The sequence below is a fragment of the Hermetia illucens genome, chromosome 6, assembly GCF_905115235.1.
Source record: "Hermetia illucens chromosome 6, iHerIll2.2.curated.20191125, whole genome shotgun sequence".
Taxonomy (NCBI): Eukaryota; Metazoa; Arthropoda; class Insecta; order Diptera; family Stratiomyidae; genus Hermetia; species Hermetia illucens.
The window spans coordinates 29,470,178-29,683,379 of NC_051854.1; the positions used below are offsets into that span (position 1 = coordinate 29,470,178).

The 213,202-nt window shown below is 41.3% G+C and overlaps 1 protein-coding gene across 8 annotated transcripts; it reads right to left on the reverse strand.

Annotated features, from left to right (window-relative positions):
• Positions 1 to 11,829: 11,829 nt before the first annotated feature.
• On the reverse strand, positions 11,830 to 198,877 carry LOC119660590 (serine/arginine repetitive matrix protein 2). Of its 8 annotated transcripts, XR_005250455.1 has the most exons (17): positions 198,300 to 198,877; positions 118,175 to 118,271; positions 117,874 to 117,930; positions 117,354 to 117,496; positions 97,522 to 97,647; positions 97,107 to 97,326; positions 86,882 to 86,942; positions 86,570 to 86,789; positions 78,861 to 78,979; positions 78,607 to 78,788; positions 78,346 to 78,534; positions 66,534 to 66,686; positions 46,975 to 47,295; positions 46,115 to 46,336; positions 35,161 to 35,274; positions 25,691 to 26,242; positions 11,830 to 14,497 (listed from the first exon to the last, which is right to left on the reverse strand). XR_005250455.1 is itself a non-coding variant. In XM_038069262.1 (16 exons), the coding sequence occupies exons 1-16, from the start codon at positions 198,354 to 198,356 to the stop codon at positions 25,998 to 26,000; spliced, it is 2,310 nt and encodes a 769-aa protein (XP_037925190.1). In that variant the 5' UTR covers positions 198,357 to 198,877; the 3' UTR covers positions 24,359 to 25,997. The 8 variants fall into 8 exon arrangements, 7 of the variants coding, with proteins under 7 accessions (XP_037925190.1, XP_037925187.1, XP_037925188.1 ...); XM_038069262.1 differs by lacking the exon at positions 11,830 to 14,497 and having other exon boundaries at positions 24,359 to 26,242; positions 97,323 to 97,326; XM_038069259.1 differs by lacking the exon at positions 11,830 to 14,497 and having other exon boundaries at positions 24,359 to 26,242.
• Between the last annotated feature and the right edge of the window lie 14,325 nt (positions 198,878 to 213,202).

Genomic DNA, 213,202 nt, shown 5'->3' on the forward strand with positions numbered 1-213,202 from the left:
GAGACCCGTAGCTCATGCAATGTCAGCCTGTATGCATTCAAAATCGCCGGGAGAAATATCCAAACCAATGCAAAAACATGATTTAACCGCCGTGCCCTATAAGTAATTGCGTCAGGATATAATTTATTTCTTCATGCTGTCGCTCAAGCCATTTATTAGTATGTGGAATCAGGTAAGGTTTCTTGTGTTTTTCTCATTTACCGCTTAGGTGTTTTAATCCTCTCCTGTCTGTTGATGTAGGATAAGTATCAAGGTGTGTTCTCCCACTCTTCTTTCGTAGGGGAAAATGCTGCTTCTCATAAGTTCCCTTTTTAATGGTGGTTTCCATTGAATGCGTCAGGGTCTTTAGTATGTTCGTTGAGGAAGAAGCACCAGTCGGGACTCCACCATTGTCCGTCTGACGGTCTCTTTCCTAACAGCACTATATATCTTGTTTGTAAGGAACATTTAATTACGATCATCATTAACGATACAACAACCGAAATCCAGTCAAAGTTTATATTAATAAGGAACTCCAGACAGTCTGGTTTTGCGCTGAAGACTACCAATTCGATATTCGTAAAAGCTGTCTGCCGTCCTGGCAGGGTCTGCCACGTCTCCTTTTCCTACCGTATATATTACCTTTATAGACTTTTAGAATCAACTTCACCGAAAAGGATTAAGTGACCCGCCCTCCCCGCAACTTATTGAGCCGAATTTGATCCGCAATCAGACGATCGTGGTGTCATTCATAAATTATGTCATTATATAGGCTACGGAATCGTCCATCCTAATGTGGAGGACCAAAAATTCTTCCAACGAATTTTAGGTCACCTACTCAGGATCTCGTACGGGCTGCTCGATCTGGATAGAGGTAGAATGTACACCTCAGATTGTTCTTCTCGCATGTGTGTATGTGTATGAGGCGGGGAGAGGCAAAGCCTCTGAGCACTCAGACCCTAGTTGCTCATTGTACTCGATTTCCCCCTCTAACTGAATATCCTTGATTCGTTTATAGTAGGATTTCCTTTTGTGGATGTGATGCTACCTGCTGCAGATGGAGCATATAAGCATCTGATGTGTGATGGGAACATAGGTGGGGCGTTCCTGTGTCGTCGATTCCGTCTCCTCATTACAGGATAGACACGTATCATCTTGGACAATTCCTATTCTGAACATATGCTCAGCTAGTGATTTATGGCCAGTTAGAATGTCCACAATACTTCTACAAGTCTTCCCGCTTTCCGACAGAATAAACTTTGCAGTTCTGACAGGAGAAGTTTAGTGGGTTTAGCAGAATTAATGCTCTGCCACCTGCTATTATGGAAAGCTTGTTCTTAGTTTTTGATAGCAAAATAAGCTAATGCTACTGACACCCCAATTGCTGGTTCCACTCCTGGTATTGGAGAAATTGAACCCGCTTTTGCTAAATCATCTGAGATTTCATTTCTCTCTACACCATAATGACCGGGTACCCAGAGTTCTTATTGCTTTATTGAATCTAGAAACAGATTTCAATCGATTTCTACATTCCTAAACAACTTTGGAAGTGATCAAAGGCCTGCACAATGCCTTCAATGTAGCTTGACTCTTGCTACAGATCGCGCTTCCTCTAAACTCATGTTGTCGCCCTTAGCATCCAATACACTTTAGCTTGAAAGACCGTTACATATTGTCCCAACGAAAAGGCCGACTTCCATTTTTTTTTCGATAGGTACTCCTGCTCCAAAACCCTGTTCTGTTTTTGAACCATCGGTGTAAAAGACGTCAGTATATCCTGATACGCATTCTTCTCGTTCGTCCCGTTTGAAGATAACTTCATATCACCAAACAGATGCCGAGAATCAGAAAGCATTGTGAAAACTGGATTTAGTTTTCTCAATAACTCTTCCACCGCTTTGTGCTCCCTGCGTCCACTGTTTCCCCATACATTTAATTGAATTAGTCTACGAGCTGCTCCCATTGCAGCGCTCTGAATAAATAAATCCAAAGGCTGCAAATTGAGTAATGGATTTAGAGCTGCACCGGATGTCCTTATGGCACTGGTGATATCCAGACACAGTTCTTCGCAAGGTGACTAGTTTACAGCGAATACTCTTTTGTTTCACCTTAATCCACCACACTACGGATCTCCATGTCGAGGTAAAGGTCCGCCTACATATCCCATAAGCTGTGAGAGCTCGTTTCATCTTTACTTCTACATGTTTGCTCCAAGAAATTTTCTAATCTAGAATAACTCCAAGATATTTCACTTCTTCGGAGAGTTGAAGGGTTGTACCTCTCATCTCTGGAAAGCAAAGGTCATTCGGTTTCCTCCTTTTTTGGAAATAATACAATTGTGGTGTTATTTGGATTTACTGAAAGTCCATGCCTGAGGTACCAATTGTCAATCAAATCAACGGTGCGTTGTGTATTTCTATACATCGTCCCGAGATCTCAACCAACATCTAGCACAGCTCGTCATCCGTATGTAGTTGAGCGTGTATTGGGAAATTTTGTTGTTCGCATACTAGTGAATCGATCAACATACTCCACAGAAACGATGGTAGCACCTTCCTGAGGGCAGCCTTTCGTCACTTCCGTTGTCAAGTAGAGATCAGCACCCACTTCAGCGCACAATAATCTCTGCGCTAGTGTATAATATATATTCTTTGCAACCAGTGAAGAGTGAAGAGAAGACTCACAGGACTTTCCACGCTGGTAAGCGTGTTGGTTTTTATTTAGTGGGTGCGACGCGGATGTGACGCTCAACCAGTCTCTTTAGACATTTTAGCGAAAATGATATCAGGCTGATTTGTCGGAAGTTCTTTGGATTTGGATAGTCTATCCCAGGCTTAGATTTGAAGAAAGCCTTAAGTTTCTGCCAAGAGGTAGGCAAGTAGCCAAGGGGTACGCATGTAGGCATAAAGGCATCGAAAAATCTTTCTTAGAAGCTCCTCTAAGTGCTCAATGTCATCCTTTAGCATTGCTAGATAGATACCATCCATGCCAGGTACTTTGTATTGCTCAAAGGATAGTATAGCAGCTCCCACAACCGTTCTCACCGTATTCCAATTCCCCTTGCAACACTTTCGGGTTGAAGGGTTTCCAAAAACCGTCAATTCTCTCCCTCCCACTTTGTCACCTGTTCCTACTTCTCTAATCCTATTTCCAAGAGAGTCTGTATAGACTCAACTCGTTCGAGGAAATTCCACCCGGTTTTCTAGGAGAGTCCAACTTAGCCGACTCATCCTTATTAAGGTCTCTGCACAGCCTCTATTTCTAGTGCCTCCTCCAGTATGCCCTGCAGGAGTCTCGCTTTGAACGTTTTCATTTTTATTGCTTTTGCAAGCACGATTTAGAAGTCGTCTGGTTGATTTCCTGAGTCTTTGCAGTTCTCGGTTTCACCAAGGAAGCGTTTTACCCCTTTGGCGTCGGGAATATGATAAGCACCTTCATCGCACTCTAAAATTGTGCGATTTAGAGTTTTCAACTGATCTTCAAGCGTGTAAGGAGCCCTTAATCATCTAGGGTGCTCCACTTTGCCGCCAAGAATTTCATTGAAATTTATTGAATCCATTTTCCTAGGATACCGTCTTTGTAATACAGTCAGACTAAATTCTAAGTAATGATGATCTGAGAGTGAGACTTCACCTAGTACTCGCCAGTCTCCAATCAATTCTAACAACTTTGAAGTGCATATTGTTAGGTCAATTACTTTACTTCTTCTTGGCCCCACAAAAGTAGGAGTGCACCTTGCGCTCGCGGTCATCTGACCGAAATGATAGAATCGAACAGCTTCTCTCCTCTAGGAATGCATTTGCTATGTCCCCAACAAATATGCTGAGCGTTCGCATCACAATCTATTAGTTTTTCCGTCGGCAGTGGATACAAAGAAACAAGGTAAGTAAGCGGAAGCAACTATGACTTCTCTTCTTACTATTAACCTGGTATTATGAGTTGACTGCAGCTAGATCCTGGGAGCAGAATTGCCTCGCCATAATTGCCCCTAACAATTTTGAAATCAGAACGCAGGCTCTCGGTTTCCAGGATCTCTCATCGGAAAAGGTCTTAGTCCTCTTTACTGGTCCCGTACCACAGATTCTACCATATTGAAACGAATCCATGGTTCTGGTACCAGAAATATGTAAGGACAGTCCTGCAACTTTGCCAGCCTTGCTGCCAATAGATAGAGAGAGGCTTTGGCATGCGGTAGTTTAATTTGACTAACTGTTCGTACACATAAGTGTAGTCTAATATGCAAACCGCTGCTAACTGAATACTTTGCTGCATTCAGTGTGGATCTATCCGGTTTACCCATGGTTTGTTATTGATTATTTTCCATTTATATGCAATGCTGGCCTACCTTACGCTTCGCATGGGAGTATTAGCTTTAATGAGGATTCCCTTTATTTAACAACCTTCATAACGGATATCAGTCCGTAGGAGGGGTCTCGCTGTTCTGTCCGGCTTTCGACGCCGGTGGTCCGATTCCTTGACCCTTTGCTGCTCCTTCAATGCCTTTAAGTTTCTTTCATGGTCGTGTACAGTTTCACCCTGGCTATGCTATCATAGGCGGCTTTGATGACGATGAAAAGATGGTGCTACTGATGACCAAATTCCAACAGTTTGTCCATTACTTGTCGCAGAGAGAAAACCTGATCTGTTGCTGATTTGCCTGGAGTGGAGCCTCTTTGGTATGTTCTGGGTGAATGGGGCTATCTGAACTTAAAAGATAGTAGAGAATATCTTATAGATGGCACTCAGCAACGTGATACCTCTATGATTGCTGCACTGCGTGATACCTCCTTATTATGTATGGGACAGATAATGCCTCGTTGCCAGTCGTCAGGCATTGATTCGCACCTTGAACACAAGTTAATGAACCATTTGGTGTAATTGGTCGCCTCCATATTTAACCAGTGCGGCTGTAATTCCATCATCTCCTGGCGACTTATGAGCCGATGAATTGCACGGACTCTTTCTTCTATAGTCGGTGCTGGCAGTATTTGTCCGTCTTCTTCAGTTGGCGGGACCTCCAACCAGCCGATATTCTGGTTGTTGAGCAGTTCATCAAAATACTCAACCCATTCAATCAAAAAGGATAGTACAGCAACTCCCTTAATGAGAGGAACTGGAAATCTGACTACGGCCGGTCGGTCGGTGACACTGTTACCCAACTCTTCTAAAATACGGGGCAGGAAGGCTCGGCAGAAGGAAACTTCAGCCGCAAAGGAGAAGGAACTACAGGCTTGCCATGCAGCCCGGACTCCGTGAACCTGGGAGGGCTTCTAGCCGACGACAATGCAAGGCACTGCGAAAGAAGGCGAAGTTTCTTGAGAATCAGGACATGGACGTTGCTACACCACCAAGTGTGGCGATATCCAGCATGCCAAAGCTTCTTCCTATCTACTGGCGTCAAAGCTGCAGGACTGTCCTTATATATTCCTGGTTCAAGGGCCATGGGTTCGTTTTAACAGAATCGTGGTATTGGATCTGTCAAGGGGACCGGGGTCTTCTTCGAAAAATTGTTAGAGACAACCATGCTGAGACAATTCTGTTCCTAGGACCTTGTTGCGGTCAACTTACAATATCAGGTTAATGGTACGAGGAGAAACGTTATAGTTGCCTCTGCCTACTTATAATAATAATCGTTGGCGCAACAATCCATGTTGGATCAGGGGCTTGAAGTGTGTTAGAGCACTTCATTCAAGACCGTAACGGTACACTAGGAGGCAATGTGGTCAGCATTGCGCTCCCCCGAGATTATTACCCTGATTTCACTCAGGTACTCATTCACAGCTGAGTCGACTGGTATCCGACGTGAAATCACGATACAAATTCCACTGCCACCAGTGAGATTTGAACCGCGACCTTCCGTACGACAGCCTTGTGCTCTAACCACTCAGCTATCCGGACACTGCCTACTTACCCTATGATTCTTTGTGCCCTCCGCCGACGCAAGAACTAACGGATCTGGTAGTGTATGCAGAATCAAGTGGCCTTGAGTTTTTAATAGGGTGTGATGCGAACTCTCAGCATATTTGTTGGGGCAATAGCAAATGCAATCCTAGAGGAGAGAAGCTGTTTGATTTTATCACTTTAGCTGGTCTGATGACCGCGAACGTAGGGTGCACCCCTACGTTCGTGGGGCCAAGAAGAAGTGAAGTAATTGACCTGACAATCTGTACCTCAAAAGTGTTAGAGTTGATTACACATTGGCGAGTGATAGACGAGGTCTCACTGTCAGATCACCGATATCTAGAATTCAATCTGACTATTGCGAACAGTCTGCAGTACAAAGACGGAACCCTGGGAAAACGGATTGGGCAAAGTTCAATGAACTTCTTGGCAATAAACGACAGTTCTCTAGGCGACTAAGGACTCCTTTGGCGCTGGAAGATGAATTGAAAACTCTGAACTGCACACTTTTAGAGTGCTATGAAGAGGCTTGTCCTATTTGCCGAGGTCAAAGCGGTAAAACGGTTCCTTGGTGGAACGGGGAACTACTACTACTTCTGAAGCGCGCTTGCATAAGTAATAAGAACGAAGACAGGTTAAATTTCAGGAACTCACAGCGTGAATATGAGTCCTGTTAGGTGTTTAAAATGAGACTCCCTTAGAGCGTACTGTGGGAAACTGGAAGGCGAAAGAGAGACTTCAAGGCAGTGCAGAGTCCTCAAAAGGGATGAGTCGGCCAAGTTGGATTCTCTTAGAAAACCCAACGATACTCCAGACTGGATTCAGTACAGACCCTCCTGGAAGTAAATCACCCGGGAGAATGGGAGAGAGAAGTGGCAGGGGAAGAGTTGACGGTTCTTGCAACCCCTTCCACATGGAAGTGCTGCAAGGGGAACTGGAACACTGCGAAAGCGGTTGTTACCCATGAAAAGGTAAGCGCTGTCATACTGTCCTTTGAACATGTGAAAGCACCTGGTATGGATGGCATCTATCCGGCAATGCTAAAGGAGGATATGGAGCACTTAGAGCAAACTCTAAGAAATATTTTTCGAGGATGTCTTGCTCTGGGCTATGTGCCTTCCTCTTGGCAAAAGGTTAAGGTAGTCTTCATACCGAAACCTGGGAAAGATGATTATTTTAATCCAAAGAACTTCAGATAGATCAGCTTGACTTCATTCTTGCTGAAAGGTTTGGAGAGACTGGTGGAGCGTGACATTCGTGGAAACGCACTTAGGTCGCACCCACTTAATGAAAACCAACATGCTTACCAGCGTGGAAAGTCTTGTGAGTCTGTTCTTCATTCTTTGGTTACAAAGATAGAGGATGCAACTTTGAATGGTGAGTACGCGATGGGGGTGTTTGTGGACATTGAAGAGGCTTTAGACTGTGCGTCTTTTCAAAAACTTTGTGATGCCGCCAGAGAGCATTGTGTTGATGATGCTTTAATTAAGTGGATCCATGCTATGCTAACGCAGAGATTGCTGTGCGCTGAGGTGGGTGTCGATCGCTGTCTGACTGCAGAAGCAACGAAGGGCTGCCCCAAGGGGGTGTGCTTTCGCCACTTCTGTGGAGTATGCTGATCGACTCACTACTATGCGAACTGCAAAATTTGCCAATACATGTTCAAGCTTATGTTGATGACGTGGCTGTGCTTGCTGTTGATCGGGGTCTTGGAACGGTGTGTGGGAATATACAATGTGCCGTTGATTTGATAGACAGCTGGTGCCTCAGATATGGTCTTTCAGTTAATCCACATAAAACCACAATGGTATTATTCACAAAAAGGAGAAAACTGGATGAACTTTGCCTCCCTGAGATGAGGGGTACTACCCTTCAACTCTCCGAAGAAGTGAAATATCTGGGGGTCACTCTAGATAAAAAACTTCTTTGGAACAAACATGTAGAGGTAAAGATGAAACGAGCTCTCACAGCTTATGGGCTGTGCAGACGGACCTTTGTCTCGACAGGGGGCTCAGGCCTCATGTGGTAATGTGGATGTGCGTTGCCATCATTAGGCCGATGTTCGTATATGCATCCGTACTGGGGTGGGTTAAGGTAAGATAAAACTAGCCGCACTGCAAAGAACTGTGTGTCTGGGTATCACTAGTGCCATGAGCACCACCTCCGGTGTAGCTCTGAATGCACTACTCAATTTGCAGCCCCTGGATATATTTATTCAAAGCACTGCAATGAAAGCAGCTCATAGACTAATTCGATTAGATCTATGGGGAAACAACGGATGTGGGGGGCACAGAGCATTGGAAGAGTTAGTGGGAGGACTGAATCCGGTTCTTACAATGCCTTGAAGTTACCCTGAAGCGTAGAAAGAACTGGGAAGTCCCAGAGGAATGCGTGGCGGGATATACGGAAGTCTTCTACATCGATGACTCAAAAACAGAAAAGGGTTCTAAAGCCGGAGCCTATATCTCGAATAAAAACGAGAAATCGGCTTTTCCTTTGGGACATTATGCACCGTTTTTTCAAGCCGAAGTTTATGCGATCCTAAGGGTGGCAAACTGGGTGATTGACGAGCGGTTGAAGGGCAGGCGCATCGCAATGTACAGTGATAACCAAGCTGCATTGAGGGCGTTGAATAGTCCTTTGATCACCTCGAAAATCGTTCAGGGAAGCAGAAACCGTTTGAACTCTATCCCTAGATTTAATACGGTGGAACTACTCTGGGTACCTGGTCACTGTGGCATAGAGGGAAATGAAATCTCGGATGCTTTAGCGAAAGAGGGGTCAATCTCCCCTACGCCGGGGCCGGAACCAGCAATTGCAGTATCAGTAACATTGGCTAAGTCTGTTTTCAAAAACAAGCTTCCCACAATGACAGGTGGCAGAGCTTAAATGCTGACCGACACACCAAACTTTTACTGCCAGAACCGAACAAGCAGGAGGACTTGCAGGTGTATTGAGGGCATTCTAACAGGCCATAATTCACTAGCTGGGCATATGTTCAGAATAGGAATTACTCAAGATGATACGTGCCCCTCCTGTAATGGGGAAGCGGAATCCACGAAGCATTTCCTATGTGAATGCCCCGCCTACGGACGCATTAGGCATCAGATCTTTGGTGCCAATGTTCTCCAGTTGCGGCGGGTAGCATCACATCCACTAACGGAAATCCTGCGATACATTAACGAATCCGGAATATTCCGTTAGACGGGGGTGGCGAGTACAATGGGTCATCACGGCCTGAGAGCTCAGAAGCTGTAGCTTCTCCCTCACCACATACACATGCAACTGTTTTCAAAATAAGGTAAGGTAAATCGTAAATCGGGTGGTCAAAGGGTAGTATAGGTCCCAGGGCGAAACATGGATTGGTACACACGATGGAGCATAAAACCTGGGAAATGCCTGCTGAACCAACATCAACAGCTCTACTAACAAACCGTATCTCCACTTCCAGGTGGTGACCGTTGGGAGTTCTTTCGTAACGAAAAGCTGCAGACGGAGAAGGATGAAGGCGAGTCTCCCGCGCCTAAAAACGGGACAAACTGTACCAACTGGTCCTCCAGGTTTAGGGTTGGGTAGGGCTGACAACCCTACACGGAAAACTGATGTTACGGAACCACGAAAGGAGCCTCGGACAGGATGGACTTTACAACGACGAACCCGGCAACGACAACGGATTAACAATTTGCGCATTTTCTCATAGAACGTCCGCTCCCTGTACAGAGATAAAGCTGATGAGCAGCTAGCCGATACTCTGTCCCAATATAGGGCTGATATAACAGCGTTACAATAGATGCGATGGACAGGGATCGGATTCCTGGAAAAGAGCCGCTACACCATATATTATAGCGGTCATCCAGTAAACCATGTGCTCGGAGTAGGTTTCTTAGCCAGCCAAAAAATGAAACCTGCTGTTATCGGCTTTGAAAACATAAGCGAATACTGAACACTGAACCATCCACAACACAACCCTCCGCGAAACCTATAAGAGGGAAATGGATGCCGCAATAACTGCAGTCAACAGAGGACCTGGAGATGAAGCATCAACAAATGATCTTCACAATCACGAAAAGAACGTTATAATGGATACTGCCACAAACATACTTGGCCCCAGCCGCAAAAGGAGTCGGAACGGCTGGTTTGACGATGAATGTAAGTTGGCAACGCAACGGAAGAATGCCGCATACCGATTAATGTTGCATTCTCAAAGAACGCGGGCACGCGTAGAGACTTATCACGATCTCCGGCGGGCGGAGAAGCGAATTCACAGACGGAAAAAGAAAGCCTGAGAGAACCAAGAGGTCTGTGAACTCGAAAAGTGCAGGAAGCAATTGCACCAGGCGCGGAAGTTTTACCAACAAGTCAGCAGGATGAAAACCTTACACACCTCGATGTTCATCCTGCCGAGACAAAGAGGGAAATCTGATTTCCGACAGAATTGGCATATTCGATGGGTTGAGTATTTTGATGAACTGTTCAACAACCAGAATATCGGCTGGTTGGAGGTCCCGCCAACTAAAGACGACGGACAAATACAACACCACTAAGTGTAGAAGAAACAGTCCGTGCAATTCATCGACTTAAAAATCATAAGCCGTCAGGAGCCGATGGAACTACAGCCGAATTGGTTAAATATGGAGGCGATCAATTACACCAAATGGTTCATCAACTTGTGCTCAAGGTGTGGGACAGCGTCAATGCCTAACCACTGAGAAAGAGGAATTATCTGTCTCATACATAAAAAGGGAGATATCACACAGTGCAGCAATTATAGAGGTATCACGTTGCTGAGTACCATCTATAAGATATTCTCCACTATCTTGCTAGGCCGGATAGCCCCATACACCCAGAACATCATTGGTCCATACCAAAGAGGCTTCACTCCAGGCAAATCAGCAACAGATCAGATTTTATCTCTGCGGCAAGCGATGGAAAAACTGTTGGAATATGGAACACGGCCATGAGAGAATTCGGTATCCCGACGAAATTAATAAGACTGACTAGGCTGACCCTGACCGGTCTACGACAAGGGGATGCTCTATCATGCGTCCTCTTTAACGTGGCCCTCGAGGAAGTGATCCGTGATGCTGATGTAAATGCAAGAGGTACGATCCTCTTTAAGTCCAACCAACTACTGGCCTATGCTGACGATATCGACATCATGGGAAGAACCATCCGAGACGTACAAACTGCCTTCATCCAGATCGAGCAGGCGGTGATTGGCGCGAGATCTTGGGCTGCACATCAATGAAGCCAAGACAAAATATATGGTGGCAACGTGAGCACCAAAGACGAATCAACCAACAACATCAAACCGCACTGGTCAAACACGAAGAAGAATAAGAATAGGAGAATACAACTTTGAGACCGTTGATAATTTCTCCTATCTAGGGTCGAAAATCACAACCGATAACAGCTACGATGATGAAATCCACGCACGGTTGTTGTCAGCCAACAGAGCCTATTTCAGCTTACAAAGACTGTTATTCCTTGGAAACTTGGGTTCTTAGCAAGAAAAATTGCGAACTCTTGGCCGCGTTCGAGAGAAGCATCCTCCGAACAATTTTTGGCCCCCTACACGAGGATGGACGATTCCGTAGCCTACAGAATGACGAAATCTATGAGCGATACCAAAAATCCGGTTCAATAGGTTACGGTGGGCGGGTCACTTAATCCGTATGGATGAGGATGATTCCATCCGGAAAGTCTATAAGGGCAATATCTATAGTAGAAAAAGAAGACGAGGCGGACCTCGGCGCAAAACCGGGATATCTGGAGTTCCTTATTAAGGCAGGCCTAGACCGGATACCGGTTGTTGCGCCGTTGATGATGATGAAATCGTACTTTCTTTTAGAAAAGGTTTTCGAATTTCTGGAATGTAACGAAAAATCAAATAAAGGACAATTCCTTACCTGGTATTCAATTTCAATGCATTTTATTAAAACAATGGCATATTGAAATATATATTATATATATATAATATAATGATGTAATCATAACTACTCTCTATAATTTGTTGTCACTAGATTCATATTGTTTTCATTTTATTATATTTTGAATTCCTTCACTTTATAAAGCTAAAAGTTTCACCTTTTATATTGAATGTTCGTTTTCCTGTTATTGATTTCGGTATCATGTTTAATGTATGTAATTATGGTAATATTATATTTGCTTTACAGCTATATCTTGTAGAAATGTAGTATCGTTATGGATGTCTCTCCTATGTGCTCAACTTAAAATCCTTTGGATGTTTATCACTATTATTACGAAAGACAGTCATTAAATTTCACAATATTTAGACTATCATAGTTAGACAGTGATAAGGATCATTTTTGAAAAAAGAAAATCCATTCTAAGTTGTTGCTCACAGTTTGTAAAAAAGTTATTACGTATGAATTATCAGAATAATCTTCATAATATTTAATAATGGAAATATTACCAAATAATAGATTTCATTGAAATGAAATTGAAATATTTAAATACGAGCGGAAGCCACATCTGAATTTCATTCATTAATAAAAGAAGGTTTCCACAAAGAAAGAGGATTCAGAACTTTTAACTTTATTTAGGGTAGCTGGGCTACATAATAAGGTTACCGTTAAAATATTTTGATTTTACTCGCTTGTTATGTATTCAAATCTTTCTCTTCCACTTTTAATAAACGTCAATAAGTATATGACCAAACACTAGCAGGGTTAATATGAAAAACTAATGAATCTCTTGAAAGTATAATAGATTGTGCGCGGGGATAATTATTAAAAGGTTCACAGCGTAAAAAATTAGTACAATTTTAGATAAAAAACAGTTAGCGTAACTCACAAGTTAGATACTTCATAAACCCAGGGCAGAAAGAATTGGTAATTAATGCTTTGTAAAAAATAGAAAATGATTATATTGTACAGGTTACTGTCTTAAATCTTTCGTTTTCATTGATTTCTTCAACTTCGTGACAGAGAAGCAACTTGATTTTATCTACGTTGATGCTGTTTGGCGTTATGCGAACATTTTCAAAATAGCAAAGTATTTGTATAAAAATATATTTGATAACATATTAACAAGAAAACAGAGTTTATCACTTGTTTCGTAGAAAAAAACATATCATGGTGGCACATTGACTGAGCCTTTTAATCAGCAATGTAGTCTGATTCTGGGTATTGGTACCTTCAAAGCTGGGTTTGATCAGAGATGATGATGGCTCCTAAAGTACATAAGGGTAACGCTTTGCCCTATATTACCAAAAAGTATACATTTCAATTTATTTATGTTTACAAAATCAAGGATTCATGATAAGTAACATCTTGTGTAACAAACATTTTTATACCAATTGAATTCGAGGTAAATGACTCAAATATAATGCGAAGAATTAATTATTTCAACATTACATCTTACAAGTTTACATATAATTAATTGTAACAATTGTTTTTCGTGTTTGTATTTATTTAGTTCACCTAGAATTTCATCTTAGACTTATTTTCATCCATGGGAGTCTATTCTAGTTATGATAATTTATTTTTTACGTCATTTTTTTATTGTGGCTAATGAAACATTATTTCACAACTGTACTGGGTGCAAGATGGATTCCATTGGATATAATAAAGATTCTGCGACAATCGTTTTATTCTTCCGATGAATATGCTTCCCGATGTTGGATTAATTTTAGAGTATTAAGGGGAACCTTTGAATTCAGGTCTTACTAAACTAATTATGAAATGGGGGACTTTTCCATTGCGGAACTATATCTGTGGATAGATGCATGCAGATCCTCTTTCAAGTTAAAGTTGATAAAACAACGATTTATGGCAATCTTCTATGTCGTTGCTGTTGCGACACTATAGAAGGAACGGGGAGCACTAAGTTACTTGAAAAGTTCGGTTGAACGTGACCAATTGGTATATTTGATCTAAATTCATTGTCTAAACCGAAATTAGCTTCTATATAAAATCTACCACGAATTATGCATATATTCGAACTTATTTTAATAAAACTTGCTGAACAACCGATTTTGAGTTTAACAGTAGGAAATGTCCCCTTAATCCGGTAAAATTATCACATGTCTCTCCAAAATATCTCACACTTGCATTTCTAGTGTTCTTGCGTCAGTCCAATATTGCGCTATATCTTCTTTCGGTTACATTATTTGCGCTGCCTTTCTTGATCATTTCTGGTTGATTAAATTACATTAAATTCAAAAAATGTGTTGTTGTTTTCATTTTATTGAGATTTGAGACCATATATTGAAATTTCAGTATAATTTCACGTTAGTTGAATAAGCTCTCGAGTTTCTGTTTTTTTTTTTGCTTTTTTTTATTTATTTTATTCTTCAATTTCAATTGATGTGCAGTTCAACATTTTTTTGTCAATTATTGCATGATGTGTGACGTGCATGATTTTATTCAATCCTATCTGCATCTTTTCATTTGTAGTTGTAAAAAAATTCAACTTTTCTATCTGGAACCTATGTGGAACTTACAGAGCTTACTAAATAGCATTTATTTGTTTTAATCTCAAATGATTTTGCATGCTGTGCTGTTTCTCCAAAGACTTATCCTTGTGGCTTTCAAAATTTAGTTTAGTCGTAGTTTTAGTTTTAAGGACGCAAAACGTTATATTTTGGTTTTGTCTAGATCAAGAAAGAGAAAAATAATGCCTTTATGGCTTTATCATCACTTTGTACTAATTTTTTGTCTTATTTGTGTGTGTTTTTCTGCTACATAGGTATAAAGTAGTAAATGGACGGGCCATTTTGGCTTTTACCTATAGTTGAAATTTTAAAATTCAATAAAAGCAGGAAAATGTTAATTTTTGTGCTGCTATAATGGAAGTCAGATTTAGTTTCAAAGACTGTAGTAAGCAAAATCAATTGAAACATAATTGCTTAGTATAAGAATATATTCACATTTCCCCGAAATCAGGGAGCATTCTTAGCGCCTGATGTACTAATTCTACTAGATAGGTTGGCGTAATGTTTTTGTTCACTAAGGAAAGCAAATAGTCCTTACCGGGACTATATGAAGAGGAATATTTTTTGGTTAACTAAGGGAGAGTAAGGAATAAGGAGCTTTTAGGGAATTTGATTAATATTAGTAATTTATTAAACACAAAAATTTCTGAGTTTATTGAATATTTTTCTAATGGAGAATCGTTGGTTTTAGGTTAATGACAACTTAGGGCTAAAGGAGTATCCTGGTATGATTTTCGTATGGTGGACCTGCTAATAGATGGTCAGGATATCTGTAAAAATGACTACTATTTTTACCTTAATTTTAGAAGCCTTTCAGTTGATTGGTTGATTATGTGCTAAAAAAAGGAGACTTCCAAATTATATAGCAATTAGTTGGGTGCCATTAATCAGAAAAGTAAATGGCATGTTCACAGCAGTGATAAGAAATTTATTCTATGTTTTGCCCCAGCGGTAACGGTAGGAAATATTGTTTAGCACATCAAGAATTTAGTCACCGAGGGCTCTTGCATTTACATAGTACATGGTATTGCCCACCTCTTTGTGTGCATGTAACACTTATATGATGAAAACTTAGCACGCGATATTTGGTGAAACTCGAATTGGACAAAATAGAGAAGCATGGCAAGAGCACACCTCAATAAGCTCTAAAAGCTGAGTCAGTATAGGGTTGGGGTTGATGCATAGAGGTCCAGGAGACCACTCCACTGGGTTAACGATTATTATATTGTCGATTATATAATAATAATAATAATCATTGGCGCAACAATCCATATTGGATCAGGGCCTTGAAGTGTGTTAGAGCACTTCATTCAAGACCGTAACGGTACACTAGGAGGCAATGTGGTCAGCATTACGCTCGCCCGAGATTATTACCCTGATTTGACTCAGGTACTCATTCACAGCTGAGTCGACTGGTATCCGACGTCAAATCATGATGCAAATTCCACTGCCACCAATGAGATTTGAACCGTGACCTTCCGTATGACAGCCTAGTGCTCTAACCACTGAGCTATCCGGACACATTATATACCTCGAAGTTAAAGCGCTCGAAGCAGTAGGAGTCGGGAAAGGTACCTTTTACGGGAAAAGTTTGATTTAAAGAAGAGGAATCATGCTATCCATTTTAATGGGTTTGAAAATAGAACTGATGCAAACAGCTAAATATTGAAGAGCGCATCTCAATTCCACAGTGAAGTGGAAATACCATATCCAGTAACATATCACAAGTCTTGCCCATTCATCTTAAGAGCGACTTAGAACTTCTGCCACGATGTCCCGAAATTTAATAAAATAAAAGATGTAATTGTAAAACCAAAATTGCAATTCTTTGGACGATCTACCTAAAGGAAGTGCGTCTAGAATATGTAAGCCACCGAAACTGGATAACGCATAACGTACAATGTACATATAAACATATAAAAAGGGTTAAAGGTTAAAGGGTTAATTTCGCACAACCAAGCTAACAATTCTTAGTATTAACATTACTTCTCATGGAATTTCCCAAGGACTTATTAGAAAATTTGCTTCCAGAGTTTCTAAGAATGTAACACTGTATCCAAAGGTAAGATTAGTTTTGAATTTAAATGGCGCGGGTAAACCGCACATCAATTTTTTTTTTGTAAGTTAGCAGCATTGTGACAGATATCTGTGACAAACTTAATGACAAAGCATTCATTACTTTTCATTTTACGCTTGCTTTTGTACAACGCTAAAACTACATTAGGCGATTTTCGCAATGTCTAATTATATTATGTAAAGAATTTGTATTAAATTTTCTGGGAATGAATTTTCGGGTGTAGAAACATTCATGATGATAAAGAAAGCCTTCAGGGACCATGCTTTGTCGAAAAGGAGTGTTTACAAGTGGAATAAGCGGTTCAAAGAAAGTCGTGAAATATCAGTACCATTTTGAAAGATATTTTGGGCTTGAAATGTCCAAAGTTTCGGGCAGTGCCAAAATATCTCATTTTCATCGAACAAGATAACATTCCTTCTTTGGGACTTTTTCGCCCGAAATTCGATGTATGATATATTGTTTTACAACCACCGTATTCGTTTTAGCACCGTGCGGTTTATTGCTATTCTTGGAACTCAAAAGGCCACTGCGAAGAAATCGTTTTGAGATGATAGGAGAGATGCAACCGGAACCGCTATGCGTTCTGGAAGCTATCAAGGAAGGAGGATTTAATTCTTATTTCAAGAATTGGAAACTTCATTGACGTAGTATATTGTGGCCGGAGAGGATTACTTTGATTTTGAAATACCTAAATAAAAACTGGCTTTTCTTTGTGGACACTCTAGTATGTGAGCCGTCAAACCTAGATAGTGGAAACTCGGGGGCATACAAATTGCATAACGTCCATGGTACTCAACATATAAAAGGTGTCGTTGGCAGTATGCAACTGGGTGATATAGAGGAGAAGCTTCATCTTCTCATTGTGGATATTGAATGATGACCAAATGTTTAGTTGTGGAAAACCAAGCTGAAGATCGGAATTAACAACATGAGGCTCTCAGTATTAACATTATATCCCATGACATCTCCCAAAGGCTTATTATGAATCCTCTTTCCAAGGTTTCGAGGCATTTGTGAATAGATACATATACTTAATAAAAAGCATCAAGTGCAAGGGTTTTTAAGATAAAAAAAATTTTACAACTGTTCAACGAGAAGTTTAGTGCTCAATATTGGTATTTTTAATCAGCAGCTGAGTACAGCGCGGGGGTTTAGGGAATATACTTCTACCCTTTCAATCTGGTTGCCCTGGGTTCGAATTCCAGTCGACATGGATGCTGGTGTTCATCTTGTGTTGTGGGGTGGATATGACGCATACAAGTTAGTACATTCCCATAGGAATATCAACCCAAAGTCAAAACCTGGCTGAGTCGACACGCTCATTATATTCCCTCAGTACAACTTGTATAGCCATCATCGTGTTTTTCAGGATAGGATTGATTTAACTGCAACAAAAATCGAGACTATGCGATTATATAAGGTATCCAAACAGTATATGGAGTTCGTATGAAATTAGTATTTTCCAAAGTTTGATGCCCCTTGATGATATTGAAGTCAAGGTTGAAAAGGGAAAGATTCAAAGAGAAACCGTATCGTCCATGCCGAATTCAGTGACAGAAGCCACTGATTTCTTCATTAGTAATAACTTTTGGAAGCTCAATATGTTTCCAATATCTTCGAATTCATAAAATCATGAAGGTATCATTTGATTGAAAGACTTTGGGCCAAATCGGCCACAACTAAATACCTGCCGTGTAGGCGTAAGAGATCCCACGGTCCGCTTCGGATATGGATTGATTTGAAAATCACAATTAGAACCCCACCGTGACACGCGCAGCAGTCCTGGTTCATATTGAGTGCAGCAGCATTCATACCAACATCTTTGCCACAACTAAGAGGTATGGTGCCCGAGTTATACAGCGCAAATCCACGCTTGAGTCCACAGGGAGCTCTGCCCGGGATATAGGCACAGTCACTTTTAAACCATTACACTTTTAACTTTCTTAAACGCAAATAACAGGGCCAAGAGCAGATTCTTCAGGAATTCTCCTGGAGTATATGTTGTCAGAGGCGCATCTTGGTTCCCATGGTACCAGATAACGTTCAGTGAGGCTTCGTGGCAAAAGCCACTTCAGGTGAGTCCCATTGCACATTCGTATAATCGTGCTCTGCAAGTAGGCGGGGACGGCGCTAATGAACGGTTACATGAAATAAATCACGAGTTAACAACTCTTCACGCAGTAGAGAGGGATATGTATCATTTTTTCTTTCGAGCAAAATACAAATGTGGTCACCAAGCTCAGTTAGAAGAGGAAAGGGGTTCTGAAATTCTATATGGAAAAACTAAGCGATAACGTCTGGCAAAATATAGAAAATAATATTTGATAAACCGTTGAAGATATACGGGGGCATCAAAAGCGGAAAAAAAGGAATTATTATTTTGACAACGGATGTAGAGAGGTGCATTCACCACCCTCAGTCAATTCAAGCAGAGGCACCAATAATAGATGATTTTATGTGATGACAAGAGAATGCTGTTCGTAATCTTTCGAAGAGCTTCCAAAATTTAATCAAGATCCGCCGTTTGCAGAAGAAATTACTTAAGATGGTCCAGATGAGCAACACACATTATAAAAATGTATTGAAAACGTCCAAATAGGTCTTTTAAATATGAAATTAAGTAAGGCACCTGCTTCTTACTGAATCACAGCGGAATCGAATCGTCCATATCATCTCCAAAATCAGCACTGATGTAAAATTTTCAGAGAAGGAAGCAAAGGTATTGTTTGCCAAATATTTAAGATTCTATTGTTAAAACTGCTTCTTTTTCAGCCTTTGTGTCGTTCAGAAGCGGTTGCACTATTTTGCCCTAAATATTCCGACAAAATTAATATTAGAAAAGCACTGAGAATATAATATTGCTTAATGAGATTACCTATTATTTATGGACTTCTTTCATGCTGATGATAGTGTGGACTGCAGCTCTTATTTGAACTAGATACCTCACAAACTCTTATCAGTTTGAAAAAAAAGCCCTGCGGAAGCTGGTTAGGTTGATAGAGGCTAAAATAAAAATCACGTCCCACATTAGAATGCAATTGTACTTCTTTTTCTTAGTCCCGATCGATAGCGAATTCGGCTCGCCTATTTGGGCGCACCACTTTTTTGTGGTTTTTGCTCGGAATCAAGAGATTTTTAAATCAGCAATTAGCGTGTCATAGTATTGCCTTTCGATCGGTTCATCAGCGCGGATTACATGACCGTAATATCAAAGATGCCTCTCTCACAATTTTGCATGATGAGTATAGGTAGGATCGATTGGTGTTAGAATATGTCGTTCGAAATTGTTGTTTATGAAGACTCATAGGCCATGCAAGGAAATACTCCAGCAGAAAATTAACATGTGCGAGTTTGGTTACATTTGGGGGACTAATTTTCAAAGGACGTTAACGCGCTAAGAATGAAATCAGTATCCGGTTTGCTGTTGAAAATGAATCCCATCTTTCTGTCCTGTCCTCAGTTCAATCACAAATCAACAACAAGATACGTGGCATATTTAGTACAATAAAGGGCTATAGCCTGTTAACGTAAAACAGCGTAAACCTTGACCAAATTTCGAAAAATGTAATGAGCCATTTGTATGAGCGGATTCAGAATATAACCTTGCCTAAAAGTAGATGTAAATGATAAGGGTATATAATAAGCGCAAACTGGGGAAAGCCGTGGAAGCAGTAGGAGGAAATTATGGATGCGCATGACAGACCGTTACTTAATTCCTCGAACTAAAGTCGAAATTAGACTATTGAGACGGACGGAGGTAATGAATCAAGGAAGGTAAGATTTGAGTTAAACTGCAAACCATCGAAGAAAAAGAGGCGGCGGCAGGGGTTTGTGGCGACACTTGACGTTGATATAGGTAGCATCCATAAATTCTCCTCTTCCCTATTTCGTTCTGAATAATTTTCAATGAGATTGTACTTCGGTTTCATCACCACCACACTTAATGCTATGCAAGTGAGAGGACAACTGTAACGTCCATGACAACCAGGATTTGAACACCGATTATGAGATCGAGACTAATTCGATCATCGCATCGTTAAGAGGAAATTCAATTTCCTTTACCAAGATGAAAAAATGCAAAATATTCTAACCCAACTTTGCAACATGACAATTCAACGCTACTAAAGTCAAAATGATTGAGTGGCTTATCCTCATTTTTTAGACAACATCTCTGAGGTATCGCATTTACCGTAAGCCATTTTCCAAGGGGATGATGAAATTTCCTTCAAATTTATGTAACACTGCAGTAGATTACAAAAAATAATAATAAGGAGAGAAGGTAAGGAAAATAAATTCAAAATTCAGGCATTATTCACAGTTGTCGATACCAGTCCATCGTTTAGTGCTTAAAGATTATACATTCAACTCAGAATATTATGAGCATCAGTTATTCTTGTTAGCCATGTGTTTACCAAGGACAGAAGGGGCTGTCGATAGTTCTCCATTATTTAAATCAAGATTAACGCATCGATTTGAAGTGGAAGGCGTGCTTGCTTGGCTTAGGAGCCGGTTTCTGGCTGAACTGCAAGATTCCGCTCCAGGTTAAGGAGCAGGACAAGGTGGACTCTCATAACATTTTGCTCGGATATGTGATCCAGAAACATGGTCTGGTCGACTTTAACGATAGCGGTGGCAGATTTGAGGATTTTCTCAGCTTCCACCGTCATTGATGGCACATTTTTCCAGTACAAAGCCTGTCGTAGCAATCAGATCGACCACTTCGCGATTAACAATAGGCTTAGTAGTTGTCTACTGGATGTGCGTAACACGAGAGGGTGTGACATCGGTCTCGAAAGGGACCAAAATCTGATGGTCGTTTACGTTCACTTGCATGTTGCGTCTGTCTCTTCTCTTAGGGTTGTAGAGCCGCGACCCCCTAAGTTCAATATCGACTGCTTATATAACCCAGTTATCGCTGTAGGGCAAGCTATCTTGCTGGTCGGATGACATATATACTGAATAAACCCTCGTGATCGGGAGACTGAGAAGATTGTAGGCGATGCATTGACGAGGTCTCGATATGATTTAGGCTTTCACCATATTTATAATGTCGCCAAAATCAAAATGTGAAAGCGATACATTGTAAATGGCTTAAGAAATTGGTTTACCAGAAAATGAGAAGAACTGTGTCCTCATGTTCCCTAATCCTTTGCATCACTATGATGTGCAAACTTAGTACAATATAAAAATAGTCACGCATTTGAGGAATTTGTCGAATAACGCATTTTCGAGATCGAGTGCTGGTTGGTTTCCAAATATAGTGAGAAATACCTGTAGATGGTTAATGGGGTTTGTCGAAATTGTTGGCTGACTCTAAAGATTGATTTGAAAGTGGGTCAACTGATTTAGGTATGTTGAGAAAATAGGGAAAACCCTAACCGATGTTAAAAATCTATTATGATACAAAACAACAAACAAAAATCAAATAATTTTTCAAAGTATTTTATCTACTGTACGGATTTTTGCAATATCCTTGTATATAGGATTATTTTTTTTCATTTTTTTTAATCCTATAAGTGCTTATTGTACATTAATTGGTTTTTGAATAAAAAATTGATTGAAAAATGAAAAAAATCGGGTATCATGTTACACGTTATTTGTTTTTAGAAATTAGAGGAGGGGGTTGCTTAGATGAGAAGAGTGGAGACATCAACAAGCCAAGCACTGACATCGGATCGTAGCGCCATAGAAGAAGATATAAAAATGTGGCAGCCATAGCAGGACCTTTATCGAGAAGATCTTCCAAGGGGCACGACTGAACAATGCCGGGTGTAGTTTCTGTGTAATTTCTGTTTGTGATTCCCTTTACTGCACACGTTAAATTGCGAAATTTTGATATTTTATGGCGGAAAGAGTTGTAATAATACCATCAGCATACAAAGAATATACCCTGAGTAAAACACGTAAAAGGAGATCTACCGCATTCTGGTACTTCATGAATGACAACGTTCACAAAAATCCGTAATTTCATCAGTGGAGATCGACTATTTATTCGGTTTTTCACAGACCTATATCTAGCTTATTTTGACCGTTAATTTGAAACCTGATCCCGGAGTTTTCTCGGTAGCCTAGAATGAAGACTTCCAAGGGTACTGATCGATCCGCTGACTGCAGATATTGCGGCAAAAAAGAGCATATTGCCAAAAAGCGCGACATGACCTCGAATACATGTTGAGACAAGGAAGGGGTGGTTTACATACATAATCCCTGTTTGCGCCAAATACCTAGAAATATCATAGGTGGAATCTGAAATGGAAAACAAATGTTAGCTTTACCTAAACCTTTGAACAATCGCTCAGGATTTGCATTTTCAGACCATTACCCAATTGAAACCCACAGAAATCTTTAATATAATAATGTATTAATCACAAGTTAGACTGATGAAGTCGCAATATGAGCGTTTTGAAGGCCAAGTCATATGGGATTGCATGAGGCAGCTTTGTTTCGGCTATGGAAGGCACATGTGTATATAGCTGCTAAGCTCCGACACCTCTTATTTTGACATAGTTCGAGAACATGCTTCAGAAGCTTGCTCTTCTACGCGCCTGATGTTTATGGCCAGCGAAAACCCAAGCGAAGAAGACTGATTTTTATTAGCACTGGGGGGGGGGTTGGATAATATGTCTTTCCACTTTAGTGAGGATTATCGTCCACCACCAAAATTATCATAGCTAGGAAGAGAGGCTGAATGGCCTACGAGCCCCAAATGGGAAAACGTCAAGCTGTTCTGCGAAATTGATAGATCATCAAATTTTTATAGAGGAGTGGTTTAATCGGGTACCCACACAGAGAAAGTTTTCCACATGTCAAAAATGAGTCACCAGAAAACTTAACTGGAATATTAAACTGCGTAACTTTCACTCGGGTTGGCATCGAATCCAATAATCGTCCAGACGGTGGTAGGTAAAACTTAAGGAAAGAACAAGCCTGTAAAGAATCCTAAAGCAAATAGGGAAGTGAGACTCTTCAAAACAATCTATTGAATTTGTGATGGGTATCTAGAGGATTGCGTTCGGTTCACTTTGAAGCCATACGAGGTACGTTTATATTATCGTTACTTAGGTGTAACCCCGTTCACAGGAGAAGGATCGTGACTCCCATATGAAACTTTGGAGGTGATGGTAATAATCGCAATATAGAGACATAAGCTACTGGAAATTCCTAACAGGATATTAAAAAAAAGGGTGGGTTCGGAAGGTAAATCTAATAAGGACTTTAGGCTTGTGAGAAAATCACACACGCATTGTAGAAGAGATCTTCGTAGCATTATGGAAGTGACAGAAGTAGAGATGGTTGTTAAAGGAAAATGCTGAAGTGGGTAATGACTAGTCTGGGTAGTTGGTTACTAGCTTGGCTGAAAATGTTTAAATATGAAGAATATATAAAATTCGACCGATCCCCATGAAGCAGGCACAATCACTGTCAGCGGCAGTGATCTGCCCAGAACTGGGCGATTTAAATACCTCGGGTCAACGCTATCAGCCAATGGAGAGCTGCGTTATGAAATTGCTTCACGCATTAACGCAACCTGGATGAAGTGGCGTTCCACAACTGGTATCCTTTGTGATCGACGTATCAACGAACGTCTCAAATCTAAAATTTACCGCAATGTCGTCCGTCCAGTCGCTCTCTATGGCTCTGAGTGTTGGCCGACCATAAAAGACAATGAACGGCGTCTTGCGGTAATGGAGACGAAGATGCTACGTTGGACTAGTGGCGTCACACGTTCAGATCACATCCGAAATGAGGATATCCGCGATCTTTATGGGGTTGCACCGATCGTGGAAAAGTTGCGAGAGAGGCGTCTTCGATGGTATGGTCACGTAATTCGTGCAAACGAGAATTCACTTGCCAAGATTGGTCTGAACATCGAAGTCGATGGTAAACGACCAAAAGGCAGACCTAAGCAACGGTGGCTTGATACACTGGATGGGGATTTGAAAGCCTCGAGATTGCACCCAGATCAGGCATTCGATAGAGCCAAATGGCGAAGCCGATCACGACGAGCCGACCCCGCTTGTGAACGGGACAAAGGCTGAAGAAAAAGAAGAGGTCCCTAACAGTAGCCATCCGGAGAACAGAAAGAAGAGATTAGTTGTGGCTATAAAACATCTTAAGGAAGGTCGTCCAGAATAGAGGAAAATAATGAGATAGTTAAATCTAAAGGGATAATAAAGGACCTGCATAATTTTCATTCCTTCCTTTGCTAGATTCTCTTTTGATGTAGATATTCATTTTCTATGAAATTTAGTGTGCAAATCTGGTATAATTTGATTTAGATTTTCAGATAAAAACTTTTGAAACGTAGTTAAAAGTTTTGATCACTCTATCTGCATTGCATTTTCTGTATGTTTTCTACCTAAGCAATGCAAGGATTCCTTTTTGTTATATTTTTTCTCCTTGTAAAGGAAAGGAAAAAATACGTTAAAAATTGGCAAAACTCAAACGTTATTTAGAGACCCTACTGCTTATTATCTAGTTCTTGGAAGGCAGAATGTGAATTCATGAAAATCGATAAAATTCACTTACCACGTCATAGGGAGGTACTAACCATTACTGCGAAGCTGTTCAAACCATCTGGGTCAAATATCGTTGTATGGATACGAGTTTAAATGTTTAATTAATTTCCTATTTAAATTTTGCATATTTCGATTATCCCCACTTACAAGTAGAGAGTAAATATATTTTCTGGCGTCTATCATGCAGTTTCAACCGTTACTTCGTTCTAATAACGTAAGTTATAATAAATAAGATTTAAATTATTTAGATAATCAGGATATCTACGTAATGTGTACTTAACTTAGTTAAGATGTTCGTTGTTCTTTATGTTATTTGGTTCTGTGAGAAGGTACCATACGGCCATTTTCAACATTCAAAGCAAAACAACGGGTTTGGCCCTCTAACGCATAAATAATTTTAATATTGATACATAATTTCTCTAATTTCTTTCAAAATAGAAAATAGGCAGTAAGGAACAGTGCAGCGAAAGTAATGTTAGGATAATTAACGGTCTATTTGAAATTGTTTTTTTCGCTGATGGGGAAATGTGAATACGTAATTAATTTTTTGGGGCTGCTTACATAAAAATAACATTCAATACCTGCGTGGAGTCAATAATTAAACCAAAAGTAATAACGATAATAGTCAATTCTGAGCTCGTAGAAGTACAAAATATGTTCCACAAGCGAATTACAATGTCTTCTCCTTTTCGCAAAAATCTTAACTCTTTTATTCCAAAAATGTTGCATCGATATCTTTATCTTTATTCTACGTACCTGTTCATTAGATAAAACTTTCGATTCTAAACTTGGTCTCCGGAAATTAAACTTTAATGTTGTTCTACTTCATTGACAATGCTATCCGTATAGTAGAATGCATCCTATACGCTGTATGTGTTGGTGTAATTTTGGCGTCAGCGAAGTGTATGAGGTTTGCATAAGTTTCATTTCAAAATTTTTAAAATTTCAGCCAAATTTCTCCTGGTTACCCTGTCATAAAATATTTTACTTGGTTTTCGTTTTGATGGCGTGCATTTTGAGCTGAAAGCCGCGTTTAAGAAAGCCAAATTACATTTCCCCCTCTCTAAACACTTTCTTCTTTACTTGCACCCCAGAAACGATCAAAACGGTCACGAGCCTTCTCTAGGACATCAGCAGCTGTAGTACGAATGGTAACAGGGTCGGATTCAAAAGATGGATCATCCAGACAACGTATCGACGACCCTGGCACTGGTTTATCATAACGAATCTCCGGAGGTTTCTTCAGACCAGTGGGACTAGGTCCTCCTGAATTTTTTCTTTCACTGTTCGCTCCGGGATTTTTCCAAGCTGGTAAGATGTTTTTCAGTATGATCAGTTTTATTGATTATTATTTAGGTTTTAATAGTTTGGCATACATTCGCAATTAGCTGTGCAACTTGTTTAAAGAATAGCAGAACTTACGAAGCCTTTTGCGTTTTGCGAAAATATAAATAAACTTGTCAATTTACGAAACCAACGTTTACTGGTGAAGCTTAGAAGCAAATACTTATTTACAAAACTTTTCAACAATATCTGGAACTTGTACGTAAGAAGCTTGGCAGTGATGAAGCAGATGAATAGCAGGAAGACCACTTTTATGATAGACGCAACAAGGTGTGAAACAGGAAGAAGAATATCGCCACATGGTGTGAATTAAAAAGAAGAGTATCGCCACATATAGGGAAGGGTAGCATAGACTTTCAGAGGAAAGAATGGAAAATATGCTGTTATAATTTATGAGATCAAAATTCAGAGTCCTTTTCTAATCAATTGGAGGTAACTCTTGCTTAATGTATTTATCCATATCCTGGCAGATTTATAATTTGTTGAATGTATCAAGGATTCAATATGTTCATTAAGTCGGCAACGCAGTACTTACTATTTAGTCATACTTGGTGTAAAAACCTTCGGTGGACTTCGTATTGGAATCCTCCAAATTATTATAACACAATAATGAGCTCTTTTCTTGAAGAACACAAACAAAATTTTGGGTAAATAATAGTCATTATAACGAAGCAAACGCGACAAGACTTCAATCCAGAGACAACCGCCTGGAAGGACGAAGATGACAGCATTTTTAACGATAGAACCTACCTGATGTCTAACCAGATGGGTTCAGTACTTCGAAAAATTCGTGAAACCGATGACATCATTCGAGGCGATTCAACTGTAGCTCATGGTCCCTATCTCCAAATTATGACGAAATAGAGCCTCTAGGCAGCCTAAGACTCAGTAAAGACCCAGGAATTGACCATATGCCAACCTTGGACAGGGCTAATAATTCTCACTGATAAACCTTGGGATTCGCTGGCGACATAAACATCATGGCATGTTCAATTCTAGACGCCAAGGAAGTATTCCTATAACTTAGTGAAGTAGTGCAAGAAGTCGGCCTAAGAAATAATGAAAAGAAAACAAAATTCATGAATCAAGAAGGCAGGGAATACGACAAAACTTGACAATGGGCGACTTTAATTTTGAAAACGTGAACAACTTTGCGTAATTAGAAGTAAACATAGCGTAGGGTGGTCATGGAAAGGACGAAGTTCAGCGACAAATTATGATGACCAACAAATCATACTATTCATTCCAACGGATAGTGAAAAATAAAACGGCGCACCGGAAAAATAACCTCCGAATTTACAAGACCATTATACGACCTGTGCTACTGTATGGTTGTGAACCGTGGGTTCTAACGCATCGACACATTCGAACATAAAGTTCTACGTCAAATACTTGGACCGATAAAAAATGGACTTGACTTGCGAATTAGATACAACCATGATTTGTACCAGCTCTATGACGACCCAGTAGCATCGGTGGTGGTAAAACTATGGAAAATGCAGTGGGTCGGCCACGTAGAAGGGATAGACGACATGCGAATACCTTGCAGGGTATTCAAAGGCACACCCGAAGGACGCCGCTCAGTGGGAAACCCACGCAAATGGTGGAGGACTCAGTGTACGAGGCCAGTAAAAAGCTATTAAAATTCCTAACTGGAGGACCGGATCGAAGGATCGAGATGGCTGAAGGAAGTCTATCCTGGAGACCAAGAAGAAGAAGAAGAAACCGAGTAAGTTGGCAGGAACATAACGTTAGTTAACATCACAAGTACGTTACTTGTAAAATCCGCTGGATTGGTAGCTTACGCGAACTCCATGGTCCAGAATATCACGCTGGATTAATAAAATTTCCAGCTTCTCCTACCTAAAGGTTCTATTTTAAAAAAAACGGCAGCGAATACTGCGATATTTGATGCTATTAGATTATTAGTAATTAGATTAGGTAGAAGAGGGGGACTGAACATCAATCCAGCGAAGACCACCATTTACTAGAAAGATTAAGTTAAACACTTTATTGACATCAAGTGTCAGACAGAAAGGGCGCAGACATTAAAGAAGAACTAGAAGTCAAATATTTGGGAGTCATTCTTGACCAAAGCTACTCTAGATCCCTATCGGCAACTTACATCCGTAAGAATGTTATTTAAGCACTATTGATTGAGGCCGAATTCTAAGAATACTGCAATGGATACGTATTGCCGTAGTAGAATCGATGGTTACCTATGGGACGGTAATTGGGGTAAATAAAACTGATGGTATTACAACATATGAACACTCTCCAGCCCCATCCTTAGAGGTTTTCTATGGATTGATTTACTTATGTACAGATGCCTGCAGATATGGCAAATATATCATCTTGAGCTCACAGTGGTTATAGTGCTATTATTGCTGTCAGATGTTCTGATATTGAGGGAGAACCAGCAACCTTTCATTTTTATAAAAGATTGGAAATTGGAAAGTCATTTGCAAATACTCGTAGCTGCGGTCTAGACATAACTGAATGACGAGAACAGAAGGAAACATTGAACTCATGGGGTCAATTAACATAGGATGCCAGCCCTTGAGCAAGAGGGTGGCTGTTCCAGGGTTCTCCGGAGCAAAATTATGAAATAAAAACTTTAAATTTCATATATTCAAAATTGAGTTTTCATTTAAAATGGTGAAAGTAATATTTTGGGGTCAATTTTCGCTTACTGAATACAGGAACTTACAAAATTGTCACCATTTGTCACCTAAAGGACATAATCGACGTTTGAAACATGAATAATTGTAAAGTGATCATTTGGTTGATATAATTGGACACAATTCTTTGAAATTCATCGAGCGCAAACCATTATTGTAGCAATTGACTATGCATGGTTTCAACAAAATAACATCATCATGCTGCAGTAAGTTTAGAAATATTTGTTCTTGGAAATGGCTTTAAATATACAATTAAAACGAATACAGGGGCGCAGGCTACCGCGGTGATAATTTTAATATCCAAGTTGGAAATGAGGACATGCATCAAGGAATATGACAACACATTTCCTAGCTAATAAAAATATAGCATGGTGTTCTTCACATGTAGGCGCACACAAAAAAGAGTCTTAGCATCTCCTGATGGTACTAGTTCCAACTAAATGGATCATGTGCTAATTCAGAACAGATGGGTCTCCAACATCCTTGATGTTCGTTGATCTGATGAAGAGAGCCCCGGTTCTGAAAACTATCTAGTGAAAGCCTCCTTTTTGGTGGCATCCCTGCATAGTACAAATACAAAGGCTCCATGAAAAGACCCTACACCTACACTTCTGAATGAACCAGTAGTGCAGCCAATAGCCAAAGAAGTTAATATTCATACTCAACATGATCATGATCAATCAATTTTTCAACGCGCTATAAAATATAAATTTAATCAAGTGTGTTTTGTTAAAGGTGAATCAAAATATGTAGATTTTATTGTACCAACGATTCGCAAAAAAAAACATTCTCCAGTGATCGGCTCTTAAGATGTCAATCCAATGCATTAGGGGGATTTCTGACCAGTTCAATTGACAAACAAGTCGGGAAACCGAAAGGTAGACGGTTCAGGTATGAAAGGTTTTGTGTATTTCTTTCATAAAGAGACTTGAGTGTGCATTTGTCACATTAGTATGTAGCACGTAATATATGCATATATTATGTAAAAATGTCCACTTTAAACCGATTTTAATAAATTTTTGTGTTACAAAACACGAAACCTTAAAAAACTGATAAGCTATGGTCGGCTATCAGAAAAAATGACAGAAAATCTCATTTTTGCTTTATTTCAAGATTTCTTTCAATTTTCTTGCAAGTCTAGAGTCTTGTTTATTAGATAGTTAATTAGACTATTTGTGACATGTTTGTCAGTGTCTTCTTGTTTAGGATTGTTAGCATATTGGAATATTTTTTTCAAATTTCACAGAACATACTTGGTTAAATGTATCTTTTATAGCGTGTTGAAAAATTTCCTAATCATTTTCGAAAGGTCGGTCATGATGTATGGATAAGAGTATGAAATGCTTTTAAAACCGTCGCATAGGCAATGTTGGAAATGGACCCCCGGAGAAAATGAACAATTGGTTTGTCGAGGGCTGCTAAGAAATGGTGGAAAAACATCAGGTTTACAAATAATATATAAAACAGCATACGAGAACTAAGAAATGCCAACATGACGACCGTCGGAGAAAAGCCAACAGAATAGTAAGAAAAATAAAAAGGAGTCGCTAAACTTACAAAGCAGCAAAAAGGAGCAAGGTTGGATTCAAATCATTTAAATAAAAAAATAAGTATGAACAAAGCATAGGGAGACAATGATATATCCTTCGGAAACAACAATAGTGCGAAAAGGTTTTCTACATACATATTAGAAAAGGATAATCTGCCTTGTCTAAAAAAGGCAGCGAACTTAGCATATAATATCTGCAGGGACATTTGTTTGCTTTCCTCGGTCTACAAAGTATTCTGAAATTCTGAAAAACAGGATTATCAAATGTTCGTCGGCTTTAAACGAATATACAGCAGCAACGTATTGTGCAAAGTCTGCTCTAGTGCGGTACTCCAGTGAAACTAGATTGTCTCACAAAAGCAGCCATGAGAAACTCAGCCTCCTAGACAGGAATTAGCTACAATTCCATTTCCAATATAGAAGGGAAGGGAATAGGATGCTCCCTATTCTCTTCCACTTGACCTTCGAGCATACAATAAGGAAAATCCTTGTTGATCTCAAAGGTATGCTACTCCTCAAAACAATAGCCCACACCGAGGGCATCATACTTTGTTCCATCCCTTCCTTAGGCGCCAACGAAACCTTCATAAATTTTGTCTCTACAGTGAAGAAAGTAGGATTACCGGTTAGTGTAAAAAACCAAGATCATGACACAAACTGAAAAGTAGATGCCCGCTAGACAAAATGTCACAATTGGTCACTAAAACCTGGCGAACGTTGATCACCTTACATACGAATATCCGAAATCTGGACGCTTCAGCTATGAAAGGTTTTATGTATTTCTTTTATAAAAACATATGGGTGGACATTTGTCCCATTAGTACTTAGCACGTAATGTCTATGCGTATATTATGTCAGAATATTCACTTTCGGGCGCTACTGGTTACTGGTTCAAAGTCTTAGAATTTGCGCTGAATCGATAACTTTGACCTATTATAACTTTGTTAGTAATAGAGTGATATTCACCAAACTTGATACGATTTATGCTTGATATTATAGCCAATATTACTATTTCGGGATTCCAGAATGAAACTAAGGGGTTTTGCAGGCAATTACTGAAAATGATAGTAATATATAACTTTATTTGACAGGTATCGGTATGGAGGGTATTTCGAAGCCTAGGCATCGTATAGTTGCACCTTTGTGATTTCTTTCAGATTTTTTGGTTGGGTAGGTTCTGAGAATAGGTCTATGAAAGAATGACAACTTTTCAGTATTAAATGTCAGAACTGCGAAGGAAGCACTAATCGAAACTTGTCATTTGGTACCCCACATTAGGCGAAACAAAAAAAATTACACCACCTTTTGCATGTATGGAAATTCCACATAGAACGATGTAACTCACGCTATGCGTTCACAGTTCCCACCTTCCCACCAAATGGGTCTGACAGACAGACGGACAAATCCATCGATGACCTCTACATTTGCAGCTATTCCGTCGCTCCAAGTATGACCATAGCGGAGTATTGCAGTATGCTAGACAGACTAGCAAGAGACGCCAAAGAGCACTAACCCAAAATAATTGCTGGCGATTTCAACGCTTGGGCAGTGGAGTGGGAAAGTCGGGAATCATGTAAAAGGGGAAGAATTTTACTCGAGGTGTTCTCCTGCCTAAACATTACCTAGCTAATATCGGTCATATAAATACGTTTAGGGGTGGAGAACTAGGTTCTGTCGTCGATTTAACTTTTGTATGTAACCGAAGAGTATACGCATAGCCACTACCACACTATATACCACTATTGAACAGCGACTCAGAGCAATAAATCCACATCTGAATTCTGGACGCAGTTACAAGAGTTCGGTATTGATGGATTCCCGAACAAGGCAAGGAGAGAGGTACCAAAATATGTTGGCACAGATATTCATATACTGCCTAAAGGAACGGTCCTTCCCCGCAGAGTGGAAATTACAAAAGTTAGTATTGATCCTGAAGCTAGGTAAGCCGATAGCTGAACCAACATCCTATAGACCTATCTACCTTCTGAATACAACAGGTAGGGTAATTGATAGTGACGATTAGAGGGACAGTTTGGCTCAGAGAGGTGGAAGGTTTGGTCAGCAGTTTCTGCTACCTGATTGAGCTATCCAGGAAAGCTTTTGATGAACGGAAATAATGCGCACTGGTGATTCTCGATATCAAGAACGCGTTGAATTCTCCCACATAGAACCCTATCCTCGAAGCGCTTAACGCGGCACAAACGCCAAAATATATCTTGAGTATAATCATCGATTACTTCTGACAACGGAAGTTACTTTACGATTCGGACGAAGGGTCGAAAACGTACGATATAATGGCAGGAGTTTCTCAGAGATCTGTTCTGGGTCCTCTGCTATGGAATATAATGTTTCATGGCGTTCTACAGCCCCGTGTTCCTAAGCAAGCCATTGTCGTCGGCTTCGCAGATGATGTCAGAGTGGCCATAACATCTAATCACATGAAGAAGTAGAGATCTATACGAGAAAGACTATCTGGATGATAAAGACTTCGGGCTGGAGTTTATCAAGCAGAAGACGGAGTCGGTACTTTTTACAAAGCGACTGAAACATGGCAGAAACCATCAGCTCGGCATTGGTAAGGATGCTTCCAAATATAGGTGGTCCAAAACACTGGCGATGATTATTTTTATCACGTGTTTTCACATCACACATCAGCGATAAAAATCGAAGAAAATCGCTTCAATCTGCATACCAGCTAGGTGCTCTCCGAAGATGTTGCAATTACCGGATAACATTAGGCAGCATGTGTAATTGCCGGGTTGATCACTGTTTATATTTTAGCCGATGAAGCAAGCCGCTTGTACGAGAAGCAGGTAGCGAACCGAAGCAAGAAAAGTGAGCGAATCGGGTCAATAGCCGCGTGGCAAGCAGCATGGGACATAGGCTGGACACATAAGCTTAACCCGCACATGAATATGTAGACCACGGTGAAACGAGTTACGATTCAACTCAGTCTTTAACCGGTTTCGATGAATCGCCCAATTGTCCTACGTGTGAAGGTAAGGGGGTAAGGGGTCACCATCTTTGACATATTTTCCTTTAGGAGTGTTAACTGAAAAAACAGAATGCTACTACTACACATATCATTATGGTATTTCAACGATGTACCACCAGAAAGCCAGCACTTTTCGGTATCGATAGGCTCAAGAATAAGATTAGGGCTTAGAGCTACAATGCACAACAGTGAGAGATATGGAGGATTCGTTCTAAAGTGGGTAAAGTCGACTCGCGCGGGAACTTTTGTGCTATTATTTGACATCACTTATTTATGCAGATTAATCAGAAATATCGCATACTACGTTGATAAAATTATTATATTCTCCGCAAAGCTATCAAACATCAACATACAAGAAGAAACTTCATACATTAAGACAAAATTTCAGGGTGGACAAATTTGCTTTCATTGTTTCGTTAGAAATTCGGAGGCCTTAAAATATTTATTATAATACCTATCATGAAAATAGTGCCTTCCTGTAAGGTTCTGCTCATTAGAGGTAACTAGATTTTTCTTCGCTTAATCAGGCTCGGCTGTTATTTTTTAAAAAGGGTTATAGACATCGTGGTCCATAAATGGTGATCCAAACAGTGGTAAGTGCAGCAGCTTTAGCAGAAGCACAAACTAAATGGTGCAGTTCATGTTTATGAAAACTTCAAACAATTTACGTTGCATCCGAAAAGAACACCTGAATAACACTAGCTGGGATAAATTTCAAGGTAGTGGGGAAGTAGGCTCGTTGCAGGGCAAGCATAGCTTACGCTAGAAGGTATTCTGCACAATTCTTCTTATCTTTCATTTCAATCCTTTTCATGAAAATTTTGCGGACGCCTCATCTCCTTCGAAATATTAAGGACTTCTATTCACTTCTATTAATCCTACGAATTATTACAACCATCGCGCTATCTCTTCGTCATATCTACCCTAACTACTTATGATAGTTAAACTACTAAGCCTATTCCTATGGTTCCTACTTTTCACAAAATGAAAATTATTATTGTGTTCTCCTAAGATGTGAAGTGTTACAAAATATATGAGTAAATTTATGTTGGTAATAAAATTTCGTCGCATCCGTACTTCTACATGGTGGAGAGAAAATGTGGATGAAATGCAGAAACTTGCATCATGAAAATATCACAAATTTCATCTACATACGAATAGCATTGCTCTCTCAAACAAACAGCGTAAAATACTCAAAAAAAACGTCCAAACCTAGATGAAAACAAAACTGAATAAATATCTTTTTGCATGTTTCACTTCTGTCTAAGCAAATTTTGCACAGAACAAAACGAAAACGTGTATTCAATAATTTTTGTTTATTTTAAGATATTATTTTTTACAAAAACAAAAAATTAAATTCTATAACTTTCGTTAAAGCGAATTCATATTTTGTAAAGTTTTTAGAAAACAAATGGACAACGGTTCACATGATGGATCTTTAATCAATTTGTAAGCAATTCTAAAACACAAACAAAACAAATATTTTAAGTATATTTTGAGTACGCAGCATTAAACATTTCTCATCTTGTTTTGCGTTGTATAACAGATTACTAAAGTTTTAATATCATTTTAATTTTTGCAATATAAAGCTTAGTTTTACTGCTTATAAAAGTGTAAGATACGAATTAAGATAACCTGTTATCATCAATAACAGTACCTTCCATTTTTGCTTGCTCAGCCAATTCTGGTGGAGCGGACTGTGGAGCCGGGGGAGGTCGTTCAATTGGTGTTGATGCCTTCACCTCGCTCTGTGGTCGACTGAAATTTTCACCTGGAAAAGAAGAATTGTTAGTCCTTGGCGTCCGGGCGATGCATATAGTTTGAAATTTAATTAGAATTCGGATCAGAAAGGGGTGTACTAGTCATAAATGTGTAATAAATCAGAGTCAGTCGAAAATCGGAAGCTTGATGGTTTAGGTACGAAAGGCTTTGTGTATTTCTTTTGTAAGAACATTTGAGTAAAGTGACTTTCTCAGACCTAACCTAGAACGTTACTCTCCGCATGCGTGGGCGTTTAGAGTACCAACTTTCCCACCAAACTTCGTGTTTCTATCAGTAGAACTGGTTCTGCATTCTGCATGCGTGTGACTGACAGACAGACCGACATTGAACCGATTTTAAGAAAGTTTTCTTTTACATAGAACCTTAAAAATTGCGCCTTTTTACCATTGCGCCGGTTCCACAGAAGCTGAATATTTCAGAGAGGGAAGTTTTTATGTATTTCTTATATAAGAGTGGGATCAACCAGGCATTGCAAGATGGACTGACGTATAGCTCCCTGAGTCTCTTTTCGAGGATGATGTGTGATCAGGTCTTCCATCTATCAAGACCATTAGTCAGTGGTGACATGTGGCATGCATCCTACTATTAACAAAATGCTACGGTTCTAGACTGAGGAGTCGAAAAACACTTTCCCCAATCCAGGGTGCCATGCGAACCGTACCCGTTGGATAGTTTGCACTGGGGGTATCTCACTGTATTCGCACGAAGCTGCCTACCCGGTCGCCTCAATGAGTAAATTTGACCTTACGGTGTTATGGCAGACCTCCTCAACCTTATACTCTTCGGAATCCAATGAGTACACGAAAGTAGAGACGGAATATCGGAAGCTGGACGCTTCGGGTATAGAGGTTTTGTGTTTGTTTTGTCTGAGAAATTTACTATTCGCATATATGGCCAATTCAAAATATTCCGTGATATATGACCCCAACTATTAGACAATGACATCTGTACTTCTAAACTCCAACTTCGCTGTTCATATGATTTCACTTTATATGATGATGACGCCATACACGTCTTATAGTGCGATAAATTCACGTGGAATACATCATTTTGACCTTCTACTTTGCTAATAATTGTTGGATTTTTGTCAAACTTTCTAAAATCATGCATCATATTGTTATTTACAACCGTACTTTGTAATTTAAGAATAGTTTTCGGGTAAATTTAAAAAATATGGTAATATACTATTACTAACTTTATTTACGCGGGTATCGGAATGGGATTTATGTTGAGGCCTAAATTTTGATTTCGGTGCACCATTGTGATTATTTTCAGATTTTTCCACCTGTTGCATGTAAAGGGATTCCACACGTTCTCACCAAATTTCGTGACAATTGGTTAAGCCGTTTCTGAGTAAATCAAGTGTGACAGATAGACAAATAGGCAGATAGACGATGAATCGAATCGTTTCTAACAACGTTTTGTTTCACACAAAACCTTAAAAAGCTAAAACAAAACAAGCGGGACCCTATACTACACACAAACTGGCCAACCAGGCGGCGGCATATCTCCTAACCATTGAGAGCCAGGTGATTACACCCAAAAAGATAGAAATTGGGGCTTAAAGCAATGGAGTCAAGGTCAACGTTGGCATATTGCGAGGCCTACAACTAACAAGCTGCTCAAAAAGGAAGGACAAACAAAAGCAGGTCTGGGAGTAGTATATCAGAAGTGAGGAAGAAGAGAGTCCTCAGTGGCGGAAGTGGTAAATGGTACCCGCGTTGTCTGAAGGACAGCCTGAAACAAAAAGAGACCCTTAAGGAGGCTCAGAATAGAGTTAAGTCATCTTTATAGAGTCAAGAAATCGGGGAGCAGCGGAGCTTAGCCCACATGAGGGGAATACTTTCAAAAACTCAAACCTCAACCCAAGAGGGGGAAATCCCGGGTAGGTTATGGGTGAAGGCAGGAGTCAGGATGCCCGCCATCAGCTATGCTAATGTGATCAAGGGCATTCAACTGGCCATATTACCAAAAACGTTTCCGTGAGTAAAATGCTCACTCGTGAGGACCAGGAAACCATCGACGACCTTGTTTTCAAGCAGATGTGCAAGAGATGGACTGCATAGTTTATGTTCACCGGGGTGCTCTTTCGGCCAGATCACATAATGGCGGGCTGCGAGTCTGAGGACTGGCTTAGGAATGTAGTCTCTAAATTGCCAGTCTGGGAAGGAGCAGAATTGCCGATATGTGCTGGGGGTGATATACCAGAAACAAACATGGTGGCAGTGTTTCTTCTTAAAGCAGCAACACTAGAGATGGAAGATCTTATGGGCTTCCAAATTGCTCATAATGGAGATCTTCATACGCGATTATGGAGAGTCTTTAGAAGCAAGAGCAGATTCCTTACCATCGGGGTTGATGACCTACAGGCGATGCAACGTCGAAGTTGCCATATCAACTATAGATTTGGTAATATACCTGTGCATGTGCACAGGGAAAAGCCGAGGAAAGACATTTCGGAGTGATATCGGGTGGAAAATCTGCCGAGGTTCCACAAAAAACCTTGGAGGCTGAAAGGATAGGATCAAGCAGAGAAGTAGACCTGCTGCCCAGTGACGAGGAGAAACTGGACGGCCTAGATTTACATTTTATAGGGCTTAAGGCGACAGCAACGTGCAAGAAACGCCATGTCGGAAGAGGGGGGTTATACTTCGACGGTGGAGAAGAGCTTCAAACACTAAGGGAGCCAATGGACAGCACTAAGATAGCCCAGGTGAACCTCCAAAAGTTCCAAGGAGAACACTCGAATAGTTCTGGCTCAGGAGCCCTGAGTCTATCGGAAGTAGATTCGAAGTTTGCAAGAAGGAAGCATGCAGGTAATTTGGGACTTCTCTTGCTAAAAACCAAGAGCTTATATCAATCTTAAGCGTAATTTAAAATATGTATGTTTTACAGAGTTCCCAACCGGAGATCTTGTGGCTATTCAAGTTTCACTGGAAGCCGGGGGAAGCAATAAATTAGAAATATATAACATAAGAAAGCCTCCAACATTCATGACTAGCACTAAACAAGACAACTCTCGCTAATACTCTTATGAACGGGCTTGTCAGGAATTGGAGGGTGTCGGATGAGCCTTATATATCGGATCACAGAATAATCAGATTTTAAATTGGGGGTAACTCCGAAATAAAAAGAATAGCAAGGGACCCCAGGAGAACGTAATGCAAACCTGAGGGACAACATGGCTCACCTAAAAAGGTGCAGTGATATCAGGAGCGAACTGGAACTAGAAACAGTGGTAGAAGACCTGAACAAAGTCGCTATTGACGCATACGAGGCCAATTGTCCGGCGAGGACATGTAAATCAAACTGAATCTGTATCAGCTGACGGATGTATTACGGGGTACCATAAAAACAAAATCAATAGTACTGTACGCGTTTTTGGATATCAAAGGAGCATTCGATAACACATCGTACATACATACAAGATGACCTGATCCGCAAGGGATTGGGAAACACCCCCGCTTTCTGGATGGGCAGAATGTTAGAGTTAGGCAAATAGAAGTATCGACAGGTGCAAATCTATTTTCATGAATACTACTCAAGGTTGTCCACAGGGCGGGGCATTATCATCGCTTATGTAGAGTATGGTAGTGGATGAACTCCTGGACGAGTTAACAAACACTGGAATACAAGCCCAGGATTACGTTGATGACATTGTTTTAATCTGTAGAGGCAAATATTTAGGATACTCTATGTGATAGAATCGAAACTGAAGTAAGGGTTACTAGTGCCTTATGCAGGAAGGCTGGGCCAAGTCCAGCCAAAATCACCATAGCACAATTCACTGGAAAGCGTAACTTTGATCACCTGAGACATAAAGTTACATGGCAAAAATTTAGGAAAAATTTAGGAATTACACTTGTCGGAAAGCTACGAGGGCTCTGATGACTTGCAGGTCTATAGCAGGAAAAAATGGGGTTGTACTCCGAAGATATTACTTTGGATATACACTGCAATAGTGGGGCGGTAATCTGGCAAGAAAGAACTGAACTCAGCACACAAGCCAGGGAGTTATATAAACTCAAAGACTAGCTTGCATGTATATCAATGGGGCAATGAGAACATGCCCAGAACCCTTCTGTGAAAACGGAAACGGGTTCATGGCTATGATATTAAAAAATGACGAAAAATGGCTGAGGCAACTATATTGGGCGAGCCTACCAGGAATAGTGCAGTGTAGGGTGCGTCTGAGAGGATACATATCTAAGCGCACAAAGGAGTGTTTAACCTTACCAAGAGAAACCTCCGGATTATAGTAGGAATACTCACTGGCCCCTGCCGACTAAATTATCTCTTGGGGAAGTTCAGGATATCTACGGACCCTGCCTGCAGGTTCTTTGTGAAGTGTGTCGAAACTTCTATACACGTTCTGAGACAGTGTCTGGCACTTGTACAAAGTAGGTCGAGGCACCTGGGAGAATACTTAATACCAGTTGCTAGGTTGAAATACTTGGCAGTAGGGAATATATTAAAATTCCTAACGGTAATAGGTTTGCTTAGCATATGGTTTTATAGGTAATAGGTACATTATAACCAATAAAAGGGGCACATTAGTTCTTTAAGAGCGCGGTGCAACTACCCTTAATTTTACACCCTCCCTTATATGGAATAAGATGTATGAATAAAAGTGCTGAAAGTAATTTTTCCAATTTATGGTTGATTTATCGGAAAAAAAAACGTGCTCAAATTAATTTGCTCAGTTTATCTTTGATTGATTGTTTTGTTAGAGAGAAATGCCTGAGAAGTTGGAGTCATTTGTCGTTAAAGTAGTACAAAAAGGCCTTAGTTAGAGAATAGTCGCTAAGGAATTGAGAATCTAGCAGTCCGATCCCGTAACACGAACCCCGTTGCAAAAAAGAAAGCTAGCGGACATCCGAGGAAATCGACTTAGGCCCAGGGCAGTGTGCTTATCCATATTGTGTGGAAAGACCCGTCTGAAATGACGTCCTCGTGTCGCAGATTAGGCCGACAACTTGTGGAAATTAGGAATCACGGCAGTAACGGCTAAAAATATTTTGCGGTGGATAGTCACTGTGGCATAGAGGCAATCAAATCTTAGATGCCTTAAGAAACAAGAAATCACAACGCAAGGACCGAGAAAAATATCATATCGTTATCGGCCGTCGTAGACATTGTCGCTGTACAGCCCATTGACTAGGCAGCAGAACCATAGCCATCCACTTCTATGCTTCCTGGTCACTTATGTATGGAATTGGGGCTATCAGACTGTAAGGTCAGAAGATGAGCTTTCGTGCTGAATATTAGAGTGTAACAAGTCGGAACACTGGAAGTTGGACGCTTCGGGGATAAAGGTTTTGTGTTCATCTTATGTGTACAAACCTAAAAATTCAAAATATTCCTTGATATATCCGACCCCGCCGTTCATACGAGTTCACTTTATGTGATCATGACGTCATACCCGTCTTAGATTGCAATAAATTCACATTCACCTTCTATAACTTTGTTAATAATAGCTTTGTACCTCTTGTACTTTTGTACCTCTAGGTAAATTCACCCTAGAGGTTTTCGGGGGTTTTCGGGTAAATTTCTACACCATGGTAACTTGCTATTATTACCTTTATTTGAGCAGGTAGTTGAATCGGATGTACCATTGTGATTTTTTCTCAGAGTTTTGGGTTGGATAGGTTCTCAGGAAGGGAACTGTTTCACTTTCCGGGGCATACATTTTGAACCTCCAGTGCCCTATGTTTCAGCCAATTTCAGATAAGATAAGATCACCTTTCATTTGATATATCATATGACCATATTCTGTGAAAAGAAAATATTAGACCCCCCTTTCCACGTATAGGGAGCTCCGCCTTTAAAATTAACATAAAATGGCGCCATTTTCTATGTGCAAAGGGATTCAGAGTCGTTCCAAATTTCGTGACAGTAGCCTTAGCCGTTTTCGAATAAATCAGGTGTGACAGATAGACATACAAACACACAAACAGACGTCTTATAGGCCTATATGTCCGTTAAACCGGATCCGCAAACTGTTTGAACGGGTCATCTACAACAGAATTGTGTCGATCACCGAAAGGGAGGGTGGCCTCTCGGCCAGACAGTTCGGATTCCGGAAGGCGAGATACACTGTGAATGCGATCAATACAGTGACGACAATTGTGCAAGCAGCAATGGAGGCTAATCAATCCTGCGAATACTTTTAACTTGGCAAACTGGTGTAAAATAATTGAGGCTTTAGTCAAATTAGGCACTCCTAAATACCTGGTGCCATCGTCATACAGTTTCTCCACGAGGAGCTATTGTGCTGCGATTCGGATGATGGACCTAAGACACATCGGACAACCTGCAGGGTTCCACAAGGATCGGTCCCCGGTCCTCTTTTGCAGATAATAACGTACGATGGAATTTTGACGTTACAGCTCCCCAAAAAAGTGACCGTTATCCGTTTCATAAATGGTATCGAAGTGACTATCGTGGCACAGAGCATCGAGGAGATCAAGATTTTCCCGCAAACGGGGTAATGTGGAAAATCAAATCCTGGCTAAGAGGCGCTGGTCCGGCGTTCGCAGAGCATAAAACGGAGGCAGTTCTAATCACCAAATGAAGAAAGAAAAGGTCGATGAAGATTAGGATTGACGAACAAACCAACACTCGCAAACAAAGCTCAAATATCCCATGATGATTGACCATCATGTCATGATTGACCAAAAATTAAACTTCAAGCCACATCTTAAAAATTTAGCAGCAAAATGATCCGGAGTTACAACATTATTGGCAAAAATGTTACCTTATCTTATCTTTAGAGTCGTTAGCTCGATTCTGCTTTATGCACCTCCTATCTGGGCCTCGGCATTGGAACATGAAGCAAATGAGAAAAAGATTGCACGCCTGTAAGGATTAAGAGCAATGAGGGCATCGTGTGCCTACAGTACAACATTCGATGAAGCAGCATGCGCAATGGCAGGCATGGTTTCCATCGACATCTTGGCCAACGAGGGTCGACACCTCTATGACCCAACATACGCAATCGGCGAATCCTATACCTATCGTCAACATTTTTCACAAACTGAAGCAACACTGCAATGGCAGAAGCGATGGGAAGATTCTCTTAAAGGACGCTGGACTTACAGAAATATCCTAGATGTCACAAAGTGGATTAAACGATGGATCTAATCCAATTCCTAAGTGAACACGGAGGGTACCGCGCAGATCTTTACCACTTTTGGCGTGACCAATCCCCATATTACCCGATATGTGATATGATTCAGGAGGATGTAGACAACATTGTTTTCAACTATCCGAAATTCGCTGCATGCAGGGCGGAGGTGGAAATCGCAGCCGGCAGTTGTCCGCCGACCATAATACGCCAAGGAAAGAAGAACTCTGGAGGAAGATGATAAGTACCAATACGAGACCTAGTCCCGCAGGGTATGCGAAGGAGAAGGAGGTAGATAGACATTGAATCGATTTTAATTAAAGGTTTGCTGGACCTATTCCATCCTCAATAAAATATTTCTGGTTGAAACATCTTCTGATGGTAAAGTAAAAATCACTCCGGACGTGTTCGGAATGTAGTGTAGTGTGACAAAATCACGTGGGACAATATCGCTATCTTTTTTTTTTACCACAACCCATCAGCAGCGGTATTAGTTCGGCGAGCAATCCCGGTAACTCACACAAATTTACACCGACCCTGGTGTCAACTTTTTCGTGCGCTGGAGTTGCTTGAATAACCGACATTTTTAATTAAGATAGAAAACAACTAACAATAAATTATATTTTTAAAGTGCTTTAGTAAAATTTGTTGTGTTGATTTGTATTGCAAAATAGATGGGATAACATAAGTCGCCGGCTTGCATCAATAGCTAGGGCGAGAATTATTTCCACATAGGAATATGGCGAAGAGAGGTTGTCCAGATCCGCTATGACTTTTAATACCAAAAATATTAAACCGCAAGTACGCCGCCAATGCAGCAACAGAAAGACAAAAGCGGAACGGTTCGATCGCGCACGCATGGAACTACTATAAAAGTGGCAAGACGGATTCGAGAGAAACATAGGCGACCAATCGCTTGCCTCGTTCGACTTATCCTGTTGTTCTCAGGCGGACGTAGGATTGACGCGTTCTTCTATCTTGGCGTCTTAGCTTCAGCAATATTACTCCACCCCCTCCAGTGATAGAGGAATGGAGGAAGAAAGGATCCTCAAATTTTTATAATATCAGTTCCATTTCGACCACACCATGCATATTCCATTCGTCGACGAAAACTTTTCCATAACTGCCCTTAGATGCCTGCTATGCTCTCTTCATCGAAAAAAGCTAACTCGCAATTATTATTTGATCCATCCAAACCGGGGCATATCCTTTTACATAATCTCCGATGATTGGCGAGCTCAAGGTCCCAGTAAGCATCGACATGAATTCTCTGCATCCGATCAAATAAATTGACAACTTTAAAAAGTATATAGGGACCCATGGTTTAGTGGTTAGAGCGCTAGGCTGTCATAGCTGAAGCTCTCCGTGACCTGGTTGTTCAAATTTGACTGGAAGCAGAGGGATTTTATGGTGATTGGATATCGGATACCGGTTGACTCAGCGGTAAATGAGTTCCTGAGTCAAATCAGTGTAATAATTACGGGCGAGCGCAGTGCGGACTACATTACCACCTACAGGGTACCTTAATCCTGCAGTGAACGAAGCTTTCCAAGACGCTTCAAGCCCCAGCTCCAATTGGATTGTTATGATATGATATTCGGGTTACTGTTTTTCATGCAAAACTCTTGGCAATCTAGAATCGTGTTAATCGCTGGAGGAGCCGATTTTTGACGGGATCCACGCGAGGCGTCCTAAAGGTGACATCATAATCGTAATGAGGGATCAGAATGTTGAGGTAAGCTCCGACACCTTCCCCGAGCATGTGATGAGAAGGCTCGGTCTTGATGACCGTAACAATGGTAAAATGTACGGCGGCACACTGTTCGAACACTTGGCCTGCCATAAGTTTACTTAGGTTTCGACTGACTGCCGATCCCCTAAATTCTCCCCGACCCGGCTGTCCTCCAGCAGTGGGAGAATTTGCAGCGCAGACGACACAAACAAGGTGCCCCAAAATATTCATGAGCACTGGGCCGCCATTAAAGTTGCTTTTATTTCTGGTTCGAGCGAATTTATCGTTCACTGTTGGATGGCCGCGGAAATGTGTAGGTGGATCGTATGAGATCATAAAAGCAATTCCACCATTGCGCTGGCAAGGGAAGCCGCCCCTGCGACAAATAGCAATAATTTCACTACCTTATACCGTATACGGAAGCACTTACGGTAGTCGCAAACCTTTTGATAGTCCTCTGGGAGCCGTTAACAGTAGGCTTCTCGTCCACGATGATGAGCAGCTGAACAAGTGGAAGGAGTATTTCATCGCAATTGTCAACCTTATAACTTTCAATGAAGTTTGACCTCTTGTGGATGATATGGAGAAACCACCGTAACATGCGGATACGGACTGCTCCTCCAAACAGAAGTGAAATTATTTTTGCTGCCGACGAAACCAATTCGTCGTTGTGCATTCCCTGCAGGGTTGCTATTTCCACTCATTCGTAAATCTTGAGAATCTGAAATCTTTCCCAGTGAATAGAGGGAGCAGATGAACCACCTATCTCAACATCAAGTTGGGGATGTCAACGCTTACTATATGGGAGTAGTACGTGGATAGTAACCGCCACTATTATCCAGAAGCTTCAAGTTTTCGTCAGTTCATGTCTTTATCACGTTATCGAAAAGTTATGAAGAGAATTGAAGCACATTGCTAGCAACCAATGGCAATGGCGTATAGGTATGGTTGACGCGCTATATCTCACGTTGGGATTCACAGCTTAGCTGTTTGCAACCAATGTTGTTAAGAGTACGAGACAGCCCCGGACTCCACATGCGATTGTCCGGCTCCTTAGACTTAAAACGTAATCGCAATAGAAGGAATGAAAATTCACGGCAGATCACATCCTCCCTCATCTGATACTTCTTTTGCCTTGGTTCTCGGTGAAGTGCGGCCTATGGGATTCCTTCCATGCTTCGGTATCCACCGGCCTAATATAATGCACATGTCCTATAGGTTGTTTCTGTCGGACATTTGAGGAGAAGCATCGGAAGGAAATGCGATACGACTTGGGCTTTCCCTCCCGAAATTATGGAAATCAGATCATCGAGTCTTCCAGTTCCGCAATACACCAAGCCTTAATTTTTTCTTTTACATTTTCACTTTGTGTTGGTTTTCACAAATTTCTGCGAGGCCCGGTTCTATTAAGCTTCAGTTAAGGTTGCATAATTGGGAAAGTTCTGACACGACCTCCAGCATAGCTGCGGAAACTGTCTTCAAACGAGTCAAGAGTGTACACGGCTGGACTAGGATTAGGCTCATTCATCAGACGAAGATCTTTTTGCCTGCTAGACATGTTTTAGGGTGACATGCCGTGAGCTGCGTGGCTAAAGGCGAGCTGGGCCTCTAGTATGCAGGCTTTGAATATCTTGGGCACCTTCAGTTTCAAATAAGACCCTCGCATTAGTATCCGGATTACTCTAGGTTCAGGACACGAACGCCGATAAAAAAAGTCGTGAGGCCACACGTAGTATCCCTGTGATCACACCACTGAGGAAAATACGTCATGATAACGGAAATTTCAAAAGATAGATGATGTAACCTTTAAGCGAGATACCCACTGACGACTAAGGAGAAGCTGATATAATTTTCCTTACGTCGTTAAATCCGATTTACCTTGTTTTGACCGAGTACCACAAGTGCTTACCATTCATTTGGTTTAATTATACCTTATTAGCTAGAAACGTTGATATTCAAATTCATAGTTACCATCTTTAACATTCTGGGTCACTGTAAAAGTTTTCCCAGTATCCAATGGGACGGTCCAATTGACAGGATCTGGTGATCTCATGATTATTTGCTCAGGGGACTTGACGCGAGTAGGCTCCGGTGGCGACTTGACAATATGCTCAGTAATCTCGGTCTGGGGTGGCTGTGGACTATGACTTGCAATTGAAACACCGCCATCTTTTTCATGGCTTTCTTCCTCATCTGAAAAGGCACAAAAGATACGTTTCGAAAAATTATTAACCGTTTAAATGTTATGAGTAGTTTTCACGCTTTTCATAGGTTGTGGTTATTCTATGGTAAGAAAACGGATCGATCTTTTCAGGATTCAATCCATAATACATGCTACAATGTTATGTATTGGACATGTAACTTGGGTGTATCTATATATATATTGTTATGTACACAACGATGTGATAAAACATTGTTTTGTGCATTTTGTCTCATTTTGGATTGTGTTAACGTCTTACTGGTGAAAATTGACACTCGGGGTTAGTACTAGTAACATGAAGTGTGCTTTCTTGTTCCGTCTGTTTATGGACTGCAGGTTTCGCTACTTCACAATGCACGTAATATCAACACACCAACATTTGCAAACACATACATTGAAACAAGTGCTGCACTACCAACACAAGAAACATACAGATAGGGTTAGTAGACAGAAACTATACAATAAAAGTTGAAAAATACAACACCAATACGAGTATACATGAAATAGATTTTTTTGATTTTTTTGATTTTTTTAATAAAATTGAATTTTTAGTCAATGATTAGTTGAATTAAGCGATTTGTTTTCCAAAAAATATACATCTATTTATGTACGTTACGTAGGAACTACTCACTTTCTGCCAATTTTTTTTGATCCTGATTTTTAGGCACAGTTTGAACATCACTCAAAATCGTCGATTCAGTCATAGCATTGTTCGCGGGGCCATTTACAACTGCCGATTTTGGTCTCATTTGTTTTGAGGATTTATTAGTCTTACGCATAATCGGATGGGATTGATTTGCCCCTTGGGCTGAGGCTGTAGTAGTTGATGTCTTATTTGTATCATTTTGTGATATTGATTGTATATGATGAGTACCAGAGGTTGAATGAACTCTACCACTAGGAGGTAAGGAACTACTTTTCGAACGGGAATGGGTTGATGTGGATAGGGTAGCTAAAAATAGTAGTACATCAAATTAATGAGTTTTTCTTTTAATTTTCACTACCTATTTAGATGAATGAATGAAAAATGATGAAACGAAAACAGTCGGTAGGCTAACCTTCAAATACACGTACAGTACCAATGAGGTATTCTCTTGGTCCCCGTTATTACAATTTTTTTGATTCAAAACAGTAGGTAAACTACGAGAAGTTGGAAAATGTGGAAAACTTTGTAGGTAAACAATCCTTCCGATTTCTTTAAGAATTCTATGCTTATGAAATAACGCCCATGTTATGGAAAATCCTTACTGGCACTAATACTTCCCATTTGGACCAATCTTTTATTTGTTATTTTTAGTAGTAGTAGCTTCCTCACGCTATTGAAAAGTCGAGGAAGTTCACTCTTTCCCTAGGGAGAGAGAGAGATTCTTAGCGTAGTATGATTTTAGACATATACCTATCAGTTTTTACGTCATTTTCGCAGTTTGTTGAGGTTTCAAAAGGCATTATTGCTGCTATCTAGGACTAGTAGCCGCTCTAACTTCAAGATATTGATCTCTAGGGGTTGGCTCTAAGTTGTGTGATACTAGTAAGTTATAGGTATGACAAAAGTAGCTCTAGCTAAGAGTGTGACTGGAAGTGAATGTTATCCAATATCAGGAAAGCATCAATGGCTTTTTTGAGGAGGCCAATTACAGTTGTAGTGCCCGGTTATGATGGCAGAAACTCTTGCGGTCGAAACTGCTGTGGGAACGCAAGGGAAGCAAAATATAGCTGGCTCAGATCTGCAAAGCCAGTCCGCAGCTCCCTGATCCACAAGGAGAAATCCTTAGTTCGAAGCCTGGTCTTAGCTAGAGCTAGGAAGTCTCGAAGAAATTGCGTGAAGGGTTTTTCTTCCTTCTCCGTACATTCGGCGGAATGGCCTTCTTTAGGCCAGTGCCCTCTGCAAACCGTTGTAATCTCATACGCATTTGGCAACGTCCAACACTTCTTGTGAAAGGCCGTTGTTATAAGATGGCTAGATGCTCCTTGACTTTGGGTGTTTGCTAAACTTTCACTATCTGAAGTCAGCGCTGGTGAGTAATGTGAACAGATTCCAATCTTGACGATCGCCGAATGCGCCCGACGAGGGACTGCCAAAAGCGCAACCTCGGATGGTTTATAGTTTTCGAGCATTTTGGAGAGGGGAATATATGTTTTCTGTATGTCTATATGGTTACCATATACATCATGTCACTCATAACGATGTCAATAGTTAAGTAAGTATCACCATTCTTTTAATTGTCCTTCGATTTTCTTACAATGGCCTTCTCTGGCCAATATTTTCATATCTTTCAATTGAGGAGTGTGATTTTCGTTTGCCCAAAAATCTTATTCTTTGGTTTTTGCTTTGTCATTTCCATATCCAAGATTTTCGTTCGTGTTTCTCCGCGCGATATCTTATCTGCCATATTAGTTTGGATGACGATAGGTACTGGATCCTTAAGTTTTCAGAATCTTTTTATATTGTGCGGAGTTCTGTCGTACATGCATAACTGACCAAGAAACTCTGCATAACTTTCCCCATTTGCTCTAAATCCACTGGGCCGTGATTAATTGAAAGATGATCGCTTCTCCTAGTATCGTTTGAAGTATCAGAAGTGGCTTTCGATATCAGATGCCCTGATGATGTTCTTTTTCCGAAGAACTATTCCTTATCAGTATTGCAGAAATCCTCTTTGCTTTGATGTTAGCGCAGATTTATAGACTTTTCACCCTGAATTACCAGTGTGTTTAAATTTGATAGTTCGCTATTGAATTCGAATTGTAATAAACCTTATTATAATGTGAATTTTGGAGGGCATTACCTACTACCAACTGGAGAGTATTGAGTAGAATTACTGACTTCAATCTGGGGTGGTATGGATCCTGAGAAGGTTTCGTCTAAGTGAAATGGTCTCACAATTCAAAATACTAAAACCTCTTATAGATGCTATTGTTGAAGTTGAAAATATTGAAATATTGGCCAAGGAATGCCAATACAATGACTGTGGCGAAAGCTTAAATTTTCCTAATAAGAAAAGAGATGATCAATGATATGTTGCTCTGATATTGCGTGGACGGCTTGGGGAAACACTGGGTTTTCATTAATGATTCATTAAATTGATAATAATTAAATTAATAATAAAATTAAAAAATAAATGCCTTTTTTGCTCTAAAGCCCGTTATTTGAAAAACTTCTAAGAAAATAAAAATAATATTTAACTGAAAATGTTGGTCCCACGGTTTATTTTATTATTTATATTTTCCACGTTTCGGTACAATATTTTTTTCAAATGGAAAATTGCTAAGTTTATACCAAAGCGTATGACCAAAATTTTTAATTAAACATCTCATAAAATAAAAATAATAAAACTCCGCCGAAGCCGGTCCCAAGCCCGGTTGCGAAAGTAGGAGGGATGGATAGCTTCAGTCTGAATGGCTGTACGCCACCGCAGCGTCTCAGGGGGTAGGTGAGGAAAGTGCAGGAACTTTGCAGTCTTGCAGATTACTCACTAAGGAAGCTATCTTAACACCTGGCAGCTAGGGATAAAATGCACCACTAAAAAATGAGAAGAAGGAGAAATTTAAGGTCCGGTACGGATAACCGGCGGGAGTCGTCTGGTTTGGTGACTGGGTCGGGCTCTCGTAATGGACAGCACGGCGTCGAAACCGTTAGTCGTGGGGCGGTTCGACGTCTAGGCGCCACGGCGACCAGGAGCACAGCTGCGCCTGCTGCAGCTGTTTCGCCACAATCTGTGGCGACTACTTCAGCAGGTTCGCATAGGAAGCGGATGAAATGGACTGGAGAAATGAACCTCCTCATCATCCGCTCCTACTACGAAATAACGGCGGGGCAGGTACAACATCTTACCGCCCCTTGTTGCACCAGAGATTCGTCGAGCGTTTCCCGCAATTCGCGCACGTGACTGTGCAGCGAGTCACAGACCAGTACCGCTTTATTACTCCCGGCGACACAATCCCGGCCACCATCAGGGAACGTGTTCGACTTGAGGTAATCGGGGAAACTGTTGACCGAGAGTCGATGGGGGCAGAGGCGGCGGCATCAACAACACCACGCCGCACTGCAGGTAACAGTTTTAGTACTCGCCGAAGCACTCTTCTCCACCGTCCAGCTGAGGTTTCCGCTGAGGTTCGGGATGAATTCCAAAGAGCGTGTATAGAATTCTCGGATATGGATCCTTTGCATAGACCAGGTATTCCCAGGCTCTATGCATCTCCAGCAACTCCGGGAATTCTATCTCAAATCAATGATGAGATTGCATCTTGACTGTGTGCTGATATGTCGCTGCTGCAACTACAATCACTTGTGCATTGTGGTGCAGTTGCGGCTATCAGATTGCACGGTCAGAAGATTCGCTTTCTTGTTATTGGTTTGAGTGACAAAAGAGATCCACCATGGAAAATTCGTCTGGAACGTCGGCGGGACTCACTAAGACAGGACATTGCTAGACTGATTCAGATCAGCACTGGCAATGCCAGCAGACGGGTGAGAAACAAAGTGCAGAGGGTTTACCGGAACTATGCCATCCCCTGTGAGACACCCGTTGTTGAAATTCTGGACACACTAAAACAGAAAGTTTCTGTCATATGCAGTCGGTTACGACGGTATGGCGAAAGTTATTCCAGACGTGTCCAGAATGGAACATACGCGAGGAACCAGCGGAGCTTTTTCAGATCTCGCAACGAATCCCAACAGAGCGCCCAGACAATACAGTTCTCGGTGACGGAAGCGAAAGAGTATTGGGGTGAACTTTAGGGGTTACCTACCCAGCGTGCTGAGCATGCTGAGTGGATCACCGCAGAAGGCACACGCGGAATTTCGCGGATGTTACCGAAGAGGAAGTTCGACGAGCCATAAACATCCCGAAGAACTGGAGGGGCCCAGGTCTGGATCGGGTGCAGAATTTCTGGTATAAGAAATTTACCAGCGTACACAGTCGGTTGGCACGCAGTATAAATGAGGTCATGAGTCGGTCGGAGGAATTTCCACCTTTCCTCACTGCGGGGATTACCTACCTTATCCCTAAGAAGGACACGGTGCAGGACCCCGCAGACACAAGACCGATCACTTGCTTACCAACCCTCTATTATTAGTGGAAGGGTTAATGCGTCCTCAAGACCAACAACATCCTGTCCGAGGAGCAGAAGGGCTGCCGAGTTGGGTCAAGGGGTTGCAAAGAGCAACTCATTATCGACTCGGTAGTTGTAGGACAAGCAACTAGAGGCCAAAGAAATCTCTTCAGTTGCTATATCGATTATGCCAAGGCTTTCGACAGCGTTCCGCATACCTGGCTAATGTAGGATACATCTGTATCATATTGATCCGAAACTAATAAAGTTCTTGGCGACAGTCATGGAAGGGTGGCATACCACCTTATCAGTCCGTACATCTGAGGGTGTTAATACCTCAGAGCCCATCCATATACGGAGGGGCATCTTCCAGGGGGATTCGTTGAGTAGCCTTTGGTTTTGTATGGCACTGAACCCCCTTTCATGGCTACTGAATGATGCTAGAGAGCATGGTTTTGCAATAAAGTATGGCCTACGTGCTAAGTTCGAACTGACACACTTGATGTACTTGGATGACATCAAGCTGTATGCTGGTACTGACAACCATCTGAGAAGTCTGTTGCGAATAATAGACATGTTCAGCCGTGATATTCGGATGGAGTTTGGATTAGACAAGTGTCGAATCCAAGCCATCCGCAAAGGTCATCACGAGCCGCATGCCGGACATAGCATTGGTGACCTCCACATCGAAGCTATGACCGAGACAGACTTCTACAAGTACCTAGGAATTCTGCAAGGAACCCATGCTCGAGTTGGTGATCTGAAGGATGCTCTGCTGTCCGAATTCCTGCGACGTGTAAAGCTGGTGCTGAAATCGCATCTCTCGGGGAAGAATAAAATAAGCGCGTTGAATGTATTCGCTATCCCTTCACTGGCTTATGCATTCGGAATATTGCCGTGGACGAAGACCGATATGGAAAACGTCCAGCGGCGGATACGGACAACTATGTCCAAATTCCATCACCCAAAGTCTGCCGTGGAGCGGATGAACCTGGCTCGTGACATCGGAGGTAGGGGCGTGGTTGACGTGGCGGCACAACATCATCGCCAAGTCGACTCGCTGCGCGCTTATTTTTACAGCAAAGAGCAGACGAGTCTTTTGCATGCGGCTGTCTGTAAGGCAGACTGTGGACTGACTCCACTTAACTTGAAGGATCGATCTTCCAATCCTCTGAGTGGGGTGAAGTCGGACCAAGAGCGGATCGATGAATGGAAGTCGAAGGCAATGCACGGTAAACACGTGAATTGCCTTTGGCAGCCATTTGTCGATTTGCACTTGTCGAACAGATGGCTGTGTGCTGGGGAGCTCTTTGCTGAGACGGAGGGGTTCATGTGTGCCATTCAGGATGGCGTGGTCGCCACCCGAGCTTATAAAAAGCTCATCATGAAAGAACGGGTGGATAGTTCTGCTTGCAGCATGTATTGGGACAAGTTCTGACTGATCGCCACACTCAACACAACAAGCCTGACGTACTGTTAGTTGACAAGACGGGTCGCTCCGCGTATATTATTGATGTTGCTATCCTCCATAATAGCAACATTGAACGGAAATACGTGGAGAAGAATGTGAACTATGAGCCATTGGCTCGGAAAATCAAAGAAATTTGGCGTCTCGAGCGGGTGGTTGTAGTTCCCATAATATTGTCAGCTAAAGGTATTGTACCTAAATCCCTGACGGCTTCCCTTGATGTCCTGGGACTTTCGCACAGTCTGGTTCAAACCATGCAGAAGTACACCATTCTGCATACGTGCTCGATGTTGCGTTGAGTACTCGACAGATTCTCCCACTGACCTACCACCGGCCGCCACCACCTGTGCCCCTTTAGTTTTTGAGTAGGTAGGATCGTCCGAGCCTAAATGCTTGGCACTTAGCGCTAGTATTAGGTAAAATCCGGCATCTGCCGAGATTGTGATAACTCGGAAAAAATAATTTGAGACCGTTGATAATTTCTCCTATCTAGGGTCGAAAATCACAACCGATAACAGCTATGATGATGAAATCCGTGGACGGTTGTTGTCAGCCAACAAAAGCTTACAAAAACTGTTCCGCTCGAAACGTCCCAGCATAGGGTCAAAGTTCTGACTGTACAAGACAATGATTTTGTCAGTCCTCATGTATTCCTCGGAGACTTGGGTTCTTAGCAAGAAGAATGGCGAAATCATGGCCGCGTTCGAGAGAAGAATCCTCCGAAGAATTTTTGGCCCCCTACATGAGGATGGACGATTCCGTAGCGTACATAACGACGAAATCTATGATCGATACCATGACCATGACGTTGTGGATAAACTCCGGCTCAATAGGTTACGGTGAGTGGGTCACTTAATCTGTATTGATGAGGATGATCCCACCCGGAAAGTTTATAAGGCCAATATCTATGGTAGAAAAAGAAGACGAGGCAGACCCTGCCTAAGATGGAGCAAGGGCATAGTCCAGGACGCCAGACAGCTTTTAGGGATATCGAATTGGTGGACTTCGACGCAAAACCGGGATGTCTGGAGTTCCTTATTAAGGCAGGCCTAGACCGGATACCGGTTGTTGCGCCGTTGATGATGATGATAAAATAAAAATAATTAAAACAGTTGTTTTCTATAATATATGGATATCAACGTGAATATCTAAGGATTCTCTCCCATGATGTTTTCATAAAAGAGTATAAGTGGTCCCTAATTTGATTAGAGTGTTATTTCAGTTTTAAACATCAGCTCGTCAAGAAAAGCATCTGTATAAATAGCTGCACAGCGGTGGTACGAAAAATTTGTGTCAAGCAATACTTGTAACATATTGGAAAGGTTGAAAAGCTTGGTAATTGGGTTCTGCATGAAATTAATTCCTGAGCGGAACATGGTGCTTCAAATGAAAGTTTTCAGTTCTCCGCACTCTCGCAACAGAAAGGATCCTGTTCTGCACAGAATAGTGACACGTGATGAAAAGTGGGTTTGTGCAATAGTTGTCGCAAGTCAGCTCCATAGCTATTATAGATGCCGATGAGGCTTCAAAACACGTGTTAAAACCAAGCCGTTAAATGAAGAAGGTAATGATGGATTGCAAAGGGGTGAAACCAGTAACGCACAGAAGCAATGTGAATAACTCGATGAAATGGATGGGAAATTGCGTATTCAACGGCCTATATCGCTCAATATATATTAAGTGATAGTGCTTCATGACAACGCATGGCCTCATAGATCCAGAATAACAATCTAAAAATTAAACAAATTACAATATGAGACTCTGCCTCATCCATAATATTCACTTGACCTCCCATCAAGCGATTACAGATTTGGATTTTGGATTTGGATTTGGAAACCTTTGGATCACTTTTCCAAGAAAAACTAATTTAGTAACCAAGAAGGGATTGAAATTGCCTTCCAGGAATATTTTTATGCTTGAGAATTGAATTTCCACGAAACTTATATAAGTTATCTTGCATCTCGTTGGGAGTGCCTTGAAACTGCTCATGTTTATTTTATAAATTAATTTTCCGAAGAGTTACAGTTATTTGAAATGTCCGCACTTAATCTGACATTTCGTTTACAACAAATTATGAGCAAGACCGGATGGAATGAAGCTGATATTATGCATCTATCAGGCAGTAAATGAGATTTAGATTCACAGGGCTTAACTTCCAGGTTAGTGTCTAAATCTGGGGTTGAAAATTGGTATATAGTCAGAAGAGCTAAAAAAGGGTTAAACGGTAACGCAGTTAAAAAAATAGAGAATTAATACTTTCAAAATGATAAATAATGGATATTATCATAAAGTTTAATGTTCAAATTAGTGCCCAAACGAAGAGAGCAAACACAATCATGGCGTTTATTACTAGGTACAACGGTATGAGATTAGGGGTTCATTTCAAGTCGACTAACTAGGGGAGGATTTCTGTGGCCCCGGGTTTGTTCAGGCTGCATTAGAAATGTCACTGAGAAAAGGGATATAGAGAGGTCCGCATAATTTTCGCTTAGGCTCGGTTTTTTCGCATAATTTCCGATCTGATCCTCTTTAAGGCGCTGACTACGATCTTTTAGTGAGAATTACGCTTTGCTTCGACAAGGAGGTCCACTTTGAATAAACTAACCACCGGAAACGGATAGGATGACGGCAGTATTCGTTAAGAAAGGTCGATAACTTCCCAAACAGCTTCATCTGCTTTTAATCACGAGCATATGGGACACACAAAGAATATTTGATGATTAACGCAAAGGCATTAATTTTTCAATATTAAATATGGACAATAACTATAGAAGCGCTTTTTATGTATCCCTTCTTAAGCGCTATTGTGACAGCTAATAAATACCAAAAGTGGCTCAGATCGGAGAGTTGCATACTAAATTAAGTACATAGACCCAGCCAGATATTTGTTAAGGAAATGCCGGCAATATACTACTGACATAAATGATCTTTATGGATTTTGAACAAGACGCTACGGTGGGCTGATAACGAATGTCAGATTTTCTGTAATGTTAAATTTTACAATCAATTGACACCGACTGCAGAAAATGCATGTAGGCTTCATAATAGCAGACTTTGAGCGAAAAGGCTCAAACAGCTTCTCATTGGAGTCGGGTCTACAATAAGGAAAAGAGGCCCCATACTTACTCCCTACTTTTTAATCTGCACTAGATACCAGTAGGACTTTGCCAGTCGAGACCATGCAAATTTTTTTAGTAAAAACACATAGTAAGGGCCATGCTGATGACTTAGGCCAATCAAGCAAAATCTAACCTTACATCACTTAATACATACAACATATCAGCGTCGCAAGCAGTTTTGGAAGAGCTTCCTCGATCCCTTTTTGTTTAGCCTTTGTCCCGTTTGGTAACGAGGTCGCTAGTTTTCTGGATCATAGGCTTGGTTGATAGAGTCCAGGAGTTTTTAAATCATCATCAAGTGCATCCCGCTATCACCGTTACAGTGGCGTTTTCGCCGTTCCCATTAATTTGGATATTCATGCCCATAGCAGCTACTGATTTCTCATCAGTGTCGATTACATGACCATAATATCGAAGACGCCTCACTTATAATTTTTGCATGGTAGCTGCAGTGGCTGATCGACCGCAGATGTCTCCATTTCTGATGTGATCACAGCATGTTCTGCCACAGATACAATGCTACATTTTTACATCCATCGCGAGGCAGTGTTCATAGACTATAGTAACACTACCGTGCAACTCCATTAGCTTGCAGTGCCCCTGTTTTGGAAGTAAGCTCAATGAGAAACGCTAGTCCTGAGCAGATGGATTTGGACACAAATCGAGTGGAAGTGCATTCGACCGTCCTCGCTAGAGCCGAAGAGGAAAGACTCATCAGAAAGTGCGCAGCAGTGGTGAAACGTATGCGGTCGGCAACGTTCCTTCAGAGGAACGTCAGCAAAGGCGTCAAAAACGGGCTGATGGAATTGGAGGAACTACTGGACCGCATTTCCTTTTATAGACGAACGTGGAGAGCAGCGGAAGACGATTGTAGAGCAGAAACAATCGCACTCCCCGCTGAGAATGCTGCTTGCGTCAAACGGACCGCAAATAGCCCTCTGCAAAGTGAACTGGGGAAAAAGCGGAAAGAGAACGACGTGCCTGAAGGAGACTTTATCGAAGTAGTCTCCAAGGCCCAAAAAAGAAGGCGAAAAAGGATAAAAAGAAACAACGGACTCCGTCGCCAGAGACACGTCTGTCCAAAAACAAGGAGGGTGCCAACCCAAAGCCAGTAGCGGAAAAAACGAGGAAACGAAGAAGGACTAGACCGTCGGCTCTGCTCATTAAGCCGAGTGGTGGAGTTCCCGTCGAACTGGGCCCAAAGACGACCAACAAGAGCACGTTCTGCGAAGCGGTCAAGGGGCTATTGGGGGAGAAGGCTCTTGTTTCCAGCCTAGAACCCATGTGTCTAGAAATACGGGATCTTGACTGCCTTACAGAAAAGGCCAAAGTAGAGGAGGCGCTAAAGCGTGAATGTCCAGAGGTGACCAATGCCCGGGTACGTATTACCTCTGTAAATGCTCGAGGCCAAAAGCTCGCCGTGGTGGAAGTCCCCGAGCAATATGTGAGGAAACTCCTTAACAGCGGGAGAATCAAAATCGGATGGGTAGTATGCAGGGTACGAATGCGGATAGTCTCCATCAAGTGCTACAGGTGTCTGGACTATGGACACACGTCAGCAGCTTGCAAGGGTCCGGACAGGAGGATAGCATGCCGGAGATGCGGCCAAGCGGGTCATCAAGCGAAGACTTGCAAGGAAAGCGAGAGTTGTATTCTCTGGCGCGTCTGGCGAAAGCGTCGCACAGACTGCGGGCTCGGGACGGTGTCCGATCTTCAGGGCGGAATTGGAGAGGGCTAGGGTGCGAACGCCATGATCCGCATTTTGCAAATTAACATGCACCGGAGTGCAACCGCTCACCAGTTGCTAGCACAGTTCGCTGCGGAAGTAAATGCTGATCTAGTGCTGATTAGCGAGCAATACCGAAACAAGGACCCGTCCTCTTATCTTATCTTATCGGGCACCGCTGCCATCTGGGTTCGGGACGACGTTCGACTTCGTGTTCTTGCCGAAGGCCAGGGGGACGGATTTGTCTGGATCCGGTGTTTAGGGATAACGTTTTTTAACGTTTACCTGACGTCGAATGAGTCGATTCCGGACTTTCAGCGCCGGCTTGATGCTCTGGAGGACGCCATTTCGAGTACGGAGGGACGAATCCTGGTTGGCGGTGATTTTAATGCCAGGGCTCTTGAATGGGGCATGCCTCAATCAGACTCCAGAGGGAAACGGATTCTGGAAATGGCGGCGAGAACCGTGCTCGTAATTTTAAACACCGGATCCACGCCAACGTTTCGGCGCCCAGGTTATGAAGGAAGCATTCCTGACATCACTTTTGCGTCGGAATCTCTGACATCATCGGTGGACGGGTGGCGAGTCCTAGAAGACTTCTCGGCAAGTGATCATCAGTACATTGCGTTCGGAGTGTTTGACGCTACTTGCCGGCGAGCACCAACTGCGTGTGGAATGTAGCGAGGGTGAACATCGGAAGGTTCGTCGAAGCTCTTGGAACAGATAGGGCCGCGCTGTGGGGCACTCCGGGGGGTGGTGGTGTCGCAGCTGACACCGTTGTAAATTCAGTGATGAATTTGATAACGACGGCGTGTGAGGCTTCCATGCCCCGGAGGGGCCCCAGGCGCGACAAGCCTTCTATGTACTGGTGAACGGCGGAAATTGACGACCTACGGAAGGAGTGTCATAAGCTTCGCCGTTTGGCATAACGTTTGTACGCCAACGAGAAGGCATGTGCCTTAAAGGCACAATATAGATCAGCAAAAAGGAGACTCCGCAGCGCTATAAATAAAAGCAAAGCTCCCGGCTGGCAAAATCTTGTTAATGAGGTGAATGATGACCCGTGGAGACTTGGCTATAAGTTTGTCACTCGGAAAATCGGGGTTCTGCGGAAGCCCTGCATATTGAGCACCGACCAGATGGCGGGCATTGTTCCCCAGACACCCTGTACGGGTTGATGTAAACAGCGCGGAATAGCGTGGATTGCCCCTTTTCACAATGAGAGAACTCGAAGAAGCGGTCCTCACTATGAAAAACAGGAAGGCGCCAGGTCCTGATGGCATCCCGGCGGAAGTTTACAAACTGGTATTCCGCCAACGGCCAGAATTGCTGCTCGAAGCATTCAACGCGTGCTTGAAGGAGGGCATTTTTCATTGTCGCTGGAAAGTGGCCAGACTCGCGTTGATCAGTAAGGGTAAAGGAGACCCGGAGCTCCCGTCTGCATACCGACCGCTGTGTATGCTTGGCACGGCCGGAAAAGGGCTCGAGAAGCTCATCAGGGGTAGACTCGCTGAAGCGATCCGTGCTGCCGGGGACTTATCCGCAAGGCAGTTCGGGTTCAGAACAGGGAAATCTACAGTGGATGCTGTTATGGAGGTCGTAGATGCGTTTAATCGAGCCGGGGCACACAGCCGCCGATCTCGACGGATAGTGCTCTTCATAACGCTTGATGTCAGAAATGCCTTCAACTCCGTAAGATGGACAGATATGCTAGCCACACTAGAGAACTCCTTTCACGTGCCAAACTATCTCTTCCGGATATTGAGGGATTACCTGAAAGACCGCTCCCTGTTCTATGAGACGCTAGAGGGCCAGAGGAGGATGGAAATTACGTCGGGAGTAGCGCAGGGATCCATCCTAGCGCGAACCTCTGGAACGCTTCCTACGATAGTCTGCTGAGACTCGATATGCCTGAAGAGTCGGCTAATGGCGAATGTCGGGGGTCCTATATCAACTAGGAGACGTCTCCTCATGGGAGCAACGCAGTCCGTCCTTGTCTATGGTGCGGAGGTATGGGCTGATACCCTTGACAAGGAGGTGCACCGTAAACGCCTCGCTCAAGTGCAGAGGCGGGGAGCTTTGCGAATGGCGTCTGCTTATCGCACCGTCTCCGAATCGGCTGTGATGGTGATTGCGGGAGTGATCCCCGTTGCCCTCCTTGCCAAGGAGCGCAAAGCTATCTATCGCCATAAGGGCGAAAACTTAAGAGAAGTGGTTGCCCGTGAAGAACGTCAACGCACCCTTAACGAGTGGCAACTTTCTTGGCAAAATGAGCCAAGGGGCAAGTGGACTGCGCGGCTCATCGACAAATTAGACCCATGGTTGAACAGAAAGCACGGTCAGATTGATTACTTCCTTACCCAACTTGTGTGTTCTGCAATAGAGTGCCGGATGACGCTGAACACACCTTTTTCTCTTGCGAGAGGTGGGACAGCTTTCTTCAGCAGCTTTATGCAGACACAGGGGAGCTCTCTCCAGACAACATTGTCAGAGAGATGCTGAAGAGCGCTGGCAGCTGGAATCGTATTGCGCATTATGTTCGGGCTCTTCTTATTTGGAAGAAGATTGAACTCGACCGGCAGAGGGATCGGGGGGGTTCCCTGAATTATCAACAACTTCCTTCCTCCCCGCCCCTCCCGTTGGTGAAAGGAATTCCCTGACTTGAAGGCTCCCAAAGCCGGGAGAGCGGGAGGGCTGGCCCGAAGCAATGTGTCAAACAGTTCCAGACTAGTTTTCTAATGACAGGGAGGTGTTTAGTTGGTAGTCCGCCAGCGTGCTGTTGCGGGAGTCCAACACTCTGTGCATAAACGCATTCACCTACCCTACTCCCAAAAAAAAAAAAAAACTACCGTGCATTTGGGATTCTAGCGGTTAATTAATGTTGATAGGAAATCCTCATTAGTCTTCGCAACCTAGTGCACTATACGGTCCCAACATCGGGGTGACCCGACGAAAATGATGCTGAAGAGCAAAGTTCGTTCCGTTCTGCCAGTTCTTTAGTAATTACAATTATTGGGGGAGCGTGGAGCAGGTTATATATTATTGTTTTGTATGCCTGCTATTGATGTTATTTAGTTTAGTAGGGAGGGGCCATAATCAATTTTATTATAGTAACAGTCCGTATATGCAACTTTAATTCTACAGGAGCAGGGGGTACTTTTGTTTAGTTTCATCAGGGTCGCAGTTCATGTTGGGTCGGCCTCAGGTTCGGGGTGGTGATCGGGGAATCGGAATAGTCTACAGAAAGCGAAGTCGTTCGAAAATTTCCTTTAGGTTTGAATCTTCGCGGTGGGTCCTTTGATGGGAATTCGGTTTGCTCCCGTTTCCCCCAACCCGGGGGCGGGAGGGGGCCTAGCATACACTTGCCCTTCATTTCAACCAAGGATCAACACCTAAAGATTTCAGATGTGTTGGGTAGGCCTCGTATTTACTGGTATGAGATTCAGTCGTGTGCCTGAATATGTTTCGCGTCCACTGGTGTGAATTGTTAATCACGCACTTAGGCATAGATCGATATGTCTCATTTTTCCTATCTAGCAATTCAACAAATTTTTTTCCTTGTTCCTTTGCTTTATTATTTTAAAAATACGACGATTTCAGGATCAAGCGATATTACATATGTATGTGGCTATGAATGTATTATGGTCTGTAAGAATCGAAGTCTATATAAAAAATTTTCGGCGTATTTTCCGGATTCGATGATTCACTAAATAGCCTCTGCCTCAATTCGTATGAATCCTATGCAATCACTTAGCATAAACAGGTATTCTTCTTTAAGTTGGGAGGTTGCTGTTGAGCGTCTCTCTTTTTCTGTTAACTGTTCTGTTTAGCAATTCAATGATATTCCTTTTTCTTCTATTTCGATGCCTGATAGACATTCCGGTAGTTTCACCTTAAAAAGGAACTGTTGCATGGCTTTGTGTCTCTATTTGCGATCCTTTGAAGGACGATGACTTTTTAGGCAATTCTCGCTTCTATCCTAGTGGTCTCTTGTCGAAATAAAATAAAAAGCAGATCTTAAGATATTGGGAGTGAAAAAAAAGGAAAATTAGCTCAAGGGACCGACAGATTTGTACAAATTAGCCAGAAATATGAATTATCCAAGTATGAATTATCGGGGTGCCACTGTAAGAAAATTCCATAGTAAGAGGTCCAAAAGTGCACTTACACCGAAAATCATTTGCCTACACCAGATCAGTTGTTCCCAATCCAAATCGTTGGATTAAGGTTAATGACAACTTAGGGCTAAAGGAGTATCCTGGTATGATTTTCGCATGGTGGACCTGCTAATAGATGGTCAGGATATCTGTAAAAATGACTACTATTTTTACCTTAATTTTAGAAGCCTTTCAGTTGATTGGTTGATTATGTGCTAAAAAACGGAGACTTCCAAATTATATAGCAATTAGTTGGGTGCCATTAATCAGAAAAGTAAATGGCATGTTCACAGCAGTGATAAGAAAAAGGATATACAAAATAGGGAATGAACCACGTCGAAAATTAGGCAAAAGATTTAGTTTCGCATATCTAGTCGATTGCGGTAATAAAGCGCGTATTTATCGGTGCGAATGACGTTCGAATGACTTCGCTAAAAGGACAAGAATTGAAGCCAAGGCTGTACATGTGTTTCTTGTGGTTTATGGACTAGGTGTAGCAGATTAATTGCCAGTTAAGGTTTTATGGCTAAAAATCGCATTCTACTATTTAAATGCGTTTTTTTCGAAACTGCATTGTGAAAATTGGCTGCCACCCTAGCCCAAAACCTATCCACCGAAAGTCTTTGAAATTTTTACGTCTTATTCAGAATATATTTCTACGGTCTGCAAACTAGGATAATTGCAATTCATTCAGTAGTTTTTTTTTATTCATTCATGAAGCCATGAAAAGATACCAAAATTCACAAAAAAAAAATTAGCACGGCACCAAAAATTTATCTTTTAATATTTTTTAATAATCCTAGTTTGCGGACTGTAGTTAAGTCTGTACATTAAAATGCCGTTTACTTTTTTCTTTAAAATGATCACACCGCCCTCTAGCGTGGCAGCAGGAAAACACCTTTTTTTGGAAATGGGTGTATAAATTGCTCTCTATTTCAATAACGAACTATGTGATCGGGTTGGAAAAATTATTATGTACTCTCAAGATATTATTAAATGTATGGTGAAAAATTCGTATTTATATCTTTACCCAGTTCTTCAGAAAAAAATTCTAAAAAAAGCGAAAAAACGGCCTTCACACGGGATGACCTCCTTAAGAACGAATAAAAAATTTAAAGTCTTTTATGGGGTAAATCGTCATTCCAGGTACCCCCAGGGGCGGGGGTTGAACCTTGAAAACTCTCCTTGCACCTTGCACGCCAGTCAAGTGCAGGTACCATTCAAGCTTGCAACAAAATTTTCATTCCGCACAAAGCGCAATCATTAGTGGAATCTGTTCCATGAACAGAAGATTCCGGACGCTCTCATGCTTATTATTCATTGTAGTATCCATTTCCTTATTTCACGAAAAGTCACGGTGAGTTAGGTCACGCCGCTTCACTTAGTTGCATCTCAACTTGCGACTAGTCTAAAGGCGGTCAGTTTGGCCTGTCAGTTAGGCCGGAAGAGCTCGCAGTGCAGAAAGCCACTAATTGAACTGAAAGTCACCTAATGGCCCATTCACCATGTATTCAATTCTGGACGTAAAAGGCAATGAGACGAAAATTAGAGATATTTTTGTGTGGAATCATTTATAAAAATATAATAGTGTACCAGCGATCAAGATGTCAAGTCTCGCTCACAGCCTAAACAAACATGAAATCATCGCTCACAACCTAAACAAACATGGTTGGCTGGTTGAGTGAATAATTTTTCATTCGATTATCAGCCGCCTGAACAGTTAAAGCTGCATCCCATGTACTTTACGGCCGCCGGTTAACTGAGGACTCTTCAGGCGTGGCTGACAGGCTGGACTGAACGTAGATGGCGGGCTTTACTCGTCATTGTTGTTCGTTCGATGAAATATGTTCCTCGAAGACGTCCTGAAAAGTTTGCGCTCTTCCACTACTTTTCTGCATTGTGTGGCTCATGGGCGACCCATACCTCTGTTATCCTGGGATAGTGCATGGCATAGACAGCAAAAGGGTTATCACCATCACATCACTTCGCCTTTCGATGCACACATCCACTTCCGACAAAGTTCTTCATTCGAGATTGGGTCGAGCTAGAGCATCCGCACTATACGACCTAGACACGTGTTGACATCTCCTAACATCATCACTCTTCGTAGTACAAATGGGGGTGGCAGTTGTTGAGTGCCAAACCGATGTCGAGTATCGCTTGTGAGTCTGTTGCTATGTTTTCGTTATGCCTGCACTTTGATTTTGATTTGGGCTGGCATGGAGCTAGCTTTAAGTTAGAAAATGATTTGAGGTGCATGTGAATATCGAAATGCCGATCCTTTAAGTAATTGATTCGTAAAGTTGATAATGAATGTTGGCTGCTGATTGATGTCCATATGGGGGACTGTCGAGTGTCGATGCCGATTATAGGTTGCGAATCTTCTCTCGAATGGTCGAATCACTTTTGTGATAAACAATATTTGGTAATATTAGCTGCCGAGTGTTAATATTTGATGATATAATATTATATGCATATTGATACATACATATGTAAAGGCGATGTTTTTGTTACTTTGTAACATTACTTTCTCAAAAAGTGATATCATTTAATATACATTACCCACTAAGGTGATGTTTGGCGCACCTTTAGTTTTGAGGCTATTCCAAAGTCGAAAATATACTCTGAGATGAAGTTAGATAATAATAATAATCGAGAATTTGATAATTCTCTTAATTAGCTGTTGCATAATAAGCCGCATATTTGCAGATTAGACAAATACTTTGGAAGCTAGCGGAACACCATTGACAAAATTCTTATACATTCTTATATGATCGAAAAAGATATCTTGAGATGGAAACTAAAAAGCCCATTTGAAAACTAGCTCTTTTCGCCGTATGTACGCACTAATGACTGAGTTGGTTGGGTGTTAGCTTCGGGATTTTTTCCCAGGGTCGAATCCTGATTACTTCATGTATGGCTGTGTTAGCCTTTGTGCTTGCCCGCTGCTTCAAGGCTGTCAGTTACATGTCATAGAGTATTATAATGATGAAAGTAACCTTAGTCTCATTGAAAATAAAATCGACAACAATATAACAGCAATAAAGAAAAGTTTTTGAGGATTCCCTCTCCAAGGAATGAATATTAGGTATACATTTTTGTTGTTAGAAGTACTTCGAGTTTTACATGCTATGTACATATGACACAATATGAATCCTTGAAAAATCTTGCCCTGTGAGGGGATCATTTAACTTCTATTATGCTTGGTTTGGTGTCGACCTGTCCCAAACCGTATTCAGACGATGAACTCCCTTCTTGGCGAAGAAGAGTAAAGGATACCGACTAAAAGTATAACATGAATGTTACACACTCATTACTGAACCAGGAAGGCTGCAATGATAAGGATATTTGGAGTTAAGAGAGTGTAAAATAATCTCTAAATAACTACTAAAAAGCAAAATAAAGGGCGGAGACTATCCGAAAAACTTTGGTGAATTAGAAGTTATGGTCCGCGAACAGGCATGAGTTGAAAGAACTATTGCAAGAGGTCGGGGAGCCTGTGTTTTAAAAGAGGATATCACTGTTTAAGTTGAATGAGTATTATTGTATTGATTTAAAAAAATAGAGCAGCAAACCTCGAGGCCCAGAAAGATTGATTTTTTTATAGATGATTTACATGAGTGTATTAACATTTTTTAAGACAATAAGGAAAAGGAAGAAATAAGACCGTACTCCTTAAGAGAATGTGGTTCAAGTTGTTTTTCAAACCAGAGGAAATGTTTCAAACATAATCGATCAGTTTCGAAATCCATTTAATGGCGGCTCACATAAGGAATGGGGTGGGTTCGTAGTCAAGGTAACCCTTCTCATTCGAATAATGATAATGTCACGAGACATTTTTGGTTTCGCCGTTAATTGTAGTGAAATTAGAGAAACTTAGGAAGAAATAAAACATGCAAAATGTGGTTTAAAAGATTGGATGTCATGAGATCAGTTAACTTTCTCAAACCATCGATCATTATGGATAGTCGAGAAAATTAAAGGAGCGTATCAAAGCTCAATAATGCACACAAAAAATAAAATCAAAATGAAAGGGTTTTCCCAGGAATCGTTAAATTTGGGTTACCTACTGTTTAGAATGAACGATTTTGTATCGGAAACAATTGTTTAATTACAAGTAGCCTACGGACTATATAAAATAAGGAAAAGTACATTTATGAATCAATTAAACTGTGTAATTTTTATAAAGTTATGCAATTGGAATCTAAATAAAGAAACGTTTCGTAATTATTGAGCGGGTTAAACATTGCTATTGAACATTATCTTGTTTTCTAACTAGAACATCAATTTGACAAAGTATATAATGAAAAAATGATTAAACGAAGAACTCCATAGTAATAGTAAATGAATCTAAAGTTCAACATTAAGTAAAGACAGATATGCTATGTATATGAATAATTAGCATAGCGTCATGCTTTCAGTCAGTATTCATCACTTGAGCATTTCACATTACATAGAACTGTTTAGAACGAAAATTTCCATAAAAACTCCGAAACATAGTAAAGTACTGTTCTAGTTTCCAGTGGTCAAAATCTAACTTAGACGTTTCGATTCAAGGGTCCTAAGCTACATCCTTAGGATGCATACAGGATACTTATTGCTCGGACATTACAATTTACAGCTTTGAGTTACTGTCTCAAGGACCAATCTAGGAGTTACGCAACTTACATGGTCTAGGTCTTCGCTCTCCAGTTGTCGGTGTTGCAACGGGCGTCTTCTTATTGGCTTTAGCTGCAGAGGGAGCTGTGCTCACGGAACGGATTTGTCGTTTTGGCGATTCGCTCGCGTCAATAGCGCTCGGTCCAACGGACTGCGAGCGACCTAAAACGTGAAATATAATTTCGTGGTTGGGTCAAAACGGTCGAGTAAAGCACTCTTGGGACACTACATATACTAACATCACTAGCAAATGGCGGTTTTGAACACGGCACTAACAAACGGCGTTAACTGACAAATGGGGGTTGAATTATATTTCTCGAAATGTGCTCTTGAAGCTTTAAAAAAAGGTAAAGGTAACAACCGTGCGAAAATTATCAAAAAATAGAACTTGCGAACATGATCGGCACAAAATTCAATTTACACTTGTTGCAATGTTAAAAAATGCAAAATTGAGTTAAAACATACAAAAAAGCAAATCTCTTATTCTATGGTTTTCAGTTGATGTTCAAACTGTGTAATCCATCTTTTTATCTAAATGCTGATAGGAATAATTGCTTAATATTTTCAAGTCATTCGTCAGATCGAATTTCGGACGCTTCCAGGAATGACTGCAGGTAGTAGCGTACATGAAAATGTAATGTTTCTTTGCAAACGTTTTATGCTTATATCTAGTTCATACACACACCTTAAAAACCAATTTTTTATATTATAGCAACTGGACATAAAGCAAAATTATTCATTTAATATATTTTTTTTTGTTTTCAAAAGTGAATAATACTTTAACGAGCGTCATAATAACAAACAAAAAATAGATACATTTGCTCATTCTCATGGGAAAAACATTATGGTAATTCGTGTTCTTTCCATCCTTGCTTGAACGGGATAAGCCCACGTAAAAGGGTAACTTTTAATAAAGTGTAGGCGGTTTTGAATGCTGCCTATATTTCAAAGTGTTCGTAGCTTACACTACCTTTATGGAAAAGTATTGTTTCCCAGGATGTTAGCATTTGGATTGTATTGTGTTGCGAAATTTGATCTCCGAGTCAGCCGAATGAGTCCTATTTACCAATATGAAACACATTGAATTTGAACATTACTTTCCACCATTTGAAATGGTTCTCATCTCATCATTTGTCTGCTCCTCCCCTCCAAACTAGGCACTTTTTTATGATCTCTTCTCACTCAAATTGGGACTGTCGGTGAAACCTACTTATGTTCTTATTCTAGACACAAAAATTGTTTTAGGACGTGACCAGGTTCCATATAAAAAGAATTTTTTCGATTCTGAGTAACTATTTTTACGAATACAAATATTATAATAATAATAATCATTGGCTCGACAATCCATGTTGAATCAAGGCCTTAAAGGATTACACTATTATTAACTTTATTTAAGCAGATATCGGAATGGGATGTATTTTGAGGCCTAGATTTCGTATGATTGAGATTTTTCTCAGATTCTTTGATTGGATAGGTTCTGAGAATGAGACCTTTTACACTTTGTGGAGCACACATTTTGAGCCTTCACTCCAATATCATCATCATCACCTTCTCACCAAATGTCTTGACAATTTGTTTAGCCGTTTCCGAGGTGTAGCAGATAGACTGATGGACATGAAAGTCCTGGGGGGTTTAACGTGAGTACCTGCCGTGTAGGCATAATCCCACGGTCCTCTTTGGACACGGATTGATTTTGGGACCACAATCAGAGCCGCGTCATGCAAGCACAGCGGTCCTGGTTTATACTGAGTGCAGGCTCAGCATTCTTCCCAGTGAATGTGAGGCCTATCTAACACCTCTGCCGCAACTAAGGGGTACGACACCCGAGTTGTACAGCGCAACTTCACGCTTGAACTCCGAGGAGCTCTGTCCGCGATGTAGGCATAACCACAACCACCATGAAACTCCTCTAGGGGGCCAACTGCAAATAACCGGGTCGACAATACATCCTCCAGAAATTCTCCTGGACCATATGCTCTCAGAGGGCCATCCCGGTTCCCATGGTACCAGATAACCTCCGGTGAGGCTTCGTGGCAGAGCCACTTCAGATGAGTACCTTGTAGACTCGGGTCTGATCGCCCTCCTCGAGTACGTGGGGACGGAACTCCCCAAACGTCAGCATTTTATTTGCATGGCTTCTGGTGCAGTAAATTTGTGCCGAATTAATAAGTTTGAACTTTGGCACTAATGGCCGGATGTCCACGAAACTTGGCATGCGTATGCGAGACATTCTCATCTATGCTGGTGCAATTTGGTACTAGGTTGAACTTAAGTGGGCTCCTTCAGTCAATTTCTAAAAGTTGGTAATATACTATCAGTAAGTTTATTGGAGCAGATGTCGGAATGGGACATATTTTGAGGCCTAGATTTCATATAAGCACACCATTTTGGTTTTCAGGATGGGTAGCTTCTGAAAATGAGTCCTGTCTTACTTTAAGTCTGCATAATTTGACTCCTTACTCGGGCAGTTTACAATTCACGTAAAAACTAATACTAGATTCGAATATGGAGGCCTTTTATTGGATACCCACATGACAGACAGATGGTGAATCGATTTTAATAAGGTTTTGTTTTACAAAAATGGAAGTGGCTATTATACATATTGGTTTGTTGTCAATGGACTCTGAAAATGAAAATTGGGGTAAAGGTCGCATTTGCAAATCCATCCTCGTAGGATAAAGGATAAAGGGGGTACGCAGTAAGAACAAAAAGGTACTTTTTTTAAACTCGCCCAAGAATCGTATTTGTCATCCCACGTGGAAAGTTCTGGCGCCTCGAAACCTGGCTATTTCCGATCATTGTTGCGGCATTATTTCAAAATTCGCTGCGTTCTAACTTTCTAACGGAGGTAACTGATTTTGCAACCGTTAAGAATTTTCATTCCATAAATTGTTCACCCTCTACAGGGTTGTGGTTGAAATTATTGAAAATGCCACCCAAAAAAATCGAACATTGAAAGTCGACCTGCACAGCAGCTGTCAGCCAGCAGGGTTGCTGATAAATCGGAAGACTCGCAACTGAGAAAAGTGAGATGCATGACTTAATAACCTACGAGCTTGGGCTATCATTTTAAGAGGCGTCGAAACATCTCAACAACATGGTGTACGAATTACAAACCTTACTCTAAGGTCTGAAACTGTCTACTTTCAGAGCTACTGCAATTCCCCTAGAGCAAGACACCCAACATGGTGCAGCTGAACGTTCATGACAGGTTTCATCAATATTGAGAATCGATCTCCATAAACTATATTCAATTACAATGGAGACTACGATTGCAAATGCGCCGAAATGTCCTCATTGGTTTAATGGTTATATTGTACTTATATAAAACCTGGGAAACGCCTGCTGAACCAACACCAACAGTTCTACTACCAAACCTTATCTCCACTTCCACATGGTGACTGCTGAAAGCTCTTTCTTAACGGAATGCTGCAGACGAAGAAGGATGAAGGCGAGTCTCCCGTGCCTAAAAACGGGATAAATAATACCAACTGGACCTCCAGGTTGGGGGTCAGGTAGGGTCGACAACCCTACACGGAAAACACAAGTTACGAAGCCATAAAAGGAGTCTCGGACTGCATTGACTACTCGACAACGAACCCGGCAATGACAAAGGAATAACGATTTGCGCATTTTCTCGTAGAATGTACGCTCTCTGTACAGAGATATAGCTAGGCGAGAACCTATCTCAATATAGGGCTGATGTAGCACTGTTGCAGGAGATGCTTTGGACAGGGACCGGTCTCCTGGAGAAGAGTCATTACACCATATATTATAGTGATCATCCAGTAAACCATCTGCTCGGGGTAGGTTTCTTAGCAACCCAAAAAATTAAACCTGCTGTTATCGGCTTTGAAAACATATGCGAACGGCTATGCACTCTGCGCTTGCTAGGCAAATTTTGAAATATATCATAAATCTCATTAACGTACACGCCTCTACAGAGGAGACTGCAGAGTCTGAGAAGGATGCCTTCTACGAGGCAGTAGAGCGAACCCTCGAAGCCTGTCCCAGGTATAACATCAAAATCAAATTTGGAGATTTTACCAGCCAAGTAGGGACGGAGCCCGTATTCAGGCGATACGTTGACTCCGATAGCTTACATGAAATACAAATGACAACGGGCTATAAGGGTTATACCTATGGTAGAAAAAGAAGACGAAGCAGACTTTGCCTGAGATGGAACGATGGCGTAGGCCAGGATGAGAGGCAGCTTTTAGGGATATCGAATTGGTGGACCTCGGCGTAAAACGTTTGGAGTTCCTTATTAATGCTGGCCTAGACCGGATACCGGTTGTTGCGCCGTTGTTGATGATGATTGTGCTTATATTATCGCGCTTTGAATTTCCAGTAAAAAATACCTGGTATATGTTGCTCCACCACAATCAAAGTCCCGCCGAAATTAGCACAGCGGTACTGGTCCATCTAATACCTCTGCCGCAAATAATCGGGCCAGGAGCGCATCCCCCAAAAATTCTTCAGGAGCATATACTTCGGACAGATATCCCGGTTCCGATGGTACCAGATAACCTTTGGTAAGCTTCGTGGCAACAGCTACTTCAGATGTGTCCCTCTAAGGTCTGATCGCTCAATTTGAGGGTATGATGACGAAGTGCAAGTGTAAGTGTTTCATCTACTTTGCTTACTTCATCCAGGACAACGGCTGTCGGGGTTCAGCAAGTTTAATATATAATAGAGGGTTATTCAAATTGTATTGTCAATTCACAATGCACTTATATCTTTCTGGTTGAAATTGACAAAAAAACTGAGTTGCCAGTGGTTAAAGCCATACAACATTCCAAGCAGACGGGAGTTACAGTTACAGTAGTATCCTTTCTCTATTGTTACCGAGCGCCGAGAGAGAGGACAAAAGGAGACGAGTAGTTTGGTGGAGTTTGGTGAATACTTACTAAAAAGACCCCGACCTTCACTCCTTAAGAAAGGGCTAAAAAATAAAAAAAAGAGTTGCTACTTGCAATATCGTGTATCACTTAAATCCAATACGAAAGGGAACTTGAAAAATTTGGCTTCCGAAGTTTGTGCTCGTTTTTCGTAGAGGAAAAAGTACTTGTTATTCATCACCCACTTCAAAGGAAATAACGAGGAACAATGGCTTGCCACTGCATGTGAAGCCGTGGCTTCCAGTCAAACCCAAAAAGATGCTCCACTTTATTCAAGTTGCCCTGATCTGTGAAACAATTTCACAGCATTGATCCGGGATATTTAAATCGCTCAGTTCACGGTAGGCCGTTGCGACTGCTTGTGATTTTCATCTTAATGACCTGTCACACACCGGACTACTTCAGGATTTATCGACGGGCGTTTCAAGGTACTTTTAAAGGAGTACGGGTACCACATGTGTTTACCGAAAATAACAAAGGAAACCCTTATTCAAATCGCTGTTTACCACCAAACCCGACGCTTACATAAGTAACGATGAGTACCAAATCATCATCTGTTACGAGAAATGGTGCTTAGACGCAAGCAAAGATTCACTAAGACTGAGAGTAAAGCAATATCACCCCTTAAAAAGACAGTAATCTTTGGGCTGGATAGTTCTGTATTTTAGAAAATATACTCGAAAAGAATAAGCGCTTAATAGTCTTTTCCATTTAGCCCAGCTGTACCGTGGAAATGAGATTATTCGATACAGAAAGCGCATTTCAAACCAGTGCACTCTGAAACAAGAGAGATTTTTTCAGACAACTTTGTGCAGGGGAGTTTATAAATCAGTGCACCGTCTGTAGAGTTGTATTAGTGAGATCCAAAGGTCCCACATTTTCACGAATCACATATCCTCATCTCTTCTTCAAAATTATGCAAGAGTGTATAGTAGTAATATCTACCTGCAGTGACAAGGAAAGAATTGCTTGAGATTTTGCAGCAGGATTGGAAACAAAAAAGTACCGGGCCTGGACCGACCACCCAGCTAAGCCCCAAAGCTAAGTTGAGGTCAGAATTATTTGCGGGCTTCTTTGGGAAATTTTTGGGGATCTTTTCTCTTCCATTGAAACTTCAAGAGTTCAGGTGAATCATCGTCATATAAACCCTTTTAAATGCTACGGTAAAGATCCTGGAGAGATAATATTTAACCTGTAACAGGTTTACCCTAAGATGTCCCAAGCGAGCGTGGCCATGGCAAAAATGAAGCCAAATATTGAATGTCCGCAATGTAGTGTTGAGCTCATACTGTTCTATACAACATCCATTTGGGTAGGTGCTTCTCATACTGTATGAAATGGCTAAAAGTTCAATATAGTTTATTGGACGTCTGCCGTAAGTGTGCGTTGTGCCTTCGGGACAGTTTTAAACGACGTGAAACTCGCTATTACTTGAAAAACCAATTGACATAATGATCGATAAGATGATGTGCATCTAGGTGGACCCAGTTTCTCTGATTGCCATGTGAAGAATATCAGTGGATGATGAGTGGACCCTACAGGGCTTTAGGAATCACTGAGTGATACCCAAGAGCACGGGACACATCTGCTTTCATTTTCCTAGACTTAAATGAAAGTGTCTGGAGGAGACATTGACTAGAACGGAAGCGCCGAAAAATCTAGTTGGGGAAACGGCTGCCGGGAGAGGTGCAAAACATAGATTGTATAAACATTTTTCCTTTCATTCAGAGACCTCGCAACAAACTATAAATTCTAACAAGTTAGTGAGAATCAGATACCTGCGTTGACATCTCTTCTGCTTCTTCACAAGGAGGTGCCTGAAACGAGACCAACGACAGTTTTGAAGATGTCTTTCGAAAATTTTAAAGATAGACGAGGGACTGACACTGTACAACAGCTTTCGGTTAGTGTAATATCACTTTTTGCCTAAAGAAATTATGTGATGATGAAATGATGATTCCACTGATCTGGGAAGGTGTACCCCGGCAAACTCTTCCTACAAATAGTAGGAAGGTGAAGAGTCTGCCACAATGACCATCAACATCAGGACTATCGATAAGAAATTCGACAATGGAAGGGCTTGGAAGGAAGGAAGATGCACAGACTGAAAAAAGATCAGCTGTATCGATGACTAAAACGATTAGAGTGAAGGAGACATTTACATAACTATAATGTGCATCTGTGATTTATAATTTAGTTAGGAATGTTGGTCTCAGCAGGTTCAAATAATCAAGAGGAGGCACCAAATATCCAATTCTACGTTCGATAGATGGCGGAATATGTTTTATTATATGTTTATGTTTTATGGAGCTGTGTATCTATTTTGGAAATCAGCTCAGCGAATTGGAAGATTCGAGGTCGACGGCGATCAAAGCTAAAGTTATGAATTAACCGCTGACTGCGCATAGCTAAATTATAGTATGGATTGGCTAAAATGTTGTAAATAAATTAAATTTTTTTGTTAAGAAGATTACATATGATGGATAACGGTCCAAGTCAGTGAAACGTCCCAAATTCTCCTGGCCATCAAGTAACAACAATCGTCAACGGAATGCAGATTTTTTTTAGTTTTCGGTTTGAACGAATCGTTAATTTATAACTGGCCGGAATAAACCTTGACGTTGGTTTGTGGTAGTTGTATGACTAGTTTTTCATTGCAGCAAAGCCTTGGTCCACACAATTCTGCCTGTACCAAAAATGTTAACCCAAAAAAGGATGATCTTTGTGAGTTATTTCTTAATCACCTCACCTTGTTCCCTGACACTTTCTATTTCATTAAGGCAAGAGATACATGAAGTGAAAGCGTTTATCTGTTAAGATGAAGAGAAAGTTGCGGAGGCACCATTAGACATAACAGACAGCAAATTTTAAAAATGTTTTCTGAAATGTAAGTTCAGCTTCTTTGAGCACCCTCTAATATAGAAAAATGTTGTGGAAAGTTAACAACATCTAGGACAGCATTGGAAGAGAATAAAACGCTCTGCTCCCAGTGCGGGATCCATTATTGACATATTTTGTTGGTAGGCGATTTTTCCTTCGTAGTCTTACGTTAAAATTGGCTAAAGCTTAGGCAATATTTGAATTGTTTTGCATTTGTTGTGGTTAATGATATATTTTCCACCTGGTTTGCGTTATATTTGCTTCTATTTTTTCTATTTGTATCCATTTTCAGAGGTCATTCTAACTAAAAATAAATACATATCACAATCTTAAGATATTCAATCAATGCTTAAAAATAACATTGTATAACACAATTAAGTGCTGCTAGCAAGTAACACTCAAAGTTTAGGCTCAAGGTGATGAAAGAGAAATGCTGAATCCTTGCTTTTTTTATTTATTTCTCCTTTTTTGTTATAATTATTTTTACACTTTCAACAATACTTATCCTTGAAAATATGTCCGTAGCATCTATTATATAGAGAAGTGGGCATTCGAACGAAGTGAGATATAAGATGGTCACAGCAAACGTTGAGCTAGGGGTTAGCGCTGGGCAACGCAAGTAGTACAGTTTTTACCAAGTTGTTAGAGAATAAAAAATTGGACAGAAGGGAATTAGCAATTTTTGCTACTTTTTTTTACACGAAGGCTTTGTAACACTAATTGGAACCCTGCAAGAACGGACGTTACCAGTTAAAAACGAAACCTTTGATACTATCCGTTGAGAATTTCAAAGCACCTGAAATGAATGGTATCTGTCCAGTGATGCTGGAGAAGGGTGTGAAGTATTGGATCACCTCGTAACTAGGCTCGTACAATTTTACCCTGCGTATGCTTTATCACCAAAAGGCGTAAGAAAATGTTTTTATCACACGTCACATTTTTATCACGAATCGGCCATCATTTATTTAAGAGTAATAAGCAAATGTGGCTAGATAGGTCATAGAGCGAATACCTGCAACGGCGAACAGAGTTGCTTTCTCTTCGGGGACTGTAGCGCGTCTGGTGAGAGTGTTCCCTTCATGCTCAGAAAGACGCGATTTTTGGCAGGGAGAGGCGGATTCTGGTTGGAAGTGACTTCAGTCCCAGGGCATTTGAATGGGTCATGCCACACCCATATCACCCATATTCATAAACTGGTAACTATAAAAAATGGAGATATGCGTAAACTTAATTCACTTAATTTTGAACAGATGGACGGTATTGTACGGACACTGTTCCTTGCACATCCGGTGCGGGTTGATGACAACAGTGTGGAAGGTGCCGGCCACTTTTCTCTATAAAGGAATCCTCTCTTTGAAAAACAAGACACCAAGATCCGATGGTATCCCGGCAGAGGTATATGTACCAACTTATAAACGCGCATTCAGCGCTTACCTGGAAGAGAGCATTTTTCCTTCCCGCTGTATAGGAGCTTGCGTTGATCAGCAAAGGGAAAGGAGATTCTGAGTTTGCATCCGCATATAAATCATCCCCAAGCGAATTCAGTTTTAGGGCAGAGAGATCTCCAGTGGGTCCTGGCATACAAGCCATGGATGCAGTTCATCAAGCGGAAGCGTACAGCTTCCGATCTTGACGGGTGGTGCTCCTCGTAGCGCTTGGTGCCAGATGGGTCAAAAACAACCGTTGCGGGAGTCCAACAATGTGTGGGTAAACGCATGAACCTACCCTACCCCAAATAATAGACCACAAGTCTCTGATGATACCGAGGCAACTTAGCGAAGTATTGGAGAAATATACAAAACTAATGTTTGTGAATTTCAGTGTAGTTAAAATCGTATCCAACCGAATTCGTGGGAGTTTGTAGGTGCTTCTCGATGATAGCATAACCAGGGTAAAATTGTACACGGCCATGAGAGAATTCGGCATCCCGACGAAACTAATAAGACTGACTAGGCTGACCCTGATCAATGTGCGAGGCCAGATAAAAGCAGCAGGATCACTCTCAAGACCATTCAACATCAACAACGGTCTACGACAAGGGGATGCCCTATCATGCGTCCTCTTTAATCTGGCCCTCGAGAAAGTGATCCGTGATGCTGATGTAAATGCAAGAGGTACGATCCTCTTTGAGTCCACCCAACTACTGGCCTATCCAGATCGAGCAGGCGGCGCGAGATCTTGGGCTGCATATCAATGAAGGTAAGGCAAAATATATGGTGGGAACGTCAGCACCGAAAACCAACCAACCAACAACATCAAACAGCACTGGTCAAACGGGAAGAATAAAGGTAGGAGAATACAATTTTGAGACCTTTGATAATTTCTCCTATCTAGGGTCGAAAATCACAACCGATAACAGCTACGATGATGCAATCCACGCACGATTGTTGTCAGCCAACAGAGCCTATTTCAGCTTACAAAAACTGTTCCGCTCGAAACGTCTCACCATAGGGTCAAAGCTCTTACTATACAAGACAATAATCTTGCCAGTCTTCATGTATTCCTCGGAGATTTGGGTTCTTAGCAAGAAAAATTGCGAACTCTTGGCTGCATTCGAGAGAAGATTCCGTAGCTTACATAACGACGAAATCTATGAGCGATACCAGGACCGTCCGGTTGAGGATAAAATCCGGCTTAATAGGTTACGGTGGGCGGACCACTTAATCCGTATGGATGAGGATGATCCAGCCCGGAAAGTCTATAAGCGCAATATCTATGGTAGAAAAAGAAGACGAGGCAGACCCTGCCTAAGATGGAGCGATGGCGTAAGCCAGGACGCCAGACAGCTTTTAGGGATATCGAATTGGTGGACTTAAGCGCAAAACCGGGATGTCTGGAGTTACTTATTAAGGCAGGCCTAGACCGGATATCGGTTGTTGCGGCGTTGATGATGATGATGATGATGATGAAGAGATAATCACCGAAACTGAGGCCTATTTTGAGCCTAAAAACAAATCATACTATAAAAATAGTATGGAAAAATTGTATGACCGCTATAATCGTTCTATCGTCCTCAAAGCAACTATATTGAATAATTAAATCAATTTTAATAAAAAAAAAAAATTCAGCCCAGCTGTTATTGTCTAATGTGGTACGTGTTTAGAGTAGGGCGTGTAACATCTAGAAAGTTAGTGTGCTTGTAAAAGATAGCCCTAAGAAACGGGAGGAACATTGGTAGAAATCCAACATACTTGCATATATATCGACCCCAAATCTAGGGGAAATTTTCCTTCATTAATAAGAGGACATTATCGAGATACAAAGGAACAATATTCACTAGGAGCTGTAGTTGCAGTAATTACTTTAAAGACTAACCTTGGCTGAACTATCCACTACTATGAATAGCTCATAATAACCGTTCGTTCTTTGAAGCAGGCATGAGCGAATTAGTGAAGTAAACTGCTTATCATTGAGTAAAATAAGGAAAATCTATTTTTTGTCATCGCGTCAATGCTTCTTCTGTATTAGTGAAACAATTATATCCTCAATAATATTAAGACATACCACAAAATCTGGACTTTCCATGATTATATATGGTTTTCCGCATGATGGCTAGAAGTTAGAAGAGTTCTTGATATTTTCAGCGCGCGAAATTCGCCAATACGAAACCTCTATAAAATTATTGGAAAGCATTCAAATCCATTGAAAACTGAAGCATAAATTTGTGGATTCTGGTAATAGTAAAATTAACTATAATCACCTCAGGTAATATACTTCAACGAATCTCATAAGGGCTATGTAAAGTTAATTATGGTATTTTATCTGCTACGTTGACCGGACCTAATTTCCAAAAACTATATTGTTAAATCAACTTATGGCTCAAAAAATACATTGAGGGGGTGGTAATCAGTTGAATTAATCCTTTGAGTCATATTATTTAAAAAATAATTAAATTCAGCATTTCTTTTTCACCAGCCCAACATACATATGAAAAGGGTAAAGAAGAGAGAAGAAGTTTAAAAATTTGCTAAAGAGAAAATAAAATCAGTGCCAACACACTTAGACTCACCAGAACAATACAAAACGAATAAATGGTTTACCTTTCATAGTCTTTTTGGGACTACCCTTTTGTGGGCTACCTTTTTGAGGACTTCCATGACGTGATGTGGCACTTTTCTTTGGGCTACCACGTTGAGACGAACTATAAGGCTCGGATTCCTTAGATTTTGGAATAGTTGGCATAAGTTTCTCGCGAGTTGGCGATGGAAGCAATGCTCCTTCTTCAACGTCTAATTACATTAGAATTTATAATGACATGTTAGACATCACTCAAATGAACACAGGCAAAGCATAATTCTCACCAGGCCCAGTTGTCCTTTCTAGATGATGACGAATGGTTTGAACGCGTGCTGGCAGTATAGGTCCATCAGGAATTGTTTTATTATCAACAGAATGTGCTTGTCCAGGAACTCTTCCTCTAGTCGATTTAGTTGGAGAAGATTTCTTGTTATTTTCCTGTTCTTTTTCTTCTTTTGTAATTGGTCTGAAATTTTTGAGAATCCAAATATTTAGTACTTTGCTGACCATTTGGAGGGGACAAAATTAATATAATTACCTATGAACAGAAGATGCTAGTGATAAGGCAGAGAGGGAGCTTCGTCTCGAAACTTGATCCCAAAGTTCTTTTTGCTTCTTATAAAGCTCAGGATCGATTTCTATTCCCCATCCTCGACACTGAAAAATAAATTATTTATTTTCAATATACCTAGTCTGTAGAACCGACTCCCAAACGTAGTTTATACATAATTTGCACTTTATTAATTAAATTACGCAATTTCAATCCTGGGGCCAAGACTAAAGGTTTAGGCTGGGAAGTCAACCTTCCTTCCAATTCATCACTTGGAATAATAGCTCCTCTTTTATTGTCGCAATTTTGAGTTTTCTAGGGATGTTTACAATTTTCATATACCAAGATTCACCGGTGATCATTAGTAGCACCGTAGACTAGGTTCTCTGTAGCAACTCAATATTGCATCACTACACGATTGACTGAGATCTTAGCCGCAATTTCCTCGCTTTAGAGTAAAAGTGACCTGACAACAGTTGTTACTTAACTTCGTAAACCACTTTGTCCTAGGTGGATTGTTGTAACAGGATCGGAATGCGTACTTAATTATTAATGGTAATATCGTCTGGAAACGCTGAGGTTGTCAGTCCAGGTGGTAGATTTCAAGTGATGAGGTAGTGTGTTCATCCAAGGGCAATGCCTTGGCGGACTCCACCTTGGATGCTGTAATTGCTAGACGTAGTACTTTTATATTTCACCCTGAATTTATGTTCTCTTGGAACATCACCTAAATGTTTCCGAATTAATCTTTGGTGCCACATTTTGTTAAAAATTCGCCCACTTCCAGGAAGACCACTAAGCAATACTTTCTATTCTTCAGTGCATCCTTATCTCAAAGGCAATTCGGCTGTCAATTCGATTATACCTTGCTTCTCTCGAACGCCAAAATGGCGCCTTTGAGATTGTGGCTTGTAAAATGCAATCTAGATGTCATCCTTCTCACATTTAGCAACCGTTTTAATATCTGAAATTTTCCATTCTAATTTCGTTGCGAATGTGGGTCACATGAGCGATTGCGATGACTAGATGTACTTTCAATTTTAAGGTTTTCTTTGGGTCCGGTTGCTCTTTAATAAGTCGAGTAATGTGTTTAACTCGAAATGAAAAACTTCTCTTTGGTGTAACGATAGATGTTTTGAAAGTTTCATCTCATCTCTGGTGAATAGAGGAGGAACACCTTTTCCAGGTGTTTTACAAATACTGTCGTTTTCTCAGCGTCACTTCTTGTTCTACTATCGGCTGATCTTGATGGCGATTCGTATTAAACAGGTCTCTAGATTCTTTTAGCAGCTTGCTCAGTGAAAAACCCCCCTTTGATCTTTGAGGACTTGAAGGTGTTTCAAGCCATTAAATTATTTTAAATAATTAAGACTTATGTTTTCTATTGGCTGGTAAAATTTATGAAGCTTGCAAATACCGATATTTCGGGAACCATTTATTCCCTTTATCGGCGCTAACAAGTCTTAGAGAGAAAAGGCAAGTCTAAATTATTTCAGAGATCACCTAGCTCTGGCAATTTTTTTTTCGTAGTTCCAGAGATGTGTGCTCTTGCCGTTGTTGACTCAATATGCATTCTACTTGGAGCACTTGTAGTATTCTACGTAGTCAGTCAAGTCTAAAGTTCGACGTCATTGTCGAACTAAGCATTAGCAAGCGAGTGATGGAAATCGAATTTCAGTAAGTTGTGAAAATAAGCTGGATGAGGACACACTTCCCAATTGGACGTTTGAATTGCTTCTTTAGTCATGATGGTGGTGTGAGGACGGACATTATGATGCCAATGAGGTCGTTTTGCTGGGCTTCAATTAGTTTTGGCATTTGCTGAATGCTCCAGATTTTCTGCGTGGTTTCGATTGGGCAGTTCATAGTGGGTTATGCCTACTACATGCACAATATCGTCTTCGATCCAAACCCTCTTCATCGAACTCAATGGGACATCCGGATCTGGCAGCGTCCTTCAGGTAGATGTTCGCATTCTTGAACGTTATAACCCAATTTAAAGCAGTTCATTGGGGCATAACGTTTTTATTGTACACAGTGCAACTTTGGCACCTCGGTTAAAAGCGAAAAAAGAGGTATCGACAACGCTCATTTTTGAGGTTTTCACATTCTATTTTGATGATCTATAAATTAGCAAATAATAAATAACAAAAAATAAGCTAACCAGTAAAGAGGCAGTTCTTCTTCGAATGACGAAAAAAAAATATCCCTAGGAATTTGATTTACTACGCATTAATTCTAATTGAAATTTTCGTCGGATACCAGTCGACTCAGCTAATCAGGGTAATAATCTCGGGCGAAAGCAGTGCTAACCACATTGCCTCCTATAGGGTATTGTAATCCTGTACCGTTACGGTCATGGAAGAAGCCCTATAACACACCTCAAGGCCTTGATCCAATTGTATTGTTGCGCGAACGATTATTATTTTTAAAGTCAATCAGTTCCGGCATCGATCTGCTGGCCAGTAATTGACTGTCCAGAACTGCCTTTTTAGTTGTTGAGTGTTTATTTAATACAGCAATATGTGACAAAGGCTTGATTTTGTTTTCTTCATATTTTCTTGTACACGTTGCAGAACCCTCATTTTTAAGCACATGAAGTCAAACTGCTTTGCGCGGTCGATCGATATACAGCGAATAATGGGCTCAGATTCAAAGCAGTTCACGAGGGTGTACTACAACAATGCAGAACATAGAGGTGCAAAGATCGAGAGTTGGAGATTGTCTCCTTTGATTTACTGTAACTTATGTGTTTATAGAGTCGTATGACAGAAAATAGCACGTACAGAAAAATCACCATCATCATCAACGGCACAACAATTGGCATCCAGTCTAGGTCTCATTTAGTAAGAAACTTCAGTCATCTCGGTTTTACGCCGAGATCCACCAATTGCATATGCCTAGCAGCTGTTTCCCTCGGCTCCAGGGTGTGCCACGTCTTCTTTTTCTACCATAGATATTGGAATGTCTTCACCTATACGGGTTAAATGACCCGCCCATCGCAACTTATGGACTCCGATTTTATCTACAACTATACGGTCGTGTATCGGTTACATATTTTGTCATTATATAGACTGCGGAATCATCCATCCAGGAGCCAAACACGCGAAGGATCCTTTTCTAGGACGCGACACTGCTGTACAGTGCATTTTGCAAATATGCACGATGAATGGACAGATTTTAATTTTTGGGTAGGAAGGTGAAACGCATTCATGTACAGAATGCCCTACTTCCTACTGGCTAAAACAACCGCTGTTTCCTTTAGGATGTCAATTTGCAATCTTTTGACACATTATAGCGATCTAGACATTAATTTAGGAGCATAGAACCCGTTGTTGAGGGTCACGTTCTTCTACCGCTCCCCATACAATTAAGACGAAGAAGCGGTGGTGCTCCTACCTTACCCTAAACTGAAAATGTGACGTGTACTACAGCAGGAACACCAAATCTAGTACGCGGAATTTTCCACGCGTATTTACTGTAGAAGATCTAACATGCGCAATGATTTTTTCCCATAATACGATTTCAAACAACGCGTTGAGGGATAAATCTCCCGTGTTTAGTCTTCTTGACTTGTTTTTTTCTTCCTTTGCTGAAGATTATTTAGGAGCTGGTGCCTTAGTAGGGCAGGCTCGAGAAATGCAGTATGATTGGAAAGCGGCCTAGCAAAGAAATCCTTAGAGCTGAATAGTTGGTCTAGGTCCGACATATTGGTGGAGTAGTTCAAGGCACGCCTGCTATATGGCATCTTTTCTCCATATGGAAACAAAAAGAGCTAGTGCTGTAGTCTAAAACTGGCGAACCCTTTCTTGAACAATCGTTGTACAGACCAAGTACCTTGGATGCCAAGGGGGAAATTCTTGAACCAGTAATCTACACCAGATTGTTCTTCGCTATTGAGAGCCAGGCCGGTATTATGATATGAAAGGTCCAGCTTTATACACTTTTGTTACGTAGCAGTAGAATTACCTCGAAGAAAGCCAGTATAGAGAGCAAATCAATCTCCCATGCTACTTCGCTCCGAATACTCGCACGCCCACCTAAACCAAGCCCACAAGTTCTCACGATTTTTTTATTGCTACGAAAGATTGATGTTTGAACTTTTCATACTCAATTGCAGAATTGGCAATTATGGATTTTTGCTGATTCTAGCAAACACAAAATTAAAATAAAAGTCGAGTCGAGGATAGGAAAAGAGCCCGTCTTAGTTCCTACACTGGACAGGTTGGTCACTAGCTGGCTCCAAGCCGATTCTGACCATCTTTAAAATAGAGTTCTGCCGGAGATTCTAGATTAGGAAATTCTTAGAAATTCCCGTTGGCCCTGAGCCGAGGGTATTTGCTACGCTTTCGTCCGATGGACCTCATGTGCTTATCAGCCGGTGGTTCTAGGACATTGCATAGTTAGATTTTGGCCCGAAACTGCAGTTTGTACAAATCTATATGTAACCATAGGTTTTGATTGTACATAATAGAAAAGATTAATAAAGAACTATCTTCTAGGCGAGGTTGTTCTTTTAATTTAGGCTAGGAGCAGTGACAGTAGGGGGTAAAACCCAGATGGGGCTGGGTACAAGTATATAAGCTAGAGAAGCTAGCGAAGCCTTAAAGGAACTCCTGCACTTTGGGAAATAGGTCCCAAGGCGCATAGTGGCGGCAGGTAACATTACCGCGGCTGAAAATTTGGCTTATCGATATTACAAACAAATCGGGAACCCGGAAGCTAAATGCTTCAGGTATGAAAAGTTTTGTGTATTACTTATATAAGCATATTTGAACGGGCATTTGTCCCATTTGTACTTAGCTCGTAATGTTTATGCACTTATTTTGCCAGACCATTTACTTTACTATGACACTGACAGTCAACACGTAGGTCAATGTGCATTGACCACTATTTTTTCCCAGATATTTGGATGGGATGGTTTCTGAGAGCGGGTCCTTGAAGTAACTGATCCATTTCGGACCCCAGCACTCCATCCCTTTGCAACCAACGTCAAAATTAATATCTGCTTCGGAAAGAACTGGTATTCCACACGACTGTACTCGGTAAAAAAAATCGTACACCTCCTTTTGCGTGCATGGGAACACCCCGCCTTCCCTTAAAACTCAATGTGCAACTATGTTATTCACTGCATATAATGGGATTCAGAAAGATGGGACTTTCTACCAAATTTCGTTTTAATAGGAGTAACCGTTTCAGAAATATAGGTGTGACAGATTGACAGACAGACGGGCGGACAGACGATAAGCCGATTTTAATAAAGTTTTTTTTTTGCTACTTCACGCAGTGGCGCGGTAGTTCTTCGCTGAAAAGACGTATAATCGTAAATCGTAAGCGGAAGACCGTGCAAATCTAGAGTAGAGCCCATTAGGTCAGAAAGATATTGCTCCATACCTAACTGCACAACTGACTCAATGTACAATTTGACAATATGCCATGCTTAACTTGGAACCTGTATTTGCTTTTATGTCAAAGATGGGATAATTAGCCAAACAAAACTACAGCGGGCCTAAAGAGTTGCTTTGCAAGATGTCATGCCTGATTGGTCCCTCTGATGTTTGTGAGGATAGCTAGCTTAGTGTTCAATTCTTCTATTCCCAGAATAAAAACAACATTCGGCTTGATTTTGTATAAGCGTTACACTTGTAGTAACCAGGAATGTGGTATCGAATCACAGGCTGATTTATAATCGATGTAGGCTGTCGAGATGTTTCGTTTCTGACGAAAGGCTTGATCGGTTGTAAACTGTTGTTATCGGCCTCGGGAGCCTTTTGCGCATCTTCTCTATTCCTCAGTTATCAATTTGTGAACATTAAGATTATGAGATGTTTGCGCTGGGAACTGAGGGAAGTAATTTGTAACTGATATTAAGACATGTTATTAGTAATCATTTTGAAGAGAAACAGGCACCCTGTTTCTTGGGGATAGGAAAGGTTATCCCTTTGGCAAAAAATGGTGGCAATACGGTTTATAAGCGCGTCATGGAGTTGATGTCTGTAGCCTCGTGGATTCTGTTCCAAATTCGTAATACGATAAATTTGTTGCATTGGTTCGTCCAAACCATACGACGACTAGCTCTTCCGTCTCGGTGGTTAACACCATAGCCGCCAAAACGTGCAAGGGTGAAGAGCCGCCCTGTTGAGCGAATCCATGTCGGATATTGTTTTCGGATCAGTGTGGTTCCACTAACAGAATTTAGGTTATTGTTCCCAATTTCTTAAAACCACTGAGTCTTGCAAGAAGCCCAAATTTTGCAATGTAACATGGTTAAAAAAAGACAACTAAAGGTTTCGTCCAGGGCAGAAGCAACTCATCAGACGCTGCCTCTGCTCTGGGAGTAGCGCACCCGAAGTTGGCAACAGGTGGAAAACGCTCCTTTTTATATAATCGCAAACACCACAAGGATGCGAATTTTATCCAAGTTTAAGGCGCCGATAGTTTGACTTTAATTTAGACCAAAGCCAGGTTTTTATTTAGGATGTGGAGCATGTGCGTGGATGGTTACATGCACAAATAGGAAAGGCAATTGTAGAGAAACCGCTGGAATACAGTGCAATGCGACTGTAATTCATCCGATAGGCGCGTCAATTCCTTTACCCTGCAGAATAGGAAAAATAGGTAAGGAAAGCAAACACAAAGGAAAACGTTGAGTTTGTCCGCGATTAATTATGTACAGGCTTTACCTGCGGGTCATGTCGCTATCGGCAGTCCATGACAGGCGCTTGGTCGAACGCAGCTCAGGTCGGGACTAAGTGGATGCGTACACATATAAGGATATAAAAAGGGGTCCCTGGCGACTACTGATGTACCTAGTTAACTAACAGACAAAAGTTTGGGTATGATATGGATGACAAAAATAGGGTTGCTTTGGCCAGTGCCAAACGAGGTTGTGCTCGGCGCACTGTAGAGGAATATCTTTTGTAATGACATTTCGATAGTTGAGGAGGCTAAGATAATGGATTGCCCCAATGGAATGAGAAGGATTATAGTTACAGAACATCCAAAATGTTATCAGGATCTTGGTTGGATAAGACTGAGAACGGGATTTGGTGCACTTTATCTTATTTACATGTTGAGCCTATAAAGTAATATAATGAAAGAAAATAGTAGATCCCCTTTTTGCAGGTATAGGGTTTGAGCTTATAACTCGGGTGACGTACTTCTTAGTTCGGTAGAGGATTCGATAGGTTTTGCATCCACCAGTATAAACTGGTACCTTTGTTGGTTCTCATAACGGGGCTCTGATTGTGAACACAAAGTCTACCTGTGTCTTAAGAGGACCATGGGGTTAGGTCTAAGTGGCGGGTACTCGCGTAAAATCACCAGGACTTAACCTCAGTAATTAAGGCATCATTTGAAGCAGGGCGAGCATAGAAGTATATTTTCATACTAGCAACAAATCGAATAACGTACCCACAGAAAAGGGTTGGTTCCTTAGAGTTGATTATTATATTTTTTATTTTTCCGAATACGTATTTCGGCACCTACCTGTTGTTTTCTTCAACGGAATGAACATGTTCATTCCTTGATCGTCTCGATTGAATGAAGGAAGTATGTGGAATAAATACAGAGAGTAGTCTCTTATACGAATCGGCAAGATCAAGCTGTTCTTTTAGAAACGTAAACGTCATATCCAACCCTAGACTTGTTTCTATCCTTTTGTGTATAAATTACGATGAAATGCAAGCATCTCTCACCTTATATTCACCAGCTTTCTTTCGAAGTTCAATTACATCCTTATACCATTCTTCACCATATGGTCCTGTTCCGTTAACTAAAGTCTTACTATCAGCATTTTGCTCCGCCCTTTCTTCGCTGAAACCAAAGTTCTCCTTTCGTGTAAGCGACCGATGATGACGTTCCTGCTCCGCCATTTGTGTAAAAGGACGATTAGATTTTTGCTCCGTATTCGCTTGCCTAAGTAAAGATTAATCGTTCGGTCACATGCATACTATTAGAATCTAATCTTATGTAAGATATTGTAAAATCGAAAAATATATTAATATTACTTTTCGATAGGTTTTCGCTCCTCTGCATCGTTCACGAGCGGTTCCAGTTCATAAGCTGTAGCTGGAATTTTGCATAGAAAATGTTAAACATTAAAAACTGTTTGGTTTGCTTTTAGAGAAATAGAAATTATTTTACATGAAAGTGATTGTTAAATTATTTATTTATGATTAAGTGCAGCTGGTGCTTTTGCTTGGGATCTTCGTTACGCTCATAATCTAAACAAAGTCGAGGAAAATAATTCAAAACAAATCAATTACTTATTTTTTGAAATTATTTATTGTTGTAGTAAAATTATCTTGATCCCGATATGATCTTTATCACTTCACAACAAGCAAACAAATGATACCTAATCAAGATGGCTTTCAGTTGTTGATTACATAAGTTTCTTCAACACGTGATAAATGATTACATTCCAGATGGGCTTACGTTAAAAGGAAACATGCTTTCAGATCGGAAAATGTCTTGCATGTCACCTATAAAAACGTTTAATGTAACTGGGGTCAAAATAAACATCTTACTTAAAAAATAACCATGATTTATTTCTAGCAAAACCACAATGGGAAAAGACATTATACCCAACCAAAAGTGGGATCAAAAGGACAGAGATTCAACATTTTATTCGATTCCTTAAAGCAAATAAAGCACCGGGTGTGGATTAGTGATGCGGGAGATCACCCTAGTATGTGATGTGATATTACATTACAATCTTACTCGGTAATATTTTACGATGTTTTGAGATGTGATATCACAACGACTTCAAAATTCCTAAACATTATTTATTACCTAGAAGTAATATGCATTTCTTTCGTTTTGTTCGGCATTGTGCAAAGAATTTCCCATTTTCAAAAAGTAGGTATTCACGGAAACCCGAATTAATTTTTTTAAGCGAAAAACTACCAAGAGAGCAGTGAATTGTAACACTAACAGAGTTGCAGGCGGTAGTCGGAATTGGCTTCACTTCTCTAGAGGGTGATCATGGGAGAAGTTGTGATGTTAAGCGATATTGTGATGTTTTGATGATGAGTGGTGTTCGGTAATATTTGATGGTGGCAATATGATGTTCAGCTTTAAGGTCATACTACCTTTTATGACATTATGTATATCAATTATTATAGTGCGGATATCGGCAGAATTATGGAAAAGTGGTTGCAATTTTATCACAGATAGACAGAAAGGCGCCTGATAAATGACAGAAAAGTAAGCTTGGTCCGCTTCTCGTAAAGGGGGAAACTTCACAAGAAGCGGACCAACCTCGAAAACAGACTGTAGTGGAGAATAGGCTAAATCTAAAGATAGTCGACGTATTATAAACAGAATTCTTGTATTGAATACAACGAGAGTATTTGCACATGGCAAAAAGGGGGAGGGAACCTTCTTCAAAGTGGAGCTTGAATCGTACTTGATGGAGCAACAAAAGGAACCGGACTACCAATTAATGAGTGCAACATTAAAAATCTAATAGATTTTATTTATATAGAAAGGATTGGAAACATGCACAATTCGATCGAAAGACTAACTGAGTTAGCCAATAGAATTTGTTTTTTGGTTCTTCTGCTCATCTAGACCCTTGAATAGAGAAGTGAAGTTCTGCCTAGCGTAAAATGGTAGTCATTAGTCAAGTTTGGACAGAGAATCAAGGTGAGTAAAAGCGGAATGAATATAGTTGTCACAAAATTGGGGAGTCTTTGTCCTACTATAAATTGATTTCCATTCAGTTGTCAAGAATTTATTTTTCGAGTATTCATACCGAATTTCTTTGATAAACTCTTCAAATGGACATCTGAATGGAGGCTTGAACAAGATACCAATCGCACCCATGTCCTTATGCTATTCCACGTTTTGCTTCTTCTGTCTCTGTTAAGGTATACAAACCAAGTGAGCGTGGGTGCTTTTTGATAACGGGTCATAAGTGATTAAGAACGCTAAATCATCACATAAGTTCAGGGAAGTCAAATAATCTTGAAAACGATCGAGATCTCTTGTTATCATCGGGAGGTGTTGTACAACTTTCCTACGCACAAATGAGCTTCTCACACCTTTTGAATTAGTTATAACTAGAAAGCATTGCGTAATTCTGTTTATTGCTAAGAAACGCTTAGGCTTTTTAGAAAGCAAGAAAACAAGCAATGCTGTAACTGTCCCACTCGTTTTGAGGATTAAAAGCTGATATTCATTACATCTTTTTTTGGGAAATGTATCTAAATACAATTGAAATTCGTAACCTTCTAACATGTATATGCTCATATTAAGTTGTTGACAATGGTGCGCTATCTATGCTAGAACGGACACTTCGATTATGGATCGATTGGATGTACGTGCCCCTTCATAGCTATGTGAAGGTCCATGCGTGCTTTATCCGATTTCAATGGCAGCTCCAACAAAAGTTGAACGCTATGGCCCTAACCTAATTAAAGCGTAAAGCGAAGTAGAAAAGAGTGTCAACTTTGCGGACTTTGACCCTTGGAAAGGTGCATAAGGTGGTGGTGAAGAAACTGAAACTGACACGGAAAACTGAAGTTACGAAGCTACTGGATGTATAATATTTTACAACGGCGAACCCGGCAACAAAAATGGACGAAAGATTTACGCACTTTTTCATGGAACGTACGCTCCTTGTATAGAGAAGGAGCTCCTAAGGCTAATATAACAGCGTTGAAAGAGATGGCGGAGAGCGACCGGCTTCGTGGAGAAGAGCCACTACACCATATATTATAATGGTCATCCGATAAGCCAAGCACTCGGAGTAGGTTTCTAAGTCAGCCAAAAAAATGAAAGCTGCTGTTATCTGCTTTGGAAAGATAAGTGAACGGCTATGTACTCTGCGTTTGCGTGGCAAATTTCGAAATATAAGTGTTATTAACGTTCACGCTCGTTCAGCAGAGACTGCAGAGTCGGAGTAGGGTACCTTCTACGAGGCAGCAAAATAGACTCTCGAACCCTATCCGAGGTATGATATCAAAATCATACTTGGAGATTAGTCAACAGTCAACTAGGGGCGATGCCGGTATACAGGCGTTATTTTGTGACCCATAGTTTACACAAAACCAAAAATGATAATGGACTGGACGTTCCACAAATATACGTTGGCCTCTCTAGACGGGAACACTTTCAGCCAAATTGACCACGTGCCAATCGGGCCACGGACGCCTCGAGCTCCATTAACAATACCATCTCAAATCCCCTCTGACAATCAGGTGAGAGTGAATACTGAAGCCTCCCATAGCAGAATCTTTCGTAACACCTATAGGGAGGAAATGGATACCGCAATAACTGCAGGTAACAGAGATTCTGGAGATGAAATATCTGCAAATGATTTTCACAACCACTTGAAGAACGTTTTCATTGGTACGGCCACAAACATATTTGGGGACAGTCGTGAAAAAAGTCAGAACGGCTTGTTCCACGGTGAATGTAAGCTAGCAACGGAACGGAAGAATGCTGCATATTGGGTAATGATGCACTCTCAAAAACCGTGGGCACACACAGGGACCTACCACGAATTTCGTCGAGTGGGTAAGCAACTTTACGCTGAGAAAAAGGAAGCCTGCAGGAACTAACAGGTCTGTGAATTCGAGAAGCACATGGAGCAACCACACCAGGCGCGGAAGTTTTGCCAACCGGTCATCAGAATGAAGCTTTACATACCTCGATGCTCATCCTGCCGAGAGAAAAAGAGTAATTTGATTTCCGACCAAATGGGCATATTGAAATGATGGGTTGAGTACTTTGAGAACTGCTGAACAACTAAAACACAGCGAATTGTAGGTCCCGCCAACTAAAAGCAAAAAATCATAAGGCGCCAGGAGCCGAACTGGCTAAATATGGAGGCGACCAATTACACCGAGCGGTTCATCAACTGGTGTTTAAGATGTGGGACAGCAACAAATCACAAGCGCGACAAGCGATGGAAAAACTGTTAGAATATGACCATTAGTTGCAACATCTTTTCATCGGCTTCAAGGCCGCCTGTGATAGCATAGACAGGATAAATTTGAAGACAATTATGAAAGAAATCGGCATCTCGACCAACTTAATAAGACTGGTTAGGCTGATTCTGGTCAATCTGGGAGGCCACGTAAATGTAGCAGGATCACTCTCGTGACCATTTACCATCAAAAACGGACTAGGACAAGGTATGCCCCATCATACATCTCTTTTAACCTGTCCCTAGAAAATGTGATCCGCAATGCTGATGTAAGTGCAAGAGGCACCATGCTCTTGACGTCTACCCAACTACTGACCTATGTTGAAGATATTAACATTAACGAACCCGGCCGCACGTGATGCAGGGTTGCACATTAATAAAGGTCAGACGAAGTACCTTCTGTCAACGTCAGCACTAAAGACCAACGAAGCAATAACGTTAAGTGGAACAATAAAAATAACGGACTACAACTTTGAAACTGTTGATAATAAATTACGCTTCAATAGATTGTTGTACGCGGGTCACTTAATCCGCATGGGTGAAGATGATGCACTTCGGAAAGTCAATAAAGGTAAGGGCGATATCGATGGTAGAAAAGTAAGACGTGGCGGATCCTGCCTCAGAGGAAGCGAAAGCATAGACCAGGATGCCAGAAAGTTTTTAAGGAGATCCGATTGATGAACCTCGGCGCAAAACCGCGATGTCTGCAGTTCCTTACTAAGGCAGGCCTAGACCGGATACTGGTTGATGATGATGACGAAAATACACTTTTGCGGTGATCCCGCCAGAGCAAATGGTGTTTAGGGGCTTATGAGTCTTGGTTGCCGTCCCCACGTTTCTTGTCTTTAGAACTTCGCAGGTAATCCATCCACTAGCCGGGTTTCCTTAAATTCTTATTGGTATTGAGTAGCTCCTTGAAATATTGTCATATCTCCAAGTCACCGTTCATTCTACAGATCTCATCATTTATACGTTTTCTGTTTTCTTTCCGTAAATTTTGACATCTTAGTTCTACGTATGTGTCTCGTTCGAATCTTGTAGGTGGCTTGTGTTTATGAAGTATTTTTCTCATGGATTTGCTGCTGATACTCTTCGTTAAACGATTATTTTCGTCGAGGTTCTTGCCCGATGATTTTCTCAGCAGCCCCCGTGATTGCGCTTTTCATTTGACTCCATTTTACATCATGCTATTGGCGTCCTGGTGTTGGTTCAGGTTCAGCGTGATTTGTTCTTCTAGCGTTTCGATATACATATTTCGGTGCCATTTCTCCCTTCTGCAGCTTTTCAATTTTTAACCTGATAGCTGGGGTAAGCCCCCTACTCCCATTATTTGCTATCCGAGATCAATACAATAAGCTTACAAGTCAGTGGTCGTTGTTGCCTAGTCCACGCGAAGATGTAGCTCGTTTCTCAATGATCAATCTGGTTGAACGTTTTTCCATCTGGTGAGTTCAATGTTCTCCTGTGGATCCTGTTTGTATTTCAATCGAATTATGGTGGATGCAGTGTGTAACATAGTAGGTTCGAATACTACGTCAATCACAGTTCTAAATGTTGAAACGGAAAAGTCAGCCACATAAATATCCAAAACTGAGCGGAGTAGCAGCAAAGAGTATCGTGGAAGCCGGCAACAACTAAAGCTTTCCGACGTGAGGCAGATTTGTGCAAAATCGTAATCATGATTACTTGATTATGATTAAGAATTTCATGATTACATGATTGTGATCAAATTTTTAGGATGATATGATTTGGGGCTAACGCCCAGTCCAATTGGAGCACACAGCAAGACAGAATATTGCCATGGTGTATTGGCAGGTGTATGTGCGTTTTAAAAAACTATTATTAAATGATGTCTGGTTTAGGGAATGGCCTCTGTTCGCCTCAGACAACAGGCATACTGACAAATGAGTGTACCTATGTCAGACACATTTGTCCATCCGAACCGTACTTCACAATAATTGCCCCCAATGCACCATATATATGTACATATGTTTCTGAATTGAAAATATTGGTATATTTGTGGGCATTTGAATTCACCATTTCAGCTGGCTACGGACGCGATTGCAGATATGTATGAATTATGTATATGCCCACAAATTGAAATCAATCGATCACATAGCCAATTTCGGGTCATCTATATGTGTACCGTGAGGGGTTGTTTGCATATTCACGCCGAAATGGTGAATTGAAATGCGTATAAATATGTTTGTGCTGCAATCGCTGCCGCACCCCAATAGGGCAGCCAAAGCAGTTGAGAGCTGCATTGTAGATCTCTGCAGGTACTACTGTAGTTGGGGAATCAAGATAAACGAGGGAAAACGCAAATCTGCACTTTTAGGAGAAAATCTAGATACTTAGGTCCTAGAGGCATCCACAGGAAAGCCAAACGCTTGAAAATGAGAATCGAGAACACCACAGTGAGCAGATCTAGCTCGATCAAACACTTGGGAGTAACACTGCATGAACTCCTCAAGTTCAAACCTCACCTTCAGCCCGCTATCAGCAACGCACGCGGTGCCGTCAGTGGCATCCACTATCTTCTTCGCAAGACAGTAGGTCTCAGCACCAAAACCAAACTGACTCTGTATAATACTCTGATAAGACCCCTTATCTGCTACGGAGCATCAACTTGGATCTCATGCTCCAACAGTGCCATGGCAAATGTGAGGCATTCGAACGCCGAATCCTTAGACACTGCACAGGCTTGTCATACAATTGGAAGACCAAAAGGTCGGCAAAAACGCCGAAGTATATAGGCGAGCCAAAGTGAAACCACTTCGAGAATACGTTCTCACCTTACTGGAAAAGTTCTTCGAAAGATCGGAGACCACCCCAACCCATTAATTCGGCACCTCTACCAACAAGGTAAAACTTCCCCATTGGCCACATACTTAAGGCCCTGCCAAATCGTGAGTTTAACCCTCAAACTCAACATCCACACCCTTTTTGACACTCCTTGCCTGGTAGGGGTTGATAGAGGCTAAGCACAGGAATTTGTAATGTGCTTATTGTAGATATTAGTTAAGTATTTATTTATGTTAGGTCAAGTTATATTTAACTAGGTTAAGTAAGTAAATTTCTACCTTCTCGCTCCTTTAGTGCGGGCGAAGCTTTTTGAAAAAGTTAAGATTGTTATAGAATTGTCAAGATCAATGTATATAGAGAATAATATACACAAAGTAGAAAAGGTAGACCAAAACAACGGTGGCTTGATACACTGGATGGGATTTAAAAGCCTCGAGATTGCACCCAGATCAGACATTCGATAGAGCCACATGGCGAAATTGAGCACGATGAACCGACCCCACTTCTGAACGGGACAAAGGCTGAAGAAAAAGAAGTAAAGTAGAAAAAAGAGAAGGTCGGGTAATAGTCACCCATTTTATAGAGTTAAGTTCAATTAGCTATTATTTAAGCTAGTCGTAAGTGATCATTGTCTAGTTGTAAGTCACTATAGATAAATCAATTGAAATTGAAAAAAAAATCGCTGTCGGATTTGTCGAATCTCGATGTCATGATCCCTACAAATCTAGTTATGTAATAATAATTAAGTCATTTTTGTACCTATAGGATATAGGTCATATCTGAGTCATACGGATCTACAAATTTTGCTTGATCTAAAGATGTTACCTGATTTTGTATCCTAGGGAGAAAGGTCAGAAATAAGATCAGCTTCGAAAAGTGTTACCCACATGACCATATTGTGTGAAAAAAAATGTTACACCCTCCTTTCACATGTATTGGGAGACCCCCTCAAACTCAACACAAAATGGTGCGATTTGCAATATGTAGAGTGATTGACACACAACCTTGAAAAATAACACGATTTTAGCAAAGAGGCCGCGTCTGCGATGAAATCCTTCTTTCAAATAAACTCAAAATCGTGCCTTTATAGAGGTTATTAGTTTCACTCGTTTGCAGTAAACTAGTCATCAAAAGCTGATAAACAGAAATTCAGTTGTTTTTAAAACGGTTTTATCTTATATCAGCACAAAACCTTAAAAACCGTTCAGTCAATCAACAACTAAGCCAATTGTTACTTATTCCGCCCTTTGTATCCAATCCACTAAATTGTTGATTAAAATATTTGCGAACTAGTTAGTAATGGTGACTACGGTGATTTCATATAATTCCATGATTATGATTACGGCGATTACGGTTTCATGATTATATAATTACGTGATTGCAATCGTAATCATGGCCGTGGTTATGATTACAATCGTGTAATCACAAAATGACGTTTATTTCTGATTGTAATCGCAATCATAATCGTAATCATAATTATAATTATGATTTTGCCCAACTCTGCTGGAAGGAGTCGTTTGAAACGTGAAATAATGCTGGAACGGCTTTGCGCGGAAAGAATGTTGAGAATATTCGGCAACTTTTAGCCAGTGGAGATACGCATTAATGATAGATAAGAAAACCAATTTTATATAAAATCTGAGGGAGATAACTATCTACCAAAAACTGGATAAGATTCATCAAATAACTCCAAAGGTCAAAATCGAAACTGAACCTTCAATTCTCCATCGAAGCGTATGTAGAGTGACTTTGACACCGACTTATCTTTACTCTACTGAATATTGCAGAAACAACAAATAATTTGCGGTCTGTTTCGCTCAATGATAAAGTATGTAATCAAATATTTCGGGAATTGTTAAAGTGATTATCGCGGAATTTAGCAGGAGTCAGGGACTAAAATCCAAATGGCATAGTTAGGGTCTGACAGAGGAGACTTCTCATATCCATCGAAGGAAATTAAATTTATTTCCGGATGCTATCAGGCTGGTACATACATACATATCTATTAGGCATTAATTGAAAAGTTACTTTAGTCCTTTGTCAAATTGAGGTGGTGATATACCATAATTGTCTGGCTTTTGTTGCATAGTTTGTTACATACTTAAAAGCGCTCTAAAATACTCAGTTCTATATCTGAACCACCCAGCTTGTGGTCTTCATCTTACTTTGTGCAAACAATAGCCTACGAAAGGATAAAAGGATCTTTTGCTCGTATATTCGTATTTAAGAGCAATCATGGAGGATGGGAAAATTTGCTCCGCAAAGATTTACTTGTGCAAGAAAGAAATTTCAGACAAAGAAATTATTTGATATTAGTGTTATCAACCAAGGAAGACTCAATTTCAGGAGTTGTTATAGAGGTTGTCATATCGGATACAGATAATCGACTCGTTTTAGATAAAAGAATTGAGACAGTGAAAATTAAATTTTGTCCATTCAGAAAAGACCAAATGATTTATATTAAATGGAAATTGAATTTTTCCTCGACTTATTATCTAAATTGGCTCAAGCTACTAGAAAGCATTTTCTTTGAAGCTTCTTCATACTCTAGGCACTCTAGCTGCACCTAATTTGAATGCAGGATACTTAGCATTATTACGCGGCTTTTACATTTCGGAAGATTACACAATTTTCGATAGTTAAATGTACATAAAATCTTAAGTCTAGAATATGTGATATTATTTAACTGCAAAGAGCGGAAAGGATAATTTCAAGTATTTATACAATATTAGCATATCTGTGACAAGTACATAAAAAACAGCAGTATACGAATATTAACAAGAGTGTAATAATACCTGACAATAATACTGTAAGCTAAATCCAAATACATTGATCATAACAAATAAAAATGGTAATAAAGAAGGTAACTTAATTATATCAAAATGTAAATAGTATTTACGTAATATAATTCACATGTAGTTTAAAATGGCCGAAATGGAACTAAAGCGAGTAATTTGGGTGAAGTTGAATTGGATTTTCGGAAATAACTGATACCGTGGAAAGTAGCTATCAGATCACCATGATGGAAATATTCACAAAAGTAGCAAAAGAAATTCAGTTTTTCTTGTCAATTGTCTTCTTACATCAATTCAATTTAATCGTCATGCATAAGACAACTTCTTTATGAAAAAGATACGGCATATCAAAAAAGGACAATGTAAAAATCTGTTAAGGAAATATTATATAATAGATTTTAACACAAAAATATAATAAAACAAAATTGGAAAACTGCCATGTCTGCTTTCCTAATGCACAGAAAACTTGAAGAAAGGGTGCTTTTCTTACCATGCATTCAGCACTGAATTATTCAACTTCATCAAAAATGTCAAACCGACAACTGATTAGATTCATTATGTTGAAACAAAAAACATGATATCTAAAATCTTTTCAGATTCTACTAGCTTCATTCCACGGTACAATGTCTTGAATTTTTTTAGAGAAAAACCATAGAAAAAAGGTAAATTGCTTAAATTTAGCGACATTTCCGGTCGCACCTTCTTTTTCGTTTGCTGTGCGTTTTTTATGAACTGTTGGCATTGCATTCGTTTGTGATGATTTAATAGCTCCCATTGATAAAGACTTTCTAGGGGTATCTTGGGCATTATTTGAATCCCCTTTGATCGCCTTACGAACATGGGGCCAAACAAATTGTAGGCGATATTCTGTACTCAATTTTGTGATTGTCTTTTTGAACAGTCCACTAGACTCACCCGCCTGAAATGAGAGTGAAAAGATAAGGTTACATTGGAAACCAATAGATAAAAAATATAAAATTTATATTGTCAAGGATAAAGTACGTTCGGACGTACGCAAGTGGAAGAATAAAAATTTAACTTATTCTAGATAAATGTCTTTGTATAATGTGTTTTCGTGAAGAATTGTGCTTAAGTTTCTAGAGAAATGAAATACCTTTTCAGGAACAGTTCCGTTATGCCTGGCCGCGACATCATTCTCATAAGGATATGCCCTGCCATTAGCCACTCCTGGTGGACCTTCTGACTTACTTCGCCTCGAAGGTGTTCCCCGTTCCTCAGACTGAAATTAAAATGAATACATTTTCATGCTCTATCCATTCACATTTTATTGTAGACATTTCAATTAAATATCAATTTAAAAAAATCGATAACAAATTTAAGCTCTTCAGTTTCTCTTTTGAAAAGTACTCGAATTAAACAAAATGCATAAAAGATAGGTTATCATGAAAAGTTGAAGCATTTAACAAATTTTAGGATCAAATGGATTACGGTTGTCGGCTGCATGCACAACGTATTCATTTTAATTTTTCCCCATAGCTGGCAAAAAGCGATTTGCGTGCATAAATTTTAGAGTAGTTGTGGCAAACGTGCTGGTAAAATCTTACTTAACTTTCATAGCAGTGAATTGCTGGCAGTGATTTATAATTTTGTATATTGAAACACATTCAAACGGTTTTTAAGGACGAAACTTATTCCCAGATAACTCAGGTTGAATACGAACGTACATCTTCTTAGCTCTTGAGGCGGGCAGACCAGTAGAAAGCAATTATCTTTCCAGAAATTTCTATTTACCCATGACGTGTAAGACAATCGGGAAATGTAAACCAACCAATGAATTTTCCTTTCCACGAATCTCTCATTGCTAACACTTCAATTTCCACCCAAAATCCACAAAAAAGGAGAAAGAATTTAAGGAAATGTTCGGCACCATATACTCTCCCAACCAAAAAATCGAGAAGTGGCTCTTAAAAGAAGTTGAGAGTCTAAATCTACTAAGGTAAACCGAAGTTAAAACCAAGAAAGATGCTATTGATCGACTGAATAAAGTCGAAAACTACGAGACAACCAAATGATATAAAATCCCTGTTCCAGTGAGTGAAATCCTAAACTTGTTTGAAGAATGGATAAACACCCACGAGGAATCAGTCGAATGGAGAAAAGGAGTAAGCTATACAAAAAGCAGTATCTGGAGTGGCAAAGGGCAACCCATTCTTCTCTATTGTACGCAAAGTTTTTATGGAAATCTTTAAGAACACAGTTAGAATCGACGCACTTTCGGGTATTACGAATAACGAGGGAATGCCTATGATATGCGGAAAATCTATCACGGTACAAAGAAGACTAGAATTTACCATCGAATCTAGAAATGAAAGCGAACTACTATTCATCTTTATTATTTTTAATGAAGAAGAGAAGGAAGATTTGAGTATGCTTAATAGTTGTAAACTCAGAAACTGCCATCCCACACATACCAACCCTAGATCTCGGAAAAATGACGGTATACAAGGTCGTGATAGACAGTATGGCGATGATACCATTAAACAAAAGGCAAAGCCATAAACAAATAAACGACATACTCACACGACACAAAGGATAGCGTTCCGCAGAGAAGTAACGCATATAAAGGATATCTCAAGGAAAATGCGTTTAAAACAACAATCACAGCTTTCGACGCTATAAAAAAGTGAATATGGGACAGGACTAAAACCAAGCCACAATAACATATTGTGGTGAAAAGATTGTGACACTATGGCCTTTGCAGGCGGAGTCACACTGTCGCCAATCCTCCAGACTCATACCATTGATTTTTGGACAGAGATCTTAATAATTCGGGATGCGTTTCAAATATCGAAACAGTATTTAATCCTTCAAGGAAATGTAACAATTTGAACACAAAACCAAGTGGATATAGGGACATTAAAGTTGATTATTTTATCTTCCCAGTTACCATTGCATTAAACTGAGTAGCCTAGGTGATTTGGCAGTGTCAATGCTACCTGCGGTCCCGGTGTCAGGAACTTAAGGCAGTGTTTTCATGTGACACTGTCAAAAAACCGTTTTTTTTTGGATTTTTGTTTTGTAAATCTAGGTATCTACAAATAAGATACCGAAAGGATTTCGCCGGATCCGAAATGAAAAACCAGTTTTAAAGCAAGTTTTGCGCCACTTTCCACTGGATTTCCACCAAACTTTGAAGGAGTTTTTTTGAAAACCACGTTTTTCAAACTGGTTTCCACGATTTCTAAAGAACTAATAGACCGATTTGAGTACGTGTGTAGTATCGTTGCCGCAGCAAATTCTTTTTCTCGAGACCGCCATTTTAAAAATTGTTATGATAAACATTTATCAGAAAAGTATAGATTGAAAACAAAATCGCTACTTTTATTTCAGACAAACCGTATTTGCCATTTATTGCGAACCATCGATCCACATTTTTTAGAAGCCCTCTCTTTGAAAAGGAGCAGTGCCCAAATTGAGAAACTTTTTTTAAGAAAATATTAGTATTTTTTATAGTTTTAGGGTCAATGAATTTTAAAAATAAAACGCATTGGAAAATTGCAAGGTAAAATTTCAAAAAATTTCTCGAAAAAGAGCCGTCGCGTGAGAACACACCCTTACCTGAAAACAAGAGAGGTGGAGAAGGATCAGCCAGTTAAAATAAGACTGCATTGCTAGAACTCTGCTGAATACTATAAATAGAGAAAAGCGTCAAGCACTAATGGAGCTAATGGCCTGACAGGAAGCTAGTGTAAAGAAAAATCAAAACACTCAGGCTCTCTCTCGAAATGGCCGCCAGCGCGGCAACATTCTTTTTATTCATAGAATATCTTAGGTAAAGTAACAGTGAGACCCAGTTTATTAAAATAAAGTGGATTTGAAATTATATTTTAAAAAGATGGATTTAGAATTGTATTTTGATTTAATTGAAATAAAAAGACAACGAACGGAAAAGCACATCTTTTATTTAAAGGGAAAAGTCCCAAACTAAGATAGCCCAGTCAATCTCCGTTAGCTGCATCTGTAGGAATTGCAATAGCAATTTTCAATTTGCAAATGGGTGAAACAAATCGGGGAGTGGCAGAAGTGGAAAAATGCATTGACGGCGTATTGCAATGCCACCAAGAAAGCAAACTTCTGCTTCAGCGAATTCTTTGAAGGGATAGAACTAACCGCAGGAACATCCAAGTTTTACAAAGCTATAATCAAAGACAAGGCAATATCCTCAGTCTGTATGAAGAAAGAAGATGAAACATTTACCGAGAATGTGGAAGATAAGGTACATCTGCTTTTTAGAACTCATTTCTCGGGTTCCTACGCTACGGCGGAAAACAACACAACTCTCTCTAACACCCCAACTATTGGAAACTAGCAAAAAAGACATGCAGATAGATGCTAGAATAACATTAGCAGTGGAAACCGTTAAATCGCTCAAATCACGGAGTAGACAGCGTTTTCCCATCTCTACTTCAGAGAGGCTTAGAAATAATCTTAAGATTCTTCTAACGGTGACAAGGGACAGCATCACTTTGAGATATATACCAAGGACATGGGGCAGGCAAAGGTGGTCCTTATTTCGAAAGCGGATCCTAAAAATCTTTCAAATCTTAAGATCGTGTGTACTCAAAATGGTGGAGAAGATCAACTACATTAGATCCATTGTTGACTTTTTAGTACCAAATATATTAAATTTAGTACCTTTTGAAGTTCATTCGTACCTTGGTACCTTTTCTCATTTTTACCTTTTCAGTTAACTAGGTACTTTTCAGTACTTTTCAACAGACACCGAAACGAAGTCAATATTTCGCAATACGTTTTGCTGAAAGTGCGCAACTAAGTTCTCGCTGTTTGTCAATAAATATGTTCAGCGGTAGGTGTCAATTTTGACAGAAGAAAGTGATTCAACCGTATAACAATACTCGGCCTTAAGTTGCTTATGTTCAAATGGGAACCCCAAACGCGATTATTACTTATTCCGTTGGATGGCACATGGTTCGACTGGCCAGTAGTTCCCATTATATGAAAACATCGAAAAATGGCTTAATTCGTGGATAGCCACGAAAGACGGACACAGTTATCGTAACGGTATTCGAGATCTGCCAGAAAGATTGGAAAACGTTGTAGCTAGCGATGAGCAATACCTTGAATGATTTTTATACGGAAAATGGTTCCACAATAAAGTTTCTTTTTTATAAAAGAAAAACTGAGGGAACTTCGATACCCTCCTAATAAAACGACTGAAAAGTTTGATACCATTTCGGCGCCTGTCGTGAAATAGATAAAAATTTGGTAGAACATCTGTAGCATTTGCTCGAAGTCCAGGTTCATGCCCCAGACATCTCCTCCAAAAAATCATTTCAGGAAGGTACTCCTGGGAGCCAGTAATGAAATTTCCCCCAATGTGATTCAATATCTTTCCAATTCCATGCATTGTTTTTTGACGATTGTAATTGCGCACATAATATTAAAATTGGACTTCAAATATGGTTTGTTTTTCATTTTCATTTGATCGTCTCATGTTTAGGAGTTTTTCAAGCTTCTCTCTATTAAAACAATGTACCAGCAATACGTTGGTGGTCATATTATACGATATACATTGGTATGACACAAAATACAATATCAGCAGATGTGAAAATCTATTCTTTCCGCTTGAACCTAGATATGGTCACACAAAAGTACTATTCGGAATTTTTTAACCATATTTTAAGCACCATAATTTTCCCGCTTCCGACAGCACTGATTAGGTCTAACTTTTAATGCTAAGCCTCTATCCCCATGTCAACACGTTTACCAGGTATGATGATCAACCGAAATTGCCCTGTATTAGCTGACGAATGTGCTACAGGATACAATATGATAGAAACACATTCCCCACAGAGATACAAAAAGCCCTGGTCCGCAAGGGAGTGGGAAAAAGCCTGGCCTTCTGGATGGGCGAAATACCGATAGGTATAAACTTTGTTGTCACTACTCAAGGTTGTTCGCTTAGGAGAACTAACAAACACTGGATTACAGATCCAGGTATATGCTGATGAGAATGTTTTAATCTATAGGGGCAAATACGAGAATACCATATGTAACAGAATGCAAACTAGATTACGAATCACTAATATCTTGTGCAAGAATCCATCCAGGGCCACAACAGTACCATTCACTAGGAAACCCATCTGAGAGTTATTAGATTATATAGCTTGGAAGTGAAGTGAGTAACAAAGGTCAAATATTTAGGCATTACACAAGAACAAAAGCTTTTCTGAAGGACACATGTTGAAAAAAAACAAAGGGCTCTCATGACTTGCAGGTTCATAACAGAGATTTGGCACTCCGAAACTGCTGCACAGGAAATACACCGCAATAGTAAGGCTATAGGTTACCTATATGCTGGTAATCTGGGAAGACCGAACTGAATTCAGCAAATTTCAAAGACTGGCTTGTGTGTAGCATCCCTAGAGGCCTGCAGATTTCTAGATCATATCCTGAACTGCGGATATCAAGAAATAGCCTGACAACGAGGCTTCATTTCAAATTGGGATAGCATGGCATTGACATACATCTTGAATTAGGAACTAATTGCACGATACACTGACCGATCCTTCACAGCAAAAGGAGCGAGTGCCAGGGTGGTTGGTCCAAGGAAAACGTACTCTGAACCAATGGGCAAGCACACTAGCATATTCCAGGCGGAAATAATACACAATAATTCTTCTAGGAGGTAGTACGACTTCCTTTGACAGTTATATTAATTGCTAAAATTTTCCCACAAACTCTAACGCGCACTTAACACTTAACGCACAAGAATATAAGCGAATCACAGCTAAGTAAAAGAAATACTGCTAAGATGGGTTTGCATCATAAGACATACTATGGAATGGTCCCTTTTGCAAAAGCTTGGCTACAGCAAGAGCTAACAGACAGGAAATTCTTGGGCGATTTTAGGAATATCTTTGACAATAAGCTTATATGAAGACTACCAATTGGATTTGTAGACCAGCTTCATGGAATTACTTCTTATAAGGTTTTGAGATTTACATCGAATTGTATATGAAGACCTAATGGGTTTGTGGTTTTGAAATGGCACGGCTGCCCTATATAGATAAGCTTTTTTGTCATGCAATGTCGAAAACAGAACATTCATCGACTCACACCATATGCTGCACTGGGACCGAAAATAGGCATACCCTCTTCATATGAGTCTATTTGTATTTTGTACACTATAGAGAAAATATTGGAGAGGGTGATATATAACATTTTGGTGTGTTTTATCGAGCGGCTATATTACTGAAATCTAGTAATCGCTGCTCAGTGGTGATGATAAATGTCAGGAATGCCTTTAGTTCCATAAATCGGAGTTGGATTATGGGTACTTTTGCTAAACGGGATGTCCTTGGTTGTTTACCTCGGTTAATGAAGGACGAGGCTTTCCTCATATTGTAGTATTGTGACAATAAATGCTCCTGAAGTATCCCTATTGGGGCTCCTGCTATCAAACGTTATATATAGTTGAGTCTTTGCTAAAGGTTGATCTTACAAATCACCTGGCGGTGGTGGCAGCTGTGAAACCTTCCCAGAACATGGAGTTACTTGGAAGAAAAACCATTGATGTTGTGGCGCGGCAGGATTCGCAGCATTCGAAATTTATTTCGAATGTTGCGAGTGCGAGCAAATAGATGGCGCGGATCTATCCACTTTGCGTGGCACGCCAAGGGAGTGGAAGATCTCAAAAAAGTGTGCGATGAATGATTTTGTTTTAGGAGACCTGTCACAAATTATAGATATCAAGTTGGGAATTGAACAGAGAAGTCTTTTTGAGTTCGTTGAATTAAAAAGTAATGTTAAGTGTACATTAATGAAAATAACATATGAATTGTTAATTTAAAAATATCTTAAATATTTATAAGGATTGTTGAAATGAGAAGTGGTGTTAATTACTTAACGGTAAAGAAATTATTAAAATAAAAAGTAATTGGATTACTTAATTGGTGACCCCGGAACTTCCCAAAAACACAACCACCAGTTCAGCTACCTCAAGTTCATCTAGCACTTCGACCACCTCAACTTCAACAACGCCAATTCCAAGAACCCCAACGACGCCTCCTAGTCCCAGCACAACAACCACGGTCAAGCCTCCTCCGAATTGCCGCCACTTCGATGGACCCTCGTTCATCGGAGGAATCGTCCTTACCATTGGCCTGCTAGCCATCTCCTTCGTGGCCTACAAATTCTACAAGACTCCAAAGACTACTTCAAACGGAAAGTGGATTACGTCCAAGAACAAATCGAGAAGATCGATATGCTCCAAATGCAGAAGTCTCAATTCCTCAATGCTGTGCACGAGGTGTCATATAATTAAAAAACTCAAGCACATCATCATCCCCATCAACAAACCTTCTCTACACAGTGTACTACGCGACACACGTCGGACCATCACCATCAGATTACTCGGCTATCGGAATAAGAAGACCCCACGACGAAATACATACCAAATGTAACCGCTGCAACTTAACGACCTGAGGAAATTCTCTTTAGTTTTACTTTAAAATGCTCGCGTGGCACGCATGTATTTTTCACTCTTCTTTAAGCGTAATGAGTTTGTCCCAACTTTTTGTATAAATAATAATAAAAAAATTGAAATCGCTGCAAGAGACGGCGTGCAAGTGTTTAACATCGCGAGTCCTCCATTCTCATTGGTGGTGTTTTTGGTCTGCGCTGGATAGCGTCCGCTTCGTTTTTTTTTTCTCGTTTCGTGCGTGCATTTGTGGGTGCAGCCTGCCGTGTCGGTGTAAAGTTCACCGCGTTTCAGAATAAACTCACCGCGTTTGCATTTCAATCTCGTACTTTTCGTGAAACAAGATGTCTTTTGACAATAGGGACGCGGCGGGCCCATCGAACCCGCAAGTGACCGCCCTCGCCGTACGCGTTCCTCCGTTTTGGCGGCGGAACCCCGAACTGTGGTTCGTGCATTTGGAAGCACAATTCCAAATGTCCGGCATCACATCGGACGCGACCCGCTTCAACTACGCGGTGGTCGGCCTGGACGAAGAGTCCATACTTCTGGTGTCCGACGTGGTGAAGTCGACATCGTATGTGCAGCTCAAGAGCGAGTTGATCAGGCGCCTGTCGGCAAGCGAGTCGGCAAAATTAGACCACTTGCTGGCAGGTTTAACCTTAGGTGATCGAACTCCCAGCCAATTGCTTCGTGAAATGAGGCAATTGGGTGGGAGTAAGATCGGCGAAGACCTGATCAAGTCGCTCTGGCTGCGTCGGCTCCCGGAGGGCACCCAGGCGATCCTCGCTTGCGTCTCCGGTTCCTTGGAGGAACTGGCAGCGACGGCCGACCAGGTTCAGGAGGTGTACGTACGCCCAACCTTGGCGGCCGTTCAACCACCGTCGGATGAGGTGGGTGAATTGAGGCGCGAGATTGCTGCATTAACAGCCAGTATGGCCGAGATGAGGGCGACGTTGGACGCTCAGCGTTCGGGCGCCAGATCGCGAGCACGCTCGCGGTCTGCCATCCGAAAAGGGCGATCAGGTAGCAGGTCGTCAAGACAGTCCACGGACCCAGGGATTTGCTGGTACCACCGCAGATTCGGGGATAAAGCGACAAGATGTACGCTACCGTGTAGATTCTCTCCTACCGCAAAAAACTAGGTCCGCGGGGGGTCTTGGCGGCGGCCACCCAGAACGCAGCGCCACGTCGCCTAACTATTTTCGACCCTCTCAGCAGGCGCAACTACCTCGTCGACACGGGTGCGGAGGTTTCGGTCCTTCCCGTACCCCAGCATCATCAACTTTTCCCTCAACCGCTCAAACTTGCGGCAGCAAATTCCTCCCGCATAAACACGTACGGGTATAGGCAAGTGGACGTGAGTCTTGGCTTGCGTAGGACGTTTTCGTGGCGTTTCATCCTGGCGGATGTCAGCTTCCCCATACTAGGCGCAGACTTCCTGTGTCACTATGGATTGCTGGTGGACTTGCAAAACAAGTCTCTTATAGATTCCACGACCAACCTTAATACGTCGGGACATATGGTATCTCACCCAGGCAATAATCTTTCCGTTCTTTTAGAAGACATTACCGACTCTCGTGTTCGGGCACTTCTCCAAAAGTTCAGCCAGATTACTACCAACTGTAGTCTCTCCAAACCAGTGAAGCACAATGTGCAGCACCACATTATCACTACTGGTTCCCCGATCTTCTCGAAGGTGCGTCCTCTACCATCTCAGAAACTGGCAATTGCACGGAAAGAGTTTGAACAACTCGTTCAACAGGGTATCTGCAGGCCCTCAAACAGCTGTTGGTCTTCCCCACTGCATATGGTCCCTAAGCCAAACGGCGAATGGCGCCCATGTGGGGATTACAGAAGACTAAATGCACAGACTGTTCCTGACCGATATCCAATTCCACTCATCCATGACTTTGCGCATCACCTCGCGAATTGCCGCATCTTTTCGACCTTGGACTTAACCAAGGCTTATCACCAAATTCCAGTAGCTCCTGAAGACATTCCAAAGACGGCAATATGCACACCCTTTGGACTCTTCGAGTTCACCCGAATGACTTTCGGATTGTGCAATGCGGCGCAAACCTTTCAAAGGTTCATTCACTCAGTCCTGCGAAACCTCGAATTCTGTTTCGTATATTTGGATGATGTTTTGGTCGCTTCTACCACTGAGTCTGAGCACTTAGCCCATCTCGAGTGCATTTTTCAACGTCTCCTTGAGGCCGGTTTAGTCCTAAACGTTGAGAAATGCAAATTCCTTCAACAACAGGTGAGATTCCTCGGCCATTTCATTTCCCCTGAAGGAATACAGCCCGACCCAGACAAGGTGCAAGCGATAACAAGCTTCCCGCGTCCAAAGACAGTGAGGGAGTTGAGGAGGTTCTTGGGCATGCTGAACTTCTACCGTCGTTTCCTGCCCAAGGCCGCCCATCTCCAGTCCATTTTGAACGCGTACTTGTCTGGCCCCAAAACTAAGGACACACGAGAGATCGTGTGGTCTGAAGAGGCTATCTGCGCGTTTGACAAATCTCGTCAACAACTGGCTGACGCTACGCTCTTGGCATTCCCTCTGCAAGATGCACCCCTAGCCGTTTTTGTTGATGCCTCTGACAACGCAGTAGGTGCTGCCCTTCACCAAAAGGTGGACCAAGTTTGGCAGCCGTTGAGCTTCTTCTCGAAGCAGTTGAATCCCGCTCAACGGAACTACAGCACCTACGATCGCGAACTGCTCGCCGCATACCTGTCCATCAAATACTTCCGTTTCTCCCTAGAAGGCAGGCCGTTCACAGTGTTCACGGACCATAAGCCTCTCACGTTCGCTTTGAAACAGAAGCCCGACAAAGCGTCCCCTCGTCAGCTTCGACACCTGAGCTTCATAAGCCAGTTTACGTCGGACATCCAGCACGTGTCCGGGAAGGACAACATTGTTGCTGACGCTTTGTCTCGTGTCTCCGAAGTTAACATCCCCGCCTCACTCGATTTCTCGGCTATTGCCAAGGCGCAAGTGGATGACGCAGCACTTCAGAGCCTCAAGTCCAACCCCAAATACAAATTTCGGGAGTTGCCCATCTTCGGCTCAAGCCTCTCGCTCTGCTGCGAAGACTCGGAAAAGGGACCTCGGCCATACATTCCGGCCACATTTCGCAAGGAAGTGTTCCACGCAGTTCACGACTTGGCGCACCCCGGCATCAGGACAACAAACCGGTTAGTCACCGGAAAATACTTCTGGCCCTCCATGAACAAGGATATCAATTCCTGGGCCAGAGAGTGCATCGCATGCCAAAAGTGTAAAGTCTCCAGGCATGTAAGGAAAGAAGTGGGCTCATTCCCCCGCACTACCAAGCGTTTCCACACCATACACCTCGACATTATAGGGCCTTTGCGAGACTCGCATGGTTATAAGTATTGCCTCACAATCATCGACAGGTTCACGCGGTGGCCTGAGGCAATACCTCTGAAAGACATCACGGCGCAATCATGTGCTGAAGCCCTCTGTCGAGAGTGGATACCTCGCTTTGGCGTCCCTGCAGTGGTCATCACTGACCAGGGAATGCAATTTGAGTCCACCCTTTTCTCCGAGTTAGGCAAACTCCTTGGTTTTAAACGCCAGCGGACTACGGCATACCACCCACAATCCAATGGGATGTTGGAACGTTGGCACCGGACGCTGAAAGCCGCCATTATGGCACGCGACGACCCGTCCTGGACGCAAGTCTTGCCTCTCGTCCTACTCGGCCTTCGAACAACCCGCCGAGAGGAGTTTGCTGCCAGCCCCGCGGAGCTGGTTTACGGGGAGAACCCGAGACTCCCAAGCGATCCGGTCTTCGACAAGAGATCGGGTCTCACGGAGTCGGGGTTGGTGCGTCTGCTGAGAGACAATCTCCGACGCATCAAAGCGCCACCACCCACTCGACACTCATCCATACCTGCCTGTTCGCCCAAGGAGCTGGACACTTGCACGCACGTGCTGATCAGGACGGATGCCGTCCGGAAGCCGCTGCAGCCTCCATATGAGGGCCCGTACCGCGTTCTCGAGCGGGGAGAACATTTCTTCCAGCTCGAGATCAGTGGTCACAAAAAGGCGGTCTCTTTGTCCAGACTGAAACCCGCGTGCGCCCCGAAGCAACGTCGTGTCCGCTTTGTGGATTAACGGCGAACGAAGTTCGGGGATCAGTCGCTGAAACCCCTAGGTTTCATCTGGGGGCGGAGTGATGTGGCGCGGCAGGATTCGCAGCATTCGAAATTTATTTCGAATGTTGCGAGTGCGAGCAAATAGATGGCGCGGATCTATCCACTTTGCGTGGCACGCCAAGGGAGTGGAAGATCTCAAAAAAGTGTGCGATGAATGATTTTGTTTTAGGAGACCTGTCACAAATTATAGATATCAAGTTGGGAATTGAACAGAGAAGTCTTTTTGAGTTCGTTGAATTAAAAAGTAATGTTAAGTGTACATTAATGAAAATAACATATGAATTGTTAATTTAAAAATATCTTAAATATTTATAAGGATTGTTGAAATGAGAAGTGGTGTTAATTACTTAACGGTAAAGAAATTATTAAAATAAAAAGTAATTGGATTACTTAAATGTCATCAATTTATTGTTACAAATGGTCAAACGGAACCTAATGGGCAAAAGGACGGAATTGAAGTAAAAACAATATTAGAGTTGCTATTCTCAACGTCCTTTCAAAATTGATCGTTAGACACCTGAGGTTAATGATCGATGCCAAGCTAAGCTTTAAAGGGTACTTGAGTTATACGCGAGTGAAGGTAGTAAAGGCTAGTTCATCTCTAGAAAGGTGAGAGCAACGATGAGAGAGTTCCGGAAAAGAACCGCTGGACCCATACATTAATCCCGTTTATTAAGGAATGGGGCGAGCAAAAAAAGTGTATTTTTTTCTACTGCTCCTTGTGCGGTTCGTGGAAGAGAATAGGGGGTTGGACAATGCCTCCCATGTAAATATCGAACTCCACAATCTCGTAGAGAAGACATTGTCTGTTATAACTCGCATCGCTGTAAATGCAATCCAAAAAAGTTTCTAAGAATTGGAAGTAGCCGGGAAAATGTGTCGAATACGTGTAAAAGTGTTGATGTATTATAGACAGAACCCGCCCTACTTCATGTTGATTCAACGATATGGAAAAATTGAGTTGAGAGGGTAACTGTATTAAAAAATTCGAAAAGTAGAAGAAGTTTAGGGAATTGATAATATGACACAGTTTTTAAAAGGCGGGGATAACATATACAAAGCATCAAGTGTGATGATAATGAAACTAATGATTCCGTAGCCTATGTATAATAAAGATGAAATTTATAGGCCGATCATTTAATCCATATGGGTGAGAGTGATTCAGCCCGGAAAGTCAATAAGGGCAATATGGATGAGAAAGATAAAAAAAAGAAATGGCAGACCTTTCCTCAGATGGAGTGATGCCGTAGGTTATAACGCCAGACAGTTTTTAGAGATATCGAATTAGTGGACTTGGGTGTGAAACGGGGATCTTTGTACTTCCTTACTAAGGTCCAGACTGGATACCGGCTGTTGTTGATGATAATGAAATTGAACTACAGCCTCATTGAAAATTTAACACGGAAAGGAGATGGTGTTAATTCCCTACACTGCACAAAGATATAATGATCCTTGACGAATGGCGAAGAAGATAGGGCTGCGTACCAATTACAATAAAACTAGAATCATGACTCAAACACGAATGAGAAAGCGGAAGCCAACTAAGTAACATACTACAATTGAAGACCGCAGTATAGAGATCAAGTATGTAGTATATATACGTCATATATATATGTCAACGTTGAAGCATTAATTTGAAATACGTACACGGGGAGTTTTTGGTGTCTATGACTTTCCAGTAAACTTGAAAAAAAGACGTATTCAAACGTAGCTGTCCAAAAAAGTAAGCGGAAGGAGAAATGAAATCATTTTGGTTTTCCATACCAATCAATCCACCACTGAGGGCAGGACACTAAGATCTTTCTTATTGGTGTTATCCCCTTTCGGATATATTGTATTTCAGTACACTATTTACTCTTTTGTTTACGAAAGGTAATAATAAGACGGTATAACCCGGGGACTTCGCGTTTTTAGTCTAATTTATAACATACGAGCATGTAATGGAATCCTTTGTTGGCATAACTCTCCTACCAGAATGTTTGTGGTCCACGCCGAGAGCAAGTTCTGCTCTTTTGCTTCTATTGATCAATTCTGCTTTTCCCAATGATTGTTTAACTTTAGGTGATTCACCGCTTAACGTTCTTTCTTCTATTTTTAGCTGTGTTTATTTTGACCACTGCGATAATTTATAGCTTGCATAAGATTTCTTTCTTTCTGTTGGATTTCTTGGGGTCCTTAGTCAAGTTAATTAGCTTGATTGCTAACTAAAACGTAATTAACTGTTACCTGCATTTCTTCTCGGCAGATATCTTACTTTTCTTCATGTATCTTCTATACCTATCTTCTCTTTGTGCAATTCTTCGTTGAAAATATTGATGTCTCGTTTTGCAGAATATGTTCAATGACAATATGGCTCCTTCTTCCTATCATGACTCTAGATGACTTTGGGTTTCAAAGAGAGTTTTCTTCCTTGGTACCAGGCACTTAACATACGAGTATTATTCCTCATCACGAAAATTCGAAAATATCACGGATGATTCCTGCATTTATATGGGATGTTATACAATTTTCAGTTTGACCAGGTCACAGCCCTAAAATAATTGCCTTTGCCATCAACTTGTGAGTCAAATCCAAAAGCATGTTAACCTCCCGAAAAGAGTCATATTGTACGTTCGATCGCTAACCTAACACACGTCTATATTTCTGGTACAGCGAACACAAAGCGACATTTGGTGTCAAAGGTGGCTGGCTGGTGGTCCGCAAAACATTTAGAAAAGGTAGAAACGCTCTTGATAGATTAAGAAAGAAGTCATGACATGATGTTATTACCTGAAATGATGATGGAGAAGTCTTAAATATGTAATCGAGGCATATAATTGCCTCATGCCAATTTGATGTTGGCTTACCAATAAGCAAATGAATTATTGAGAGAGCCAGCAAATCGCCTGTATCGAGCTTGAAAACTTTACTAAATATCAGCAACGGAATCACCTTCCCAATTGAAACTTACTTTTCAAGGAGGTTTTGCGGATCGAGACGTCATGTTAAGACAAGATATACGCTAGACTGCTTGGTCTCTGTATGGCGATTTCAACAAGTGGGGTTTGAACTGGGGAAACCGTGTGAAGAACACCAGGGGCCAAATCCTACTTGAAAGCTTTGTGCAGCTGAGCATTGTACTAGCCAACATTGGATGCGTACCCACCTTCCGAGGTAGAGGGTTAGGCTTTATTGTCGGTCTCACTTATCTCAGTACCTCCTGTCGGCTTTAGAATGAGATTCACTGTAGGAAACCAAACAAATGGTGGAACCAGTAAATTCCGCTGTTGAAAGGAAACTTTGCCAAAGGACTAAAGGGAAGCCAATATATCGGCAGTTGGAGGGAGAATACCATGATCTTCCAAGTAACTTTAAGAAGGTTATATTGGAAAGTAAGTTGAATTAATACGGGCAGCTGTTCCTTGATGCAAATACGAACCCGTGGAGCGCAGTCTACAAGGTTGTGATAAACACGATTCGCGGGCAAAAATCACTCCAAATGACTTGTCTACGACTCTTGTTCAAAATGGTTGCTATTCTTTTTCCACAAAAAGTGAACCGGTTCAACAGAACGTCTCCTCGATCCCCGGGATGTCTGAGGAGGAACTTCAAAAGATCTGTGAACGGATCGGGGATAATAAGGCTATTGGAATGGACATGATTCCGAACGAAGCTCTGAAATTGACTGCTAAAATCAGATCCACATGGTTCATAAGTACATTTGAATCATACCAAGAGGAAGGAGTGTTTGCTGACCAGTGGAAAAGACAGAGGTTGGTTTTGCTACCGAAGCCCCAAAAACTATCTAGCGCACCAACTTTATATCATCCTATTTATCTTTTAGACACTCTGCGTTAGAGAGGTGATATAAAACAATCTGCTTCCGTTCATCGAGCTAGCGGACGGTGTCTAGGAGCGCCAGTTTGGATTTCGGCGAGCCTGTTCTAGGGTCAATGCAATAGAAATGGTCGTGGATTTGACTCGAGAGGTGTCGGCTGTTGCTAGCTGCTGTGCTGTTTTTGTAGAAAGATATGTTGTGGACAGCAGGTGTTCCCCGAAGTGTAACATAATATATGACAGAGTGTTCGGCCTTCGCGTACTTATAACCTAGCAGTGGTGGTAGGTGTAACGCGCCCCCGGGAACGTGGAACTTTACGAATATGAAAACATTGATGCCATCAAAGTAAGCCTCCAAATGGTAAAACTAGACCTGGTGAACGAAACGACGGAGGTGGTCCTTATTACCAATCGCAGGAAGAACAATGCTGTCAAAATCCGGGTTGGTAATCACGAGGTCGTTTCAAAGTTGATCATCACAGGTATCTTGTGGATAATGTTAAGCTTCAAGTGGATTATGGGTGCCAAAATTTAGTCGCCGGCTTTTTATCGCAGGGGTCCATCCTACTCGTCGTGGCTGAAGGATGAGTTCGGCACACCAGGTGCGCTGAGGATGTGCAGCGCATATAGGACAGTATCGGGTGGAACGGCGTGCATCACCTCGTAAATGATTCTCTTGGATTTTTTCTAACGGATGAGGAGGAGGGCTACTCCGCCCGATGTAATCATGGACTACCGAAAAGTCACTAAGGAAGAGGTGTAATGAATAATTCTAGAAAAGGCTGTTGGACCAATACACTGATCCCGTGTATTGAGAAATTGGTCGAGGGAAAATAAGGAGAATTGAATTACCACCTAACATAGTTCCTTACGGGAAATGGTTGATACAGGAGGCATTTGCACCGCTTCGAATTGAACGAGTTCTCCGACTGCCCCGAATACGACGTAACTCCAAAGGACCTGGAGTATGTTATCCTCCATTGCCCGAAATTCGCGGATGAAAGTGGGACGTTAAACGACAACGACAAGTTATCGAATTCCATAATCTCGTGGAGGACATGCTGAGGGCGGGAGGAAATTGGGGTGCGGTAAACGCAACTACGATGCACGAAAGACTTAGGAACTGATTTAATGATGCTGGTGTAGACAGCCCTTGCCGTGAAGTAACACTTCATGTCGAAAATCCTTTGGTCTTCGCTTTGAGGAAAAGGCAACAGTCGCCGATTTTACAGATGACTTGGTGGTAGTTTCTAGTGCCGAATGCATCGAAGAAGAGCAATGAAACCATTCATGCCATCAACTTAATGTTAGAAATAGTTAAACTTAATCTTGTGGAAAAAAGAGCAAAGTGGGTTCTTACTACCAATTGTGAGAATAATGATATATTATTACTTGTATTTATCATTACGAGATCCCCAAGAAATCCCTTACTGAATAGCTGAAGTAACGACTTATGCCAAGCTGAATTTAAAGAAGCATTTGAATTATATACGAGAGTAGGCAGCAAAGATTACCCTTATATTTCGAAAGGATTGATCAACAACTTCACACAGAGGAGAGTGAGTTCACCAAACCATCTAATTATACTAAGTGTGGAGCTAGAAGGAGAACGAAACCATACGATGCGAATGTGAATTTCCGACAAGCGACCAGAAAGAAATTATTTAGAAGAGCACATAACGGTAAAAAAACCCCTGAAAATGATCTCAGGATATACATATATATACAGATTCCGCGGGATGAGGGTGAGTGAAATTGGCATTATGAAATGCAAGTCCTTACGGAACACGATGATTATTAAGAATATGTATTTACATATTTAGGTTGGGTTCGTCATTGTGTTATCCATCCAGTCCGAGGCTCCTGTTGCGGCTTCGTAACTTCGGTTTTCCGTTTGTCAGCCCTACCCAACCCCCAACCTGGAGGACCAGTTGGTACAATTCGTCCCGTTTTTAGGTGCGGGAGACTAGTCTTCATCCTTCTCCGTCTGCAGTTTTTCGTTAAGAAAGAGCTCCCGCGGTCACCACGTGGAGGTGGAGATTGGGTTTGGTAGTAGAGCTGGTGGTGTTGGTTCAGCAGGCGTTTCCCAGGCTTTATGCTCCATCGTAGGTACCAATCCTCGTTTCGTTCTGGGACCTATACTACCCTTTGACCCCGCCCTCCCTATCAAGGGGTACGATCCTCTTTAAGTCCATCCAACTACTGGCGACCTGATACGTACAAACTGCCTTCATCCAGATCAAGCAGGCGGCGCGAGATCTTGGGTTGCATATCAATGAGGGCAAACCAAAATATATGGGCAACGTCAGCACCAAAAACCAATCAACCAACAACACAAAACCGCACTGGTCAAACGGGAAGAATAAATATAGGAGACTGTAGCTTTGAGACCGCTGATAATGTCTCCGCTCTAAGGTCGAAAATCACAATCGATAACAGCTATGACGATGAAATCCGCGCACGGTTGTTGGCTGCCAACAGAGACTATTTCAGTTTACAAAGACTGTTCCGTTCGAAACGTCTCACCATAGGGTGAAAGCTCTTACTGTAGAAGACAATGATCTTGCCAATTGTCATGCATTCCTCGGAGACTTGGGTTCTTAACAAGATGAATTGCGAACTCTGGACCGCGTTCGAGAGAAGAATCCTCCGAAGAATTTTTGGCCCCCTACATGACGATGGACGATTCCTATTAACATAAATGCACCGGTATATCAAAAGTTTCATGTTTCATGCTCTGAAGTTTTTGATAATGCGTAAGACGGCGAGGGGCGATGGTCCCCATAATTTAGTTAAAGCTCTGGTTTGATTGAGTATAATTCGATAAAAGTGAATGCTGGAGTAGTGATCTAACCGTTCTGCGGTTTTATCAACAAGGGTGTGCTAGAATAGGCTAGGGATCTCGTTGCGAAATAATTGTTCATTATAGTCACTTCGGCAATGCTATGGAGTATTTCCGGGATTTTTGGCTCCATTAAAAAAAAATACATTTTTATGCATTCGTTCGAAACTTGCTTACCCCAATTCACTAACATGAAGGTAGATTTTCACTTTCCTTGCTTTAGTCTTGGAATTCTTATCGATGTATTAATTGGGCAGCACAAGAAAGGCAATTCTTCTCAGGAGCAGGGGTAGGGGTTATCAACGAGCCAAATATTTCGTTGGAGTGCATGTGCGGCTTAGCGTCGTAAGTTATATTGGTCGTTTTGTAGACCGCTTTCTTTGCTCAGTCTTATGCTTCTTTGACACTCGTAATGATCGGTAGTGGTATGAACCAGGTCGGTGGTATGGTGCGCGTCATTTTAAGGGCATAATGACAATCCAGGCTAATATTAATGTGCAATGGCGTTGGTAACAAGAAAGAGGTGGAAATAGGGGAACGGCTCCTAAAATGCTAGGAATTTCCATTACGCGGTCATCAAATCTTTTAATGGGGTTGCAGGAAATCTCAGAGATGGCAATGCCGACCCCATGTTGAGTGTATCCCAAAATGACGTATAGCAGGAATTCTTGGTGCACCCTTGCATTATCAGTGAAGATATTGATGCGTTTCTGCCCGAATTTCTTGCTACTTATAATGTCCTGCCAACGTGCGAATGTTAAATATGTAGACCATCCATCCAGCATATTAATCCATCGTTGCTTTATCCAGCCTTTTGGTTGTTTTCTATCGACTACGATGTTGAGACCAATCTTGGCGAATGAGTTATCCCTAATGATCATCATGAAAGATGGGTGCAACCTGCTCTCATTCGCTGATCTCAACTAAGAATAACTTGGGTTACGTTTCTCAGTTTCTGACCAAAGCTCTATATACTCATAGTTAATCATTAGTAACACAACAACATTGAATATGAACTAAAAATAAAACCAAAATCAGAAGAGGAAATGAAAGTCGATTGGCTTCACAAGTTCCAGATTGTGATCGTTATATGATGTAGTAAAGTAAATTATGAATTTGGTAAGGTTATTATCTGAATCAAAACAAAATGGCAAAACGGTTCCAAAAAAATCAAACCAAGTATCGAGCATTTGAAAATACGCTTCCTATATGCCGTCAGGGTTCTACTATTTCAATAGCTTAAAATTAGTCGATTGAATAGTAACTTATATCTACTTAGCCAAATTTCCGCTGTACACTGAAATCAATTAAAAAGGAAGTTCCAATTTGTGTCTCCCAATTTCGTATACTTATGATATCCAATTCAGAAGCAGCTACAGTATAAAGATCAGTGCACACTTTTAAATATAAAGAACTGTTGAAAAACAAAGTTCAGAACAAAGTTGGATAAGTATATTTTACATTTTGTCAGATAAACCTGTGAAAACTATGTACAATTGTGCATTCAAAAAGTCAATAATATCTTTGATAACTGCAATTCATTGAACAAAAGTGCTTGCCTTCTACAAAGAAATCGTGTCCAACCAAACATTGAAATTTCTGTTAAATCAAGTTCTATTTTAATCATTCAAGGACTTACCCTAGCGCGAGTTACAGATTCGTTATCATTTCGTAAGTTTGTTGCTGATGGTGCATTGCCAGAACCACTAATGAAATCATGTGTCCTATATGCCAATTCGGGGCACTTTTTACGCCTGGGCAGAGGTGGTTCGTTGATCGGACCTTGAAATTTATTCAGATTAAATTTTCTAGGATATTAGCAAGTTCTTTTTCGGGTAAAAACATAATTTTGTTGCAGGTGTGGTGTGCAAAAAGTAAGGAACTGTAGATAATAATATTGTATTTTAGAATAATTTCATATAGCATAAATGTACGTCTTCGAAATATCGCATATGGTACATTACTATACATTCATTACGATCAACAGAATTTCAACAAATACTAGCGACATCTCCACAGTTGATTACTCAATAGCGACTTAGCGCAGTTTAGCAATAACATCCAATCTTGCATATATGTATGTAGGTGAAATAGTCGTTGATTTATGGTTTCTTTGATAAATGACAGAAAAATGGTTCTTTGTTCTAATACAATCCCACCTTCAGTAGACTTCTCATCCTCCATCGATTTGGAAAAGAAGTGTTCCGTTGAGCTGGCTGCATATTAAACGAAGGATTAAACTAAGGTCATGTATCAGAAGCATGTAAAATGAAGCGTCAAATCACGAACTTTTTGAAGATGAATCTCTTTCTAGACTTTTGGCGGAATCTTATTTTTGAGCCAATTTGTTTCGCCAAGTAACCTCTTGAAATTTTGAACTAAATACGTGTAATTCTAATGGTGTTCTTTGTGGATTGAAAAAACTTATCTGTAGAGCAACTGAATGAGACGCCAACTTACCGAATTGGTTAGGTACGGGAGGCTTCCGAACCACCTCTGGGCGAGAATTTCCCGTGTACTCATGCCACCGATATGTGCTCCGGTATTCCGAATGGAGCTGAAAAAGGGAGAAATTGGTTAAAACTGTGAGAAATAACAACATTAATTAATTTATTATTGTTGAAGGGTAAAGGCTACTGTTTTTGAACTATTACAATCCTCTAAAGTAGGTATTTCACTTCACCGCCCTCAACGCCATGAATTTTGTAATGAAAATAATGAATTACTGGCAAAATATTGACTACAACAATCTTACATTAAATTTCCAATAAGAGTTAGTAATGCATTTAAATTTTTTAAAAAATATCAAAATAAGGGAGGGTCCACCCCCAACCCCACCCCCAGTTAGATGAAATTCGTACGGATATTTATACACACTCACATACAAATTTGGAATGAAATAAAGCTCGACAACCATTTTCATCTTTGGCAAAGGTCTTTTATTCTAAAGCACAACAGTTCAAACGTCACAACTCAAAAACAAAAGTTTGTGTTCATACCGCAGTTTTGACTAGTGACTGCGACCTACGTTAATTAGAACCGAAGAAATATTGACTCTTTGATGAATCCATCTAATTCAGAAAATTATTCATCGAATGCTTAATGATAGATCAGAAAATTCGCCTTTAACGATAAATTCGTCATCATCTTTAAAGTTTTTTGTAAAGTAAAACCTGTCTGTCCTTTACAGCAGATTTACTCGAAAACGATTGAACCGATTGTGACGAAACTTGGTGAGAGGGTGCAGTCTGTGCATTCCTTCACATACACCAAGTGGCGCCATTTTGTGTTGAGTTTAACGGGGGGCGCCTCATACATGCGAAAGGGGGGTGTAAAATTCGTTTCACAGAATATGAAACGACTTGATTAGTACTTCGATATAGGAATCAGATTTCCAACTTAAAAGACAATCATGATATATATATAACCAGGCATCCCGTTCATTAGTTGATACAGTAGAGATAGAACACCGCCTCAACTTTCGCTTTTAAATGCTCGAAGGCAATATAGTCGAAATTATTTTCAAAGTGGCCTTATTTGACAGCACTTCTGACGCTTCCTCAGGCTGTTCTGTGTCGAAATCCTCTTCATCTAAGCAGATTTCGCTACTGGAACAGTCGGTCAGTGGCTCCTTCTTTATCGATTTCGAGAAATTCTGTTGCGTTGGAATAGCCCTCCCCAAGTGTTCCTGCAAGCTGAAAAATAGAAAAAAACGTTGCTAAGGGCAAGTCATCCTCAGGGTTGAATTCTTCTGATTCAGAATCATTTTTGTCAAATCCAGCTTTTCTAAAACAGTTTATAATTGTTCCTAGTTGCACCTTAATCCAGGCTACTTTTATGAAATGCACAGCCTCCAAGACGTTAATTGGTTTCTTCGCCGAAGAAATGTCAATGCTTGCCATGATGTCTTTAACATGCATGCTTCGATAGTGAACTTTGAAATTTTTAATAACGCCCTGGTTGACAAGCTGATGTCGTGTTGCCTGGAAGAAAAATAATTTATATATTTTATAGTTGCAAGTCGCGAGGATGCACTTATCTGATTTGAGAGAGAGCAAGCGTTTCTAAAGAAAAGACCTGTTTTGTCAGCATTATAAATGTCCTGAGGTCTTTCATCAATTAGAAGTGCTGGAAGGTTTTTTTTTAAAAATTGTTCAACGTCTTCTGGACTAATAGCAGAGCAAAATGTTATGTTGTGTCTATTGCGAAATCTTTGCAGTAAACCGGTAGATCCGGTAAAATCTTTAACTCCTTCTTTTGAACAATTGGTCCCGATAATGGAGTGTTTTGACTTCGGACCTTGTAAAATCAGTCATAAACCATGGCATCAATATTTTTCCCTTTTGAAATGATAAAGTTTTTTTTACTGTTAATATTTTCTCCAGCAGCCCAGGCCCTCGAAGCCTCTTTGTTACATACAATAAGGAAAGCCTGCGTCTTTAAAAATTAATTTACCAATATTGAAACTGGTTTAGATTATTTGCCTATAGTTTTACCTTTTGGCTAGCACACGCACTGATGTATTTTCATTTTCATATGCGGTGCGAATATATATATTCTCTTTTAAAGAAAACATTTTCCTCTCTGCCATTATCAATTATTTTACCTTTTGGACTTTTCACTTCAATTTGCTACGATTGAATGAGACAATTTTGCGCTCATAAACGAAATTAGCACATACATTTCTTATCAGGGGAGTCCCCAAATTAGTTTGTGGACTTTTACGTTTGAATTCGTACCTAGAATTTTGCGCATCGTGTACGTGTACTTTTCAAGAGGTTCGTGTCCGGCTATGATTTTTTTAAATTATAAAATCGACAGTTCGCCTCTTGTCAAAAGGGTTGTCCCCCCAGGAGAAGCAAATTGTTCTGACATATAGAAAAAAATCATAATCAGAGAAAAATTGTCTGCTCAAGAGGGGCCTGTTAGGGGTGTCCGCTAAGAGAGATCTCTCTGTAACGTCTTTATTTCAAACTAATATTATTTTTTTTACACGAGGTTAGTTCCAAACGAAACTATTAACTTAATTTGACGACAAAAATCTATTCAACCTAACTAATAAAAATTATTAAGTGCAACTCTCTATCGTTGTGATAACAGTGAATAACAAGTCGGGAAACCGGAAGCTGGATGCTTCAGGTACGAAAGGTTTTGTGTATTTCTTAGTACGTAGCACATAATATATCCATATATTATGTGAGAGTATCCACTTTCCGGTGATATTGACTATGAAGTCTTCAATTTTCAAAGAAGCAACAAATTTGAGGTATTATAACTTTGTTAGTAATAGTGCGATTTCCACCAAACTTGGTAAGATCATGCTCTATATTATAGCCTATATCACTACAAAATTTCACGGTACTAGGATGAACTTAAGGGGGGTTTCTAACCAATTACAAAAAATTGTAGTAATATACTATTATTAACTTTATTTAAACAGATATTGGCATGGAAGGTATTTCGGAGCCCAGGCACCACATAGTGGCAGCTTTCTGATTTTTTTCAGATTTTTGGGTTGGGTAGTTTCTGAGAATGGCCCCCTTAAAGAAGTGATCACTTTCAACCCCCCGCGCTCCCCACCCTTCCAACGAATGTCAAAACTAATATCGGCTTTGAAAATTACTAATTGAGACCTTTAATTTGATACCCCACATGACTATATTTGGTGGAAAAAAATGTTACACCCCCCTTTTGCATGTATGGGGACCCCCCCTTAAATTCGACGTAAAAGGATGTAATTCAGTGTATGCGTGAGCGTTCATAGTTCCCACCTTTCTACCAAATTTGGTGTCAATCGCTATAACCGCCTCCGAGAAAAATGCGTGTGACGGAGAGACAGACAGACAGACAGACAGTAAACCGATTTTAATAAGGTTTTGTGTTTACACAAAAGTCGCGGTTCAAATCTCACTGGTGGCAGCGGAATTTGTATCGTGATTTCACGTCGGATACCAGTCGACTCAGCTGTGAATGAGTACCTGAGTCAAATCAGGGTAATAAGCTCGGGCGAGCGCAATGTTGAACACATTGCCTCCTAGTGTACCGTTACGGTCTTGAATGAAGTGCTCTAACACACTTCAAGGCCCTGATCCAACATGGATTGTTGCGCCAACGATTATTATTATTATAAGTCGGGAAACCGGAAGCTAGACGGTTTTGTGTATTTCTTTTATAAGGAGATTTGAGTGTGCATTTGTCCCATTAGTATGTAGCACGTAAAATATGCATATATTATGTGAAAATATCCACTTTCAAGTGATATTGACATTCATAGTCTTGAATTTGCAGAGAAGCGGCAGTTTTGACCTAGTATAACTTTGTTAGGAATAGTGCCACATTTCGTGATTCTAGGGTGAACTTGAGGGAGGTTTTCCTGTCAATTACTAAAAATTATAATAATGTACTATTATTAACTTTATTTGAGCAGGTATCGGCATGTAGGGTATTTCGAAGCCTAGATATAGTGGCAGCCCCCTGATTTTTTTCAGATTTTTTGGTTGAGTAGTTTCTGAGAATGGGTTCGTTAAAGAAATTATCACTTTCAACCCCCTGCACTTCCACTTTTTCAACAAATGTCAAAACTAAGACCGGCTTTGAAAAGTACTAATCAAGACCTTTAATTTGATATCCCACATGACTATATTTGATGAAAAAAAAATTTACACCCCCCTTTTGTATGTATGAGGACCCTCCCTTAAATTCGACGTAAAAGCATGTTACTTACTACATGCGTGAGTGTTCACAGTTCCCGCCTTTCTACGAAATTTGGTCTCAATGGCTACAACCGTCTCCGAGAAAAATGCGTATGACGGACAGACAGACAGACAGACAGACAGATGGACAGACAGACAGACAGTAAACCGATTTTAATAAGGTTTTGTGTAAACACAAAACCTTAAAAAGGATGGAAAAGGCCAAGAACGTATACTTTTTCTGTATGAGTTCAGACTCGGTCATAAAGCAGCGAAAGCGACCAGGAACTTTAGCAGCGCATTTGGAACTGATACGGTAAGCGAACGAACCACATGGCGGTGATGATCGGGCGACGTAAACCTTCAAAGCGGGCCACGTGAACATCCAGGATTATCGATTGACAACAACGATCTGCGTGCTAGTCGAATCCGACAAACGTCAGTCTGTGAGAGACATTGCAGAGAAACTAGGCGTACAATATTCAACAGGCATTTGCAATAACATGGAAAGGTGAAAAAGCTCGACAAATGGGTTTGGCGTGGCCTTACGGAACACAACATGGCGCTTTGAATAGAAATTTGCGGTTCTTTACTCTCCCGCAACAGAAGCGATCCGTTTTTGCACAGAATAGTGACATGTGATGAAAAGTGGATATTATATGACAATCGTCGCCGATCAGCACAATGGCTAGATGCTGATGAACCACCAAAGCATATGTCGAAACCGAGCCTTCATCCGAAGAAGGTAATGGTGATTGTTTGGTGGTCTAGAATTGGAGTTATCCACTATTCTTTTTTCCCACCTGGAGAAACGATAAATGTACAGAAATACTGTGCCCAACTCCACGAAATGCACCAAAAATTGAGTATTCACCGGCCGAGATTAGTCAACAGAGATTGTGTGATACTTCTTCACGACAATGCAGAACCTCATGTTTCCAGAACAACGGTTCAAAAGTTGAACGAATTGCAGTATGAGACTCTGCCTCATCCACTATATTCACCGCACCTTTTGAAAACCGTCCACCACTTTTTTAAACATTTGGATCATCTTTTGGTGGAAAAACAATTTAGGAATGAAGAGGCCATCAAAATTGCCTTCGACGAATTTATCAAGACCTGAAAATTGCCTTCGACAAGTTTGTCAACACTTGAAATTTGGACTTCCACGAAACTGGCATACATGCTCTTGTATCTCGCTGGGAGAAGTGTTTTGAATCGACTGGCACCTATTTTGATTAATTAAATAAATTTTTGAAAGCTTTACAGTCATTTCAAATTTTAGTATCAAATCGGCCATTCCATGTGCAGCAACCTAATAGTTCGTAATGTTCATGCATTCAGTTTATTAGGCAATTCGCTTTATTATTACACCAACATTCAAAGTCTTAGAATTTGGATTGAGTTGTTTCTGAGAACGGGTCCTTGGAGGACTTGACCGGACCTCCGCACTCCTCCCCTTTGTAATCGGTATTGTATAATAATACCGGCTTCATAGTACTAATCGGGACCTTTAATTTAATACCCCACGTTACTACATCTGGTAAAAACAAATTTTACACCCCCCTTTTGCAAAACTCACAAGCCCCACATCTCTACAATAGGGGTAACTGTTTCTGAGATAAGAGGTGTGACATACAGCCGGCCAGACCGATAGACAGGCAGACGAATTGACAGACCGGCAGCTAGACAGGAGGGTGGTCTTTCAGACAAGCAGTTTGGATTCCGAAAGGCAAGATCTACTGTCAATGCGCAGAAAAACCAATAATAATAATAATCGTTGACGCAACAATCTATATTGCATCAGAGCTTTGAAGAGTGTTAGAGTATTTCCTTCAAGATCGTAACGGTACACAACAGTAGTACACTGTAGGAGGCAATGTGGCCAGCATTACGCTTGCCCGAGATTATTACCCTGACTTAACTGAAGTACTCATTCACAGGTGAGTCGACTGGTATCCGACGTCAAATCACGATACCGAACCGCGAACTTCCGTACAGCCATGTACTTTAACCACTCAACTATCCGGACACACACGGGCACATCCAGAAAAAGCAATAGAGATCAATAAATCTTGCATGGTAGTTACTCTCGACGTGAAGAATGCCTTCAACACGGCGAAATAGAGTAAAATAATTGCGGCTTTAGCCAAATTAAATAAATACCTAGTGCACAGAGTCATGGAATTTCTCCGGGAGAGCATATTGTGTTACGATTCGGACAATGGATCTACGACGTATAAAACAACTTGTGGGGTTCCACAAGAATCAGTCCTCGATCCTCTCCTATGGATAATAATGTATGACGGAATTTTAAAATTGCAACTGCCCAAAGGAGTGATAATCATTGGCTTTGCAGACGACATCGGAGTGAATATCATGGCACAAGATATTAATGAGATTGAGGTACTCACAAACGGCGCAATTTTTGAAATCAGATCTTGATTAAAGGAAGCTGGTATGATCCTCGCAGAGCATAAAATCTAGGTAGTTTTGATTATCAAGCGAAGGATGCAAACGTTGATAAAGGTCAGGATTGGTGAACATATCATACAATCGCAGCCGACGCTTAAATACCTAGCATGGTATGGTTGATCAAAAACTGAAATTCAAGTCCCATTTTGAAAATTTAGCAACCAAAGCTCCCTGAGTGGCTACCTTTTTGGCAAGAATGTTACCAAATACAGGTTGTTCCGGGCAAAGCCGTGGGCTCCTGATCTCGGGAGTTATCAGCTCCATTTTGCTTTATGCAGTTCCAGTCTGGGCACCGTCTTTGAAGTTGAAAGCAAATAGAAGAAAAATCGCAGCCCCATACCAATTGAGTGCACTGCGTACGTCGTGCGCTTACCATACAACATCAGACGAAGGTGCCTGTGTGATAGCAGGCGTGGTCCACATCGACATCTTGCTGAACGAGAGTCGACGCCTCTATGGCCCAGTCATATGCAATCGGCGATTCCTGTACCTATCGTCGGCAATTGGCACGAAGTGAATCTATTTTGGAATGGCAAAAAAGATAAAATGATTCACCTAAAGGATGCTGGACACACAGGATTATTCCGGATACCTCAAAATGGATCAAACGAAGGCACGGTGAGTTAGTTACCACCTAATTCAATTCCTAAGCGGACATGGAGGGTACCGTGTATACCTTTATTGCTTCGGGCGTGACGACTCCCCATATTGCCTGACATGCGTGATGATACCGGAAGATGCGGAGTATTTTGTTTTTAACTACCCGCGGTTCGCCGCACACAGAGCGGAGGCGGAAATTGACGCCGGGGCACGGTTGACACCCGAGAATATCGTGGACCACATACTAGCCTCTGAAACGTCTTGGAGGGCGGTGGAAAAATTAATGAAAGCGATCCACAATCTGCTGAGGAAGGAGGAGTTTCGGAGGAAAGTTGCAAATAACAACACGAGGCGCAGTTCGTAACTGATTCTGCCCCGCCACATAATACCGAAATGGTAGTTCCGCGGGGTAAGCGAAGGAGAAGGAGGTGGTTTTAGTGAGTAAAAGTCTCACATAACCGTATGGCAGGAGCCAGAGGTAGGTTTTGAACCTTTCCAATTTCCAAGGCATAAAAAAAGGTAGCTAGACAGCAAATCGATTTTACACAAAACCTAAAACTTATATTCAGTTACGACGATGAAATCCGCGCACAGTTGTTGGCAGCCAACAGAGCCTATTTCAGCTTACAAAAACTGTTCCGCTTGAAACGTCTCACCATAGGGTCAAAGCTCTTACTGTACAAGACAATGATATTGCCAGTCCTTATGTATTCCTCGGAGACTTGGGTTCTTAGCAAGAAAAATTTCGAACTCTTGGCCGTGTTCGAGAGAAGAATCCTTTGAAGAATTTCTGGCCCCCTACATGAGGATGGACGATTCCGTAGCCTACATAACGACGAAATCTATGAGCGATACCATGACCGTCAAGTTGTGGATAAAATCCGCCTCAATAGGTTACAGTGGGCGGGTCACTTAATCCGTATGGATGAGGATGACCCAGCCCGGAAAGTCTATAAGGGCAATATCTATGGTAGAAAAAGAAGACGAGCCAGGCCCTGCCTAAGATGGAGCGATGGCGTAGGTCAGGACGCCAGACAGCTTTTAGGGATATCGAATTGGAACTCGGCACAAAACCGGGATGTCTGGAGTCCTTATTAAGATAGGCCTAGACCGGATACCGGTTGTTGCGCCGTTGATGATGATGAATATATAATATATTCATCATGAGTTACTAAGTGAATTCTCAAAACATGGTTTACTATTGATCTACTTAAATACAATTTTTACTAAAGCATAAATGAACTCAGCAGGATTTATGACACAGCTGAGCGAGTAAAAATAGCATTTGTTTCTACATGGAAAAGCGTGAGCACAGCTTTTAAATCTGACCTTATACCACCATAGATACTTCGTAGCTTATCTTCCAAATCTTTATATACAGAATTTACTGAATGTCCATAAACTTTTCAATTTATAATAGAAATAAGGTACTAGAAAAGTAACCGGGTTCCATTATTTTCAAAAATTATTTCATAGTAGAAACCCCGTCATCCTTTTTAATATTATTTGAGGCGAACCACATAAAATTACAAGTTCAGTTTCCAGACTCCTCCTCCAAAATGACATCATCAAGGACATTTCGTAATAAAATAATTTGAGCGTTTTGAAGTACTTTTTACATTTTATCGTTTTATTTTCCCTCCGACACTATTCGTAAAAAGGTGCACCCCCCGTTACAGCTGGTTGGAGGCACAAAGATATATTCCTACTTTCCAGTTAATTCGCCATTCGTGTGCGATGTGATCTGTGATTAATAGCACTGGTCGTATCACGCAATCCAGCTTTCCGGTGTAGGTCGAGAGATATGTAATTTTCAAGTGCATATATATATGTAGAGCACATTTAGACATACTATACAGACAAGCTATTCGGCTAAGTTTAGGCTAATGTATCCTTTTCAAGAGCTCTATATTTTCGCGCTTCAGGTGCGCCTTTTAACGTACTTGGCAAGGGAATTTTCATTGCGGCTAAGAAGGAGACACCTGTGAATAGTTACGTTTATCGATTTTTCAATAAATTTCACGTCGGGTTATAAATAGTGGGACTCGTTATTAGAAGTAGGTGTTCACGGTTGACCTGAACTCACTGAACTGGCCACAATTAATGCTCACGTCCAATAAATTATTCATATATTCACTTGTGGTTCGAAAATTTAACGTAATATTTTGGGTGGATTAGAAGATTTCTGCTTTGTGTCCAGTTAATGAAGAATAGTGGAGCCATGTTGTTCAGGATTATAGTGAAAAGGTCGAAAGAGATTAGTAGAATGCATTAGTCTAACGATTACTTCGTATTTGTTTATGGTTGTAATTACGTTATGTAATAGGAGGGAATATCATGTTAGATGCGAATGTTAAACTCCAACGGAATATCAACATATTGTAATAGTAGTTGAATTTGATAAATATGATGTAGGGAAACAGCGTTAATTCATACATTCCTTGTATTTTTAATAGTAAAGAAGCTTAATAGAAAAGCGGGTATAAATTTCTAAACATCTTATTTTTGGTCTTATTACCAATACAATGTCAGACATCCCAACGGAAGCATGACCACAATCAACTTAGAATTTATTGAATTGGCTACTAGCGAATAACTACAATGCAATACCATGCCCCCGTCCCCCAAAGTACTAAGTATCAACTGCCGATCAGGAGAATTCTCTTCATTTAGGGAATACAGTATTGAGGAGTCTGGTTAGCAACTTGTTGTAGGATTATACTGTAGACGATATCTCCTCCCTGCAACCCACCAATAACACATATAATGCTTCGTAAGGCCCATATACATATATTTATGTGTTCACGTATCGTAATATTGTTCTCGATGCCTTCTATGCTTTTACGAGTTGAAGCCTTTATTTGAACACCATGATTAAACTGCCGGCATTTGTATGTACAAGTACCGTGCACTTTCACACAATTGGTGAAGAGTTCCATCAGGGTTAAAATGTTCATGGTTTCCCATGCATAATCCCACGTTCCATTATTTGCTGCAGAATACAAATTTGCAATGATCTGAAAAACACAGTGTATCCAGTAATTACAAATTCAAATTACTTATGCACGAGTTGTTTGCATAACTGTTTACCACGCGTTCGGGAATGGAGAGAAGTGAAAGCTTTTATCTTTCAATATTTTTTGGGAAACAATATGTGGGGGCGCATTACTTAAAAATCAAATCATGTTACAATATTTTAGAATGTGTGTATATATATGTGGTGTTCCAGGTTAATGCCAAATTCAGTTGGAAACGCAGAGCTACATGCGACCAGGCGCTTTCGTGGGTTGCGGATAATGACGTGACCCACCAGGTCAGCCATGAACATCGCAAGTTAATCTTGTAAATAGGTAGTCGCAGAACATTTGTGGTATCGCTTATAAATTCCGTCATTATATACTTAGGTTAAGGAATCGTCCATTCTTATGCAGGGGGGCAAGGGATTCCTTCTCTCACGCGGCTAAGTCTAGAATAGTAAGCGCTTTGACCCTATGGTCCGATGGATTTCGTGATCATAACTTTTATCGGTTGTGACTTTTGTCCATAGACAGGAAAAATTATCAACGGTTTCAAAGTTGTATTCTTCAATCATTGTTATTGGGGTCAAGCAGTGCACTGCAGGATAGACTGACGGGGAACATAGCTCCCTGAAGCCAACCTATCTCTCTTTGAGGATAAACTGTCTCTCCTCTGGGGCGGTGCGCGGCTTTTCAGGGGCCAAGCCTCTCGTCTACCAAGACCGTTAGTGAGGCGTGATAGCGACACCCTGTACGAGGTGACCCTACTATTAACAAAACGCTACGGATCTAGACTGGGGAGTCGAAAAACAAATCCTCTAATCCCGGGTGTCATGCGAACCGTGCCCATTGGATACTTTGCAGTCGGGGGTAATTGACTGTATTCCAACGGAGCCTCATTGTTACCTGGTCGCCTCAGTGAGTAAGTTAGAACCTACCGTGCTACGGGGGGCCATGGCACGGTGGACCTCTTCCCCATATTCGTGGGAATCAAATGAGTACAAGCAACAAAGAAAAAAAAAATGAAAACCAACAAAGCGGGGAGCCATACCGCACCAAAACTGGTTAATCAGGCGGAGGCACGTCTCCGAAATACTGAGAGGCAAGTAATTACATCCAAGCAAAAGCACATCTGAGATGAATATGCCAGACGTCAGGAAGGAGATAGGTCTCAGTGGCGCAGGTGTTAAATGGTACCTGTGCTATCTCAAGGAAGGTCTAAAACCAGAAGAGGCCCTTAAGAAGACTGAGGACAGACTTAAGTCATCTCTATCGGAGCAAAGAAAGCGGGAAGCAGCAGAGATCAGCCCGTATGAAATGAATGCTCCCAAAAAAACCAAACTTGAACCCAAGGGGGGAGAAAACCCGGGCAGGTCAGGGGTGAAGGCAGGAAGGCAGGACAACTGGCCAAAAATGTTTCCCGAGCAACTTGTGAGGAGCAGGACACCACTGAGGACCTTGTCGTCAGGCAGGTGGACTTCGAAACTCGTGTTCACCGGGATATGCTTTCGACCAGGCCTTATATTGGTGGACTGCGCGACGGAAGACATTGCAGAGTGGGTTAGAGCGATAGTTCCTAGATTGCCAGGCTGGGAAGGGGTAGAACTGTCAACATGTGCTGGGGATGATATGCAAGGAGCCCACATGGTGACAGTTTTTCTGCCAAAAGCCGCAACAATAGAAACGGAAGGTCTTACGGGCCTCTAATCACCCAGAATAAAGATTTTCATACCCGACTATGGAGAGTCTTCAGAAGCAAGGTGGAGGGCAAGGGTAAACTCCTCACGATCGAGGTAGATGACCGATCCCTGGAGGCAATCAAACGTTGGAGTTGCCATATCAACTAACGATTTGGCAACATACCCGTGCAAGTGCACAGGGAAAAGCCGAGGAAAGACACCTCGGAGGAGACACTGGGTGAAAAGCATACCAAGGTCCCCGAAGAAGTCTCGAAAGCCATAGAGGCGGAAAGCTCTGGATTAACTAGGGAAGTAGACTTGCTGCCCAGTGAAGAGCAGAAGCTGGACGACATAGACCTAGGATTCCTAGGGCTCAGGGTGGACAGTGATGCGCAGGGAAGCGCCATGTCAGAGGAAAAGGGCGATACTCCGGCAATAACGGAGCCAATGGCCAACACTAAGATAGCCCAGATAAACCTCCACCATATGAGAGCTGCATCTGCGGTAATTGCAAGTTCCAGGGAAAACATTGGAATTAGAATTGGCTCAGGAGCCCTGGGCATGCAGGTAATTTGGGACTCCTCTTGGGAAAAACCAAGAGCTTGCATAATTCTTAAACGTAATTTAAAATACATATGTCTTTCAGAGTTCTTAACCGGGGACCTTGTGGCTATCCAAGTCTCGTTGGAAGCCTGGAGAATCACTCGAGAGGCAGTCGTGTAATCGGGATGCTTTCCAGGAGACGAAATCCGGGCTTCACCGAAACAAGTCGCAAAACCGGCAAAGTATTGTGAGAAGAGGGCGTTAACACTTCTCCTCAGCTGCGATGCCAACGCCCACCACGAAGTCTAGGGAAGCAGCGACACCAATCGTAGAGGTGAGTACCTTCTTGAATTTATTTTTTGCAATAAGTTAGAAATATATAACTTAGCAAACACTCCAACATTTGTGAACAGCACTAGACAGGAGGTACTAGACGGATGAACCCTCTATGTCTGATCACAGGATAATCAGATTCGATATTGAGGGTAACTCCGAAATAAAAATAATAATAAGGAATCCCAGGAGAACGGATAGGGAATCCTACGCAATGCACTTGAGCAACAACATTGCCTACCTTCAAGGGGGCGGTGACATCAGGAGCGAACTGGAAGGCAGGAGTGGTAAGGGGGAGCATAGCACTGGTATACATACCAAGGGCATGGAGATGGGCAAAAGTGGTCTTTATTCCGAAAGCGGGTAAAAAGGATCCTTTTCACCTTAAATCTTTCAGATCAATTTGCCTAACATCGTTCGTACTCAAAACGGTGGAGAAGGTCATAGACAACTATATAAGAACTAACGTTCTAAAGCGTAGTCATCACTGTCAACACGATTATCGGGCAGGACGGTCAACTGAAACTACTCTGTATCAGCTGACAGGGATACTACGGGGTGCCATAGAAACAAAGTGTCCGGATAGCCGAGTGGTTAGAGCACAAGGTTGTCGTACGGAAGGTCGCGGTTCAAATCTCGCTGGTGGCAGTGGGATTTGTATCGTGATTTGACGTCGGATACCAGTCGACTCAGCTGTGAATGAGTACATGAGTCAAATCAGGATAATAATCTCGGGCGAGCGTAATGCTGACCACATTGCCTTCTACAGGGTACTATGATCCTGTAGTGTACCGTTACGGTCTTGAATGAAGTGCTCTAACACAGTTCAAGGCCCTGATCCAATATGGATTGTTGCGCCAACGATTATTATTATTATAGAAACAAAAGAAATGGCACTGTGCGCGTTTTTGGATATTGAAAGAGCATTCGACAACACATCGTAGACAGAGATAAAAGATGCCCTGAGCCGCAAGGGAGTGGGAAACACCCTAGTATTCTGGATGGGCAAAATGCTAGAAAGCAGACAAATAGAAGTACCGACAGGTAAAAATTCTATTGTCATGAACACTACTCAAGGCTGTCCACAGGGTGAGGTACTATCGCCGCTGATGTGTAGTATGGTAATGGACGAACTCCGGGACGTGTTAACAAATACTGGAATACAGGGTCCAGGGTTACGCGGACGACCCTATCTGATAGAATCCAAACTGGACTAAGGGTTACTAGTGCCTGGGGCAGGAAGGTGGGACTGCGGATCAACCCAGCCAAAACCACCATAGTACTATGCACTAGGAGGCGTAAGTTTGATAACCTGAGAGCCATAAGGTTATATGATATGGAGGTGAAACGAGAAACAGAGGTCAAATATTTGGGATATATGCTAGACCAAAAATCACTCCGGAAGACATATGGCGGAAACACTTGTCGGAGAGCCACGAGGGCTTTGATGATTTGTAGATCCATAACAGGGAAAAATGGGGTTGCAGCCCGAAGATACTACTTTGGATATATACTGCAATAATAAGGCCAATGATTGCCTATGGCGCGGTAATCTGGGCAGAAACAACCGAACTCAGCACACAAGCCAGGGAATTACATGAGCTGCAAAGACTGCTTACGTGTGTATCAGTGGGGCAATGAGGACATGCCCAACGGCATCCCTGGAGTTCCTTCTGGGATTAACCCCTCTCCATCTGCACATACAGATGCAGGCAAAGAGGGCAATATTCAGGTTGGCGGGAATATGAGTGGCGGGGAGCTGCCTAAACCGAAGGAAAATTGATATTCTCTCTAGAGGGTAACCCGAACTACTAATACCAAAGGATAACATGATAACGAGGTTTCCCTTCGATAAGAAGTTTGAAGCACGTTGGAGTAACAAGGCAAACTGGGGGAGCGTGGCTGCGACATACGGCTTAAACCAGCAGCTGATTACTTGGTACACTAATGGATGCCTCGCAGCAGAGGGAGCGGATGCCGGTATCATTTGTCCAAGGAAAATGTACTTTGAGCCAATGGGTAGGTACACTAGCATATTCCAGGCGGAAATATACGCCATAGACAGATGTGCCTCCTTTAATCTCTAAAGGAACTACAGGGACAGACATAACTATTCTCATCAATAGCCAAGTAGCGATCAAGGCGCTGATGTCCAACCAGGTGAACTCCAAACTGGTGTGGGAATGTTTTGTCAAGTTCCCTTCCCTCCCTTTCTTCCTTTGCGGAGATTTTAACCTCCCTATGCTCCACTGGTCTAATCATCCTAGCCTTCCAATTCCTTCCAACAACCTCTCCTATTCTTCCTTTCCACTTTCTTCTTTTATGGACACTTGCTCCGCCTTGAATTTCAATACCACCAAAAACTCCTTGGTCCGCACTCTCGATCTCTTCCTTTCCAACCTCCCCGAGCGCCACCTCTCTTCATTTCTTTGCACATCCCCGTATGTCAAAACTAACGCTCACCACCCCATGCTAGAATTTGAAGCGGAGCTCCCTCGTTCAAAACCCAAAACCATGCGTAAATCCACTAAGTTCAACTTCTGCAAAGCCAATTTTGAAGGTCTGAACTCAGCTTTAGTGCCTTTTAACTGGGTACATATATTAAGCGACTCATCGTATGATCAAGCTCTAAACACCTTTTACAATATGCTGTCCGATCTACTCTCCTGTTATGCCCCTTCTTCCCTCTCTGCCTACATTCGCACCCAACTTGGTTCACAACGAATTTCCGTTATTAACATTCGATTGAAAGATACACCGCGGAAGAAGTTTCGGGCTTCTAAGAATGACGCCGACCTTGCTCAACTGTGAAGTTAATAGTCAGGAAAGCGCGTAGAAGGTACTTATTGAGCGTCGAAGTCGCCCTTGCCCGCGGTAACTTAAAAACCCCCCACTCAATCTCTCCCTTCTTTTATCAGTTTCGCTGACTCCACTGTCAACTCCCCACAACACCCCTGCGACCTACTCTGCATCTACTTCTCTTCAGTGTTTTCTCCCTCGAGCCCTCCAAATTGTACACCTCTCATAACTGCAGACTGCTCCGAATCTCTGGCCATTCCTCTCCTTACGCCTAGTTCCTCATTGGTAATCTGGATCCCAATGTCGGACCTGGCTCCGATGCGCTTCCTAGTCTCTTCCTCCTTAACTGTAGAAAGCACATGCTACTTTCCCCGTCTCTGGAAAGAGGCGCTTATCATTCCTATCCTTCTCTTACTGTGCATTACCGCCCCATTTCTCTTCTCTCCTCTTGCTCCAAAATTCTCGATAGATACGTCAGCGACTGGTTGACCGCGCAATTTGGTCACCTCATTGTCAAAGAGCAGCATGGTTTCGTGAAACATAGGCTTCAAACCTTTTGATCCTTAGCAACTTCGTTGCTAAATGATCTAATTCACGACAGGAGGTACATGCTATATATACCGATTTCTCCAAAGCCTTTGATACCGTTCACCATAACATTCTCCTCTCTAAACTTTCATTAATAGACTTCCCTGCTGAACAAGCAGATGCCCAGAACACAATTGGCCCATACCAAAGAGACTTCACTCCAGGCAAATCAGCAACAGATCAGATTTTCTCTGTACGGCAACCGATGGAAAAACTGTTGGAATATGGCCATCAGTTGCATCATCTTTTCATCGACTTTAAAGCCACCTATGACAGCATAGCCAGGGTAAAACTGTACACGACCATGAGAGAATTCGGTATCCCAACGAAATTGATAGGACTGACTAGGCTGACCCTGACCAATGAGCGAGGCCAGATAAAAGCAGCAGGATCACTCTCGAGACTATTCAGCAACAACCACGGACTAAGACAAGGGGATGTTCTATCATACGTTCTCTTCAACCAGGCCCTGTAGAAAGTGATTCGAGATGCAGACGTAAATGCGAGAGGCACCATCCTCTTCAAGTCCACCCAACTATTGGCCTACGGTGACGATATTGACATTATAGGAAGAGCAACTCGAGATGTACAGTCTACCTTCAACCAGATCGAATAGACGGTGCGAGATCTCTTATACATTAATGAAGGCAAGACAAAATACATGATGGCATTATCAGCGCCAAAAAACGGCATTAAGGCAGGCCTAAACCGGTTTCCGGTTGTTGCGCCGTTGATGATGATAATGATGCTCTGCGGCAACACGTAGTACCAGAGGGACTTATGTTTTGTATTAAATTGCTCTACCGCGATCGGCACGGTAAAGTACGAAAAAAAAATTCGAAATCGCTTCGTATCTTTGCCGGTATTCACCAAGGAAACACCCTCTCCCCATTTTTTTTTTATCTTGCTCTCATAGCAAAGCTGATCTTGAGCTATTTGTTCAAAAGTGGATTGATCGCTCATGCAATACCGTCTGAGACTGAATTTGAATAAAATTTTGACGACTGAACCCAATGAAATAGGGATTATCACTCTCAGTGGCAACGATCTGCCCGGAATTGAGAACTGAGCAATTTAAATATCTTGGGTCAATACTATTAGCCAGTGATGCATTGTGTTATGAAAGTGCTTCACGCATCAGCGCAACCTGGATGAAATGGCGTTCCGCCAGAGGGGCCCTCTCTGGTTAACTTATCAACGTCTTAAATCTAAAATTTGCCGCATTGTTATCCGCACCCCAGGCCCTATTTTTCCGAATACTTTCATATTATGAAATTACCTCGAATATCAACCTGGAGCCAGGATGAAAGCATGTCGGGAAGATTATATAGAGCTGATTATAATAGGTAGCCTAAAATTGCGCTGAACACCGGAGTAAACGGAAAAGAACCTAAAGGCCGAGCGAAATGACGACAATGTGCCACGGTAGACAACGTTTTGAAAACCTTACTACTCGAGTAGAAAATCTCATTCATAGGAGCCAGCCTCTGACGGGCTGAACAAGGGGGAATATTTCTTCCAAAATAGCCATTGCATCATGGCCAGTCAGGTTATCAGATTTTCCACATTTAATTTAAGGATCCAGATAATCGCAGGAACTTTTATTTGCAGGATGACTCCTTAAAAGGCTTACAAAGCGACTATAAATGACTGAAGCAAACTGATGACAGTTTCGCTTGTAGGTGTAATTCTGATTAGAGCATGGGCTCCGAAAAATTGCTAAGCCAAGCCTTCCTCTAACACGGTTATCGTTTTCAGTCAGTTGAAGTCTATAAGTTCTAGCAAGGATAATGGATTCTAATCCACCCTTCTTTGCAGCTTGACAAACATATTTTACAACTGTCAAGCTTCTCTTCACAACGAAGTTATATGTATTCTGTTTAGTCCTTCTTGACGCGTAAGCAGGTTGACGAGAAGGGAAGCAAAAGGGTTGATTCTTCCCGGGCCTAGAGATTTCCCAAAGGTCCGGAAAAGACGATTAGATTTTTTTGATAATACAGACGGGTTCGTATTCACTTCGGATCCGAATTTTCTCTGTTTGTTACAGTCCTTATCATGCATGAACAACGAAAGCATATAAAAGGGTACTAATCGGTTTGCTCGAAGCGGTAGGCATGGTGATATAGGTCATATCTTCAACGAATGCGGCAGAACCTCATGTTATGCGAAGGAATGGAGGGTTTACATAATAGCCATATTGCTGAGAGCACCATATGCCTGGAGTTAAGATCGATATTAACTGGAACGAAAAAAAATAAAGGCAATAAAGTTAACTCAAATCTTGAAAAGTCGATCAGGGTTTGCATTCCCAGACCACTTCCGAAGTCAACCTCTTTATAATTGGTGGACCACAGATTAAAATGAGATACGCATTCCCCCAAAATACCCTCGGGCCAGGAATAAAGACACATAACCGTTTGCATATATGTTTGCTCCTAAAGTCACCGTGGCTGAAAGGTAATGATACTCGTCCTACTTCATTTATTGAACAATTCATGCATTCAATGCTATATAATTTCCCATTATCAAAACTATACGAGTTGTGTTTGAGGCGGGGATGTATGTATGTTAAGCGTAACACATTCTGGGTGAACTGAAAAGGCTAAACTAGATTATCGAATTCCGAGCCTAGTGCGATTTTTCTAGCCATTGAACCGTCCCCTTCAATGTTTTCAAACATAAATAATCCAATTTCTGCAGCCATGTCATTGCACAAATATGACTGGCAAATAATTTGAAGGTGTTATCGATGGTATCGCCTGCACAGTGCAACAATGTGGGCTTCAAGCCAGCCAATTTCTGCATAGAAATACGCATGCAGTGCAATGTACATATATACGCATGTCGTGCCATATACACTTTTAGCTTTATTTGAGTGCATGGATTACACTGTCTAATAGAAATTTTATTATCTTTTCTTTACGTCCTTATAACGAGATTAGTGTCAAGAAATGCGGTTCGACCTGCATTCTGGGAAGGCTGAGCCAAATGCAAAGGGTATACTATGTATATGAGAACTTTTTGACACCGAATAACTAAACAGGAGAAATCCTGCTTTCCAGATTTTCTACCAGATGAATATAAGTGCAGTAAACCTTCATGTCCAACTATTAACTCTTTGAAATTGGTTATAGCTTTGACATTTAAATTTCGTGTAGTGGAACGGTAGCATAAACTATACTGTGCTGTCCGGCAATAGCAGTATAGCAGCAATAGGTTTAGTATTCGCCGAAATACTCTACTTTTCCGTCAAATTGAAAACTTCATTGAGGTTCAAGATGACTTCCAAAGAGCATGTGGAATTCTTGAATATCGGAGGTGGAATTTTGGGGTTGTTTGGCCGGCACATTGAGCATGCTGAGTGTATTACCGTGTTGAATGCATCTGCTATTCTGCTGTCCGTAGCTAGCATACTATAGAGCGTTAGAAAATGTCCACCGCCGGGGGGACGCCGCGAACATAAAGGAGATGTACATTTTTATAAGCTTTAAGTACCGACGTGCGGTCTGAGAGGCCCCGGCAGGCTCTCGACTTGTTTGTTTACCCTTTCCCTGTACAATACCAATCGCTGCGTGAACAATGCCCACGTTGACGTCGAAGAAGCGGTGTCGTCGCGAGCGCATTTGGTGAGTAATTACGATTTGAAATTCCGATGCAGAAATTGTGAACTATGGATACACCAGGTACTTCAGGTAATAAAAGAAATACTTCTGCCTCCGATTTACTGCATTCAAAGAGATCTCAAATATATGCAAATGAATTAAATCCTAATTTGACAGCTGTGATCGAAAGCTGGCTCGCGAATGAAGATTCGCAGCAGATCCGTTGGCGAAATTTTTTGTCCAGAGCAGAGTGAGCATGATACACTGATTTATCTGATACCGAAGATATTCAACCCAAACACTTGGACGGCGCGTCATCGTCATCAGGTGAAGATATTCCGCTTTCAAAGCTGAGCTGAGGGCAGAATAGATATAAGTGGTGGGTCAAATGGTAGTTTAGATCCCAGGGCGAAACGTGGATTGGTACCCACGATGGAACATAAAACTTGAGAAACGCCTACTGACCCAACACTAACAGCTCTACTACCACACCCTATCTCCGCCTCCACGTGGTGACCGCTGGGAGCTCTTTCTTAACGAAAAACTGCAGACGAAGAAGGATGAAGGCGAGTCTCCTGCACCTAAAAACGGGGCAAATTGTACCAACTGGTCCTTCATGTTGGAGGTTGGGTAGGGCTGACAACCCTACACGGAAAACAACTTGTTACGAAGAAACAACAGGAGCCTCGGACTGGACAGATAACACAACGTCAAACCCGGCAACGACAAAAGAAAAAGGTTTTGCGCATTTTCTCATAGAACGTGCGCTCCAAGCTGCCAAGCAAATCTTGGGCTGCACATCAATGAAGGCAAGACAAAGTACAAAGTAAACAACATCACACCGCACTGCTCAAACGGGAAGAATAAGAATAGGAGACTACAAGTTTGAGACCGTTGATAATTTCTCCTATCTAGGGTCGAAAATCACAACCGATAACAGTTACGACGATGAAATCCGTGCACGGTTGTTGGCAGCCAACAAAGCCTATTTCAGCTTTCAAAAACTGTTCCGCTCGAAACGTCTCACCATAGGGTCAAAGCTCTTACTGTACAAGACAGTGATCTTGCCAGTTCTCATGTATTTCTTGGAAACTTGGTTTCTTAGCAAGAAAAATTGCGAACTCTTGGCCGCGTTAGAGAGAAGAATCCTCCGAAGAATTTTTGCCCCCTACATGAGAATGGACGATTCCGTAGCCTACATAACGACGAAATCTATGAGCCATACTATGACCGTCAAGTTGTAGATAAAATCCGGTTCAATAGGTTACGGTGGGCGGGTCACTTAATCTGTATGGATGAGGATGATCCAGCCCGGAAAGTCTATGAGGGCAACATCTATGGTAGAAAAAGAAGACGAGGCAGGCCCTGCCTGAGATGGAGCGATGGCGTAGGTCAGGACGCCAGACAGTTTTTAGGAATATCGAATTGGTGGACCTCGGCACAAAACCGGGATGTCTGGAGTTCCTTATTAAGGCAGGCCTAGACCGGATTCCGGCTGTTGCGCTGTTGATGATGATGATGATGAAATCACCCCCAAACAGATCAACAGTTAGAACGCCACTACACATTATTATTGCTTGGGTAGCCACATGAAATATGACCGAAAATACGGAAACAATATATAAATGACGAAATTATATCGGTTGTGCTGAAGGCCAATGACTTTTGATTTATACGAGTCTAGCCACGAGCACAAATTGTCAAAGGGTATATAATATAAGTCAAGATGCTACAGTTGATGAAATGCTACTTCCATTTAGAGGGCGATCGTTTTTGATTTTATATATGCGAAAGAAGCCCGCTAAATATGGGCTGAAACTAATGTACCTATGTGATACCGAAAACGGGTATTTTTACAATTGCTGCGTATATTATGGAAAAGGTTCACATAGAGAAACACTATCAGATGAAGAAAAAATCTTTTAGTTCCTACGCAGGCTGTGATCCGTTTGAGTAAACCATCACATGGCAGTAACGAAAATATATGGTGTGACAATTGGTTCACGTCAATTCAACTAATTGATGCATTGAAACAGAAAGGATTGACCTGTGTTGGTACCGCTAAAAAAGGAAATTCCCCCACAGTTATTGCCTGCTAAAGCGAGACCAGAAAAATCAAGGTTATATGGTTTTATAAAAGACACAACGTTATTTTCTCATGTTGCCAAGAAAGTAAAAGCCGTCATTTTGGCTTCATGAATGCATCACAATGAAAGAACAGACACGGCTTCAGGAAAGCTACAAATATTATAATAAAGTTTTATAATTTTATGAAAGGTGGTGTAGATGAAAAAGATAAGAAGTGCTCTATATACATTTGCAGCCGCCGATCAAGACACTGGCCTATGACGATTTTCTACTGGCTTTTGGATATAAGTTCCGTCAATTCTCATCTTTTACACAATGTAAATTTAGGAAGACAAAGTGATAGAAGGACCTTTATAAAATAATTAGTTCGGTAGGTTGTATTACAGGACATGAAGCGAAGATGTTATAATCTAAAGTTGTCCCGTGAACTTAGAATCAGTTTGGCAAGAATACTTGATTCTGATAAGCCAGAGACATCTGAAGATAATGCTAAAGAAGTCAAGATTCGAAAGACTTGCCTTTCATGTCATCCTAAACTCAAAAAAAATCGAGGTATAGATGCTATTCGTGCAAAAAACACGTTTGTTTACAGTGCGCGAAATGTGTGCCCTGACTGTGTTCAGAATTAAAGGTGTAGTTCGACTGTGAACATTTTTTTTATCAGAAGGTTTATGTAACTAATATATTTTTTTTCTAAAAGTTATATTAGTAAGAAATACTAATTTTTGTTATTCTGAGAAGAGTATTCTGTGTGTTTTGATTTTTTATATCTATTAGTCGGAGTTTTCCCCCAAAAATTCAAGCAAAATGTTATTATAGCCTTATGTTTAAAAATTTTATAAAGTTGATTTTATTTCTTTACTTTATTTTTCATAAAACATTTGTTATTCATTATAAATCAAAGACAGACATTTAAATCATCGCTTTCTTTATAAAACACTACATAATCTACGCGGCTTCACAGGCCTCACGTCGGTACTAACGCTACAAACAAGTTGGGAAACCGGAAGCTGGACGCTTCAGGTATGAAAGGTTTTGTGTATTTCTTTTATAGAGACATTGAATTGAGTGAATTTGTCCCATTAGTACGTCACGCGTAATATACGCATATATTATGTGAGAATATTCACTTTCGGGTGATATTGATATTCAAAACCTTGAATTTCCAAGGAAGTGACAACTTTGACCTATTTCCACCAAACTTGGTAGAATCAAGCTATATATTACAGCCTATATTGGGGGCTTCTGCAGACAATTACTGAAAATTATAGTAATATACTATTATTAACTTTCTTTGAAGGGGTATCAGTTTGGAAGGTTTTTTGGAGCTAGCTTTCATATAGTATTAGCATCTCGATTTTTTTCAGTTGGTTGCGCAGGTTCTGAGAATGGCCCCTTAAATAAATGATCACTTTCGATCCCCCGAACTCCCCGCCTTTCCAAAAAATGACAAAACTAAAACCAGCTTTGGAAAGTACTAACCGAAACCTTTTATTTGATACCCCACATGACTATATTTGGTGGAAAAAAATTGCACCGCCCTTTTGCGTGTATGGGGACCTCCCCTTAAATTCGACATAAAGGGATGTTACTCACTGTATGCGTGAGCGTTCACAGTTCCCAACTTTCCACCAAATTTGGTATTAATCGCTGCTAGAGTCTCCGAGAAAAATGCGGATGGACAGATAGACAGACAATAGACCGATTTTAACAAGGTTTTGTTTTACAAAAATGCACTTTGGAACTTAAAAGTTAAATATATTTTGAAAATAGAATACGTTGGGAGTATACTGTAGAAATTGTAGATCGAAATTCTAAATATTTACGGAGTTTCGGCAGCTAGAAGAGCGCCGGCCATGTTGACAAGCTTTCAAAACGAAAATTCTAAACACGTTTTTCTCAAAAACACATTTTTTCAACTGGTGAGAAACACAATTAAAATTCTGTTGAACTAATCGGGCTGAAATTACAGCACATTATTTTACACATCAGTAGTTCTGATCCGAACCATGATTATGAATTTTCGTTAATAATTTGTAATTTTTATGCTAGGTTTTCAATGAAAAAGAAAAATGATTTTTATAGATTTTGCTTTACAATTGGAGATATGTTACCCAACCATAAACCGCAAAAAACAAATTCAAACAATTATCAAATTCGTTAATTAAAGATTCTGTATCATAATTCAAGCCAAGTGCAGTATACAACCAAAATTTTGGACCCTGGCATGCAAAGTAGTATCACTAGAACGAATGAAATGAGCATTTAACTCGTTCCATGAACACAAGTCGTATGGCATTATACCTGGTCTAGTAATGGAGAAAATGGATGCCCTGGGTCTACATATTTGGAATATTATTTTGCAGTTAACTGGGGTGATGTGAAAGTAATACTTATTTCTTAACCCGGAAACCCACCTACAACGAAAAAAAGCTTCCGACCGATTAGTCTAACTTCTTTTCTGCTAATAGTCTTCAATTATGTCTTTGTAACGCGTTAAAACAGTTATATGAGGTAACAATCAATTTCTTAATTGATCAATCAGGAGACGGTCAGTATATACTGATTTGTTATTTTCCTTATAACATCAGAATAAACATTACCGATTTTACTACGAAAGCTACCCACCTTTCCATGGGCGAAAATCTAGCTGGTACAAACAGTGAAATATTTAGAAGTACATTTCGACTCGAACTTAACGTGGAAGCACCATATCCAGGAACAATACCACAAATCCTACAGATTTCTGGTATTCTTCCTGGTCCTGCAGGACTGCGATAAGTAAGACCTGAGGACTTTCACCAAAACCCATTTTGATGTATGCACGCTTCAAACGCTTCTTTGTTAACAGCAGGAAGCTGCTGACGATTCAAAGATTCAAAGGCTCAATTGCTTAAGTATTGCTGGAGCAATGAGTATTAGTCCGATCACGGCACATAAAGCTATCCTAAATCCTATCCTATCGTCCTATCGTCGGGCTACCAACTAAACACCTCCCCATCGTCAGAGAGCTAGCCTGGAACCATTTGTCACATTACTTCGGGCTAGTCCCCGAACTCTCCCGCTTTGTGAAACCTTCAAATCAGGGAATTCCTTTCACCAACGGGAGGGGAGAGGAGGAAGGAAACTGTCAGTTCAAGGAACCCCCTGCCATCCGGCTCCTCCACCGGTCGAGTTCTATCTTCTTAGCAACGAGAAGGGCCCGAACGTAATGGGCAACACGGTTCCACCTGTCAGCAGTCCTCAGCATCTCTTCGACAATGTTGTCTGGAGAGAGATCCCCTGTGTTTAAAAAGAGCTGCTGACGAACCCCATCCCACCTTCCACAAGAAAAAAAAGTGTGGTGGGCGTCGTCCACAACTCCATTGCAAAATACGCAATCCGGAGAACGCGCCTTTCCAATCTTGTGCAGGTAAGACTGAAAACTTCCATGCCCCCTTAAAAATTGGGTAAGGAAATAGTCAGTCTCACCAGGCTTCCGATTCAGCCACGCCCTAAGTTGCCGATGAGCCGCACAGTCCATCTGCCTCTAGTTTCATTTTGCCAAGAGAGCTGCCACTCGTCTAGAGTGTGTTGCCGTTCTTCGCGAGCAACCACCTCCCTTGGATCTTCTTCGTTGCGCTTGTATATGGCCTGACGCTTCCTAGCAAGAAGGGCAACGGGGATCACTCCCGCGATCAACATCACGGCCGGTTCAGAGACAGTGCGGTACGCAGATGCCACCCGCAAAGCTCCCCGTCTCTGTACTTGCGCGAGGCGTTTACGATATACCTCCTTATTAAGAGCGTCAGCCCATACCTCTGCGCCATAGAGCAGGACAGACTGCGTTGAACGCATCAGCAGACGTCGCCTGCTAGACGTAGGACCCCCAATGTTTGCCATTAGCCTACTTAACGCCGAAACTACAGCCACAGCCTTGTTCGCTGCTGCTTTGATTTGCTCAGAAAAGCTCATCTTTGAGTCAAGAGTCAACCCGACGTGACCTCCATCCACCTTTGACCCTCTAGTGTTTCATAGAGCAGGGAGCGGTTCCCCACATAGTTCCTCAATATCCGTGAGAGATAGTTCGGCACGTTGAAAGTATTGCCTAGTGTGCCTAGAATGTCTTTCCATCTTACGGAATTAAAGGCGTTTCTGACGTCAAGTGTTACGAGGAGCACCACCCGTCGAGTTCGGTGGCTATGTGCCTCTGCTCGTCGAACGGCATCCACGACTTGCATCAATTGTCGATCTCCCTGCTCTAAAACCAAACTGCCGGGGAGATAAATCTCCGGCAGCGCGTATCGCTCCATTAATTTGGAGGTGAAATTGCAAACAGATGACGACACATATAGGCGTGAAAAGGTGGCCAATCATATGATCACGAGTCGGTCGATAAATGGCCACTAGGCTTACAAACTTAATAGTCTTCGCCAACGGGTCAGTTATGTAAGATGGATCGGGCGCAGGAGTGTTCTTGGGAAAACCCATTATGAAACTGGCTCGGGGGAGATATATGCCATTTCACTGGCAGCAGAAGAATTTTTGCGACAAATTGATGGAGTTGCATCATTCGAATCTGTTCCGACAGTCAGGCAGCACTATCAGCACTCAACACCAACGACATATCAAGCCCAGTCATTTGGTACTGCTTGACTGGAATGATGATCTCGGCGATATATAGCCAATGTGAGGAAGAGAAAAAGCCGGCCCTGCACTTCGTATGCAGTTGCACGGCATTATTATACCTCAGACGCAAATACCTTGGGAAGGTTTTCTTTTTCGAAGAATCTGCGCATTCTCAGTCTCTCTTCCCCGACTTGTTAAAGTTTTGTGTAAAACAAAACAAAATGGAGTTGATGGGTGCCACACCCGATTTACTCGGAAATGACTAAACCAATTGTCACGAAATTTGGTGAGGACGTGCAGTCTGTAAATCCCTTTACATACAACAGGTGGCACCATTTTGCATTTTGGGGGGGGGACTCTCATACATGGTCGTGTGGGGTATCAAATCAAAGGACTCAATTAGTACTTTTCGAAACTGATGATTTATACAGGGTAAAAGATACGGGAATGAGAGCTCAAAATGTATACCCAAAAAAAGTGTTGCCAGAACCTATCCAAACGAAAAATTTGAAAAAGATCTTAATGGTGCATCTATACGAAATGCCCATGAACGGCGTAGTTGGAGTGATGATGGAAAGTTGAACACAAAATCTTTTAACAGACGCGTCCAGCTTTCGGTATTCCGATTTGTTACTATAGAGAATAGCTCCAAATATGAAAAAATGAGACCTAATGCAGTTTCCCACAAGACATGGTTACTGCTATGGTCAGAGTACCACTGTTATATTCAACGTCCGCCTGCAGAATCTTATTAGGAATCAGTTCAAGTCAGTGGGATGATGGCATGCAACTGTTGAGGGACAAAGGAACTTCATAAAAAGATTGAGAAATGGGAGCGGCAAAGAAGTCTCAAAAGTTGGGAGCCCAGGGTGGTTTTTAATTGGTGCATATCTTTTATGCGCCGCGCTGGAGATAATTTACGTATTTTGCTTTTCTACTATATTTCACTGCTTTCCCAATTATGGCTTCAAGTAACTTACTGTAAATAGCTAGACTTAACCTACATCCAATTTAACGCATTCTAAATATTTTCATAATGTTGGCAAGCTTTTCTAGCGTGCACTTCCTTCCTTCATACTGCAGGACTCTCGTTATAATAGCAGCGTCCTTTTTCATTGATTTATTGTCCTTGGAAACTATTCCAACTGTAAACTTAATGAGATTGCATTGCTACTTCGACAAAAACATTAAATCCTTGATATTTTCTCTTACCAAGAGTTTGGATGCAACCTTCATTTTCGAACAAAAGCTTTCAACATTTTGTATAATCTGAATGTGACTTTAATTACTCCGGCAGAATATTTCTGATTGAAATTCTTTTTCCTATCTACGAGCATTTATGCACAGATTTTGTGCCAGTTCGCTAAAAAATAGCGTGGGGGCAACATGAAATCCTACACACACACGTTCCTGTGGTCGGCCTTTCCACAGAACTCCTTGCGTTTACCTTTGCTTATCCGGCCAACGAATAATGAGCAAAATTTCTCCAAAATTATATCATTCGACTTTAATTATGTCATTCGAGTTAATCTGGCTGAGATAAGTTGTGTAAATTCAATTTTCTAGGATGTGAAAATCCTCTTGGCTGTTCGTCTCATGTAGACTCGTAAGTATGATAGCCAACTCAATTACTTTCATAGGCATGGCATCCAGCTGTGTGCAATGCTCCCAAGGATAGGAGGTTTTGCAGAAAGGGATGCGACGAGCTTCAGAGCAATGCGGACAAGTAAGAAGGAATATGCAGCCATGTACTGAGCATGTGTGCATTCATGTTCACGGTCTAGAAAATCGTAGCGAAAATACCACAAACAACACACTCGTTGTTACATACCTAATAAATGCTCACTTGCTCAAGTCTACTTAATACAAGGCTTGGAAAACCACCATTCGAGAAAACGGAAAAACTGTGAAGGGGTTTCATGGGTACATAAACAAGTAATAATCATATCGTATGGTGAACACTCATATGTATGTGCTCATTTCATATGGCTTATTGCTTTAAATGGGTTTCAAATGCCTTTATAAGGTCCCCTCGCAATAAGTTCGCAATACCTGGCTTGTAATTACGTTTTCGTTCATTTTCCCCAGGAATTTCAGAGGAAGTTATTAAAAACTGTATTACGTTTATAAGACTAGAATTGCACTTTAAGATGCAGTCATATATTGGTTTTCCCATTTGGGTCTGAAAAAAGAGCCACCGTCCATTCTAAAAATACGTATACTATTCAACATCAGGTTAAGGAAATTGCTTATAGTTTCCTAACGCCAGGATTCGAAAAGAAATAAAGTTGTAATTTTAAACCGTTACAATATCCTTAAACATGCAACTACAGCTACATGGCCTTCCATAAATAAATTATGACACAAACAGATGCACGCTCTGAATTTTTTTCTGGCGTGGGTGTAATTGATTGCTCACATTTAGTATATGCTCCTAAACTTGCTGGTAAATCTCCAGCCTAAATAACAAGTCGGGAAACCGGAAGCTAGACGCTTCAGGTATGAAAGGTTTTGTGTATTTCTTTTATAAAGAGATTTGAATGTGCATTTGTCCCATTAGCATGTAGCACGTAAAATATGCATATATCATGTGAAAATTTCCACTTTCAAGTGATATTGACATTTGAATTTGCAGAGAAGCGACAGTTCCTAGCATAATTTTGTTAGTAATAGTGCGTTTTTCACCAAATTTGGCAGGATGCTAAACTAAGAGCGGCTACAACCGTCTCCGAGAAAAATGAGTGTGACGGACACCGATTTTAATAAGGTTTCGTGTTTACACACACAATAACACACCGTGAGGAACGCGAGCGGTCCATTACAGAGATCTTTTCAATGAACTGGACACTCGGGATAATGAGAAAAATCTTTATTCGACTTATCAAAAGTCGACACGAACGCACATAGTATATCGAACACCTCTGTTGCAAACGATACTTTGCTTATCGACCGAGAATATTTCGATCAGATTTGAAAGAAAAATTTGTAGATCCTATACTGCCACAAGTTTTGCCGACATTTAGAGCAATTCCGCCTGTCACCGCCATTGAAGTACTAATAAAACGAATTAAATTGTGAAAAGCAACAGAACTTGGCGATATCGCATCTGAGCTTTGTAAACCGAAAAGTTGGGACCCAACACTGTGGCTCAGTGAATTCTTCAATCGGGCTATTCATGAAAGTAGAACACAATCTGACTGACAAGAAAATACCACAATTTCAATATGGAAAAAGAAAGGTAGTCCAGCAGAATGTTCAAATTACCATCCGCTCCGGTTGCTGTCCCATACCATTAAAATTTTTGAAAGCATTCTTGACAACCGTATTCGCAAAATTGTTAAAATGACCGTGAATCAAACCATGTTTGACAAGTACTCCGGAACGGCTAACGCAATACAGGCTACACAGATGCTCATGGAGAAACACCGTTACATGGGTTTTTGGGATCTAGAAAAAGCGTTTGACCGTGTGCCACACAAAGTCATCTGGGATGCTCTGCGACAACACTTAGTGCCAGAAGAACTAGTTCGCTGGGTTCAATTGCTCTACCACGATCCGAAAAGTAACGATCGAAATCTGGCGGATGTATCAAAACCGCTATGAGTCTCTACTGCTATTCATCAAGGAAGCGTCCTCTCACTACTTCTCTTTCCTCTGATTATGGACAGTGTCACACAGAAAATCCAATGTCCCGTGCTCTACATACTGCTTTATGCAGATGATGTTTTTCCGGCGTCTCAAACAAATATGATCTCGAACGACTTGTCCAAAAATGAAATGATAGCCTCATGCAACACGATCTCAGATTGAATCTGAATAAAATTGAACTTTTAACGACCGATCCTTATGAAACAGGCTCTATCACTGTTAGCGGTAATGACCTGCCCCGAACCGAGTGATTCAAACATCTTCGATCAATGCTATTAGCCAATGAAGAGTTGCGTTATGAATTTGCTTCACACCTTAGCGCAGCCTGGATGAAGTGGTGGTCCACAACTGATGTCCTTTGTAATCGACGTGTCAAAGAACTTCACAAATCTAAAATTTATTTCAATGTCGTCCGCCCTGTCACCCTCTATAGTTCTGAGTGTTGGCCGACAATAAAAGACAATGCATGATGTCTTGCGGTGATGGAGGCGAAGATGTAGCGTTGAGGTAGTGGCGTGACACGCTTTGATCACATGCGAAATGAGGATATCCACGATCGATATGAGGTTGCACCGATCATAGGAAAAATCACGAGAGAGTCATCTTCGATGGTACCGTCATGTTATTCACGCTCACGAGAATTCACTCGCCAAGATTCGTCTGCACATCGAAATCGATGATAAACAACCAAAAGGCTGCCCGAAACAACGGTGGCTTGATACACTGGATGGTGATTTGAACGCCTCACGACTACATCCAGATCATACCTACGATTAAATAAAATGACGAAAACAATCACGACGACCCGACCCCGCTTGTCAATGGGACAAAGTTTAAAGAAAAAAAAGAAGATTTCTTTGACTGATTATACATATGTTATACAAAACACTTCCATTTTTCATGGCATCTCATAGTCCTTTTTAACATTTCATTTCATCACACTTTCTTAACTTTCACTACCCTGGTTAGGTCTCCTACAATAATGTAGTTGCGATGGACTTTTGTCAACCACACCTACGCCCCATCGCTGTTGGTTTTTGGTAATGTGAATTAGCTCCTCCTGCCACTTTCAAGAATGTCTATTGTTCTTTTACTGCTCCACTTTGCACTGTTCTGGGGCGGCCCACTCACCGGTATTATTGCGCTCATACAGGAGGATCCAGGGCAGAAGGCCGCTTGTCAAGCCGAGTGGAGTGGGAATCTGAACTATGCACACTGCTCTACGATAATCACGAAAGGTATTGAAGTATTGAGAGGGTACCGAGCCAATCGGCTCCCTGTCGGGCTTTAAGGTTGCCATCCATGATCAGTTCGGTCTAACTGTTACGCCTGGACACGCCGGTCGGCTCTCCGGCTCGGGTTCGTCGTTTTTGTTAATCGCTTCCAGGCAGGCATCATTGAACCATTCGTTGCGGTTCCTCTCATCTACATGCTCAAGGGTTTTTTAGCTGCATTCTGGATGCCGTCCCTAATTTTTTGCCACATTTCGTCACTACTTTCCTTAGGATCAGTATGAGGTAGTGTGTCGAAATGTGCCTTGATTGTGGACATGTGAACCACTTTGACCGTCTTGTTTTTCTACTTTTCCACATTGGTTTTAGGAGTCCAGCTCCTGTGGCTGTTGTTGTTTTTGGCTATTCGATAACGGTACTTCTCACTAACCAGAAAGTGGTCCAAGTCACAGTTAGCCCCTCGTATCGTTCTCACGTTCAATATGTTTGAGGCAATTCTTTTGTCAACGAAGACGTGGTCGATTTGATTGAATGTCTGCCCGTCTAGTGATGTCCACGTCATTTTAAGTATGTTTAATGGAGGAAGCAATTGGAGCGCAAGCGCAGTCGTTGCTGGCGAAGTTGGCCATTAATGCTTGTTTCCAATGGTTCCAATATCAAAAGTCTGGAAGTTTCAAGTAAAGGTGGCCTTGAAAGTCCCATGCCTAGTCAGCTGACTATAACAATATAGGATCGAGGATATTATATAGAAGGTTACTATTGGAACAGTTACCCCCGGCTAACTTCCACTTCTGGACCTACTGCAGTGCACTCCACCCTTCGCGCTCTAACTTTGGAAATATTTGGAATTCTAATCTGAAATGACAGTCTGAACTGACAACCCATTTTCAATATGTTATACTTTCAAAATCTGTATATAAGGAAAAAAATCACTTTTTTTCAAATCGCCACATACTATTACTACTATTACTATTACCTTAAATATCTTACCAAGACGGCTAAAGGCAGATATGCCAAATGACTTAATATTGTATAATCACCATAAGAGTATAAATTTATTACAGGGCTACAATAACCCTAAAAGAAATTCTGGAATTGATTACTTAGAAATATCATACAAAATGCGAGCTAGTCATATACCAAGGGGGGTAATGTATTTTTTCAGGGTTCAGTATTTTTTTTCTAAAGGGGAAACATTCCCATTACTTTGGGAACACGATTTTCGTAATGTGACCTCCTTCGCTGGTTTCACCATAGCGCATCCTGTTAACCCAGTGTTCCAACACCGCGGCGGTGGTTCCTGGTTCTATTTCTTAGCTGGCTGTTGAGATCGATGGCGGATCGAAGTTCCAGGATTGAGTCGCACACTCTCCGCCACGGCAGTCAAATTGTCGTGAGTGTGCACCGACCGCGTATGTTGTCCACTGGCAATCTCGCGAACTTTTTGCATTAATTCGCGGACAGCAGACGCGGTGGGAGCCTCATTTTTACCAAAACTTATTTTCAATAAACGCACTGTTTGGACAGCGCATTGATTTGGAAATAAGTTTTGAATGCACACATATGTGCAAAATGAATTTCTGTCCCTTTTTCTTTATTTGTTTATATATTATTTTTTAAAGGTTATTGTAAAACAAAACCTTATTAAAATCGATTAGGTCAGTATGTGTCTGTCTATCTGCTTGTCTATCACACGCACTTTTCTCCAAAACGACTGAACCGATCCGAACGAAATTCGGTGAACATGTGGTCACTATGAAATCCGACGCACACAGTGAGGAACTCACTATGCACGTTTTCCGTTCGTATATAAGTAGCTTAAAACACAAAATATTTGGCAATATTTTTCCAAATTTTAGGATACACATATGTACATACATATCAACAATATAAATATTGTGTTCATTCTAAATAAATAGACACTGTCTATTACCGCATTGATAAATTGATCTAAAGTATTTTCACGCATTTCCACTTTACTCCGCGCACAAAAGCACGTACGTGAATTGAAAACTGTTGGAAACCAAGTACACACATTTATTTATTGATTTATTTAATTTGACGGACAACAAACAGAATAAATTCCAATTAATTATTGTCCTCAGGAGGAGGAGAAAGCAAAAAACAAACAAAAAGTTAAAAGGACCAAACTCTTTTGCATTATAATTTCGGCAAAGCCTAGGAATCGGGGAATGAAAGTAGACTTCGAGCTCTGCGAAGGGCACGGTGAAAATGTCTGCGCTTCGTGTGTTATAAGACGCAGGACGGCAGGTGATCTCGTCAGCGGCAGAGCAGTCCATCAGACCCGAGGAAAGTTTAAAGAATGTCCATAGATCCAGATAGGATCTATGCTGTTGTAGGAAGGCAAGGTTCAGAAAGCGGAGGCGAGAGGGGTAGTCCACACGAGAGAAGCTTTTCTTAAAGAAGAGGGAACGTGTGAATTTACGTTGCATATTTTCAAGGGCAAGACAATCACAGTTACGGGAGGGTATTCCTCACGAGGGAATTGAAGAGAGCTAAGGAGGGTTGGATGGAGTCAAAATCAGAGGAGGAGCGAAGTATAAATCCTGACAATTTTGCTGCTCGATTGATGACATCGAGGCAGTGGGTGTCAAAGCAGAGCTTATTGTCGAAAGTGACTCCGAGGTCTTAAGTGGAATTTAAGTAGGATAAGAAATGTCCGTTAAGAGAATAGGAGAAAGAAGTGAGTGAGGATTTTAGGGAGTAGCACATACAGTGACACTTTCTGACGTTTAGCGCTAAATAATTAGTCGAGCACCAACGAACCAGAGTGTCCAGGTTAGATTGAAGGGAAACACAGTCCATAGGCGACGATATAGCGGAAATCAGCTTAAGGTCGTCTGCATAGAGCAGACAGGGACAAGTAAGGAAGGTCGTTAATAAAAAATAAAAATAACAAAGGGAATAGATCCCTGTGGGACGCCAGAAGAAAGGGAGAAGGAGCGGGAAGTACAGCGGTCAAAAGAGACGCGGCAGGATCGGTTGGAAAGGTAAGAGGCGAGCCATAAACCAAGTGGTATGAGAACGTTTAGGGATGAGAGTTTGTATAGAAGTATCTTGTGATTTACAGTGTCGAAGGCTTTCGCGAAGTCAGTGTAAATGGTAACCACTTCTTGCCGTCAATTTAGACATTTGGCGACAAAGTTGGTAAAGTCAAGCAAGTTGGAGGCAGTGGACCTACGTTTAATGAAGGCGTGTTGCTCTTTCACTATGTGTTGACCAAAGTGGGCGGACAACCAGTCGCTGACATATCTTTCCAGGATTTTAGAACAGGCGGAGACGAGGGAAATGGGACGGTAATTCCCGACAAGCGAACGATCGCCACTTTTGTGAATGGGGATAATGAGAGCCTCTTTCCACAAGCCGGGAAAATGATTCTCTTCGAGACTTTTGTTGAAAATAAGAGATAGGGGAAGGGAAATGGAGTTACCGGTTTTGAGCAAAAAGAAGTTTGGAAGACCATCGTAGCCAGGTCCGACATTGACATCAAGTTTGCCAATGAGGTATTCGACAAGGATAGGGGTAAGAAGGGGAATGGTAGGCGATGCGGGGCAGGCTACATCCACTATCGGGAGGGATTCAGAGGAAGGAGGGAGAACATAGACTGACGAAAAGTAGCGGCAGAGTAAATCACAAGATAGTTGGGGTGAGTTAGCTGAGAAGCCAGAGAATTTAATGGACGGAGGGATAACTGGGCAGGGCAGCGAGAGTTGCGAATGTGGGACCAGAAAGGTTTCAGGTTTCCGCGCTTTAGTGAGTCTTCCACGCTCGACAAATATTCGTTTCTGGACTTACGTATTGAGGATTTGACCGAGGAACGAAGGGATTTGAAAAAAACTAAGTCAGCAACGTTTCTAGAAGACAGGAATTTCTTTCTCGCAGTCTGTTTTTGACGTAGTTTTTTTTTAAATTTTAGTGGTGTAACAGACGGGATAAGAGCGTGAGCACTTAGGAGAGGAGGGAACGTAACAGGGAAGAAGATCAGATAAAATGATATAGAAAGTGTTGAGTGCTTGGTCACACCTAAATGGAGAGAGGAGGGGGACCCAGTTGATTGACTCCAGGGCTGAGTTCAGACTTTCGAAGTTCGTCTTACGAAAGTTGAACTTGCTAGGTTTGCGAGCGACAGGAGAGTGGAGTCGGGATATCTGAACATCGAACTCGAGAGCAGGATGATGGGCGTCTGGGGCAACGTAAGACGGAGCATGAACGGATTGGGAAAGACAACGCACAGGAAGGTTAGAGAGGACAAGGTAAAGAGTGCGATCTAAGTGGTTCTTAGAAAGGTTAAACTGGAGAGCGTCACAGGTGTACATGAAAGTGGATAGAGGAAGGGAAGTTTGGGTCGAGTTATTGTGTTTATTATATTGGTTACCATCCGCACATATCTCCCGCGAGTAATTGACACTGATATGAAAATAACTAAAAAAGCCAAAAAAAGAAAACTAAAACGTCTCCATGGGCCCCGGCGTTCATATTGTATAAGGTCACTTCGAGCCCTTTTATTTGATGCACCACATGACCAATCTCTGTAAAAAAAATGAACACCCCTATTTCGCATATATGGGGAGCCCCCCTTAAAACTGAACACAAAATAGCGCCACTCGCTCCATGTAAAGCGGCAAACAGGCTACATGTTCTCACTAAATTTCGTGACACTCGGTTCAGCTGTTTCCGAGTAAATCGAGTGTGACCGACAGACAGAGGGACTGATAGAGAAACGAACAAACGGACAGACAGACATTGAATCGATTATAATAAGGATTTGTTTCACCCCATCCTATAGCGTAGAAAAGAACGAACAACTAACTATTTGTTTCTATCCCTCCAATTAAAAATAAGTAAATTTATCGCCTATGTTTGGTTGAGCTCGGAGCCGCTCGGCACTAGTACAGATTTTTACCGCGCAAGTGATGTAACTCTGTACTATCGCGGACTACTTCAATGGTGTTACTGACTGAAACAACTGACGAACCCTGTCAAGTGTCTAGTGTTTCAAAATTGTTTGTTAACGCTTTTAATTGCTAGTTCTAGATTCGCTAGTATGTGTGAAGTGTTCATTCAACAGTGACTTACAGGCTATATATCCTTTTATAAAACCGAAAGATGATAAACATTTAAAATCTAAGAAACATATAGCTTCCCATCAAGCTACTTGCCCCAACAATACCATTTCTTCATTTTTCAAAAACAACGCCCAAAACAAAAAAGATATTGATGTTTCTGCTGTCACACTGTCCTAGAAAACCACAGCTTCCACTCCAACGACTGTGTCCCAAAGGTTAATTAAAAAATGTTTTGAATTAATACATGTTTTGAACCAAAATTTCATTGTGCGCAAACGAAAACAAAAGCTATTGTAACACAAGTAATAACGCCTTTGGCTGAATCTGAGCTTTAAAAAAGACTGGATGATTGCAACTGTATTTCAGTAATGACAGGCGCATCGAATCATGGATCATAATCGGAAATATGGCTTTATTTCATACACAGCCTAGCAGCTACATTTCAGTATGTTGAAACATTTTAAAAGTGGAATGTGATAAGATCTCAGCAGTCGAAGTCACTGTTCAGATAAAGAAGTGGGAGGACTTCCAATCTTCTGCGGATTGCGAAGCTGCGATCATCGCCAAATCTAATTTAACGAATAGGTTTCATTGACAAATATTAAACACTGAGATTTAAATAGACTTCAGCATCTATGTTCAGTTTAAACTAGGACATTTTACATTGTTAAATGAAACATTTACAAACTGTTCATTTCATGTACACTTCTTTTATTCCCGCAAACCCCCCCCCCCCCCCCCAATGGTACTTATTTAGAAAACTGTCCCGTTTTGGAGTGATAAATATCTGGTCACCTTATATATAAATCATCCTCAGGTCAATCGCGACATCCAGCTAGGGGCTTTTAATGAAAAAATGTCCTTTGCATTTCGCTTTCCTAGGAGTGGTTTCTTTTGGAATCTTCTCCTTTATTTAACTCAAGTAAAGTAAATATAAAATATAAAATATCAAGAAGATGTGCAAAACTCTGCATAAGATACTATAAGGAACATACACTTATTCACTTGCATGGGAAGTCATCTATTGAGGGCAACCCAAGATGATTCGTTGCACTCTATCCGTGCCGTTTCCTAGTCGCCATACTTGTATCATCTATGCATCATCATGCGACAAAAGGCTCAGCAATATTAGGGAAAACCAGCTTCAGCCGGATGGGTGAATAAGCGAAGGGAAGGCGAAGGGATTCTTAGGAAATCATTGCTTAAATAAACTCTTAAAATATTAATATAAAATGCCAATGGATGTTGCTTTGAATTGTATTTATAGCACAAACAATTTTATTTCCCATTCGTCTTAATGTTTTTATGGAAAAAAAGGAAATTTTCACAACTTCCGTTGTTATATGGCCATAAATATCACAGCAATAATAAATGTCCTTTTAAATCATTCCCATCGAAATGTTCAACCGTAATCTGCTGTGTATGGAGGAGGCTAACGCAGTACTAAATATTTTTTCCTGAAGTTAGAGTGCTTTCAGTGTAATAGGAAAGTTGCCAAGTTGCTGGAATATTCGACGCGGTCTCAATGATGTAATTTCAAACACCAATCGAAATGAAAAGTTCACTTGGGAATAGCGCAGCATAGTACCTACTTGCAGTCCGCTGGAAGCCACTCAGCTCCTGCACTGGCATTCCCAGACGACTAGAAAATGAAATACACACTTAGGGCAATGCAGTAACACTTCCGTTTGCGGAGCACATACATAAAATCAGCAAAACGGCAAACGGACCTGAAAAGGAGGTGGGTGTCCTTACAACATTATTCCGGATGAGAAACTTGAAAGATTTCATACTCCCATCTTATTAGAAAAGAAACGGCACCAGAGCGGCGCCATTTTAACATGTACGCAGACATTGGTGGATCTCCCTGGATCAATATTATTTATTTTGAGGAAACTGGAATGAAATTGATATTTGGACTGGGTCAAGGGAAGACGAAAGACTGAAATTTGATTGCTTTTAGTCGATTTTTCTGTCAGCAAAGAAATGTAATGGTTGTGACTGTGTGATTTGGGGTGTGGATGAGGAAAGTCGAAAAATATTTGTAAGGACTAAATCTGAACGGGGATGATTCGGACCTTGCAAGCAGTGTGTTTTCATAGAAAGCGAATTTGCTCTCCTATACCAAAATATGCATCCTTGCAAATCGCGACCAATCATTTGAGACTTTAGCTTGTGTCCGCAATGAAGCATGCCTTGGTTTTCTTTTGAAATTTGTTGTTTTCACGACCAATATTGATTCAAGTGTTATTCATTGCAAAGCTATTCTGTGCCAATCAAACATTTTCCTTTTTTAAATGCGGACAGAATGAGCATACTCTCTCCAATCAGAAGCAAGTACAATAGGGTCCTGTGATAATCTCAAAACAATGTCCTTGAAGTTTTTTGAAACAAGTTGAAAGCAGTTGTCAGTATAAAATGAATGAAATGAATATGGGTGACGCCCTTTTCAATATTATTCATATTATCATACTTTTGTATTCACTGTTTTTCAATTTTTTTGGGGAATGTAATAAGACGCTTCATTTGATGATGATGACGTAGCAAGCGATGGAGTAGCCCAGGACATCAGGCAGCTTTTAAAGATATTTAATTGAAGGAGCTGCTCCCAAAATCAGCATACTAAATCGAGTTGTTGATGATGAGCATAAACTTTAAGAGTTTTAGAGGCAACAAATCTGCTGATGGTAGATAAGCAGCTATTGATTGGATCCATATATAGTATTCGTTCGGTTACATGCCGAAGAATAAGGTGCATTATCGACATATTTAGATTTATTACTTCAACAAAAGCAAGCGAGCCGTGGGTACCGCACAAGCTGACCGAGGATAACCTGACCAACCACATATCCATCTGCAATTAACTACTATGGGGACACAAAAACGACATATTTCTCAAACGAATAGTAATCAACTTCAAACACATCTCCCAGAACGACAAGACAATCCATATAAACGGGTAAACTCTGCTAAAATGCATCCACGACCCATTTTCGCTCATCAATATTGAGATGGTTTTGCCAAATGTACCGACAAGACCGAGTAACTTGTCTATCGCCGACTACTTTCAGCTGTCTGACGAAACCAAACAAAGTTTTCTTGTGAATCATGTAAAAAAGCACCAGGTATGACCGACCAATTGGCAGTTGAACTCCAATTCTCCTCGTCCTCTCAACTGCAAAACCGAGTCTTAACCACTATCCCATTCTTCGCTCACACAAACCGGGGCAAATTCAAGTCAGACCTAACGCTTAAGCTGAACTTGACAAAACGCGCCATAACCCGCAATTTGTCAGATAAAGAAATCGATAAGCCTATAATTGCTAACACCATTAACGCTACTAAACGCAGAAATACCTAAGCTCATAAAAGTCGATGAGTTCGAATATAACTCTCTACTCCATGATATCATGCTACACATGAAAGTCAGACTAATATGGTGCACGAACTTCAAACGGATCCGGTCTAGGCCTGCCTTAATAAGGAACTCCTAACACTCCGGTTTTGCGCCGAGGTTCACCAATTCGATATCTCTAAAAGCTGTCTGGCGTCCTGATCTGCGCCATCGCTAAATCTTAGGCAGGATCAGCCTCGTCTTTTTTTTTCTACCATAGACTTATAGACTTTCCGGGTGGGATCATCCTCATCCATACGGATTAAGTGACCCGCCCACCGTGACCTATTGAGTCGGATTTTATCCACAACCTGACGGTCATGGTATCGCTCATAGATTTCGTCGTTATTTAGGCTACGGAATCGTCGATCCTCATGTAGGGGGTCAAAAATTCTTCGGAGGATTCTTCTCTCGAACGCGGCCAAGAGTTCGCAATTCTTCTTGCTAAGTCTCCGAGGAATACATGAGGACTGACAAGATCATTGTCTTGTACAGTAAGAGCTTTGACCATATTATGAAACGTTTCGCGCGGAACAGTTTTTGTAAGCTTAAATAGGCACTGCTGGCTGCCAATAACCGTGCATGGATTTCATCGTCGTATCTATTATCGGTTGGGATTTTCGGCCCTAGATAGGAGAAATTATAAACGGTCTCAAAGTTGTAGGCTCCTATCTTTATTCTTCCCGTTTGACCAGTGCAATTTGATGTTGCTGGTTGGCTGGTTTTTGGTGCTGACGTTGCCACCATATATTTATTTTGGCCTGCCTTCATTGATGTGCAGCCCAAGATCTCGCGCCGGTTACTCGATATGGATGAAGACAGTTTGTACGTCTCGGATGGTTCTTCCCATGATGTCGATATCATCAGCATAGGCCAGTAGTTGAGTGTACTTAAAGAGGATCGTGCCCCTCGCATTTATCTTAATTTCCTGAGTACAATTATTCGACAAATCGTGGTAAATTTCCAAAATAAAGAATTACCCCGGAAATTAGCAGACATAAAACTCGGGCCTAATATGTTTCAGAATATAAACAGCTTGACGGGTACACAAGCGAAGTTCTTGCGTTATCATTTGAGACTCAGCTCAATATTCCCCCGTCTCCCTTCTCGCGGAATATTTCAATAAGCTAGTGCCTTTTTCGGCTGCGAACACCACAGTCAGACCAGGGGATCCGTAACATTTTCTTAGTCTTCCAGAACTCACAACCTAAAAAATAAAAACGTAACGAGATTTCTTAATTTTTTTCCAATAGTTTTCAACAACTTGATTAATAAATATCTACTGCAAAGTAGCAAAAATGGTGGAGATCGAAAAGAAAGGCATTTCCACCGAGCCAAACAATTTCAGATCTGTGTTCCTACTTTCCAACCAAGGACAACTTTTGGGGAGAGAATTGACGTGAAACAAGGTCGCCAGAGCAATACCTGGAACTTCGCTACAAATAATTCCATTATTGGAGCATTGGAATTTAGGAGGCGATCTCGATACCTAGGATATAGAAGTAAGTACGCTCATTAGAACGAAATACACTTGAAAATTAAAATTACTTGGGAGTTCCTTAAGTTTAATTCGCACCGCAAGAAAATAGGTTTTAGTGCAAAAGCCAAACAGATTCTCTATAAGATCTTATTGGGACCCGTCATTCGTTATGGACCACCTTGTGGATCACCTGCTCTAATCCTGCAATGACTAAATGCAAAGCATTTCGAATACTTAGAAATTATACCGGCCTGTTTTCTAACTGGAAGACTAGAAAGCTCGGGAAAAACGCCAAAGTATATCGGCGAGTAAAAGTAAAATCACTTCGAGAATACGTTCTCAATTTAATCCACCTTACTCACTTCTGATCCTTGCAAAACGCCAGTCAATTTATATTATCATTTGATCAGCGAAGATCAAATGATAATGTACCTTGACTGGTTTTTCGCCTCTAAGCTCCAAACCTTTCATGAAGGCAGAATAATGAAATTGTTGGAAATATGCCAAGAGGTAACCAATAAAAACATAGAATAAAAAATTCATCTTTTGTATGAAACACACTTGTTTTACTTCGGCCTTCAAAACCCGAACGAAGACATGGATCCATAGTGAAGTAAAGAGGACCATATACTAAGCCCCTAGTGCACCACTTTTAATTCAAAACATCGTGGCCATGGCTGGTATAGTGAGGAAATTGGTTGAAAATATTGGATCTTGCCCGTGAAGTGCCGCTACTATGTCTGCTGGTATCACCTAGAAGACTGTACCACTCTAATATGCATTATCGATCTGAAAAAAATCCCGGTCCAATTTCTCAGCCTGTTTTTAATCCATCGCGATAAACTGATGGCATATCACCGACCCTTGACTTCACACTGGTTACAAATCCTGTAGCAAACTTCCTTCTGAAGTTCAGCTTCCATGTTGCGTAGTTCATTGAAGACTCATATAGGCAACAGGCCCAAAATATTGCCATGACGTTAGTACCATTCCAATTCCCGGAACTTCATAAAAATGCATGATACAATGTGTTTCATATGAAAATCGAGTGGAAGTCTTTTGGGCTATACGAGACAGTCTCAGTAATGCCTTCTTCCAAACTGCCTTCAGGTTCCTTGCTTTAAGAATTCATTTACAACCTGACATAAACAATATATTTTCAATATTCTAAGCTCAAACATGGTTTTTTGCGCTGTCAAATAAGACTTAACAAGTGATTAACCTATTAACTTGAAATTTTCCATAGATATTCTTTAAGGTATTGGTCCCTGGATGTACATAAAAGTTTGTTGCAATAATTACCAAAAATATTGTTTTTAACCATTTAGCTCCGTCATGTTCTTTACATAGCATTCTGGTCCCAATTCCAGGTAAAGCAGGAGGGTTTGAGTCAATGTACTTCGTACTATACTTAGTAAAACAAAAATAAAATGCTGACATCAAGGAAAGAGATAAATAAAGTATAGTTGGAATTATTCCACTATGTTAAATCCAACTTAACCTCTCTTGGTGACAGGACCTGCGACAGGACGACCAAGCAACGCACCCAATGTCGTTAAAAACAAAATGATCGCGCTGAGTCCTGAGCCTCGAAAAAAAATGCTAGGGTGTTCAGTCGACGCGACAAGGGTTCTTGAAGACGTATGTAAATTAATCCCAATAAAATAAATGCGTGTGTACGCTGAATACTGGCACCATCACTGGAAAGACCGAGGATCTCACAAGAGTCATTCCGAAAAGTCGTGTTGATATCTGCGCTCTATAAGAAACCGGATAGTCTGGTGCCAAAAACTGCGGCATAGAACAGGAACCCGGTAAAAATGGCTATAAACTTCCCTATTTTGGTAGATCACACACTCAACACGATGTTGGCATTGCCAATTCAGAGGGTTTCTGTGATGCCATTAAAGATGTCGAACTATTTGATGACCGACTGATGAAACTCGGCATTATATCAGCTGATCACTTTATACTACAGGCAGTCCGACCAGATGCCAGAAAAGATGCCTTCTGGCAATTTCTCGACGCAATAACCTGTAACATCCCTGATGATGACTGTGTCATCATGCAGCCGACGTTAATGGCCATATGGGTGAAAAGGCAGACGGCAGCAGGTACCATGGAGAAAAAGGGTTTGGAACGCGCAATGAGAGTGGCGAGCGCAGTCGATTTTGCGGACACCTATGACTTTATAATTGTGAATACATAGTTCCTCAAACAATTGTCTCATTTCTACATTTTTTAGTGGAAACAGTATAACGCAAATCGATTAAATTCCATTAAATCCCAACATTTAACTACCGTCTCTGACTGCAAAGCCGTGCCCTATGAGACCATACCTCAACATCGGTCGTTGACTTGCGAATCTTGTCCCCGCGCATTAAATGGTAGCGATTTCGTGAGAAAAAGGAAGAAGTGATCTCACTTACGCCATTACCAACCACTACGAATGTGGGAGAATCGTGGAACTAAATCAAAGACACCAACTACAAAGTGGTCTATGCAACCCTCGGGCTCACCAAGCCGGGTAAACGGTTCATCAACAGAGATAATTGGCTTTGGAATGACGATGTTGAATGAAAATCCGTGGAAAGAAACACCTCTACCACAAGTTTCTTAACGATAAAACGGTGCCAATTGGTAAATTTATAAGACCGCCAAGCAAAGAAAACGATCGCTGGCCCCCGAGCAGCCCATTACAAAAATTTCTACGATAAACTGGACGCTCTGGCGACATTTGACCTCTGGAAAGCGAAGAACTGAGACCCAACATTGTGAGTTCTTTAAGGGGGTATTCAGGAAAGTAGAACAACTGACTGGAAATAACGCACCACAGTTCCAATATGAAGAAAGAAAGATAGTCCAGCAGAATGTTGAAATGATCTGGTTGCAGTCTCATATCATGAAGATTTTTGAACGCATTCTTGACAACCGTAAAATCGTTCAAATAATCGTGAATCAAGCTGGATTTGACACAATGCACGCTGTACGGTTACTAATGGAGAAACGCCGTGAGAAGCATTGCCCTTCTACATTGCGCTTCTGAATCTGGAGAAAGCACTTAATCGTGTGCCGCACGAATTCATCTGGTATGCTCTGTGGCAACACCTAGTGCCATAAGAACTCGTACGCTGGGTTAAATTGTTCTACCATGATCCGTAAAGTAAATTTCGAAGTGTGGCGGGTGTATCAAAACCGTTTCGTGTCTCTGTCGGTGCTCATCACGGAAACGCGGTTCCACCGCTCTTTTTTGTTCTTGTTATGGACATTTCCACATGGGCATCCAACGTCCAACGCCCTATACACTACTTTATGTAGATTATGTTTTTCTTTTGATCTCGAGCAACTCTGTCCAAAAATGGAATCATCACTCCAGGCAACACGGCCTTAGATTGAATCTGAATAAAACTGAATTTTTGACGACAGATTCCCACGAAACAGGCACTATCACTGTCAGCGGCAGTGAAGTGCCCAGAACTAACCGGTTTAAATATCTAATTGGTATACTTTGTGATCAACGTATCAACGAACGTCTCAAATTTAAAATTTAGCGCAGTGTCATCCGTCCTGTCGCCTTCTATGCTTTTGAGTGTTGGCCGACTATAAAAGACATTGAATGGAATCTTACGGTAAAAGACACGAAAATGTTGCGTTGAACCATTGGCGTAACACGCCTCGATCACATTCGAAATGAGGATATTCGCGATCGATATGGGATTGCACCGTGGAAAAGATGCTAGAGAGGCGTCTTTGTTGGTATGATCACGTGATTTGCGCTAACAAGAATTCACTTGTCAAAATCGATGATAAGTTGCCAAACGGTCGGCCGAAACAACGATGGTTTGATACACTGGATGGTGATTTTAAAGTCTGGCAACATATCAGACCTTTGATAGGACAAAATAGCGCAACCAATCACGACGGGCCGACCCCACTTGAAGACGGCCTGGGAAACAGAAAATCTTCCCCAAGAGGAATAAGGCAGGAAGATATAAGCCTTAGAAAACTCATTTAGGAAGAGCTAATGGCGATAACCGCTGGAAAAATTTAGCAGCATAGGGTTACCTCATTAAATAACTTCAAAACCAACTCCTGGTGGGGTTATAAAGGGCATGCTAGCAGTATTTCCAAGTGACAACGGTAGCGTTTCTAGCGGTAGCAGCAGCAGGATTGTTAACAGCACTGACTTGAAAAATGATATCTTTGGAGAAAAGCAAAGAAAAGCAGAATTGAAAGCCTTCCCCGGCTAATGCGTGAGATGTGCTGAAAAAGCTGCAGTTCGCAACAGCACCAATTGCATCATACATTGTGGTCAGCCTGGCTACCTCACACATTACCGAAAATGCCTGGCCTATAAGGCTTTGATAACGCAGATCGAATTGGCAAAAGCTCATAAAAGTAGTTAAAAGTACAAACAAAGTAACAATAGCCCAAATTAGTAAAAACATCGTTACACCTAATATGTTATGTTAAAGTAGTGCCTGTTAAAGTCGCGAAAGTACCAAAATCTGCAAAAAACGTGCCAATCATACCGCATACATCGGCGAATTTTTAAAGTAGTTTTTCTTAGGATAGCTTCCAATAATGAAGTAGACTAAATTGCTGCTCAAAAATTCAATTAATTTATGGAATTAAATATCTACAGATTCAATTCGGCCTCACTGATCTCCAACTCCCTACGTTCCACATTCCTCCATATCGACACCTTCAAGTCAGACTTTACCTGTGTAACGAAAACTCCCCTTCGTAACTATCATTGAATATATAAATAAATATTTGCCGACTATAGCACCATTTTTGTGTTTAAACCATAATGGATGGATCCAAGAAACATGTTATCGGATGCACTGGCAAATTAAACCCAACCTCCTGCAATGCTCAATATCAAATAACCTAACACTTTGAAACCAGTGGCAGCAACTTAAAATAAAGATTTTATTCCAATATTTGTTTTCATTTCTTATTATCTCAGTTGCATTATCGTGAAAGGTTTTCTAATGGTCAAAGGCAGCACTCATCTAAGAGTAATTTCTTTTAACAGAATTTAGTTCACTTCGCTCAAAAGGAAATGTGCTTTCCACAAACTATATATAATAGAACAAAGATAATGTACACAATCATCTTTCTCCACTCCCGGATATTCAATTTGAGCACTTCTCTTCGTACCACAGGTTTTCAATTGTACTCAATTTTCATTGGGTTCTTATAATTGAATCCCGACGGGAAACAACTGCAAGGATAAAATGGAGCATCCACAGTAGCTAAAAGCCTAACTTTTATGGCGAAGCGTCATCATGGGCAGGAATATAGCGCTACAGGGTAAAGTGCGTCCATTTCAGAAACATTTCATTGCCTATTTTGAATAGACCCAACTGCCATCGAATAACCCATTTAAATTCGAGGCGCGTCGGAAATTTTATTTGCGAGATGCATTTGCAGAGCCAATTTTGCACAAAAGAAATCAAATCTGATTCTACGAGTTTTTAAATGGCAAACGGTGAAGATTTATTGGTTACGATCCTTTTCAACTTCATATTGGAAAAAATTTGGTCTAAAGAAAATCCAATCTGTGTAGGTTTCTGCGTGTTGCAACTACACCTATTGAATGATTGACAAATAGAAAGAGTATAACAACGAAGCCTCGACGTGGAGATCTCATTGCTGATTAGTGTAAAAGGACACTAGAGGAAATACCCTGGGTAAACCCACTTGTTAATAAAATAAAATCATAAATAGTTCAACGAAAATTGGAAAACCCCAAATGGTATTGGGAACGCAAAAGAAATCCACAAGTGGTACGTTTTGGTAACCAAACGGGAACAGAGTTTACAATCGGAGGGGAGAAAACTTGCTAAAATTGTAAAACAAATTGTAAGTTTCAATAACAAAGAAAGACTCACCAAACCCGGTAGAGGCGAAGGAATTAACCAAGAACGAAGTATTATACAAAAGTTATAGTCGATATGCCAGACGGTGGAGCAACCGGGGGGGGGCTAGGGTAGTGTAGGAGTTACCTACTGTTTAAACCATCAACATATTATCGGGTATACTGGTATGCCTCCCATAGCACAGAGGAATAAGTTTCAAAGTAAATTTCGGGCGAAAATGTCTTAATAAATTAAATACATCTGGCTCATAGAATAAGGTCTCGATATTCTGAAGTTCAGGTCATATTGGATTAGAAGGCAATGCGACAGCAAATGAGCTGACCAGGATGACAGCAGAGCTAACCAGAAAGGCAGCAGAAACGGCGCTAGGTGGACTAAAGAGAGAAGGTAGAATTTGGAAAGGATTTATGGCCATGACACTAACGAAAGAAGAGGAACGGTTGGAGGAACTATACTAGGCGAACTTAACAGGAATGGGACAGTCTAGGTCTAGGGAACCCAGTTTCCCAAAATTTACAGGAATGTTAAGGTTAAACATGTGAAAATACATTTAAGGCGGGTGTTGACCTACTATCATTATCATCATCAACGGCGCAATAACCGGTATCTGGTCTAGGCCTGCTTAATAAGGAACTCCAGACATCCCGGTTTTGCGCCGAGGTTCACCAATTCCATACCCCTGTCTGGCGTCCTGTCCTACGCCATCGCTCCATTTCAGGCAGGGTCTGCTTCGTCTTCTTTTTCTACCATAGATATTGCCCTTATCGACTTTCCGGGTGGGATCATCCTCATCAATACGGATTACGTGACCCGCCCACCGTTACCTATTCAGTCGGTTCTTATCCACAACCTGACGGTCATGGTATCGCTCATAGATTTCGTCGTTATGTAGGCTACGGAATCGTCAATCCTCATGTAGGGGGTCAAAAATTCTTCGGAGGATTCTCCTCTCGAATGCGGCCAAAAGTTCGAAATTTTTCTTGCTAAGAACCCAAGTATCCGAGGAATACATGAGGACTGGCAAGATCATTGTCTTGTATAGTAAGAACTTTGACCCTATGGTGAGACGTTTCGAGCAGAACAGTTTTTGTAAGCTGAAATAGGCTCTGTTGGCTGCCAAAAACCGTGCTCGAATTTCATCATCGTATCTGTTATTGGTGGTGATTTTCGACCTCAGATAGGAGAAATTATCGACGATCTCAAAATTGTAATCCCCTATCTTTATTCTTCCCGTTTGACCAGTGCGGTTTGTGATGATGTTGGTTGGTTGGTGTTCGGTGCTGACGTTGCCACCATATATTTCGTCTTGCCTTCATTGATGTGTAGTCCAAGATCTCGCGCCAATCACCGCCTGCTCAATCTGGATGAAGGCAGTTTGTACGTCTCGGGTGGTTCTTCAAATGATGTCGATATCGTCAGCATAGGCCAGTAGTTGGGTGGACTTAAAGAGGATCGTACCCCTCGCATTTACCTCGGCATCACGGATCACTTTCTCGAGGGCCAGGTTGAAGAGGACGCATGATAGGGCATCTGCTTGTCGCAGACCGTTGTTGATGTCCTGTTGCTTTTATCTGGGTTCGCAGATTGGTCAGGGTCAGCCTAGTCAGTCTTATAAATTTCGTCGGGATGTCGATTTCTCTCATGGCCGTGTACAGTTTTACCTTGGCTATGCTATTATAGGCGGCTTTAAAGTCAATGAATAGATGGTGCAACTGTTGTCCATTTTTCCATCGCTTGCCGTAGAGGGAAATTCTGATCTGTTGCTGATTTGCTTGGAATGAAGCCTCTTTGGTATGGTCCAATGATGTTCTGGGCGTATGAAGCTATCCAGGCTAGCAAGATAGCAGAGAATATCTTATAGACGGTATCTCCCTTTTTATGTATGAGACAGATAATGCCTCGTTGCCAATCGTCTGGCATTGATTCGCTGTCCCATACCTTGACCACAAGATGATGAACCACTTGGTATAACTGGTCGCCTTCATATTTAACTAATTCGGTTGTAATTCTATCGGCACCTGGCGACTTATGATTTTTAAGCCGGTGGCGGCTTGCAATCAGCACGTGGTCAATTTGGTTGAAAGTGGTCCCGCCTGGAGAGGCGCACCCATGTTTGTGAACCGCTTTCCGTGCAAACCAAGTACTTCCAACAATCATTTCGTGCGATACTGCTAACTGAATAATCCGCAGTCCGTTATCGTTGGTATCCCTATGTAAGCTATGGGAGCCGACGTATCATACTTGGAACAGGCTTCGAGGGTCCGCCCAACTGCCTCGTAGAAGGTATCCTTCTACGACTTTGCAGTCTCCTCTGTAGGGGCGTGAACGTTTATGAGGCTTATATTTCTAACCTTGCCTCGCAAATGCAGAGTGCATAGCCTTTCGCTTCTATTTTCAAAGCCGATAATAGTAAGTTTCATTTTTTGACTGACTAAGAAACCTACTCCGAGCACATGGTTTACTGGATGGCCGCTATAATATATGATGTAGCGGCTCTTCTCCAGGAAACCGGTCCCTCTCCAACGCATTTCCTGCCACGCTGTTACATCAGAGCAAAAACGATGAGATCCATAAATTCATGTCTGCTAAGTCAACATTGGTATGATCACCTTACAAGATGAAAGAACTTGAGAAACCCCGAACAGAACGCATCGATATCTATGCTCTAAAACAAACTTGATGGCACGGTACCCAAAAAGGCGAAAACGGCCTCTATAAACTAATTTTCCTAGGTATCTCACGGACCCTGCCGCTGCAACGCGAGGGAGACATTACCATTTCTTCAAGGTTCAGATTAATTCAAATGCTAAAAATGATGGATGATAAAAATCTGCGGCGAACCTGACGACGAAAATGTCGTCATTGCGGTCAAGTAAATGTCAGGATCGCAAATGTCCCCACTCCAGGCTAAACGCTTCGACATACCCAATACATGTGTATCGTCAATTTTGCTGACTTACGACCTTTTATTCGTCCCTATATGGTTAACTAAATGTTTTTTCTGTCTTCTAAGACATCGAACGAAAAGCGCTTTACACATTACTCTATGCAACTGGCGTTTTCCTACCCTCACACAATAAGGTTATTCTCTGGTAAAGGATTCTGGGTGTTGTTTAGAACCGAAAGTAACGAATGCCACCTCGCGGCAGTAGAAACACCAGGTCTAGTCTATTCGCGCCGACCATGCTACCGAATGGCAGCTGCTTTGACTGTACGTATCGTTCAATATTTGTGATTTTCCCGTGTAATTGCCAGCCTTGCCTGAAACTAGAACATGCCGATATTCCTACTGTGCTGGCTGTTGATGCCCAGAGGGAAGCGAAGTTAATTATGATATATTTTAAGCTTGATTTTTATCTCTCCTAATGTTTGAGAGAGTGTCCGGATAGCTGAGTGGTTAGAGCACAAGGCTGTCGTACGGAAGGTCGCGGTTCAAATCTCGCTGGCGACAGTGGGATTTGTATCGTGATTTGACGTCGGATACCAGCCGACTCAGCTGTGAATGAGTACCTGAGTCAAATCAGGGTAATAATCTCGGGCGAGCGCAATGCTGACCACATTGCCTCCTACAGTCTACTGTAGTGTACCGTTACGGTCTTGAATGAAGTGCTCTAACACACTTCAAGGCCCTGATCCAATATGGATTGTTGTGCCAACGATTATTATTATTATTATAATGTTTGAGAGGATAACTTCAAACTCGAAATCCTCATCACTGTGCTAAGGAGAAGCACGGCATTCTGGTTAATTTTGTGCAAGCGCATCATTTATAATAAACTCGGAGGTAATATTGATCACAGGATGTTTTATTCTAGATTACCAATCTGCTTTGAAGCTACCTAATTTTCTCCTTGTACCCTTGTACCCACTTGAGCATCGAAATATTTTGAGTTTGTGCTCTGAACTTACTAAGAGTATTTTAGATTGAAGGAATGCAACTAATTTCGAAGTCAGCCACACCTACGCGCTTCAGCGAAAGGGAATGACATCGTCTATTTCCTGCATTCGAGAGGAGAATATTAAAAAAAAATCTTATTTTGCCGAACATTCTTTTCTTTTCTTTTTTCTTCCACAGGAAACTGATTTTATTCAGCAATATTAATGTAGTTTAGTCTTAATTTATTAAGAGTTAAGCCGAAGTAGCAGATATTTAGCACTTTTGAAGAATTCAAAAATTTGATCTCAGATGGAGTCTCAACTATAGAAAATTATTAAAAATTATTCGACTGCATATTGCATTTCTTTTGCATTGAAACTCGAACTATTTCGTTAATTGTGTCTTAATATCAAAAGAACTCAGCTCCTTAAATCGCAGTTTAATACACTATCAAATAATTACATAAACTCATGCCTCATTTAAATTACGAAGGATTATAAAACAGACTTCCTTGCCACCCCCGCTGAAATGCGTGATAAATGTTCTACCGAAATCTACTTATCGGGCCGTAATGAAATTTCAACCTCATTTTTCATGTTGTGAGCCCCTACCCAACGCTAAATCTTATCGAAACTCTCCCCTGGATACAAGTCCCTAAACAGCTGCACTCATTCCACACACGCAGAAGCTTTTATGTAAGCACCCTACAGCCCAGTCTGTTGCTAGCTCAACCCCTAGGAGAACAAAATTCCTATTGGGTTATCTTTTCTGCACTGACGCTTGTAGCCGAGTAGAGTTACAAAAGATAAGACACAAATGATATCACTATGTCATGTGTTTTCTTTTGTCCCTTTAAATCAATAAATTTCGCCAATCCTCAGTACCCACCCTAGTGCTGGTAATTAAATACAACTGCAGGGTAGAGTGAGGTGGTGTTTGACAGCAACAAAATTAGACTTGCAACGTTCAAGAAAAACCCGAACAACGACCGCAGATACAGACACCTAGCATGAACTCCTTGAAGTGTCCGTACGGAATATGGGGTCCCCACAGCCCCGATTCTGCTTTGCACGACCGCACAATTGCTCGCCGCTTTCCAAGAACTATTACTGCAGGCGAATTACAATGGGGGTTGGTATTGATTTTTTTTCGAATTTTAGCATCAGAATAAATTAGCAAAGAACTTTTCAAGGGGTCGGACGTTCTACTTTTTATCTATGCATATGTATTGGATTTCTATTCACACCGTGTACACATATATATATATATATATATATAAACATATAAACATATAAGACCTGATCGTAATGGAATAATTGAAAAATGGATTTTGAAAACTTACTATTCATTCCATAAGAACAAGGCAAAACTTGTATGTACATTTGGCATTTGGGCGGCTATATGACCTTCACTGTGAGCAATAACCTTCCGATAGTGATTCATCGTATATCTTGGGGATTGGCAGAATTGCATTGTACAACAAGCATACAATGGCAAGAAGCAAGTTGGCAACTACAATCTAAGCTTCTAAGCTCCTTTTTTGAAAGAAAATTAATGGAAATACTTCCTAGTGTAATCAATCAACTTTGAGTCACTATAACTTTGTTAATACTAGTAGAACCGTGGATACGATTCATCAAACTGAAGCACCCCGTTGCCTCTCTCCTGCTTTTCGTAAAGCTGGATGTCAGAAATGCCTTTAATTCCGTAGGATAGAAAGACACAGTGGACAATTCATTCCCCGTGCCCAGATAGCTCTTACGGATATTTGATTATTATCTGAGAAACTGAAGACAGAGTCCTAAGACGCTAGAGGAGGATAGAAATTACGCCGAGGGTAGGCACAGGGATCCATCCTCGAGCCGTACCTCTAGAACTCTTCTTGCGACAGTCTGTTAAGACTCGACATGCTAGAAAGGTCACTCCTGGTCGGTTATGCAGATGATGTTGCGGCACTTATTGCCGAACGCACTGTTGAACCACACACTTGACACATTGATACGACGGCTAAGCGAATAGGTGATTGCCCCTGCGGAAATAGCTATCCTTATTCAAAAGAAAATCTCATCCCTGTGTCCAATATCGATCCCCAAGTTGAATATATAGGGATGTGCAAACGAAGAGAAGACTCAGAGGAAGCTGCTCATGAAGAGCGGCAATATGCAGACTAAATGACTAGCAAATCCCTTGACAAAACGAGTCAAGAAGCAGATGGACTGCATAGCTAATTTGCAACTTAGAATCCGTAGCTGAAGCGAACGCATGGCGAGATTGACTATTTGCTTAATCAGTTCCTAAGTTTCCGCGGAGATTTACAGTCTTACGTGTACGAGATTGAAAAGACACGATTTCCTGACTGTGTATTCTCCAATGGAGTTGCGCACGAAGCGGATCGCACCGGTTTTTCTTGTGGAAGATGGGATGACTTCGTCAACAACTTTATGCAGATACAGGAGAGCTCTATCCAGATAATATTTTCAGACAGATGCTGAGGAGCGCTGATACATGAGGCCGTGTTGCGGATTACTTTCGAATTTTTTTTGCTGCGAAGAAGATAGAGCTCGACCGGTATAGGGGATGGATGGCAAGGGATTCCTGAATCTTATGCAGTAAATTCGCACGAAATTTATAAGTTTGAACTGCCATAACTTTGATACTAATAGGGGCATTGTTACGAAACTATTATTCGCGATACCGTTTTCTGTGCAGCTACAAAATTTACTTATCCTAGGAGGAACTTAGGAGGGTTTTCCAGTAAATTTTGAAAACTCGACAATATACTGTTAGTAGCTTATTTGAGCAGGTATCGGAATGGGACATATTTCATAAATTACATATAGGCGCATTGCCCTGACTTTTTTCAGATTTTTGGATTGTGTAGTCTCCGGAAATAAGCCCACTCCCACTTTAAATGTGCACATTTTGACCCTTAGCTCGCCCACTTTGCAATTTACGTCGAAGTTAAAAGCTCGATGTGAAAGTTATAATTGAGATCATTCATTTGATATCCCACATTTGGTTAAAAACACTTTCACATCCCCTTTATTGAATTCACTGTATGCGTGGGATTTTATAGTTCCCACATATCCATCAAATTTCGTTTGAACCAATGCAGCTGCTTTAGAGGAAAATGCGTGTGACTCTGTGTGTGTCAGAGTAAACTGATTTTAATAAGGTTTTTCACAAAAAGTGGTTTTGAGTAAGTTTTCAAAATATAGTAATATCTTTATTTAAGGAGATTCAGATGTCAGATTTTTCGGTTGGGAAGTTTCTGGGAATGGTCATTCCTTGAATTTACTTCGGTTTATAGCAACCCCTCCTCTCTTTATAATTACTGGGAGAGCTAATGTCTGCTGTCAAAACCACTGACCGCTAAACTCAGCGTAAGGATTGGTGAAGTGTAACTTAGTAGCCGTTGTGATGTCACATCGCTTTAAAAAACAAGTTATACAGTCGGGCCTGGTTAATTCGAAATTGAAGGAACCCACGAAAAACTCCGAATTATAGAAAATTCAAATTACCGGAATCGCGAATAGCAAATTCAAGGGACAAAGAGAAAAATTCGAATTATCTACGAGTTCGAATTATCAGGATTCGACTTCGACCACCTTTTATTACCCTAACCGTACATGTGATGTTATATTGCCAATATTACATATTACACTCGGTAGCGGATACTATCAGTAGAGTGATATTCCCCGCGTTGATCACATTCGTAGAATAAAATGTTCGGCAGTAAGTTACCAAGTAAGTAATGAATGCGGAGTGAACTTCCATGCAAGAGAAGGAAAAAAACGAAATATTTTCGTATGTTATTGTAAGATATTTTCGCATGCAAAAAGCAATTCTTGCAAAAGTCTAATCTAATCGCCTAATTTATGTAATGTACTGTAGTAAGGAAAGTGGGATATTGCTTTGCTCGGTGTTGAATCAAGGGATCGCCATAGTTAAAAGTTCATCATCGCATAGAAATCTGGAACCATTTTCCAGGCCAAAACCAACCAAGATAATAGCGAATCATAACGTTAGCAGATGCACAACTGAGAGTCAGTATCGGCACGCGATAACCTGGTGTGGTGTGATCTATCGAACGATAATAATAATCGTTGGCGCAACGATCCAATTGTATAAGGGCTTGAAGTGTGTCAGAACACACCATTCAAGCCCGTAAAAGTGCACTACAGGACACTGTATGAGGTAAAGAGGTCAGCTTTGCGCTCGCCCAAGATTGTTACCCTGATTTGACTCAGGTACTCATTCCCAACTGAGTCGACTGGTATCTGACATCCAATCACGAGAACAAATCCCTCTGCCGCCAGTCAGATTTAAACCACGAACTTCCGCTATAACCAGTTGCGCTCTAACCAGTTGAGCCATCCGGACATGTGTCAAACGATACATTAGAATATTACTCGTTAATGTTTGGTGATGTCTTATGATTTGATATCACATCGGCACCTAATATTACGAAACTACTTATCGCAATAATAATAGCATCACTTTTCTATTTGGTGGTCATATGGTGGTATTGAAATTTTAAGTGATGTTAACCAGGTATGAATATTTTGTGATCTTTGGATTGCAGGTGGTGATGATAATGTGATATTACCCTTTAAGGTGATATCATTTTTGTGACCTTCCATACATACATCACCCACTCAATGCTAGCAGAATCATTTATCCATGGGGTCATGGCTGCAACCTCTCTACCAATGCTGTGTCCGTGGGCAAGACGGTTTCTGCATAAATAGCTTATCACAAACAAACAGAAAGACCGACAAATAGTGAAGCGATTTTACTACTAATTATTAATTTTACGCAAACTCTTAAAGAAGTAATTATTAATAACATTAGTTAACAGTTAGTGCAATTGATGATAATATGATTATGCCTATATACTGCAATTACTGATACATATATCTTCCACCTTAGAAATAAGTAGAACTTGTATGTACGTATATCAAGGAAGTGAAACAGTTCAATACTTTAGGGATGGGACAATGATAGATACATATACTCATTAGGGAGGATTTTGACAAAAGTATTGACTCGCCTGAGTGAAATTGTTTTGCTTATATTTTAAGATAAATTATTGTCAAGTCAAGATAAACCATAAACTTTATGTTTTTCTATCGATATGAAGGCTTCAGCAGAGTTATTTATCGCTGCACCTGCCATTTCTGCCGATTTGCTTCTTCCAATCTTATGGAAACTCTGGGAATTCGAAACCGTTACCCCAAAGTGGAAGAAGGGGATGATCGTTAAGATTCCATGGAAGGGCACTAGTTTTGATTGTGAAAAATTGCAGGCGTATTTGCGTGCTCTTTCCCGTCGCAAAGATAATAGTTAAAACAATCGTAAAATACATCAAAGAGTACCTAGAGAATTCGATAGACAGAGAGCAGGTTGGTTTTCGCTCTGCATCCTTCTCCATTGACCACATCAACACCCTCCCTAGGAATCATTTAGGAACAGTGCGACAAGTTTAGATCTTCGCCTCACCTGCTCTTCATCGATTTCGAAAAAACTTTCAAAAAGAGTGTGAACGGGGAGTGTGTCTGGAGTGCTCTATGCAGGAGGGGCAATCCAAAGAAAGTAATAGCTATTATCAGAGGTAGATCTCAGGAAAATTTGAGGTCAAAAGTGGAGTTCACCAGGGTTGCATCTTGTCAACAATAGTATTTCTAAACTTCCTAAAGAATATCGTCTTTCATGATAATAGATTTTTCGTCAACGTTGTCTGTTGACCTTTTCAAGCCGTTTTTAATATGAGTTCTACAAAAAAAAACAGGATGGGTATATGGACAGTACAAAAGTAAATGGACGGTAAATTAATAAAAACTAAAACAAAAAAATAACAGTGCGTAACGGATAGGATACAGGCCAGAATATAATATAACTATAATTTACAGTAGACTATATAATATAAAGTAAGAGGTAAGGGAAATTTACAAAGTAACTAATTTTGGAGAGAGGTGAAACTTTTTAGAAAATATTAAAATATGAAGTTGAAGGCCCAATGTTTTTATGGAATATTAAAATAATTTTTCTACGGTCATGGGTCAATATTAATATAATTGAAAATTTACACAGTTAGTGCTAAATTTTATTAACATCAAAAAGTTGGAAAGGGTAAACCCCTAGTAACAATAGTAATATACAACGTAAAATGAATTTTTAGTAAATATCTGATTTGATTAGAGGTAACATTTTATATAGTTATTTATTGTTATGCTAAGTAAATTGGGAAAAAATTGAACAGTTGAAGATTAGGAGCGCATAGTTAAAAGTCTTAAAAAGTCATCATAATTATGATTTCATTTCACAACATCTGATTTTGCACGCACAACTTTCCATATTTAAAATAGTGACATTATCCCAATCAAAATCCTCATTTTCTTCCACTTTATGTTGATATACAAGATTTTTTTCAAATTTTATACCAACTTTTTGCCAGTGGATAAGGATGGAGCTGGGGTTCTTTGAAAAAAATCTGAGGAGCTCATCAATTTTTTGTTATTATTTATTTTAATGTAACATGGTATTCGGTCTCGAAAAAAATATAATCCTTTCAATCTGCTATTTTTTTCATGATCTCTAGATATAAAATCCTATATTTGTGACTGCATTGATTCCGCCGTTTCCTGTAGAACCTCACTAATGTCCATTAACAACCGAGAGGACTTCAGAAGAATTAAGAAGTTTAAATTGTAGCGTTGCTATTACTTTCAGACACTTACCCATCCTCGAGGACGCAGTTGGACCACTGTATTCTCAGATCGGTCCATGTCCATTAAAAAGATCAATATTAAGAAAAGGTATCGCGATTATGGACTGTGAACGACGTGGAAAAGTAGGAATTGAGATATTATTCATCTTGGATTAGATTACATATACACATATACATAAATCTAGTTTTTAGGCATTTTTTAATAAAAAGATTGAAATAAACATTATCACGCAAGATCTGTTATACGATAATAATGTTATTATGATGAAACTCTGAACTGGACAATAGAACAAACTCCCCGCCTTATTTTCACTAATGGCGGAACACTTCTATAGTGAAACCTAAAAATTCTCAAAGACCGTTTTTGAAAAAAAAACTGTTTGTTTCAAACTATCAACACTTTAAATTTCAACCGAATTCAAACATACAGACAACACACGCCATGTTGTGTGTCGTCACAGCTCGAGCCAAGTGGCAGTTACTCATAAAAATATAAAACTGTCAATATTAATTTCCGCCGTGAAATGCTAAGGAGGACGATGAAATATTGTTTCGTGCCTTGATGAACAGATAACTCCTCGAAAACCCTGCAAAAAGCTTTTTCGGCTGTTCCGAGAGGAGATTTTTGGAAGAAGTGGATCGCCATCGTCCGATAGAATCCTGTTTTTTTGCAGTCAAAGTCAAAACATATAGTAATTTTCTAACGGCTGGAGTATATTACCCTGCCTATCAAGTTGCAAATAATGTTCTTCTTTAACTGAAGAGGATGATTGGAACCAAAACTAAGAGCTTTTATGGTAGTAGTACTTTTTTTGTTCCAATTTGTTATGATATGATTATCTTCACGGATAAGAGTAACATCCAAAAACGGAATGGAATTATTATTATCTACTTCAAAAGTGAATTTAAGATGTTCATTATAATTGTTAAATACGTTAACAACGCAATTGACCAAATTTTTGAGAATACATAAGATGGTATGACCGACATATCTAAAACAAAACAGAGGTTCAAACAATCTAATCTAATCTTCTATTACTACATCTGCAAATAATGGAGAGATTGGGGAACCCATGGAGCTACCCAATATTTGTTTATATATGCTACTGCCGAAAGTAAAGAACATGTTATTGAAGAGGGGTCTGACACAATTTCTAATTTCATTAAAAAGTATGCGACATCTGTTATGAATATAAGGAAAACGTTTATCAAGACTACCTATAAAATTTTACCGCAAACTGGGTAAATTTTCAATTATATTAATATTGATCCACGATCATAGAAAAATTGCTTGAATATTCCATGAAAACATGGTGCCTTTAATATATTGGTATTTCATAAATTTTACCTCTCTCCAAAGAGTCATTTTGTAAATTTCCACTGTTATGACTACGCTAACTTTTTTAAATTATAACTAAACGGTTATCTCTTACTTTATATTATAAAGACTATTGTAAACTATCATTATATTAGATTCCGAACTGTATCCTATAATTTTTGGCCCCGTGGACCATATATAAGGCATAATGTTTCCTTCATTATTCTCTTGTTTGCTTGCCATTCCATTCAAAGTATACCGGTTCTGTATTATATACAGAGAGTCTCGTTACGCACTGTTATATTTTTTTAGTTTTTAGTAATTTATCGTCCATTTGTTTTTGTACTGTCCAGGAAGACATACTTATCCTGTTTTTTTTCCAATCATTGTAAGTAAAAAGTTGATACCTAAAAAATGTTATATCTTAACTTAACTTATTATGTGTGTACAAATTGTGAAAAGTGTTGTGTAGAATTAACATTAAGAAAGACTTGGAAAGACAACGTTGAGGAAACATCGCCTTTACATAAAATTTATGTTGTTCAATCAACATCTGGATCAAGCACACTACGTAGTCTCCAGCGATCACACCATCACCAATTCATCGATATTATTTGCTCTTGCTATCGGCGATGTTCTTCATGCTGCCTTATCCGGATGACATCGAGGAATTAATGGACCATGACTTCTTTTCTCAAATAACTCACTTGCGCTGATGACGTCTGTTTATTCTCTCACCAGGTCATGCACCTTGGTCAAATGACTCAAGATTTGGAAAGAAGGGCAAGCAGAATTGGACTGATGATAAAGAACAACAAAACCAGGGTTCTCAATCTGACAATTCGTCGCATTAATGGACATATCATCGAAAGCCCCGATCAATTTCTATATCTAGGAAGCGTGGTTTCTGCCGGCGATGGCCCCGAGCTGGATGTTACCCGACGCATTAACAGCGCTAGATCAGAAGGTAGAATTGACAGTAGTTAAGTCATATATAAGGGAGGGTCAATAATTTCATTGCTGGCTACGCCATGCCTTGGAACCCACTCTCAAATAGTGGCCGACGATTGGGTTGCCTCAAAGGCACTTATTACCAAACAGTCCAGGAGTGCAGGCCTTTCGTGAGTTCCTGAAAAAAGTTGAAGCATGTTTCAACAAACTGTGAACGATGGCGCGTAGGTATGGTTAACTCGCTATGCCCTACCAAGAGCTAAATAACAATCATAAAAAAGTTTATGTCGGAAAAAAAATGTTATATTTTTCCAGATTTTTACAATTGAGTAGGATCTGAAAACAAAACCTGATGCGAGTCACATGGTCTTGAACTCTTAATAGGTTTGAGAAGCGAGTCGCCTTTTGAACCGTGTTTGTAAAACCAATAAGGATGAGCACTGGACAAATTTCAGGAACTAGTAGCGTGAATAGAACAAGCTCGTCATTCAGTTCGAATTTCAAATAGAGACTCCCTTATAACATGCTGTGAGAATCTGAGTAGCGAAAAAGATACTTCAAAGTTGTACAGAGTCCCCAAGCTGAACTCTCTTAGAAAACCGGATGGAACTTTCACGAGCTCCAAAGCTGAGACAGACACTCTTAAACGTACATCATCCGGGAGAACTGGTGATGGAAGTGGGAAGAAAATAATTGGGGGTTTCGGTAGACGAAACACGAACACGAAATTTTTTTAAAAGCTGGAACACTGCAAGAGCTATAGTTACCAGTAAAAAATCAAAAACGGCTTCACTATCCTTAGAGCAAGGTAGTCCTTATACCGAAGCCTGGAAAAGATGCTTATCGAAACACAAACAGACAAATCAGCTTAACTTCATTCTCGTTGAAATATTCTCAGGGACTGGTTGTGTGTCATATTCTCGTCAAGGCGATAAGGTCGCACCTGCTTAATGGAAACCGATATGCTTACCAGCGTGGAATATCCTGTGAGCCTGATCTTCATTTCTTAATTCCAAAGATTGAGGACGCAACTCTAAGAGGCAAGCACACGGTAGGCGTATTTGTTAACATTTAAAGAACTTTTGACTATGCGCTTTTCTAACAACTTAGCATTACCGCCGGAGAGCATGAGAGGATGATACTTTAATGAAGTGTATCTATGCTATGCTAACGCAGAGATTGCTATGTGGTGAAGCAAGTGTTGATAACGACCTAACGAAAAAACCGACAAAAAGGCTTCAGGGGTACGCTTTCGCGCATTTCTGTGTGGTATGATTATGGACTTATTACCATGTGAACTACAAAATCTACCAATACACGTCCAAACTTATGCAGATGATGTGAATTTTTTTTTTACCCTAGATAGGAGAAATTGTCAACGGTCTCAAAGTTGTATTCTCCTATCCTTATTCTTCCTGTTTGACCAGTGCAGTTTGATGTTGTTGGTTGGTTCGTCTTCGGTGCTGACGTTGCCACCATATATTTTGTCTTGATGTACAGTCCAAGATCTCGCCCCTGTTACCCCCTGCTCGATCTGGATGAAGGCAGTTTGTACGTCTCGGGTGGTTCTTCAAACGATGTCAATATCGTCAGCATAGGCCAGTAGTTGGGTGGACTTAGAGGATCGTACCTCTTGCATTTACCTCAGCATCACGGATCACTTTTTCGAGGGCCAGGTTAAAGAGGACGCATGATAGGGCATCCCCTTGTCGTAGACCGTTGTTGATGTCGAATGGTCTTGAGAGTGATCCTGCTGCTTTTATCTGGCCTCGCACATTGGTCAGGGTCATCCTAGTCAGTCTTATTAATTTCGTCGGGATACCGAATTCTCTCATGGCAGTGTACAGTTTTACCCTGGCTATGCTATCATAGACGGCTTTACAGTCGATGAACAGATGGTGCAACTGTTGTCCATATTCCAACAGTTTTTCCATCCCTGGCCGCACAGAGAAAATCTGATCTGTTGCTGATTTGCCTGGAGTGAAGCCTCTTTGGTATGGGCCAATGATGTTCTGGGCGTATGGGGCTGTCCGGCCTAGCAAGATAGTGGAGAATATCTTATAGATGGTACTCACCAACGTGATACCTCTATAATTGCTGCACTGCGTGATATCTCCCTTTTCATGTATGAGGCAGATAATGCCTCGTTGCCAATCGTCAGACATTGATTTGTTTGTTGTCCCATACCTTGCGCACAAGTTGATGAACCACTTGGTGTAACTGGTCGTCTCCATATTTAACCAATTCGGCTGTAATTCCATCGGCTCCTGGCGACTTATGATTTTTTTGCCGATGAATTGCAGGGACTGTTTCTCCTAAACTTGGTGGTGGCAGTATTTGTCCGTCGTCTTCAGTTGGCAGGTCCTCCAACTCGCCGATGTTCTGGTTGTTCAGTAGCTCATCAAAGTACTCAACCCATCGCTCCAATACGCCCATTCTGTCGGAAATCAGATTTCCCTCTTTGTCTCGCCAGGATGAGCATCGAGGTGTATAAGGCTTCATCCTGCTGACTTGTTGGTAAAACTTGCGCGCCTTGGGCGGTTGCTCCCTGTACTTTTCTAGTTCACAGACTTGTTGGTTCTCCCAGGCTTCCTTTTTCCGTCTGTGAAGTCGCTTCTCCGCTCGACGGAGTTCGTGATAAGTCTCTGCGCGTGCCCGTGTTCTTTGAGAATGCAACATTACTCGGTATGCGGCATTCTTCCGATCCGTTGCTAGCTTACATTCATCGTCAAACCAGCCGTTCCGACTCCTTTTGCGGCTGGGGCCAAGTATGTTTGTGACCCTATCCATGATAACGTTCTTCAAGTGATTGTGAAGATCATTTGTTGATGCTTCATCTCCAGGTCCCCTGTTGACTGCGGTTATTGCGGCATCCATTTCCCTCTTATAGGTGTCGCGGAGGGTTGTGTTGTAGATGGCTTTAGTGTTAACTCTCACCTGATTGTCAGAGGGGATTCTAGGTGGTATTGTTATTCGAGCTCGGAGCACCATGCTAACGAGATAGTTAATTAGGTCTAGTGTTAAAAAGCTTCATGCAAAATTAGCCGGCATGAAATGTCAAAAGCCATGGCTCACCAAAACAGGATTCGGAAGTCTGCTAACCAGCGAGAAATCAAGATCGTACGCGAACTGAAGAAGAAGCCGGTATACTATTTAAAAGCGGACAAGGGTAATATGATCGTAATTATGAACAAGCAACATTACGATAATCTAGTAATGGAGAAGTTGACTGGAGGAAACTACTTCGAACTACGGAACGACCCGCTACCAGGATCCATAAAGAGTAGAGAAGGCCCTCAAAGAATGCTCTCTAGTGGTTGACAACCCAGCCCGGCTGCGGATGCCAAACCCTCGTTACCTATAATTAGATGCCAACCTAAAATACACAAATCAGGCAATGAGATGAGGGAGATCATTGCAGATTCTAACTCCCCTACGTACAACATTGCAAAATGGTTGGTCGCGGAATGCCAAAAATTGGGATCCATTAACGGAAACCAATCCGTCAAAAATTCGAAAGAATTGATTGATAGATTGAGTGCAGTGGGGGCTTTGGCGGATAATGAACGCCTAGTGTCATTTGACGTCAAAGCTCGATTTCCAAGTACGCCTGTAAAAGAAGCCATAACAAAATTAGAAGAGTGGCTACTACGTTTTGGTTCGGTTTGGTTTTGGTTTGGAAAAAGGCTAAACAATATGCGAGGTTGGCTTCCCTCTGCATGAGTGAGAATTATTTCACATGCAGGGGAAAATATTTCAAAACGACCTCGGGTGTAGCGATGGGCAATCCCCTCTCCCTACTCCTAAGTGAAATCTTCATGGCATCACTAGAGGAAAAAATGGAGCAGGATAGATTATTGCCAAATATATGGTTCATGGCTGTCGTACGGAAGGTCGCGGTTCAAATCTCGCTGGTGGCAGAGGGATTTGTATCGTGATTTGGCGTCGGATACCAGTCGACTCAGCTGTGAATGAGTACCTGAGTCAAATCAGGGTAATAATCTCGGGCGAGCGCAATGCTGACCACATTGTCTCCTACAGTCTACTGTAGTGTACCGTTACGGTCTTGAATGAAGTGCTCTAACACACTTCAAGGCCCTGATCCAATATGGATTGTTGTGCCAACGATTATTATTATATGGTTCAGGTACGTGACATTTTGGCAGTGATCCCGGATACAAGTATCCAAAATATGCTGGATAAAATCAACACGCTACATCCTAAAATAACATTCACTCATGAGATTGAAGTTAACAACCAATTGGCTTTCCTAGATTTACTAATCAAACGTCAAAACGGACAATTTACTTTTTCTATTTTCAGGAAACCGACCAGCACCCAACGTACAATCCCGGCCACTTCGTTCCACAGCTTACTGCACAAAATGGCTGCTTATGGCACTATGATCCACCGCCTCCTAACAATTCCTCTCACAGAGGAAGACTACCGGAGCGGAAAACTCTACATCATGGACACGGCTATGAAGAACGGGTACCCCAGCGCCACCATAGACACAATGATTAAGAAACACACCCGAAGGTTAGAACGTAGTAATCTCACTACACTCTATAGCCAACAATTACCCTCAACCGCTCAAAAACGATCAAGTGTCACCTTCTCAAATCTGTCCAAACACATGCAAAGGACATTGAAAATGTTTGACATACAGCTGGTAGGATCAAGCCGTATCTACCAGCTAAAATCCCAGCTGGCGGGGGAAAAAGATCGAAAAACGGTAGAGGAGATGAGCGGCATTTATAAAATCCCCTGCTCAGATTGTCCGAAAGTGTATATCGGGCAAACAAAAAGATTGGTAACTACCAGATTTAGGAAGCACATGAAGGAGGCAGAGCTGGCTGTAAAGTACTCCCGAAAACCCACTAAATTTATAGTGGCAAAACATATGGTGGAATGTGGCCATAAAGTAAGCGCCGAGGATTTGAAGGTTCTAAAGCAGGTAAGAAAGATTAACCAGCTGGATGCTTATGAAAGCTGGTTCATTAGCAAACAACCGGTTGACACTAGGTTGAACTCAGATCGGGGTAACTGCTATTCCCCATTGTTTAAAAAACTATTTAAGAAAACTAAATGAAGCTCTTCTCGTTTCAGGAAAGATAGATTAGCTATTAGAATGTAATAAAATATTTATTCTTTTTCTTCGTATGTTTGTGGACCGCTTTCCGCGCAAACCTGGTACTTCCAACAACCATTTCGTGTGACCCTGCTAATTGAATAATCCGCAGTCCGTTATCATTTGTATTTTTGTGTAAGCTATGGGAGCCAACGTATCGCCTGAAGACGGGCTCCTTCCCTACTTGGCTGTTAAAATCCCCAAGTATGATTTTAATATCATATCTGGAACAGGCTTCGAGGGTTCGTTTTACTGCCTCGTAGAAGGTATCCTTCTCCAACTCTGCAGTCTCCTCTGAAGGGGCGTGATCGTTTATGAGGCTTATATTTCTAAACTTGCCTCGCGAGCGGAATTATATTGCGTATTTTTGTTGTGATGTTGATTGCCCAAAGACTATTAGTTTTGTTCCCTCCTAAATCGTTGAGCAACAGACCACAGTTAACGTTAAGCCTCAAACTCTTTCTGAGGATCTATTTTAAATTATAACGATTAGTTAACTACTCCCTATTAAAAAAAAATATAAAGTTAGGTAGTCTCCAAGAGTACATTGCCTTCAACACCAAAAGCCAAAGCTTTCATCCTCTTCTTAAAAAATCTCTATCAACGGTTACTAAAGCTTCAAGGATTCCCTTATTTTCGTCGATATTTAAAATAAATGTCAATTTACTGCAAAGACCCTTCTGTAGACTTGAGACCTAACTCTCTACAAAACACTTTAGTCGAATGGAGAAGTGAGTCTTCGATAGGAACTCGAAAATTCCTTTTCCTTGACTGCTTGACCTCCTCCAATTTGTTTCATTTCCGCTCTGAAAATCTCTGGAGATTGCGGACTATTCCAATTTTACAATAGCACTCGTTGTTGACTGTCTCGATTGTACACATATCCAATGCTGCAGAGTCTACATCTCCAAAAATTCCATGACACTTAGCTTGTGCTTCAATATAACACAAATATCTCAGACTCCAGACTACATATACTTCAGTACACTTCTGGCTGCATTCCAGTTTATCTTTCATGAGCTCAAGAGGTGCTGGTTCATACTATTGACAGGAAAAGTTTTGTCCTGTCTGCAAGTTAAAAGATATATTAGCAGATTATTATGTCACGGTACTAAACAGTTTGCCGCATTTTCTCCCTCTTCCCAGGCATATTGACACATATTGGCTAGTGTAGGCCAGCTGCTATGCAAATATAATACAGCGCGAGGCAAGGGAAAAAGGGTAAGAGGCGACTAGAGTAACTCCATTTAGAAATTCCAATTGAACCAGCCTTATTTAATCTTCATTCTCGAGTTCTTTCTATGCTCTTACAACATGATTTTTTGGCAATTTACAATTTTTACTGTAAGGGTGAGTTTCAGTGTTATAGTGAATGCTCTGCCTTAAGTAGCTACGTTGAAGAAATTAAAGGAATAATAGTTCCTAGCACTCAGGCTTCATATCTTAAATCTTTAGTACAAGTACCATCCCTTAGTAGGTGTATTTAGATAGTTTCTTTCCGATGTCGTTTGAAGGCTTTTTAGAAAGTAAGAAAAAGGATAAGAGCATCTCCTAAAGGCGGAGAAACTGCATATATCTAATTGGAGGGGACTTTTTCGAGGTATAATTTTTTTTAAATGTGACGAAGCCAGACAGCTGCATATGCAATGGAGGGCACTTCGTTTCTTCCCCATTTTTAAGGTTTTGTTTGCTACACGCACTATTCTCAGAAACGGCTATACCGATTGACATGAAATTTAGTGAAAAGTGAATATAGTCATGTTGAGCATCAAATGAAAGGTCTCGATTAGCACTTTCCGATGCCAGTCTTAGTTTTGTCATTCCTTGAAAAGGCGGGGAGTACGGGGGGTCGAAAGTAATGTTTTCTTTAACAGAACCGAAAAATCTGAAAGAAATCATGAAGCTGCCTCTATACAGTGTACATACTTTCCATACCGATATCTGCTCAAATTAAGTTAACAATAGTATATTAGTATTATATATTTTTGGAGAAATTGACTAGACACCCCCCTCAGGTTTATCCTATGGTTATAAAAATGTGCAACAATATAGATTATAGTATGAAGCATATTGTCCTCAATTTTGATCAGTCGTACTATTACTGACAAAGTTACAGTAGCTCAAAGTTATCTTTACCGTTACCCCAAGTACTAAATACAAATATCACACTAAAGTAAGACGGGCTACGTGCAAATGGGATAGTTCTGCACTCAAATATACTCACACAAGAAACAAACAAAACCTTCCATACCTGAAACGTCCAGCTTCCGGTTTCCCCACTCGTTTTCCATGTTAGGGCTTACGACTTGACTTAAGATTCAAGTTTTCATGCGCTATTCTTACGGGGCAATATAAATACTTTTTTTTCAAACTTTTCACACATTTAGGTGAAGTTTTCAGAGCAGGTGTTACAGTGAATAGATCTATTGGTGTTGATTCCACCAGTTCAATTAACTTGGTAGTCCCTTGACTGAGGTAGAAGAGGAGCTATTTTTCAACATAAGACTTTCAAAGTTTCCAAGGTATTAACAATTTTCTAATGAGTAACAACAGCTTATAATTACACGGCCACTCTTCAGTTATATATTTTGAAGGAACAGCTCTGCCATCAGGAATGAAAACAGCCAACTCAGAACTAAATGCTTACATCCCATATTCATCGCCTATTCAAAATACGGATTAAGAAAAACCGGGGAAGAGACTGCAGCAACCAAACTGCGGAGGTAAGGGCTAGTAGGCAGGATATTTCAGTACAGCGTAAATATATATATAGATGAGGTCATCACGAAATACAAGAGGCCTTGGGAATGGAATTCGACCTTATCGAACTTCAGCAATCGGCGAATAAAATGCCTAGAAAAGCCTACGATTTGACCACTATTATCAGCCTAAAAATGGAGATAGTATCCGAATTGCTGGCAGTGTGGGAGTGAAAATATGGCATGTTAAGCGTCAATTTAGAGAGTGAGTGGTACTGAAGCGATTCGACAAATGCGTTGCCATATAGCGAAAACATGTACCAGCGTGAGTGGCTGATTGAAACAGTGCAGAAAATGCAGAGCAGAGAGGTGCGTTAATAAGCAAGCAAGGCAAGGAAATTCCATACTGTGCAAATAACGACATTTTGCAAATCAGGACCATCAGCTTTATGAGTGTGCGAGACCAAATCTTTCAGGAAGTAATGGAACGGCAAGGGCGCCAAAAGGAATCCCAATGTGCAGCACTAAACCGAATATGGCCAGAAACTGAGTGGTCTTATACTCGACGAGGGACGATATGAAATGATGGCAGGAGACTTCAACTGGTGGTCTTTTGAGTAGTGCAGTCAAATGACGAATATCAGGAGACGCGTTTTGATCGAAGCATTTGCGTAGCTGAAGCGGTACACACAAATACTAATAGCTTATACACTTTCTGAGATAGGCGTAACATCTATAATACAGTTGACATACGTGCGTTCCACGTTAGCCATAAGAGTCGCTTTACATGCTAGTGAGTAATATACTCATCACACCATCTACATTATAATCAAAGAGGAACCGAACTCCAAAAAGAGCTCTCACAAAATGCCGGCTGTCCAAATGAACGAAGAGTATGGCCATATGATAACTTACTCAGATTATCTAAAAGGTCAAGGGAGCAAGTGATGCCACTATGTCCAGAAGCCGAATGTTCGGCAATAGGTTATCCAACTGTTAGTGAAACAATGGAACCGTAATGCTATCGACCGCAAACTTTCCAAGTTGCTATGCAAGGATGCCGGCATCAACTTACAGGGTTTACAATTTCTTTAATTCTTTTTTCACCGCAGATAAAGCAGAACGTAGTCAAGCAAATGCGAGATACCCTTAGTTGGCAAGAACAAATGTCAGACAAAATCAGGACAGGTTTGACTGGCATCTGCAACACAGCTTAACTTATTCGACAACTCTTTCGAGGAAAGAAGCAAAATTCCTAATTCCTAATTGATTACAGTTGCTGCGAGCACTCAATAAGCGCCCCAAAAGCTATGGAGAAGATGAAGGAGACATATCTATCTATAACAGAGTGTCATTTCTGAAATGAATTATACTGTTTGGGCGCGTTAGATATTAGAAACATATGCAATTCCGCCAGCTGGAATCGAGTTAGAGGCGGGGTTGATAGAAAATTAAGAACACTCTCTGCTGCGAGGCGGGTGAGACAGAGAGTACATTGTCCATGTGAGAGTACCACAAAGCTCGAGGCTGGGGCTCTGGGTTCTATGCTACGAAATGTGATGTATAAAGGCACTCCTTTATCGTGCTTTCTATCGAAAAGGAAGCTGCGATTGTGTGTTTTACTGATTACTTGACTTGAAGACTTACGCTGCGGAGTGCTGAACTGAAAGGCCCGAATTTGGCGAAGCTGGTTCAAACAGGTGGCATGCCGTACCGCGTATCTGATCCTGACTGACTGATGTCAGATATAAGATGTAGGGTGTAAGGTATGAGATACGGTATCTTCGCGGCTATTTCCTGATAGAAATGAAAAATATTAAGATAGGCAGAACATATGTTGCTACAAGAACAGATATTACTGTTTCTAGGCTTCCTCCTTCCTAAATTTCCAACTTCCGCCTACGACCATAAGCTCATGAAAGAAAGAAGAAAAAATCCATCTATTTCAAAAGAAATTGAGAGAACCACAAAGAAAAGATACCCAGCTACGAATTCCTGTGTACCAACCAATATCTATTCCTCTTAGCTTCTTTAAACCGAATCGAAAAACAAATCGGGAAACCAAAAGCTGGACGCTTCAGACATGAAAGGCTTTGTGTATTTTTATATAAAAATGTTTGAGTGCACATTTGTTCCATTATTCTAATCGATGAGCGATACCATGACCGTCCGGTTGTGGAAAAAATCCGGCTCAATAGGTTACGGTGGGCGGGTCATTTAATCCGTATGGATGAGGATGATCCAGCCCGGAAAGTCTATAAGGGCAGTATCTATGGTAGAAAAAGAAGACGAGGCAGATCCTGCCTAAGATGGAGCGATGGCATAGGTCAGGACGCCAGACAGCTTTTAGGGATATCGAATTGGTGGACCTCGGCGCAAAACCGGGATGTCTAGAGTTCCTTATTAAGGCAGGCCTAGACCGGATACCGGTTGTTAACCCGTTAATGATGATGATTCTATTCTATATTCTATTTAGATGGTTTAGTTTACTGGGGGAGCCGCAGCTCCGAACACTCAGCCCATTATTAGGCCCCCCTATCCCTGTAAATTACCTATTCAATTGTTTCCCGCCTACGGCATTCGCAGGCTTTAGCAAATCTGAGAACATTCTCCAGAGGCAGAGAGTGTGAGATCTGAGGAAGCCGGGCAGCTGGATAAAAAGTGCAGGGCCGTCTCCTCTTACTCCTCGCATTGGCTGCACATAGCCGAAACTACGACCCTAATCTTTTCCATATGGTAGTTTAAGGAGCAGTATTACGTTAAAAGCCCCACTAGGGTTTTCATACCCCACTTCTTAATGGACAACAAAAATGCCGCTCTGGCGAACCTAGGTGCTTATACAAGGATTTTCGCCTGCCGGCAAGCGTTTAAATTTCTCCACTCGGCTGCGTGAAACCTTGTAACCTCGGCAAGCCAGTCTGTCAACCTCCTCATTACCAGTGATGTTTCAGTGCCCCGGCACCCACATTAGGAATGGTTCATTCAGTCGACCAAGTTTCAGCCGCACCTGATGACAACTCTACATCAACTGGCTTGATATGTCGTTGCTGTTTAGTGCTGATAATGCTATATCGGTATAGTATCGGAGTCTAGGTGCCGTATATTGGTAGCTGTGTGATTTTTTCAGATTTTTCGGTTGGGTAGGGTTTTTTCGCGAAAGAAATGATCACTTTTCAGACGACGGCCTTCCCCCTTCTGCATTAAATGTCAGGATTGAGTCCAGTTTTGAAAAGTACTAATCGATACCTTTCGTTTGATATTCTTATATCCGGTGAAAAAATGCAAGTACGGATACCCCTCTTAAATTCCACGTAGAACGATGTAGCTCACTGCGTAAAGGTGTTCATAACTCCCACTTTCCCACCAAATTTGGTGTCAATCGGTACAACAGTTTCTGAGAAAAATTCATATGACAGACAGACAATAAACCGACTTTAATAAGGTTCTGATCAGGATTCAATCGCGAGGCTTTCAAATCCCCAACCAGCGTATAAAGCCACCGTTGTTTTGGCCAGCTTTTTGGTCGCTTACCATCGACTTCGATGTTCAGATCACCCTATATGGAGAAATCGGAATCGGAATGAACGGATTCTGCAACGACGGACCTGGCAACGAAAACAGACAAAGGATTTAAGCATTTTCTCATGAAAGTGCGCTTCCTGTAGAGACAAGGAACTACCAAGCAGGTAGCCAATACCCTGTCCCAATATAAGGCTGTAACAGCACTACAAGAGATGCGCTTGGCGGGAATCAGATTCCTGGAGAAGATCTACTACACCATATGTTATGGTGGTCATTTAGTAAACCATGCGACCACCAAGTTCAACATCGACCGCTTGTATGGTCGAACGGTAGATGCACCTAGTAAAACAACTAGAAATATCAGGGAGCATTGGGTTGCCAGAAAAAATCCTCGTTTCTTCTCTTTAGTCGGAAACGTCCCGAAGGGGTATCATAAGATCTAGCTGACTACGGAATCAGGGATTGACTGATAGCAAACATGTTGCGCTTAAACACCGGTACCATGCGGAATCTTGGGAAGTTCAGCGCAGTGTGTGCCATAATTAAAAGGAATTTGTTATTGCGTTGGTGTAGACAGCAGAATGATTTCAGAAGTGTATACTGTATGACGAATGAACTTGCATGTGCTCGCAAATCCTTCGATTGTCCTGTGAAAGTCCACCCGTTTTGAGTGTGAAAGGATCTATGGACGGCGGAACATTGATATTCAAATCGACAGCCAAGCGGCTACTAAGGCACTGAGGTCCTACCACTTAAATCCTAAACTGGTATGGTAATGTCTTAACAGACTGAGGACGCTCAGCTCGTTCAGTAAAGTCTAGATACTGTGGGCACTAGGCGATATTGGGTTAGAAGGCAATGAAATAACGGACGAGCCGGCCAGAAAAGGAGCAGCGACGCCACTATATGAGCCAGAGACATTCTGTCTAATCGGAAATGGGTTCATGGCTACGACATTGAAAAAGGAATGGCTGAAGGAACTTTGCAGAACGGACTGACTAGGAATAGAATGGGGATACAAACCTAAGCGCTCGAAAAATGGTTTAAACCTCACCAAGAAAAGCCTCCAGATCATAGTGGGAATACGCACTGGTCACTGCAGACCAAAATATCATCTGGCGAAGCTAAAGATATCTACGGGCAATGTTAAGTGGTGAAATCGAAATGTGTAAAAAGCTAAAACTGAGACAAAATATGAGCTCTATATCTCTCACTTATTTCGTATTCGGAATGTGCAATGAGAGTTAAGGTGTCTCCGACTCATTGATTATCAATGCGCAATCGGATGAAAACTATGTAATTACATAATTGTCGTGGAAGAGGTTTAGTTAAACGTGTAGGACGAGCATGGTAACACGCAATTAGTAGACGTACTAACTTGTTGCCATAGCTTGCAATCCTACACAAATGAGAAAATTGGGAACAGATCTCGACGGAGATCTTCCAATAATACATGTGTGTGGTGAATATGTGTGTGTGAAAACAGGTTTAGCTTGAAACCCTTCCACTTGTCCAGTTTTACGCTTTAAGATAAGAAAGGATCTCAATCGGAGATACGCGGTGGAACGATAACATAGGAGATGATAGAAGAGGAAAGATCTCGGTCGAATAGATACGACCCGAGTAAGAAATAAAAGACAAAGTGACGAAATTATTTTGTGTTTTAATATTTGAGCGTTTAAGTACTTTACATTTGGTCCTTCGAGCCGGATATATCGCATCGGCAATAAACAATTTGCAATCGTGTAATCGAATAAACTAATAAGAGTCAATGAGGTGTCGGTTGCGGTTAAATAATTATTGAATGTTTGTGTATTGAATAAATTTGGTGAATTCCTAAATTTTGTCGGAAATTTACTTTCATGTTGGGAACTGACCAAGTCTTGTAATTTGTTGTCTCGGGAGTGCGTGCCAAATTCGAAGACGACAGAAAATTACGAAAGGACGGCGTGCGAAACTGCTGCCGCGGATTGTGAAATAGCGTGACAACTGCAATTATGCCCCTATCGTTGCAGCCTCGGAACTGTCATGGGCTAAAATCAGTGATGGAAGTGATTTTGCAATGAAAAAACAAAGTCTCATCGAAAATTTTACTGTGAAGATTAACGCGCAGGAGGCATCTTCCGTATCTATGGTGGATATCTTTCGTGGCCGAGGAACACGTAGTCTTGTTGCGAAGTTGTGCAGCGCTATAAAAGTAGTTGTGTCTCAGCACCGTGTTTGTTTCAGTTTACTGTGAGTGTTATCTGCGGGCCGTTAGTCCGTGAATATTCGTGAATCCCATTGAAATCGGTGTAGTTTTGTTTGTTGTTGTCGGTTTGTTGTTGTTTTGCCGGCAGCCAGCCCATCGCGATGGCAACGATTGTTTAGATTGCGGTTTCTAGCAATGTTAGGTCGGCAGGCGCATGCATATTTCTTGCTTTTGCTCGGCATCTGGATTCAATTTCTATCGTTAGTGATCCGCCGGTTGGTGACCTTGATTTCCACCCAAGCGACGCTTCTCGCCCAGGCAGAGGTCTCCATGAAGCAAGCCCAGAGTGCTACCACCGCTGCTCGCAGTCTCTTCGAACAGAAAGCAAAGTCGAGTGACGCGGAAGAGGTCAAGTCAGAGGCAGCAGAAGAGCATACATATGTGTCTATGGTGTTTTGTTTCTTTCGCGGCCTGATGTCCGTTGGAGGGTGGACGATACCAATTTGGAAAACCCGGAAAACAAAATGATTTCAGGAAGAGTATAGTCGACAAAGTGGTCAACAACAATTTAAATTTAATTTACTTTTTAGTTGGAATGTTTCAACGATTAAATTATATTTCCAGATAGGCAACTATTATTTGCTTGCGTGTGTGTATCAAATCATGTTAGCAGAAGAGGAGGAGCTACAACCGAACGATATATTGATTGTGAAATTGCCAAGAATCGTGCTGTCTAATAAAAGTAGGCTGAATCGTGCGAGATTTTGTTGGTGCCAATTTTCTCGCAGATCGCATTTGTGGTGAAGTTCCTTCCGCTATGTTGGATCCTTGCAGCGGCAACGGACTAAAAAAAAAAAAAAGGGGGGTTCTGTATTCAGGTCGTTCTCTCCTTTATGTATATATTGTTGATGTATGTTGACTCCTGTTAATTTTTTGTTCGACGTCGTATGATTTTGTGAATTTTTAGAAGAGAATAGATTAACAGGAGTAACTGCTTCAAAATATCGTTTTCGACTATATAGAAATCAGCCATACAATTCGTAATTAAATAACAATAGGATTCCACATATTTAGATATCAACCCAGTTTTATTTAATTCTTATTTAAGTAGAGAGAACCATGCTAGATACTAACTTCAACTGATAGTTTTTCTCTCAATTAATCTTGATATCTGTTTATATGCACACAAGCACCATAGTACATTGTTGAAAATCAAATCAATGCAAATTAAATCAACAATATCGAACACATTCAACCCAAATGATCTATTAATGTATACATTTTCTGAAATTATAAATTAACACTTAAGAATGTTTCAAGTTGTTAGTAATTCAGCCGGGACCCTATTATCCCTATTTGTTTCATATTTCCATATTTGGTGCATTGAATATTTATCATGAAAGATGTTGGTGCCAATAATCCCATTGGATCAGATATCATTGAGATCTCGCTTAACATCTTTCTGTTGATCATGGTAATAACAATTAGGAAAGCCAAAATACTCATGCAAGGCATTCCATGATGGCGCTAAGTACTTTTGGATGACTTTTTGATTTAAAATCCCATATGTGAAATGCTCTTTACTATTTCATAAGAGTTCAAAAATCACTAGCGTAATTCAAGTTTCTTTGGAATACTTTTTATTTTATTTTTTGTTTTTGTTAATAGCTCCATGAATATGCTTCTGCTGCTAAATCGTCTATATAAGGACAAGAAATTATAATGTGCGGTTCTAGGGGGCATTTCTTTTTGTTTGAATAGCAAGCGATTGTAAACATTGCAGCGCCCACGGTAAATGTCAATAATTCAAAAATTTTGGGCCTAATGGCAAATAATTATTCAATGACTACTAGAATGCAGGATGCATTAAAACCACCCTTCGGTTTAATTGCTGCTGAAGGGCTCCATGATGTGAGAAAGGATATTCAGTAATATCATTTTGATGCAATGCTAATCGCATCCATTTTAAATTTAAATATTTCATTATTCATTCTAAATAACGTATATTCAATTCAATATTTGGTGGCAATCTTTGTTCTAATCTCAGCTGTTGAGTTGGTGATTCTTCTCCAAATCAAACTGGCTCTTTGTGGTCAAAGAATATTGTGAAGCGCTTGGGCAGACTACCCTTGAGCTTTAAAATAGCAAAGTCTTGATTACTTGAACAACATAAAACATTTAATTTGTGGAACATCACTTACATGTACAAATTTTCCTTATATTGTAAAATTCTTACTTATGTTCATAAAAAATTCTGTATTGTGCCTTTGTCAAGGTTCTGCTCCCATCAATTTTCCATAAATGAGCAATATTGTGTGAAAGAATGTTAACCTTTATTATACAAAAGAATTTGAATAACTGGCGAATGAGGAACAGAATAGGAGAAGTCAATTTGTGTTTGCAATATTCGCGAATTTCATTTGTATACATGATTAAGTTTGATAACTTATACACAAATTGCTGTGAGTCAACTTTATAATGTAGACGATTTGGATAGTTTGGATACATTTCATAATTCTAAAGACTAGGAATCTCCTCTGTAATTAATCAATTAATTTTTTCTTTTCGTTGAAATAATGCTGAACAGTGGATCTGCCTTCGTTGGTTCTCAGAAAAGTTCTCTAAGGAATAATTTTATTTGATTATTCTTTTATTAAAATCAGTTAAAACTTCTAATTGAGTGCCTTAACATAATGAAGTGTTATTAATTAAGCAGATAATAATTTGAAGTCTAACTCATGATCTGAAGATTTCATTATGTTTGGCTAATATGATTCCATTGAGTCGAATAAAATCCGAAGTATTGCGAAAATATATTTATATTAATAATATAGTAGCACTTTGAATATTTCTAATCCTGACCAAAGGTACGAATATTCTACAAGCACAAGGCAAATCCAGCTGATTATATTAGTAGAGGTATGTACCAATACCAATAAGGTTAATTAAAAATAAAATGTGGTACAATGGTCCAGATTTTTTGAAAGACTTTTCAGTCTTGGATTTTATATAAGGTGGTAAAATTTCGTAAAAGCAAAGTTGACTCACACTGAAAAAAAGTAATTCAAGTTCAACAAAATTGATAATTTAGAGTTTTTAAAGAAGTACTCTTCCTTTTCAAAGACAAAAAGGATTCTAGTTTACATTTTGAGATTTTTCATAGCTTTGAAAATGTCGATTTAATTTTTAATTTTGAGCAAGCTAAGAATCGTGGAAGTGAAACTAATAAAATACATGCAACAACAAGTATTTTCGAACGTATTAAGTGAATTAGAAAAAGGAAAAGATCTTAAAGCATTCTTTTTTACTTCTTTGTGATCAGAATAAAACAGTTAGAGTTGAAGGAAAGATATATGATTATATAGAGAATTTAAAGTTGAACTTACAATCAAATCATGGGCAATTTGCTTGAAATCATGTAAGACCAAGTAGGATTTCCTCGGTTATGAATGTAAATCATCAAATTACTGCCTGATGCCTTTTTGCGACATTCAAAGATTTATCGGTAACCGAGGATTCTCCTTGAGACTATGTTGAACTAATGAAGCTAACTCTATACTATATATAACTATATACTATACTATGAATGAGATACCTTAAAAGCATATAATACAATTCCCTAAATTTTGTATGAAATAGAATGAAATGTAATTCCCAATCGGTGGGTTGTTGAAAAGAAAATATTAGACCGGTGAAAATGTATTTCAGAACAAAAAATATGATATGATCTGTTTGTTTATTCAAGACGAATTACGCCATTTCAAACGGTTCAAACGAATTGACTATATTGACGCTATGTGTTTTTAATGAGTGATTCCCTAAAACTATATATGTACTTAAGTAGATGAAAATATTGAATACTCAGATCTATGTGCAACAATAAGTTAAATACGCAAATCCTTAAAAAATGAACAAATTGGCGAAAAGATATTTAATTTGAATAATTAAATTAAATTAAAAAAAAACAAGGCAATATTGAATTAGATAATATCACTATTGCAAAAGATCAATTCCCGCAGCAGTAAAAATAGCAAATATAAATATTCGATCAATTTTTCAAATGAATAGCGGCACTGCTGCCCGGGGAATATGTTAAGTGGTGAAATCGAAATGTGTAAAAAGCTAAAACTGAGACAAAATATGAGCTCTATATCTCTCACTTATTTCGTATTCGGAATGTGCAATGAGAGTTAAGGTGTCTCCGACTCATTGATTATCAATGCGCAATCGGATGAAAACTATGTAATTACATAATTGTCGTGGAAGAGGTTTAGTTAAACGTGTAGGACGAGCATGGTAACACGCAATTAGTAGACGTACTAACTTGTTGCCATAGCTTGCAATCCTACACAAATGAGAAAATTGGGAACAGATCTCGACGGAGATCTTCCAATAATACATGTGTGTGGTGAATATGTGTGTGTGAAAACAGGTTTAGCTTGAAACCCTTCCACTTGTCCAGTTTTACGCTTTAAGATAAGAAAGGATCTCAATCGGAGATACGCGGTGGAACGATAACATAGGAGATGATAGAAGAGGAAAGATCTCGGTCGAATAGATACGACCCGAGTAAGAAATAAAAGACAAAGTGACGAAATTATTTTGTGTTTTAATATTTGAGCGTTTAAGTACTTTACAGGCAATGTCTAAGATTCTGTGAAGAGAGTGTTGAAACCTCTACATATGTTCTGGGACAGTGTCCGGCACTTATGCAAAGTAGGTTCTGGCACCTGGGAGAGTACTTAATGCCAGATACCAGGTTAAAACGTTTGGAAATAGGGAACATAATGTCGGTTATAGGTTTAAAAGCCACACTATAGTTTATAGGTATGCTATAACCAACAAAGGGGCACAATAGTTCTCTTAGGAGTAATGCGACATCCCTTGAGCATATTATTAAGTGTCATAGAATAGCTGAAGGAAAGTGTGGATATTGGGAAAATTCCTTGCAAGAATTGCAGAATGAATCCCAAAACAAACAAAAATGGCGCATAGGTGTGGTTAACTTTGACATTTTATGATCAGTCATGCAACAACCCTACATGCACATATAAGGACCTCTAACAAATGGAACAAAATGAAGTTTACCAACTAATTTGTTGGTTTTCCTTACTTGAAATGCTAATAATTGGATAGTAATAATTGAATCCTTTTGATGGCACGTTCAAAAATTAAAAAAATCAAATTAAATATTGTTGGCTTTCAATTTCAGAGGAGATTAAAACTCACTGTGACCATTGATGTTTCCTCCATTGAACTTTCATCACCAAGTATTCTATATGCAATTAGTATTAAGCCTTATTTAAACTTGTATTGTAATTCGAATAAAATAATTTGAAAGTTATAATCGATTAAGGAATTTCCCCTCCAACTTATAAACCTATGCCAACACCAAAATATAAACAAATAAATAGCATGAATTTCAGGATAATTATCCTCCTCTTCCCGCGCCTACATTATTTTACTTTCAAAACTTTTGACTTCCAAATGGGTGCATCGATGCGAGCATAAAAAAATATCCGAATTTCGTAAAAAGGACAAAGATCTATTCTAGTTATGACAAACTGAGCAAATTGAATGGGTACAATTTCGTCAGAGGGAGCAAATAATACTAATCCATAACCTCATACCCTCAATGACACATCCTTACCAGCAACCGAAGTTCTTCCGGCCGAAAAATTCTCAGAATTTTTGTTGCCGGAAACATCCTTCGGGATGCGCTTGCTTCCGATTTCTCCTTATTAATAGTCTGAACTACCACCGCACATCCCCAATATTTCACATAATACCCTGTGAATACCAATCTCTCGAAAGTAAGTAATTCTGTTGCACCACATTCCAGCAGCAAATCAACTGCATTTTAAAAGCCGGTCCTTGGAAAAGCCGCACCTGTGTCGATCGGAGTCAGGAGGGCAAGGGAATTGGTCGCGGGGGTTCGTTGGTGAAAAGAGCATTCCTCATCCAAATAGTGTCTTGTTTCCGCACGTCATTGTCCGGCCCAACGCCACCACCGGCTTTACACAATCGTTGGGAAGATATCGGCACTGAAAGGAGGACATTCGCGAACCACCATATGTGATGAAGAAAAAAGCGAAGAACAAAAATCACCCTTCCACTATCGGCATTTCACGGCGGCGGCATATTGTCGTCGTCGCCGTCACCCCTGTCGCTGTATGGGTGACTTCACTAGCATATGTACGTACACGCGCACCACTACTCTGGCCCTGATCGGTTTTCTACTGCAGTGAAGTCATATGACCACAAAGGAAGGGATTTTTGTGGAGCGGCGGGGGCTCATTCGAGGCCGGACATGAGGAGATCGAGAACACCCAAGGACCCAAACTTGTCGAGATCCAACAAACTAAATCTAGGAAGCTGTAATGGGGAAAAATCCTGGAAAATTGTATCCTTACCTTGTCGACGGGCATTGATGGGCACGCTCTACACAAATTCCAAAATGAACCGATCATAAGGATTCGCTTTCGTCTTTTGCAGCTCCAGTCGCGAGAAAATTGTAAGTTTCGACAAGTTTTACGAACTAGGCCGAATTAAGGACGTGTGATTTCCGAGAATTTCCTTCGGAGGAATTGAATGCAATCAATTCAATTCGATCCTGTGCAGCTCAACTGGACTTGGGACTCAATCACGATTCGTCCTCGACTCGATCTCGACCTGAGCAGATGGGGTCGAAATGGGGTGCTTCCGTTGCTTTCGTCTCTCTCAATTTGGTAACTTCTAGCAATTTTCGCAAAAGCAGGACCGAACAAAGACGACCAAGTGGAAATTCACACTTTCCTGCTGCATCTTACAATGGCTGGATCGAATCGGATTTGAAATCTTTTTCACGAATCTTACAACGCGGTTTACTAAAATTAATTGAATGCAGCACTTTCCGCCTGAACCCGTTCACTAAATCAATTTGGAATGTTGGACTTTTTTTCCGGAAACTGATACGGAAGAGTGGTTTGCCGTGTAGTTTTTCACCGACTTCACGAAGCGACTGACTGACTTTCGCTGGTTGAAGAAAGGGGAAATCAATACTTTTGTGGAAGGAAATAGCACTGAGGTTGCGCAGGACTTGCTTCAATGAAGTTCATGTACTATGGCTGCAAATATGCCAGCAAATCCTTGGATGATGGCAAGCGGTGGCGGTAAATTCAAATAGTTGTATGATTTTTTAGATTTTAGATTTCTAGTCCTCATTACCAGCCTACGAATGGCTATTTGGCTATTTAGATAATGTTATTTTTACGAAGCTGTACTTTTCCATTGCAGACTACTAATATCAACTTAAAGCTAAAACCAAAATAAAATGTCTACAAAAACTTATTTTATTAATTAGTGATAATAATAGCATATAATTGTATAAGTATTATACTCGAATGGGGGAAACCCTGGCTAGTTAACGTGAGGGGTAAGTTAGCCTTGTTAGCGTTGTTACTTTTAGTTAGTTTAGTTTAGAGAGGGAGCTGCAGCTTCGAACACTCAGGACTGTGTCAGGCCCATCGAACAATCTCCGTAAATCGCCTGTTCAATGGCTTTCCGCCAGTGGCATTCGCAGGCATTCTACAAAAGCTGGGAGTGCGTAGATTCTTCGTTAAAGAAAACCTTACCGTGGTGTCTTGGTCTGAGATCTGAGGACCCCGGGCAGCTGCATATGAAATGCAGGGCCGTCTCTTCCTCCTCCTCGTATTGACTGCATATAGCCGAAACCATCAACTCAATTTGTATCCATATGGTAGTTTAAGGAGCACTGTCCCATTAAAAACTCTACTAGGGTTTTCATGTCCCATTCCTCAAGGAACAATAACAATGCCGCTCTAGGGACGCCGGGTTACTACACAAGAATTTTCGCCTTACGATAACAGTCAGGCGGTCAAAGGGTAGATTAGTTCCCAGGGCAAAACGTGGATTGGTACCCACTATGGAGCATAAAACCTGGAAAACGCCTGCTGAAACAACACCTCTCTACTACCAAACCCTATATTCACCTCCACGTGGTGACAGCTGGGAGTTCTTTCTTTATGAAAAATTGCAAACGGAGAAGGATGAAGGCGAGTCTCCCGCGCCTAAAAACGGGACAAAATGTACCAACTGGTCCCTCCAGGTTGGGAGTTTGGTAGGGCTGACAACCCTACACGGAAAACCGATGTTACGAAACCACGAAAGGAGCCTCGAACAGGATGGATCTTACAACGACCAACCCGGCAACGACAACGGATTAACGATTTGCGCATTTTCTCATGGAACGTGCGCTCCCTGTACAGACCGAATGCTGCCGAGCAGCTAGCCGATACCGTGTCCCAATATAAGACTGATGTAACAGCGTTACAAGAAATGCGATGGACAGGGACCGGTTTCTTGGAGAAGAGTCGCTACACCATATATTATGGCAGACATCCAGTAAACCATGTGCTCGGAGTAGGTTTCTTAATAATAATAATCGTTGGCGCAACAATCCATGTTGGATCAGGGCCTTGAAGTGTGTTAGAGGACTTCATTCAAGACCGTAACGGTACACTACAGTACACTGTAGGAGGCAATGTGGTCAGCATTGCGCTCGCCCGAAATTATTACCCTGATTTGACTCAGGTACTCATTCACAGCTGAGTCGACTGGTATCCGACGTCAAATTACAATACAAATTCCACTGCCACCGCGACCTTCCGTACGACAGCCTTGCGCTCTAACCACTCAGCTATCCGGACACCCGGTTTCTTAGTCAGCCAAAAAATGAAACCTGCTGTTATCGGCTTTAAAAATATAAGCGAAAGGCTTTGCATTCTGCGTTTGCGAGGCAAGTTTAGAAATATAAGCCTCATAAACGTTCACGCCCCTTAAGAGGAGACTGCAGAGTCGGGGAAGGATACCTCCTACGAGGCAGTTGAGCGGACCCTCGAAGCCTGTCCCAAGTATGATATCAAAATCATACTTCGAGATTTCAACAGTCAAGTAGGAACGGAGCCCGTATTCAGGCGATATTTTGGTTCCCATAGCTTACATAGGGATACCAATGATAACGGATTGCGCATTATCCAATTAGCAGTATCACACGAAATGGTTGTTGGAAGTTGGTTGGTTTGCGCGGAAGGCGGTTCACAAACATACGTGGGCCTCTCCAGATGGAACCACTTTCCACCAAATTGACCACGTGTTGATTGAACGCCACCACCTCACAGCCTTGATGAGTGTGGGAACATATAGGGGCGCCAATATAGACTCGGATCACTATCTCGTTGGCATGGTGCTCCGAGCTCGAATTACGACACCACCTACAATCCCCTCTGACAATCAGGTGAGAGTGAATTCTGAAGCCATCCACAACACAGCCCTCCGCGACACCTATAAGAGGGAAATGGATGCCGCAATAACCGCAGTCAACATTGGTCCTGGAGATGAAGCATCCACAAATGATCTTCACAGCCATCTGAAGAACGTTATCATTGATACGGCCACAAAGATACTTGGCCCCAGTCTCAAAAGGAGTCGGAACGGCTGGTTTGATGATGATGAATGTAAGCTAGCAACGGAACGGAAGAATGCTTCATACAGAGTAATGTTGCATTCTCAAAGAACGCGGGCACGCGCGGAGACTTATCACGAACTCCGTCGAGCAGAGAAGCGACTTCACAGACGGAAAAAGGAAGCCTGGGAGAACAAACAGGTCTATAAACTCAAAAAGTACAGGGGGCAACCGCACCAGGCGCGGAAGTTTTATCAACAGCCTTATACACCACGATCCTCATCCTGCCGAGACAAAGAGGGAAATCTGATTTCCGGCAGAATGGGGATATTGGAGCGATGGATTGAATACTGATGAGCTACTGAACAACCAGAACACCAACGAGTTAGAGGTCTCACCAACTGAAGACGACGGACAAATACTGCCACCACCAAGTATAGAAGAACCCGTCCGTGCAATTCAGCGGCTTAAAAATCATAAGTCGTCAAGAGCCGATGGAATTACAGCCGAATTAGTTAAATATGGAGGCGAACAGTTACACCAAGCGGTTCATCAACCTGTGCTCAAAGTGTGGGACAGCGAATCAATGCCTAACGACTGGCAAAGAGGCATTATCTGGAATATGGACATCGGTTGCATAATCTCTTCATCGACTTTAAAGCCGGCTATGATAGCCGGGGTAAAGTTGTACACGGCCATGAGAGAATTCGGTATCCCGACGAAATTCATAAGACTGACTAGGTTGACCCTGACCAAAGTGCGAGGCCAGATAAAAGTAGCAGGATCACTTTCAAGATCATTCGACATCAACAATGGTCTACGACAAGGGGATGCCCTATCATGCGTCCTCTTTAACCTGGCCCTCGAGAAAGTGATCCGTGATGCTGATGTAAATGCAAGAGGTACGATCCTCTTTAAGTCCACCCAACTACTGGCCTATGCTGATGATATTGACATCATGGGAAGAACAACCCGAGACGTACAAACTGAATTCATCCAGATCGAGCAGGCGCCTCGAGATCTTAGGTTGCACATCAATGAAGGCAAGACAAAGTATATGATGGCAGCGTCAGCACCAAAAACCGACCAACCAACAACATCAAACCGCGCTGGTCAAACGGGAAGAATAAAGAGAGGAGACTACAACTTTGAGACCGTTGATAATTTCTCCTACCTAGGGTCGAAAATCACAACCGATAACAGCTGTGATGATGAAATCCGCCCACGGTTGTTGGCGGCTAACAGAGCCTATTTCAGCTTACAAAAACTGTTTCGTTCGAAACGTCTCACCATAGGATCAAAGATCTTACTGTACAAGACCGGTTGTGGATAAAATCCGGCTCAATAGGTTACGGTGGGCGGGTTACTTAATCCGTATGGATGAGGATGATCCAGCCCGGAAAGTCTATAAGGGCAATATCTATGGTAGAAAAAGAAGGCGAGGCATACCCTGTCTCAGATGGAGCGATAGCGTAGCTCAGGACGCCAGACAGCTTTTAGGGATATCAAATTGGTGGACCTCGGCGCAAAACCGGGATGTCTAGAGTTCCTTATTAAGGCAGGCCTAGACCGGATACCGATTGTTGCGCCGTTGAATATGATGATGATGGTATAACCGAAACAATCACATCAATTTTTTCCATGTAGTAGTTTAAAGGGCAGTGTCCCGTCAAAAACTCAACTAGGGTTTTCATGTCCCATTTCTCAAGGAACCACAAAAATGCCGCTCTAGGGACCCCGGGTTCCTTCACAAGAAATTTTGCGTTACGGTAAAAGTGTGGATTCTTGCAATTTTCCCCTTCAAGGTAAACTTGACAGTGAATGCATACATCAAAATGGGCTTTATTATGGATGTATATATCCAATGAATCCATTTTTGTGAAAATCCCCTGGTCTTACCTAGAGCAGTCTTGCAGCAACAAAGCAATCTCCTGGATTTCTGATATTGATCCTAGATATGGCGGTTCCATGTTAGCTTGGAGTCAAGATGTACAGTATTCCTGGTGTTCACTGTGAGTCCGTTACAGAGGCGGAGGAGGATTATATGCAGATTTGTACTCAAGCGGTCACATGCTGGGTGTTCAAACTGGCCGGTAATTTCTACAGCTAGATTGTCCACAAATGCTTGTGCGATGACTTTTGTATCTTCCAGGAGCCACATCAAGCTGTCCATTACCAGGAGCCATAACAGTGGGGATTAAGCCTCTCCTTGTGGGCAGCCCCTAATACATCTTGCCTTAAGATACTTCTGGTCTAGCAATATGAGAATTTTTCTACATTCCAGCATGTGCAGGATCCAGCTGATTAAAAACGGATCGATTCCATTCTGTCTTCCCAAATGAGGCATAATTCGATGTCCATGAATGCGCTTGAGGCGTATTGTTTTTCGGACATCGTCTTTCCAATTTCTACCGTGAACTCACGGAGTGCTGTCTCCTTGAATTTGTCTTTCTGGTAGGCTTGTTGACTATAGTGAGGTGGCCATTTAAGAATATATGTATTCCTTATGAACCGATCTAGTGTGTTCAATCCTTTTAGTAAAAAGAACATGAAACAGATCTGTCGGAAGTTTTTGCGCTCTGGTTTGAAAATAAATATCACCTTCACAGCATGCCATTTAATTGGAATATGAGAGTATGCTAGGTATGCAAGGTATATATGCCGAATATGTAGACCCGAGGCATCTATTCCCTCTTTCACTAGTTCAAGAATGATACCATCCGGATCTGCACACTTGGAACAATTTAAATGCCAATTCTACTCGCTCCAGTGATACTGCTTTGCGTGCCAGATTCTAATCCAGGTGCCAGGTTGAGAGCTGTATGCACCTGTCGGCTCTGAGATGAGATTTTAGATGGTACATGGGAAGTGCAATTCAAGTAGGGTTGCCTCAAGAGACTTATTTTCTGTGTTCTTTACACAGATTCCAGCCAGCGGCTATGTCAGACTTCAGGCACGGTTGAAGAGCAACGTTGTCGTTCTCCCCTGCTTTTTTCAAATCCGAGTTCTATCATGGCGTTTTGCCTATCTTTGGCGTCTTGCGTGAGCAGCTGTCTTCAAAAGCTTCTCTCATGCAAGTTGTGATCACTTGGGTTGTTGTCTCAATTTCAGTAATGGATTTGTAGCATCTCCCAGCCATCGTAGCTCGGACCCTCAGTTCCATTTTATATGTCGCCCAATCTGTCTTTCCCGGATTCGGAAATGTAATGGTCGGAGGTGGATCCTTACTCATCACGAAATCAATGCACATATGATCTAAGAGTATGCTATCGTTTGATGCTCTCCACTCTCCGACAAGAGCCCCAATATCAGGGGATGCCACCGTGATATCGATTACCTCTCGCCTGATCACATAGAAGAAAGTGGGTTCGTTACCCAAATTAAGGATTTGCAGATCGCTTCCTACCAGACACTCTAATAATCTCGATCCTCTTGCGTTGAGGTTGAAACATCCTCAGCATATATGGTAAGCTTTGACATCTATTGCTAAGCTATTATCCCCATGCTTTTAGTTTTGGCACATTGGATAGATCTGATGAATGTTCCACTGGAGATCTTTTGAGACCACCATGGAGGAGTGACCATATTTCAACTTACAAAAACTGTTTCGCTCGAAATGTTTCACCATAGGGTCAAAACTGTTACTGTACAAACCAATGATTTTGCCAGTCCTCATCTATTCCTCAGAGACTTGGGTTCTTAACAAGAAAAATTACGAACCTTTGGCCGCGTTTGAGAGAAGAATCCTCCGAAGAATTTTTGGACCCCTACATGAGGATGAACGATTCCGTAGCCTATATAACCACGAAATCTATGAGCGATACCATGACCGTCAGGTTGTGAATAAAATCCTGCTCAATAGGTTGCGGTGGGCGGGTCACTTAATCCGAATGGATGAGGATGATCCGGTCCGGAAAGTCTATATGGGCAATTTCTATGCTATGGCAATTCTATGCTAAAAAAGAAGGCCAGGACGCCTGACAGCTTTTAGGGGTATCGAATTGGTGGACCTTGGCGCAAAACCGCGGTGTTTGGAGTTCCTTATTAAGGCAGGCCTAGACCAGATACCGGTTGTTGCGCCGTTGATGATGATGATGCAGGAGTGAGGTCTATCACTTCCACTGGCATACAACAGGTTGGCATGTGGGAAGTTTAAGATCCTAACTACCGCACGAACAACCCATAGTTCTTGTGTGAGGTATATAAATGTCTTGCGGCTATTGAACCACCGACTGATAGCGGCACTTTTAATGTGACAGTCCCAAGTCCGTTACAGAGTCGGCAGCCCGTGTGGTCCCGGACGTTCTTAATATCCGTTTCAAGAACGCCGATAGTAAGGAAAGTTCCCGACCTATCGGTTCTATCTTCTGCTTTGCTGCGTAGTAGCATCCAGCTGGAGGTGTTGAGGTTGTTTTGGACACCACGTTGTTCCAGAACCTCAGCAGCATTGTTCCTTTCTTCTGGAAGCCAAAGGAAACATTTTTTTAACAATATCAGCTCCGAGACTCTGTCGCTTTAAGTTTTTGTATAAAATGAAAGTTTATTAAAACCGGTTTGCTACCTGTCCATTGACCCCTACCATAGGATAATGTGAGTTTTTTACTCACTAAAACTAGTTCTCCCCTTTCATTGCTAGACTACGTCACAGGGCAGGATCAGTTATTAACTGTGGCTCATGCTGTTAATCCTCCACATATTGTTCATATTGTTATTCATAAATTTGTTCGTTGCTCTCTAAGTAATATCAGAAGCTGACAGGATATCTCCACAATATTCACGGTTGATAGCAGTGTCCCAGTGGCGACAATGCCCGGCAAAACTCAACATTCTCGATATCCTCCGAAATCTCTCTCTCTGATGTCTTGACACTTTCTCTCTCCGCTTAAAACTTCGGTTAAGTCGTAGCTAACTTCTCCATGTCGCCTTTCAATTCACTTTGAAACACCTGGGATTAGGTCTGGGACTCGTCGACTGCATATGTTTGGTCATAGAACGTGTAGTAGCATATATTTAGCTATATCTAACTTTATTTTATTTCAATGGACTTCAATTATGTATTGTTCAGCCTACTCCACTTTCTCTGCATTATTATTTACACATCGACCAAAATACTACTATTTTTAAGTTATTAATTACAAGAACTAGGCCCACTCTACAAGCGAAACATACTTAGTTTTCACTTAATACATAAATACTTAACGAAAAACGAAGAGGTTAAACATTTTCTCTTTGGTATACCACGGATAGAGCCGATGGAATTACAGCCGAATTGGTTAAATATAGAGGCGACCAGTTACACCAAGGGGTTCGTCAACTTGTGCTCAAGATATGGGACAGCGAACCAATGCCTGACGATTGGCAACGAGCCATTATCTGTCTCATACATAAAAAGGGAGATATCACGCAGTGCATCAATTATAGAGATTTCACGTTACTGAGAACCATCTATAAGATATTCTCCGCTGTCTTGCTAGGTCGGATAGCCCCATACGCCCAGAACATCATTGGCCCATACCAAAGAGGCGTCATTCCAGGCAAATCAGGAACAGATCATATTTTCCCTCTGCGGCAAGCGATGAAAAAACTGTTGGAATATGGACATCAGTTGCACCATCTTTTCGCAGACTTTAAGGCCGCCTATGATAGCCAGGGAAAAACTGTCCACGGTCAGGAGAGAATTCGGTATACCAATGAAATTAATAAGACTGACTATGCTGACCCTGACCAATGTGTGAGGCCAGATAAAAGCAGCAGGTTCACTCTTGAGACCGCTCGATATGAACAACGGTCTAAGACAGGGGGATGCCCTACCATGCGTCCTCTTTAACCTGGCCCTGGAAAAGTGATCCGTAATGCTGAGGTAAATGGGAGGGGTACGATTCCCTCGATCCTATGCTAACGATATCGACATCATAGGAAGAGCGACCCAAGACGTAGAAACTGCCTTCATCCAAATCGATCAATGATGGTAAGACAAAATATATGGTGGCAACGTCAGCACCGAAGACGAATCAACCAACAACATCAAACCGCACTGGTCAAACACGAAGAAGAATAAGGATAGGAGAATACAACTTTGAGACCGTTGATAATTGCTCCTATCTAGGGTCGAAAATCGTAACCGATAACAGCTACGACAATGAAATCTGCGCACGGTTGTTGGCAGCCAACAGAGTCAATTTCAGCTTAGAAAAACTGTTTTGCTCGAAATGTCTCACCATAGGGTCAAAGCTCGTACTGTACAAGACAGTGATCTTGCCAGTCTTCATGTATTCCTCGCGTTCGAGAGAAAAATACTCCGAAGAATTTTTGGTCCCTTACATAAGGATGGACGCCGACATGATGCCTACATAACCACGAAATCTATGAGCGATACCATGACCGTCAAGTTGTGGATAAAACCCAGCTCAACAGGTTGCGGTGGGCGGGTCACTTAATTTGTATGGAAAGTCTATAATAGAAAAGGAGGACGATGCAGACCCTGCCTGAGTTGGAGCGACGACGTAGTCAGGACGCCAGGCAGCTTTTAGGGATATCGAATTAGTGAACCTCGGGGCAAAACCGGGATATCTGGATTTCCTTATTAAGGCAGGCCTAGACCGGATACCGGTTTTTGCGCTGTTGATGATGGTGATGATACAACGGTATTTCGCCCGCATTTTCAAGGTTTGAAATAAAACCATATCAGAATCGATTCAATGCCGGTTCATCCGTCTGCCTGTCTGCCTTTTTTACTCCCTGAAACCACCAGTAGGTATTATATCACGGGGTGGAATTATCTTACTTTAGTTAGGCCTCTTTTCTTCTGTCCGTGGCGTTTGTAACTGCGCCTTGCTAACCTCTTCCGCTTTTCACAATTCATCCTGGATTGTTGCGATCACATCCCCGCCCTCCTGGCATAATTTTCCAATGACAGACTTCATTCTGAGTTCTTCCTCTCTTTCACGAACCTCCGGCATTGGAAATACACGCCATCTAGGTCTTGCGGGACTCCATCGCAGCTTGGATAATCAGATGAGGTGTCCAATTTAAACGTGTACAGGTACTGACGATATCCTCCATGGCCAGTGAGAAGCTGGACAAGATTATAATTGATCTTAAGGCCTATGCCGATGTCAGGGGTCAAGACGTCAGCTGTGAAAATCTTATATAGGGTTAGACCGGAAACGGATCTTTGCGGTACTCCCGAGATTATTGACAATAGTTCGGAAAATTCATTACCCACACTGACAAAGGAGTACCTATCTTCAAAATAACTTATCGCACGTCTTATCATTGGAATAGGAAGTTGGTTTTCTGCTAATTTATAGATAAGCCCGTCTCTCTATATACTGTTGCAGACCTTTTCTAAGTTTAAAGCACAATTTATTGTAACGATAAGGGGGCTGCCATGGCATTATGGCGGTAGCTTAGAGCGTGAAGTTTGAACCGAAACTGGTGGTTAGAAATTTTGAATTTTTGAGGTCACAGTACTGGACTAACCCAAATGTCCAAATGCCCTCTCAGAAATTTTTTTAAACTTTGAAGAGAGGAATATAGGCCTAGAGTTTTCCAATTTAGGAAAACTACCTTTTTTCGTCAGGCCCAGCTAACTTTCCAGATTTTGCGTAAATTATGATAAACTCAAAAAAATCCGTGGGCCCGTGGGTTTAGTTGAAGGATTCGTTGGGGAGAATGTGGTGAGTCTTTGGGACTTTACGAAAATGAAATCTTTGACTGTTGATTCAACAATCGAAATTATAGCCAGGTTGTTTTGAGGAAGAGGTGCGTTGAATAACTGCTCAAAAAATTCTTCCAAAACTTCGACTTTTCCAGCATCAATCACTATTGCAAAATTTTTGTTTCCCTGTCAACCTATTTATGTGTTAAAACATATTTGGTCCGGGTATAAAATCTGCTAGTTTGTCTGACCTTCAGGTGTAACATGATATCATGGGGGAGTGAGTTACATTGAAAACCATCAACTTTGACAAGTTAGTGGTGATGGCTACTTTTTTTTGTCAAATTTAAGCGTTAAACGGCGGAACCTGTGACACTCTTTCCGCAGCTTTGCGATTTCTACTGTCCACCAATACATACAAGGTTTGCCACGTCTCGATCCCCTTCTGGGTATGGAGGCTCCGCACGCCGTCGTTATCAGGTTCATAACTGAATTTACAACAGTGTCGGTTGTAGCGCCACTGCCCCAGGAGTCACCTCCAGCGCGGCCCCACCTGTTTCAAGAGTTTCGACAAACCTCCCGATGTTCCTTTTCTCGGCATTCCATACACAGAAAAAACGCCGGAGTGGTACACACCGAGAGTTTGTGTTCACCACTTCGAAGGCAATGTATTAATTGTCGCTTGCCGAGAAGTCTTCCAGATTTTGCTAATCGTCCACCAGCAACACCAATGATTTCGACGCGAAGGTTACGTCTGGAACACTTCCCTCGCAACCTGGTCGCCGGAACGTTGAGGTGGATCCGGTGTTTAGAACTACCAGTCCTGTTCTCGTCGCCATTTCCAGAATTCGTTTCCTTCTGTAGTCAGTGTGAGGCATGCCACAGTCAAGTGCCCTAGCATTGAAGTCACCCTCGACTACAATCCGCCCATCTGTGCCTAAGATAGCGTCCTTGAAAACATCAAGCCAGCGTCGAAAGTCCGGCATCGTCTTATTCTTATCTAAAGTGCGTTATCCCTGAACACCGAATTCAGACAATGCCGCCCCCTCCGCCTTGGGTAAGAACCCTAAGGAGGGTCCCGTCCCGAACCCAGATGGCAGCGGTACCTGATATGTCACGGTGCCAGCAAAACTGGGTGCTTGTTTTGATACTACTCACTTATGAGTACTAAATCAGCTTTGGTCTCCGCAGCACACTCCGCTAGCAACTCGTGAACGGTTGCACTCCGGTGCATATTGACTTGTAGGATACGAATCATATTGACCGCGTCCTAACTCTTTCCAATTCTGCTCTGAAGACTGGACACCGCCCCGAGCCCGCAGTATGCGCAACGTTCTCATTAGCCGCGCCACGGTTCCTGCATGGGACGCAGCTTTCGTTTTCATTGCAGGTATTGTCTTTATGGCCTGCCTGACCGCATTTACGGCATGTTACCCTTCTGTCAAGTCCTCAACAGGTTGCAAATGTGTGCCGATAATCCCAACATCTATAACATTTGGTTGGGGCGGCCCGGATTCGTATCCTACACAGTACCCAACCAATTTTTATTTTCCCCTGTGTAGAAGCTTCCTTGCGTATTGCTCGACAACTTCCAACATAGCGAGTTTTTGGCCTCGGAAGTTCGCAGAGGTGATACCAATCCAGGCATTGGTTACCTCCGGACATTCGCGTTTGATGGCCTCTTCTACCTCGTTCTTTTCTGTGAGGCAGTCAAGGTTTCGGATAATCCTCCTTCGTCTCCCCGCCTTTTCTTTTGGTGCTCCGTCCTTTGTGTCTACGTTAACTTTAGGCAGAGGTTTTTCTGGTGGCGCCAGGTGTTGTTGTCTCTTGCTCTCTTTCGCCTTCTTCTTTTGAGCCCTGGAGAGTACCTGAGTTAAGTCTCCTTCAGATGTCCTTTCCTCCTTTCATACTTTCCCCAGTTCGCTCTGCAACCAGCTGTCTACGATCCATTTAGTACTCGCCTCCCAGGTTGTTTCTGTCCGCCTATAATATGAAATCCTGTCGAGGAGCTCTTCCAGTTCCATTAGCCCGTTTTTCATCCCGTCGCTGACATTTTTCTGGAGGAACGTCGCAGATCACATGCGTTTGACAACTGCCGCGCATTTCTTAATAAGCCTTTCCTTCCTCTTGGCTTATATTCGAAACCATTTGATTAGTTTCGGCAGTTTTCACTGTTCCTCTTTTCGGAATTATGGCACTGCGTGGTATGGTGTGGGTGGGTTCCTGCCTTCGTTGCAGGTGCCGCGTCCCTTTGCGAATCCTTCTCTCCGTCTGCGTGACCGAATGCGTCGTCGGGTATTTCAGCGCTTGTTGCGTCAATGGCAAGCGGCACATTTTCGTGCTGCATATAAACGCAGCCAGCCCACTCACCATTTCCACTATCTCCTCGTTGGATTTGTTTTTGTTCACCATTTACGTTGTTTACCAGCGCATCGTGTGCAAGGAAGCTGACCGCAATAGTCAGAAATGGGTATAGCCTCGGTGACAAAGCCCCTACCTCAGTTTCTGAGACCTAACCTATGATTAGCTGATCCCAGAACTCAAGGGCGGATCAGCGCTCGCTCGGGGGAATGCGGTCTACTAATACCGGTTCAATGCACAGTACCCGACCAACTACCACCTTGGCACAGTTAGGCTCACATCACCAGATCAACGTCGACAAGGAGTTGTCAACAGCTCCGGAGTCTCCCAACGTGCATCGGTCATTAGCAGTTCGCTTTTCAGCGAGAAACTTTCTCGAGGCTACTACCTAGGGCCGCGAGATGCGGACTCAGCATAAACCCAACCAAAACGCAACTTATGCTATTCCCCACCAAGACAAGGATACTTGAATTCCATCTACCACGGCTGAATAAACAAAGATTGGTTCTTTCCTCTAATGTAAAGTATCTCGGTGTAATCCTGGATCCAAAGCTAAATTGGAGATTGAACATAGAACTGAGGGTTAAGAAGGTCTGTATAGCCGTCTATGTCTGCAAGAGAACCTTTGCAAAGAAATGGGGTCTCCGGCCGAGGATGGTTCCGGCTGTAGTGCGTCCGATCCTCACGTACGGCTTTACCCTATGGTGGCAGGCTTTGAAGAAAAAATACAATAGGATGAAGCTTAATAGGATCCAAAGAACCGCGTGTGCAGGTGCTACTGGGGCTCTGCAGTCCTGCCCGGCAGATGCTCTGATCTCCTCCCCCTAGACCTCCACATTGAATATGTTGCAGCGTGCAGGGCCGTCAGACTACGTGAGTCCGGATGCTAGGCAGCGAAGTCCTACGGCCACAGCAACATCCTAAATGAAATACCTCGGGAAATCTGGGCATCCCGCAGGGACTATGCCACCCGCAAGCTGAACTTCACGAGAAAGTTTGCTGTGGACCTTCCAACCAGGACAAAGTGGAAGACCGGCGGCGTGTTGTAAGATTATAGCACAGTATTCTTTACGGGCGGATCAAAGATGGCCTGTGGAGTCGGCGCGGAGGTTTTTTCGAATTCATACACTCCATGTCGTATCGTCTCCCAGGTTTTGCGAGTGTATTTCAGGCGGAAATTCTGCCGATATTGGAAGTCTGTCGATGGGTGGAGCGAGTACGAGCCCCAAGCGTAATATAGCGGTTCTGACCGACAGCCAAGCGGCCATCAAAGCCTTGTGCTCAGCGACAACATCCTCCAGGTTGGTGGAGCAGTGCAGAGACGCGTTGAACCGTCTGGGCGGCACGCTCAAGGTCACCCTCCTCCGGGTTCCCGGGCATAGGAACGAGGGGAATGAGCGGGCTGTCAGATTGGCCAGGCGAGGCTCTGCTCTTGGCGACGAATACAGTTGGTGTTCCGCTGGTGGCTGTCAGGGGCCGAGTCTACTCGCACTACCTAGCAGCCGCGGGCCTAAGATGGCGAAGGCTTACGAGCTGTGCCAAGACAAGGAGAATTTGGCCCGCTTATAACATAGCCCGATCACGAGAGCTCCTGTGCCAGACGCGTGCAAATACATTCAAGATTACGGCGGTCTAGCCCATTGGGGACCATGCCGCTAGGCTCGGCATACCCTACATTTCGCATTGCCGAAGCTGCGGAGAAAAAAGGGAAACCCTCATGCACTTTCTCTGCGATTACCCATTCTTTGGGAACCTCAGAGAGATTTCTAGCTACAGGGTGGGAGAGCTGCTTTCTTTCGTGAATGCTACGGGCTGGCTATAAAGATCCGAGC

Coding starts and splice junctions, on each gene's coding strand:
- LOC119660590 (XM_038069259.1), bottom strand. CDS start 198,356: ATGATCGGTTCATTTTGGAATTTGTGTAGAGCGTGCCCATCAATGCCC. Junction 86,790..86,881: donor GAGCGAAAACCTATCGAAAA/GTAATATTAATA, acceptor ATCTTTACTTAG/GCAAGCGAATACGGAGCAAA. Junction 66,687..78,345: donor TCCCAAAAAGACTATGAAAG/GTAAACCATTTA, acceptor TTCACGTTTTAG/GTCGCTCGCAGTCCGTTGGA.